Consider the following 288,358-nt stretch of genomic DNA (forward strand, 5'->3'; position numbering starts at 1 on the left):
ACAATCCCTTGACCAGGAAAAAATTCATTAGTTGCCACAGCATGGTGCCCCGTATCTAGCAGCAGTCAGATACATAAAGTGCACATCAGGCATCTGAGGCAATAGGAGGTGCTGTGTGTGTACTCACACATATATAGATAGGCACAGTGTGTTAGGATAGGATTGACAAAATGTTGATGAGATGGGCCTGCACATGGGTGGGAGCATATGCCTAGAAAATCCCGTATTTCTAATAGCATTTCATTAAAATGGACAAAACAAATGGAGACACTTATTTTAGGTCCTGAGTATAAACCAAGTTACACAGGCATAAGTTCATTGTTTTACTCAATCCCTAAATTAGGCCTTTTCGAGAGTTATTTAGGCTTAAGGAAGGACATGCTTTTAAAGTGAAATAGCTGTTCTAATTTTTCGTGTAAACAAGCTCTTATTTGATTTTTCTCTCTAGTTATTCAGTAGCATGAAAATTAAAGACTATATTCCCTTTCATAAAACTTTATTAAACATTTTGCCAAAATGACTTGATTGTATCATTTTAATGAATACAGAAAAAATGAATCAGCACAAAATTTCATTAATTATAACATAGCAGAAAACCACTGAAATAGACAACAATGGTTCTTTAACATGTTTAAAGAACTTTTTACTCAGACTATTGCAAAGCCATCCTGCAAATTTATCCATGTGGGGAAACAGATTTACCAGGAGTTCATAACGCCCTCTCAGCACTTTATATTTTTTTTCTCCTATGTATTTCAGTAGGAATCAACCCTGCTAAAGCTGGTTTATTGTAGCCTATGTACATAAAAGGAATTTACTCCAAAAAGTGGTTCCTGATTTTAGGAGCCATCTCTCTTTTCACAAACACAACTTGATCAAAATTGAAGACTTTGTGAAAGGAGATATTGCACATAGAAGAAAGTCAAAGAGATTCTGAAAATGGATAGAGTTTAAAGTGGATCAGTACTACCAGCTACTGCAATCATTACAGCTGAGGATTAAGTTATATTTCTGTGTGGATGATGCATTTTTAGCTCTGCAAAACTCTGGACATTGAGTTTTTTTCTTGAATGCAGTTCCCTTCTTGGTCCATTTTTCCAATAAATGGACAGCAATCAACTTCCAAAAGAGAATCTCAAACAATTGGTAGTATCAACTGCCTGAAATCTGAAATGTTCCCAACTGCTTAGAGAAGAGAAATTGTGAAGAAGAAAATTATGACACTGTCAGGAAAAACATCGTGAAGAATGAAGAGGTTCAATTGCATGTTGGGAAAATGGGAAAACAGCACTATTTTTTGTCTTAATATCTTAACCAATCAAAGCATAGTAGCAGGACTGTGTCACATCCAAAAAATGAGGAGATGTGGTTTAGAAATTAGGAGGTAATATATCGGTAGCTAAAAATCCCCATTTTATTATTATTTTGATTTCTGTTCTTTTTTTATTATTACTTATGATTTAAAAAAAAAAAAATTCTTATACCAAGCTTCTTCAAGCATTTAGGCTACCAATAGTATATTATTTTTTCCACATGGATGCTGAGATTCCCTATCAGTGGTGGCACTGCCTGGGAAGCATCAGATGGAGGGAGATTTAGGCTGAGTCTGAGAGAGGGTGGAATGCTAAGAGTACAGTGGACACTCCCGCCCACATGTGTGACTGGAAGACCTACTGGTGATTTCCATGGGCCATGTTTTTGGATGGTCTAAAGTAGTTTAATACTGAGGAATTCTGGAGCTGTGTTGATTCACACCATATGGGTATTTGGCTAAATCATTCCCTGGCAGAGTTACAGAGTTACAAATGTGGCAGTGCTCTCCCACTGTCACTCTTTGTGGGTTGATTCTATATTTGCTGAAGTGAAACAGTAATTGAGGCACAGATATTTGCTTGACAGATAATACTCATGGCAAAAATCTCTCAGGCATTTATTGTGTACACAGCTATTGAGAACACTGACAGTTTTCCTTCACTTGATGACATAATAAAATACTACAATTAGTACAAAATGCACTCAACATTCAAAATGTCGTCATCCAGTGATATTCACTGTTCCTGTGATTGATAGATTTTAGTGGAGAAGGATGAATTTACTTAAGTGATACATATTTGCACATGTTTTTCAATCAACGATGATTGATTTGAATCAACTAAAGGCAATGTGATTTCCAGATTTTTGTTTTCTCACCAGGACCATTTACATTAGTTTTGAGGTTTCCATTAATCCCTGCAATTTATTGAGTAAATTGCTATTTATTTCATCATGGATAGGTGCATTTCCTATGACAAAAAAATGCTTGTTGTTTTGTTCCAGTGGTATGTCATTGAAAGGAAACAATGACTCATCTCTGCGTACTCTGATGGCTGTAGGATCACAGGCATGGAAAGTAAGGTCATCCTTCTTGCAAAAGGAGGTTGTACTAGCACCATGACATTCAGGGGAACAAGATTGCTTCTCTAATTTTGTTATAGTCAAGTGCTGTGACGGTGCAGAGGTATCTAATGGAGCGAATAGTAGGAAGAGGACAATGTTTTTGCTATGGAGACAGAAACAGTAAAAAGAACTCCCAAAGGATCAGTGGGGGAGATAATGACAAGACCCTGGAAGCTCTTCCCTGCTACTGCCTAGCAGAATATTTGGGGGGTTTTGATTTCTTCATTTACTATCAGACACTTGCCATAAAGCATTAAATTACCACATAAGTCTTCTGATAGCTAGCTATCTATCTAGCTATAGAACAAATGCATGCAAACCTTTAGCAGCATGAGCTTGGGAAGCTTGACGAGGCACATCCTCATCAGACATTAAAACTAAGTTATAACTCAACTCTGGGGCTCAAAATTTGTATAAATCATTAAAGCTACCCAGCATATGTGGCATCTCCCCTTATTTCAGTGCCCTTGGAGGTCAGAGTGCAATAGGGTAGTTAGGTTCACTTGTGGTGAATCACGTCTTGGTTATCTGGTCCAAGCCCCGAACTGAAGCAGGTCTATTGAAATCATACTGCTCAGGATCTTGTCCAGTCAATTTTTGAGTATCTCTGTTGATCAAGATGCTATATTCCCTCTGGTCAATCTGGTTGACTGTTTGACTGGCCTCAGGGAGAAATTTTGTCAACTCGCTTCTAGCTAAAGTTTCTTGTGCTGCAACTTGTGCCCGTCTCTCATCCTATCTTTTGTGAGGAGTCAGTTTCTGCCCTGCCTGTACACTTCTGTTATGTAGCTGAAGACAGCAAGAAGATTCATCTGTTTTTCAGATTCCATAAACCCAGCTGTCTGCCACTCCTTTGTTACAGTGGGGATACTGCAACACGTGTATCAGCCAACGAGGCCTGTGGAAAAGAAATATCTATGGACTGATTCTTGCTAGATGTTTCAGAGATGTTTATTTCTCCAGCCGCATGGCCGGGGCTCTGCTCAGGAACTGCTCAATCCCGGGACCCGAGGGTCCTTACCCATGCAGGGTAACACAAAACAACCAATGGGGAACGAGGCTGACCAGGGGCAAGGAAACCCCGTGCCTCCCCCCAGGGCCCCTCTCCCAGGACCACATGGCAGCGGGAGGGCCCCAACACTCCTTGTACACCATGTGTTCCTGACCCCTTCTGCAGTCCAGGAAAAAGAAGGGAAGTACAAGGACTATTTCTTCCCTGCTCCTCTTTCCCTCCTCTGTTCCTGGGTACTCAAAGTAGACATTGGTGCTGATGCTGGAGGTCAGGGGGAATCAGGAAAAGAGCAGTTACTCAGGTAGGTGTGATCTAAGTAGGCTGCCTGGGACTCATGACTGTGAATGCAGGAAATCGAATTCCTAGCCCAGGCTTGATGGGAAGCAACCAGTTACAGGCAAGGGTTATTATAACATTGGTCAGAGTCTCAGCACAGAGTCACACAAACTTTTTGAGAAAAGAGCTGGTTCCTTCAGTGTAAGACTTTTCTGCAGCACAGCAGATACCAATAAAAATTTTGAGCACATGACACATCATGTGTAGACACTGTTTATGTTCAGCACAGGTATTTTTATAATTTAAAGAGAAATTCAAAAGATGTTATCCTGGAAGAATACCTGCTTGTATTCTTCCACCTGAATGTCAATACTGAGCGGTACAAAGTATGTACACGGACTCATTCAGTGCACCTCTGACAAGGCTGTATTCAGTGAGGCTGGCTATCTTCACAGATAAATTTGCTGTGCATACCTGTCCAGCACAGAAATTCTTTCTTCCAGTCACTGCATGACTGTGTTGTTAAATACAGAATATCTGACTGTGTAAGATGGGTTTAGCTTCAGAAGGGAGGTTTGCTTCTATCAAACTCATTCCCATTCCTTAAATTACCGTGAGTTTGAATGGGGTGAGGGGGATGGAGAGGAAATGAAGCAGTGGCTCAGTTCTTCCCTGCCTCTTCCCCTATCCTGCACAACTGGGTTTGTGGGATGGGAACCATACACTCCGTTCCTTAAGATATGTTGGAGAAGCTCAATTTTCTTGGAGCTCGTACTGTTGAGTATATGCAGATTGCTTAGTTAACACGTTTTTCTAGTACTCACAGTAACTGTGCCTATACAGCACTACCCAGCAGCTTTCTGGGAGCTCATCTTGTAAAAATCCAATGAACATCTGAGGGGACATAGCAATTTCTTTCACCTGTCAAAATCTTATTCTGTTGCCAATGCACAGCATGTCACAGAAACATTTTCAATGGTGGGAAGTAAAGTCTGGTTAATCTCTGTAAAGCCCAAAAATAGTTCTCCAATCATCCCAATTTAATGGGTGATTCTTATGCGAGGATAGCAATGTCTACAAATTTAAGGTAGCTGTGGATTCAACAGAATACTGAGATACAGGGGCTTTTGTGTCATGATCTAGTGAAGCATAAATATATGCATGTACAGCAGTTTTTAAATTTCAGTTGAAACATCAAATTGTCATGCAACATCCACATAACTTTGTCACAATGTTTAGTGGGAAACACTTAGAGCAAAATATAACCCTCTCAGCTAAATATGTATCAGAGAGAAATATTCATGTCTTTCAGTATGGCTATAGAGGCAAACTGGAATTAAGAAAAAATGACATTTTTAATAGAAGTATTTATTTTAGATTGACTTTCAACGAAATATTTGACAGCCCTGGAGTACAAATGTAATTATTTACTGCAGGATTTAATTAAAATATGCTTATTTTTGGAAAAAAAATTACATCCGTCCTGAAATGCCAGTGCTACACTAGGCAGGCAAAATAAATAAGGCAACACAATTTTGAAGTTCACATTTATTGTGTGCATGCTTTGAAGTCCTATTTATGGCCCAAATTCAAGAACCACTAGAGGAGATCCCTGTGGGTGAAGAGTTTGTACTGTGGGATGGGAGAAGCAAGCAAGATCCACATGTGACTCCTCTGTCAATGCCACCTTCTTTTCTCCCATGGGGAATGGCTGGTTGATCCACATAGTCACAGAATTTTATTTGAAAAACAGCAAGTTTTTATTTTACAGTAATATAAAAACCAGCAACTAAACCTTTTCTGCCTTACCCTATACCTGCATTTCTCTGCCACCAAGATAGAGTCATCCATATGAGAGATTGACAGGGTTTGCCCAAAGCAGTTGTTGCAATAACCTGCCTGTGTGTAAGTAGGTGCCTGTAACTTGCACTCAGTTGTGAACAGATGACTTATTAGGGTTCACAGAACTTTGGGTCAGGACCATGGGTCCACAGAAGATTCTGTTAGTGGGGGATGGACATCCTGGTGGACTCATGTTGTAAAGGCAAAGGGAAGGCTGCACACATATCCCCAGTATTGAATGTCCCAAATGATAAAACATCTTATTATTATTAATAATAATAAAATTAAATATTGATTAACATTGACTAAAATATTATTATTAAAATAAAATATTTCACTGATTAGATGGTGGAATTGGCTGGCATTCATAAGAGATGTGGCTCTCTGAGTGAGCTAACCTGTTCTGGCAATAATCTGGTGAAGTTCTCTACTGATGTCTTTAAAGTGAATTGCTGGACAGAAATGTTTGTTATGCAGAAAACCCAGGTATGATAAGAAAGTATATGTGCAACTCACAACTTCAAATTGATTTCATGTATCATGTGTGATGTACATCTTCCCTAGAAAATAATCCTAGCATCATTTAGTTTGGAGAAGTCCAACCATCAATCCAGCATTGCCAAGCCCAACAAACCATGTCCTCAAGTGCCACATCTACTCATCTTGTAAATACATCCAGGTTTAGTGATTCAACACTCCCCTGAGCAGCCTGTTGCAGTGATTGACAACCCTTTCTGTGACTAAATTTTTACTAATATCCAATCTAAATCTCCCTTGGTGCAGCTTGAGGCCATTTCCTTTTGTCCTGTCACTTGTTGTCTGGGAGAAGAGACCAATCCCCACCTGGCTACAGCCTCCTTTCAGGCAGCTGTAGAGAGTGATAAGGCCTTCACTGAGCTTTTTTCCTCCGGGCTAAACAACCCCAGCTCCCTCAGCTGCCCCTCATCAGACTCGTGCTCCAGAGCCTTCACCAACTTTGTTGCTCTTCTCTGGACTTGCTTCAGCACCTCAATGTCCTTCCTGTAGTGAGAGGTCCAAAACAATATTTGAGGCATGGCCTCACCAGTGCCAAGTAAAAGCAGACAGTCACGGCCCTTGTCCTGCTGGCCACACTATTGCTGATACAAGCCAGGATGCCATTGGCCTCCTTGGCCACCTGGGCACACACTGGCTCACATTCAGCTTCTGTGAACAAGCACCCCTGGGTCCTTTTCTGCTGGGAAACTTCCCAGCCACTCTGCATCAAGCCTGTAGTATTGCAAATGCCATGCTGCAGGTCTACAAAAAGCCAGTGTTTTCAAACTTTTCTGATCAAAGGGCATAACTGCAAGAGTAGGCTGTATGTATGCATGTGAAAAATGTGAAACACTCCCATTGGCTATAGGAGAGTCAGGGCTTCCCAGAACTCCTCTCTAAGTGATACTAATGGCTGAATACTACAAGTGCCATCCTCTGCTTCTTCCAGGTGTTTTTCAATAGCACTGATGGAGAGAATAACTTTTCATCACACAAGTGGCCTCCGTTTCCAGTAAACATTGCCCATGCTGACACCCTGAAGGGGAATCTGAAAGAAGAATCAGTTTCTATCTGTCCTTGGCTTGCACGTGTTGCTGTCTGCATCAGGTTAAGAGAGTATAAAAATGCTGCTGACAACTCCTCTTAGGGATTCCCTTAGGAATTCTTACCATGTGGAATAATTATCAGGGCTCTGGGGAAGCTGTGGCGGAGCTTCCTTTCCCTTCAGGGACTCTGTTGAATAACTCAAGCTCCCTTGGTATTTGCACAGATCTCTCTGTACGAAGGACCAGGATTTAAAGCAAACAAACTGGTAGCTATGAACAGAAAAAACACTCAAAAAACAATCTAGCCATGTCTAAACAGAGCATCCTGCAGCCAGACCTAGACAAGAAAATAAGTGATGTTGTTAAGGGTGTGTGTTCCCAGAGCAGCTCCTGGCAGGTTCAGTGGGAATCGCTACCTCCTTCATGCAAAGAAAATCAGATCATTCACTGAGTGCCTGAACATGGATTTAATAGCCTCACTGGGGTGAACGTGGTTTTCCTCCAAGGAGCTTTTGGCCTTATGTTACATGTTTTGAAAAGGACACGCTTCTCCCCGCCCCATCCCTAAAAAAATTTTTAAAAACTCAACTGCTGTAAATCAAGGAAAATTCATAACTTGCTTGAGGTATCACAGCTGTTGATTAAAGACTCAACATCTTTGGGAGCACATTGCTGCTAGGAAGATAAAAATCTGTTTGACGAAGTTGTGACCATAAAAATTGCAAGGCTTTAGTCAACAGTTAGAGAGGATTTGCATCTCCCGTATAATAAATAACAATAATAATAGCTCACATTTATATGGTGCTTCCAGATTCAAAATGTTTTACAAACATCAGCTAATTAATCTTATTGAAATACTTTCTCTTGCAATACAGTGGTATACAGTCCAAAATGTATCTCATAAAGGGGGCTAATGACTCATAAAATGCAGCATTTTCCTCGCTGTGTGACTATCACTGGTTTTTAAAATGGCAAATATAAAAATCACACACCTTTATATTTATGCAGCCTATTCTTCAATCATTACATCTGTGCAGTGGCCACTGTGGTTAATTTGGGTTGGGAACATGACTGGAATTTGGATCTTCTGTTGGAATCTCTGGTCTCTCCATTCTGTTCTCTGGGGTTTGTTCACCTTACAGGGGATTTGTGTCAGTCATCAGCAACCTGATGAAGCTGATGGTCCCCAGCTCCTGCTTATAGTCTGTTGGCAAAAAGGGCTGCTCAAGGGACCAGGTCAGAGCAGGCACCAGTCTGTGGGGCAGAATGGGGGCTGCTTCCCTCTCTGCAGAATATGAAGAGATCGTGGAGGCAGAACAGGATTGAGCTCTTGTAAATACTCCCTGAAGTCTTTTTTACTGTGTTTGGGAGATCTGAAAGGAATATGTGCTGAATTTTCACTCCTTCTGTATCCCTTTCCTTGTATATCCTGTGTCATACAATATCTCTGAAGAACATGGATCAAACCTGTGGTGGTGCAAAGGTGTTCTTGACAGCACAGTTTTTAGCACATATTTTTTGACCAACAGGGTATTTGGTTTGTGTGGCAAGGTTTTCGTAGTGGGTGTCTGCAGGGTTGACTTCTGTGAGAAGCTGCCAGAAGCTTCCCCCATATCCAGCAGAGCCAATGCCAGTCAGCTCCAGGATGGACCAAGGCTGAGCATATCAGTGATGGTGGTAGCACCTCTGGGGTAACAGACTTAAGAATGGGTGAAACAAAGCCTGTGCATCATCATCCAAATTTTTACTGGATAAGGAAATGTGAGAGCAAGAACCCTGTAGACACCAAGGTCAGAGTAGAAGGAGGGGAGGAGGCGCTCCAGGCACTGAAGCAGAGATTCCCCTGCAGCCCGTGGTGCAGCCCATGGTGAGACAGGCTGTCCCCCTGCAGCCCATGGAGGACCACACAGGAGCAGAGATCCAGCTGCAGCCCATGGAAGACCCCACAGTGGAGCAGGTGGAGGCCTGATGAAGGCTGTGGCCCAGTGGGAAGCCCATGTTGGAGCAGGGTCCTGTCTCCCATGGGAGGGACCCCATGCTAGAATAGGGGAAGAGTTTGAGGGATCCTTTCCCTGAGAAGGAAGGAGTGATAGAGACAATGTATGATGCACTGACCACAGCTCCAGTTCCCTGTTCCTCTGCTCCACTGGAGGGGAGGAGGTAGAGAAAATTGGAAGCAAGTTAAGCCCTGGAAGAAGGAAGAAGTTGGAGGAAGGCAAGTTGAAGGAAATTTTAAGATTTGTTTTTATTTTCTCATTATCCTACTCTGATTTGATTGTTTATAAATTTAACTAGTTTCCCCAAGTCAAGTCTGTTCTGCCCATAACTGGTGAGTGATCTTTCCCTATCCTTAATCTAGACCCACAAGCCTTTGGTTGTATTTTATCTCCCCTGCCCAGCTGAGGAAGGGAGGGATAGAGCAGCTTTACTGGGCAGCCGATGCCCAGCCAGGGTTAGTCCACCACAGACTGTCAATATTTTTGTGAGAATCCTACCAGTTAAACCATGCTGTTGACATACTGACAACAGTGGCAACAGAGCTTTTCCTGTGGTTCCCCAGGAAAAAACTCTCTGTGTCCCCAGTGCAGAGGACATGGTTTCAAAAGCTGGAAGCATAAAACAGTGTTGTAACTAGGGATTTTCTTCTCCCATCATGTGCAGTACCTTTATTCAAAAAGATTGGGTAACTTTAGAGCTTTCACCATTGTTTACTGCTTCTTACTTGAAGACAAATCTAGGCAAAAAATCTGCTAATATTTAAACTAACTAAAGATTGAGCCAAACTCAAGCCAACCTTTGCACCAGAAAAATATACTACTGACTTTTCATTCTAATATATTTTACTTTCTCTTTGACTTACTAATTACTGCCACAGCTGTGGTAGTATTTTTTATAGTAAGAGGTAAGATTGTTTGCATGATTATGGGGTTATCATGTGGGATGAGATAATTTTTCAGTGCTTTTGTTTTCTCTCTGTAGAAATCTTGAGAGACTGCATTTTAGGTCTTGACTGTTACTTATATGAATGCTTCTTTATTCCTTATATGTAATATCAGAAACATTACAGGGAATGCAAAAATGGTTTACTAGGTCTACAAGGCCCATTTAAGCTGGCAGAGTGGTACAAAGTGTTCTTAAATATTTATGAGAATCAGACTGTTGGGGCTTTTGTTTAACATAGATCCATGCCTGGTTTAAATCAGTTTGTTGACTGAAAAAATGACAGCAGAGGAAACCAAAACCTATGGAATTTGCTCTCCAGTCACAGGCAGGTTTATTTACCTGACAACAGATGAGATGATGGCATCCTAAAATTTTTTCAGACTTTCAGTATGTGTCTTTCAGCTGTGCCACTCAATCCTGCCAGGCCCAGCCCAGCCCAGATCCTGAGTCAGCTCTGAATTCAAAACCTCAGCAGCCCTAACAGCCTTGCTGCAACTTCAGGAGAGGAGCAATCACCTGCATCAAGGAAAGCCTCTGTAAGTCAGCACTGAGGAGGAAGGACCTGGAGGCACCCAGCCATGGCTGTCAGCTGCTGGCATGTAGCCCTAACCTCCCCCTTTCCTCCATCCTTATTTTCCACAGCCCTGCCTCACATGGCATAGCTTTAGGTTTTCTAGCTGAAACCCTTACCTGAATAAGCAGGCTTAGAGGAATCTGAGCACTCCAATGAATCTTGAAATGCTTTGCCTCAACTGTGAAAGGCCACTTTGAACAAAGAGGATAATTGACCTTCCCTTGCATATTTGATGCATAAATGGTGACTCCTGACTACAATATCTGCTTGCTGCTTTTTCTTTCTGTTACCACTGAAGAGCTACAATTACCATGGAAGCATGAGCCAGGTAATCTCTGGTTTGTGCTTTGTCAGCAGGGAAGCTGCCTGAGTTCAAGCTGCAGGACACTTGCTGATGATTGGGCAATCCACTTTGTAGGATTGCCCAACAGCAGAACATAACTTTTCTTTGGAACTTCATCAGATTTGAGCTGACAGTTGTCAATATGTGAGATGTAAATATGGAGATTTTATGGTTGAAGTCATAAAAAGTTTGATTTTAAGCTCGAAGCCATACTTTAGGCAGTAACATGTGATGCTTCAGTGGAAGGTGTGTCTTTCAAATCATACCTTGCTTCTAGCAAAGTATTTTTTGTATGTTATCACATCATATGAATAATGTTTATATCATCATGAGTATTGTCATGACCTCATTTTTACAAGATTAAACTCTGTGCTTTATTTACACATCTGAGAATAATTGTGTTTAGCTATAATTTCCATTTAAGCCTAAAAATAAATTTGTGACATCTGAGCATGCATTTGTTGTTCTGACTATTCTTTACGTTCATGAGCATGGAGCCCTTTTCACATTTTTAAACTGAACCACACCGTCAGCTGGATGAGGTGAAGACTAATGAAAACTTTGCTGGTAATGATCAGCACTGTTCACCAACTTTTAATTCACATAAGTGCTAAGGAATTGACAATAATGTATGTGCAACCACTTACTTATAAGCACAGAACAGGTTAGGATGAAAGTGACCCTGAGATTAGCTCAGCTGTTTAGAGCATGGTGCTAATAACACCAAGGTTGTGGGTTTGATCCCTGTGCAGGCCCTTCACTTAAGGGCTGGACTTGATTGTTTGCGTCCCTTGCAACTCAGAATATTCTGTGATTTGTGTATCATATGTCTTGAAGTTGCCATGGAAGTATTCCCTCTTTCCAAATATCTGTGTACAAAATGCTCTGGATAGATGCTCAGGCTACTATAAAAAGGATAAACTCTCAGAGAAGAAACTAGAGAAGACCTCATGAGAAACAGGTCTGAATGTGGAGTTAGCTAGTGAGGAACTGGGCAGGAGAGGGTAGTCCAAATGGGACATCTTATATCACATGGCTCTTTCAATCACTATTTTTCTTAAAGCAAAGTTCAGTGGATAGAGTGTCCAGCCAAGGTGTGTGAAACAGAGGGTCAACCCTCCTCCCTTTGGAGGTATTGAAAGCCACACCTTCATAAGCAAGGAGAGAATATTGTTATAATTTATTTTGGGAGATATGTATCTGAACCTTTTCTGGGAAAAGATCTGCTTCAGAGAAGCATTTAGCATCAAAGTTTTGAGTATAAGCATGTAGACTGCACTTTAATTACCTTGTGGGTACCCAGCCCAGAGTCCCATGCACACAGAGATGACAACATTGCCGAGCTGACAGTAGCAGTACTGCAGCAAATCTATGGTTTTGACTGTAGTATACTTGTCTCATCTCCTTTGACACCTCTTCTGGGAGAGCTGTTGAAGAGAAGTAACTTTTGGTATATGAGAAGAAAAAGAGAACTGTGTGCAGGAAGAGGTTTTGACAAGAAATTGTAATGTCCGTCCTCAGCCTCCTCACATTCTCTTCTGTCAACCCATACATTATAAATAGAGTTGTTTTAATAGATCTTATATATTTTTCCTTTCAAGACTTTTACATCATTTTGATTGACATTAAGGCAATTACAGAGAAAATTATAAACCATTTCTTAAACATAAAAGAAATAGTTTAGCTCCTTTTAATAATGCCTACATATTTGAAGAAAGATGAGCAACTTCTCTGTAATTTTGGAACCCCTGTAAAACATCCCTTTTACTGCATCCTCACTCTTAGGGACCTGTAAGGAATAATTAGAATAATTCTTTGTAGATTTAAGCCCCTTGCAAGAGTTTATTCTGCCCACAATTACCATCATTTATTTATATATTTTTAAATTTCAAAAGCAAAGGACTCATAGTCAGGTACAGTTCTTCCAAGCTAAACCAGACTAATATTTTACAACAATTGCTGCACACTGTGGAAAGAACAGAAATAAATAAATCAGTTGGTGAGCCATTATCATTCACTTTACACAGTAAAACCAAATACGGCTGTCATTTCTTAACTTTCATTGGAAATAAATTGAAAAAGTATATCATTCTTTAACCTAGCAAGGAAAGAGAGAATTGCCTAATATTTTGCAATGCACATTACTTGTGTATATATATATTACAAAGGGGGAGGGGGGGAAAGAAGGAAGGCATGAGATGATTTGAAGTTGTAAAAGTGGATTATCATATCCCAGAATCATAAAAGACTCATTTGAAAGGGACAGAGAATAAAGAAGAAAAAAATCAATTAAGAGTAAGCAAAATAAATAGCAATTGTTTCTGTCTTCCTACACTGCTTTGCAGCTACTCTATCAAGCAGATAACAGGGTAGGTGGGTGTGGGTGTTGTAAAGGTCCAATAGGCTCAAACCCTCAGATTTCTGATAGAGTGTATAACACTGAAGTATTACTTTTCAAGGATGCCAACATAATTACATAGACTTTTCATCTGGAAAGTAAAAGAACTTATTATCAATTTTCTTCCAGCTTGGTGGATTGAAGTCACAAAAATAAAGGGAAGAGTAAGCCCCCCTGGCTCTTTGTCAGTGTGTTCAGGGGCATATGAAGCCTTGGTAGCCCAGATGAGCAGGGTTGACCTCCATAAGGTATCATCCTTTTCCCAGACACCTGACCTGGGGAGCACAGTTTTGATCTTCACTCCTTATTGACCAGACTAAGCACTGAGCCTGGTAATTTGGAGAGTTCTACCATGTGACTCATGCTTGCCCTCTTACATCTGGCCATGCCCACGAAACTAATTTCCACAGCAAAGAAGCAATGATCAGTTTACAATAACTCTCCTCTGACACAGGAAGTTTTGGACCAAGCAGCTATGCAGAAAGACTTCTTAATTTTTGTCACTTATCCCTTCTACCGCTCAAGGGTGGTTCATCCCAGATCCCATCACTTTGTGACTCATTGCTACTGAAATCTGTAAGAATTCTATAATCACAATTTTGGGTTTCTACAACAGCTCTGTTAAGGTTTTCCATCTTAAGGGCCTCAGATAGCCTGTGCCAGAGGATGATTGATGGCCAGCTGACATGTCCGGGGTACTGAGAGCTAGTGAAATGCACACTGATGAGAAACATGCTCACAAAGATAAAAGGTGTTTTTGGCAATCTGATTATACATAAAAAACACTGTCCAGTTTTTCTTGGAGTAACTGCTGGTCATACATTAATTACCCTTTAGAAAAGACCATTACCAAAGGCTAATAAGGTTTAACCCTGTTGAGGAGAAAATACTTGTCCTGTAAAATATTTTTCAATAATCAAGATGTAATGACTTTCTTCAGAAAAAAAAATGGCAGATTCTGTGTTTAGGGAAAGTAGAAAGTTACCTAGTGTTCAGCTCCTTCAAAGGATCTCATGAGACACAGGACACGAATTATATTCTAATTTGTAGTATCCTAATTGTGTAGATTACATGGAGAAATAAACAAAGCCTTTCCATATAATATACCTGACAAGCATCTATTATAGTATTGTCCAAAAGCATTTTCTAGTGTGCCATATTTTCGTGGATAGTCTTGTTAAAAAGTAAAGGAAATCGGAGAGCATATTTGACAGATAAAATTAGAAAATTAATGGACACAGATAATCCACTTAGATATTCAGAAAAGGTGTATGAAGAACCAAATTCAAAGGCATAGGAGAGGAAATACTTCAATTCATGAAGAGAAAAGGGAATGGTACTATTGGTTTGCTTTCTTACTCCTTAGTATTATTAACTTACATACATGCATACCAATAGTAGCTCCAATAAGTACTGACCAAAGTATATTCATATATACTATATCTGACACAGTCTGATTCTCCCTTCTTCTCCCTCCTTCCCAAAAATGCTCATTTATACATTGTACTCAAAGTAAAAAGCACGCAAATTTTAACTGAATGCTAAATACAATTATCATCACAATAATATTGCTTTGTCTATAGACATATTGTGAATATAATGTGAATAATTTCCTGGTTTGTGAATAAAGTCGTATAATAACTTTGTTTTCACTTTTAACTGTCCGCTATTTCCTGCAGCAATTTTGGGAAAATATATGAAATAGTTCACACTTTTCCTCAATTCTTTTTAAATACAAGATTTAAAGTGGATGTGAGATGTGTGTATCTGTGCACATTTTAAATGCCATTATATGAAGTTCTGTGGATGACTGTTCATTTTTATAGCCACTGGCAAAGCTCAAATTGATTTTGAACTTTACATTTACCATAGGAATGCATATTAACAGATGATGGACAAATCTGCAACTTCATAAAGTGGCTCCTATGGAAGTGGCAGGTCTTACATCTGCTGGGAATAGTGGTCAACAGATTCTGTCCTAAAGGATGCTTTGTTTTCATTGCATTGAGCATATTCTACCTAAGGATATATTTTTTACAGAATTTCCTTAATTAATTTTTATTGAGCAAAAAGCCATTAGTAAGAAATTATTTTCAAAATTTGGCACTGGTTAAAATACTCTTTTGATGATGATTATTATATTTATCTTCAGTTTGGGAAGGTAGTACAAGAAGATAGAAATAAAATAAACCACAGGCTGTGGTATGCCTTAGATGCGACATTGATTATGTGGCTGTGACTTTTCCATTGTGCCCCAGTTCCTGCCACCCAGTCAAGCTCCTGACAGTAATGATTCAGGCTCTCATTCTTATTGAACATCCCTTTCTATTTCTGTAGAAAAGCTTTTGGCTTCTAAACAGGTGTAACCCTTTTTTCTGTACCTCATTAGGCACTTTGCCAAGGAGAGAAAGGCTGATTCAACTTTCCTGTCAAACCGTCTCTTTTAAAGTGGCACCTTTGAAAGTGAGATCTGATGTTTTGCTCATGTGTCTGGGCTCAAGTTTGGAAGGCAACAGAGTGTTCTTGGATATCCCAGAAATAAAATTCTTAAGCTTTAAGGCTGACATTGGAACATGGGGTTTTGTTCCTGCATCTCTCACTGAAAAATATATATTGTTTCAAATATTTCCAGTAAATTTGACCACAGATAAATAGACCTGTCATGGTTTTCTTAAGGTGTAATTATTCATATGAAAAAAACTTTTCAGAAGATCAGTTCTGATGGTTTTTATTTGGGAAACATTTGCTTTCGAGCAATGTCCATGCAGAAACTGAAAAAAATGGATTCTTCATGTTAATATGGTTATATGTGGTGTGTTTATCTTCAACATACTTTGGCTGCAGCCCTCCTCAAAACCTGTTAGGATGTTCCTTGCTCTGGGGAGCTATCTCAGTGCCAGTGCCTTTCTGTGTACACCCCAGTAATGACATCCTGCAGTTCCATTCCCACAGCCAACGGAGCTCCTTTTCTTGAGGAACGATGCCTTGTACGTCCTTTGTTTTGATTCTGCCAAGGTGCCTTGCCAAGTCCTTTAAGATCTCTTCTGATTCAATGACTTATTGGTGAACAAAAGGACATCTCACTCTATTTTCATCCTTTCCAAGATATTTTTGCTAGCAGAAGGCCTAGGGACAAATGTTCTGCATTGGAAGTCTGGCCTCTACCTGGTTGCAAGTCAGCGTGGGGCAACTTTTACACCTACATAGATAACAGTTAAATGATGAATGTTAAGGCTGAGGTTTATGCAACCAGCTACAACATTTAGCTGGACCACTCCACATGGAATAAATAGTGATTACATGAAACCTTCTCTAACTAGTTTTAATTACAGTAGTGGGTGCAAGTGTGAATGTGCTGAATGCACAGGTAATAATAATTTGAAAAAAAATCACCAGTTTTTTCTTGTTCCTTTTTAGTTTGTTAAATTTCTACTGTAGCTGTCCTGTGCCAAAGCTGTGTGTTCAGGATTTCAACAATCACTTCCTAAGCTAAAGCTAAGCCTTTTTTACGCATTTGAACACAGTCTCAGCCTATACTTATGCTCTTGCTTGCCTGTTTTTCCACCCAGCCAGCACCTACACTTTGCTCCCCTCACCCTCTACTCAATCCAGCTTAGGAAATGAGATCTCCAGTGCTTTTGCCATGGGACTTGCACACCATATGAACAGTGATCAGCTGCCTCCAGCAAAGCTGTGGGGGCCTGGGTTGCTCCAACCATTCAGTGATCAACCCCGTGGTTGTGATCAACGAGTCACAGCTGCCAAGGGGTGTCATGTTGGGAAGAATCACCCAGGCTGGTGGGGATCTCAGCTGGGAGACAGGAGCTGGCAGTGGTCACTGCCTGATAGTGGGGCCAAGGTTGGCTGACCTCAGCTGCAGGGCTTGCCTGGATCCAAATCTGAGCTCAGCACCAGGAACCAGCCTCCTTGGCTTCCAGCCTCAGCCTGGGCAAAAAGGCTACATAGGAACATCCCACTCACCCGAGAGCACGTGCAGTTGTGTCACCATAATACCTGCACCACTATAGACTCCCTTAGACTTCTACCAAACAGGCTTAAAATTAATAATGTAAAGAAAACAAAGGAAGAAATTAATTTAAGGAGCTCCTGATGATGCCAGCTAGTGTATCCACCAAACTAGAAAAAGAAGATTGTATATACAAGTTACAAAGAATGTTTGCAAACATTATCATTAATGTGCACACCTTATCAACATACATTGATTTTATACACATCCTTTAATTTAAATAGCTTTGATTTTCTGTCTGGAAGACAAAAGAGAACATTAATAGCCATTGTTTACTGAATTTACAGAGTTGTGCATTAGCTCCTCTAAAATGATCTTGGGTTTGTTATGCTTCAAATATTAATATTTAAAAGAATATTACAAATGCTGGTAAGTTGAGTCATGTAGACATTATAGAAATAAATTGCATATTTGATATTAATTCACCCTGTTACTTCCTATCATCCTCCATAAAATAGTATACTTCTTGTAAAGCTACCAATAGCAATCTCTGTGTGCCAGTTTATTACCTGTATAGATATCATTATTCCCCTGTGACAGCAAAGTCAAATTCAAGGCATTTTTCATAAACTAGGAAAAATTACCTTTCCAGTGACATATGACACAACCTTCAACTACTAAATGAATTCAAGAAAAATTCTCTTTGGGGAAAAGACCTTGCATGTGATTTGTCAGCCTTAAAAATATTTCTTGAGAAAGTTAATTCTGAGAGACTTTACAACTGAGCACTGTTTTCTGTTTATATTTAAACTGTACTCTGCTATGATGCATTTCAGAACCAAAACTACAGAACAAAAATTTGCTTTGCTATATTTTAGTTGTACAAAGTCTGTTAGGCCCTCATGGTGAAATCCGAGACCTTATTGGAAATCTCACATAAAAACTGTATTTGTAAATGTCATGTCATGATTTTCAGCACTGAAGTGTTCCAAGAGATTGATGCTATGATGAGGAGTCTGAGGAATGGAGACTAAAATCGAGGTGAGATGTCTGGGGATTGACAGGGGAGTTAAAGTAGAATGAAGTGGTTAAAGCAAAAAGCATCAGCTTTGGGGAGGAGGGGAGGACAGAAGGATATTCATAAGAAGAACACATTCTTTCCAAACTCCCACCCAGATTTAACCTCCCTTTTGCTGTTGCTAAAGATGTGTCTGTAAAGCTGATTGGCACCTGGGCTCCTTAGCACTGGCCCATATGCAGGATGATAACCTAGAGATGCTACTGCACCCCACAGTTACTGAGATGGAGTGAATACACCATGCCTGCCCACAGCCCAAAGAAGGGTTAGTGGCTTAATTACCTCCCCTAGCTGAGATCAAGCTGTGGATCTAAACCAGCTGCTGTAAGAGACAGCTGCCTGGGCATCATGGAGCAGCAAATGGGGAGGCTGCAGGCTGCCCTGGAGGCTTCAGAGATACAGGCTGACAGGAGTGGTAGAAAAAGCTATGTGGAGAGAAAAACTGCCAAGCAGGGAGATAAGTTGCAACAGAAGAAGGAGAGGTATGGAAGGGTGATCTGCTATTGCTTGCTCTAAAGCTGTTAGGAAAGAACATCTCTGGACATCCCACCTGAATGGACTAGAGTGTTTGAAGTTAGAGTAAGGGCTCATAAATGAGTTTGCAAGCCCTTGCACAGGGTCACAGGGTGGTGGTCTTATGATTGGGTAGGGTGGCATGGCATGAGGATGCTTGTCTTCACTGCAAGCATGTACAGCAGGCTTCTGCTGCCTTGGCGAGATTCAGCTGTACAATATAGCTCAGTGCTGTGTAGAGACCCTGAGGCTACCTCTGATGGCAGCACTGTGACAACTGTGTCGTGCTTGCTCTTGCACAGGTGATCTTGCTGTAAAACATGTTGGAGCAGTCTGAAAGGCACAGTGTTTAAAGCAGCTAAACCTCTTCACCCCAGCTGGATCACAGCTCTTTCAGGTGATGCTGTGCTATATAGATGTACTAAAAACACTGCAAAAGCAAGCCTCTGGGGTTTGCCGAAACAGGGTGACACTCTATCCTGCAGACCTGGAAAATTAAGTTTTCCATCTGAATATTCATATAGTCTTAGAACTGGAATTTCCTGGGGTCTGGAGAACTTGCATTTCAAATAAAACAATGGGAAATTATTTATGCACATAACTTTTCAAAAGCAAATTGAGCAGCTCTTTTAGGAAGGGAGGTACTTGAAAATCGTCTCAGGAGTGGGGTAGGCAAGATGGTCACATCCCTGCAAAACTGGGGTCTGGATTCTGTCACTGTCTGACTTGAACCTGGCTATTTGTGAGTACAGATGCCAGTGAGAAGGTCAGACTGCACCCAGCTGGGGCTGAAGGGCATCATGCTTGGTGTGTTTGGTAGGATACTGACCTGGCAGAAGCATAGCTTGTATGCCTGTCGTTTCTGATGCAGGAGAGCCTAAAAACTCCTCATAGAAAATGGAACTCAGTTCTATTAGGTACTTCCCAAAAATAACACAAGGACCTTCTGTATGAACACTGGTTGCAGTCCTGGGCATCCCATTACTTTTTTCTGTAGAGTATTTGTTTTGTGCCATTACACTCACTCTCGCCATTTAAACATGATTGATACTTTTTCAGAATTTCAGAATATCAGAATTTCAAGCATGTAAAAAAAACCCTCAAACATATATTTATATCTTATTTTTAAGGATGTGGCCATTTCTCAATACAGTAAGTGCAACTTTCCAACAGGCAGGTTGCCAGTCTATGTCTTCTGGTGCTGGTAATTATGTAGAAGCACCTGGTAACTGATCATAGTCTGGTCTGTGTGAAGGTTTGGGAGGGAAAAGGGGGGGAAAGAGTGATAAGAATAACTGATGCATGGTGGAGTCATGCAGAGATAGCTGTCTCCGTAGCTGTATCCTCAGCAACTGCTGAAATGTGAGCACAGGGTGAAAGCTCTCTCCCTTCCTGTGTGTCATTCTTCACTCAACCTTATTGTAACTCCTTTCCCTCCTCCTGTCTTCTCAGTAGAGAAGCATTTGCCCATTGGTGTTTCACAGTGGGTGGCTGTTCAGCTCACAGTGAATTTTGGAACATGATCGGCTATCCCAGCCATTGCCATCCCAGTGTTTCCACGGGGTGTAGCACCCAGACACTATACAGTCATTAACGGCTCTTTTCCTCAAAGGCTTTTCCAGTGTTTGGAGGGCTGAAGTTAGTGAAGGAGCTATGGAAGAAGGCTGTGGCTGTACTCAGAAGTCAGCTGCTGAATTTTCTCCAGTCTGGGCTAGTGAGCCAACTGTTGGACCATCCTTTCTATTGTTTGACCTGAACTTAACTGTGTTTGAACTTATCTAAGGCACAGAGAAACTGCTGGACACCTACCCATTCCTACTTGTTGGTAGGGCAGTTTACTGGGCTTTTCATCCTCGGGAAATTTCCCTGAACTTCAATGCCTGCTGTGGCATATGCTTCCGTGAAGCTCCTTAGTCTCTTTCCATCTAAGAAATAGCTATATCTGATAAGGGGAAACTGCATTTTCCTCTGTCCTATATTTTCTGTCACTTGTTCTGATCATACGTCTTAAGGACGATACCTAATTTCAGTAAAACCCAAGCCTACCATTTAAAATAACCCCTCTCCTTACCACAAAGATCACCTGATATGTGACTGCTTGATTAAATTTAAGAGATTTCCAGGGATTGCTTATTTTGCTTTATAAGTCTGTAATTACTACGAGAGAATGCAAAGGAGCTGGCTAGATAAAACCCACAATCTGTTAGCTTAAAGTGCTTTTAATGTGTATGCAGAACAAAATGGGGGCTTATAACGTGCAAAAAATTATTTTTCTTACAGCTTCCAAAACTGTCAGCATTAAGAAAAGCAAGAAAAAGGATAACGAAAGTAACAAAAATGGCTCTTTAAAAATTGGAAGCATCAGAAACATTCTCTCTGCTCCTTTCAAGAAGACAAACTGACCATAATTCCACTGCCCACAGTTGTCCAATTAATGAATGAGGAGTGCTTGAGCTGTTCTGTAAGGTGAGGGGACAGCTTAGTCATTAGTGTTGTACTAAACAACACTTACTGTGACCGCACTCCAGCCAAGTTTTGATCTGAATATCATTTGCAGTACACATGTCCCCTGACACTTTTAATTTTTATACATGATTTTCAATTTCTGTGCTTTATCAGCAGAATGAAAAGCTGATGTGTGCAAATCCACCCTGAATTTCACAAGCAAGTATGCTATGATGTTCTATCTGATCATTAATCTTTTCCAGAAGTTGGATTAGTGGGAGTTTAAAATTATCTAGCTTTACTTCTCTTGAAAAGGTGTTGCAAAACTAATGTCACTAAGATAGAAAACCGTTTTTCTTGTGGCAAAAATCACACAAGTCAGAGCTTGCCACTTATATTTTCCAGGGTAAGTTTGATGATTATCCTGTAAATGAACATTGATTTTTTTTTCTGTAGATCCCATTATTTTCAATCCAGAGAGATTGTTCTGTCTTCTTCCATACCTATTATAAATGAATAGCAAAAAATTTTTCCATACATTATTGCTTTTTTTCTTAAAAAAAGATATGGCCTATACTCTTAAACCAAACCTCCCCCCTTCCCTATGATGTTCTGAATGCCAGATCCAGACTATTTCTAGTGCAGGAGATATTTCTGTGCTTTTATAACTGGCTGACCCACAAGGTGGCACTAAAGAGAAAAGTGACAACTTGGCTAATAAAAAGTGAAAACCAAAGGCAAAATACCATATGCTGAATCAATATTATTTTAATTAGGAGCATACTTCCTTTATTGTCAGTTAAGTTTTATTTTTTGAAAAGCCTTAAAGCTATATAGCAGCAAAGATGGTTCATTGCCCCCATCCCACATCAAAAGTTAAGTTTTTAAAAGAATGAACAAGACACAGGTTGTCTGTTTATCATAGCTCCAGAATCTTAAGGAAGATGATTGTGATCAAAATGTAGCTAATTAATTTTCTTCTCTAAGGAATAAGGAATTTAAATGAACTAAAAGCTGGAAACTTGTTTCCAGTCATTAGTCATGTTGGTAAGAGATATGACACAAGGAATTACTTACTGCCTGCAATGTGAGCGTATTTTCTGCTGGAATGTTTTGATTCTTTAATTTTTGTGGCTTTGTTGTTAAGTGCCCTGGTCTTACTTCCTAAGAAAATAATTTGAAACATTGGGTTCTGTGATCATTACTTTTACACCAACAGGGGTTAAATATTGCCACTTTAATGATGAATATGAATCCTCACCAAAAACATCTTAATCATGAAACTCTTTTTGAGATCCAAGTTATATGTGAGTAGTTAGATTAACAATTTTCTAATAAGAAAGTAGCAGTCATGAGTGCTGTAGACTGTTCTGTAGACTGCTGACTTGAAGCTTACAACATAATGAAAAAGATTATATCTGAATCATTTTTAGACCTTTATAACCAGACTAGTTATAATATTTTTAATTTTCCTGAGATGTGTGCCTATGGTATCAGCACTATTATGGGCGATAGGGGGCAGGAGTTTACTTGCAGAAACAAACTCAAAATAGTACTAATGCATGAAGAAGAAAATCCTTAATACCATTATGAAATATTTTTCTCTGAATTGAGCGGTGTTACAGAATATCTGGTAGTGTGCTCTGGGGCACATCAAATGATCAGATATATTGGTAATGTATTTTGATCCTTAATGAAATTGCAACTTTATAACCATCCAGGAAATCAAGAGCGACCCACGGGTAGCTTGAAAGACTTGGATCTAGAATTATTACTAAATAGGATATTTTCATGTATTTTAAATGTTGGTTAAATTATCAGTGCTGCTGCATTTAGAATAGTCTTATCACTACAAATAGTTACTTGTTTTGGTTTTGGTTTAATTTTTTTTTTTTTACCAATAACTGGTATTCTACACTCAAAGACTTTGTTCAACTTGCTCACATTATTAATTTTGTGAGGAAATCGAAGCATCTAATCCTCAGGATCCCAGTAAAATCAAAGCCAGACAAATTTTGGCTAAAAAGAGCACTGACACAAACAATCTTGCCCAGTCAGCTGAACTTGTCTTCCCTTTCATAATTTGTTCCCCCTGTTTATGACTCACCTTCAGCATTTGCTCTATGTTAAAGGCCAACCCAAACAAAGTCATGTTCTGACAGGTACCAGTGCTTTCCTGGAATGAATTGTAAAATCACAGCAGCCATAAACACACACTGACTTTTTTCCTTGCAGTTCTTCAGAGAAAGTTTGGGATCAATCAGCATGTAGACTGAGGAATGTCACAGTGATTCTGTTTACAGATGCTTGTGATTCTTTTTACAGATCATTCTTCTTGAAGGATTGTTGTGGGCTGTACTTCCCTCAGCTGTTAAATTTTAGCCAAATTTCTGAAAAAAGTGCCTATTTTATGCTTATGCTGGACATTTGGCAAATCAAAGATCTCTAAGGTATTTTGATTGTCAAGATCAGTGGAAGTGATCACTGAAGTCTGAGGTGAGTATCAGTGCACATGTCCTCACTTAGGGAGACCATAGCAGGATACAAAGGGTTACGGTGGAGCCAGCAAAATACATTCATATTCTCATATAATGTCTACTGGACACAAATATGGGCCTGAGGCAGGTGATGGTAAGTATTCTTGCACATAGTGGGACTCTAGATAAGCTGAATCAGGAGACCCACGAGGAAACATCCATGTTTTTGCCTTGTAAAATCGAAATGGGATATTGAAAGAAACAAAAGAGCACAGTATGTTTATAATGACTATAATGTTACAAAATACACAAAATTCTGTATTGAAATCCAGATCCAGAAGTCTGAATATTTATTGTAGAGTTTAATGGATGAAGAGATTATTCACAGATATTTTAAAAAATGGGGTTTAATCTAAATTTTAATGGAAGCAAACCCTTGCCTTGCCCACTACAACATTCCTTGTATTTTTTAATGAAAATGGTTCAGTAGCTAAGACACAATCTAGCCATGTAAATGTTGGTTCTTAACACAGTCTGGAGTTTCCACAAATAATTCTTCTTCTCCCCCTGAGACTTACTTCTTACTACTAATTGATTCCAATTAGCTAGTTTTAAGTGTAATTATTCAGTGAAAGAAACAAACACTATTATATCTATGCTCTGCATTCCACTACTAAAAACACGGCATCATTGAACTTGTGCAGTTGAAATGGTTCATGCTTGGAAAAAAAAACCAAACCCTTCAAGAAGCTGTGTTTAAAAACACTTAGGAAAAAAACATTGTAAATAAGTTGGAATACACTTTAACTAAAACTTGCTAGTGGAGAATGAGGACACTTGTTTTCCTTCTTAAATTACTGCTGTAATGAAGAAAAAGAAATGAAAGGAAGAAAAAGAAAAATCAGTTGCTGAGTAGATATGGATAACTATGAAAATAGAACATCTGGGAAAAAGAATACATCTCAGACACCGAAACTGTTAATTTAAAATATTTAGTTCTCATATGAAAGTAGATATTCCTATCCTAAAACTTGAGAAAGAAAATGCAGACTTTTGAAAAAAGAAAAAGTATTATGACTTTGTAGGGTAGTACAGAGTAGTTTAAAAGGACTGGAATATAAAGGAAGTAAATTCCACAACAAACGGTGGTGAGGGTATGGTTTCAAGGTACAGGGTGAATGGAAAGCAGCAGGTGGCCACTGGGGCCTGGCAGTGCACAGACAATGCTCTACTGATGCCTCCTCTGATGTTCCTTCCAGCTTGAGAGGTGACAGGAAAGCAAGAGGCGATGATAAGAGAAAAAGGAAGGAGGGGAAGAGAAGGATCATGATTACTAGGGAGCCTCTCTGTCCTGTGGCAAACTTCCATCTTCTCATTACATAGGACATTACATTGGACAGCCCGTTCCTCGTGTATCTGTTCCTTTAAAAAAGGAAACCTAAAACTTGTCCAAGATAAAGCCGTACCTAGACATCTGGACATCTCTAGTTATAAACGAAACATAAATAGTGCTTACTGCCAATGAACTCAAGTAAGAAAGAAGGTCATTTATACAGGTGACATGAGGGTGAAGGAGCAGAAAACGATGGAAGGAATGTTCCTTTCCTTAGTATGTTTAAGCCAGCACAAATCACTGTGTGTCAGCTTGTTTTACAATCCAGTGTTTTCACTTTTAATTAGAAAGTCATTCCCTTAGCATTTTTCTTAGCAGCAATTTTTAAACTAAACAGAAGGTGTATTCCCCAGTGCCATATGTTAAACCTGACATGTTACTGAAAATGTCTTCTGGAAAAAAACAAAACAAAAGAAAACCAATCAAAAAACCACTAAAGATAGGATCACTGTCCCAATCCATGCCCTTTGACCTACTTGTGAGCCTCAAGAGCACACAACTGTCCCATTAGGCAGCGTCAATTCATTGGGGAATTAGTCATAACTGAAAAACTAAGGGACGATGGACTGGTAATTCCTGTTTGCTGCACTGGCAACCTGTATGGCTGGAAACAGTCATCCCCCACTTGGCCTTGTAAGAAACAGCCACATGGAAGCAGCATCTGGGGAAAGTGAGTAGTTCATAATACTCTGAGAGGTCACCTTATTGATGTTTTTTGACCAATATATTAGTAGGCTATGAAGAGTAGTCCATTTTAGGACCTAAACAGGAGGGATTAAGACCTATGAGTATCCTTGACTTTTAAGTACACAAGGAGAATCCAGCTATGACCAGAGAAATGCCTGACTGAGGCTGAAAGGGTCACTGGAGCACTGACTGATGTGGGCTGATGCAGTCTTTTTTCCCTGTAATTTTTTCCAATATAAATTCCAATTGATTTTGGGCTTTGCATAGAAGGACATTTTCTGAGTCCTCTACCTTTTTTTTGTGAGTAGTGTCAGTATGACACAGTCTGTCTGTAAACCTCTGCTATATCCAGATGAATGAAGGATGGATCACTTGGATTAAAAAGCAGCAATAGTTAGGCAGACTCAAAAAATGTAGTGTGCCAATGCCTGGGATGAACTGTACCCAGCTGCATGATATATGATGAAGTTGCTCATTTATAGTGCTTTTCTTCCAAGACTGTAAAGCACCAGTGTGAATACTGAGAGGTGTTGTGTGCAAGCTTAACTTAACATAAACTACAGCTTTATGTGGGTCCCTCATCAGCTCTTTGCTAGCCATGCTATAAGCTGGTATAGAATTGGAAACTGTGCTATCTGAAGTTTATCCATGTTTCTTCTGATACTTGTCTAGGGAGGGCCATCTCCATAGCAATTCAGTTAAGGTGAGACATACTCTTTTATTTTGTATGAGTACCTGAAACCCTAGGCTATAAGCTCATAAAATGAGATTGCATACAAGATGTTGATGGCCTAAGGGAAGTTTTGAACAACAGGGAGTCATTATCAGGATTTTGCTGAAAAGATGATCCATGATCCGACGTATTTTCCAACAGTCTTTGCAGAAAGACCAAAGGAGTTGCAAGCTTCAGAGGCAATACCCATGAAATCCATGTCTATGTTTATAACCGTGGACAAATGAAAAACCAAGAATTTTTCCCAGATGTACACACAGGTTTTTTTGGGAGCCATATGCCTTTGTATTTTCTCAGCAAAATGGCTATATATAACAGTCTGTACACTGAACTACTTGCAGAGAGTAGCATTTTAGAACAAATTACTAAGTTAATACCTTCTTTGACCTGTATCTGGTCAAGCTATATTTTAGAAAGCTGTCATTACTAATATGAAGAAGAGATTAATCTAGTAATGTGAAGTTTTAGAATGATGGATGAGTTGAGGCACATGAGCTATTTAACAGAATACCTAGCTGCACCTTCTTATTGTAAGTCTCCAGACTGACAAGCCCAAAGAGGAGGGCTTGCAAACCCCTCAATACTTTGTTTGAGCAATGATGAAAATTGGAGGTGAATCTAGATAGCCTTAGCTCCCATCACTCATGCCTTGTGCCAGTTTTAGGAGTGCTATTTCAACTTGGCTTAAAAGGAGTGAGCCTCATGGCTCCTTACTAGCATGCACCTTAAACCTTTTACACACTCTCTCCTATACTGACCCTTCAATTTATAGATTAATATTGTGTGACTGACTCCCTTGGCAGGGCTTGGAAGATCTCAGCCTGGAGAGTTATGTATTTGTTATGTGTACATCAAGAAGGCCAGAATGATGCTCCTGTGCTGAAGTAGCAGAGCTGGTTAGCCCAACTGCTTGCTACTCACTGCTTTCTGAGAAGGCTTCACAAAAACCTTAACCTGTGAAACATGTAACTATCCAATTGTAATTAATTAAAACCTATTAAAAATTAGAAATGTTTGTAAATGGGACATACTGTACCAATTTATTCCAGGCTACTTCTACTCTTGAATCACATCTTTGCCTGAATGTCTCCCTGCACTGCTGACAAGAACAAACATAACTGAAAGTGCAGTTCAGAGAGTGACAGAGGGAAACACTGCCTATTTTACTAATGCCTGATACTGACAGCCTGCACACAAAATCTTAAAAGCACTCAGACACTCCCTTTTGTGCCCACTTTTAAAGGGTTTAATGAAACATGTAGAAACTGACACTTTAAACCTGTAGCTTTGGATGTTATTTTGCCATGTCAGTTTCCTTTTTTTTTTTCCTAAATCACATAGCAATAGTTTTCTACCTTTCTGCATCAAACTTCAGTCAACAAATAACGCTGTTTTCAGATAATAAAATGTTTCTGTTCTTTGACCTGTTATAACAGGTGGGCAGCCAAGTATCACCACAGGAAATACGTGGCAACGCTAGTTATTGAGCAAAATTGTAGCCCTCCTAGGACATACAAACACTATTAGGAAGTGTATCAACAAACTTCTAATTAAGAATTGTTACAATTACAAACCTTTTTTTAGACTGCGCTGCAAGAGAAAGGCTCGTTTCTTTCCAGAGACAGTAGACCTGAATACAATTCTTCTATAGGAATGTATAAGGAAGCTAGTAAACTCCTTCTACTGAAACTGGTAATCCTTAAAGTGGTTCGAGTGTCAATAAATGATCATTTGTATTCCGCAACAGCATGCAAAGTGGTGAAACACTTCTTGAAGATGTCAAAGATTCAGGACAAAGACAGATTAGGCATTTCCCCTTGAAGTAAAATGGCTAATATATCACATTTCACAAAGCTCTTCAGGTTTGCTTTGCTTATGAAAGAAGTGTAGGACTTGATTTTTAATTTTTGTTCTTTTTCCTTCACTATGGAAAGTAAGGCCTTTATCCTGCAAATTGTTATGTATGTATTTAGCTTGACATACAGCATATATTCCCATAGACTCCACAGGACTGAATGCTGAACATAGACAGATCTGTAACTGCTTACAAGATTGGAGCTAAAGAGCTTCAAAAAAGAAAATGAACAGAGATAGTTTTTGAAGTATGCAAACAAAATAAGGGGAACAGAGATGCTTTCAGACATTGATCTAGATCCTTGCTGTATATATTAATTCTGTGTTTCTGCAGACCCTACGTACAAAGGTTTGGGTGTAGGTGGAAGAAATAGGATGATTCCGTTTCCCAGACAGGGGTTCATTCCTGGGGGTACTCAAGCCAAGTGTTGCTGTATCACCGCAGGCAGCCTTTAACACATCTTTAAATCCCTCCAGCTGAGGAGCGGGGGTTCACCACTGGCAGGAAGGAGAGTAAAAGAGAGAGAGTCCTGGGGCCGCAGAGTAACGGCAGGGGGATTTCTGAAAGTCCCAGCCAACGCTTACGGCGCGATTTTTTTTCTGGGTATATTAATCCTATCGATTTAAGTAGGAGTATTTATCCTTTTCTGAGCTCCATCCTCACGTTAGCATGACAGCACTATTGTCGTCCAAACACGTAGTCGGCGGCTCTTTATTAAGTCTCTATAAATATGACACAGTAAGGGCGTTCAATATTTATGTGGAGAGCACACGCATTTGTGTGTAATCCCGGGCAGTCCTGCGGCTCGGAGGCTTTGCAGCCTCCCCATTCCCGGCGCAGCCCGGCCCTCGCCCTCCGCCCGCCCCGGCCGGGGCTCCCACCGCCGCCTCAGCGACCTCCCCCGGAGCCGCCGCGTGTGACACACCGGAGAAAAGCCTCCCTCGTCCCCGCGTCGCCCCCGCCTCCCGCCCCCGCCCGCTCCCCCGGGGCGCCACCGTCACCGCCGGCAGCCGGAGCAGCCGCTGAAGCCGAGGGGCGGCGGGGCTTGCCCGCCTCTCCCCCCTTCCCATCCTTTCCCTTCCCTTCCCTCGCCTCTCCCCGGTGCCTATATATAGCCGCCTCTGCTCGAGCCAGCCGGGAGATTGCTCTGTACCTGCAGGAGACAGGAAAGAGAAAATAAGAGGAGCGACTCTCCGAAGCCTGACCCGCTATCAGGAAGAGGAGGACGGGCCCGGCCCGCGCCACTGTCCGGTGCCACCGCCCCCGGTGCCGGGCGAGCCCCGCGGGGACGGGCCGACCTGCGCGGCGGCGCCCCGGGGGCGCGCATGGCTCGGGCGCTGCCGGGGCCGGGCGAGGAGCCCGACCCCGGCCCCGGCGGCTCGGGACGCGGGGGAAAGAGAGCTGCCTGCGGGCGGCAGCGCTAGCGGCGGGGCTGGGGCGGCAGAGCCCTCCCCCTTGGCGCCGAGGTGCGCTCGGCGGGATGTGCTGAAGTGCCCCGCAGAAGCCAAAGAAGTTGCCTGCGCGGCGTGGCCCCGGCGGCCGGACGGCGGAGAGCGCCCGCCGCCTCTTGCCTGACCCGACCCGACCTCGTCCCGTTTCCCTCCCCTAGGGCTGCTCCCCGGCGGGGCTCCCGGCGGTCAGGGTGATGCGGCTCGTCGGGAAGTGAGAGACGGTGCGTCCCGCGCGGGCCGAGGGCCCCCCTGCCTCGGAGTCTCCCATGCTTTCGGGGCCCCCTCGGGTGGCGGCGGCCCCGCGGGAGGCGGGGGTGGCGCTGCCGTGATGGCCCTGGAGGAGAAGCGGGAGAAGCGCCCGCCCGTCACCCCCATGATGATCGAGGAGGAGGCCGCCCTGCGGAACGGCAGCCGGGGGCTTCCGCCGGGACCCTGGGCCGAGGCGGCGGGGCCAAGACCCCGCACCACGGAGCGGCACATCGCCGTGCACAAGCGCCTGGTGCTGGGCTTCGCCGTCTCCATCCTGGCGCTGCTGGCGGTGACCATGATCGCCGTGCTGCTCAGCGTCCGCTTCGAGGAGTGCGGCGCCGCCGCCGACGGTCCGCCGCGGGCCGGTGGCAACGGGAGCCTCTCGGGGGCAGCCCGGCAGCCGCCCGGTGCGGAGCAGCCCCCCGGCCAGTCGGAGGAGGAGGCGCGGGGCGGGGAAGCGGCGGAGGAAGAGGAGGAGGAGGAGGAGGAGGAGGAGTGGCAGCGGCGGCGGGAGCTGCCGCCCTGGGCCCGGCCGCGGCTGCCGCGGCACCTGCGGCCGCTGCACTACAACCTGATGCTGAGCGCCTTCATGGAGAACTTCACCTTCAGCGGGGAGGTGAACGTGCAGCTGGAGGTGCGTAACGCCAGCCGCTACATCGTGCTGCACGCCCACCGCATGCACATCGAGGCGGTCCGCGTGGCCGAGGACAAGCTGGCCGGCGGTGTGCGGGTGGCCCGCACCTTCTTCTACCCCCAGACCCAGGTGTTCGTCGTGGTCCTCAACCGTAGCTTGGAGGTGCAGAGAAGTTACAACCTTAAGATCATCTACAACGCCCTCATTGAGAACGAGCTGCTGGGCTTCTTCCGCAGCTCCTACGTCCTCCACGGCGAGCGAAGGTAGCGGAGCGGCCGCGTCGCCTCAAACCCAACTCGGTCCGAAGTTAGGAGCCCCCGCGCCAAACTTCGGGCGGGGTGGCGCTAGGACCCGGCGGCCGCGGCGCCGCCAGGCGGGTGATGCCGCGGGCTCCGCGCTGCCCGGCCCCGGCGGTCCCGCCGAAGGGTGCGGGGCTCGGTCGGCTGCCCGGGGAGGGGGCTGCGGCGGGGGAACGGCCGCTAAGCCCGGCCAGTCGGCCGGTGAGCTCAGGCCAGGCCTCGCCTCCCCCGCCACCTCTCTCTGGACATCTCCTTAGGGCTCGGCTGTCAGGGCAGAGATGTGGAGATTCTCGGGGGCCGCGAGCCCTTGCCCGGTCCAAGCTGCCGGCCGGTGTCGTGAGACAGTCGTGAGAGCGGCTGGAGGGAGCGAGCGGGGGCGGGCGGAGCTGCCTCGGGCTGCGGGGCGGTCCGGGCCGGGGTGAGCCGGGGCCGCCGGCGGGTGAGCGGAGCGCTCCGCCTGCGCGCCGCGCCTGGGCAGGGAGGGCTGCCGGCTGCGGCCGGCGGGCCAGGAGACAAACCAGCGCAGCTTGGGGACGGACGGTGGCAACGAGCGAACTTCCAGGGGTGGCACCAGTGAAGCAGACCGTCCGCTAGGTCCTTGTCAGGGCAGGCCGGAGCAGGGACTCCGGGTCTGTTTCCCACAAAGACTCTGTCCGACTGCCGTGTGCCCTCGCGTGACAGAGCCTTGTCAGGTTACAAATAGCAGCGTGCAGGGGAGTGGGACTTCTGTTTTGTTTTTATTCTGCTAGGTGAAGCAAAAACGTGGTGGGATGTGTTTTCACATAAGGTGAATGCGTTTACACCTGCTGCTGGGTCGCTCCAGATTTACACCCTGTGTCCCGGGAAACCCGATTCGTGTGCGTGCAGAGCAAGTTTCAGTCTTGATCTGTATTTACTCGTGTTGCTATAGCCCCTTGGGTCCCTGTCGAGGCCCTTGTTACGGTAGGCAGGGTCACTGTGGAGGCCCCCGTTTAGCCAGTTACAGAGGCTTTCTTTTTAAGGAAGGAGTTTTCTAACCGCAATGAGGCTTTGTAATGGAAAAGAAAGGCGGGATGGACTTCTTGATAGTTCTGGCATGGTTTATAATTTTAGAATTGGATTCTTTTTAAGCTGTCCTTTCTGTGCAGTGACAGGTTTTCTTGTCCTGAATCTTAATATTTTGGATTGTGAAAACAATCTAAGTGAAACAAAGATTTTGTAGTTGGAAGAACTAGGCAAAAATACTAAGTCAGACATGAAAAGCATCCTCACCAGCTCAATTAAGTCAAAAACCCTTTTATTAAAACGTATTTTCATTACTATGATTACTGACAATTTTAAAAACCTGATATTAGAACTGTAAGCAGGATTGAAATTAAGTTTTTGCAATTTGTCATCACAGTGAAATAAAAAGGAAACTTGAAAAAGCACAGTTGTAAGAAAATATGTGGATAAAATGTCTTTTATCACGGTTGACTGAATGGTTGGGGTAATGGGGAGTTCTTACAGACCTGTATTGAAATGGGCAAATCAGAAAATAAAATACTGTTAACAGCAGGGGTATAATTCACTTTACAAATCTGAGAAGTTATTTAAGCAGTTATTATTCTCATGTACTTTGTGTAGGAATAATTGAACTGTCAAATAGGTGTGGCAGTGACATTTCTCCAGAGTTACTGTACTACACTTCAATACCGATCCCCTAGTTAAGATTTAGAAACCATCACCAAATAAAAAGGTCTATTCACTGTTTCAGTCATCAGGATAGCTTAAGACCCAGGGTAGAAGGCGATGGTAAAATGTTTTTCACAGTGCTCTGTGTGTAACTTTTCATATAAATTACTTTGTTTTTAATACAGTTAAGTATATTCACACTGGGCAAGATGCTTACCTTATGTAAGGTAGCACTGCTATATTGAAATCAATGGTATGTTTTTCCTTTACACCAGCTCACTTATATTTCTTTCAGTAAAACATTTTTCAAACTGTAGTCATTTCATGGTTGTAGTTTCAGGTGTTAAATAGAAGTTTTTTTCCTTTTCAAATGTCACAGGCTTAATGACTCACTATAGTGTAAAGTGAATAATACCCATTCTAAACCAGGGAACTTTTCTGATCAGAGAGTGCTCTTACATTAACAATTTGCATTTTGATTAATAACCCATTTTTCAGTATAATACATATAGCCATTTTTAGTCCTTAAACATGGACACCTTCTGTTATGATAGACAGACAGACTTGCATGCTCTGGGGGACCTTGGTGTTCCAGCAGTGCTTTGATTTTTTGACATCTTTATATTCCATTAAAATACAGCAGCCTCATTGGAGTAGTAGTTGCTGTAAAAGGGTCTAAACCATAATTTTTCAGTTTTGTTGTACATGAGGAGAAAATAACTCTGCTGTGAGGCATCACAAACATACTAATGCATTCAATTTATGATTTTTTCCCCCTAAAGTTAGTTTCTGTGGCCTTCACAGGCGAAAGTTGTAAATCAACCTGAAATGTAAGAGCTGTGTAAAAATATTTATTTTCTGGCTGAAATCTTTCCTACTGTACTTGAAATGTAAAATGCAAGTGATATGCTGCAAATTTACTTTGTGTTATGTGCTAGAATTTACTGACAGTAATCAACAGAAATATAATACAGATCTACTGTAGAGTACTGCAGGAATATGCAGGTGTTATGTAAATGAACATCAAACTTTGGCATAAATGAAAAGGAAAAAAAATTCTTACATCACACAGACAAAACAAGCAGACATGTTCTTTTGTCTTGTAACAACTAAGATGTCAAAATAGATAGGTTGTTGAGGAAACACATGTCTTCCTTTAATAGACAAGACAGAATTAAAACACCTGTAAGTTACTGCCATGGGTATTGTGAGAAGACAGGCTGTGAGCCTGTCCTTCCCTCAAGTACAACCTTTTATGGTGGTATTTGGAGGAATTGGAGGGAAAAGTGTTGGTACCCAGAGAGGCATGTAAAGGGAAGGATGAAATAGTCAGCCTGCCCTTCACTTTTGGCATGCTATAGAAGTCTGCTTGTTTAGCTAGAACACAGAGCAAAATAGATAAACAGAAACGATGTTTTGGGTTTAGCTTGTTTGTTGTCTTTAAAAGTAAATGGTTAGGTTTTTTAAAGCAGTTTTAAGATTTTGTTTGTTTTGCTTTATGGCACAGCAAGCAAATAGATGTTTGATAGTAATGCACATGTTATAAATATCACTATTATTGGTAACTGATGTATTTTTAGTACGAAATACTGACTGCCCAGTGTTTGCCCCGTTACGTCTATGTGGATATATCTGTCTATCTGTAAAAACACAGAAGATGAAGAATTTACCAGGGTTTATTAGCCTGGTGAAGGGATTGTTTCAGTGGCCTAAAATGTATTAAAAGATGAATTAAAAGATAAGATCTCTGAGAAGTGGGGTGAAGATGTGGAGGGGAGACAAGGGAAAGCTTCCTTATTTAGAGAGTGTCACAGTATAAACAGTATTTCCTAAGGATGCATTTACGTGTGTGTCGGAGCTCATTAAAATTGTTAATTGCAGAGGAAAGTTCATCATTCTTGTTTTATTAATAACAGGCCAGTACAGTTTTCCATGCTCACTTGAAGCTTCTGTTGATGTCTGTAGCTGTTTAGAGTGTGCCTAGAATGCAGAATCAGGTCCACTTGAAATACTTTGCATATAAATTAAGTTGCTTTGCTTCATTTAATTGGCTGATTTGGCTTTGTTGCAGTAGTGCAAATCCACTGATAATATGGAATTTTTTTGGCTTAATACTGGATACCTGGCACCAACTTTTTACCTTAGATTTAGCAACCTTATGCAAAATTATGGTTTTAATAATCCATGTTTTGTAATGAGAGAAGAAAAATGTGATGAATTCCTTCAATAATTATTAGCCAAAAAGGCTTTTTATTTTAGAAGAAAGACCAATGGTAATTGCTTCAGTGGTGGAAAAAATTTTTGAAGTTTTTAAAAAGTCATCCTTACTTCCAAGAGGTGATAATTCACTGGAAAACATATATTCTATATATAACATATATTCTATCAGGCACTATAGCAAGAAAAAAGTGTTACATTTTAATAAACTTATTTCTTCATTGCCTTCAAAATATGTGTAAAACCCGAAAAGTTTTAGAAAAAGTTAGATACTTTATTTTCCCTATGGGCTACCTATATTTTTTGCTGTGTCAGTGTTAGAATATCATACTGCAGAATAATGGTTATAGACTGATTAATAATAGGTGCCACCATTTTCATTACATCAAAACTATCCACCCATCCTTTTCCCTCAGAGGAATAACAGGTGATTAGTCAGCCTCTAAAATTTTGATAAATGTGTGCCTGGTATCTAGAATTGCATGGTTATTTTCACAGATGAAGCCTTGGAAAGTGAGACATGAATCCATACCACTCAAAAAGCCTACATATGTGCTACCTTTAAATTTACATGGTTGTCTCATGGTAATTTTTTCATTCTACATGCCTCCAGAAAATAGTCTTACCGAACTCCTTAAGTCAACCTTTTAAATGTAGCTTCCTGTTTCTGCAAAAATATCATGGGTTTTCTCCAGAAAGCTTCCTATTCTATATCTGGATCAAAATTTATTTATTTCCAAAGAAGCCAGGTACAGGTTTTACTGTCAAGCTAAAGCCTTCCCATTCTTTCCAGATGTGCACAATAAATACCTTTTCCTCCTTCAGAGATCTTTCCATAATTTGACCCATTAACTGTGAACATGGATTTGTTTTCTATAAAATACACCAGAAAAGAAAAGCACATGTAAAAGAATGATGAAATAGTTTGTGCTGGTTTAATCATTTGCTTACATTTGTGATTCTGCAAAGCTCACAGAATGTTTTTTTGGATGTGCACAGACACAGCAGTGCTGCATAGTACTGTGTCCCAGACCTACATGCAGCCGGTAGAGAAATAATCAGCAGTGGAAAACAATGACCCTCCTGAGTGCCCTGTGTGACCGTAAGTTCTCATGCCCAAAGAAAGGTAAAGTGCCCTGTCAGTGTCTCAGGGCAGAGTGAATTCCCTGAAGGCTGTTAAATCCTGGTTTGAACCGAGTCTGCTTGTTTTACATTGTATAACCAACAGTGGCTCACTTTTCTTCCCACATATTGATGAACAATACTGCTAGAACCTGAAGTTTAATGCAAGGTGAGGGTTGAATTATTTAATGTCAGTGTGATGTTTACAAATTAGTAGAAAATTTGTTGACCATTAATTTGTATCTATTGCATTGCAGTAGAGGTAGTAAGAAAGTGATAAAGCAGTGTTCAAACACTGTATATTTTGTACAGTTGTATTTTTTCCCCCCTTAAACCACGGTAGTCATGCAGTGTCTTATTTGGTATGTCTGTGAATCAAGTGCTAGGCATAGTTAGTAATCAATTTTTCTTTTTGTTTTCTGCTTTTCTAGGTTTCTTGGTGTTACCCAGTTTTCTCCTACTCACGCCAGAAAAGCCTTTCCTTGCTTTGACGAGCCCATCTACAAGGCCACATTCAAAATCAGCATCAGACATCAAGCGACTTACTTATCTTTGTCAAATATGCCAGTTGAAACTTCTGTTTTTGAAGAGGATGGATGGGTTACAGATCACTTTTCACAGACCCCTCTCATGTCCACCTATTACCTGGCTTGGGCAGTGTGCAATTTTACATACCGGGAAACTGTCACCAAGAGTGGAGTAGTTGTAAGTATTCCTAATGTACCAAATACATTTCATTACTTTGAAAACCCTCACTTTTTGTAAAGGGATTGTACCAGCAAATACCTAAAAGTATTTTCTTGATTGGTATTTTTAAAATTTGCTAGTCTATTTAATGATTGTGTGTATTGTTTGGGACCTTTCCTGTAGGTTTGTCTGACATTTTTGGTTTGTCTTGGGCCTTTTGTAAATGGTTATCTTAGTAGGTATGGTCATCTGATGAAATTTTAAACTTTTAAATATGCTGTTAAACTACGCTTTGGTTTTCTTGGGAAGTTTTTTCTTGTCTTTCCTGTAGCCTTTGCAATACTAGTTCATGATACTATTAAAAGAAAACAGTATTACTGGTAAGTTCCAGTCTCCTTCCTTCAATACTGACATGTCTCTTGGTGTGCTGTATGCTAGCTCAGGAGGCTGATATAGTAATTTCTATTTTAGATCTTTTGCTCAGGAGCAGGACTTTGCAACCTATCCACTTCCTGAGGTTGATGGAAGCACTAAGTTTCTGGAGCTGTTTTTTGCATGGCATGATTCCAGGAGTTATGCCTTGAAAAAAAATAAGAGAGAAAATCCTTTATTTATGTCAGTTTCGGTTCTGTGTACAAATATCAAGCTCAGAACTGTATAACAAGACAAAACATACATGAGAAATGCTGTCAACTTAATAGAATATTTCATAGCACTGTCATCTTGATTTTTCAGGTGAACATACAGAGAAACCCTTCCTACTTAGTTACTGTGAATAACAAAACAGAGCTAGTTCTGGAAGTAGAGGACTAGACAGCAGTTTGAACTGTGAACCTGAGCAAAGGGGTGCTTACCTTATACTTTGGCAAATGCTGTATGATTTTGTGCTGTAGCCTGGGGCATGAGGAAGGGCTGCAGACTGATCACATCAGGAAATATCTCCTTAAACACTTTGAGCCAGCCTAAGCATTGTGCTGCAGTGGAGGGAGCTAATCCACCTTCTCTGAGCCAAAGGTATTCTTGGCCTTCCTTTTGCCAGCTGTCGTCAGCTGTACAGCTGTATGACCTGGCTGAAAACTGACCTGAAAAATAACTGAAAATGTAGTAAGTTTTCAGCCAAAACAGTTCACTGTTCCAGCTTTTTGGGCTACTGCCAGAGCCCTAGCATGGATTCAAGGCTGCACTGATGGAATGCAGACCCAGGACAGCATTGGCATATCTCATATAGGCCATACTGAAGGGATCAACAAATAAGTCTTGTTTTTGTTACTGGAACTGCTGGGTAGGATGCTGGGGCCCTTTCACTCCTCTTCAGCCCTTTTATACCATGACCAGCAGACTGTGATGCTACTCTCTGGCACCACAAAATGAGGAAGTATGACTAGGAAGTGGTTCTCTGAGGTGCTTTAACCCATATGGGATATGGGAACTGCTGAGACTTTTATAATAGCCATAGGATTGTAGAAGGGTTTGGGTTGGAAGGGACCATAAAGACCATCTAGTTCTAAACCCTCTGCCATGGGTAAGCACACCTTCCACTAGACCAGGTTGCTCAAAAACTACATCCAACCTGGCCTTGAGCACTTTCAGGAATGGGTCATCCACAGCTTTTCTGGGCAACCTGTTCCAGTGTCTCACCACCCTCACAGTAAAGGATTTCTTCGTAACACCTAATCTAAACCTGCCCACTTTTGTTTTGAAACTGTTACTCCTTCTCCTATCACTGCTATCGGTGTAAGCAAATATTTGAAATGTGGGGGATGGACCTCAGGACCATCAATTTGAAACATGCAACCTACTTTCTCCTTAACTCATTTTCTTGTAGTATTCTTTAGAGCTCATGTCCTGTACTTTTTTTGCTGCTTGAACGTATTTTATGCCTTGAAGACAGAGGTACACTTATGTGTTGTAGACAACAGTTGATAACTTTCTGCTGTTCTTGTGTTTCCCAAAACCGTTCACAAGACTTTAGATTTAGCTGGAATCTGAAGAGAGAGTCCAAGTATTCATTTGTTAGGAATTTGTGGTTACTAGAGCCTTATAATTATGCTCAAGTCTGTTGGTTCAGCTCGTGTAGGACATACATGTGTATATTCCACCAGCTTGACAGTAGCACGGTACAGAACATTGCCAACAATTATGGAAATTAGTAGGTTAATCTTTGTGAAGACTTGAAGACCAAAATCCTGCATAGATTGAGATAGTCTCTTATCCCATAAAATAGTTTGGTTAGTCTAGAGTTTTAGCTCCTGTTTTTTTATAAAGCCCTTATCACAGAGGTGTATTAATGCCCAGGAATACCAAAATAGTTTGCACTGGGTTATTGGTTAAATATATCTTGCTATTTTTCAGTTCCATTTGGGATCTGATCATCTTTTATCATGGTTCAGTTTTGTTGAAAGAGTGTCTTTTAAGGTATGAACTCACGGCAAGCACTTGAGAGCTGCATTCTTTCAGATGAATTGCTGAGGTAATCCATCTTTTTGAGTCTCTTGTATTGCAATGCCAGGAGTTCATGGATGCTACTGGGTGAATTTGAAATTATCTGAATCCTTGCACATAGAATTTCAAATGTCTTAGTTTCCTTCAAAGCCACTTTTTACTAAAATGTAGTTACTTCCATATCCATGGCAATTAACTTAAATGTATAATAAAAGTAAGTTTGCTTCTAAAAATGAATGGATTTTCATGAAAATTATCCAAACCTTCAGCTGAAGCATCTTGATAGGCTATTTCTTATATTGGTGAATCTTCATCTTAATTAATGTAGTGTATATTATATTTTTTAGTAGACACCTAAAACACTCCAGCTTGCATATACTTGTAGTTTTCTTTTGGCACTTCTATGAACTTGGTTTTGGTTCACAAAACATTTTGGGGAGGGAGTGGGCTGTCCTTTCAAATTCTGACAGCATGCTAATGATCATAATCTCACTTCTCTTCCAGCTGACGAGTATTAATAAAGTGCTATGGTCAAAGGTAGATAACTCTCTGAAGAACAGAAGTAGCTGTGAGATGAAAAGCAGTTTTTTCCCTCAAAACTGCTTAAATGTTAGCTGTTCAGTTTTTCTCAAAGAATGCCACTGAACTCAAAATTAGTTTAAACCTAAGCATGACATTCAATACAAGTCAAGCTTTAAATAGAAGCTGCCTTTTGGAAAGCTTAGGTAGCCAATCAAAATACCTCTGTGGCTATAGCCTATTTAATTCTTGCATGAAGATGTTTTGTATTTCACACACTAAAATTAATTGGGCAAAGGGAATTAAGACAAGCAGTTCTTTTCTAGGAGTGCAGCTCAGTGGATGTGAATCGTTATCACATCCATAACTCTTTAGTCCATACAGGTCTGATCCGCATCCCTTCCAGATTAGGTAATTTAAAAGCAGAGTTGAATTTTTACATACATTACAGGTATGTAGTATGTTGTTCAGATTCAGCTGGGATTACAGGGAATCACTGCAACTGCCTTTGTCTTTGGGCAGGGACTTTATTCCTGTGGAAAGGACAGTGATGCAGTGCAGTCATCTATGCTGCTATGGACTGGGGAGCAGTGTAGTTCTACCAGGGTGGTGTCTGAGGTAATGCTGTTTTGAGGGAGGAGGGATGCCCTCACAAGCAGGCTTAGCTGATCAGTGTATGGCTCTAGCAGTTGTACCAGCTGCAGCTGGGCAAAATCATGGGATTTGTATGCTGGCATCTTTGCACAATACAATAATCTACAAAACTCCACTTACCTCCACATGCTTGCTTGCTTCTAGTCTTATGTTGCATTTCCTAATCATGCATCATACGTTCTTTGTCAGTAATTCTTAAAAGGAAAATATTGCTGGTTGGATTGTATTGTCTGTCACATCATCTCTGTCTCTTTCCTTCATTGTTGTCTTTATATGTGCTTTCAATCCACCAGGCCTTTCCCTACTATTGTTGCTTTATTTTTTCCCCTTTTTGGATTAGTGCGTCTATTCTCCAAACCCTCTGTTTCTCATTCCTTTGTCAGGTGAACATGGAAACTCACTATTTCCTGCCTGGCTTTTCAATGTCTCGTAAGTTATTTTAATTCCTTTTTCCCCCTGTAAATTCTTTCTCTTTTTGAATTAGTGGAAGGTGGGAGCACATAATGTATCAGTGGAGATGAATATATTGCTGGAAAAGATGTTTCTGGGAGATTAATCTTCTCCTATTCTTCCTTTTTCCTGTGGATGGGATGTGGAGATAGGTATGGAAATAAAATGCCAACTGGCAACACTGAAGTGTTTCTCTTGTCAGGGGGAGTATCTGCTAAAAACAGAAAAAGAAAGTGTATGGAAAGGAGTGGAGTCAGGACGAATTGTGAGTGCGGGGGTTAAAGAGACAAGTGCAGACAGTAACCAGAGAGGATGGGAATGAGCAGCTCTGAAAGAAAGTGGCTATCTAGCTGGGTGGTGGTGAGTGGGAGGAGAAATGCTGAAGGCAGTACCCAAAGAAGAAATTAGCGTGGTTTCACTTTTCCTACCCCTGCTTCTATTTCAAAGTGATGGCAGCACGTTTTGCAGGACTGGCAGTGTGTGCCTGACCACAGCTGGGTCAGCTGCTCAGGGTAGGACCTCCACTCTGTGACTGAACCCATACACATTCCATTTTGAAGAGACCTCTAAGACCAGGTGTGTCTTGGTTTCACCAGTATTAAAAGTTATTGTAGTGTCATCAGTGCTGAATACTTTGTCATGATACAAAGACCTTAAGGCTAAGAAAGATCTTACAGTAATAATTATGCCAGAATAAGGTCAACCTTTATTGCACTGCTTTTGTTTTGGTATTACTTTATCTAAGATGTAATTAATGTTCACAAGCTTTACAGTATATTTAAGTCTTACCCTGGCCAATGAGGAGGAGCTCTAATAATCTGGCTAAAGGAAAGTAAGACAATTACTGTTTCCATAGTGCTTTCTGGCTTGCAGAGAGCCTGCATGAAGGTCCTGGCATTGAATTCTCTCAGGCATATGCTTGGGGAGCTCACTCAGTTTGGCTTGATATAACTCAAAAAGATATAGTGGTCTCAAAAATGGGATCCATGCATTAATAGTTGCCTAATTCTGCACAAGTGAAAAGTCATTTTTGTCCCGGAAGAGCTAGTGAACAGAGCCACAAAGCAGATTTAGGTCAGAATTGGTGCATGTCCAGCGGCTCATGTTGGTTTAGTTCCAGCATGGGACCATGGTTTGATTCATGTCCTTAAGACAAGATGACTGGACATAGTACAGTGCTTCCAGGTGGGCAATGCAAGTTGGGCATTCCTCTCTCTGAATTGTGGTGATCAGTCTGAGAAGACTAAAGAACTGCCTTTCATTAATAGTCTAAGAAAAAGAAAAAAACCCAGGTTGAACAGCAGAATAACTTTTTTCCAGTGAGTCTTGTCATGTGTTAGTTACTAGAAGAAACTGAGAATATCAGTCCTGTATAAAATAACTGTGCACTTACTATGCAGTTCAGCCTGTAGCTTTTTTTAAATTATCTTGTATTTGGAAAATGTATTAATATTTTTACCTAATAGTAAGAATGACCTCAAGACCAGGCAATTTCTGTCAGCTAATGACTGCCGGGGTTAAAGGCCCGAGGCTCTTCCTTAGGCCCTCTCTTCAGTTGATGATTAGTGACTGCCAGCAAAGTCTCTTCATCAGTTATTATTTATTAATCAGTATTGAAGCAGTTATACATTAGATAGTTCTTTGTGGGTGAGCATGTTGGTTACAGCAGAATGATTTTGCTATCAAAAGTAAAACTGGTCTTCAATTAAAATTTTCTTCCTCTGCAACCTGAATTTAAGTCCAGCTCCAGAGCTATGCTCTGCTTTTGAAGTCCTGCAATGTAACTTTTGTTTGCCCATCACTTACCACTGGGAGGCCACACGTTTATCTGATAAACAGGTAACAGCTAACACAGGAAGCACCAGACATATTTCTGAAGCCTGGTGCAGATTTGTAATGTTTAATCTTTATATGTTCTTGAATCTTACAGTGAAGGCCATTTGTTTTTGCTTTTTATTACTAATGTCCCAGTCTCACCTTTTTCAGAACAGCTTTTATCAAACGGTTAAAAGTAAAATGCAAGTTAGGAAGAATGTATTGGGAAGTATGCAATTACGTTGAGCTAGAAAAGCACACATGGATATGGATAGGTGTGTTTGTGCTTTCTTTTGCTTGTGTGAAATTTTTGCTGTAGTAACAAAAGGCTGATTCTGCAAGTATCTTTTACTCAGTTTAGTGCTTACTACTGTGAATGATTTTAAGTAGGAAGCTGTATTATAATACAATAGGAATCCAAAGAAATCTTAGCTTTTTCAGATTCACCACATCAATATTTGTTTACCCATTCTGTTTCAGGTTTGTATATTGAAAATGACTTCTAGTTTATTAATTTTTAAATATTGTAGCTACAAAACATGCTACAAACAAACAAAAACCTATGTGATCAGCATCCGTGCTAAACTGAATATGCCAGGGAATTTGTTAAAAACATAAATTGCAAACTTGCAATCCATTGTTATTGATTTCTGGTTGAGTTTGCAAGTTGAATGCACTAGGAAAACAGTGTACATTTATTGTGCTTACTCCTTTAGAAATTGCTCACTGTCAGCACTTGTAGTACATGCTGTATTTAAATGTGGTATTTGTTTTACTAATGTAAGGGCCCAGGTACACTCTGCAAGTAATACTATTGAATTGAAAGACTTGAGTTTGGAAACATTGTTTTGTTTTGTTTTAAGCTAGGAAGATCACCTGAAAGTATCTGGGGGCAGTGGTGTACTTTGTATGTAGTAGCAAGAAGCCTGTCAAAAAGCACAAATCAGTTCCTTAATTTGTGGCTATTTAGTAGGTTTATGGCTTGCCTGCAATTACAATGAGGAGAGAGAGGCAGCACATGATTCCTGGCCTGATGGTTGTCAGAACAGCTTCCTAGTTGTAATTCTGTACACTGAAGAGCAGTTCAGCCTGTAGCTGCTTCATCTGGGGTCTCTGCTGGCTAATGAAAGGAAAGAAAGGTCTGAGACTTAGTAACCCTAACCCACTCCTTCTCTGCCATTTGCCCAGATGAGAGTAAAGTGCCAGCAGTTCCTCCTACTCCCACATTACAAGCAAGGAAAGGAGGGAGATGTAAGAGAAGAGAGTCTATTTCCCTTCCTTTTCATGTGCTAATGAGCAAATGCTTAGTAGTATGTGCTGTGACAATGCAACTCCTAGTCAAGGCTGAACACTCGAGCTGCACTCTTCTTTTTGTACTATGTTGTTTCATGTCTCCCTATGCTTCTTACGTTGTGCTGTCATATTTGACTTCATTAACTTATTCGTCTGTCCTTGGCATCAATATGAATTCTGCTTTCTGACATCCAAGGAAGTAGCAAGAGTCTATTAGCGTGTTTCCTTAAGAGTCATGCTCTTGCTATAAAAGCAAAAATGATGTGCCAAATCATCTGTAGGAGGTATCTCACTCCAGAACAATGTAAAGGTGAACACATTCCTGCACCAGCCTGAACATCTGTCAGTCAAGCCAGTGTTTTCCTGCATACCTACTGTAGTAACTGTGCTCTATGCAGTGAAAATGGATTACAGAGGCAGGTGACTTAGTTGACATCTAGTTGAGTGACAGATACAGTATTTGTTGATGGAGGAGAGTGATGTGTGCTTTTATTTATTTATAGACCAGTGTCTCCTCCAAGGTTTAGGTAAGTTTTAATCATATTTTTATTACAGGTTCAAGACACTTAGCCTTTTTGTTCACAATTTTTATAGTCAGAGGTGAGAAAGTTTCAGAGATTCATGCCCGTTTCCAGTCCAACCCCTCAGGTGTATGTAATATTCACCTTTTAGGCTTGCTTTGACCTGTTATTTTCATGTTGGAGAACCTGCAAAAATGCCATCTTGTTTTTGCCTTTGTCCCAGTATTTTTTGCTGCCTGGAGGTTTATGGTGTTTACCCCCATTTTTACTAATAGAATACATAGTCAGTTTGCTTTTCTACTAAGGTATCTGTAGGGTTAACAGAACACTTTTGCTCTTCCAGTGGGGTGCTTTCACACTTCAGATACCTTTTCTGAAGTTTTTTTTTTTAATCAGGTGCCAGAGTAGAATGAGAAGTTCGAGAGCAGTACTATGGAAAGAGACCTGGGGGTCCTGGTCTATGGCAAGTTGAACATGAGGCAGCGGTGCCCTGGCAGCCAGGATGGCCAGCCCTGTCCTGGGGTGCATCAGGCACATCATTGCCAGCTGGGCAAGGGAGGGGATTGTCCCACTCTGCTCTGCACTGGGGAGGCCTCACCTCGAGTGCTGGGGCAGTTTTGGGTTCCACAATGTAAGAAAGATATAAAGCTATTGGAGAATGTCCAAAGGAGGACAACAAAGATGGTGAAGGGTCTTGAGGAGAAGCCTTGTGAGGGGTGGCTGAGGCCACTTGGTCTGTTCAGCCTGGAGAAGAGGCTGAGGAGAAACCTCATTGTGGTCTTCAACATCCTCATGAGGGGAAGCAGAAGGGCAAGATCTCTTCACTCTCATGACCAGTGACAGGACTCGAGGAAATGGCATGAAGCTGAGCTGGGGAGGTTTAGATTGGATATCTGGAAAAGTTTTTTTTTCCCCAGAGTGCTTGAACACTGGAACAGGCTCCCAGGGAAGTGGTCACAGCACGAAGCCAGTCAGACTTCAAGAAGCGTTTGGACAATGCTTTCAGGCCCATGGAGTGATTCGTGGGGATGGTGCTGTGCAGGGCCAGTAGTTGGACTCAATGATCCTGATGGATCCCTTCCAACTCAGCATATTCTATGAATCTGTAAGTGTGCTTTTCTAGGGTCTAGCCTCCATGGCTTCACATGTCCTTTCCTGCTACTCTCAAAGGGTGTTGTTTGCACAGGGCAAACTCTGCAGTAGTGGAAATAGCCAGGCTGATTGACTGCCTTTGCAGGCAATGCTCTCATTCTCAAGTTTATTACAGTTCGTAGTGGTTGCTGTGACTGTCCAACTGCTCGAGCTCGGCATGTGGCCCCGTCCCCTGGCATGCCTATCATGCACTGGGGTGGGGACAGGTGCCAGAGAACCAGCTCTGTTGGCCTGGTTCCACTGAATGGTACCCCTAGGAGATCCTCTGCTGCTCCTGCCTGGCAGCTTTCTGGCTGCTGCATGCTGTTGAGACCTAGCAAGAGCAGTTAGAAATGAGAACTGAGCATGTTATCTTTGTATTTGGAACAGCATAATTTGAAAGCAGATTATGTTTCTCTTTGAAGGGTAAATGACCTAAAGTTTATTTAAAAAGTTATCCCACAGTGGATTATCATGAAAAATGTTTAGCAATGCATTTTGTTTCCCAGCATGCAGTGGTGCTGTGTGGCAATGTGGGACAGAACAAGAAGACTAATATTTTATTTATTTGAAATGACTGTGTGGGGAAGAGGATAAGAAGCAAAAGGTGATTATTAGCATTTACCTCTGGGGGTACCCACGGTTTTTTCCCCTCTCCCCCCCTTTCCCCAAGCGTGGTGATAGTTTGGTAGTCACAGCAGCTTGGAATGTCAGTTAAGAGTTCATATCCTCAGGATGGCAAGTAGTACCTCAGTTGATAAAGATGAAAAGGAATAAAAGGTGGAGGAAATAAAAGGTGGAGGAGAAAGAAGGGAAATGGATTCCTGTGGAATAATTTCAAAGAAAGTATACCTACTGAATCAGTTGCATACCATGTGTGTTTCTCGTAGCTCTTCAGTCCCCTGGCTAAATAAATCACCATCCATTGTTGAACAACAACAATACCATGCTGTGTTTTGTTTTACTGAAAAGTGTTCCTATATGTTTAAAATTTGACAATGTTGTAAGTTCACTGTTGAACTTTAAATACCATGGGATAAAAGGGAAACTGATTTATACCTGATGAGAAAGTTTGATAGTTTTAGTTTTTTTTGTCTGATAGGTAGATGTCTGCTTTTCAGACATCTGTATGTGGGAATGTCACTGACTGATAACATGTACTGCTTCATTCAAAGTCATATATATGAATGAATATGCATTCATAAATAGATTTTTGGCAACTGCTGCATCAGAGATGACATACATTGGGTTTTTTATTCCTCTCACAAGACTAAAGGAATAATTCATCTCATATTACTGAAATTCTACTAACTGGATTTGGGGGATGGAAAGGGAGTGATGCCCAAACTTAGTTTTCTTCTCATCATTAACCTTTGCTTTTTATTCCTTAGCAATGCTGTATGTTTAAATTGTTAAATATGCAGCTCTAAAGTAAAAGAACAGAGTGTTCACAGGGAATATCCAATTTATTTCAGTCCACAGTACTTTTACATTACAACCTTTCTGCGATAAGCACCAGCAGGGGTAGTAGTAGCATTCTGCCCTTCTTTGGAAGTCTCCTATCTTGCCATGCTCAGGCTGTATTCAAGCTTTATTGTGGTGTCTTGTTATAACTGTGAAATGTGGAGTGTTGGTTTGTACTTGTGTTCTATTTTACTTCTTCTGGGGCTGTTGAATGTTTATTCTTTAGCCAAGACCATTAGGTCTGAAGTGGACATTTAGACAGTTAACATGAGCCATTCTAAAATAGCATTGCAGTCACCTGCTGACCCTGACATCACTTTAAAAAAAGTTTTAATAGGCGGAGGATTAGGAAATAGACTGTATTAACTTTCCTACTGAAAAATATTACATCTCTTGTGGACAGCATAGCAATGAGTATATTAAAGTTATTGAGCCCCAAGAGAGCAGAAAGATGAATCCCTTGGGAATATGTATCTTGATGTAGAAAAGGGAAGTTTGAAACTTTTCCTTTTGTCTCTGTATTGCTTGGCTTGTGATGATCCATAGAAGACCTGTCATTCAGAGTTGCTGAGGCAAATACTGTGTAGTTTGTGTGCCAAGTGAACTTACATTAACTTCTGTCCACAGGAAACATGTGAGGCATACAGAGGAGATTGGGTGGTAGCTTAGAGTTAAGAACCTAGTGCAAACCTTCTCAAAACAGTGATGTGTAAAGGATAAAGAGGCTAGAAAAAGTGAAAAGGGGATGAAGAAGGCCACCTCAGAAAACTTGAGACTCCTTGCTATGAAACATCTTTGAAATGCTGAACTAGCTTAGAACATGAGAGCTGCTTGAGCAGCGGAAAAAGTTCAGCGAAAGCATAATTTAGGTATGGAAATGAAGATAAGTAATTTGCATGGTTACAATGGGGCATATTATAACATTTGTCCTTACTACAAAATACTTTGATGAATCACACATGACTAGGAATGATTATACTACCATGAGGTATTGTGAGGATAAAAAGGATCCATGAATCATAGTGCAGCTGGTAGTGTAGAGTTTCCTGGCTTCACAGTTCTGTTATTCAGGGGTTGATGGCTAAGAAGAAATATCCTGAGTGCTGTTTTGTATGTACATTTGTGCTTTAGCAGCATTTGAAGTATTTAAATACATTTAATTACACATTCTGTTCCGTAACTGATCTCACCAGTACAATGACACCTTGCAGTACCTACATGAGGAAGTTGGGAAGAAATCAAAACTGATTTCCCAGCAGAATCTGCTCTGAAAGTTGCTTCCTCTCAAATACAGATATGATTTCCAGAAGCTGGGATGTTTTCATTAAGCTGAACTGTTGTAGTAATTACAATTAACACTTATAAGTTGAAGTGCTTTTCCATATTTATTGAGTTCTGTCACCTGAACTTGGACAAGCTCTGCTCTATCTAACAACCTCTAACCACAGATTTTCATGTCCTTCTCTTTCTTTTTTTGGTGACTGCTTTGTGGCTTCTAGTCACTTCAGACTCTCTGTGGTTCAGGTCCAAGTAATTGTGTGTTTTCCACTCAGCAGACTAAGTTTGAATAGTGCTGCCAAACCATAGATTGCATTTTAGCATTGTGAGTAAAGCAGTGTAGCTGAAAGCTGCTACTGAACAGACTTGTGTTGTTCCTCTCCCTCCCTTGCCTGCACACTTTGCTGTATCATTTCTGTCAAATCTAGTGATCTGTGGTTGGACAGTGAGCCTGCAATTATCCAATGGGAAATTAAAAAAAATGTAATAATCTTTTGACCGAACCATCTCGTCCAATGTGTGGATAGTCCCTGGATCTAACTTGAGAGGAGAAGGAAATGCACAACTGTCCTTTTTAGTGATATGCCATCATAAATGTGTAGAAAGAACAATATAAAACTCTGTGAAGGAATTTTGCCACTCCTGATGACTCGTGGAGGTGTCATTGAGAAAGATGACTCTAACCATAACTCTCTAACTTTGTGAAGCATCCCTCTAACCATGAGTCTTTCACATCCAAGTTGCTGTCATTATTGCCCAGGTGGAGAAGTTAATGCCAGTGTTTGGTATGTGTGAATTACAAGCAAGATCCTTCAGAGGAGGGAGATGTTACTGTTTCTCTGTTTGCACCTCACCCTCCTGATTATTAAGAAAACTGTTATCATTTATTTTCTGGAGTCTAGCTGTGTTGGTCACTATAGTTGAAGGAAAAAGTCTTGTTATCCACAAGGAAGAGACATTGTTCAAGGGACCCACAGCCAGAGCTGATCTTTGAATCATGTTAGTTTACACTGAGATGTTTTTTCCCAGTATTTTTTAAAAAACACTGCACACCTAAATGTAAGAACAGCTAAAGAGGAAAATATTTTCCTGTGTCCTATATGGAGACCAGTTTAGGGAAGACAATCTGTGGAGTATTACTCCTGATCTCTAGTTTGTCAGTGACCCTGACCTGGAGTTGTACTTCTGTGTCTCATTTACTTAAATGTATTTATTCCACATTTTCATTGCTCTCTTCTTTCTATGTGATGAGCAGTGACTGGTTGTTCTCCATTTGCTGTGTACCAGTCCTGAGTCTACAGATAGTTTAGCTGTCCTTTTTCAGAACTCAAAATACTTAATCTCTCTTTGCATGGGATTCACTTCCCATCTCTTCTTATTCTTATCACCTTTCTCCATGTATTTTAAGTTCTACAGTGCGTGTTTGAAACACTAAACGAGAGAGGGGTGGTGCCACAACTGCCTACAGTGCTCAGAGTTTATGTGCTGGAGTTTGTTCTGTGGCATAGTAATTTTTTTGCGTTTTTTTTCTTTCCTTAATCAGCTGTAACTTTGTGTTTGCCTGTTGAATCTCTGCTGAGCACTGAGCTGACATTTTCAGAGAGCTGGCCACAGTGATTCCCAAGAATTCTTCCCTGAGCTGTAGCTTATTTAGACTACTAATGTGTGTGCATAGTTATGGTTATATTTTCCTGTTTACATTTCTTTGCACTTACTGGTGTTAAATTTCTTCTGCTGTTTTAGCAACCAGCCACTCGCTGTCATGAGATTCACCTGTAGCATTTTGTTCATATGACTGTTCTGAATAATTGTGATAGATTGAACACATTCCTGCTTATTTGTCCACATCAGTTCTGGACACATTCCTTACTGCTTATCTCTGCTGGTGTGGCAGAAGAGTTCATGGCTAACAAGAAGATGGCAGTTCTGTGTTCTGTTTTGTGGCATGGAACTTTCATGGAAGTTTACTAAAATGTCTTGCTGAAAATGATGCTAGTAGTGCGCTAATATATACACCTGATCAGGTGAATAGAGAATATAAAGGTTGTTGTTAGAAGTCATGGGTAGTTATAGTTCAAGTCACTGAGAAGTTTGGTAACATTAGCAATTGCAGTTGCTGTGCTGAGATTGACCAACATCTTCAACTGTTCTGAGTGCATTTTAGCCAGTGTATCTGTTCAGGTGTATTCTGAATCCCTCTTTAACTTCTATTAACTCTATTGAACAGCAGAGGTACAGATACCATCTTGTGTAGAGTCTTGCACAACATAGAGACCTTTGGGATCTGAAATGCAACTGAAGTGTCTGCTTTGTGAAGCATCAGCTATAGTGTTTTGCCTGTAATTCTGTTACATTTGTTTTTTAAACAAATTTTTATTCCACTTTATTTCAAGAGGGATGTATTGTCTCTCATGACATTAAATACTTAGGTTTTATTTTGGTGAGAACCAGGGTTAAGTCAGTCTTGATTCAATACTAACAAACCAATAATGGCAAGTTCAGCTGGTGAATTGATAGTTGTCAGTTGTATGCACATTGCTGGTGAGATGCTAGCATGTAAGGGATAAGTACCATAAGGCTAGGAAGATTTTTTCTTTATATTGCCATTTTCCCTGATTTTTATGGAATGCTAGTAATCTACAAATATAACAAGTTGAATTCAAAAAACCAAAAGTTAAAAAAATCATGGCTCTGGTATGTGGAAACCTGCTTTTCCTTTTTTTTTCTACAGTGACAGGAATATAATTTCTGTTTTTAATGGAAAACATATTAGAACTGTGAGTGAAACATCATTCATTGTTTGAAAGTCTGTCTAGTCTAGAGAAGGACAGCCAGTGAAGTATTTAACTGATCTTTATATACCTGGACAATGCCAGATATACAGTTTCTTTGGAAACTCCAATATGGAAAAAAGTTGGACCTTCCGTACCTGAACTTTTAATCTGAAAGAGATTGTCTGTGGTTTTGTACCATTTTCTGCTCATCAGCATTCAGCAACACTGCAGGATAGAGGAAAAGTACAGAAGCATACAGAAAAGATAAAAGGAGACTGGGAGCAGAAAAGATAAATGACTTTGCCGTCAGTGCAGTATAATGAAAATCAAATCAGTGGCAATGCACAATTGCCCGGTATGGCTAACCCCAAACAGTGTTTTAAATAAAGTACATGCCTTTTGTATTTTATTCTTGTATTTATATAAAGAAAAATTACTTTGTTATTAGATGATTGCAGGGGAAATAGATGTCCTTATTCTATAAAATCCTAAGAATGAGTGTGACTTACTTGTTTGATGCCTCTTTAGTTACTGGCTTTGCCAGTAATGGAATTTCGTTGTCACCAAGGTAAAGTCTGTTTCAACCACTCTTACATTGTTTGGGCTGGGTATAAAAAAGATTCTGCATACAGGATACATTCATCTTCAAAGTGTAAAGCAATTATTTGTTTGATAATGCACACAAAAGATATCTAGGAGTTAATGAGGTGCTAGGCTCTGTGTTAGTGTGCTCACCACTGTTCACAATCCTTGCTGGCGTGGCAGGCATTGGCTGGATAAAATTGTCCAGTGTGGCTCCTTTCTATAGACTCAGTGTTGCTGAGCTGCCATCTTCCACCAGCTCTGTCAACGCTGTTGGTGGTGATGATTCCCAGTGCAGCCAGCTAACCACGCTCTGTCATTTTATACCTTCATGTTGGTACTTTCTTCTTGAATCCTTGACCTAATGCTGATGTCTCAACAATCTTAAAGTCTGTAACTTTAATGTTATCTGCCTCCAGACTTCCTTGCAGCTCTCTTTCAGTAGTTATACAGCTAGGCAAATATCAGAGATGGACCTGGGCATGAAGGCAGCTGAACCTCAGGGTGGTGAAAGCAGAGTTACCCCTGAGGGTTATAGACAGCAGTGCTGGTATCTACATGACCAAATTACACTGCAATTGAAAGCAGTAGTAGTAAAAAAATTAATTTTGGCAAACTTACCAATTTCATTTTATCAAAAGAAATAATAAAAGTGCATTTTCTGTTTTATCTTCAAATAATAGTTATGTTTCAACTTGTTAAGCATTAGCACAGTGCTGTACTGTTTGTGGTAAACTCACAATGGAAACAGAATTCGTTTTGGAATATGCCTACACTGGAATCAAAACACAAAAAGGAATCCACAACAACTTTGAAAGACTTCTGCAAACTTGCATTTTGTTCCTGATTGGATCTGACAATGTATTTTTAATGAAGTCTTGAACATCTGCAAACTGTTTGCAAGCTGGAATTTTCTTTTTGAATAGCTGACTGTGGAATCACAGACTCTGTAATCATGGATGCTGTGTCTCCACAGTACCTATTTGCAGTATAGTAATATAATAATCATAATAATAGCAATAATGAAATCCCTTCCCTCTCAGTTAAAGTTCCACATTCTGGATAGCATTTCATACTAGTATAATGTGCTGTTGGCTGTTTATAATGACTCAAAATTACTGCAAATGGCCTCTAAACACCTTGTACAGCTGAAAATACATTTGTTTTCTGGGTTGTTCTTCTCCAGCTTCTTCATTTCAGTAAATTAATCCTGGAATCCACAAGTGTACAGGAAACTTCTGAACCAGAGCTCTTTTTCATTTTCAGATTAGATTACAATATACAAACCTATTGGGAACTCTGGTTTTGTGTCCACAGAATGATCTTAATTTGTTGCTGACTCTTACCACAGGAGTTAAATGAGTCAGAAATATTCACAGGGTGTTATTGTTTTATCCATTACTTTACTTTCCAAATATTTGTGTTGATATCAATTGTTGTAAGTTTTAAGTCCTTGAATATGTTCATATGAATGCAGTGCAATGTACAGCTAGGAAAGCTGCTGTTATATAAACTAGCAGGAAGAGGTAACATATCCACTAAGGTCAGGTCTAGAATACCACTAATTTAATTGGAGAGACTGTATAGTTGTGATGATGCTATGTAGTATGGGACTAAATGCATCACAGATCAACTCTTCAAGCATTGCAGCATGCAGTGTAGATGAACTCTTAAACTTGTATTTACTTTGTTTTCTCAGTTTCCTTCTAAAGCTGCAGGACCAAAATGGCAGGAAGTGCTATCACATTTTTTCCTTACTGTGCTTACTGGCTGTCTTATGTGAGCAACCTTCTAAATTGATTTATTTCCATAATTCCCAAGCCTTCAGTGACATAGGATTTGGAGTTTGTTCCAAAATATTTGCACTTTCTTCAGTGTGATGGAGATGCTTTGATTTTTATGAGTTCAAAGGCCACCACCTATTAAACTTTTATTTAACATTCATAGAGCTTTCAGGATGCCTATGTCTCAAGAGTCTGAAAAGCCCTTAGCCATCTCAGCTCAAATGACAATAAAAATCAACATTCAAACAAGAGTAATTTCTCAGAGTCTTAAGTGAGTGTGCTTTGCAGAGTGTGCATCGGTGAAACTTGGGTCAGAGAAGATCATTGGAGTGGCCTTGGCTGGTGCTTGAGGGTCTGTGTTACAGTGTCTAGATACAGAAAATAATGGAAAAGAATGTGGGGAACGATGGCTGTTCAGCTGACTTACAGCTATTGCACAGCTCATACTTGACCCCATTCCTGTGTTGGCATAAAATGAATGAAGCTCATCGTCTCTTCTTAGGGAGAGACGAGTAATTCTCAGTGGACAGTGGAGTAAAAGTACAAGCCTTAATGGGATCTAGAATGGAGAGTGGGACAGCATTGTCAGCAGAACATCGTGTCCCAGGTCGTTGGCTGCGTTGCAAGTCAAGATTTATTAGCTCAGACATGGCTCTGCCTCTGCCATACACGTGTCTCTGAGCGGTGCTGGATTGTAACACACAGCGATGCTGGTGCGCCTGCCAGCTCCTCTGTGCCGTGCTTTGCTGCTGAGAGGAACTCTCCTCACAAGCAAGGTCAGGCTACTGCTGAAAATGCTCCCATCTCTGTGTGTCTTTTCCTTCAAAAGCTTACCATTTCCTGAGCTCACCACCTACAGGCCTGCAGTGATCTTGTGGTTAGTTTAGTTCTTTTTTCTTTTTTGTGAGTGAATGAGACCCTTTCATTTTGTTAGGGAAAAAATACCAGAGGTGAAGTTCTCTAATAACTGTTAGACATAATCTGTGACTACTGCCCTTTTAAATTTTTTTCATCAGCAAGCTGGGCAATGGTAAAATGCAGTAAAAGTCAGGAGACCTGTTTGGATTTGTAAGCATAATGCACAGGGATGCATGGGGTGGGTGGCATTCTGGAGGCCCTGAAGTACAGCAGCTGAAGCTGGCTGTCTCATAGCCTTAATCCCTTGGGTTGGGTTAATGAGATTGACTGGTCCTTGAACCAAGGAACATTTTAAACTTTGGCCTTCCATTTAAGAAGGACTCAGCAGCACTGTGAGCATGCAATCCAGCAGCAATATTTCTCCCTGGGATTTCTTTCTTATTCCCTCATCTTTTTCTTCCCCCTTTGCTCTACCTAATAGAAAATGACAGCTTTGAACACTTTTATGGGAAAAGTATAGTAGATATTTTAGAGTCAGTAGCCTCTACTTGAGAACTTTAGGCAAAACTGGCACCAGAATATTAGTCAATGATATTTATACAAATGTTTTTCTTAGAAGCTTCTGGTAGCAGTTTCCTTCACTTTGTAGACTGATCTGAAAACTCAAATTTTTATTAGTTTAATTTTCTCAGCCTAACTGCTTTAGTCTGCTTTTGGTTTTAACAGTCTTTCCACATCCCCATGGCGTTAGTGACAGTTTGTTTCTTATGGAAATCAAGTGTCAAGTTTCCAATCTTCACTGATACTTTGTTGCATATATTAAGAGTACACAAACTGCAGAACAGATCTTGTCTTTCACTGTCCGGCCAGCAACACTCAAACACTGAAAACTTTGGGGAAAAGGGCTATTTGAGGTCCTGTTCTGATATGTTCAACTTAGAGGAACCTTCCTTGCAAGGTCCCGCTTTATCCTTTCCGGTGCTTTTATCCATGGAAGCTTCCAAAAGATTTTGCATTTTTTGGTATCACTTGCTAAAGTACACAAAGGCTCTTGCTGCCCATACACTGTTGATATTGCCACAGTAATTGTTCTTAATTGTTGTTAATCTGCAGATCTTCCAGTTGTAGGCAGTTTATGCTGTGGGTAGAGATACGACGAGAGCAAATAAAGGGTGCTGTTTTAAAGGTTTACCTTGCACTGTGCAGTCAGGGTATGTCTCATGAGAGGGAATGCTATCTTAGACTCTAAGAAAGCGTTAAAAGGAGAGACATTAATGAAGCTGTTATATTGATGTGAATGTCAGCTGGAAGCTAAGCAAGGGAATAGCTTTCTTCATCAGCTAGAAAAAAGAGAAGGAAGGACTGTTCAAACAGCAGTGATCTGCTCCACTGTCAGCAAAGAATCATATCTGTGCAGTCCATTTTATTATGCTAGGAGCTGAAGCTATGATGGTGGTAAAAATACTTTTGTCTTCTTATTTCCCTAATTGACATGCTGTTTAAGACTTAAACCTTTAGTGCACGCTCAGTTTTGCCTGCAATATGATCACCGTGCTTGATACCAGGTGTCAGAAAATTTTCCTCTTCTTTCTATCTTCCCATAATCCATTGGACCATATTGTTGCTTTGTGCTAGTTAGCTTCCTGGGAAAGCAATTGCCTTGACTCTTTTGTAAGAAAGGGTTTCTTATAATTGATCCTGTCTTAAACACTCCATTTTAATCTAATGCTAGCCGGCACGTTGATATGAATGAAGAGGTCAGCTCTCAGAAAATTGTTTTGTTTTAGGAAACCTGTATGATATTCATCCGGACCTAGTTTAACCCCAGCTGCTTAGCTGACTGGCTGGCTGTTTGGATGTAAACCAGATGTGGTGGTTGAGCTGTGTGACTGATGAGAAAGCATTGTTAGCAAATTGACCTTTTCCATAGGCATGCAGAGGACATTGCTGATTAACGTGCATCTTCCTGACAGAAAATATGTCCTGAGCGGTGCAAGTTTGAAGATGAAGAAAGTAATTTGAATGATAAAATGTGCAAAAATATTTTGTGTAATCATAAACATCTGAGCATTTAATATATTGGAAGGCATTTGATTAATAACCCTGTAGTTAAACATTTTATAGTATTTTAATTTAAACAATTCACGTTACATTAATGTGCATTTTGTAGACTAAAACCAGCATGCTTCAGAGTCATCACATTTATTTGCTTAAGTTTTTACATGCAAGAGTACTTAAATTTTGCAGCTTTTTCTGTCTTATGATGCAAAAACTTCAGTTTGCCACTTATCTGTGTCTCCTGGCTGGTGGTCAGGTGGTAATCACTTTGTTTCCTGGCTGTGGCCTTGGATCTTTCTCATATGGGAGTCCTGACACAGGAATAATGTTTTAATTGATTCAGCCCTTCTATTTTGTTTTCTCTATTTATAATTGTAATTTGCTTTTGAAATTTTTTTCCTCTTTTGATTATCATGTTTTACACTGAGATTGGAATTCTCAGAAGGGGGCTGAAATCCTTCTAGTTGGAAATGTTAATGATGGATAACTATCCCTCTCCTAAGCTGCCCATGGTTTTGTCAGGGGCTAGTTGAGCAAAAGTGTTTTAATATTATTAGTGCATTTAGCTTTTTTATTTTATTTTTATATTGTTCTGTCAATTTGGAGATTTAAAAAAAAAAAACCATTTGTAACATTAGTTGAGAGTGAGAACCAGAGATCTTAATGAAGCTTTTTAGTGGATATTAGTGTGTGTCCATAAAAAAATTTGATTTCTTGATTCCCTATTTCATGGTTTATGGTTTTTGTTTTCATTGGCCTAATTGCTTGTCTCTTTGCTCCTTTTAGCCTGAAGGGGCTCTCACTGTTAATATGGCTTTTGCTCTTATTGGTGTAACCTGTTTTTTGGTTGTGTTATGGCTTTTGTACCAGTCAGAGCACAAAATTTCCCATGTTCATAGTTTTCTCCCTCCTAAGGGCTAGGTACAATTTTTCACAAAATCCCCAGCTCAGTCCAGCGCAGTGCAGACTTGTCTACAAAGCGCTGTGTTTCCTCAATACCAACAAATTTTAAAGAGTACTTTAAAATTTAGCACCTTACAGCTCTAATCTGTTTACCTTGCAAACAGTTTTTCTATTAAGTTTACATGTAAGTTTACAAGATACTTTGCCGTGTTCCTCTTGCTTACTGCTGCTGTTGTAAAGCAATGCATTGAATAAATGCTCTTGAACTCACAGGTGAGCTGTGCTTCTGCTTTGCTTTTCTTGCAACTGTGTTTTGTCAGTGGTTTCCTTTATTTACCACTGATTTACTTTTTTTTCCCTAATACTGATAAAGATTACTGCAAACATGTGATATGTAGGATGAAATTTATATCTACCAGATTCTGGTTTCCACTGTGGTTGTGCAGAATTCATATGAAACATGAGAGTACTGACATGGCTTTGCATTCATCTTTGGTTTGTCAGGTACAGTCTGTCTCTGTCTCCTCCCAGCTTTTTTTGTTATGCTCTGGACAAGTGCATCACTTTACTCATTAGCCATTTCGTAGGGGACCACTGTGTTGACATCTCTTAAAGTGATTACTTTTAAGTGAATAATAAAATAATCTTTTTTAAACAAAGGTAAATAAGTCTCAGCATGGTAGCCACCTGAAAAAAGGTGTTATGGGAATGGGATGGTTACTCTTAGGCATGAGTCAACTTCAGAATGCTTCTAAATTAAGCAATTTCAGGGATACAGGTCTACAGTTTGGAGTAAAGTTTAGGTTTGGTTTTTGAAAAACGTGTTGTGACTGAGGAACTTAAAAACAGGATTTTTTTTTTTTAAATTTGTGATGGAAAAAGTGGCGTTTTTCAGAAAATCTATTTTAGGAAAAGTAATTTGTTGATATATGATGAAAAGACGATTTATCGATTTGGGGCAGAGATATTCAAGTTCTATTTCTGGCTCTTTTTTAGACCTTTTTCCTGATATTAAGCTCATCTTTCTGTAAGTTTCATGTATAAAATGAAGATGATAACAGTTCATTTTCCTCATGTTTTGCCTGTTATTCTTTAGGCAGAAAGACTGAGAATAACAAACATCTCTCGCTCCTATTTATGTAGTTGACGAAGCACAAGGAGATTGTGCTGTCATATTGACAGTCTCCAGACAATGCCAAAATATAAATAAGCAGTTACAGTGTTTGCATAGTATCATTTCAAATGGAATCACTCTCAGGTAACATCTATGTGCTTGTGACAAAGCAGTCTCTAGCCAGGTGAAATTTGGCATGCTATAGGGCTGCTGAACATTGTAAGCCACTTGTTAGCACTTTCTTTAAACTTGTATACTTCTGTAGCTCTTCTTTTTTTAACCCAAAAATAGGTGAAATATTATTTATGAATGATGCATGATGTGAATGCTTTGACTATAGAATAGGGAATAAATAGTATTTGAAATAAGAGTATTCAATCTAATCCCAGCCCAACTAAAGGAAATTAAAATTGGGGTTAACTGCTGGGGTAAATCTACTGCAGACACATTTTTCTGGAGGAAAAAGCCATCATTGGCTTTTTGTTGTTAACGTGTTGTTAACATGTTCACATCATCTTACCTCTGGGGTTGTGATACAGAAGTTTTATGTGTAATAGGTAAATAATGTAAATCTTTTTGCTTTGTTACTTAAAGCTGTGCTGATGTTTTACACCTGCAAAGGACTGCAAGGAGCTTTAACCACTGGTAATCTCAACAATTTAGACCCTGAATTCCCTGCAATAGCACTTCAGAAGAACTTGAACCTTGCTCCTAGGGTGAAGTTCTGTAATAACTCAAATTTATCTGTAACCAGTCTGTCATGGTCCTCTCTTCTCTCCACAAATGTGTTCTCATGCTGTTTTTAGCTCTGAACTCATGGTGGACAGGTGAGGAAGCTGGGCTACCTGGACACTACCCACCTGGTTGGTGTAGTTAGCTGACTCATCTGGCTGGCAGGTTGTTGTGAGAGGATGTGAACTCTAGTGCTGATGTAATAGAAGAGTTGAACCTGAATGACTGAGTATGTGGTAGTGAGATTGTGGCAGTCTTAGTTGGCTGAAATGGCTATGAAATTGTGTCTGCAATTAAATTTGTTCTACACTAGTTGTTAACATGTTCACTTTCTGTCCCTGCGCCATTTCAACAAGATGATCGAGATTCTAAGTGCTCTAAATTAATCTTAATGGCACTGTGGTCAGTGACATAGCCAGTATTTTATTGTATGCCAGCTGAGCACTGGTTGGATTTATATGTGAGTGCAGCTCATTAACTTTCCTAAGTATTTTATGATCTCAAGTTAGAAATTGCAGCAAGTTGGCAGGACAGTTTTGCCTCCTGGTAGAATATATTGTTGCACCTTTGGCTGGAGCAGTTGCATTTGTTTTGGTTCAGATCAGAAATTGATGAGACAACTAGATGCTTGTCCCATGCCCTCTTTCACAACTCTGAAAATACCTGGCGATCCCTTTGCTTAATATTCCTAATTTTTCCACTATCACCTGGAACTCCAGAAGTTTCTCTCACTTCTTTCTCCTTCAGGGTTATGCTAAAATTTTTTGTCCAGGAATATAAATTACTTCTGTTCAAAGCCTCTTTCTCTTGCCCTGCAACAATGTTCATGCCCCCCAGTGCTTGCATTTAGTTTCCTGAGATATCTCTCTACTGCTGTAGCTCCCTCAGTGACTATTTCTTTCATATACACTTTATTTTTAGTGATGACTTCTCTTGTTTTAACTGGTCTGTTAAACCAGTCTCAAATGAGGATTCCAAGACGATTTGTGCTTACTATAAAAAAGAGTTCTGTCCAATCTCTAGCAAAGGTGTTTCCTAAGAAAGTATCAGGTCATTGAATGCTCATTGGTTTCAGCTAGCTCCAAGAAAATTCTTCAATTTCTTAAACATGTTTTGTTTTATTTATATTCAAAAAAGGCTCAGTGCAGTGCTCAGTTTGGAGTAAAATCATCATACAAAGGTGAGCTGTTCCTTCGGTATTCAATAAGCACATTTCATTATCATGCAGTCTTTTTTGAGTATTGTCCATGATGAATAATGAATAGGATATTCATTATTCTGTAATTCTTCTGTAATTTCTTCCCATTATCACATCTATGTTCACTACAGCAAAACTGGTATTTCAGTACAGCCACCTCTCTCTCCTTTACTTATCAATGTTGTAAAATTTATTGCATTTGCACCACGCAGAACTTCTGGAGGTATGCGCACATGTGAAACAATTCATACACATTCTTAGTGGAGCCTGGCCTGTAGCTTGTTTGTGTATGTAGTGAACTGTTATTTATTTTGAATTTATCACATTTAAAAAGCCATTTGAGATGCAATGCCTTGGTTGCAGAAGTGATCCAGGGAGTTCGCAGCTGAGGCTGTTGGATCTAGACATGTCTGCTATATTAAATGTGTGTTGTAACCATATTTTTATCTCTGTAACTCTAGTAAAAGCAATACCTGTGCCTAAAATAGTCAGTGAGCAAAACAATGATAAAATATTTCAGATTATCAAGTAAATTGAAGCTTTTAAGTACAGAGGCAATGCTTGTGTTTTTCAGCTGAGAGTGTCACTGGCTGCTGAAGTCTTACAGGTAAAGTAAAGGGCAAACCACTATTTTGTCCCCCTTTATAAAGTTTTTAAGTGATTGCTCTGTTGAAATGTTAGGGCCTTCTGTAACTATACCATGTAAAGGCATGTTTGAATTTAAACACATATTTTAAATTAAACTTACTCATAAGCCCTTTCTCAACTGAGATTTTAAAATCATTTTAAGATCCCAGATGTACCAGTGCTGGGCTGAGCCTGTGGGTATAGTCACACAGAGGACTGGAACTTGTTTGGAGGGGCCTCCCCAGAACAGTGCTTTATGTGGAGTTTGCTGGCTTTGAGGAAAGGATTAAAGAACAGACATTATTCCCAGGATGGCTTTGCTGACACCAGTTGATGAGCAGAAACATCTGTTTCATAATGGGAAAGCACTCTAAGCTGCTTTAAAGCACCTGACAAAGTTACTTTTAATTCTGTGCGGAGTAGGTGGGAGGGATAACTATCCTTAATTGTGAAGTGGATTCCTGTGTTGATACAAGGTTACCTAATCCATGCTTGCCTGAGAAAACAAGATTTATGGTTGTCACCAGACTTCTGCTCATTTTCCATACCCTCATTTACTCTGCCTATTCAGACTTAAGTAGATGTAGCAAAATGGATCGAAGACAGGAGAAAGGAGAGGGGTACGTCAAGACGTTAGCAAAACAGGTATATGCCAGCCTTGGAACATTAGCCATGTTTGCTTGGAGAGATGCTCCAATAGTGGGAAGCTAAATGAGAGCAAGGCTCAAGTCTCTTTTGGTTCCACACGCCTATGTGATGTGACAGCATTCAGAGATGGGGAAAGGCTCTCCATGCTAGTGGGTGCTTTTGGGAATGGTTTTCTGTGGTGAGATGGTTGGCAATATCTGTGATATCGGATGGTGTCATACGAGGGTTAGGATTATATTTGCATCTTCTCATCTTGTCAGCCTCAAAGTACCTTGTACCTTGTACCTGATTCTGTGACAGAGATGCAGCATTGTTACCACTGTGTAAATTCTGCATTAGGCTGTTTTCAAGATTCAGAGAGCTGTTTTCTTTACAGCACATGAGATAGAAACATAAGATCCAGTCCTGCTTCTCATGATCTGAACTATCAGTGGCTGTGACCAAAATGCAGCCCTTTACTTAAAGAACTTTTTTTTTTTTTCCCTTCCTGTGCAACTGACTAACAAGGACTGGTCGAGTGGTGATCTAAAAACATGGCAGATGCTACTGGTGAAGGTTGCCGTGGCTGAAGTGCCCCTAGCCCAGAGGCTGGACCAGTCATGTCTCCAGAATGTCTGAAAGCCCCTGTAATTAACCAGAATCATTCAGCTGAAGTCAGTGGATGTTGTTTAGGCCTTTAGAGCCCTATGAGCCATCTGCTTGCGAAAACAAGCCTTTCCTTGCTAAAATAGAGGTGCACTTTATTTCCTTGGAGCAGGATTCCTCATCCAGTGAGCTGCAATTCCCCCCAGGGCACTGGGGAACACAGTGATGGCAATTAGAGTGGTCTTAAGACATGAAAAAGATGGCTAAACATTTAAAGAAAAGATGCCTTGCAGAATGAATGCAGACTGTTACAGAGGATTATTGTGATCAGTAAACTTTACTATAACAACAAATGAAAGAATAAAATGTCTCGATATCAAGCAAAGTGGTGCTCCCCTAAAAAGATAACACTACTGCAAGAACAAAGGTTTCAAAGGGGCTGCACACATGAAATGGAAGGTGAGAATATAATGTCTTCAAAATGGAAGGTGAGAGAATAATGTCTTCAAAAGCAGGCTTCAAATGTAGAAGTGCATATTTAGTTCTGAAGTAAGAGGTAGGCTCTGGTGTATGGCATGCTTCAGGCATGCAAACTTCTTACTGTAACATCCTGATTTCTGCCAGGTTGTCAAGTTCCTTAATTCCCTGGGAAAGCAGGTTGGCAGCCTTGTGGCAAAGGTTTTTAGTGTCTTCTAGTACCAGAGGGAGAACATTGTGCAGTTTTCTCTGGTCTTCCACTATCTTTACTGAATTCCTGTAGGGGAGAAGGTAGGACCCCCAGTCTTTTTGCACTTAGACACGTGTAAATAATGGATTTTTACTTTTTATTTCCATGATCAAAATGCTGAATGTATTCCATATTCCTCCTACCTGCATTGCAGAACTGAACAAACCCTTTGGTTTGACCCGAAGTATTTAACATAATGTGAAAAAATTACTGCAGGTTTTTCCTTACAATTCTTCATCCATTTAATCCTCTTCTCCTTTTCACTTACATTTTAATGCAAAAAAAAAAAGAAAAGTAGTGATTTAAAAATTTCAAAATAGAATGGTTCTACTTCTTTTGAACCTGTTCCTCTGTTTTTTATGTGGTGAAATTATCACTAGTCTTTGGTATAATGGAAATAATTTTGGTGAACATACAATAGAAATTAAGATGTGTGTTGCCCTCTAGAGTTGTACTTGTCAGAATTTTACCCATTGTACCTTGTACATAGTTACATAGTTTTTTGAAGCACTCTGAAGTAATAAGACAAGAACAGCTCTCCTTTTTAAGTGCTAACTTTCTTTTTGATGGATAATTTTTACTTGCTGTAGACAGGAAGATTTTCTCATGCGCTGTAGTTAATAACCTGACTTCAGTTAGATGTGATTTGTTTTAAATATGTTGCACATTTCTTAGCATATATCATGACTCTCTATGGGAAACAGTTCTCATTTTACAGTCACATTTATCTGTGCTGGCAACCTGGTATTACAAATATTTATAAATTTTCTTTGACTTATTTTATGTAGCAAATGCTGAAATACTAAGAGAGACTAGAGAAAATGTTGCAATATGTACAAATTGTTTGTAAAAGTATTCTGTTTTATATAGCAAATACTTTTGACTAACTATAGAGGAGTAGGCTATTGATCACTTATAACAAATACATGGAATTTACCATACAAGTTTCAGGAGTATTTTAGTATTTTTTCTGATAAAGCCGCCAAAATGATTCTAAGAATTTGAGTAAGGTTACTAATATTTTTTAAATAATCCTTCAGGATGATTTCTTTTTGGAAATAGTATCTGAGCATGACTGAATATTGTGTTTATTTAAAGTTCTTATGAAACTACTCAGGGCTTCTGGATGGCAAACAAAGGGAAATAACTCACATTTTTGCCCACTTTAGAAAAGAATGAGAAAATATACATTGCGGAGATTTAATTTAGAATGTCTAATAAATTTTAGAGTTATTAACAACAGAGTCTTATAAAGAGGAGGTCTGGGCTGTAGGGCTGCAGGTGCAAACCTAGTTGCTCAAACTTGTGGTAAGGAAGGAGGCAGTCAGTTTGACAGACAGTTTGAGAGAAAAATGAGGGGGCTGAATTTTTCTTCTTAGTAGTCAGAACTCCTGTTGAAAAATTGGTAGTGGTTGCACACACAGATGTAAAGGAGGCTGAGAAAAACCCCTAGAATTTAGGTTAACTGTGTGAACTTTGTTATTTTCATAGGTATTATGACAGTTTCATTATGAATAGTATTCCTCATAACATTTTTCTGGTATTTTTCAATGAGGGACACAGGGAACTGTACTACATCAGAACACCGGCAGTGTGCTGTTAATATACCTGCTGTCCAAACGGAACCTACCTTATTAATTCCCAGATGTGGAAGGTGCTTGGTGCAGGTTGTTAAGTGGTCACAAGGATGACTGCCTGCTTTGAATTCCCTCCCTGCCTCTGCCACCAGAGTTGCTGTGAGATGCCAAGTAAATCACATAAACTGACACAGTCTCATTTAGTCATTAATCATGTATTACTGATTTTGTTAATGCCCAAACTAAGACACCTGTGGCCAAAGCTTGTATGAAGTGTTCACCACTGAAGTAAGATATAATGGGAACAGTGCTTTAAATACGTGCAATAAAACTGTTAAATATAATTGACATTGAGAGGTGTCCAGATAGGCACCCAGAATTACTCTTAGTCTCTCTTTGTTCTCCACTTTCTTACATGAAAAGAATAGTCAAACCTAATCTTGCAAAGATTATGAAAAAGAGCATTAATAATATTTGCAGGGCAGTAGGTGCCATTGCAGTGAGTGATGAATTATGCACTTACGCTAGAAACCTGTTTGTCTTTTGTAGGAGAACATGTACTGCTTTTATTTATATATTTAGGCCTGACCCTGCAGAAAACTTTGTTTTTTTCTCTTATTTAAATTACTGTAAAATGGAATTCTTAGTACAGGGATCGAACAGCCTGTGGGAAAGTATATAACAAGTGGGCATTATTGTTCAGTCCAATGCAGTTTTAAAGTAACACTACCTACCTGCCTTTTGAAATGAAAGTAGTAAACAAACAAACAAATTATTCTAAACAGATCTCATATCTTAATCGTCATTCTGTTTAATTTAAGTTCCTCTTTGGAGCAGAATATAAACCTTTATAGTCCATTACTTTACACCGAGAATCTTCTTATAAATGAAGGAAATAATATAGTCCCCATTTGATGGATTTGGAGGTAAGATATGGTCAAGATAAGCCCACACACATTAAAAAACATCAGTGTGTGAAAGTTAGGGGCTTCAGTTTCAAACTTATATGTGCCAGACTTTAGACTGAACTCTGGACCAAGCTCCTCACGTTGTGAATGACACCTCAGAATGTGTCATCCAAAGCAATTAGCCCGGTAGGCAGAGTGTCACAGACGAATTCTGCTAACCAAGAGGGAATTTCTGAGGCCAGGGTAGGTCTGTGATGGTGTGTCTAAGGTTGTCTGTACATTTCATGCTCAGTGGTTGCTGGGTGAAAGGCAGAAGCAAGACCCAGTGTTTGAAGATGTTGACTGCTTTGACAATATCTGTTCCCTCAAAACCCCTGAGAGACCCGGGCAAAGGCACGGGTAATTCCTGAACTGTGTTCCAGCTTAGGGTTGACCTTGGTGTGAGCCATGGATGCCTGTCAGTCCAGAGCTGTTCTGGGCAGGCAGAGAGGCACCCAGGGAGACTTTACGGGCAAAATAAAACTACATTCAGCGTTAGGCAGGAGACAAATGAGAGTTTGCAGCATTGCAGCTTTTGTACCTTGGCTCCATCTCAGACACCATTAAATGCCTTTTCTATATTTGCCAGAAGACATTCATTGTAATGCAATAAGTTGAACCTTGATTTTTCTTCTATCTGCCTGTTATTTTCTTCCCTTCTGTTGTCCTCTTTCTTATTATGGACAGATTTGGCCACTGTCAAATTGAATGATTTCTTGCATACTTGGTTGACTGACTCTTTTTTTTCCCTAATTTGCTGATACAGTCAACTGTGCTAGTAAAGCAATTATGCAAAATTGTGTATAAAGGTTTAATGATACAAAACAGTGTTCATCACAAATCTAATTGTGATTCTTAACATCCTTCCATAAACTCTGTGGTTAATAGCTATTTTGTTAAAACCTGGTTTTGGTTTAGTAGATAAGGGAACATTTAATGTACATGTCACTGTTAACTTTGAAAGGAAGCAATAAATAAAAATAGTGATTTGGACGAGTTCAGATAATGATCTATGTGCTTTCAAGTAGTGATTATAAGAAGTCTGCTTTATTACATATCTCATCAGGTTACACTGTTACCTGTTTTACATTACGGATGATAACTATGTATGGTTCATTGTGCACCGAGTCTAATACAACACAAAGATTAAACACAAAGATGCCATTGTAATGAAGCAAATAATGTGTCTCCATACTGAAACCCAAGAGACAGTGGATTAAAACAGAATTGACAGGTACACTGTACTTAGGCTTGATATCTGGTTTTCCCTTGGATAACTGAACTGGTTCAGGACAAGAGCAGTAAAGCAATACTTGGTAATACTTTCGTTGAAGCCAAAAATCCCATTGGCTTTTCTGAGTCCAGAATAGAGCATTTAGAAACATTCCAAAGCTGATATTTCTCCTTCATGTTTGCATTGATATTTTCTGATTTCTGCCTTACTGCTGTCCTCGGAACCCTGGCTAGGATTGAATCCTACCACAGAAAATACTGGCGAGTCAAATATTATTATTAGGACTGACATTTAGTAGAGTCTCATTTATGTCAGGTCATATGTACGGCAGGGAGAGACCTTCTGTCACAGTCACTAGAGACAAAGCACACACTACTTCCATCAGGCAAGGTATGAGGAGGGAGAATGGAGAGTGGCTCTCCTTTCTATCCCCTTCCTGGTTAGCAGTTCTCAGCTCTGTGTCATCTTTGCATGAAGGAAGCACTATGGACTGTAAGGACAAGGAAGAGAGAATAACCTGGCAGTGCTTTCTGCTATCTCCCTAATGAGGGTCACACTTGGATGCTGAAATATGAAGGTGAGTTCTGTTCACTTGGTTCACTCCAGGTAGTGAAATGTGTGAGCTGTGTTATACTGAACAGAGCAGTCTGTGGCTTATATAAATAGCTTTAATTTACTGCTTTCTGAATACAGAGGCCTGAAGCAGTCATGGAGGTTTCAGGAATGTTAATTGTTTGTGTACATGAATGAGCTTAGAAATGGTTGTTTTTGCAGTCTTCCCATAGCTCATGGAGAGTAACGGTGTCACTGCCGGAGAAAAGAAAAGAGAACGATTATTTTTTTTTCTCCACAGTCTACTAATATTTTCAGGGCTTGATATAATGTGCCTTTAACAAACCATGAACTTGTCCCCTACGGAGTCAGTGCATCCTGCCTACATTCAGTGTAGGCAGAGAACCATTATACTAATCCACTCTTCCATCATATCTCTAGCAAACACATGTTTTTTCTTCGAATATTTATTTTGATACAAGGAGTGCTCAGTTTTTTATTTGGCAACACAAATAAGTAGGAGATTGTGACTTCTGAACTTTGTAACTTTAATTGTGGTAGTTCTGGTTTTCAACTATGACATGTTTTGACAAATGTATGACAGTCATATATGGCTTTAAGGGAATAATCCTGGCACCTCATAGCAACCTTAGAGTAATTCATTCACCTCTGCAGGTAGGATAGGTTTAAAAGGCAGATGCTGAAATTGGACTTTTGCTTTGTTTTTTAACAGGTACGGTTATATGCAAGGCCTGATGCAATCCGAAGAGGATCAGGGGACTATGCTCTAAATATTACAAGGAGACTCATTGAGTTTTATGAAGATTATTTTAAAGTGCCCTATTCCCTGCCAAAATTAGGTAAGATTTCCCAAAGAATGTGAAGTTAACACAGAAATGAGAGATTAAGTCAGCTATTTTAATGGAATTTTAAGACTGTAATGCGTTGGATTTCAAGTTAAGGAATGTTTGGTTTAATTTAGAAGGATCAGGAAGTAAAAAATTTTTCCTTGTAGAGGAAGGGAAGCCAGACTGTGCTTTCTCCAACCTGGAACTGAAAGGAACAGGAAGCAAACAGTATTTATGTTTGTTAGACAATGGGTAGAGAACCCGAGACCTTTCACTGATAAGTGGGCTGGGTTTTTCTTTGTTTTTTGGTTGTTCTCTCTTTTGGTCCTTAATTCTATGAGATAGCCACTGGAAGATGTTTGTTCTGTAATATTTTTACCTTGGTGCCTCAGCCTTAAGTGGGGAACAGAAATGAAAATATTAGTGGAAACTGGGAACCTGTAGCAGTGCAAGACTGTGGGTTTGGGGTTTTTTTTTGTTTTTATGGTGCATATGGCTTATTAATGATGATTAGTAGGCAAGCTTAATTGTCTAGTTGTTTATTGAAACAATTGCCGTGAATTTGTTTTTCTGTGACCTAAATGTAAACCCCATCAATTTCTATTATTTTTTAAAACCAGTTTTTTCTCATCCTCCCTTTCACCACAATCAGTTGTTGTCCTACTCATTTAAATACTTTCCACAGTATTATTACACCCTCCCTCCTTTGGAGCATGTTTGATAAAGATTCAGAAAAGCCTATTGCTCAGCAGCAGGAAGAAAGCATGTATTTGATCAGAAGTGTTGGAGTTGGAACCACAGGTGATCCTCCCAGGAAGTCAAGGTTTATTTCATTAAATCCCTTGCCTGCTGAGTAGGTTTATTGGACTTACAGCTAATCATGTAGGAGATAGATAATGTAATTGATATTTCTAGATGAGGGTATTGCATGAATATTTTTATAAGTATGTTGTGACATTTATTTCTTGGTGTCTTTTAATAACATTACAGGCAGTGTTCTCCTAGAGAAATATGCAGATGGGTTAAACAAGCATATGGCATATTTAAGTATACACAGACTTTCTGTGTATACTTTCATATATGTCTTCAAACATGTTAATAATGTTTTGTAAAGGAAGTTCTAGGCTTACCAGAGCCAAAATTTAGAGGGGGAAAAAAATAATCAAGAACTTGTTGAATAGAAAAGATGAACATAGAATGGTTTGGGTTGAAAGGGATCTTAAAGATCATCTAAACATCCAAACATCATTACTTCAGGTAGTTTATTGAGCATGCCAGCTGGCAGCAGGAGTAGTAACTGTATCTGCTTCATAGTATCTTCAAAATTGTAACATATGGTCTTTAAACTCAACATGCTATATCCATTGTCATTATGCTGTGGCATATCTTTTACAAATATCTCATTGTAAGTGAATATATTCCAGTTTGGATCTTTTTGGAACAGAACAGGAGGAATAGTCACAAGTAAAATTGTATTTTTTCATCAAATATTTGTAGTAAAATTGTTAATAGGAAATTCTGCTTGAAGACTTTAGCTATTCAGTAGTGATACTATGAAAATAATTACTGTAGAGAATAATTTTTTTATAATACAGCAAGGTTGAATTTATTTAATGTAAACAGGGGAAGAAAAATGTCTAAACTCAGTGATGTAAATATTTTTTAAAATTTTATTTCCATATTAATACAAGTATATTTGTTCCAGTTCATCCAACTACTGATTGCTATGTTTAAGCATGTGCTGATATCTTTAACCCAAAAGAATGCTGAATTTTTATTTTTGTTTTAAACTTGAAAAAAATTTCCAAAGGTTAGAAGGTTAGGGACAGTAGTCTGATGGGTGAATAGAAGGACTAAAAATGGTAATACTGTAATCTGTCTGTGAAAGGAATTTTGTAGTAGTATTGAAGAATTTCCGAAATGAAAAGATAAAACAGCATTAGTGATGGCAGTGGAAAAAGCTTGTGCGTCAGGAAGACGTGTTGATACTGAAAATGCACCTGGGCTCTCCTAAAGCTTAGGACTCACCTGATTTACTGCTGTCAGCACTGCAAAGGATTGAGTAATTTATTAAGGTTTTAAGAAAAATGAGAATTTTTTTTTTGGGGGGGGGGGGCATTTACAAAGTTTTTAATTTCACTTCTGAATGTAAAAGTGGGAGTTAAAAATGAAGAATGTACTTTGGAAAGCTTTTTAATGTCAACAGTTTTATGGAAAATGTTCTGTTTCAAACGTAGATGTTTTTTAAAAAAATTGTTTCAGGTACTTTCCAGTTCTAACAAGAAAAAGCTTAAACCTAAAGAGGTTCTGTAACAGCTACTGAGTGAGACATTGTTAGTGTCAGTGGTATGTGTGGGGCTGTGTGTGTGTGTTAAGAGTTGGAACCATAGGTGATTCTCCCTGGACAATGGACCTGCCACCCTTGGCCAAGCCCTTAGTCATCTATGTCTCATCCATTTGAACTCTCTGTATGGTAGGAGTATCTGAGGACATTTAGGCTCTTCAGATGTGTTGCCGTATCAGAAAGATCTGTGTTCATTTGTTCAATTCTGAGTCATTGAGGTCCATTTCCAAGGCATTTGAACTAGTGCTTCTTATCTGAGTTTATAATACATCAGCCAGTGTTCTCTGTAGGAACCACTTCCTCCTGTTGCTCTTGACTACCTGACTGTTGGTGACTAGGCTTTCTAACTGTGCTTACATGCAATCAGATGGCCGTGGCTGAGGTTTTTTTACATCTTATGTGGTCTGTACTGCCTTCTGAATGCACTGGAAAAGTAGATTTGTTTTCCAATTGATGTGAATTCTGGTAATGAATGTGAATTGGGAATTTCTCTAACTTGAATTAACAATTTCCACAGTTAAAAGTTTTACTTAGCATGTGGGTCTCTGCATTTTTTCCTACATCATACTCTGAACTGGAAGGTGCTTGTGTAAGGTTTCAATCAGTTTTATATTAATTTAATTGATGAAAAATAAATAATGTCTTTTAAAAAAACCTAGATTTTTCCAAGACTATAATACTATCATTGTAAACCTTAGTTAAAGTGATGGGTAGATAAAGTATTGAATTTTATTTAATCTAAAAAGATATGCAGAAGGGTTTTTAATTATATTCCTATGGCTAGTGGTTACAATATACTTATGTATTTATATTACAGTTAGTTTTAATCCTGTTTGCACTGTACAAAAAAGTGCTTTGCATGCATAGAGTTTTTTCTTATGAGGGTCTTTGAGACTGGAATAGTCTTGAATTTTTCCCCCTAAAGCCCTGATCAGTTGCTGTTTTGAAGTGAACAGAGCCTAGAAATTTAAAAAGAAAAAAAAAACCCAAACTGAAAAAACACCTTAAAAGAGAGGCTTCAAAGGTCAGAGTAAAAGTCACACTGTGGGGAATGATAAGGTAATCAAGCACTCTTGCCATGTGGACAGCTGTGATTCTTTAGTTGTAAGTGGTTTGAGGTGGAGAGGCTGACTGGCTTTTCCAAGACTCCACTGCATCTGGGGTCACATGAGAGTGGAGTAGAGTGACAGAATCCCCTCCCTCGCCCTGCTGGTCACACTCCTTTTGATACAGACCAGATTGGCTCATGTCCAGCCTCTCCTCCACCAACACCCCCAAGTGAATATATTTTCAGACTTCTTAAAAGTATTTTTCTGTAGATTTGCTGTATAGTAAACTTTGGAGTTTCATCTGATATGTTTTATGTGGTTATTGTTTGGTGGATTTTTTTTCCTTTACAAGTATGTTTGGGGTACTAATTACCTGCTTCATGCAAAAATTATATGGTTTTGCTTTCATTATACTGCATAAAACACTTTGAAGTTGTGAGTGCAAAGTCTTAGAAAATGATTTTCCAAGGGATTTAGTGAGCATGCTGCACAATGGAAGACAAGATTGGACCATTAACATTTGCTCATGGAGTATTTTTGGAGAACAGGATTCAGTTTTTATAGTGTGTCCCTGAGAATTTAAACTCTTTCTTATGATGTGAAAAATAGCTCAGCCATTAGAATGAAGAAGTTTAGCAGGGGAATGTTCCCATTCTGATTTTTAAAAGAAACTCACATACCTCTGTTCCATTCCCTGATTGTTGACTGAATATTTTGGTGAGAGAGAACTACTGCTGCCTGGTGCCGTGTGAGTCATTGCAGGCCCAGAGAAAAAGTATTGAAATGCTGTTGTTATGTTAGCCAGGTGACTTGCTGTGAGCACTAGTGATTAATTGTTCATTTTGATTTAAGTGCTTTACTATTAGCCTGACTCTTGGACATGTTCCTAACCTATTCATTGCAATGTTGCGTTCTGCCCTGCTTGATCTTCCATCATCTCCATCAGCACTTTCTGTGCTACTGCTTTCTTCCCCTTCGTTTGTCCTTCCTCCTGTCTCTGTTGCTCCTTCTAGGGTGAACCTCCATGTTGTTGCCTCCATTTTCTGCTTAAGTTGTGCTAAAAGTTTCACAATTCTACCCTCATATTTTCTGTCTAGCAAGGTGAGGCTTCCTGCCACCTGTCCAACTCTGAACCGAAATTACTGTACACCACCAATTAAGATAGCTTGTTTTTTCTTCTTTGTCTATAAAATTAAAGCATTAATCAGTACTTCTGGAATGAGGAAGGGTGGGAGAGCAGGCACTAAGAACTTGATTCATGTGCCTAAATATAATTAGCTGGTACTATTAAATGCCATGGGGTATCCTGAGAACTCTTAGCTAATGTACTGCTGGCCTCCAGGTGAGATTCTGTTGGGCCATGGCTGGCCCATACCTGACAGTTTCACATGGATTTACTGTTTTTTAATAGCTTTGACCATCTCAGTGGGAGCTGTCACCCATGTTTAGGCAGCAGAGTTGAAGCCTACTATTTGACCAATGACTTGAAGTAAGCATAATGCTTCTGCACACAGAGGACTATTTGTTGATACAGATCTTTCCTACATGGAAAAACTGTCACTTTTTCCCTGGCCTTTGAAGCTTCTGTTTTGAGATTTGGGGTGTGGTTTTGGTGTGCAAGATGTTTTTTATTTCTAAATAAATAGCTGTGAGCACTTCAAAACAGAAACTGGTCAGGACACCAGGGGAAAAAAATTCCAGCTCCAACCGTAGGGAAAAGCAATGTGTTTTCTCAGAACAATGCTTTGATACAGAAAAAGGAACTGTGAATTACTAAACTGAAACAAACCACATAGGAAATCAATCCATAGTATGATGTTAACAAAGGAGGGAAAAAATAGTCATCATTTAGGACTTACTATATTGCTCTAAACTATTTCAAATAATAAACCAATTATTTCCATTAGTGAGTTTAATATGGCTCACAGTGGGCATTCTAACAGGTTTTGGAAGTTTGTTAACGGGTACCTGATCTCTCTGTTGCATTAGCATGGCAAGTCTGATATTGTTTGCAGGAGATGGGAAAAGTTATGTATAGGAAAAAAGTAGTTTTATATAGAATAAAGATGAATGAGCCCTGGTGGAAATAATCCCCTTCTGAATGGAACGTTTTCTTTTCATTGTGTTGTGATTTCCCTCCCCTCTTAATTGTGAATTCTATTATTAATAGAGTCCATACCTCTCAAATAAGGAGAGTGTTCAGACAGGAGTTTTACTGCCAGTAGCAGTTTAGTCAGCCCGTAGTAAAAAGAAGGTGACCAAGTCTGACAATATCCCTGCCGGCTACTCGGCTAAAGCAACTTGGCTTTTAAATGAGTAATTAAAAAAAAAAAAAAGAAAAAAAAGAAAAAAAACATACCTGAGGGTGATGTTGTTATGAGAGGGTAATAGGATGTGGGATTGTGGGAGATTCCCTGGAAATGTCAGGGCTGTTTTTGAGCCAGGAGAATCCTTCATCTGAATGTAAATTGATTTTTCCCAAGCTGCTCTTGAGTATGTCATTTGAGCGGTTAGTACCAACGTAGAAGTGGGTGCACTGAATTTCAGCAGTGTCTATTCTTAGTTCTCTACCTTGTTAGAAACACAGATGCCTTCAGAAAATGATGCATTTTATCATGAGTTAGGAAAAATAAATCTTGACTGAGAAGGTACCAGTAAAGCTATCTCTTTTGACTACACAGAGAGGAAATGAATCTGGATAGTTTAAATTTGATCTCTGATTTTTAGATGGATAAAAGACAAGGTGAGTACTTCTGTATGACTTATAAAATGGGGTAAGATCTTTGACAGGCACAGAAATCTCATAGAAATTATGGGAATCACCAGATGTCTTGGGGTGACGGCCAAACTGGAACACCAGAATACTGTGTGAACTTCTAGCTGGTATGAGATGGTTAAATGTCTAAAAGCTCCTGAATCCAAAATACTTTTTACATAGCTGTGACTGAAGTGGTTTTCATTATAGTTCCTTTCACTTGCCTGAGCAGGGCTCTTATACCTGATGGACCATGTCCAGGTTTTGAACTAATTTTATTTTTAAGAGAGGCTACAGAACAATTTTAATAACCTGTTTGATTTGAGAGTCAAGAGGGTTCATCAGAGACTTTGACCAGCAGCTGAGACCTTTTATACAAGCAACTGTGGCTTTATCTTAGAGGAGCGTATGTAGGAAAAGCTTAGGCCTTTGGTACACAATAAACTTCATGTTTGTATAGGCATTATGAACAGTAGTTTTTATTATAGGATAGGGTCTAAATGTCATTAGGATACCGTGAAAGTTACTTTCTGGGGTGGTGTGACACTGTGAAAGATACCATGCAAAGCTCAGAGCTACATGGCAGAAAAACAAATACAGAAGGGTTTGGGAAAAAGATAAATGATATCACTGAGGATACTGTGATATGTTTAGATACGCTCAAGAAGAGGGGTGTGTGAATCCTTGGGCAGCATGTCAGAAGATTAGACTGCAGTAGAATGTGCTAAACCACAATTTTTTTTCTTTTGAAAATTGTACTTCTAGCATTTAGTTTGAATGAAATAGGTATTGCAATTGATCTATGTCAATTAGAGTACCAGTAATGGCCTTTTCTCTTGGAACTGACGTAGAAACCTGATACCATCTACATCTAAAATAGGACAGAATTGTTACACAGTCTGCTCAAGTATGTTGTCTTATGGTGGAAATGGCTGTTGTTGACCTAATGAAACATATAGTCACCCCATGCAGTCTTATACATTACTTAAACAGCTCCTTCGAGAGAACTGTATAAACAAAGCTAATGGAGTAACATGTTCATAGTGACAGTATTTGAGTAAATATGAAAGTTTACTGTGGACTTCCTTGACTTTTGGTTCATAGTCATGACAAACTTTAAATAATTTCAATTCATGAAACTTCCAGCTTTCATTTAACCTTGCAGTTTGAAATGGAGGGTGGAGAGAAACAAGGATACTATGATAATTCCTGTTTTTGCTGTCTTAACATATGAAACAGAGGCTTTCCTGAAGAGTGAAGCTCAGTAAAATCAGTCTTTTGCTGGTGAGAAAAGATAAAAGGCAGATTATAGGACTGTCCACATCAAACACATAGTTCACTAAGAATTTTTGTTTAACATGGGAAGTTTGAGTACCAGACAATTCTATTATTTTTAAAGAATGTTTCTTATGAGTTGATTGAGACAGGTAGATTTACATACTTCAGTAACAGCAGCAGCAGCAACATCTTCCACTAGTATTTTCTTCTCATTCAGCATTGTGGCTTTTGGCCTCTCACATTTGATTTGAAAAGTGAGGACAACTCAGTTTCTGGCTGGACTCAGAAACAAATTCAAATGAGTCTAAGAGGAACTGTAAATCAATACATTGGAATCTTTTTTCCATTCCTGTCTAAAAACATGTTCTGTACCAGTTTTAGCCCTGCCTAGTGTTACACTGGCTGAACCCTATAGTTGCTGTGTTGGGTCTCCAGCCCTGGAAGAGGTAATATCATCACAAAGCCTGTTCAGAGTCTTATTTCAGAAGCACAGTTTTATTTAACCTGAAAGTCACACTATAGCCTATTTCCTTGGTCAAGACAGGCAAGAAAACCTTAAAAGACATCTCTCCTGTATCTCTCCTTCACTGAAGGCACTTAGACTGTTAGGGTTTGTGTAACTCCTTGCCTTCCTTCTCTTAGGGCAAGCCTGATGTTTGAAGAGTTGTTAGCAAACTGATTTGGGATGCTTAACTGTAGTTTCAGGGGTAATCTGTACCTTCTGCCACTTACTCAAAGTCTGAATGGCTGGAATGACAACTTCCATGCAGAAAGACTAGAAAGAGATTTTAACAATACTTGGACTGTATTGTTCCTTTTGCATAGATAGCAATTGTTTTCACAGCAATTTAAAAAATACTGCCAACAGTTTATTGCTGATTACTAGGACCTTTAAGAGTATGTGAATTTATTTATTTTTCATATTGGTATCATTGCTAAAAGTAAGTGAGAAGAAAAACAATTGAGGTTTTGGTTTTTTGTTTTCTTTTTTTTTTTTTCCCCCCCTCTGCAGCACTGAAGAAATGTTCCTGTTAACTCTCCATGTTTTCAGTTTTAGAAGGATTGTGCTCCTTTGGGATAGTTTGTTATACTCTCCAGATGGTATTGTGACAAAGTTTGTTTTCAATTAGATGCTGATTTGAGGTCAGCAAATATATTGCATCGAGAAACAGAAGTTTCACTAGGCAAAACTGATGAGAAAGCACTTTTCCCACTGCCTTACTTAAACTGGTTTGTATTTGGCTTTGTTTATTTTCTTATGCTGGTTTTGAAATATGCATGTATGTATTTTAAAATGTTACCTTATTCACACATAATGTAATGTGAAGATCATGACAATTCCATAATTGGCCCTACTAAGAACATTCTTCTTCACTATGAACCTTGTGCCATAAATAAAATAGATGAGGGAAATACATACACACACACAAATCTAATATTTTTCCTAGTAAATCTAAAAGATATGCATTATGGGTGCAGTAGGAGTTGGAAAAAAGTTACCACCTATTGAAAGTATCCTGAGTATTAGAAACAGTTAAAAGTCTTTATGTAGATGTGTAAAAATGAGCTTTCACATCTTACTTCTGTACTGTAAAAAAAACCTATAGATACAGATGTAAAGAAGATACATTTTCATATATCAGCAAAGAGCACAAGGAGCTTCTTTCAAGGGACTATGACAGTGTCTTGAAAAGATCATAACACATTAAAGTGGGACTTAAGTAGGCCTGAGATTTCTGTTCATACAAAAGATGTGAAAAAGTATATAGCTACTGAGCTGAATAAATCTATCTAGATTCTGCTGGCTTAGTTATAAACCTTCCACCTGTACTAGCTAGTTTCTGTAAGCTACTGAAATTCAAAGGGATGTATGTGCTCACCTTTTATTGCTTTAGCTAAGGATATTGTAACTGAAAAATATCCTAACACAATGAATTATGCTACGTTTGCAGTTCCATGCCTGAAGGAACTTCATTTTTACATTAAGGAAACCAGTGATTTGCAGTGTAACGATGGAAATATTAAGATGGCTGAACAACTTTCATTTAAAGAAGTGGATTACCATTGTGCATTTCCCCCTTGCCCAGCCTTGCTTCCTGTGTGCTGGCAAGCTGCTGGCCAACTACTTAAAATGGTATATGGACATTTAAAGAATCACTTAATTAAAATTCTGTGGAGATCTCTGGCAGGTACTGCTAAACTTGCTTTCCCTGGTCTCTCTTGTTGTATATGAATTCTCCTTTTCTTTTCTTCTAACTTATTTAAATGCCATCTGCTCGTGTATTTAAACCATAACATTTCTAGATTCAGGATCAGTTCTGTGAAGACTGCGATTTCCGTTGCTCTCTCCGATTCTTATCAGTAACACTTCTAACAAAGCTGTCCTTGTGAAGATGTATATTTGTCATAGTGATAGCACGCTTCAGAAAGTGTATTAAGCTAAAACAACTCCCACTGTTCAACTAAAAAATATGTTCCTTGTCATATGCTACTCCTTGCTGAAATTAACCTTGGGCAACATTTTAGTCTAGAAAAAGCCAGTTGCTTTTTCTTCCCAGAGTATTTGGCACAGCTACACATAGCTCTGTTTTTGTAAGTTACTGGGCAGTTGAATCCTGAAGTGGGTGGGAGCAGGAGGGAAGGTGACAGATCCACGAAAGAACTTAGAAATGGGTTCTGGAGACCCTTGTAAAAAGTTTCTGCAGCTATTGCTGTCTCCCTGGGGGGCTTACATAAATCTTTAGAAACTGTTTCCAAATAGTCGCTGAGTTTGTGGCTTTGTAATTGATCCTGAGCTCTGCAACAATAGGGGACTTATCAGTGGAACAGGTCATGCCAAAAGAGCTCCTGTTACATATTTTGTTCAGCAGGGGCTTTGGTCTATCACCACTGCTATGACACTAGGTTTCCTTTTGAAAGTCATGATGTAAAAGCACAGGTAATTTGACAGAACTTTAGTTACACGTGGCTCTTTATGATGTGACTCCCAAACAGTAGCAGAAGTCAGTGGCTGAATTCCTCATAGGAAATTATGTGAGATGTTTTCATAGTTGTTACAGTACCTAAGCACATTGTAATCACTGTTTACATGTAATGCATTTGCAAATGGAGAAACACCACAGTTCTGTTGTCCTATTTAGATGCTCAGCTGCAAGCCAGAGAGTGCTGAGAGGTGAAGGCAGGTAGATGTTTTGCTGGTCAGACCCGTATAAAATGTTCACTTGTCAGATATAATTTGAGTATGTATTGAAACAGTAGGCTGCTGGAACTTGCATCCTTTCATGGTTAGGTATTGATGATTCATGTGAGGGACATACAAGTGACTGCAATGTTTCCTGCTTTAACGTTGGTCTTAGAGTTGTTCTTCGTAGGGTGCTGATTCTCAGGTGTGGAAATACATAAAGCTTCACAAAACTGTCAGCCATAACTTAGATCTGTACAAAAATGCATTATATGTCTTTTCACTGGTAATGTAAAAATTATTTCCTAGGCATCTTTTCTCCATATTCTTGAAATGTTTTAAGCTTTTCTTCTGTCTTAAGGTAATCACAGAAAACTGAATTTTATGAAGAAGCAGGCTGTTACTCAGTAACAAACAGATGAATTAGAAATGCAGTTTTATGCTTCATGCCATATCTCCAGGATTTTCTATAGAAACCATACAACAGTTTCCAAATGATTAAAAGGGTCCAAATTGTACAAGTTACGATTGATAACAAAATGAGCTTATGTAGTTCTTCATAAAACCTTAAAAAGACAAGAATGTAGCCAAGTGATACTGAAGGATATTTGAAATAGCTCTAAGTCATTCAGAGTAACAGTGAACAGACAGCTTTGTGTAATGCTTATATTGTGTTTGGGGACAGATGGATGGAAGTCCAGCCCTAGAAAAAAATCACTGTTTTATCTTTGCCAGTCTATTTCTTAAAAAAAAAGAAAAAAGAAAAAAGAAAAAAGAAGCGTGATCTTTGCAATCAAAATACAATTGCTGTGTGACAGCTTTGATGTGGACTATAAAATGGTCAAATCCAAGTACACAGCTGAAGGATAATTTAATGTTTCAATAGTGAAGTGGAGAAAAATAACATTGCGAGTGAGTAAAATGTAATTTTAAACAATAAAAGCAAATTTTCCTACAAGTATTCTAACCTCTTGAAATTTTACATACACTTGTCTGTGAACGTTCCTTTAATATTAATCTGTCTTTCCAACCATATATGTGCATGTAGATATATGTAAGCATATATATCCTGGCTGTACTTTATGATGGTAATCCTACAATTAAGGTTGTAAGAACACCTATCTATAGATAAAATTTCAGTCAGCAGATCCCAGACTTTTATGGATGCTTTACCAAGCTATAGTTCCCACCTTTCTGCTGTCATATATAACAGGTCTAAGTCTGATCATGGAACCAAGAAGTGTGCACCGTGGGATAAGGAATCTGGGAACAGAGTGTCTTACTTTCAAACATGAGATGACTTTGGAAATGAGGATAATGAGAAAATTGGGTGTGCTGGTTTTTGCTGGTGTAGAGTTAATTTTCTTTTGGTGGCTGGTATGGGGCTGTGTTTTATATTTGTGCTGAATGCAGGGATGTTTCTGTTATGTTAAGCCGGGCAGGGCTTACACAGAGCCAAGGCCTTTCCAGCTTTTCGTACTGCCACGCTGGTGAGGGGACTGGGGGTGTGTGGGAGGTTGGGAGGAGACACAGCCAGGACAGGTGACCCCAGCTGACCAAAGGGATATTCTAGACCATAGGACATCATGCTCTTATATAAAATGGGGGGAAGAAGGAAGAAGAGGGAGACATTTGGAGTGATGGTGTTCCCAAGTCACTGCTATACTTGATGGGACTCTCCTGGAGATGGCTGAACACCTGGCTGCCCATGGGAAGTAATGAATTCATTCCTTGTTGTGCTTTGCTTGTGTGCACAGCTTTTGCCTTACCTATTAAACTGACTTTATCTCAATGCACAAGTTCTCCAGCTTTTATTGTTCTGATTCTCTCCCTGATCCCACTGGTGGGGGAGTGAGCTTCTCTGTGGTGCTTGGCTGCCTGTTGGGGTTAAACCACAACATTGTGACAGTGTTCAGGCTCTTATCTGTGGGTCCCATGGAGAACATGGGTCCTGTTCACTGGTTATGAACTAGCTGTCCCTCATTTCAGAAGTCTCCCTGCCTTTTTCTAGCTGCATCCTCTGCTTACAAATCATCACTGCAGTCTTTTCTCATTATACCCAAGAAAGATCAGGCAAGCAGACTGTCCTACATGCAGTTTTATAAGACATTAACTTCAGTGGTGTAAAGTAATTTTCTTCTCTTTGATTTTTTGGAGGTTATTTTTAACCAGCTCTTTCCACAGAACTGTTTTTCAGGCTGGTCCCACAGTTTAGCTACACTGCTGAGAAGCTGCTGCTGGCTGGGCTATCCAGAACTTCTTAAGTCAGCTCTGCTGCCAGTATGCATGAAGCTATAATCCTGGAAGATTATAGTCACTGATGGTACAGCAGTGTAAAAATGAGTGTCATGCCAAAGTAACGTGTAAGATTCTAGTGTATGTTTTGTGTGTTATCAAAATCAGGGATCTCAGCATCAGAAAGCCCCTGATAGCTGTCACCAAAATAAAGGTGGCAGAGCCAACACACCTAGAGAGAAAGAACTGTCTTATGCTCTACCCCTACCATGAACAGCTCATTTCCATTATTCAAGTAGTCTATAAGTAAAAGTTGACAGACACAGAAGCTGTAAAATTGTTTTCCTTCAATATTCATATTTAGGAAGAGGGCTCCTATAGAGAGGTAATAGGACTAGAGATAATACAAATGTCTCTCTTCATATCAAAACTTTTGACTTGACAAGCAAGCTATTTTATATTTTGGAAGGTAATTCCATGCAGGACCAGTCTTTTGACAGAATATTCTTTGATCTGTAAGACAGGTGAGCTTCACTGAAACTCATTTTAACACTCCCAGCTGGGAATTTGCCTTCACTGCACATCCAGGTTCAAGGCATTTTGACCTAGGGATTATGAACAAGTCCAGGCAGCACAGTGTTACTCTATCCTTGTGTAAAGATGGAAAATTCCTGATAATGTTGCTATTGGTTCATGATATGAAAATGCAGAACCACTCAGGTATATTTAAAAGCTTTTTTGAATATTTTTATCCATCTGTTATCACCTACATGGGATAATGCCTTTCTTCAAGTTGCTAAAACCTCATTTGTGATATAGATCTTTAAAAAACTGGATTTAGATAAACACCCACATGTGGGTGGGGTCTCTTCAGTAAGACATCTTTCCTTTATCCTCTTACTCCAGCACCGTGTTCTTCCTTAAACTAAGCATGCTAGTGCAATCTGTGTCATAGAAAGGTAGTAAATTTTCATTTGTTGGTGGTGTTCCCTCAATACATGTTTATGTTTTTTTTTTTGCCAGTAGCTCTGTGTCTCATGACACATGAGAAATTGCACGAGTGCATTAATCTCGTATACATTTCCTTCTTTTCCAGTGACTGACACTTTTCTAGAGGTGTATGTGAAGCACCTCAGTAAAGGAGAGGCATCTTCTTCATCCTCTCACAAATCTGTTATAGGGGGTACATTCTCAAAAACAGAGTATGTTGCATTACTTTCAGCATGAATAGGTTGCATTTTTGATATAATCTATATTACAAAGTTGCACCTGTAAAGATTCTTTCTTTCTTGTCCTAGCAGATTTAGTGAAAAATGAAACAGCAGATGCACACATTGGATTTTGTAATAAAGAAATACTAGAACCTTGGCTTACACTTTTCTTTATGCTGATCACTGAGTTTTACTTCAAAATCTAATCATAATATTTTCTCCTCTTTGCTGTCTTGGGGAGGATTGACTGTGTAGACTGGTTGCTGAGTGTCATTATTATAGGGCTAATTGCCATTCTTTTCTGGTCTTTCTCTGTGTGCCATTTTAGGATGGCAGTGGCCTCTGAGTCAAACTGTTTTCACATTTGTACATTACACTTCTCTGTGGTGTACTATGTTTTCCAGACTCAGTTAACAGGAAGCTGAAGCTGAGTCTTGTACCTGATTGTTTAAAACTACCATCTGAGATTTACTTCAGGTTTAAAAATTATGTGTGCTCAAAACACAATGAAATTTTAATGGGTTTTAGCAGCATACTAAGATTTGTATTCTTTAAAAAGATTTTTTTTTCCAGCCATTAAAATAGAGATGAAAAAGGATTTTTTCCCTTCCTTTATTTATTTCACCTGAAGTCACACTTTATGACATTTGGGATTATGGATTTACTTGGACTTTATCTCAAGTGTTTGGTTTGTGAGGTAGACTGAACAGCTGAATCTGTGTCTACTAGCTTCTCTACACTACTGTGTTACCTTCTGTGCCCCTGCCAACGTGATTGTGAAGGCAGTATAGTTGTAACAGCATATAAATAACCTTTTGTTTACCTTCTCTGCTCTTGACATTATTTTTATGTCCACTGGAGCTGTTCTAACATTGAACTCATCTCTCCATCTTTAAACTCTATTACAGCAATCTTTGCTTGACATCTTCCTTTCATGTTTTTATACATTGTGATGAGCATTGAGATGGGGAATCCCAGGTGCTGTTAGACTAGAAATTCAGTTTGTGGTTGGAGAGCTGCCAGGAGCTGGAATGAGTTGCAGATTTGAGAATCAATATGAACTGCCTGACTTTACATGTGGGCTACCAACTGGTTGTCCTTGGTACTCAGTAGGCATACTTGATTTATGTTTTAAATGGGATGGCAGCAAAACATATACTTTAAGAAGGTGATTTCAGACATAAAGATAATGTTCTGTCTGCTTGATCTTAAAAGGTGATGTCTCATTTAGGTCTTGAGTTTATCATAGATCTGATTTAGCATGTTTTTAGTTAAGAGATTTTATTCAATAGGATCAGACTTTATTGTCTTCCCTTATGTTTCTTTGAGACGTTGATGTAATTAACAAAAGTTAATTTCTTTTCCTTTCTTGTTTATTGTCCAAAGCAAAAATACGGTACAGTTTTAGAAGACGAGATTGGGGAGCTTTTGTAGGCTGTATTTATGTAGACAAAAAACTTCTTAAAGCAAGAGTTTGGAATATACAATTAAGGTATGGTAATTGTATATGGTCAGGGCACATGAGTTTGTGCTTAAATTTCCCGTTACTGCATACAAAAACTAAGTAAAAGATATTGAGATCAGAGTACTTTAAATTTTTTTTTGCACTCATCACTACTGATTAATGTACCATGCTACTAATAGCACATTTGTGTACTGTGGGCTGCTTCAACAAGGCTGTAATCCCATCAGCTATCATCAATCAAACATGGCTAGGCACGACCAGAATTTGCATGGAGGCTGTCTAGTTGGGAAAACAGTCTTTTAATTCAGTTGATGTTCTGCTTCCGACCAGCTCAATTCTTCTTTTGCAATAGGATGAAATAAACCCAAAGAAATCCTTCACCATGTCAATGCCTTAAAATAGTTGCCTATTTGGTGAGGTACAAATATGGATACTTATATTTGGGGAAATTTCTCCATAGTGTAAATTGTGTCAATGATTCTCCCACAACGAAAACCCGACTAAGCTAAAACCATTTCAGAATAATAAGTGATTAAGTCAACACTGAAGTGCCATAAGGTCTGTCATCACTCATTACCCAACCTAAATTCTATAGTTGAGATAAAATATAATTTGTAATCTTATTTTTTCTTCAATGAAATAATATTGTCAGATGCACAGAATTTCTGTCTATTGAATATATATAGCATAGAATATGAAATGAAAGTCTTGTGTTGTACTATAAATGTCAGAATAAATTACATGCTATATATATTTTCATATGATGATGGGTAAGGCTGGAAGAACATCTTTGTGACCAGAAATATTTGACATTATGAAGCACAATGGCTATGAAGTTGTAGATTTTATAAGGACTTGAAAATTAGATTTATAAAAAGATTACAATGTTGCTAAAGGGATTTTCTACAATAGGCAACATTAGACTGTAGAGTGATATCCAAATATGTTAAAAACATTCCCACTGAATAGCAATTGGAAAAACATTCTTGTATTTTGTGATTAAAAATAATGCTAATAATTTTAGTTTTTCAAATAGTTGACATTTTTGGAAGAAAGGCAGTTTTAAAATGTATCCAGTGGGGTTTTTTTAGGCCTGTTAACTGGCATGCCCTCAATGGACATAGAAAATAGCTATTCTTTTTTTCAGTAAGAACATAATAGAAGAGTTGTGCAGCCCTATAGATTCAAATGAATAATTTTTCAATGGAGATTTCAATTCAGGAGCTATTTCAACGAGTCATGTTTGAATTTAAGTACATGATTATGTTTTGCTGACTCAAACCTAACATGTTTAAGCACCTCATTGCCCTGAACTTTTAAATACATAACTGGGAGATGCCAACAGGTGATTTGGGTGTGCAGTGGTATTAAATGTACAAAATGTTTCGTAGCTAACAGATGTCAATATCAATATGCTTACAGAAGAAATGTTTGAAATTCATATAATAAAATACAAATGAAGAAAAAGTTGAACTAGATGCAATACATATTTTTACTTGCAAGAGACTTCACTTTTGAACAAACATGTAAGCTGACCTTTTTGGCATTGACTGTGCTGAGGTTTATAATTTATAAGAATGGAAAAACCCTCCGGTGCTAAGTAATGGTTTGCAATTGGCTACAGTAAGCTTTCATGGCAAAAATGTGACCAGTACTTAGAACAAATTTTCAAACACCTTCTTACTGCTACCTGGTTGCAGAAGAAACCATTTTTCAAATTTCCTTCAATAGGAAAGAAGAAATTTGTAGAATATTTCAGTTAATGGAAGGTGTTTCTGAAACCTGAATGTTTACTTTTCATTCCGGAAATGGAATGTTTACTTTCAGTTGTGTTTGGTGGAAGTTTTGATACGGATTTTCAGTCCTAGATTTTCAGTTGTAAGTAATCCTTTCTTCTCAGATTTGTAGCTGACTTCCTGCATTGCCTGCATGACAAGTAAACTGCAAATTAAGTTAAACTGCATGTACAGTACATAAAAAGGTGTTCTTTTATTTGATGTATCATACTGTTAGATATCCAGGAGTACCAATGTTTGTGCTGGTGCATGGTACAACTGGTTGGGGTCACCTTTTCACCCATCATCTGCCTGAGGAATCTCTGGCTCATTTGGACAGCACTTCAGAGTAGTATGGCTAAGTGCAACACTCTCCATCAGGATTTTCCCGTCCTGGAAATACAAATATCAGTAGCAAGAGTGACACAGCAGTAAGCCTTTCATCATCACTTGGGTTTCATAGGAGTTATTGCCTTAAGGACCAAATCTTAGGTTACTCAACGGTAGATTCAAATTAGAAAAAAAATCAGTTTGCTTTCCAGAAGAACTCTTCACTTGCACTTTTGAATCCATGGTCTCTTTTTGAGTCCACAAAGCTGGGAAGTCTTCCTTGTTGGGTCCTCTCAGACTTTATTTTGGGGTGTAATTATACCATACATTGACAGCTCCCAGAAAAGTCTGGATTATGAAGCAGCTCTGCCCATTAATGCTTGTTCCCACTTTCCCCACACATGGGCCATTAAAATGGTTATTAAATATTGCTGTCAATCAGCTTATTGAACTGACTCAGGTAAAAATAAGCTGCTTGGAATGATTCTTCTGGACCCTGGGATCTTTTTAAAAGATAAACATTCAGGTTTTAAAAAGGAGAAAGACACTTTACATCAAATAATTAATACCCACCCCTCCCAGTATCTTGTGGTTTAATATGGGGGAATATCTCATGAAAGAGTGCCCAGAATCACTTATTCAAATGCAAAAGCAATGGACAGAAGTCAGCATTTCTCTAAACCAGATTTATAATCATTGTGTGGTTGTCAGACCCTTTTCTAAGAGTCAGATTTTTCCTGGGATCGGTTAGTTTTCTTTTGCTTTCTGCCAACAAGCTGATATTTTATTAGCTTTCAAATGCTTTTCTGTGCATTCTTGCCATTGGTGTGCAAATGCGTAAGTAGTTTAAGTAGCTGTTTGCCTTTGCAAATGAGGCTGAATCGAGTCACTGCTTTTCAGTGTCTCTGGGATAATATTAAGGTAGCTGGAGAGGTAAAGGGGCAGATTGTTATTGTTGCTAAAAGTTGTTACTAGGTAAGAATTGCTCTACCTCTGTATTTTTTTCCCCTCTCTGTGAGATCTTCTGTCAAGCTCATATTGACAAGACAGCAGTAAAAAGGGTTGTTAAGAACAGGGCTGTAGTCCCTTGAAGAACTAGTATAGGGGCCCCTGTACACTGACATCTAAAGATACTATAAGCCAGGTAAATTATGTAAAAAGAGACAAAATCATTTGCATTGACTTTTTTTCTGGCTGACAAAGCAAACTGTCTTTTCTATCATGTTATGGGGAATTTACATTATATGTTAAATGATTTCTAGAATAGAATAAAAGCATCTGGAGGAAATAATCACAGAGAAAAGCCCAAGGGATAATCTTCAGATACAGCAAAATAATTGGAGCTTTAGATATACAGGTTGTTTGAAGCGTAATTCCATGCCCAGAGGAGCCAGTGGGAGAAACCTGACATGGTTTCCACAGTATCGATTCAAAGCTTTGAGCTGGCAGAAACAGCAAGCCAATTTCTTGCAACTCTTCTCTATGTAAAGAACTATACTGAGCTTTTATCAAGCAATTTTATAAACTCAGAATTTCTTCACAAGCTCTAATCCATCTCTTAATGCTAGGCTTTGGACCAAAGAATATTCTCTGACCTTTGTTGCTTTCTTTTATGGCTAGAAACAATCTTTATTGCAAGGAAACACTATATAAATCCCTAGAAAGAAGCTATCTCTTTATATAGATTGTTTTTTCCTGTGTCAAAACTGTGGAGCAAGATTCTCAAGACAGCAGGATCTCTGTGAAATAGCTGAGTGAATATATTCCTTTTCTGAATCAGTCCTTTTCTGACAGTAGATCCAAACTCTGGTTGGAGGCTCTGGTAGATGGGCTTCCTAAACCTGTCATGTTGTTCATGTGAAGTAGTTTATTGCGCCTTTGGTGTTTTAGACAGGCTTGCAGCATTGCAAAAATGAGGTGCCTGGTGGGCTACTGAGAGAGGGACTAGTATTTTGCTTTAAATGTTGTTAAAGACAGAATTTTTAAATGTGGGGAGACCATATGGCATATGGCAAAAAGCTTCTTCAAATTTCACTGAATCCCTGTTCACTTAAAATCTGACTCCAGATTTAAGTTTGTAGATGGTAGCTGTGAATTTGTATTCCCTTCTGGACTGGAGAAGCAGCTTGTGGATTTCTGCATGGCGTATAAGTAAATGTGTAGAAATCTGTCTGCAGCATAGATCTTTTGCTGATCATGTGCCCCTGTCAAGCTGTTGTGTTGCAAATAGGCAAGACACTCCTCACTGCTTCAAGGCAAGGGGGCTGAACTTCACACCTGGGTTTCTGTAGGAGACTGTCAGCAAGGCTTCCCTTGATTTCAGATACATAGGCATCACTACCTTTTCTTTCACAACATCACCTGCATGTTCTGGCTGCAGGCTGATCTGAGGAAATGAGGACAAGAATGACATTACAGCAACGCGATTATTTGGTAGCCTTTTGTGTTTCTTGAACTGTGGGAGACAAAGCCAATGACATGTGTGCACCACTGCTGCTGTTGTTCAGCGATCCCACTCATTAGTGAATCAGCATTCCTAGAAGGAGATTCTTTGGTCAAATGTTGTGTTTTCTGGAGAAGTGCTGAGTGAGTAAGTTCTTTATCTTAGCTAACACTGCACTCTGAACACCAAGGAGTATGTTTCCTTCAGTGTGGTGTCCTTTTAGAAGACAGCAAAGAAAGGAATTGAAAAAAAGGCAAAAGCAGAGTTTACTTTGGCTATTGATATTTCACTTCTATAGTGCTTGCATAAGCATCCCAAGCTCTCTCTCAGGGATGGGGGGACTTACTTTTTCTACTTGTTCATTGTGGGAAATGTCAAGTGATAGAAACATGTTTTAGTCATACTTCATCTGCTTTCCATGTGTTCTTCCATAGCATACATGTGGTATATGTATGCTGGTTGATTTGTGGATCAGACTCTTCAGAAGCCAAGCTGTTACTTTTTGTACTGTATGTTAAAGGACACATACAGAACTGTTCTTTTGGTGCCAGGTTTCTGAAATGGCTAAGAATGTCTTCAGTCAAGTCTTACTTGGCACACATATGCTATTGGCATCCTTCAAGTAAGTGACCAAGAAACAAGCAGAGGCAAACAGAAATAGTTACGTATCTCTGAGTGCCACTAGTTCTTTTTTTCTTTCCCCAGTCTGAGATTTCTTCTAAAATGCTGTTGGACAGCAGCCCCAGGAAGACAACTTGTACACCTACTATAAATATTTTCACAGTAGTAAAAATGACTTGCAGTGGGACCACCCTGAATAGGAGAAAATGCAGGGTTTGTTGGAGCCAAGTTGAGAAAATGCATCATGTAGTTGGGGGCACAGCCTGGAAAGGGACCTCCTGAGTTGGTACACCCAGTCCTACTTCTGTGTTTGACAACCAGCTATATCAGCAACTCATCAAACTCCAGTTTAAATATGTCTAGAGTCTTCTGATTCTGATATTCCTACCAGAAAATGTTCTGAATTCAGAATTTCTTGACAGAAGTGCATCTCGTGATGTCTGAATTCTGGTTTTGGTGGCCAACAGGATTCCTCAGGTCTAGTTTCTCAAAGTTCATTGTGGCGATGAATGCTTCATTTTACACTACTTTTTTGGAAGAAAATTAAAACATTAATTTTAAAGCCTGCCATATAGAACATTAAATACACAGTTTTGTTGTTTCTTCCACAGTAGATGTATCCTGATTTGGTAAAGGAATGAGTGAGCTGCCTTTTAACAAATAGCTGTATACTTCTGGGACTTGACAGGTTTCATTGGTCTGTAAGGAGTGGGCAGTAAGGAAAATATGCGAGTAGGAAAGACTGAACCCAGACCTTACGTGTAGTTCATTGCTTTGAAAGAAAACATTTTGATTTTTTACCATACCTTAGGTCTGGAGCAGAAAGGAGAAACAGGTCAGAGAAAAAGGGCTCAATGTAGTAAAGGGGCTGTCTGACAATTCAGGCATGACATGGTAATCTGTTTCCTCTTAGGACTACTAGCTACTTAAAAAAATATTAAAGACAGAAAATCTGGATGCCCTGGGTTTGGCACTTAAATTAGATGCCACCACTGAGGTCCAGAAGGAACAATAACTGTATGAGTTATGTTGTTTCTGTTTTGTGGAATACTATCATATGGCTATTATTTCTCTTTTTCAGGCTGTCACTTCCACATCTTTCCCAAATCCACTCAGTTTCTTTCTACTTCATGTACTGATAGGGGCCATGCCTAGCTTTACTACAGACAGTTCTTTTCCCACAGCTGGGTCTTAGAAAATCCACAGTGTTGCTGGAGAGGCAGATTAATTTGTAAAACCTGGTGTTTCCAGTTCTCATCGAGGCCAGAACCTTGCAGGTCTTGTGAAGAGTCAGATGAATAAAAACATTCATTTACAGTAGATTATCTGAGACTTTTTGGGATAGGTAAACCCTCTTGCTCTAGCACATAATACATCTGCTGATTGACAAGGATGGAAGGGCAGAAGGGAAAGAGAGGCTAACAAATGAGAAAAAGGGTCAGGTTGTGCTGTAGGTTTTTTACAGCTCTTCATTCTCAGTGGTGCTACTTAGTGAAGCATTTGGGTAAAGTAAGATGTAAGAGTTACATGGTTACCCGAGGGGATGAGAGATCGTATTTTCTAATTCTGGGTGCAAAGTCAGCTTAAGATATTTTTTAGGGTGTCAATGTACCCTTCCAGACAGGCTTAAGATCAGTTCATCTCAAACTCATTATCATCCCAAAGAGACTTGTTACCACCAGAGCTGCTCTCAGTTAAAAGACCATGTTGCCTTTTGTGTGGGTCACACATGTCCTCTGTGTATCTCTATAAAATAAGAGGCTAATGTGTTTCAATCAGTGTCAGGCTATGAATATGGAACAGTTCAGTCTTCAGTGGAACGAGTCTTATCCCTTGTAGAAAATAACTTGTTGAGGGTTCACTTGTTGTCAGTCCAGGCAGCCAGCAGTGTTTGGGTGTCACCTCTCACATTAGCACTACCAAAGCAGGACATTCCAAGAAGATTGGTGGAGATACTAAATTTATTCCTGTCTGGATTGATGCATACCAGTAAGAGTTTTTCTGGCAGAAGACGTGGAAGTGAGAGTGACTGAAAAGGGAAGAATTCTGATTACAGATCTGGGTCATAGGAGAAAAAGTGTATCTTGTTATTTGGACTCATTTCTGGTCAGGGGTGGGTGAAGGAGATAGGGTGAAAATCACAGTTCTCAGTCAGAAAAACTACTGGTTTACTAATTAAATGTTGAAGTTCAGAGTTCTTCCTTCTCTTCAAATTATCATTATACTTTTTTTTTTTTTAACTGCAAGCTGCTGTTTGTCTTTAGGACATGAGTATGGTTGTTTCACTTTAACTCGATTTAGGGCTGATTTAAAAATAACTAGTTCACTTCAATATGCTCCCTGTTGCTTGTAATGCTCCTTAAAAATGGAGTATTGGAGTATTGCATTAACTAAATACCCTGCTTCCAAGTTCAAGGGCATAAAAAGAAGCTACTTCTCCCCTTAAAGGGCATTGAATAGTTTTTGATTAATTGATTTGGAGAAGTGTCCTCCAGTGATAACGAGGGAAAGTCTTTGCCATGTGATTGGTAATGTGTGTTAAGTTAATGCCTACACACTGGAACATTCAGTCATTCTCTGTGATTTCTGTGAGATACATACAAGAATAAGTGTAATGTAATAGAAATGTGGATGTGTAGGAGAGCGTGACAGAGAAAGAGAGATCTGCAGTGCTGGAACAGAGGCAGAACTCATATTCTAGAATGCCCTAGGGATCTGATGGCATCAGTTTACATTTCCTAGGCCTGTTTTGCAGAGAAAACAATATTTTCTATATTTTATCTGTAAATTGAAGTCTTTTTTCTTTGGCTTATGGATTAGCATTGTTGACAAAGTACTCATGAGTTGCCTCCAGGTAGTTGGTGTAAGTTGAAAGCCACTGGCAAATTTGTTTGTTAGAGGATGAAACTGGTTTAAGAGAAAAGAGAGAAGAAAGGAAGAAAAAGGGGAAAAAGTGTAGGGTTTCCTAGGGGGTTGTTATAAAATGCTATTTCCTTGCTTTGCACCTGCTGAGAAATTAGAATTTAAGCTTGCCTGAGTTCCCTATGGCTACTTGCTGTCAGTGCCTGTTTTGGCAACCTCTGAGCAAAAAGCGTGAAACAGCTTTGATTCTCTTTCTTCTCCCCTCCTTCCCATCTGTTGCTTCACTCTGGATCATGAGGTGTGCCAGCCTCTTTGTGCTGAGAGCGAGATCAAGCAGAGGCTCTTCTGTAAATGCTGATGGTGTCCCGACCCCTATAACTGCCATTATCTGCAGTGTCCCGGATATCAGCCGAGGATCAATGCAAACAGAGCATGGAGCAACACTTGGAGCCTTTGCACTGGTTTGAGCAAGTTTTCTGAGAAAAGAAGCCTAGTGTTGCAAGCTTCTAGTGATCTCCTTGTAAGGCAGTAAGAGCATTAGTGTTCTTTGAGGCTGGTAGCTCTCTGAAATCAGTTTTAGGGTTAAAGTTATGCAACTAGTGCTATGTAATTTTTTCCAGCATATATTGCTCTAGGACTAATGTCAGCTAAAGGCAAAAATGTATAGAAAAGGCTGATACATGTACACTTCAGACTGAAGGCAGAGAAAATATTTTATCTTTAATTTTTTATTACTAACCTATTTTCCAGCAAAGCTGAGGCAGAACAGGTGTGGCCATTTCAAGGATTCTGCCTTTCCTGGGAACAGTGCCAGGCATGAATGACTTGAGAGTATGGGAGATATGACACTTCCTTTGTAACCTGCATACTCATGATTTTGAAGTGTGATTATGAAATTCTTCTTGTAACACATGAATTTAAAGGTTTTATTTCATTCTAACTGCCATTGCTGCAGAAATGAAGGTTCCTGTCCTGCTTACAGGAGTATAGAAAGCTAACTGATATGCTAACTATTAAAAGTTTATAAAACTGTGTTACGTAAACACAGCTCTCCAAATTTGCTGTATGTTTCATTAGTGAAGGCTGATTTTTTCCCCTGTTGTAACATTTCATCCTGAATTTTCTTTGTAAAGTGGGCAAAAACAGTAACATGCTTTTTTCTTTCCTTGTTTTCAGAAGAAAAGGAGACTAACAACAAAGAAAAGTGTATTTCACAACACTGAAATGATTCAGATGAGAATTATTCTGAGATGGAATTTAAAATTAAAAATATCTCCCTTTCTCCCTTCTTTCCCCTATTTTTATCCAAAACAGTTTGACTTGGAGAGTAAAAAATATATTATTAACAGAGAGTTTATTAAAGAGAGGGATAAAACTGTAAATGAATTAATGCAGAAATACAGTTCATCAAGTCCTGCAAGGGACACTACTACCTCTGATGCTCATCAAAAGTGGTAGCAGATTGGTTTGAAATAGATAGAAGAAAATACTTTTTAAGAGTCTCTAGTGAAATACAGAAGAGAATTTTTGATTAATTTGCTCCAATAAGAGATTGGATAGAAGTTGCCACCTTTTTATCAGTTTCTGAAACTGATATTGTAGTTACTAAAAATTTAATTTTTAATATTTTCAGGGTACACTAGCATCTTCTATCACTGGCTTGGCTGCTTCCTGGATGTTGAAATGTCACTTCTTACATGTTTGTTTATCTCTGACTGTAACTGCTGGATATACTTGTGAAATAAAAAGGAAGTGAACGGCTTTTGCAGTTTCCAGAACTGTCATGCTAAAATAAATCATAAGCATAATTTGGGAAACCTGTCAGACTGTAATTAGGATTAGTTTTATTGAAGACTGTGTTGTGGTGGTTACTAAGCAAAAGATAGAACATAATTAATGACAGCCACTTCAAGTCATCTTGTATTATATGCCTTTTAACTGTTGATTTATTGATGCAAAATTACAATGAGGTGGCAATGTGTGCCAGTTCAGCATATTTGGGTGAGCCATTCAATCACCTCAAACATATTTCCTATTTGGGCTGGCAGACACAGCTCTGCATCAAGTGGCAGGGGAAGACAGATGTAGTCTGGAACTGTGCAGAAGAATGCTGCTTCAGGTATGTTCTAAGTTGGTGTTTTTCTGAGCACTTTACTGCTTTACCAGCACTAGCTTTGTTCATATACACATACAGAACCTTGACACAGTCAAGAAAAAGCACATTGCAGCAGATCTGCTCTTCTAGACACATTCTGTTGCAAGCAAGAAGATCAGTGGTCCTGCATCAGCCAAAGTAACAGACTCCTGCAAATTCAGTCAGTAGCCTACTGAAAACAATGCAGACCTGAACAGAGGATGAAGTCTAGGAAGTAGCAGGTTATTACAGTTTTGTGTCGACATCAGTGTTACCTTCAGCCTCAGATCTGATCACAGAGATGTATAGGTATGGTGTTCTGATATACTGTGCTGGTGGGAGAGGGATGGATAGAAAATTACCAGACCTGCAAGAAAACAATTGAAAAAAACAATCTGGTCACCTTCAATTGCAGATGCCTACTTAATAGCCATTTAGTTCAGGAGAAGCCACAAAATACTTCCCAACTGCTTGCAGCATCCTTAAAACCCTTAGTACAGAAGATAACGGCCTCAAAAGCTGCAAAGAAAATAGGGGAGACCAAGAGGTCTAAATTTTCATTGTACTTGGAAATATGTTAAACAGAATTTCCCACACGAGACTGGTAAGCTGATCATGTATCACTGGATAGACTAGACCAGTAACAATATGGACCTGTACCACTTTGACCTAGGGGAAAGTTCCTGGCATGTCCGTGTGAGGCACTAGCAGGATGTAAAAAAGATAGAATTGCTGATTCTGCATAAGAAAGGCTGGTAAAGAGATTCATTCGGGTCTTTGATTACACGAACCCAAAAGAATTTCAAGGATTGATGACACACTTATTTTTCTTTCTTGGGGGTCACACGAGATTCAGTTCTCTCTTCAGTTTTTCTTTACTTTCTTCCAGCATCCAAACACAGAAAATTGCAAATGTACCTAAGGATGTGAAAGGTAGTAATCTAATGTAGTCAGAAAGGGAATAAATAGTTTTGATCAAGAGGGAGGGAGACATCATTAAAGTACTAGGAGAGGAGACAAGTTAAAAAATATAATGAGTTGGAAGAGGTATGCTGAGTTGACAGTGAGAGTTATTGGAGGCCAGAATGTCTGGAGAAGCTTGGATTTTCACCAGGCCAAGTCATTACAGGGATTCGTGCCTGGAGACGTGCTCTCTTAACAGTGACTTCAACAGTACTTTTGTGAATCAGATTGCATGCCAATACAAGTCAATTCTCTGTCTATGGAAAAACACTTCAAAATCTGATATCTATAGGAATGACACTTTGCTAATGCCAGAAGGACTAATACTCTATAGACTAAGTAGCAGAATTCTGTGATAACTTTTGTTGTGAGAGTTCCTTGTCTTTCTTCATTAGTTGCTAGAATATATTTCTATAATTATGCATTTTTGGGTACAACAGATTGCATACAATTAATTTATTGTGTTTGGACATTTGTTTTCAGTTGAAGCTAATCCAAACATTTATTACAAAAAATAGTTAATATAAAAGGATGAGAGAATGTCTGTGGAAAAAGCTGAGTATCTAGAATGTTAAATGCCAAATGGAAGGATGTGCTCTTCTGGATCCTAAAGTGATGGTTGGGATTTTTTGTCTTTTGTCTGATACTTCTAAAGTTTTCCACTGGTTACTTCAAGTGCTGAAGTTTGAAAGGACAGACAGGTAATAATCTTGTGTACCTCATCACTTTGTCAAGCATAGTACTCCATTCACTGAAATTTGTATTGTCACTGCAACACTGAATCTTTACTTGTAAATGAAATAGCAGTTCCTTCTGCAGCATACACTTGTGGCAAGAGACAAAAGTGTCTTTTAATAACTATGTGTTCCATTTTTTCTTGCTGGCAGGATAGCTGGTATTCTTGAAACCCTAGTAATTTGTCTCTGTGGATGACTGTCTTTGGTCATCACTGTCATACCTTCAAGCTGACATCAAGCTGAACTTCCAGTCAGCACAGACAGCAAGGAATGTACTGAGATCATATACAGTAATGCAAAGTACAGTACCATTCCTGTCATCTTTGAAGAAGAGTGCATTGTACTTCTTTTAAACAGTTTTTGAAGCTGTTAAGAAGAAATTTGGATTGGAATATCCATAAAGAACTAGTTACAGCTGTGGATTTTTATTCCAGCTATCCAGAGGAGGTTCAGCACCTTTGAAGGTATTAAACAAACCCACCCTTGCTTGTTTTAGCTCTATTTGAAATGCAGACGGGGGAAAAATCAATCAATGTTTACTAAAAGAAAAAGAACAAAACTGGCTTAAGTAGTAAAAGATCTTGAGAAGTATCAAAGTATTAGCATGAAAAAGCAAAACAAATTGGCTTCTTATAGAAATACCTGTAATGTGACTTCCATCAAGTAAAGTCATGAGATAAGGAAAGGATTCCTCCACAAAATAACAATTGTTATTGTTTAATTTAAACCAGTAGATTTTTAGTGCTTGCACCAAGAAAGAGTCCCTCAGTTGTCTGTTTTTCTTCAGCCTTGTCTGCATCTCTCATTTGCATTCTCAGATGCCAGTGGAGCGCTAGACTTTGATCTTTCACATACTTAATAATTTGCTTTAAGCAAGTCCTTAGTCCTTTTGAATCTGATTTACATTTGAACCAGCAATCTGATTTATATTGTTCCAGTACTGAAAAGGGACCAGGAGTCACTTGTAAACACTGTTTCATTCAGGCTGTTTTATAGCCTTTCAGGAGGAAAAGATAACATCTTCAGTGTGAAGGAGAGCTTGGTTTAAAGACTTCAGTGTGAATCTTGCATACTTTTCAGTGCAGATGACTTGATGACTTGGTGTCCTGGCTTACTAAGTTCACTACAGAACTGCAATGGTCCTGGGCATAATGTTATTAAGATTTTTAAGAACGCTTCCATGGTGCACAGTGAATTAGCTGTGTACTCTGTGTTTACAGGAGTCAAAACAAAAAGACTTACTACATTAAGGGACTATTAGATTCTGATTCCATACTAGGCATTCTTTTGTGCCTTTCATTATACTGAAGATCTAGCAGGTTATTCTCTTTCTTCTAGTAGACATTACAATACTTGTTTTGTGCAAGTTATTCATACATTTTCTGAAAAGAAAAGCCTGTATGCTCAGTCATCGTCTACATCAAACATTACTGATGCAGCAAAATCTTTAATTGGATTTTTACTTTTAAGAGGAACGATCAGAAATTGTTTTTTCTGTAAATAATAATGAAGGAAGATGGTATGGGAAAATGATGATTCCAGCAGAGAAAAGTCATCATAATAGAAACATTTTAAAATGACACCTGTATTATCTTAATGTAAATTATTCATCGGTTATCAAGTTTCAATGAGGTTTGTAAACCTAACTTTGTTATGGTTCTTTAATATAACTTTAATGTTTAAATCCATGATGCAGAGAATGGAATTCTACTCAGGGAAACCATTCTGATTTCTGTATAATTGGAAAAGTTCATGTATTCAGTGGGCTAGTAGCACTGAGAGCAGACATCTATCTCCATGACTTTGTAATGTCACAGTATAACATGGGGCATAAACAAGATTGTACTTGGACAAATAGTGCTATTTTAGGAGAAGAACGTGCTACGTCTGTTTTGGTATCTTTCTTGTTGCCAGGGGCTGATCAGGAAGGTTCTCAGCTTCTGTACCTGACAGATGCAATTGATTGTACTGAATTTCTGTCTGCTTTATGTTCACTTTACTCAAACTTCTTTTTATGGCTTCTTTTGCTCGTTCAGTTTAACTGCTGTTTTTCCTTCAGCATCTTTGATACTCATGTGGTCATTCAATTCTCTGTGTCACTGCATTTTGTGTATATAGTTTGCTCTCAAATACAACTTGACCATGTAAAGCTGTTTCATAGAATCATAGAATTGTCAAGGTTGGAAAAGGCCTTTAATATCATCAAATCCAACCTTAACCGAGCACTGCTATGTTCACCACTAAACTGTGTCCCCAGGTACCACATCCACACATTCTTTGAACACTTCCATGGACAATAATGCCCTCATTTCCCTGGGCAGGCCGTTCCTATGCCTGACCACGCTTTAAGAGAAGAATTATTTCCTAACTCCCAATCTAAACTTCCCCTGTTGCAACTCAAGGCCATTTCCTCTTGTCCTGGTGCATGTTACTTGGGAGAAGAGACCAACGCTTCCCCTTCCCCTCCCCCCGCCCCGGCTACAAACTCCTTCCACGTAGCTGTAGAGAGAAGTGAGGTTTCTCCTGAGCCTCATTTTCTTCAGAGTAAACAATTCCCTGAGCTGCCTCTCATCAATCTTGTGCTCCAGCCCCTTCACCAGCTCTTCTGCCCTTCTCTATACACACTCCAGCACCTCAATGTCTTTTTTGTAGTGAGGGGCCTGAAAATGGAACACAGGACTTGAGGTGCAGACACACCAGTGCTTAGCACAGGGGGAAAATTGCTACCCTGGTCCTTCTGGCCTCACTATTGTTGATACAGGTCCAGATACCATTGGCCTTCTTGGCCACCCAGACACACACTGGCTCATGTTTAGCTGCTGTTAGCCAGCACCCCCAGATCCTTTTCTGTCCAGTTTCTGGCCACTCTGTCCCCAGCCTGTAGCACTGAATGGGCTTATTGTGACCCATGTGTCCGACAGGGCATTTGGCCTTGTTGAACCTCATACAATTAGTCTCAGCCCATTGATCCAGCCTGTCCAGTTCCCGGTGCAGAGCCTTCCTACCCTCCTGAAGATCAATACTCCCACCCAAATTGGTGTCATCTGCAAACCTATTGAGGGTGCACTTGATCCCACGGCCTACGTTGTCCGTGAAGATATTAAACAGAACTGGCCCAAATGCTTAGTGCTGTGAAACACCACTGCTGACTGGCAGTTGGCTGAGTGTATCTCCATTTACCATCACTCCCCAAGCTTGACCATCCAGCCGTTTTTTTATTCAGTGAACAGTGCATCCATCCAAGCCATGAGCAGTCAGCTTGTCCAGCTGAGACTGTGGGGAATGCAGTCAAAGGCTTTACTGAAGTTCACATAGAAAATATCCACAGGCTTTCCCTCATCCACTAGGTAGGTCACCTTGTCAAAGGAGATCAGGTTAGTCCTGCCCTTCAATCATTTTCAAGCTACAGTTTTCCCAAGGCTTTATTAATTTCCAGAACTCTTGAGAACTTGTCTGCAGCCCTTCTGGCTACTCAAAGTTCTAAAAGGCAGAGTACATGAACATCTAGGGTGTTAACATCTCTCTTTAATTACTGAATAGTTGCTGAAGTGAGTTATTTCAATACCTCATGAACCTTCAGCTCATTCACTTCTTTATACCTGAGCAGTGGATGGTCTTTTCCACAGTTTTTCTGTTTCTTCTTGTTCTGTGCATTGAAGATACACAAAACCGTACTGGGATAAGCCTGAGGAATTGCAGATGTGTCCTAGCAAGGTATGTTCACTTGCTCCCTCTATCCTCTCAAAATGTTTATCCTGTTTTTATTCATAGTCCCTGTCACAACATTTCCTCAGCTTCTTGGCCCTTACTTACTGTCTGTCTCAGGAAAACTTTTCATTTCTTGTTTTCCAGTTTGTCTGTGTTTCTCATCTGCTACAACTGTATCTCTCAAGCCTTCTGGTGATATTTTTCAGCTTTTCCCACTGTGTTTCTTGGTACTCTGAGACAGGATCTTTCAGTTCCTTCAGCATCATATCTTCATTTTTTTCAGAAGTGATCTCATCTCTCATTAGCTTAAGATAGTGTTCTTCTGGTTTTCCAAGCTTCCTTCTTAGCTTTAGTCATCATCCTGCAATTTGTGAAATGCAAAATATATGGAGAAAAAGCAGAAATACTTCTTTGTCTGTAATTCTTCTGGCTGTTGAGTACCAAAAACAGTTATTTCATTTGGCCATGACAAGAGTTCTCTGTTTACTCCAGAGTAGTATTCTAAGTAAAACATGCACACTAACAGAAAAATATTTTACAGGAAATACATTAGTAAAAATATACAAAATGCTGTTATTTAAAACGTATTTTTAATCAGACTTTAGCATAAAATACTCTCTTTTGAACTAAAATTGTAAGTTGTAGTGGATTTGTGGAGTCCTGATTGATCTGTGTTCTACTTTGCTAATTTAAATTTGAGGTAATATTTAAACTGTGTGATGAAGTCTTAAAGAATGACAAACTACTAAATTTGGAAAGGTAATCTGCTAAACCCCCGAGAGCACAGAGATCGTGGTGTCTCAGTCGTTAGAGATATTCAAAAGCCATCTGGATATAGTCTCAGGCAAGTGGCTCTTGATGGCCCTCCTTGAGCAGGGGAGTTGGACAAGATAGCCTCTAGAGGTCCCTTCCAGTCCCAACCATTGTGAGTCTATTAGAGGACTGCCCTGATGACATGTTAAAGGTACTTCAAGAATTTAGCTTCATGTTTTCTGTCATCTTGTTTCTGAATTGGCTGTGGGATTACAGGGAGATCTCTTTATCTCACTTCTTGTTGCCTTTTCATGCACTTCTATGATATCTGTAAACAGGATTTCTCAGTAGTGGTTACAGTAGTTGCTGATTAAACTCCCCTACATCTGGCACAAACTGGGTCACATAATCCATTATTCCAAGGAATCTCAGTATCTCTTCCATAGACTAGACATGATGATGATGCTCCTCTTGTACTCTGTACTCAATGCACTAACAGCTCTCTGTACTTCCACTACAATACTTCCAATGCATGTCCTTTTGTGCTTCCTTTTTTGTGTGTTTAGTTTTAGCTTGGCATTTTCCTAATCTTTCCAAAGTTGTCGAATGCTTCTTGCTGCTCTCTCTTCCTCTTTTTTCCTATATGAAATGTTACTCTGTAAAACTTGATACATTGTTTGTGCCGTCATAAGATTAATGCCTAACCTTTTGAAATGGCATCTGCCTGAATTTTGCATATTCATCTAACACAGGAAAACTTGGTATCAGTGGCCTCTCAAAATACTTCCTTTTGTAGGTACTAAAAAAAAGTTCCAGTTTTACGCAGGTTCTTTCTTGTGAAAAAGCAAGGGAAGACGTAGCTACTTTATGTTGTCTTATTTATTATGTCCTGCAGTTGTCTTACTCTGCTCTAACTTTGAGAACAGCGAGGCTGCAGTGGGGTTCAGCTGCTGCAAACCCATTGTTATCCCAAAGTGGTTCATTACTGGTATGTTGGGATTATTGGTCTCAGCAGTCAGCAATGAGCTGCATACACTGCATTTATTTAGGTCTTTGGATAATGGAAGTAAAGATTGATACAGAATGTAAGCTCTGGTGGAGGTCACATTACACACTGAAAAAATGCAAATGAATTACTAAAGTTAGAGGAAAATGTTTTTATCCCCCACTGAAGTAAGAAGCTGCTTACCAGCCAGTTTAGCAGGGAAGATGTTTTTTAGTCTAATAAACAGATATTTGCATATCTAAGGAAGTGAACAAGCACTATTAAGGAAAATGGACAGACTGTGTCTCAAAAATGGAGGAAACAGAAGGAGTCAGGATGAAAGATGTAAGTCTGTTTAGATCTCAGGAACATTTCAAAGCCTGTTGTGATTTCACTGATGAAGGGATACGAAGATCTCAGAGGGAATGGAGGAGTGCACCTGAAAGTACTCAGTGAGAAGTTCATCTCTTGCAGATGAATTCTCAGACCAGAACTTGTGAATAATTTTCCGATGATTGAGAAAATGTGAAACATAAGGTGTGCACAAGGATCTAAGCTGTGATTACCTCCTTGTCAGTGCCAGCTCAATATGGATGTAGGTATGGATCAGTGTAACTACACTAAACATAGATTTTGTCTGGTGGTAACTTTAGTAAGCATTCAGCGGCATTGTCAGGTTTGAAAGCTATTGATAAAATGTATGACTCATTTTTTACCTAAATTTGGCTTAAATGTGATTTAAAGGAGCTAACAAGGCATTCTTTATATAAAAGTATAGCAATACCATACCCTGGGGCATTTGTGTATCATAAAAATACAAAGGAAATACTAATAGGAGTAAGTATTGCTGTCATCATCCCCCTTGTCAGTATAGTCACTCCACTGGTGGAATGGAGAGGTGTAATCCATCACCCTTTCAGTATTTTTCCCCCACTCTGACAAGGACTGTTGCTCGAACAGACTGTCACTGTATGTGCAGCTCCACATGTTCTCTGATCTCTGGATGATTTTCTATCTTGCGTTTATTTTCTGGTGAGATACTGGATTATCAATCTTACTCCCTGTGTCAGAGATCTGACTGATCTCTGTAAACTTTGTTCTGGACTAGATGGCTCGTGTTGTTTGCCAATCTCTGCTTTTCCTTTTTTTTCTGAGGCAGTCAGGAGTCTGGTCCTGAAATACTTGTCCCAAGACTGTCCCAGTCTCTTTTGTTGTCAGCTCTGGTTAGCTCCTTGCCAAACTTTAGTAGGTACAGTTCATTTGGTATCGGTCACCAGCCTCTCTTTAGTGTGTTGCTCTTGTTTTGTAACTTCAGATAACAAATATTTCTTTCTAGGGTTTTTTATTTTTGCAGTTTGCAGTATTCAATTTTTGTGACAGATTTTCATGTTTGGGTTCTACTCTCTGAGTTAATTGAAACTATTAAACACTTGAAGTATGTCTGGAACCACAACTGTCAGAAATAAGGCTACTTTCTAATTACTGTCTTTCTTGTCACTAGTATCAGTTGCTTCCAGGTGCAGAATGAAGCACCATTTTAATCTCTTCCCATTGTTTTCCATGCTCAAAGAGATTTTCAGCTCTGGTGAAGGTTTCAGCTATTCTGCTTTTCCATCTTGCTAATTTCTTTTATTTCTTTTAATTACTTCCCACATTCCTCCCCTTCCCCAGATAACCATGTGGTGTTGAAGAATAAGTCTGGGCCCAGATGCTTAAAAAAAGAGCCTCTTGATTTGGAGACACATTACTTCCTGCCTGCCTCTGCATAACAGGGTGTGTACTGAGTGGAGCCCATCACTCAGCCCTCCTGTGCCAGGAAAGTGAAGCTTCTTGGTGGTTTGGATCTTGGTGCTGCATTTTACTGTGGGAAATACAGGGTAACTGTGCAGAAGTGCGATTTTTTCTGTCACAATCTTGCATACCTGCTTTTTAACTGTGATTTTTCACCTGTCGTGAGTAGCTACACAGCACATGGTTGGCAGGCTGTGCCCATGCTGATAGGGAACAGAATGAAGTAGTAAATTCACTTAGTTAAATCTCTCTAGGATATCTAAATGCATCAAGAAGTTCACCTTGGAGTTCTGTATTTTGATCCATCAGCGTGTAATTTGAGCCTCTTGTGAACATGGATTCTGTGACAAGACTTCGTTTACATGGTTGCATCCTTAGGTATGAGTGGGAAGGAAAGAGTTTGAACTTGCATGAGGACAAAGTGAGTCTTCTGTTACTTGTATTTCTTTAGAATTCAAGATGATGGGTTTTTATTGTGATATAAATAATTATTTTTTAAAAATAATTTAATAAAGTAATGAATAGATTACTGTTTTTAGTGTTAAGATAGTCAAGTTTTATCCGGATCTACTCTATTGAGAGGATTTGCAAAAGAATGTAAGATAAACTCTGTTCTGGGACTTAGGATGCACAGCAAGATCTAAAAACAGTATCTCAGGAGCTATCCAGGACAGTCTATTTGCATTTTTTCATCTTACTCTGGAAGAGAGGATAAATAGATACAGTCCTCACAAAAACATTGCCTTCAGATGTAGTGAATATGATTAGGTACATTGTAATTTTATCTCCAGGTGAAATATAAGATACTGCTAGTGCTAAATAACTGCCTGTCTTCCCAAAATTCCTATTTCTACTTTGTGGGTTAAACTGTGCCCATCACCTGTGAATGTGATCTCACTTAAATGCAAATATAAAGGGGAAAATCTTGGTATATAGAGTGTTGTGCTTATGCAGACATTCCTCTCTTTATTACTGTGAAGCAAATCAGTTTAATGTGTGCCAGATGAAAAAAAAAATTATCTCATTACTAGTCTTGAGTAGAATGGAGTTCTAGAGTTTCTGTGTACCTGCACCTTGATTTTGCAGCAAAGAGAAGGAATATGGCAGTGGCACTTGATCATTTTCTTTGCAGCAGCATTCATACTGATAGTGCTCAGTAATCAGTGTCGTGTTGTTTTCAACCATAGAATCCTCATGCTCTATTAACTCTGGTGGTAGGAAAATGGCTGTTGGCAATTTTCCATCATGTCAGTGCTCTTAGTATTTATGTTAGAAACAGTATTTATGAAGGCAACAAAAATATTTCTTGTTTTTTCCTCTCTCCAGATATTTTTGTGTTGAGGGTTGGAATGTATTTTCTCTGTTCATCTATTGTTTATATACTGTAGGGGATACATATACAGTACTACCCCTGTTACCTGGAGTAACAGAAACCTGAGCTCATTTCAGTCTGTGTCCCGGTTTGATCCGTACAACTCCGTTTGAATTCCCACATAAGGCTGAAACTGAGAAAAAAAAGTTTATAAAGAAACTTCGTGAAAGATATTTTTTTTCCTTGTTTAATACTGTGCAGCAATAGATAATAATCTGTCCAGGTATTATTTTAAAAGTAGGGCATTGTTCCTGTGCAGATCAATACAACCAAGATGATGCACAATTCATCCTCAATGGGCGACTGCATTCATTTTTCATTTTAACATAGAATAATTTGATATACTTTGAAATAACAAAGCAATGATCTATGGACTGGGGGTATCAAAATTGAAAGCAATTTAATAATATGCATGTCAAATAAAATCAACAGATTTCTATTTTATTTTCTTAAACTATAAACTAGCTATCACCCAGTGTCAAGGCTCAGTTGCTTGAAAACATAGCAAAGTTTTTCTTTCTGTGTTTCTGCATATTCTCTCTCCTTACCCTCCCCAGCTTTCTCTCCCACCTTTTTTTGCCTCTTGGATCCTTTAATATTCACATTGCATTAAACGTCTGCTATATGTATCAAACACTCTGAGAATCCATCCATTGTTTATGTCAGTTAATGTTAAGTAATACTTTGTACAGCAATAAGAAGCAATAAAAAACCCAGCAATAAACTGCTGTGTGGAAGTGATTTCTCCTCAGGGTCTGGAACAAGCCATTCAATTTGACCGAAATAATGGCAACCAATTTTAGACCTTTGCATTAACTCTGCAGGCCAACGTCCCTGTGGGTTGTTCAGTGTCAAGCTTACAGAAGGGTAGTGGGGGTGTAGTCCTAGAGGTAAAAACTGAAGGGTGTCAGAATGAGCTGAACAGAAATGTTAATCAAAGATTTCCTGTGGGGGTGTCATCCAGGTTGTTTGCGGTGTCTGTGTGTTTGAATACCTTACATGTGCTAAGACAGAAGAATACTGTTAAGTTTAAAGACTGGTAATTTAGGGTGTTTAGGTCCTAACTGCCAAAAGTGAAATACTGAATTGATTTAGTTTTCAGGAAACATGCACTGAGTACTTCCTGAAAATCGGGGGTCTCAAATTGTATCAAGGAAAATATTGACTTGAGAGAGCTTTTACCAATCCTGGGATGTTTGGGTTTTTTGGTGTGTCATCCTGTTGTGTCATGCCCCTGCCTTCCTTCTCCTTCCCCCCTATATCTTTTTAAGGGGATGAAAGTATATAGAGAAGTTACTTAGTTTTCCAGAACAAACTTCTCTGACATATACTAATCAAACTGTGCAGAAAAAAAAAATTCAGTAGCTAATTTAGATATTTCTTATAAGTACCATTATTATTAGTTCTTTATCAATAGAAAATTTGGATATTTCTTACAATAACTACTGTTTGACTTCATGTTTTTTAATGAGAGCTGTCACTTTTTGTATTTGGCTTGTTCCTTAAAATCTGCATAAATCATGAAATGGTATTGCGCTGTAGAAAAGCATCTTTTACTTAGTAAAACAAATTACTTTGATTAAGGAATCTGAGTGGCAGAAATATAAACCCTTCTGGTAAATAGTTGTGTGGTTTTTTTTTTCTATTGGTACAGTAGCATTCATTTAGGAAATTGCACATGGCCTTTAGAGAGATTTATTAAAGCTATTGATTGCATTATGCAGTACTAGGAAAGGGCAAAAAACATACTTATGGCATGACTTAAATAAACTGACACTAGTCCATGCTTCCTCTTAATTCGTCGAATTTGTTGTCAAAAAAGTGGAAATGTGGAAATCCTGAGAGCAAGATACCTGCATCAATATCCCGAAGAAAGCCTCTGAAGAAATGACTGAAAATAATATTGTGAGAGGCACATAGATAAATTCAAATTACTTTTGTAGTGCCATTTTTGTACTAAAAGTAGGGATTATAAGGGAAAAACATGGAGTTCATGGAGTGAACAGTTTATCCCTGCATGCCTCCTGTGTTTATTAAGGAAAATATATATGTAAAGATGCTTGACAGAAAATTCTTGTTTCTCACTCTGTGTTCTCATTTACAACTTGCAGTGTTTCACGGGTCTCAGATATTTATTTGGGAGACTTCTCATGTATGCTAACAGAAAATTTGCAGAAATAATTCGTATATCTAGTTTTTTTTTTTTTCCCCTTAGTAGGTGCTTTTTAACTTCCACCTTGAATATGAGAAAATTTAATGCTGTCATATATTCTGGGGTATCTAGCCCTTGGTTACATTACAACCAGCAGCTAAACCAAATAAGATTGCAGTACATAATGTTAGTAAATGTGGATGTGGATGTCTCTTTGTGTTTATAGACACACTCATATTTATATGTATAGTAAGGATGTGTGCCTGTTTTACCAATATCCTTGTCCAACTTCAAGTGGGGGTGGTTAAATATAATGGAATCACAGTGATGAAGAAGGTGCTTTGATGTTTGCAAAAGAGTAGGGTGATAAAGGAGGGGAAAAGGCCCCACAAATTCATGGTACTCTGCGTGAGAGCTGGATCATTTTGCATTTAATCCTATTCTGTTCTAACCTCACTCTCATTTAAAGTAAGAGTGATGTTCCCAGTTGTATGCTTTGGGGAATATAATGGTTTTTAACAGAACCTAGAAGATACCATGATTGAGTGGCAAAGATTGAAAAACAGTATCATTTGTGCATGTTGCACAGATACTAAGTTCATAGCTAGAAAACCCCATCAAATGTGTATTTGCTTTGGGACCAATTTAGGTGTGAAATTGCTAATTTCTATTTTGCACTGTGATGATAACTTGCTAGTAATGTCAGAGGATTATATTTTGATGTAAGCTCACATAGTTATGATGCCTTAATTAAGTGTTTGGAAAGAAATCAAGCTGTTGAGCTATGTACAATTTCTCTAACTTATTTTTTTTTTCATGAAATTCACACAGATACAGATTTTTAAAAAACCCAAATGCTATTCTTGTATTCAAATAATTGTACCCGTATATCATGTTAGTGTGAAGCCTCAACACATTTTTTTCTTGTGATTTTATTTTAGCCATATAAGTTTTACTTGTTGGTCATGAATTTAGTCTCTGTGAAGGCCAGGAGGTGGAAACCCTCCATTATTCCAGCACTACACCAGGCTCTGCACTGATGTATCAGGAAATCTCAAGTAACAGTTTTATGATGCATGAGGATATTATTCTCTGCAAGCAATAACACACATTTCTATTTCCCCAGCAATATCCACATAATCAAACATTCACAAGTGCTTTACAAAGAATTTAATTAAATAGTGTGGAGAGTGACTGGATGCAGCATGTACACAAGCTGTTATATATTCAGTAGTTCTCATTTTGCAGTTAGTGCAGAACACTTCCGTGCAGTAATATGTGCGAATGATGTTTCCATCAAAATGTGCATCATCATTCCCCCTTTTGTACCTTACTCCTTAAAAATGACACTAAAACCTTAACAGATGTCACCTCCAGGATCACAGGATGCCTTACTCAGGGCTCTAATGGCATGATAAACAGGGCAATACAAATTCTCATGTTGAGACTTGAACATCACACATTGTTCCTCTGAAATCAAATGTTTATTACTCCCCAGAGAAAGATATAGATTATTATGTCTTTTACTACAAAACTAGATGTGTTTGGAATTTTATTTAAAGGTAGTAGAAATTTTTGAAGCCATCAAAGAGACTTGGATATTCAGAATTTAGATGTGGACAATAAGAAGCAAAAAATCTTGTGATGATGAGTATTTTCAGAGACCATTCTGTCAACCAGTGGAGGTTAAGAAAGCCTCTCCTTTGGCATTAAAGTGTATCAGACCCTGTACTAGAAAACAGTAGTGTGCTCCTACTCACTCAACATTATTGGTATGCTCACGTCACCTGCAGGGATTAGCATTCTGGAAACTGACAGGGTTATCTAATGTGTTTTGTTTTCTCTCTTCAGAAAAGCCCTTTCAGCAGCAGCCGATGCATGAAAGGACTTTTCAGGTTTGCAGAGCAATGGGGCTGTGTTGGACGAAAGTGATTTAAAATATCCCTCTGTGGTTGCCTACCTGCATGGCAGTTATCTGTCCATCAGATTGGAAGGTTTTATTGGTGTGGTCAGTGCTATAAAGTATCAGTCTAAACCAGCAAAGCAATACCAACGACACAAACAGTGAAAGACAGTCTATAATTAGCCTGTAGATGTGTGTAGTGTGAGACCTCACCCTTGTTTCCCTGTTCCACAAGAGTTATTCCAGTTTATTACTGGATGACACTTACAACATCTATCCATTTTGACTGGAAAGAAAGACCGAAAACTACAACTGAGCCCAAAGGAGAATAAAGAGACGAAAGGATCAGTGAAAAGTACGGACCTGGTTTTACTTTTCTGCTAGTTCTGTTCTGTGTTTGAAGGGAAATGCTGAAAGCTTAATTGGGGTAAATAAGAACAGTATGCATCTTCTGAAGACACCTTTTGGAGGAAAGTTTAATTGGTGTAGAAGTTGCAGCTTTCTTTACAGAGTTGAGAATGGGAGAGATCCCTGTTTAATGTTGATGAAGATTTGCTGTTAACTTCAGTGATTCAACCCAGTCATGTTTTTGTCTTTTTTTTTTTTTTTTTCCCATCCCTATTCCTTCTTTGTATAGCAGGCAGGAGTTTTTCATTTTGCATGTCATTTGTAAGAAATTGCAGTTATTCTAAAAAAATTGTACAGTTCAAGCTTCAACTGAAGAAGAAAAGGAAAGCACATAGTTTTGAATTTACTCACATGTCTAATCTTGAACACCACATTTTGGATTTTTACTTCATTTTCTTTAATTAGGCTCATGTTCTAATGTCTGCTTTTCTATAAAATATTTATTCTTTAGCATTTGAAGTGTGTCTCTGTTTGTGATTTGGATATTTTTTGCATGTATTTGGAAGTAGCTCCTAGACTCACCTAGCTTCCACTAGGAGGCTGGTGTTTTTATGCTTCTTGAAGCAGGCCCTTTTTAGGAATGCCACAATATAACCACATTCTCATTTCCCAATATTTCCGTGGCAACTTCCTATGACTCTTGAAGTAGAGCTCCTGCAGTCTGTTCTCCAAGCCAATTCCAACACATGCATCGGCAACCCAAAACAGACAAACATAGGAGAGGTGTCAGTGCTGTAATACAATTTAGAGTATTACTTAGAATAATAAGGTCAGAATTTCTCTTTTTCATGTTAGGAAGTCTCCCAGTGAAGGACCATGTAGATAGACTTGTAATAACTGCTAATGAACTTGGTTTGGAAACAGAAGTAGTAGAGGCAAATGAGAGAGGAGTGTGGCAGCCCAGCTAATTAATTGAGAAGTCAGGCTAATTAGTTTGACTGGAGGGAGCACCATGCTGATGTAACATTGTAGCTTCCAAAATTCTGTCTGATTTGTACATGGGTTGCACTGGGCATCTGATAGACAAACAAGTTGTTTTTGGGCTCTTTTCAGATGTTTTTTGCTGTGAAGCAGCATTGTGCATTGGTTCATTCTGTGTGGAAATTTACTGTAATTTTAGATTTCTTTCCAGACTGATAGTCAATTTAGTTCTTTTCAATCTTCTGCAGTAAGATTTTTCTAAGACATGTATTGTGGTATTGTCTTGTTCAACCTCTTGCCATTGAAAGAGATTCCTTGGTGCTTTTTTTTTTTTTTTTTTGGCTTGATGAAGGACTGTCCCATCTTGTTCCTAATATTTTCTTACTGAAAACTGAAATAATGCTCCTGAAGTTGTGTATGGTTCCATTGTTCCAGCCAGCAGGGCTGAGAGGTGGCTCTTAGCAGTCTTGCTCCCCGAGGATGTGTGCTAGCAACAGTGCACACTGGAAGGTGCCTTGTTTAGTAAGAACTGGGGATTCTGAACAGTTTGCCATTTTTCTTGATGTTATGAAACAGTATTTCTTCAGTGAACCCCTTAATGTCAGTCGTTACATACAGTTTGATGTGTAAGATGTTCATAAAGGAGGTGCTTTAATGAAAAGATAAAAAATACTTGTGGTAAGTCTGTGTTACTGTGCTGATGTGCTATAGTAAACATGAGAAGCAGTATTAAACTTAGAAGTAAATGAACAAGGTGTTGTAAATAAGCTGGATTCTGTATAGAAAGCTTCACTAGAAATATTAAGTACTGTATTACATCAATATCATGGTATCATTTGTGAGCAGATAGTGGTGTAAGATAAGAATGAGTATTTTATTAATGTTTCCTAAGAAATACTACTAAAAAGCTGAAATTAAGGTTTTGTTTTGTTTTTCCATGTACATTGTTTGAAATGCTTTTAGTGATGATTTATGGTCCTTCTTACAATAGTTCTGCAGCATAGTAGTTCCCACAAGGAGTTAACATACATTATTTCTATTTCTAGATCTGTTAGCTGTGCCTAAGCATCCATATGCTGCTATGGAAAACTGGGGACTGAGTGTTTTCGTGGAGCAAAGGATACTGCTAGATCCAAGCATTTCTTCTATTTTATACCTACTGGATGTCACCATGGTCATTGTACATGAGCTATGTCATCAGGTATTAAAGGTGTTCATGTATTTGATCTTAATCTCAGAAACGGTGCACTCCTTTTCAGAACTGAAAATGAATTTGTATTGTACATATGGATGGTTATGATTTCTATTGTAACTGGAATCCATATAACATGGAGGTCTATAAGACACATCCCTACAATACAGAAACTGTGAAGACTCAAAATAGAGATAGAAGAGAAAATTGGTAGCAATGAACAGGTTCCCTGTCTTATCTAGCATTATATTCTGTGTGTTTGTGTGTCAGGGTATTTGTTGCTGGTATGTAGAATAAATATGTTGATAGCATATTTGTGCTAAGTTTCATGGTCATGTAAAAAAAATATTTTGGCTGAAGTCAGTTTGGTAGTAGTCTTTTTCTTCTGTCACATATACACATCCGTTTTCTTTTTCTTTCCACATATTTTTGCAATTTGGTATTGACCCTTTTTGTTCACTAATGGTGGATAAGCGTGTCTTTATGTGTACAGAAACTATTGTGTCAATAAGAAAACTTAAAATAATAAACCCGTATTACAATTTATTTTATGTTTTTCCCATCTTCTTATCGCAAACTAAACACATTACAAGTGTTAGTAATATTGAATTGAATGCAAATATTATTGAAGAAATTTGCTACAGGGGCAGGAAATGCTTTCTTACACTCATAAGAGGCATAATCATAGCCTTCAGGTTAAAATGAATGAAATCCTACTGTGTAATCACCATGGCTTACATCTGTGACTTTACACAGTATTCTTTAAAGGCAATTCAAATTCTTAACACTTTCTGCAAATAAAAAGTACCATGTAAAAGGAAGCCACTGTAATGGCGTTCTGGCAGATGATTGTGAAAATAATGTTTGGTTCATATTCATGTTTCACATTAAATTGGCCGATGATATGAAGTCCTCAACTAAAACATGAAATTTTTATTTAAAGCTACTGCTAATTTTATCTTCATACTATCATCTGATTTTGCTATAAGCTCTTCACTGTGCAGTACAATAGAGTAGTACATGGTTCTGCTAGAAAAATTACAGTGCCTTAGGAATCATGTGTGGAAAAGATACATTAGGTCATCAAGTCCCAGCTCCTGTGAGTATTATATTTTTCCATGTGGTGTGTTTGTAGTGCCGGGTTCAGTGCTCCCGATTACAGGGTTATATGGCTTCCCTTAAAACCTTTTGATTAAATCTGATAGTAAGTAAGTTTTTCGAAGTGTTCAGCTTAAGTCGTGGTTTTTCTGAGGTCCTTCTGTAGATGTTGAAAAGGCTGGCAGAGAAATTTTCCTATTTTTTACAGCTGCTTGGAAAGTCTCCTTTCTCATGCAAGCTAGCTGTCAACAGTGTAGAGGGTTTTGTAAACCAAGGCTTTATCTCACAGGTGCAAACTTGTTATGCACAGTCTTGTTTTCCACACTGAAGAAAATATTTTGAAATAGATGTTGTAGCATTCAGCCAATCACTCTGGGAGGCGTATGGTCAAGCACCCAATAATGTTATACCACTTTTGCAAATAATGCTATATAAATGAGTCTGTAATTAATTAAATAATCCCATTTTATCCTGAATTCATATTGTGATTTCTCACCATCCCTATGGACAACAGCAACATCCTTCCATTACTTCCAGTTATTCTTTGCACTGCTTTGATAGTTTCCTGTGCTTCCAGAGCATCTTATATCTCAGATGTGGGCAATTATCACATCAGTAACTGGCCAAGTTTGTTTATTTGATCTTACAGAAACTGAAGCCTTTTCACATTGTTCTGGGAATTTTAGAGGATCATGAAGAGGGCAAAAACTATAGCTGAATTTATTTTAGGGTAGAATTATGATAATAAAGTGCATTTAAGTGACCTTAAAATTGCAGATGAGGAGGTTTACTTGATGTCCATGTAGATATTACTTCCAGTGCTGTTGGCTTAATTAAAAGTAACTTCCTCTATTCCTCTTGCTGCTGTTTCTGTTTCAGTGCCATGCAGATCAGGTCTTTGCTCAGCTGCTTCACTGGATAACTAGACAAGATAGAAAATAGTCAAGTTAAAGAACTGTTATTTCTACTTTTTGGATACAGAATAGAGTCACATGGAATATGAATTGTTCACCTGCAAGTAAAGTTTAAAGGGAGAAACACTCAAAAAATATAACCTAAAAAACACTGTCTAGCACCTCCATCACATTGCCTTTATTTAGCTCTTTTTGCTACTTTTATCTTACCATACTCAGAAGCCCCTCAAGAAACTCTAAACAATACTATCTTAGCTGAAAATGTACTGAACTGAGACCAGGTTGGGTCCAGGATCTCTTGCCTCTGCTATTAGCCTGTGGTGACACATGAATATTCTTCCCCTTCACTCATTTTTCCACATAGAGTAACAGAAATGAACCAAAATCTCTCTGGTGCAAGCAAAGCTAGAGTTCACATCTCAAGTTTTACTTTTTATTTATTGATTTTTTTTTAAATTTCAGGGAAGGGGAAATGGAAATCTTCTAAAATACGTTTTTTTAAAATTTATTTTATTTTATTTATTTTAAGAATTGTGTCATTGTCTGATTTCCCTGACTTTAAACCCATGACTTCAAGATTTATGGAACATATCTGGGCATGTAGTAAACTGATCTGCATGAGACCCCTGTTACTTAGAGTAACACAGTGGTTGCTTTGCTAATGTTGTTTACAAGGTTAGAGAAATCAGATGAATATTAAAAATCCAGATTGTCGCCTTTAGATTTGACTGTTTAAAAATTGTAATTACCAAACCTGCTGTGTATTAATGCTTGAGCACAGTGCTCAGGACAGACAGAAAATGAGAGGGAACATTGCAAAAGGACAAATTCTGTGGTTGCTAAAATACGGGTAAAAGTTGTGTAAGAAAGAATTTTATGTCCAGTTCCTTCACAGCTGACTTTGTAATGCTTTACCTGGTATTTTAGATACATGTTTTAGGAGAGATACATGAAAGTTACTTAGGTAGTTTTGGTTCAGTAATTTTGTAGGGTGCTATTCCTTTGATATTTCAGCTTGAGTGTTTTCTCAGAATATTTTATTTATTTAATTAAAAAAAAAAAAAAAAAGATTGTATGAGTGTTTTGGCATAAATGCCTGCCCTCCAAGCTCCAAACCATGAGCTGGTCAAAACATATGTATTTCTACGAGTTTAATTTGATAGCTTGAAATAATTGCCATAATTTATTAAAATAATTCTGTTAAGGTAGTAATCAGTTTTATATGCATATCATAGATCAGTTCCACCTACAGCCTTTGAAGAAAGAGTCATTTGAATTTATGCATCATGATTTTTTGTGATAGTTTTCCCACCTGAGCACAAAACTTGGTGTGACAGATTGAGTTACAGAGGCATGAAAGCAGAAAGAAAATTAAAAACTTTGGAAGCAACATTTTTTTTTAATATTCAGTAAAGAAAACATATAGGAAAGAGTGTCCTTTCAGTGTATCTGTAAATTAAATACCTTCTACATGTCAGGTTGAACATAATACCTGAGGGAGATGAGAAATTTATGTGATCAATGCATTTCAAAATGAAGTGATGGTCGTCACTCCAGGCAGATAGAGCTCATAGTCATATACACAAATAAATAAATAATCACTTAAAGAAATTAAATGCTTTACTTACAGTTTTCCTTTCAGACATGTAACACCTGGGAAGATAATAGCACCTTTCTGCTGGAAATTCTGGCTTTCTTACTTGCAGCCTCTGGGTATTGCTCTGTCTCTGACATCCATAACCCTCTCTGATACTGTTCAAAAGTAGTTAAGCAAATTCCCTACATTTTCATACTGATATCACATGCTGGTTTAATGACTTTAAAACATTTCTTCCTTTAGGTGGATAATTAAACAAATCATTTTAATTGTATCATTAATAAATGAACCCAGAAAACTCACAAAGGAGTAGAAGAAATTCTCTTTTGTGACATCATAAACTGATGTTATTAATTCAAATGACCGGACAAGGTATTATGACCTTCACAACCTTTATTTTTTTTAAATCTCTCTGACTAGTCATAGTTCAAAGTGACTATTCTACTACTGGTTTTATATTTGTTCAGTAGTACTCTTGCAATTCAGGAAATGAACTCTGTGCTGTTGTGTTTAGTCATTAGAAGTCATTTAAGCAACCTACTCTAGTATGAATTTAACTTCCGTACTTCTTGGTGTATGAAAGTTATATTCATTTCAATGTTTCAAATTCTGAAAATGCATTAGCTGTGTGAATATATTTCCAGTATTTCTTTGTCTTTTCAGTTAAATGTTCTTAAGATCAGGATCTATGTTTAGTGGCCCGGTAGAGAGTTAATTTATTGATAGCCTCAATTACATTATGAATACTGAGTGTGCATTAAGTTTAGCTTCACATAGTGTATGAATATGACTTCTATCAACCTCAACTTTTCTCTCTGGATTCTTAAGTTGATTGTCAGTGACATTCATTGCCACATTTTTCTTCATTTTCTTCATTGAAATTCTATTTGCTGAACCTTATATGGCCATGTGGTAATAATCTTCCTGCTAGTCTGGTGTTTGCCTGCTAGCCTGTTGCTTGAAGCTCTGGTGTTCACTTCAGTACAGATCCTCGTTGCAGCATTGATCCTTCTGTGGTGTCATCTGCACTCCACAGAGACATGCACAGAAGTGACATCTTTCATTCAGGTCCCAGACAAAGCCTTCAGACAAGCCAGCTGTCATGAAATCAAACTGCTTGTGGGCCAACTCCACTTTCATTCATTCCTCACTCTCCTTACAGTTCAGCATCACTTCCTTTGCTCCGCGTCTCTCCCTCTAGAATACTTAATTGCTGCTCCCTCTCTGTGTATTTTTAGAGCTTGCTTACACGTGAAAGCTCAAAATTATCTCTGTTGATTATGAATTTAAGTTTTATAAATATGAAGAGAAAACTGGCAGATAATTTTACTTGAAGTTTTGATATTTGTTTGGCAGAAGAGAGGCTACAGAGAGTGTGAAATATGTTTTCATAATACTATGTTTCTGTTTTTACCACTTGTGTAACATTATTTGGGTTGCACATTACAATCATGTAAATCATTTAAATAATCATTTGAACAGGGTCGTCCATCAGCAGACAAATATATGATGCCTGATTCCCTGTGAATTCTTGTCCTCATCCATCTTCCAGTGATCATCCTTGCTCTGTGTAAAATCCCTCTGACACCTACATGTGCTGTACTGTGAGATTTGTCTGTTGAGGTCTTAGTGAGCAGAGTATGTAATTGTCGTGTTCTTGCCTTGCCCTCAGCTCAGACCCTTCTCCTCTTTTCGGTTGATGATCATTATGTACTTATGGAATTTGTGGAGTTTAGTTATCCTTGAGATTTCTGTCCTCCTTGCTAAATTACAGTGAAGTCAGTGGGGATGTTGAAGAATCACCTGGAGGAAATGGGAGAGACAGGCAGCTCTAGTAGGGTTGCCTTGTATATACACAGGTGGGCTGTGCCATTTCAGAAACCTCTGCTTCTGGTTGCTGTTTGGGAAGGCTGCAGATGTCCTATAAGTTGTGTATGAAATTTCCTAGGCCTTCGTGAGTATCTCACATACCCTAGTATGTTCTCTAACTGGCATTAACTACCTGCTTTTAGGCATCTGAGTCCTACCCACAGAGAGGTGGCATTGTTTAAAGCTGCTTTCCCTAGGAAACCTGCCAAGGAGAGCAGCATCAGCAGTATTGTAAATCTTATTGGGCAGTGAGGAGAAAGAAACGCTAAAATTTATGTCTGGGGTGGAGAATGCGTTCCCATTTTCACATATATGCTTTTCAATATTCACACTATATAATGAAGTTTCCATGTAATGGATCAGATTACTTGAGTTAGAAGCCTTTTTCTGTCCAGTGTCTCTGTTAGTCTCTTAAACCTAGGTGAGCATCTATTTCAGAGAACTGAAGTTGACACTGAATACTGTCCTCAATGCTTTTTTTCCCCTGCTTATTCTTTTCTAATTTTTTACTTCATTAACTTGTGCATCCTGTAACATTGAATTAATTAGAACAAGAAAAATACAGTTAGTGAGTTTTAGTGGGTGGTAAGTACTACTGTTTTTATTAATACGTGTAGAGAATGTGTTTGTCTAAATGAAATACGTGCAAGCATGGTTTCCTAAAGGTTGTTAAAGTTGTTCATTTGAACTTTTTGGTTTTGCAGTGGTTTGGTGACCTTGTGACTCCAGTTTGGTGGGAGGATGTGTGGTTGAAAGAAGGTTTTGCTCACTATTTTGAATTTGTTGGGACAGACTACCTCTACCCAGGATGGAACATGGTAAGTCAGTTCTGTTTGGTTATGTGGAGACTCCACAGAGAAGTTGCTCTGCTGTTAGACTCCTGCTTCTTTTATAGACAGGGACTGCTGAAAAATACCAAATGATGCATGCAAGTATCAGATGTTGAATGAAGCAAAATCACTAGGTGTGAAATAATTTGACAGCATTCCAAAAGTGTAATCTGCAATCTATTGCAGAAGAAATAATGTCATGTCTATCATAACCCAGCATTAAAATAGCTATTGTCTCTCTGCTCAGAAATATTTTGGATTAAAGCAGTTATGATTTAACATGGACTGTTTTTTAAAACATTGAGAATATTGAATTTTATCCACAAGATAAATTGGAAAGAACTGTTTGGCTAAAGCATTCTATAAAATTGAGTGTATTTTTTTCTTACAGTATTCTGTTCTCCTCTCCCTAAATATATTCTTTTTATCTTCCTGGTATTGTTTGGCTATCTAGAGTAAATGCTAAATTAAGATGGGTTGCATGAATTGAGAATCTAGGTTTTGGTATCATTTCAAGCCATACACAGTTGGACATACTTTTTCAACCAGTGTGCAAATACTGGAGATCTCTGAGGGAGCTGGGAATTCCAAGCTGGGACATTATTCTGGAGTTCTTCTGTTATATCACATTGTACCTAGTTAGTTTATATGAAGTGCTGTAGTCCAGCTATATTGTATTTATAAGAAAAATAAGAGAGATGAGACATCAGTACAAGGAAATCAGGGATGAGACTATGTTTAAGGTTCCTATAGAGATTTTGTCCATTGGAGGCATGTTTATGTTTGCTAACCTTGCGTGTTTACACATTTAATTACATGGCAGAATATTTATTATAGATCGCTATTGCCTGACAGAGATTTTTTGGGGCTTGGATGTTTTGCTTAAACTCTTAAAAACTGACTTCTGAATTTTTTCCCCCATTTCTGTGTGCTTTCTTGAGCATGCTTATTCCATTAACTTTCGTGTGCCATAAAATGAAGATGCTACAATTATGAGTTAAAGCTAATTTAAAAAAATTTGTTGTATACAGGTTAGTCTTGAGTTAGTTATGCTTCTTGTGAAATTTGAATTCTTTGTAGTATTTTAAATTTTTCTTTCAGGTGTCAATTTTGGTTTATAATTGCATTATGAAAAGGAAAACAAGTCTTTATCTGAACTGACAACTGTCTTGCATAGGTAGGCTTGTGGGTTTACCTGGCTTTGGCTATATTAAAACTCATTCTATTAATCTTTATGAAGAACACAACCTGAATTACAATGTAAGGGTTCTAATTATGAATGCAATGAAATCTGGCAGGTCTTTGTGATTTTAGCATAGCAAAGTGTCATAGATGACAACATTTATACACTGAATTTTATCTTCAAATTATCAGTCATTTGTTCTTCACATAATCAGTCTAACAAATTCGGAATAACTTTGCTTTAGAAGTCATTTGGAATATAGTATATTTGCTTGAAATTTCTGTGGAATGAATATAATGTTCACTGTTATGCAAATAACATGCCCATGATGTGAAATCTTGGCATCTTAGCAGAATACAAGCAAGAAGAGTGGATTGAACAAGGGATGGCAGTTAAACTGGGAAATCAGAAATGTGCTGCATAAATTAGAATTAACTGCAGTAATATTGCTGATACTGCTGTGCCTGAAAAAGTATTAATCTGTCAAGTTTTTCCTTAAATTAAAAAGAAGGGAGGCATAAACTGTTCATAAGGCTTTGGATATCTTTGGCTTTTGATATAAAAATGACTGTACTGACATATTTAAATGATGAGAAAATGAGATGAAACTCATAATGAGTTAAACATGCTTCATTCTTTTGCAGACTAGAGTAGGAATCAATACTGTCATGTTTCACATGTTTATTACAGAGATTGTAGGAAGAGGAAGCAAAAGTTAGAGTTACTGATATTTGGCTTCCTGAAAATACTGTTATTGTTATAAAGTGTATTTGCTGTTTGAACATATTGACTGGCACTTGTAAACTCGAAAAAATTAAAGTGATCATGTATGAAAAGAGAAACATTTCCAAACAACTAACTGTTTTTCAGAAGACAAGGATGAAGTACAAGTTGCAAAAATGAGAACTACAAACATTATTTTCTGTCATGATGGCCAAACAGTACAATATTCCAGAATTCTGGCTGGTGTTTTGTCAGCAGTAATTCATACCTTTGAAATATAAATAAAAAAATGTATGGTGTATGTTACCACAGCTCTTTGTGTCAGGAAAATAGAGTAATACACCAAAATCCTCTTTATTTTTAAAGAATTGGGAAAGTTGGGTAGCTAACTTTTTTCTCGCATGGTTCTGAAATGTTAACCTTGGAAGTTTGCTCAAGAAGCCCATGGATTAAAATGTCAAATTCAGCTTATTTTCAGCTTACTAAAGTATTTTTTTGTCACGTTCTTTTTTGGATAAATGTAGAAACAGAAGACTAGTAGTCAATTTCAGAAAAAGGACATTTGTTTGGAAATGCAACTTGGGCAATATGTATACATTTGAAAAAATTGAATCTATCTACAACTTCCTCTCTAAGTTGTTGGATATCTATAGGCTACAGGCACATAAGCTTTCACCATTAAGGCTTATAAACCCCTAAAGTCTTGATACTGTGGGTCTGAAGGTGCTTCTTTTTTAGCAGAGCTGAACATTTTTCAGTGTCCATCTTATCTGGCATTCACAGCCTTGCTATGGCTGAACCTGAGACTCTTGAGAGGAGCTGTCTGTTAAGCATGTTCACGCCATTATTACTTAAACCAACAGCACCAAGTTCTGCACAAAACAGAGATCCATGGTTTTTGTCTGAAATCCGTTTCTTGGCTTTCCCTTCTTCTCTAGGTTCTTTAGCTTGCTTAAATATTTCTTCTCCCTGCCATTTTTAATTTTATCAATTTTTCTTCAATTGTCTTGTAGACTCTTTTACAACAGGAAAGATGAATGGATAACAGTGACAACTGCCATGAAGCTGCAATACTTTATTGACTATTCCAACGGGTCTGGAATTTCTTGTGTTGTCCAGAAGGCATTTACTGCCATATTTCATCTTGCTTGCATAATCTTAATGAAAAAGGAAATCCAGTCCTTATTAAACCCTTGCTATCCTTATGTCCTGGATCCTCTGGCTGAGGTCACTTGGTCTGTTCAGGCTGGAGAAGAGGAGAGGGGAGACCTCATGTCAGTCTACAACTTCCTCGTGAGGGGAAGCAGAGGGTTATTAGGTACCAATCTCTTCTCTGTGGTGCCCAGTGACAGGACCCAAGGGAATGGCCTGAAGTTGTGTCAAGGGAGGTTTAGATTGGATATCAGGAAAAGGTTCTTCACCCAGAGGGTGGTTTGGCACTGGAACAGGCTCCCCAGGGAAGTGGTCACAGCACCAAGCCTGACTTCAAGAAGTGTTTAGACAATGCTCTTGGACACATGGTGTGACTCTTGGGAATGGTCCTGTGCAGGGCCGGGAATTGGACTTGATGATCCTTGTGGGTGTGTTCCAACTCACTTTATTCTGTGATTAAAATTTTGGGTGAAGAACAGAATGAAGAGGCATTCTGATGGAGGTGTTTGTTATCCATTGCAGTTAATGTAAAATACATCAAAACTTTCCCAAGGAAGGGAATGACATTTCACTGGTTTTAAAACAGGTTGCCATCAAAAAGCAACCGCAGCTGGATGTGAGTTCTTGGGCTGTAAGGTCTTATGACCAATACAAGGTAATCTCACCTCTGTGGAAGGGGCCTTTGCTGTTTTTAGGATCAGACAAAAGAGAAAATTACAGCAGAAACCTCCATGCTGGTAATTTCCACTTCAGAGCTCTGTCTTTTCTCATCTACCCTGCTCACCTTCCTCCTTTCAGAAGCCTGTTTGCAGCTATATATTCCATCTTCCTCTTGGCTTGTTTCTCTCATTATCCTGAAGTCCTTTGCATGTGGCTTTGTAGAGGAAGGAATTCAGTTGAGGCTTGCAGATCCAGGAATTTATTGACTGATCTTTTCCCTCCATATTTTCTAGTAGAAGGAACCATCATGTTTGTCCTTGAATGTCTCTGGTACTGGGGTAGGTTTTGAGGACTATGACAGCAGGAATTACTGGCATGTAATTTGCCCTTACATCCATCAAATGAGCATTAAGTACTTTAGCAGTCAGTACCTGGCTTGATGCTGAGAAAGCATTTCACAGAGCCCAGCTGCCTTCTCTGTTTACTTTATTATGTAAAAGTTAGCTTCACTGACAACTTTATTGGCTGAGTCAAGGTGTAGCACATCAGCAGTAGCTTTGAATCCTATGTCTTCTTAAGCCATTAATGTCTTGGGATAAGATTTCTCACTTTCTTGTTTGCTTACTGCTTTTATAATTAAGGACAGTCATATCTGCCAGAATTTTTCTTAGTACTAAATTAAAAACTTTGTACCTATATAGGAGGGTATATTTCCTCCTTCCTTAAGTGAGCTGTGCTTCCTTTACACTGTTAGGTTCCTCAGTCTGGACAATCCTGCCATTACTACAGAAAGTTGAAAATAATAATGAGGTTGCATATCAAGGTGTCTGTATCATAAGAAATAGATAAATTATCTTAGTTGCCTGTCTTTCTTATTGACTTGGTTGAAATAATGAGTGAATTCAGCCATTAGACACGTGCATATCTTTAATGTGCTTTGACTCACATGCCTCCTAATGCATTTGTCTTCATCTGTAAATATTTCTAAGGCATTGTTTCGCTCATAGAAAACCCAGAAAATCATTATAAGTTTTGAAGTAGACTTAGGATATGGACTTTTTTGATTTATTTCATTATTATTTTGGCATTTCAGACCTGAGCTATAGCCTGCTTGATCCTTCTAACCCAACATAAATATCATGCTGCGTCAGCATTCAGGGAGATTCAGCCTCTCGTTTTTTAAAACTACTTTCATCTTTTCTTTTTTGGTTAAAGGCTCCCCATGCAGGTGAAAAGTAAGCCTTTAATTAATACCACATGGAGTGTTTTTCCTCCAGTAACTGCTCAGTGAAGTCAGTCTTTGCATGATTTTTTGTTTTAACTCGACTATGGGGGAAGCTTTCAGTGTAAAATTAACTAGAATCTCATGTATAATTGACTTTGGCAGGAAGAAAAGAGATTGTAAAGGTAAGGTGCAAGATCTTCTGTTTTATAATGACCAGCCCTTTTTAAGTATAGCAGTTAAGAAATCCTTATACTAAATTTTGCTTATAACTAAAAAAAACCTTCCGTTTCCACATTTTCTTCCTGAAGACAGATTTGTATTTTTTTTATGCTCTGGCGAAGTAGATTAATATAGGGAATTCTTTAAGTAGTTAAATCTTAGCAGTTAGAGATCAGATATAAGTGAATATCAACATTTAGATGAAATATTTATTCAAGAGATTAAGTACAGGTTTGGAGAATGTCAGTGTCTCTTCTAGCTTCGTGTCATTTTCTGCTCATCTTTAGACAGCAGTTTAAATGACATTATGATGAGAGCTTTAGAGTCATGTGAGTTCAAGCCTTCTGAGTTCAGGGTTTAGATGAAGCTTTAGTTTCAGAAAAAACTTTACTCAGCTGGCTGAATTTAAAATAATTTTGAATTAGTAGACACTTTGTCTTAAGTAAAGATGAGAGAGAAATTTTGCAGCAACTTTTGCTTGCCTCAAGGCAAGGGCTCATTACAGGGTTGTCCTGTTGAAACAAGATGATGCATTTCATCAGGAAGTATGGTTGATATGGGAAATTCAATGGAAAAGTTTAGTTGTATATTTGAGGGCATTATTAACTGAAGGACCGCTTCTCAAATTTTCAGCAATCCTGAATGTGTTACCACTTTATTTTAAAGTGTGGCAGTGTGCATTTGCTTGGAGCACAAACTGGTAAGTAATTTTTGGTGTGTCTGCAAAACATCTTTGGTTCCTTCAGGACTTAGCTTGCTGAAACTCATCACTTTCAGGTTGAAGCGCAGTCGAGGTGTGCAGTACCTGAAAAGTATTTTCATGGATGGTGACCTCTGACAGTTGTTGCTGGAAGTTGACTCAGTATACCAACTACATCTTAAAGCCACTTTTCATTTACTGTTTCTTGAATTGAGGTGATTTTCCTTTACAGATTTCCTCCGTGGTGTTTGAATTAGAGGATAAGCTTCATACTTTGTTGCCTAATGTTTTAAAATGCTCTGAAGAGAAGAGCGTAAGGAAACTGCTCTGTTCATCTGTTTGCTTAATGACTCTATTTCAGTGAAGGCAACTACATACATGGTGGTAAAACATGATCTTGCAGAGTGAAATTGGCCTTTTTTTGTGAAGTGCTAGTGGTCAGTATGTGTTGTTTCCTTTTTTAATGCTCCCTTTTTTGTACTGCATCCTCTAATTCTGTAGGAATACATTTGGCATCATGCCTCTGGTGTACAACCGAATCAAAGCTCTATCTGATAAACAGAGTGGAGAGAGGAAACAGAAGTAGCTGGCAGAATTGCTTGAGAACTCCAAAACAGCAATCCATCTGCTTGGCAAAGTAAGCAGGTGGTCATGATGGAAAAGAAAATACATATCCAATTCTCCTTCCCAATACTCAAAGCTGCTGGTCTTCCTTAACTGTGAACTCCTAGGACATCTACCCTGTTTTGTAACAAAAGTTGTCAGTCAGTGTGAAAATTTCTCAATAAATTTTGCAAGATCTTAGACAGAAAATGCAGAAAAGAGGGTTATGAAGGTAGGTATGGAGCTGTGACATTCACAGCTGATCAATGTAGACTCTGTTGCAGGCCTCCTTCAGCAAACTGTACACATAATTCAAGCACACATCAGAGATGTAAATTAAAAAAAAAGCAGTCTGTAAATTGCTCAAGGTATATACAAAAGATTACTATTGGAAAATGAGAAAGAAACATTGCTTTCATTTGCAAGTTCTCAGGAGACTTCGTGTTCAAATGGCTGTCCCAGAACAAAGACAATGCCTTTAATATTGAGGCCTTTGATCTCTTTAGTGTACTAATTATCAGATTGGGCTTTCATTATGCTGTTTCTTTAATTCCTTTTTCTTTTCATTTTAGTTCTTTTCCCTGGTATTTCATATTAATTTTTAGAAATTATTTTTATGTGACTAAGTTTAAGTATTACATTATTGTCATACTAACTTACACTCTTACATTATACCTCAATATGATATTCTGAAATCACCAGCAGCAACCCCTGTCCATTACATCATTGTTATCCTGTTATGAATAATAAATTTTTCTTGAAGGTAAATGTTTCTTGAAGGTACAGTCTTTTTTGACAAAAAAGTTATTTCACAATTGCTTTTTTTCCATTTAGAGGTAGACTAGTTGAATGGTGGGCACCCTGTTGGAGATTTATGCATGAAGAGTGACCACTATGTCTTTTTCCCCAAGATCAAGGTGAATTTGAATGTTGGCTAAAGAGGAGAGAGCACAGAAAAAGGACGAGTCTGTCAGGAAAATCTTGTGCAAAGCAGAGAAGGTCTTACTGGTGAGGATTGAAATAAATCATTCCTATGAAGAGACAAATAGTTGAATCTAGTGATTACAGATGTTTGGGAATAATCAGAAAATGTAGATATTTTAAAGACATGTTCATCTGATAACAGCACTTCAGTTCCTGCACCTGGAAGCATTCTAAAGAATAAGAAAGAGAGCAACCAGAAATAATTTTCATGTATTTTCTTTTCAACATGGGTCTGGTGTCACAGACTTTGAGTATGCACAGTTCAAGGAAAGCTCTGAGAAGAGATGAAGAGTTGGGATTCCAAGTGCACAGTAGGCAGACAGGGAGTAGAGGAGCTTCCTCTTTGTCTTTAAAGGGAGGCACAAATTTGTGTGGAAGCAGCTCTGTCCTTATTTCAAACTCAGCTTGTGCTGCTGCAATACTGTTCCTGCTGAGAGCCCTGGCCCTGTGTTAGCATTGCACGGCATTGCACTTGCATGCGGCTAATGACACTTTCCAAGCAAGGCTGCACAACTCACCTGAAGCCCTCTTTTCCTCACAGGTGGATCACAGTCTTTGGCTTTTTCTTGCAGTTGAGCTCCCTCAGGGAAGGGTTATCTTGAACAACATTTTGTCATTGTTTCAGTGTGTAGCTGCAAACCTGTCACCTATCATGTTGCCAGCTTGCTGGTCTCATTAAACACATTCCAAGATTGATTTCCTTTACAGTTTCTGTCCTGGATGTTTCTTTACTCGTGTAGGTGTCAGTTAAAACAGATCAATTCCACTGTATGCATAGGCTAAAATAACTAGGGAATAGAAAGCCCTTCTTCCATCAGTATAAGCAGTTTGGTCAGACATGTTGACCTTTTCCCCTAAATGTGATATTAGGACTTCAAGAGCTGAGGTAGTGTTTCTTCAACGTAATTAAGGCAGTTTTAGTTTCTTTCTGCACTTCTGCTTCTTGTTGCCTTTTCAGGCTGCAGGCCCCTTGTCAGCCAGCAGTCTATCTGTGCCTCCCTTGAGTTATATTTGAGTCTTCTTTTCCAGTCTGCTCCCAGGGGCTTTATACTAAAGGGAAAAGCTGGGAATATTACAGAAATCCTTTTAGTTCAATAAATTTAGCTTTATAGGTCAAAATCCTGCTTAATTCTCACTAAAATGTAGGTTTGCATTTTTGGAGGCATACTAACTATTCCATTTGTATCCCAGTGTGACAGTCTGCCGTAAATCTCAAGGAAGACTTTTTACCTATGGTAACTTGAATGAACGATCATGAATCTAAAATTCTCCTTTTCAGTCCTTCAGGACATAACCAAAGAAACAAACAGAAAACCAAAATGTAGCCTGTTCTTTTTATATGTTTCGTAGTTTTCTTCTTACAGCTTCACTTTGTTTGCCATGTGCTGATTTTGTTGATTCCAGTCCTGTATTTTAAGGTGTTAATTTGTGATTATCCAGGGTCCTTTTAATGAGTTAATTCAACAGTAACAATCCACTGACACAACTGTTCTTCTTGCGAGATCCAAACTTAAATTTGGAGACAGGTCCATATCTCTGTGAGTTCATACTTGTATGTGTGACATACCATACATTTGATGGAACTGGGGCTTTGTTACGGACTGATAGACAATTTGAGTGAAGTGTAACGAAAATATCTACAATTCTTTATACCTCAGCAGTTTTCCCCTGAGTAGGACTGTCTTTATAATTGTTTCCCTATACCTTTTTTTCCCATTAATAAAAGGATAGTTACTAGCGGCTTATGCCTGAGAAAATTTGGAAATTAACAATGATGGGAAAAAGACATTACTTTTCGTTTTACAAACCCTTCCTCATGCAGCCAGATGAGAACACTAAGAGTGTGTAGGCACTTTGCTTTCTTGCATCCTGTGTTTTTAATTGCCTGGATATACAGTCAGCTCAAGGTACGTTTCTTGTGCTCTAATGAATTTTAACGTAATAAAGGTTTATTTCCAGGTAGATCAGCATTGGAAGAGCTTTTCAGCTGTCTTATAAAAATAATTTAAAAGTAACACATTGATACCAAAACCTTGCCACCCAAGAAATTAAGCATAGACTTTTTAATGTAATTGTGTGTGTATTTTACCTGAGGACATCAAGGTGGCTTTTGAAAAAAATGCATAATTCCCTAGAATTTCTTTATATCATGGCAGTAGGTTGACATTGATTCAGGAATTGTTATAATTTAAATAAAGTTTGAGATGCCATTTCAGGGTGAAAAAGCTTATTTAAATCTTATGTAATTTTTAATTCACTCTTTGCATTTATTTGTGACTTGAAAAAAACAAGTAAATAAAGCTCTTCTTTCCTGACACGGTATTTTGGATAAAAGACATCTACATGAATGCAATATGAGGAGTTTTAAGGGCATGTCATTTCTCAGCTGAAAAAGCCTCGTTTAGTTGTACTGTGCAAATGAGTGCAGCACAATGCATAGAGTATACATGAAAATTTCACTAATGTTGCTGCCACAGTAAATAGGCAGCAGTTTTGAAATACCCCTGCCATCCGTATTTATAGAAGGTTTTGAAACAAATGCAGATGTTGGATGTTATTTGGGTTTGTACCTGCCTCTGATGTAGCTGTGGCTTTGAGTATGTAATTTAACTACATGCAGCTCTTTTCCTTGTAAAGAGAGATGATAGTGGTTTCCTTTAGAAGGAAGTTACAAAGTTTGTAGAAGACTCAAGCTCTTGTGGAGAAAGGATTTCTATACTAGAATTATGAAAGACAGTGCAAGCATCTGCTGTGATGCTGCTGTGAGCTCTCTTCATTGTCCTGTCCCACATTGATCTACTATGTGAACTTATCACTAAAAGCCAAGTGACTTAAACTTCGCTAAATAAAGCAGTAGTAATTGTATTTACCCATCTTTGTCAAAAATTTTTGTACCTGCATATGCAATGAGCTCGAGGACTTGTAGCATTTATTTTTGTGATTGAGGACTTTGCCATTTTGCCGCTCTCCCCACGCCTTATGTGTATGAGTAGTCATAATCAGAATTCTAGTCTGCACATACGGATGCATTTTGATTCATTTAATGCTCTTTAATTTCAGTCAAGTTCCATTGCACCAAAGATTTCATGTCTGAGTCCATTCCATATAGCTGTTCAAGACTGTAGGAGGTCATGGTGGTTTACACTCAAAGCAGAAGGTCTGATTTTAGTCAACTGTAATAGTAGTCTACTGCCTCTGATAACTGTTCATCATTTCTATATTGCTGTAAATATGTATTTGTCTGTGATACGACTGCATATGCTGTCTTTCAGGAAAAGCAGAGATTTCTGACAGATGTCCTGCATGAAGTGATGTTGCTGGATGGGTTGGCCAGTTCACATCCAGTATCCCAGGAGGTGCAGCAAGCCTCAGACATTGACAGGGTGTTTGACTGGATTGCCTATAAAAAGGTGAGACTAACTAAGCTTATCTATATGATATAGATATGTCAGTAGCTATAAGAAGATCATGTTCTGTCTGTAAAAGAAATACCATTGTAAAACTACATATGGGAAACTTATCTGTGTGGAATGTATTTGGAATATTCTAAAGTGATTATAGCCAATTACATTCAACATATCAAGTGTTAGTAAATGTTATAAATAAACTTGAGAGGCTGTCAGAATTTAGTAAGATTTAGGGCTTTCTATTATTATTTCTTTTGTGACAGTGTTTGAACTGAGTTAGATGCTTTAAAAAGCAGAATGATGTATAGTTTTTGTCCTATTGAAACTCTCTAGAAAACTTACCAAGGGCTAAAGTTAAATGTAAAGTTTTTTCCATGCATGAGAGTTTTTCTGTCAGCTAGTGAAAACTCTGAAGTCATTGCTGAACAGTGAGAGTGGAGAAACTGCCTTCTGGGGTGGTGAAGGAATATGTATTAAATTCAAGCAACTTTAGATTGTATTTCAATGATTCGAAAGTCTTTTGGCCAGTTTCTGGATTCAACAGCTTCTATGCAGGAGTAAGAGGGTTGCCATGCCCAGTGGATACAGCAGCATCTCTCCACTCAGCTGTTCTGGTGGCCAGTTCTCCTGAGTCTCAGGTGACACTGGATGGGTGCCTATCAGGGCATGATCCTGTAAATTTTGAGCCCAGTACCAGATCTAGCAAACTACTTTAAGATGGCAATGGAAGAATTTACTTACACACCTTCATAGGTGAGGAGATTAAAATAATCATTCTTTCACCTATGAAGTCTTTGTTTTCCTGACTGATAATTTGTCTGTCTGCTATTCTCTGTAGTTGTTCATCCTTTTAAGATACAAGCATTGTCTAATAGGAAGAAACTTTCCTCACTGGACTTTGTAGCTGTTCTTTTCACTGTTTCGGTACCTTCCTCCGAACACCTGACACTCTTCTGAGGATTAATTAGAGCAAATTTTAACATATCTTACATCTTATATTGTTTCTTTCCTACAAAACCTTGTATGCATGGATGCATGCATTGCTTACACAGAAAATCAGCTGTGGAAATAAGCTCCTTTATTAGATATTCAGAATATTTGCCTATTCCTCTAGCTCTCTAGTGTCTGCCAATATAAATACCGTGGTGAATAGTATCTAAATAAAATCCAAACTGTAAAATTACACTAAAGGCTTTCACCTGGTCAGGTGCATGCTCAAATATTTTCAGGTGCCTGCTCAAATATTTTCAGGTGCCTCATAGCCCTTGATACACAATGAGTCCTGCTGGAGGGAAATTGTTAACTGGTGTTTCTGGGATGACTTTCTGGTTGTCTGTTGAGTGACCTTTTAAATTGCTGTAAAATATTAAGCTATCAGGAATTTTTTTCTGTTGACTGTACTAAACTTTGGGTCAAGACCATCAGTGGGGACTTTTCTACTGTCTTAAAATATTTTAAAACAGTTTACCACTATGTGCAGTATCTTTTCCCTACATTTTGGATTTTTTTTCTTTCTCTTTAAACTTTTTTTTAAAATGTCCATCTTGTGCTCTCTGAGACCTTAGACTGTCGGTGTGATCTCTCTTCACAATTTTCTATATGATATTGAAATGATGAAACTTTCTCCCATATAACTTTTGTTCAGTGAAACGACAGTCATAGAATGTCATTGTTATCTCATTGTCTACTTATCTACTACTATCTCACTGTTATCTACTGTCATCAATATGGCATAAATCAGACACCGTGAAAGTGCCCATCTCTGCTAGACACTCAGCTGTCATTCTAAAGACATGCCTTTTTCTATACACTTCAGAAATGACCATTGAAAATGTGCTATTTAATTGCCTCAGAGTTGAATATATTTTTCATTTCCACTTTCTTGTCCTTGGTGATTGCATGTGTTAAGAAATCCATGACATAAACCCCTGAAGAATGGCACTGAGGTAATCCCACAAGCAGAGTGAAACAGACACTACAGCCTGGCAGCACACAATGTTTTTGCACTTAAACTTTTGAGGGTAAAGTTTGCGTCATACAAAGGCATCATACTAGTAATTTTTCAGATAGAAGCATGTCATCCTCCATTAGGGCCACAAATAAGTAGAGAAAAATGAGAAGTCGTGATAGTTCATTAATAAACAGTACTGGTAGATGATTCAAGGCTCTCAAGTTGCATCAGAGAGTGCATATGTCTTCCTAGTGCAGCTGGAAGTGAGATAGTGTCCTCCCACGGTGACGGGAAAAGTGGTTATATCCCAAGTGCAGTAGAAAATATAGCCTGTTGAACACAAGAGTAGAACTGAGAATTGTTAAATCAAAGCAAAAAGCGTGACAGCCTTTCCACACCAGAAATAACTGACAGCAGGAATCATAGCCCTGGAGAGCTGCAGCATCAGAGGAGGAGAGAGTGCAGAAAGAATAACATGAAGAGCAACAATCAGCATGGAACAACCGGCTCTAATAAAATGGAGAAACAAGGCAGCTGCATCTCAAAGGGAGCAGCCAGACCCAGAGCAACCTGAGGGAGGGCCATCCCAGACAGAACTAAAGGAGTCATAGCCATAGATGAGCAGCCACAGCCAGATAAGAGGAGGGATGAAAAGACATGTAGAGAGCCAGATATTTGAAGTAATTTCTGTCAGCCTGCTGCGTGCTTTGAAGTGTGCTGGTTGAAGATTCTGGCAGCAATCAGTGCAAGCCAAGACCATTATGATGGAGTGTAACTATAAAAGTACCCCCAAAAGAATATGCCTTGGCATATTCTGACAAACAATAATCAAAACAAGGAAGAGGATGACTAGAATAGGGAAAAATATTCATTTTTTCCCTTCCCTGTAAGCAAAATTAACCTTGGCAGTGAGATCAGTTACTGGTCCTGACTTTGTAATGCAAGCAATTAATTATTTCCTAAGCCCTTGTATGTATAACTTCCTTTTCCTTTTTAACTGTGCCACGTCTTTAAAATTTCCTTTTTCTGCTTTCTCTGTCAAGTGATGGAAGGAAGATCTATTTCTGATAGTAATAAAGGGAAACCATGCTCCCTGCTTCCCCTTGAAAGCAACATTCTGGGTTAGGACATATGTTCCACTAAAACTTTACATGTGTAAAGAAAAATGCACAGCTTCCCTGTATTATGGCAAAGTAGAATTTAAGAAATTGAAAGCTGTGGCTTGCTCACCCTTTTGAGTGTAATTCTCTTTGAAAATTTACAGTATAGCATGTTCTGCAAGAATGTGGAATAACATGAGAGCTAATGCAGTCATTGTAAAGGCTCTCTAAAAATGTCATTCTTCTGTTCCTCAGACACTGGGAAGGACATTCACACTGTAATAACAAAATAACAAAATAAAAACAAAACAAAACCCCCAAATCACCACCCCATATTCTGTTAAGGAATAGTAGTAGTTCATAAGAAAGCCAGTTCACGAGTGCAATGAAATTGTGATGATGTGTATCTCTGAAGTGACAGAAAAATGAGAGTAGCTGATTAACGATGAAAGAAATAGTAGGTAAATCCTTATAAATTGTAAAATAGGTTTGATTTTTAATGTTTCTTTTAGTTAAATTGATAATGTAAGGTGGTATCAGGCTAGTTGAAAGTCTTAAAATACGATAGAGATGGCTTTGGAACCCTCTCGCTTTACCACGGTATAAAGGGAGAGCTTTTTGTTCTCCCTAATTTAGCTGTGCTGTTGTCTGTGAGTGCCATTAAGTCCAAAGGGTGCACATTTGCATGATGCTGGTTTTTCTTCCATGACTTGTGAGTGCAACAGGTCAGTGCCCAGATTGCAGAAGGTGCTTTCAGGAGCCATTTGTTCCTAATGCATTGTAACAGAGGAAGTATCTTGTAATGGAAAGAATGTCCTTCTGTTTAGATAAAAAGGCTGTAGGTTGTTACTGCTCACAATATGAAAGTCATCAAAATGCAGTCAGTGATACCAATAGGTTCAAGTTCAGAGCAGTCCCAAGAGTGCCCGTCCTAAAGTATGGAGGCTGTCCCAGTTCAGCTGGTGGGTGCCAATGCCTAAAGCTAGACAGGTGCTTCAAGATACTCAAAATACTTCTCTTAGCTCATCTTTGTACCATCCTGACTCAAGCAAGAGCAAACTGTCTTTAACCCTTTACACTGGTTAGTGTATGCTGGATATTATTTTCTGAAGAAGACATAAGGAAGCTACTGTGTGTGGTATATAAGCAGCTATACATGGACAGTGCTTCAGGAGTGTTATGTTCCCCGTGCCAGGGACAATTGTATGAGGATTTGACTGGAAATAATAAAGATGGCACACAAATGTTAATAAAAATATTTTACTGTAAAGAAGAGCTCATTAAACTAGACTGCTCCATCAAAGTATAGTTACTGGGAAGACACCACCTGTTGTGGTGCAGGCCTTCTGCCTGTTCCCCATGGAAAGGCAGTGGCAAATAGCTCCCCAGGGCTGGAGGAGATGATCAAAGCAGAAGTGGCAACAGTGAGTCTAGACACTGTGTCCTGCCATCCTTCCTTCCCCAACAAGAAGCCATTAGAAGGAACAAAATAATGCATCTGTATCTCAGTTGTCTTCATGGCTTAAAATAGAGTGTTCATAAAGACAGGTGTACATGGAGGTACATGCACTTGGACTTGCACTTGACATGCACTTGCCTTTTCTGTTTCTCTGTTTCTGCTTTGTAATGATCATTTTCAGCAAAGGGTAAAGCAGAAAGTTACAGGTATTTTCTTTTTTTTTCCCCTGAAGGAGTCCAAAAAACAATGCTTGTGTACAGGCAAGGGCTGATACACATCCTAGTTTAGATCAATAACAGAAGAGCAACAGTTACAAGTGTTTTAAAGTAACTTGGAAGAAATTGTAAGGATTAAAAATAGAAAATAAAGTGGAGGTAACAAAATAGAGTAAAAGGAACAAAAAACTTGACATAAGAATATGGTCAATATTTTGATCAAAATATGATCCTGTAGGATTTATATTCAAAAGGGAACTCTCCAGAACAAGCTCTGGCACACCGTTTTGTTGTTGTTGCTGTTCTTTTTAAAGGTATGTTTAAGTTCTGGATAACTTATGAAGCTTAAAGGAGGTATTATAAAAGAGAAATTAGAAAGACAGGTTTAGTTACAGGTAGTTGCAAATCAGTCTTAAGCAAATGGATTGAGATTCTTATGTGATATTTAGTGAACTAAAATAGAATATTAATTTTTCTTGAATATTTTCATATAAAGGCAGTTAATGGAAAGGTATAGTGTTCCTTTGTCGTTGTCACTGGCATCAGAACATGTAAGAGGGATTTTGGTGGTGAGGCCAAGTAAAACTCCTGTTGTAAATTGAGTCACAATAGCATTTTATTTGGGGAATGGATAACATTTTATTATTCAAGGAAAATGATGTGACAATATCCAGCTGAAGAGATGATTAGTTATGGTCATATACCCCTGAATTTTCTTCTTTGTGTCATGTTCCTAAAATTTGCAATGGAATTTATGGCTAAGACAAGCATTTCACCAAAGCTGTCTTACTATCTGACCATTTTGGTATTATCCAGCCCTAGAACAGCTGTGTTTGTCAGAATAGAAAATGATTATGATTTCCAAGTGAAAAGTTCTTCTTGAATATAATGTTCCTTTGTCAGTGATGTTTTGGCATCAGATAAATGGCGTTTCATTCTGTAAAAACAACATAAGGTGCCTTTATGCATCTTTGAGGATTTAATAAATACATTACAGGTTTGTAGGTATATTTGCTGATTTGAAAAATACTGATTTACCCATGCTGTTAATAAAGTTTTTAAAATGGTGTAAGTTTATTTTCTTTATTAAAATAAATCCTGGTTTTATTGCTGAGGATTAACAGCATGTTAATTTGTGAGTGTGCACTGCTTGATAAGCAAATATCACTTGGAAATTCTGTTGTTTAAGAAGTAAAGAAGATGAATTAAATGACTGATTTTTTTTTTTCTAGCCTGTATCATTAAAATCAAGTCAGGATGGTTTTGTTTGGGTTCCTTTTAATGAATGTAGTCCCTAAATTTTTAACAATTGTTTCCAAGTGCAGGGAAACCAGTCAGAGCCACTATCAGCCAAGTACATAGTTGTTCAACTTTATCTGTGCAGGCTGTGGAATGTAATTTGGGTTGCTTGTGTGCTTAAGGAACTTAAGTGCATCACTGACCGACGGCCTGGACAAAGACCCTCGGGATAGTCTCATATCGTGACACTTTGTACCAGCATGCTGCATACTCAGCATAAACCTGTCTCCTTCTGTACTTCTTCTCATGGCTTTTATGTGGGTTATCCAAAGACAAAGCCTCTAGGAATTAATTAAAACATTTTACATTTCTGTCACAGGGAGGAAATCATAGGCACATGTTTACTCATTTAAACAAATATGTTCTGTTATCCTAATCAAATAAGGAAGCATTTGCACTTATCAAATTCACTTGCATTAAGCTTCATTTTTTTCTTGTAATTTTTGGAGGTGCCATTGGAGAATACAGAAAATAGCTATGCGGTTGTATTACAGTGCTCAGTTTCTGAAAATGAAGGACGAATTTAGTGCTGGTGACTCATGATACAATCTAATTAATTCCCTGAAAAGAATTTCTGAGTGGGTACTTACGCAGTTCTCAGAGATGAGGTATTTTTGATAGAGACAGCTGAAGAATTCCAGAGAAGCCTTTGCAATTATCTCTGCTCTTACAACTTGATAGGAGTACTTTAGCAAAGGTCTCTCTGGAGCCTGCAACAGGATCATGTTGTAACTGATGTTGTGAATAGGACACTCTTGTTCCATAATTGTCAGAGTAAGGCCACATAAGATAAAAGACTGTTCAGATGATAAAGGTAGGAAAGTAAAATACATTTCAGCATAACCTTCTGAGTGGGAGCTGAGGAATGGCTGGACTTCTCCCTTGTGGGAAAATGAAAAAAGGAAGAATATATAGTAAATATGTTTGCTTAAGGAAATGCAGCTGAAGTGCAATACCTGGATTTGAAAGTGGTGTTCAGTTGTTCATACGGGAGAATTCAGTAAATTCAGTGCACTGCATGTAGTGTAACACAGCAGATCAGTTAACCAAGTTTTTAAATAATTCATTTACATGCATTTACCTCTGTCTAGGTTTGAGCAAATTCTGCAGATGTGACTTAGTAAAAACATATTTCTTTTCTGTTAAATGTCTCCAAGATTCAACAGATTTAATTTTTTTTTTTTTTAATTTTATATGATTCATTTTTAAATGTCACATTTTTGCTACATGTTTTATGTACATTATTCTTTCACTTTAATTCATGCTGTGTTTTTCCCAATAAGCTAAATTTCATGGGTTATCCAGCTGTGATTGCTTAGTACCAACAAAGAATGATTGTATTGAAAAACGTGACTTGGATATTACTTGTTGGCTAGTGTTCACATTACAAAATTAAAGTGCAGATGTGCATTCTTTGTATAAGTGCTTGGTAACATGCTCTTCTAATATTTGAAATGAACTTAGACGCACAGAATTATCCAAGATTTTGAGAAATAAAGAATAATATATGAATTCAGGAACTTTAAGCTGAAATGAAATGATACTTACTTAACAGAGAACTATAAAATATATTCAACATTTAAAAGAAAAAACCCCAACCTGATTTATGCTGATTGTATTATATTTGCAGTTCTAAAAGAAAATCCTTCTTTGCATGTTTCATGAAGAAAATATAAGTTGCAACCAGTACTTAAAACACATTAGCCAAAAATTGGAAGTTCTTCTGTGTTCTGATGTGATTCTGGTGAGGTAGTGTATGCCTGACCTGACTGTATGCAACAGGTACGGCTCCAGTTGATTTAGTGAGGGATCACATCATGGTCAGAGTGTTGAGATTTTTAAGGCTCTACCAGGGGAGTGCAATGAAGTTTTTGTGTTGGATGTTCCTGCTGAAGAATGGGTTAATTCCCCATGCTCAGTTTATTCTTCATAACAGATAGGTTGCAGGAACCTGCAATTTGAGGTAGGTGTGTGGGAAACACCAGCTAAAAGAACTTTAGTTGTTAGAAAGTCTGCAGAGCTGAGTGGCATCCACCTGCACCTTCTGAGGGTGATCAGATATGGAGCTGCAGAACTTCTGGCAATGGGATGTAGACCATCCTAACAAACAGTTGCTCTGCCAGAGAATTGCTGGGGTGATGTACAGAAAATGCTCCAGGGGATGTCCTGGGAGCTATAGGCTGATGAGTTGGTCTTCCTTCTCCAGTGAGATGGGGATTCCATAGGGTATAAAGGGTGAGATAACTGAGCACATGGATTAATATGTTGGTCTTGCCTGGTCATCACTGCTGCAAAGGGGAATTTGCTCTTATTATCCATCTGGAATTCTTAATGGGAGTGTGAGTAGACAATGGATTTTAAAAAAGTTTTTGAGAAGGCACGTTCCGTATAGCTTGGGGTAAATAATTTAAGGAGAGAACTATTTAATGTGTGTGTACTGTGACTGATTCATTAAAAACCACCAATACTAGTACATATCAGGTATATACTAGTAGCCATGAAACTTCACATATCGATTCTCATCTTAAATCAGAAGGTCTTTATGAAAGAATGATGCCTTTGTGTGTGCCTGTATGTGGTCTGAGTCTTGTTTTAATCAGTGAAAATGAAATTGATTTTAAGAACTTACTTTTTACAATAATAGCTCTAACAGTATGAATAATATTTAGTGTAATTGAGACAAAGGATAGAGTAATTTCTCTTAGCTAGAGAGAAGGTAACCTTAATCTTGAATTGCAGGTGTATTGGCACACAGAAAAATAACTGCAGGCCTTCTATTTGTGTCCCACTGTATTTGAAAAACAAGTGGTGTTTAATCATATTAATCAAGACTGATTTTGAACTGACTACTGCACAATAGAAGAAAGTTAATAAATCACCTGTATTCAGTGTTGGTTTTGGTTTTGTTTATTTAATGAGGTAAAGAAGCAAAATTGATGGGTGGAGGTTTTGTGGAAAATTGACATTAAACTTCTGTTTTAGAACCTCAGTTATGTACTTTTTTGTGGTAGTCCAGTGTTCCCCTCCTCAGCATTTCACTCTCTGCTTACACCTTGGGTACCATGGGGGTGTTTTTCTTACCAGGATCCTTCCTGATTTTAGTTTTTGTGTCACAAAAGCATTTTTATGAACTAAATCAAACAGCTTTAATTCCTAAAGAAGGATGGCAAGGTGGAAATTCAGTGAGGAAGAGATAAATTGAGGTCTGTGTAATTACTATGATTGATAACTGGTGTTACGTGATGTAAATTGATAGGTAAGCCTGCAAGATGCTGTGTCAGCCTTCACAAACTCAAGGTGTTTTTCCACTGTTCACTTTTTTATATTTTTTAATGTTGCTTTGTAATTTACAGGGTAGAATATCTTCAGAGAGATTGATGTCATCTCACTTGAGATGTTCACCATGTAAACACCTGCAACTGAGTAGTCCTCTCACCTCCCTGTATAATCACTGAAGATAAACAGGCACCTTTAGGGTGAAATTCATCTGTCCTATTTTAGATGCATGTCTTTGGATGAATCAGGGTGAACTGAATTGCTTGCTTCTCTCTCCTTTGCCTTTAAAGGAGGTCTAGGCAGCTGCCTCAGCTGTGTACAACTGAGTAAGCATCGCTTAGCTACAATGTAGGCATTTGCACTCAGATGAATCTCAATCCTGTGGTTAAAACAAAAACAACGAAACACACAACAGCACAACTAAAAAGGAAATGAAGTTGATATTGCAGGAAAAAATGACGAATTTTTTGTGAAGGAGGATGGAAGAGCTGTGTGTTTTCTAGGTCAACCTATTATGATCTCTTTTCCTTCCCCCACTCTAATACATTCAGAACAATAGATTATTTTGCCCTTAAAAAAGTCATCTGTAGTTCATGGTTTCTGTTTTGTGTTGCTGACATTTTTCTCTCATGAGAACTTTTCAGAATAATGATGTAATTTTTGGTTCTTCAAGGAATAATGCTGAAGGAGTTTCTAGTTTATTTATGTCTCTTCACACATGGCCTCTTGTCCATGCCTCTTGGCTTCTGCATAACCCTGTGTGCTGGTTTGCTGACTTTTATATTGTTCCCTTCACTGCAGCTGCTTCACCAGTTCTTTATTTCAAGTGCTTTTCTTTGCTGTCTGTTCAGTATAGAGCATCTACCTTCAGCTAGTAAGCACTCTGCCCTGTCTTCAGGGCCTTCTGTCAAATACTACCCTTGCTAGTCTTCTTATGTAAAAGTATTGCATTTAGAATAAACCAAGATATGTTATTTGACTATATATACAAAAGGATCGTGTCACACCAGTTTTGTATCTCCACAATTCAGGAATTCCCCCAGAATGGGGAATCAGTCTCTGTATGGCCTTTCTGGACAGTGCAGTTGAATTAATCTCACTGCACTTTAGATGTCTGCGGTGCAGATGTGTACATATGAGCTAGTCACTCCAGCCCGCTTTTGGAGTGAATTGCAAGAGATGGTGCTTTTAGAGTACAATTCCCCTGATCGGAGGTTTACTTTAAGATTAGATAAAGTGCATCCAGAGGTGACTGGGAAAGCCCATTGACTGTAAGGGAAGTCTAAACAACTAAAGGGATTATAGTCACAGGTGCTACAGATGGCTGCACTGAATCTGATGTATCACTTCCTGAGTGGCTCTGTAGCAGTACTGTTTTGTATGCAGTAGTCATGTTTTTGTGGGTTCATATATAATACTTGTTTCCTTTTAAACAAAATTCCATTTGGTACTACCTTTTGTATTAAAAAAGGATTACAAGATACAAGTTGCAAGTGAAACAATTAATTAAAGAGTTCAAGTATAATAAAATTGAGACATTCAGTAAGTCATAGAATTAAATTGACTTACAGTAATTGTGATCTGTGTGATGTAAGAGGATCAAGATGTAGGAGTGAGTCTTTAAAATGAGTTAAAACTAATCTGGGATCCAGGATGCAATCACATTATTTTATGTTGGCATGGAGAGAATTAGACTGAATACCTTAGCTTGGCTCTGCATTTTGTAGATTTCAAAGACATGTTCAGTTTACATAGAAAGGAATTCTACTCCTAATTTTGGTTATGGATTGTCTTTACCATGTTGTGAGTGTACAAGTTTCTTCAGGGGAATAAAGCACATAAACTTCCATCCCTTCAGGCAGTGTTGGCTCACGGTCCATGAGTGAGTCTTTTCCCAAGAGCACTTCGCAAAAAAGAGCTGTATGCACTTAATTTCCATGGAGTAGCCAACATATTCTACTTTCCTTTCCTATAGCAGTGGAGTCACAATGCTGAGGCTGAGGAAGCTTCAGCTGTGTCATAGGTTATATGAGGAGTGTGCTGGGTGATCTTTGGCAAATGATTACACTAGGGTGTATCCCGGTTTCCTTTTAATTTGCAGAATATTGGCATTAATCTTACAGAGCCCTTGGGAGATCTGCTAATGAGCAATGCTTCACCAGACCCAGTTAGTACCATTAATCATTGAATGAATAAGTAGTGTATTTGTCTGAGTAGACATATTAAGGCACAATGGCTTAAGGTGAGTCAGATTTTACACTGGCGGAACTAGGTATGTTTTTTGAGTAGGAAAGAATTGCTTTCCACTAGACCTCTTAAACCAATGTGCTTTACCTCTTGACAAGGTACCGAGTCATCCACTGCCTGGAGGAAAGCACTTAAATCATCAGTAAACAGTCATTCTGCCCAGTAGGAGAGGCAAGTTTGCATCTCAAGACATCCTATGTTGTTCCTCAGTTGGACAAATGTTGCCAGAGCAGAAGTGGCTTTGAAAGTGAAGTGGGGAGCAGGCTCCTTGCATGTCAGGGTGTTCAGAGAGTGATGCTGATAGGTTCCAAAGGGCATCTCCTGCAGCAGAACAGATTTGTTGGGATTTTTCTGTAGGTTTAGGTTTAGGTCAGAGAAGCTATTAGAAGGCATGGCAGTAAAGTCCTCTGGACTCCATCTAGTTTGCTGCTTGCTGCTTTGCTTGCCAGGTGGATAGGCAGTGGGAATGTCAGCACATTGGGCCATTCAGAAAACCCCAAAGCTATGTATTTTGTTTTTCTTATAATTGAGCTTACTGCACATACCTTCTTCACCTCCCAAGACCCTCTGGTTAGGGTCATCTTCCAAGCTCCTCCTTTTAGTAAGCCACTCTTCTTTATGCCAGTTACCTCTTGCTTTTTATCCTTCTGCCTGCAAACCTGTTTTGCTTCCTCTCTAGTCAGAGTGCCAGTGTTTTCTGCCTTGTCCTTCCCTTCCCAGAGCTGTGAACATGGGGATAGCTTCTTCTCTTCTTATGAGGGTATCACTGTTCTCTGTTCTGCCTGCTCTCAAGAGTGCAAGAAAGGTGAAATGAATGGTTTCCTCCCATTTATTTCCCCCCCACACCAATGGCTTCATTTGCTCGTGCTTCTCCCATCTCTCCAATACACTTTTTCCCCTCTTAAGGTTCTCTTGTTTTTTGAATCCATTCCCTTCCTCAAACGAGTCAAGAAAGCATTTGCTTTCCCTGAGTGGGGAAGATGGCAGAACTATTCTGGAAGCTGTAAGAAGGGATTGTGGGTTTCCTGGAAGTAATTAATTGGTAGAAAGTACTTCTAAAGTAGCTGTGAAATGGGTTCTATCTTGAGAGAGTAATCCTGCTTTTGTGCCTTGACTCTCCATTCAGTCTTTGCTTGCTGTTTTGTTTTGTTTTGTTTGCTGTGTAAAGGCCAGCCATAGTCCATCCAAGATGTGTCTAAATGTTACCTGTGAGAGGAATTCTATAATTTCTTTACATGTATATGATAGTTCTTGGTCTCTGGATAGAAAAAAAGACTCTGTGGGCAAGATTATATGGAAGTATTTGCTTGGTTACTTTTTACAGAAATCAGTAGTCAAGGTGCTTATATAAATATATGTCTTTTGTTACTCTGTGAAATTTAAACTCTGAGAAAGAAACAAGGGCGTCCTGGAATACTAAATAGTGAGTAGGAAAAGGGATGTGTGATGAATGAAAAAACATCTTCATGTTGAGGATTTTGTCTGATCTATGTTATATGGTTTTTTTTGTTTCTGCTACAGATGATTTGGATTGCCCTGCCCTACAGAATAAGTAGGATTTATCTATTTATGAGATTTTTTAAAATCTTCTGTTTATCTGCTTAAACAGATTTATCTGCTGTTTATCTGCTTAAATGTGTCTGAGAACTTTACTCGTTCCATTCCTCTAGTAATATAAGGGCAATAATGTTTCCTGACCTATGGTCTTGTCTGCTCAGGTAATAATCTGTTTTGGAAGGTGTTATTTCCTATTCTGCTATGCATTACAGACATGATTTGTCTTCCAGTAAGATTATATACCACCATAACAACATAGCCTAGTGTTAGTAATGAAAACACCATGTTTTGCTTTATTCACTATTCAATTCCTAAAAGCAGCTGCAAACATCTCCTCAATTAATTTCTTTTTCTTCAGTTACTCTGCAAAATATATATTTGTTGTTGCTGCCTATATGAAGGACTTGTGTTTTCTTACAACTTACTAATAATTTTCAAATATTTTTGATTTATGTCATTATTTCAAATGTTGTTTATTACAGATAATCCATTCAGTACTTAAAAATAGTCACTGTATAAAAAAAATCACTGGAACACATGTGAAATGATCTAAAAATCGACAAGGGTTAAATTTCCAAAGTACCCTGAAATTTAATTTAGCAGGAAAAGACATAAAGTCTTGTTTTGAAAGCTGAAGGTAGATAAATTCAAGTAAGTGAAACTAGATACATTTCAGTTAGTAAAAAGGTGTGTAGCTTTCACTGTGAGAGTAAATATTAGTTGTGACACATTATAAATAGTACTGTGAAACTCTATTCTGTTCTTGAATCTTCTAAAATAGATGCTATTGTGTAAAGAGAAGGCATAGGGGTTTTTGCCTAAATTACTGTTTGACCTCTATTAATGCTGACTAAATGTTGTAATACTCCTTTTGGCTTTAAAATCTCTAAATTTTTGAACCTATGAAATGTTGTTCTTTTTTTTATTTTTTTCTGTTTGAATGTTAAACTAATTACTGAACCTTTGTCTCTAGATGAGGTTGTTGAGTTCTAGCATCATGTTTTCTTCAAGCCTTTAATTCACTGACTTGCAATCACAAGGGTCCTTCCTCTCGTACTGTCATCAGTACTAAGTATAACATTTAAACATTGGGATTGGAAGGCTGGTTGTCTTGAAATTATATTGCAAAGTGGGATATTATAGCTAATGGATATTATAGCTAAAATCAGATCTGTGAAGTTATTTCTGCTTGAAATAGAGCACTTGTGCAAGGGGAAAATACACAGCAATTGTGGTTCTGAGAGGGAGTGAGAAAACACAAAAAGGGTGCTTGAAAAAAAGCTACTCTTGCAAGTATCTGTCTGTTTCTTGCAGTAAGTACTGAGAATTAGAATCACCTGTCTTGTAGATCTCTATACTTTGCCTGAAGGGGAAAAGGGTAAGAACTGCTACAAGTAGAGAAAGAGTGCTGTACAGAGAAAGAGTGCTATACAAGTACTTATCTCTTCGCATGACAGTCTGGAAAATAACCTGACTATTAATAAGTCAAATATATATATCCACATCTTGCAAAATTCTTATGGAAATTACTCACTTTCAGTCATCAGATCTTGAAGGCTTTTACAAAGGGTAGTAGTATCACTGAATCCTGATAGTGTAATGGAGATAAAAATACTATGAATAATCACTGAAGTAGAATTTGCAGTGGACACTATTTCTTTGCTTCCATTTAAAACTGGGCATTTCGGTTGAGTGCACAGAAGGGTTGGGGTCAGTCAGCTGTGGAGCTGACACATGCATGCTGCAGCAGTGGGGAGAGTGTGTTGTATGACCTGCACCTTATTCAGTATATGGGGCAGGATATTAACAGTATCACTTTGCCTCCCCACTTTTCCTAGTAAGCATTTGCATTATCTTCTCTCTCTCTCTTTTTCATCCTATCACAAATAAAGATAGTATTAGTTACAGGTTTCCAGGATATTAGTGTTGGGTGGAAATGTTTCACTTCAGAGTGTTTTTATTGTGTTATATTGACATTCAAAACTGGTAACTTTGTTTCTCTATTATTTCCCATAGGGTGCAGCTCTGATTCGAATGTTGGCTAACTTTATGGGTCACTCTGTGTTTCAAATGGGCTTACAAGTAAGTAAAGGCATTTCTGTCTTTGTGTAGATGTATATTTCTAGCAGTTTCTCTTGCTCTCTCTTTTTTCTTTTGAAGCTATATTTGCATCAATTTGTGGAAATGTTTGTTTACTTTAGGACCATCTGAGGTACCACTGTGTCTCTGAAGCTGAATTTGATTGAAGATGCACCTGTATTTCTTGGTGTATGAAGTGATTGCACTTCATACACCAAGAAATTGCACTGGCATACAGTTTTGTGTAGATTGCCACATAAAAGCCATTTTATCCATGTAACAACTATGGTGAAGGACTAGCTGAAGAAGTAGCTACTTCTCTTCACCTCCATTTGACTGCTGGTCTAACAAATAATAACAATATAAGCCAGCTGGAAAATAAACAGCCCTAAAATGAATAATGCTTTTCAGATAAATATTTTTATCATCCCCTCCTCCATAGCAAAATCTTTCAGATTTATTTTTACCTTTAATAAGCATAGAGTGCTCCTTGCCTTAACGATGTTTTGAAAACTCACTCTGTCTTTTCAAAGAAATTTAAAGAGGTAACATTTCTCTACAAAAAGAAAGAATTCAGCATGCTGATTACCAAGGATGAACTCCTTTCAGCAATAATTCAGCACAAATGAGTGTTTCGTAAACTATTTAAAAACAAACAAACCAAAGCATAAAAAACAATGCAATTCCCTCTATTCCATTGAAATCTGCTCGAGTAAATCATGTTACAGGCAGCTGTGATTGATGAATTATGTATGATGCAGCCTGCTACTTAGAAGTGTCCTTTAAAGTAAATTGATGTTCACCTGAAATACAATTATGCTAAGTTGGAAGGAGCAATCAATCTTATCTGTTCTTAGTAAGCTTTTCATTTTGAAATTTAAATAAACTACATCTAGGATCGGGTCATTTTTTAACAGAATAATTCTACCTCTAACCAAAATAAATTGGAAGATAAAATATAAAACAAAAATTAAATGAACGCATTGGTCATGTCAGAGAGGTGTTTTCCATGCAAAGGCAATGAAAGGAAACTTGCTGAGAAAATGCAGCTTTTTGGAGAGTTTACAGTACATTCAGGGTTTGTAGCATAACTTACTCATGGGACCCAGCTTGATTATTTTCTTAGTTGTAACACCAGGTCAGATGAATTAGAAAAATTTCTCATCCAGATGAGAACTCTTTAAATCAAAAGTTTCCTTCATAAAATCTTGTGTATGTCGAGGGTAAAACCATCATGTCATTTAAGCCAGTAAGACTTCTGTCCTTCGTCCAGCAAACTCCATATTCCAGCCAGAAACTTTTGCCTGGACAGATCCATTTGTAGAGAAATTCAATAGCACTTTTTCCCAATGAAGCATGTCACTCAGGGTTTTAGAAAGCAAAAGTTTCAGTGTGTACTTCTTAAACTCTGTTTTTCTGTTTTCTTCTGTGTTTTCCTGAGAAATAACAGTGTGCAAGTTGTGCTGAAATAGACTGAGAAAAAAAGTTCAGATCAAAGAATAGCTATGTAGGGATTAGTCATAATTACCATAAAGTTGTAATGGAGCTTTGTTTTTTGATTTGAATGGTTTCCTATTATTTCTGCTTTTCACTGGTTTGGCTCTAAATAGAAACTGTTCTGTTTGCTAATTAAAGTCTATGAAAAATCTAACTGTGAAAATCTGACTAGTGAAAGTCTTGGCATCAGTTCAGTAGAAGGATGATGATTTTAACTAAAACCAGTTTGAAATACAGATAGAGGTTTTCCATGTGTATGTCTTAAAGCTGAACAAAATAAAACATGAAGTTCATAAGCTTTTTCATAAGATACAAATTATACAGTTGGAAATATCTGTCAATCATTTAATTCTTTGTCTTCTGTGAATCTAACAAAATACTGTTCCTGCACTGTACGTTTGGGAGGCTATAGCTTTGCTAATGATAAGGGAAACTGGAGGACTAATTTACCCTTTCTGCTATGGACTGGTTTAGGCATTTTAGCTCTTTAACTTGGTACCATCACTTGGGATTTTTAATTATGTTGTCTTGAATCCTGTTTTAACATGGAATTCTAACGTTCAACTAAACATCCTTTCTGCAGGACAGGTGCAAAATCAAATATTACTACTATTTAAAAATCTCTTCAAATAACAAATACTCTGAAAATGCACTTGATGGTTCATTCCTCCTTCTAATGGCTTGCTGAGTAACTGAAAAACCTCCACAGCCAGTGCCTCCAGGAGAATGCTGTGGGAAATGGTGTCAAAGGCTTTAGTAAAGTCTAGGTAGACAAAATCTATAGCCTTTCCCTCATCCACAAAGTAGGTATAGAAGGGGATCAGGTTGGTCAAACAGGACCTTTCTTACAGCATGCTGGCTGGGTCTGACCCCCTGGTTGTCCTGTATGTGCCGTGGGATGGCACTCAAGACAATCTGCTCCGTGACCTTCCCTGGCACTGAGGTCAGGCTGACAGGCCTGTCAGTCCTCAGATCCTCCTTCTAGCCCTTCTTGTAAATGGGTGTCACATTTGCTAACCTCTGGTTGTCTGGGACTTACCCAGTTAGCCAGAACTACTGGTAAATGATGGAAAGTGACTTAGGGAGCACTGCTGCCAGCTCCCTCAGTACCCTTGGATAGATCCTATCCCTTCCCATAGACTCCTGTGTATCTAAGTGGTATAGAAGATTGCTGACCATTTTCCCTCAGATGTTTGGTGCTTCAGTTCTGCTCTCTGTTGTCCAGCTCAGGGGGCTGGGTACCGAAAGAACAATTGGTCTTACTATGAAAGACTGAGACTAAGAAGGCATTAAGTACCTCAGCCTTTTCCTCATTCTTTGTCACTATGTTATTTCCCATATTCAGCAAAGGATGGAGACTCTCAGCCCTCCTTTTGTTGCTAATATATTTACAGAAACATTTTTTATTGTATTTTACAGCAGTGGCTAGATTAAGTTCTGCTTGGGCTTCAGCTCTTCAAGTTTTCTGCCTGCATAACCTCACAATGTCCTTGTAGCCCTCCTGAGTTTCTTTCCCCTTCTTCCAAAGGTTATAAACTCGTTTTTTTTTCATCTGAGCTCCAGACAAAGCTCTTTGTGCAGCCAGGCTGGTGGTCTTCCCCACGGGCTTGTCTTTCAGGACATGGGGATGACCAGCTCCAGCACTTTTAAGATTTCTTCAATATGTTCAGCCTTCCTGGATGCCTTTGCTCCTCAGGCAAAAGCCCTCAGTGTCATAAACAGGTGGAGGTCTGCCAACCCCTCTCCTTACTTCTCCAAGAATTGAAAGCTCTATCATTTCATAATTGCTGAGTCCAAGACGCCCTCTAATTATCATTGCCCACGAATCTTTGTTCACAAGAGGTCCAGCAGGGCAGCTTTTCTAGTTATCTTGCTCACCAACTGTGTCTAGAAGTTAACCTTGCACTCCAGGAACCTTCTGTACTGTTACCTGTCCACTCTATTACATTTCCAGTATTAATGTTATTTCAGTTCTTTTTAGTGTATTAGCTATGTCCTTAAGTGTTTAACAGATGATAAAAAGGAGTAATCCTGTAGTCTTATTAAACTAGCATAAACCAAAAAGAGTAGCTCTTTATTTGTGTTTACATTGTTTGTGGTTTCATCAAAATCAAGGTGCGATTCATTGTTTTATTAAAATCTAAAGGATTAGAGCTTTTATACAAGAGAAACTGCAACAGGAGAGGTAATCTTTACGTTAAGGAGAAAAAAAATAAGGTTTAGACCAAGAAGCAAAAGAGGATTGCTACCTTTTTTGTTAATTGCCTGTTTTTTCTTAGTTATCTGGCACATGGACTTTTTAAAGAGCAGGTTGAGAAAGCTTGGGGGTGAAAAATCCCTTATTTGTCAAAGAAAACAATCAATTGTATTAAAAAGAAAAGTTGATGGAGGGGAATGGGGCTCTTTGGTGGATATACTTTACCAATGAATATGATCTGAAGGAAATGTACAAATGTGCATGTGATCCATAACACTTCAGCAAACTGTTCTGTTGAGGAGTCTGCGAGGAAGTAAAATTTTGGTAGAAATGCTCATTTTTACATTGTAGATGTCTTTGTAGAGATTCATATCTGTCAAGAGTAACTGGCCTGTTCCTATCACAGTAAATATACTTGAAAGGCCATTTGATTATAGTGTGGCAGTTCTACAATAAAGCTGCATCCAAGAGACTAGTGAAGGTATGATTTTTGAAAAGCCCTTCAAAGATATGATGTCTTAAATCATATGACATTTTCAAACAGAAGATTTCGTAACAGACAGAACATTCTCACTGTAGCACTCCATAGACAAAAGCTAAAGAAAATGTATTTCTGTTGGCTGTAATGAATAATTGAATAATTATGGTAGTAGCCACAGCTGGTAACACTTACATATGAGGAAGTTACACTATTATTTTTGTAGAAAATGTCCAATAAATCCTTCCTTCTCACAGGAGGTGATTTCTGTCTTTTTAAGAGTTCTGGCATCTTTCATGATGTGCAGTTATTTATGCTCCAGGAAAATTCAAGAAGTGCACATCACTGAATGGCAGTACTCTTCTTACAAAATAGTGTTGCTTTTTCAGTCTAAAAGCTATTAATCAGGTAAGACAGTGGTTAGAGTATGGAGAGGCTTGGTCAGCACCACTTGCTCTGATTATGTTTCTGAATTGCACAGATTGATAGAGGAAGAAGCCATAAGTTGGCCTTATCATTCAGTCATCACTCAGGGTGGTAATGTGCAATATGATACTAGGTCTGTGTGAGATTTTCTTCTGTAGGCTGTTGTTCCAACTCTGTGCTTGAAATAGATGGTTTCTTACATGTCTGGTGTCACTGAATTGCATTTTTGGGAAGGTTTTACTGCTTTGTGACAATGCATCTCTTCAAGTAATCAGTGCTTGGTTTTTATTTTTTTCAAATTAAACAGAGAGAGAAATATCAGTGATTTGAATGTCTGGTAGATGTGTTTCAAAAGGCACCTCCAGTGCTGTAATGAGATATTTCTGCACTGTTTTATTTAAGTTTTCTTATATTTGGTTTGATTATTTTTGAGCCTCATCTCTATTACTGTACGTTTGTCAACACTGCATTTCATTTGCTGTGTGACAGCTCATTGATCACATAGATCTGTATCCTTTTGAACTTCACTTGCTGCTATGTATGTGTTCATCACTCACTCTGATTTAGTGCATCATCAGCAGTTTGAATTAGTTACTGTAGGAATCGCTGCTTCTGTGATAAATTAACTGCTTTTTAGGTTTCACATTGTACACTTGGAAGAATTTTCATACAATGCTGTGGATATATACTGTCTCTTTTGGGCCACTGTATTGAAACAAATTAGTCAGTCTTTCACAGGAGCTGTCTGGGGAAGTGTGGTGTTCAGGCTATTAAATACAGCAAGGTTCAGATTTCAATCACTTCCTAGTATCATAATGCTGGCTATTTAAACTTCCTTTCATCTGTACTGCTTTTTCCTGCTTTTTAGTTACCTACAATGTGCATGAAACAGTAATGCATGAACTATATTAATCTATTTCCATGGTATTATATGATAATCTGGTTTTTACAGTGTGTACCCAGTTAATCATACCTGTTTATTATTTCTTTATTGCTGATTTGTAACAGTTAGTTGTTTGCTATCTCTAATGAGACATCATTAGAGACTTCTTTCAAGAGTTTTCTGTAAAAACATAAAAAATCTGCAAAGACAAAGAAAAAATCAGGCTAGGATCAAGGTTAGTGAAGCTATGACCTGTGATGCTGCCCTCAGATCAACAATGCACACGGAACTACCTGGAGTCTTTCTTTGCTCAGCTGAAGGATGTAACTTTTGTCACCCAGGAGGAGCATCTTTACAGCTAGAGTACCTGTGGTGTTGCAGCTGGTGCGTTTACTAGATGTTGAGTAAAGTACTTTTCAGCTGCCTCTGCACCCACCTCCTCTGGTTTAGAAAAGCACAGTGTGGGACCTTGGTGAACATGAAAGTATCACCATGGACATTCTGGCAGTTTACTGTCTAAGTTAGTTGCTACCGATCCCTTTATCTGAGAGTTGTCAACTGGAGAACTTAAGCATGTTAAAGGGAGGACGTAAGAAGTCATAGGAAATCTCATAGGAGCCGACATCACTGTTTTCTATACTGCGTATCATACAAGGTTGTTAACACCTTTCACCTTTTTTGCCCCCTCAGCATTTCTTTCGCTTTTAATTTACATCACCCTCGATTTTAGTTTGTTTGTTAAAGTAATTCAGTGTTATGGGCTGAATTCCTGTAGCTTTTTCCACCTTGACTTATACAGGTCAGTAAAAGACAGTAGGTCAGTTTCTTGCATAAGAAACTTCTATAAGTCGCAGTGTTGCAATATTTTTTTCCTTTGAAAGTGTTAAAAATGTATAACATAGTAAGGCCCAGACTTGGATATCCCTCCAAAAATGGAAATTCTTCCTCTAGCTCCAAGAGTATTTGAGTATACTGTGTGTATAGCAAAATGCTAATGCTTAAAGGAAAATGGTGTCTGAAGTTGCATAATTTAAATATACAGTTTTTGAGAAATGCTAAAGTTAATTTTATTTTTCCATTCTTTGTTTTTTTTTTGGTATGTGCACCTTTACCAGGTTTTTAATTATGCAAGTACTCTGTGTTTTCTACATAGGACAAAGTCTGATTCAGTTCACAAGCTGGACCATATTAACTGCATTGTTCTTCTGTTCAATAGTTTCATATACTTTTCATTTGCTTTGTAGCTGAGTTCCTAACTGCTACATTCAGTTTTCTTAAATCCCATCCAGTGTGGTATCAGAGTGCATCACCAACAGTTAATGCAGAGGACATAAACCTCATAGGGAGAGAAGGCATGGTGCTAGAGTGGAGATCTAGGCACAGAGAAATTTAAGTTAAAATTCCCATAGGTGTGAAATATGCAAAACTCCCATGTGTCTTAGCACTTAGGGATTAGAAGAGTTTATGTGTTCAAAGCACAGCTTCCACTGGCATCATTGTGAATTGTGAGCACCCAGTGTGGCTGCTGCCTCAGTCTGTGATGACACCAAAGTGGGCCTCCAGGAAATGTTGATCATTCAACTAATATTTCTTTAAATAAATTAATGAGAGTGGAGTGCCTGTACACCTGAGGGGAAATTGGACCAATGTGAGTAAAATTAAAAAGAGCCATGAAATTTGGTTATCTATTTTAAAACTCAAGAAGATGTTCTGTTAAAATATTTAGCATTATAAATATTCAGAACAGACGTCACATCATATTCAGTCACATAGTCCAGCTCTGCTACAAATCACACCACAGTGTTGTCCTGAAACATGTTCTTTCACCTGGTGTGCAGCAAGCTGATCCACAGACAGAGTGAGGGTGTTTGATTTATCTGCAGTTCTACAGTTCAACTGTTACCTGTTTGAAAGCAGAACATCAGCAGAGCTGACCATAATGCACCCACAATTTTAGCAGCCACACACCATGTGTGCTGGTGGGTTTTGCCCCATAAACATTGGTGCTCTGCAAAGGGAGCTTTTTCCTGAAATGGTGCATTAGCAGAATATTCCTGTTTGGTTATATTAACTCCATTCCATTCCTTCTGCTCTGCTTTGTGTTCCTGGAGCATTTGGTTCAGACAGGTTTCTTCCCCAACTGGGTGTTGCCAAGGGGAAGGAGACATTGGCTCTTTGCTTTCTGCTTTGGGGCCTGAGTCTCCCTCTGAGCTTAAGCAGCTGCGAGCTGTTGATGCAGGGAGAGAGGGGACCTCTAGCTGCTGGGTTACCTAAAAGTGATCAGTGCTAGGAAAAAGTATTTTCCTGAAACGAGATCACTTTCCTTCTGACTTTTAGAGCTGTGCTCCTGTGCATGGGGACAGAAGAGGAAAGGACACACTGATAAAATAAGGTAAAATGTGATTATTTTTCAGTACTTTCTGGTGTTGACTGAAATTCTGGAGAGGAATTCAATCTAAGATAGAATTCAATCTAAGATGAGCTCTTTGAAGATAGGATTTCAGTTCAAACAGTTTGCCCACATTGGAGGTCCCAGCAGGGAGACATAAAAAGTGGTGAGGATAGGTGCTGCTGAACCTCAGTAGCCAGTGGTGTCCCCAGTGCCTGGGTTCAGAGCAAGCTTACGGATAGTATTGCCTTCATCAGGAGGAAGTCGCAGTGTTCTTCAGCTAGGACAAAATGTTACTTTGCTCTGCTGCTAAAGCTTCTTACAAAAAGAAAAACAATTAATACACACACTGTGTATAAACACAGTTTATTTTCTCAGAATAGCATTGCCCTTTATGGCGATGTTAGAGTCAGTCATGTTGTGTAGCTGTTCAGATGGCATGCCTTCAGTGAGCTGCTTCTTTTTGTTGCATATGGAATTCAGTTATGACTGTTTTCTCCTTTATTTTTATTCTAGGAATTATTAAGAGGAAGAGTGATTAGGTATGAATTCCCAGCCAATGTCACCAGGCTCAGCAGCTATTTATGAAAATGTTTTCTTTTGGAATAGAATTACACTGTTTTCCTGATAGCAGCTCGGTGCCAACCTTACCTCTGTTGCTACAAGGCAGCTCAGTGGATTTTACAGGGCACTAGAAGTAAAGCATTTTGTGTGTGATTCTGCCACTCTTATGCAATCAGAATTTCCATTAGCTCTTTAGAAGTCAGTGGGGATATTTTCAGAACAAATATTGCAGGATTGAACTCTTAGTTAACACATTATATATATTGGAAATTAAATAAATAAATCTACTTCAGTTCAGTCTAGTGGAGGACATTAAAAAAAAAAATTGTCCTGAATCCCTGCCGGACAAAACGGGCAGTTGTGAAAAGTTTCTCCTTCTCCTTTTCCTTCTCCTTCTTTTCTTCCACCTCCCTTTTTCCCTTCCTCTTCCTTTTCCTTTGCCTACATCCATTTAAAGCTAAGTTACTGTAGCTGGGTAGACACATATAGCTGGATGTAAGGGCTAATGATTTTTAAGGTATCTTCGTTTTGCAAAATGAAAAAAAAAAAAGGGTGCAGCTCTAGGGACTGAGTTGTATGAAGGTGTTTTGCACCATGAGAAACATTCACTCACTGATACAAACAAAAAGTATCTTACAAGTCAGAGCTTCACTGTTGAACTTCCCTATCTGTTATTCACTGTTACTGTACAAGTGTTGCAGGTCATTATGATCTGGACACAGTGACATGCTTACAGTAAGTTTTCTTGATTGGTTTATGGATACCTTTTCATAGTAAGTATCAATAATTTCTTTCCAAGTCAGAGGTTTATATACAGAAAATTGTTACAGAAAAGTACAGCAGAGATTTTCTGCCCGGTTTGCAATTCTTGGGCATAGTTCAAGTTAATGCAGAGGAATGAGCCGCCAACCTGTCACAATTAGCAGGTGCCGTCCAAATATCTCTGGAAGACTTTCCATCTTTTTTTTTTTGTGTGCACTAAGAATATATTTATTGAGCAATATGTGGTTTTAGGTAAAAGTGTATTATACAACCAGATGAGACAGAATTAAATCAATGTACAATTTCAGTCAAATACATGCAGTTCAATTTCAGAGAGTGCTTTATTTTGGTAGCATTTGTCCTTAGCTCAGTAGTTTAGTACCACTACCAAATAATACATCAAATACATTTTCCTTTAAGGCCAAGCTTTATATACTAGCAGGTTTCTCACTGCACAACAGATACCATCAGACTCTGCCGTGCACTAACTCGGCAGTCCATCTAACTGTTCCCTTTAGACTTTGCTTGCAAGCTGCTTTGCCAGCGCACTGCAACTGCTGCTGCTGTATTTCAAAATGGAACCTCCCTCCTCTTCATGTTAATAGCTAAAAGGTGAAGCTGAATTTTACAAAGGAAATAAACCTCTCAATTTTATATTTCTGATATTTTAACAAGGATTCTCAGCAAAGCAGGATATATTTTAAAGTAGCTGGAAACTTGCCTGAATACAAATTTTTAATCGGTTTTAGATGCCCGATTTACTTTGGGTTCACAGAGTTGCGCTGCAGAAGATTATTTATTGAAAAATCAAGTTCCTTACAGTTGTTTGAAGTTTTTCTTCTTTTCTTGTGTTGGAATGAAAATGACAGGGCCATGTTGATTTCAGTTGGCTCATTTCTAATTTACAGTACTGGTTTCTTATCAACAAACAGCAGGTAGAGCAAAGAAAGCAATCCCATTGACTTAATGATGGCTCTTGCCTCCTTTCTTTTACTAATTTCTCCTGTACTCAGCCTGCATGTAACTGGGCACAGGTCCTGTCTGGATCCTCGAAATGAATGTTAAACTCCTAATACCATGGATGAGATACTCTCAACATTGCCCTGATTTTTCTCCCGCAAAATCAATGCTTAAATTCCCATTGGCCCATATAATGCCAGAAATGTCAGTTTTGCTGATCTGATTATTGTTAGCCTGACTGGGAGTATCATGAATTACAAAGGAAAAAGGACAAAGTAAAATGCTATAATTATGTGGTCCATTCAGCATCATTGGCTCCAGAGAAAATGAAGATTTATTTCCATGTGTGGTTCCAGTTTCGCTCTTTCTGATTAGTAGTTATAGCTTGCTGTTTAGACATAATGATTTAATTGCAGATATGACATGTTGACTGGTTATTTTCCAGTTGCTGCTGGCTTGTCAGCATTATATCACTGTTGTATGTGAAAAAAGTCTAAATGTACCTTTTGGAAATGAAGGGCTAGAATTTTAACTGGCGTACAGTGATAGGATTCCACCAAGTTCCTTCCCTAGGATTTTATGTGTTGACTGAGATAGTAGCCCCAAGAGAAGGCAAAAAACAGCTGAAGTGAATTTTTACATGATGGCTTTGAAGGATGTTGCACACCTTTAAGGCTTTTTTAAACTTCTTTTTACCTGTTTGTGATTTTGAACTAAAAGCTAGCTAAGGAGTTCTTGGTAGTAGACATTTTAATACAAAAGTTCATTCAAAGCAGCAGAAGGTGGGAATTATTGGATTAGTTAAACCACATTGTAGCCCCATGTGGGCACTTTAAAAACTGAAGTTAAATTTCCTGTTCTTTGGTTCATGATAGAACTTTCATTGTTACTTGAAGTTTCTGAATTTAGTCTCCTTCAGTTCTGAATGCAGTCTCCACACATAAGTTCTAATGAAGGTTAACTAATTCACTCTAGAAATTAGGTTATTGATGAGAAATGACAAACCATTACTTAAACATTTGAAAAGAGCATTTGAGCATTGCTTTTAGAGAAATGCACTTGAAAATAAAAGTTTTGTTTCCCTTAAATGTGATGTACTGATAATCTTTCTCTTAACTATATTCTTGAATCACCACTGTGTATATTTCTGTCCAGTCTCTTTCATAATACTTGGCACATACTTGGACAGGACACTGGCTTAGGAAACCACTGTTCTGTTTTCCTCAATGCTGCCTCCAGCTGCTTGTTCCATCCATTCATGGCCATGCAGCACCATTTCATTTATACTAGTGGAAGAGTTTGGAGTCCTCCTTGGTAAACCTGATCAAGGAAGGAAGGAAGGGTGTCCTTAGTGGGAGTATTAGATTCACTTCTATACAGGCCGTTTCAGAGGTCTAGTCTGCTAAGCAGCATCACAAACAGGGGGATGGGGCCCAGGAGCAGCAAAGGTTGTGGAACGTGTTTAGTCTGGCTGTACCACCAAAGTGTCATCAAACTGTAGTTCAAGGCAGATACAGAAATGCATTTGATGCTGTGACTGTAACAGATGTGATAATTTTAGTACTAGGTAAGGACTATCTACGTAGTCAGGCCTGCTATCTGCAGGCATGACTTTATACTCCTGATATACTTGCTATTTCAATATAATTTTGATGCTGGTTTTTTGTTATTGTAAGTTGAAATGCATTTTCAGTTAATTAAATTATTGACTTGTGAGTAACTTTATTTTTTGTAGGAAGAACACATTTTAATGCAGTAGGAGGTTAAAGTATAGGAAGAAAATCAACATATTTGATCCTCTGGTAGAAACTGTGATGAAAATATATTCTATGACTCTAATGTGTTCTGTAGGTTGGCAGTTCTTACTAGACTGCCTGAAAGCAGTTTTGGGCAATTCTAGTAAAACAGTGTAGAAAGTGAAGCACTTGTTTGGCTTATTTCTCCAGGAAAAACCTGTTTCAGGTTTTGTTCTTCGCTGGCTTTGCAGTAGTGCTTTGACAACTGGTCTGATAACAGGTGTTCTTTCAGTTTGGCAGTAGCTCTGCAGCTTGACTCACTGGGACAGATTAATTCTTGACACAAATTGAGTTAATCCCCAACTAATTTGCCTTACACAGTGTTGACCATGACCAGTAAGGTGAATTTACCTACTCCTTATTTTGTATCCTGTTGCTTGTCTGCCTGCCCAGCCAGGAGGGTGGTCACTTCTCTTCCTTAAGGCTGTTTCTTCAGGGTTAGTTGTACAGCTGACAAATATTGCAAATCTAGTTGGCTGTTTTAGCTTTTCTATTCAGTAGAATACGGGAATCTTTGCTTTTTGGAGCTTGCTGGTAGTCCTTTATCACTGGTTCTCACTCTCTCTTGTTTGACACTCACCTTTGCAAACATATGCACTACCCTCTGACTCTTGCCCAAGCTTTTTGAATGTTAAACAATGTCAATATAATATATGATAACAGATTTGATGTTAGCAGTTTGAAGGAAGGGAGGAAAAAGGTGCATGTTATAGTCAGAGAATCAGCATTTGTCAGATGGTATCTAGTGGCTTAAGTATATAAATTTCTAGGAGAACAAACACTGGATTTGATACCTGGAGCCTTAGAGCCTGATTTCTACCTGAACTAAATGTTTTTATTTGTAGCTTTAAATCATCTGTGATATACAGCAGTCACGTATAAAACCATCAAACAAGAACATACCATAGGCTGAAGGGAGGAGGATGGGCACTGAGGAGTAGGAATGAAATACAAAAAAGGGAGGTAGAGGCAAGTCTGCTTTTCCTGAGCCTTGAGAAAGGAGGAATGTAGCCACAAGAATCTGAGATGAAAATAGTTTGCTACTTTTTCCTCACACATATAGTGGAATTTTCCACGTATCTTTAGGAGAAAAATGAAATTATTCAATGTCAATCTGTTTCAGATCTCAGCAACACTCATGTAAGTCAGGAGCTGTTCCTTCAGCTGATCAATCAACTTCATACAGATTAACTGAGAAAGGAGTTTAGTCCTAGAACTGATATTTCGGTTTCTGTTTATAGATGTAAAATCTTCCCTGAAAGTAAGACACATGTTTGGATACTTATTCTCCCTTTACACTTGTCTAACCTTTTGGTATTTATCAGTCACTGCCTTTTGTTAGTTGTGAGCATTATCATGTTTGGATAGTAGGGTAGTTCATTTTTTTTGAGACCAAGAGGCTTATTTAATAGGTAATATTGCAAAGAAATGGAAGACTTTTTCCTTTTAAATAATCTTCTTTTCCTAAAAGAACCTAATACAATAAAAGGTCTGCAAGTTTAATCAACACAGCATTACTAAAACCATCTTTCAAAATTCTTTAGCATTTTTCACTGTTCCTACTGCTGTTCAAGCTATCTGCTCCAGTTTTCAAGAAATAATTTCAAAAGCATTCAGCCTTTTAATTCTTTTTTTGGGGTAGATTAAGATTACTGTTTGATAACACATTATACTGTAATCCAAATCTGTTGGGATTTTTGGAAAGATCTTATGTTTTCGTTGTTCAGTAAATAGACTTTGTTTTCATGGTATCAGAGAGTCAGGATGTTTATTTATTTATTTATTTAATGTTAAGAATTGCTAAGACATGTTAGAAAACTGCATTGTCTGATTAATTTTTTATTGATAGAAGTGAATAGATCACATTCCATTATTCTTTTTGGCAAAGAGTGGCTTCATGTTTTAATGTCAAGATATTAGGAAGAATATTACAAGAGGATGCATGCTGAAAATGTAAACCCAAATGATTACTTTTGGATGTGTCTTTTTGATTAATTTTCATGTTGAATGACAGTGCCCTAGGGTCTGCGAACTATCTTCCTACTTTCTCCATGACAATGCAAAAATTTAGAGGCAGCATTACAGTGAAGGAGAATGGAAGAGTTGTAGAAGAGCACTCTTGAGTCTTGAGTTGTTAAAGAGAATTTCATGCCATTTTTGTGCTCACAGGTACTGTAGGGTTATAGCTGAAAGGAAGGTGGCTAATGCAGATCTTCATGTTCCAGCATACTCCTGTTGATGGAACAGCTTTTGTCGATGATAGACTTGCAAGTTTATGATGGGAAGCAGCCTTGCAGCCAGATGGTTTTGGGCATATGTGTTTATGAATAAGTGGCTTTAAGTCACTTTGCCTCCTTTGGAGCTGTGCTGAGCACAGCTTAGATTCACACAGCTGTGTTTTCAGTGTCATCCTCCTTTTCCATTCTTTGGCTTGCATCTCTTCTGTTTGCTTTGGTTTTTTTTCTACTGAATGTACAGGCAAAGGGGTGGTTAATACTCCTGCCCTGGAGAATTACAGTGAATAAGAACATGTATTCTGCCCCTTTGCAAGCTGCTTAAGACTTAGATATGGGTCCCCAGGAGGAAAAATGGATTATATTCCTGCTTGTTTCATCCTTAAAACAGACAAGCAGGGTATGTGTAGTTCTTTGGCTCCTATTTTACTGCTTCCTGATATGTATTTGATGCTGATATGTCTTTTCCTTTTTAAGCTGAATGCCTGTCAGGGAAAGAGAAAGTGAGGCTGATCATCTGGTAATGAAAGTTCAGGCAGGGTCACAGAAACTATTCAAACTACCTATGGAGTCAGCAGCTTGGGGTGGTGGTATAACTTTGCAGCAGAGCTGGGAGTTGTTGGGTCTGGTGGAGTTCTCAATATAAAACCTGTTAAGCTCTGGGGTGGGGACACATTCCATATATATCTGTAAAAACATGAGTGGCTTGGGGAAAGTCAATTGGGGAGCAGTAATGCGCTGTGTGTTCTAATGGCGAAGTAGGAAGCAGCAGATGAAACCAGCAGACAGGCAGGCATTTGGAGCAGGTACCACACAACAGATCACTGAAGCGGGAAATGCTCTTTCATAAAGTGTTGCAAATGAGAATTTGTATAGGTTAAGAAACCAACCAGCCAAATTCACAGAAGAGAACTGTTAAATGCAAGGATACTAATCTGCTTAGGAATTTTTGTGCCATGAAGTGCTGGATAATGGAAGAGCAGTTGCATGCTTTTCTGGTTTTATACTGTTTCCAGGTGTCTGCTACTGGTTATTGTTGAGAACAATATATGAGGATAGGAGTAGGAGGATATCTGGTGAGACCTGCTTCAGAAGCCTCTGGCTCTTGTGCCTCTGGAAAGTACACTCAGATTTGAGATTGCAATGTAGATGTACTATTGAAAGCCTATTTTGATACATGCTGTCAGTTAGGACTGCTTTTTGTGTAAGTATATGTTTGATAACACTCCTAGTTTTATGCTGTGTTTATGGTCTTGATGAAACTTTCATGAAATAATGACAAAATTGATGATTAAGTTGTATGGTACCAGGATTGTACCAAGATGTTGTGTTTCTTACTGTATTTTCTTATTTCATGGTAAAGGTTAGGATTCCTTTTGTTTTTCTTTGTGAGATAAACACGTTAGATTGGACGATAATAATTTTTTAACTGAGTGACAAGCCACATTTAAACCTCCCAATCTATGTATTGGAAGGAAAAAAACCCAAACAAAACCAAACCCAAAAGAAAAGGGCAGAAGCATTTAATCTCTTTGCAGTCTTTCCGAACTCAAAGTGTGAAAGTCAAATATAATGTCCAATGGTAGATTGGTAAACAGGGTTATTGCTGGGATGAAATCCTCAAGTGTTCCATCCATTTTATTTTGCTCTGATGATTCTGAAAGCATCTCTCAGAAGGACCAATATATGCAGCATTTTCTAGTACTGCTTAAAATGAGGGTTATATATTTGTTGTCATTTATTTACCTTGTCCCACTTTTGTTTATTCCTATTTTAGCTTTCTAATTTGCAATTCAACTTCTTTAGCTTTGGAAGCTATTGAATGTTTCATTGTGCCTTAAATGATTCTGTGTTTTTAGGCAAAATGGATGCACACTGTGCTATAGGTGCAGCCTATATAATATTGTCTTTTTTCTGAGTTACTCTCATGACATTGTTAAGACTCAGCACTGCATTTACAGAGTCAGTGCTCTATTTAGCCTTCGTAGTCTGTGATTAAATGGGAGTTGTTGCTTGTTTTACTATGAGTTGGCTGACAAAAGCTAAATCTGTCACAGGTGCTACAATTTGTGTATCAGAAAATTTGCTTTCCAAATACTAATTATTCCCAAAGTATCTTTCTTCACACAAAGCACACAGTCAGCAAATTTGTCCTAGTTTTATCATTGTGCAGTAAATTAAGGTTTGTCTTCTACCATTGTGTAAAATGAAGATGGTAGAAATTCAATTGTAGGAGAACAAGTTGATGTACAACCTCTGATCTGTTTTTTTCACTTAATTCTCCCAATCAAATGCTTGAAATGTATGTTATTCAAATAATCACTGCTGAATTTCACTTTTGTAACTGAATGAGCTGTTGTCAAGGGACATGGGATGATGGGAAACAACAATGTTGTCTTTCCAGAAGTCATTAAAAAAAGGAAGTATTTTATGCTCGAAAGACCTAGACTCAAGCTGGTCATATGCTTAAACTATTAATTTGGGAAGTTATTTTAATATGATGGAAGCTTATGAGGAATTATCTTTCCGGTTGTTATGGGAGAAGAGCAGACCTTCAGTTATTGAAGCTGTGGGAGAATAAGTGAAAGCTTTCAGTTTATAACCTCCTCAGACTCTGAGTCACATATGGCGTGGAAACACGCACATAGGTACCTGTGCACAAGCACGGAGTTGGGTTCCTGGCACTTCCTCCACTGCTCCCTGTTGTGGAGAGCCTTTGTGATAACCTGTTACAACCTTAGTTGCCAGTATGATGTATTTTGACATTGAAGGGCCAGGATCTCCCTAGATAAGAGTTTGCAGTTCAGATATTCTATTGCTCAGTTAAATCTTCTGTAATGAATCCAACTGTCATCCGAGTGAACAAATTTTTGACACTAGACAAAGCAGAATGACCTGCTAAAATAGCAACTGGAACTGTGTTTCAGCAGCTTCTCCTTTTGTTGCCAAGAATTACCTAGGAACCCCTCCTAAGGTTAGATGTACATTCTAAATATATATCTTCAAAATCCTTAAATTATAGAATGACTTACACAGAAAAGGAAGAGCATTGAATGTTGTAAATGAAATTTTTAGCAACAATTTTTGCATTGCAAACTAGCTTAAGGAACTGTTTATTTATTCCCTTAGGATGAACATACTGTATATTTCTAGATTTCTAACAAATGCAAGCATTGATGTGATTTAAATTCTAATAGCAGTGATGCACAGCTCTAGTCGTTTGGCTTGTGTATAGTAATACTGATTTGTATTTTTATTTTATTTCTGTAGGACTATTTAACCATTCACAAGTATGGCAATGCAGCCAGAAATGATCTCTGGAACACATTGTCAAAGGTAAAATGCTTTAATCTATTGCACTGAGGGAGAAACAGGAATTTGCTATGATATTTTTCTTGGTGAGATTGGGAGTGAATAATGCTTACTGAGTTCTTCAAACCACAGAGCAAATATAAAAACTGATGCAAAGAAATTCCGTTTGAGTTAACCTGGTGGCAGCATTAAAAATATGAGTTCTGCAGCATTTCTATTCTTTGTTGTGTTAGAATATATTCTCCTGCATGTGCTGTGTCACTGATGTGCATTGAAAGATACCTCATGAAATCTGCTATCATTTGACTTCAGTGGCAGCACACTGAGACCCATAAGCTGGAAAGCACATGGAAGTGCCAAGCTTTGGCATTTCCATCATGTGTGTTTGTGATTTTATATGGAGTTAAGATTTTTGCAAAGGACAAAACTATTACAGCTTTAAAGTTTGGTGTAAACAGAGAACTATTTACTGTATTTACTGTAGAGACTTATATTTGTATATCCAGGCTTGGCTTGAGTTCTAGAGCCTGGTCTAGGGCTCCATAATGGCAGACTATAATTTTTGTAAGATGAGCGAAGTATGCCTGAATTTCTCCTCTGTGGGACTAGTCAGAGCTAGTCTGAATCTTCTCCAGAAATAAAGACAGAGTGCAAGGCAAGGTAGAGTACAGTCCGAGAGTTTTGGCACAAGTACCAGTTCAAGCCATGCAAAATGTGACAATCTAGTTGTAACTATTGACACCAAAGCTAGGATTCAGCTGGAGGCCAAGACATCTTCATTTATCTAGACAAGCAGGTATATACATGTAAACTAGGTGTCTGAGATCCAGTTCTCACTGAGTCTTCAGTTGCCCATTCACAGACTTTTAACAGCTTTTACCTTAATTTATCCTACCTGCTTCCAGCTGCCACATGAGAAGCATGTCTGTTGTAGGTAGACCAGTTCTGAAAGAATGTGTTGAGTATTGTAGGACATGTCATTTGACACTAGGTGAATAGGAACAACTGGAGTGCCAGAAATCTAGTCAATATAGTCAGCAGAGCATAGAGAGTAATTCAGTTGACTAGCCACTACATGATTATTTTATAATAAGCCTGAACCACTGACTGTTGACTAGAGACTTGAGATAGTTCAAATACAGGCAACTAGTGCCAGATTAGGTGTAGTAGGATGTTCAAGACATTCAGGTGTGTCTAATCAATATAGCATAAGATATATGGTGAAATCTGTGCTCTTTTGGAGTGGCAGGTAAAGGTCAAATGACATTAGTCACCTGCATGTGGGCAACTGAATGGAGTACTATATCTGTACTGACTGTTAATGAGAGTTGAGACATGTAACGTACAGTCAGGCTTTTAAATCTAGGTCTTCATCTGCAGCTGAATGTCACTGCAAGAATCTTTCTTGCCTTCCTCTGTTAAAGCCTCTGGGACAGTTCTGGGCAATGGGAGGACAGAGGAATGAATGTTGTCTTGAAAGAACAACAGAATCCACAGCTGATAACGTAGAACAAAACTGAGACTGTATTTTGGTCCATAACCACTATAGCTACACTGTATGCTCATATATACCGTTGCAGCTAATAATTCTGTTTGCCTCAGCTGTAAATGCACTTGTTGCCAGCCCCTTTGTTCCTAATGCAGTGCAATTGCAGCTTCAGTTCTGAAGACATCTTCTGCTTGTATTCATCAGAGGTTGCTCAGTCTGTGATCTTGGTCTGTTCGACAGCTGGGAGCATGTCCATCGCTGAAGAACAAATGATGCCTCTTTCTCCTCATATCCAGTCTCATCTCCCATAATGCCATAGTATCTCTTTGTGTTTCAGATGAAAATCCACTTGTAAAAGAGCATTTTTATTGACACATGGAATCAAATATGAACACATTAATCCTCCATGTGTTGTGACAGGTGCAGTTTATGAATCAGGAGGGGATATCTTGGGATACATAGCCTGACTTTGGATGTAATGGACAGTGTTTTCAAATAATTACTCACTTGATTTTCAGAAAAGAGAAACTCTATATTTTTAGAAATTAAGGCCCTTCAAATATGCCTTATTGTAGGTGCCTAAATCAACTAACACTGGGTCTCTTTTAACCTTAGCTGGTTAAGAATAGCTACCCAGTATTTCTGTGGCTCTTGTTAAAATCCTGTAAAACAGGTTATTTCTTTTGTTACAGCAGAAGTACTTGAAGGATGTAGGAAACATGACTTTCTGACTATCACTCCTTTTGTCAACATAACGTTTAATTTTAAGCTACACAGAGGCTTTAGTTCAGTTATGTAGAGTGTGTGCATTGGGTGTAAGTGTGTGTGTGTGTCTGCACACACATGTGATGGTTATTTTAACCTCCAAAACCAGTTACGATCCCAGGGACCAAAAAAAGTTGTATGTGTTGATACTGCTTCAGTGTATTGAAACTTTCCTTTTTTTCCTTCAAGGCTTTAAAAAGGGTTGGAAAATCTGTAAATATCCAAGAGGTAATGGATCAGTGGACACTACAGATGGGTTATCCTGTTATCACTATCTTGGGAAATGAAACTACAGACAACATCATAGTCATCTCCCAAGAGCGTTTTGTTTATGATAGTGATGCTAAACCCAAGGACCCCACCCGTGGGGACAACAGGTACTGGTATTTCTCAATTACTATCTTTCAAGAAGCTGTAGTTGTTTAAGGAAGTGCTTTATGTGTGTATTTTTATGAAAATGGCTTTTTAGAAATCTGAGCTTTGCTTGGGATACATAGCATGTGGCAATGCTTTAATTTGAACTGTAGTAAAGTTGAGGCTAATTAAAAGAATTGAAAAAAAAAAAGCCCATTTGAATCCTGACAGTTCTCTGTGGCAGTGTCTTGCATCACTTGTCTGTTTCCTCTCCTTTCCTTTTGATTTTGTCACACTCAATGAAGTAGTTTGGAATGCGGTTGGAAGGCCTGATACTTCAAGAAATTCTTTGGAGTGGACCTCTCCATGCTTATACATTGAGTAGGCAGATGTAAATGTTTGTCAGCTACAGCCCTTGCTTGACTTAGGAAGCAGTCAGGAGCTGAACTGGACCTCTGTAGAAGGCAGGGGGTTCCAGCTGTTTCATTTTTGGTGCCAGCTGAACTGGTCATATGGGAACTGTTAAACTGGCTGAAATGAGCATCTCTGCCCCTTTTCCATTTCTTAGATTGCTTTGTTCCTGCTCCCAGCTGACTCTATATGCTTCATTCATCCCAGAGACAAGCTGCCATTCCTGGCTGATCTGGGGAATCCTCTTTGTTTCAAGCCTTTTTGTCATCCTATTTTAAGGCCAAGAATAGCTGTTGCTAGCTGATGCTAGAGAAATGCAAGATAGCCTTTGAAGTTTCTGTGTTGACCTGCTCAGTATGAAAGAGAGCAACTATTAACCTGGAATATTCTATGTTTGTCCAACAGATTTAAATTATTAAAAGGTAAAATTTAATACAAAATTTTGATTGACATGGCTGGTGCTTGTAGAATATTCCTGTTGAGGAAGGCCTAAAATTATAGTAACATTTATTGGAAAGTGTTTAAAAGTTCATTATCCTTTTTTAGAATGTGAATACTATGGAACTCAAACATGACACAGAGTAAATAGTTGTTTTTCTGGCTGTATTGGAATTAGGTTATTAAGCATCTGTCTATGTTCTGGGCTGAAATTAGTTCCTTTGTGAAAAAGAGATAAAACAACTGAATGTGGTCTGTTGAAAGTGTTCATGACTCACAGCTCAGTGCAGGAGGAGAGAGAGTCTCCCTTATTCTCTTGAAAATTTCTTTTGTGCAAGTATATATATATGTAATGTAATGTGAGTGGATTTTACTACTCAGAAGAACAGCGATTCTTGAGTTTTTTGATTTACTAAAACATATGTTAAACCTTCTAAGTATTGTAGAGACTTTCTTAAATAGATTTTCTAGGTATTCAGTATTGATTGAATTAACTGCTGCTGTAATTTATGAGTAAAGACTACTGGGTGTGTAAATGACACCAGGGTGATATGGTGAGTTGACTCTGGCTGGATGCCAGGTGCCCACCAAAGCTGCTTTATCACTGCCCTCCTCAGCTGTGCTGGGGAGAGAAAATATGATGAAAGGCACATGAGTTGAGATAAGGACAGGGAGAGATCACTCACCAGGTACTATCATGGGAAAAACAGACTCAACTTGGGGAGGGGTTGGGGGGAGGAAAATTATTAACAATCAAATCAGAGAAAGGTACTGCACAAATAAACAAAAATCTTAAAACACTTTTCCTGCATCTCTCCCTCTTTCCAGGCTTAACTTCACTCCTGATTTTCTCTACCTTGTTCCTCCCAGCAGTGCAGGGGTACAGAAATGGAGCCTGCAGTCAGTTCATCACACGTTTCTGCTGCCCCTTCCTCCTCAGGTGAAGGGCTCCTCACACTCTTCCCTTGCTACAGCATGGGATCCCTCCCACAGGAGACAGTCCTCCCCAACCTGCTCCATCATGAGTCTTTCCCACTGGCTGCAGTTCTTCACAAACTGCTCCAGTGTGGGTCCCTGCCTCAGGGTGCAGTCCTTCAGGAACAGGCTGCTCCAGTGTCCCCTGTGGGGTCACGAGTCCTGCCAGGACCCTGCTCCAGCCTGGGCTTCCCATGGAATCATAGACTCTTTCAGACCTCCACCTGCTCCAGTGTGGGGTCCTCCACAGGCTGCAGAAGGATCTCTGTTCCCCCATGGACCTCCACAGACTGGAGGGTCACATCCTGCCTCACCACGGGCTGCACCACGGGCTGCAGGGGAATCTCTGCTCTGGTGCCTGGAGCATTTCCTGCCCTTCCTTCTTCACTGACCTCAGTGTCTTCAGGGCTGTTTCTCTCGCATAGTCTCCTTTCTCCAGCTGCTCCTTCCCAGCAGTTTTTTCCCCACATTACCTCAGAAGTGTTACTATAGTGACAGATGGGCTTGGGTCTCCTGGAGCTGGCATTGGCTCTGCTCAATATGGGGCAAGCTTCTGTCAGCTTCTCACAGAAGCCACCCCTGTAACACCCATGCTACCAAAACCTTGTCATACAAAGCCAATACAGGTGAGAATTAGACTTACTTTTATTTTCATACATGACATTAATTTGTAATTCAAACTGTATGTTATCATATGTTGAATAGCAGAGTTCTACACCATGAGGACAAATTCTCCTGGGTTTCTTAGGAGTTTTTGTCAACAGAATTTATCACAATTCTGGTTTCTAAACATTGGAAATAAGATTTAGTGCTAGAAAGAGCACAGAGAAAGATTTCCACGTGAGCCATGCCAGGAATTTAGTATCTTAACAGGCAGTACAATACATATATGTATCTCCTTTGGCAAGTCTCTTTGCCCTTCTCTTCCCACTTTGGATTGTTTTTTTCTGTGCTTCCATGTCCTTTTAAGCACAAACGGGAAAGAAACCCCTTGCCTAAGGAAAGCTTTACAGATGGGTTGTTTACTCCAGCCAGTTAGCAGATAGAGCTAATTTGCCTCTGCCCAGTTGAAGTTGATTGAAAGCCATGTTGTGTAAGTATAAATACCAAAGAACAGAAACCATATACATCTAGCAAAAGGTGAAACTTACCTATGCCATTCACTTTTCAAAAATCGTCTGTCAACTTACATTAAAGTCTTACGGCTTAGTTACAAATTGGTGTCTGAGTGTTATAACACTGACCATGCAATTTATTCATGCACTGCCCACAGGCACATGGCTGGGTATCCACAATGGCCATGTGTCAATAATGTCCTTTCATACCATCAAGTTAAGTAAAAAACAAGGTTGAGATACTGAAAATAAATTTAATCTTTTAGCTGGGAATGACCTAGATATTTTTCAGTTGTTTGGTTTTTTCTTTCTTTCTTTTTTCCACTGCTCAAGTGACTGTTGTTTCAGTTGTTGTAAAAGCAGTAGACAGGGAAAATCACATTAGCGTGTGGTCATTTGGTAATTCGAGATGCATTACTCTGCCTTGGTTTTTAATATTGAAAGAGCTGAACTTTGTATTACATGACACAGTTTTTCTACAGGTTCACCAAGAGTGGTGGTAGCACTGTTGGGCAGTGCAGTGTTCTGGCTCGTTCTGTGGGTTGCTTTGGTCAGGAAGTTGGCAAGGGTTTGCTGATGTCTGATGATGGTGCATATATATATATATATATATATCATCAGCATGCCAGCTTTGGGGGTGTTACAGATCAGTGGCCTAATTCACAGTCCAATAAAGTTGGTGCTTACCTCCCCTGCATGAGCCGTGAATTTAGGCGTTGGACGTGTGGCTCCCTGGGGAGCCATAGTAGGCACTGTAAATAACAGAGAGGAAATGGTATTTATGCCACATTTGAGGCCATGCTCTTGCAGGGCAGGCAACATTGGCTTCCTTAGGGTAGTTTATCTATGGGTTAATTATGATGATCATTCTATACACCATAAGAAGCAGAGCTGCACAAAACACAGAAAAATGTTCAGGTCCAGGCATTTCCAGGAGTTTATCATCTAAACAGACAACACAGTACATACCGGAAGGCTCCAGGGAAGGCTCTTAAAGCTTCCATCTGCCCTGTAGTCTTTAGTTATCCAAAGGTGGGGCTGAAGTTTGGTATGGCACAGCAATAAATGTCAATTCTATTGCCTTCAAAATGATGAGTTTAAATTTTTGGTTCAGATGCTGTCTAGGCAAATTTAACTTCACCTTACTGTAGAAAGAGTCACTTCAGAGTAGGTCTTTCAAAGGTATCTACTACATAGGAAATGTAAATAAAGAGGCAACTGAATATTTCAGAACCATTCCAGTTTTATAAAATGTCTGTGCTTTGTTTTATGCTGTGTATTTATGCAGCAATTAACTGTTAAGAATGAAATGTGAAGCTGCATATTTAATTTTAACTCTGAAACCATGTAGAGGAAGACAGAAGCAGCAAGCAGATTTTTCTAAGTGATAAAGGGTAAAAGTGGAAATTGTTGATACCTTTGGCAGTGGCTGATGCCTCGTCCATTACTATAAGTGTCTTTAATTCTTCTGCAGAAGAGAATGATTACATATAGTTGATTTTCCAATCTCCTGTATATTTGCGCTCCTTGTCATTATACCTGTAGAAAAAAGTGTTTCAAGGGCCATACATATACCAACTGTGATTTATTTCTGTGCATACAATCGACATTTATTTCTGTGCATAAGCTGTAACATTTGGACTGAAATTATAGAAGGTATACAGTTTCACTTCTTTGTACACTGAACATAGAGTTTGCTTGACACTTATGCCTTCACATGATCCATAGTTCTCATTTTATAAGAAAATAAAACTAACAGTGACAAACACTGTTTCTAGAAACGTCATTCCTTAGAAGGGCCAAAATCACCAGCTTTGATTTGAGTGCCAAAGCTTGTGGTTGGTATAATGTTTCAGTAGCAATTTCAGCTTACGCAAGCAAAACTTTAAAACTTCTATTATAACTGTATAATTCATATTCTATCCATAAAACAGCCCTTTAGTTAAGTGTAGGTTTGGTCCTGGACTCCTGTGTACCCCTGTGAGAATAGATTATGCCCTTATATTATAAGGCTCCAAGGGAGAAGGTGATATTCTATCTGACAGGGTTCAGTGGGTTTCCCTGCTTACAGAAAATGATGATTTTAAGGCACTAGTCTCATCCATCATTACAAAACGGCTCACAGATATGACAAAAAGTCTTATGAAAAATAATCTGTGGTCTAGACAATAAACTAACCAGTTTTGATGAAATCCATAAACCTTTTATATAGTATATTGAATAGCAGACCAAAGCTTTCTGGTTGTGGGTGTGTTTTGCCCTCTAAAAATATACAGAGCTTGTCTCTGCAAAAGTGGAGAAATAACCTTTCCAATGTTATCAAAATAATTAAGTTAATGTTGCTGGGATAATATTCATTTATACAGTGTTCTTATCATGCATGCAGTTTCCATAGCTAATCTTTGCTTGTTCATGATAATATCCTAAAGGGGAATGTCTTGCTAGGCGCTGAACACAGCTAGCTGTGAGGAAAGAGAAAAACAGGAAGATGAACAGATCAGGCTGTGGACAAGGTATGCATACATGCTGTAGTATGGTAATGCTCCGTGCCTGTCTCCGTGTAGCTAAACTGGGGAAAATTCAGTTGGACAGTGCAAGCCATGGACATGACCAGCAAAACCAGAGCTGTACAGACCCATGGGTCTAACACCCTGTAGTAATTGTGACAGCTGAAAGGCTTTACAGTGGACTGCAGAGCTGCTCAGCAGTCACACCACTTCAAGATGAATGATTAACTGCAGAATTTATTTCCCTTCAAGTCTCTTCTGAATTTCCTAGACAAAGATTGTTTATTTATTCAGGCTTTGCAGAAAAAGGGCTGTGCTTGTCCCTTTACTTACAATTATTTTCATAGTAAAAGCTTAACTGTGTTTGGATATTGCCACGTGTATTCTTACTTAGTCGTATAGCATTATTACTTAAGCAGTGGTGGGGAACTTACTCTGTCCACTTATCAGCTAAGGATCTGGTTAAACACAAACCAAAATGTTAGGAGCACAAGGGGAATGCTGATTAGTATCTTTGCTATGTTCTTAGAGCAATTGTGGATTAATGTAGCATATGTAGTATTAATTATGTAATAAAAAGGACCATAATATGGACAAATATTGTTCCATAAACCGAGGAAAGAGAGCTAACAAAATATAAATAGGAAAAAAAATGCTCATTTACCTCCCTGTCTCTGAGAAATATCCTCTCATCTTCCATTTTCTCAGGTCCTTTGAGTGTTTTCTTGTTATGCCTTTCATCTTTACTATACCTGAAACGTTGCGCCTGTATCAGTGCTTCTACCAGAAACAGCTATTGTGTTGCTACCCAGGGAGTAGATGTGGTACCCCTAGTTCATCTGGACTGACCTAAATGTCTCTATATCAGCTATAACAATGATGAAGGGAACAGGCTCCAGGAAAGAAAGGTACCAGTGTATTAGACACCGAGGAAATGGAATTAACAGGAATGAGATGAAAAAATGAAGAGTCCTTAGTGGATCACAGAACTGTGTGTGAACACTGCCAGATATTGATTTAACCATTTTTTTTAGCTGATCAAGCAGGGACTTGAAAATACTTGTTCTTGCAGAAGAGTGAGAAAGCGCGGGGTGCTCCTTCTCTTGAAATGCACACTGGAGGAGAGGCCAGCTCTATGACACCAGTAGCTCTTGTCCTTTGATGTGCATAAGGACAGTCCTTAACCCCAGCAGCATGAGAGAGGACAGTGCTGTGCTGGGTGCTGCTTCTCCACAGGAACAGGCAGAGGGGCTGCCTTTGTGAGTGACCTGGAGAAAGCCTGCCTGCCTTGGGCACATGATGGAACAGTGCCTTTGCTGTGTTTACTAGCCCAGCCCTTGTGCTGTTCTCTCCCTGTTGCAATAGGGGTTTTTTTTCTGTAAAAGGCACTAGAAAGTCACGTTTCTTTTGTCTTGCTTTTTCATTTTTAGAGGCTTTTCTGATTGTTGCATTTTTAAAAAAATCAGAATAGGAAATGCTCTTAAAATCTCTTCCAGTACATATCTGTGCTGGTGTCTCCAACAAGATTTTGCTGCTGCAAAAGGCTGCAGAAATGCCAGATATAATTTAGGACTTTATTTCCAAAACCATTTCTTCTATTTGCAAGAAGTTCTTCTCACTGGGAAACTTCCAGGACCCTCTGGTGTGCAGTATATGGGCAACTTTCAGTGTTAGAATTTGCAGAATACTAAAGAAGACAAAATTAGTGTACTGTATCATTGCTTCCTGTGTGGTGACAGCAATAGATAGAAGTTTGGCTGAAAGAGAAAAGTTGCTGTTGTATTTTATTGTCACTGCAGAATGCCACTTTCCTCATCTTATTTGCTAACACTAACTCTCAGGAAATGCTAGACACCCAATCTAGTTAATTGACTCACATTAATTAAGTAAATTTCATGCTGAGGAAAGGAGCATGTACTTGAGGGCAGCGCTGTGTTTTAATATAGAGTGAAGTCTTCAGGAGGTGAAGAGGAGAATAAGGACAGCAGCGGTTGTGGGGAGCTGCTTAACATGCAGTGGGTAGGAAAGGGAATGTGGCACGTCAGGGTGCAGGTGTGAGCTGGAGTGGAAGCATTAAAGTTGTCTAGCTGGAATAGGTAAATATGGTAAATAGGTAAATAGGGAAATGGAAAAGATGTTTGAAGTGGGGGCTTTAGTGAGGGACAGAGCAGACTGGGGAAGGCCCAGACAGCATTTGGTAGAGAAAAATTTTATGGAAGGGGTGAGGGTGGATAAATGTCATATTTTGTTGGTTTGGAAAAATCAGAGATGTGAGTTCCCTGTTGTAGACCAGAGGATAAAAATTCTAACATGCTCCATTTTTTATGGCTTCTTTTTCCTGCTTTTTAAAGTTGCTGATAATAGGTTTCTTTTCTTATCCCTTTGTATGAGACTTCACACTCAATAGCAGAATCTTAGGTTTTATGGAGAAGATACTTTGGTGGGGGACTCTTAGGGAAGTTTACTGAGGAGACAGAAACAATCATAGGAATTATATTTTAATCTTGCTTAAACAAGTATTCAGAGTATTCACAGTATTCAGAGGAAAAATCAGAGCTGAACACTGGAATATGCTGAAAATGTTTGGTACTAAGTCTCTGAGAACATACTGGAGGTTTGTAAACATAGCTGAAGTGCTACTCTCTTATTCCTGTGGATCCTTCTCAGCCCATAACGCATCCTTGTGCTCCAATCAGAGAAATCTCAGATCTGTGCTCTAATTAAGGGGTTACGTTTATGGGTAAAGGATGACACAAAGATGGGGTTTGCATGATCAGCACCGTGTGTGCAATTCTGCAAGGATGTGTGCACCGGTGCAAGGCAGAACAGAGGATGTTGGAGAGATTAAGAGCCTTTATTTCAGGCAGCTGTTAGGACAAACACTTAACACTGCTTAAACCAAGCTTCTTTGTATCCATCTTTGATTCAGCACCCAAAGTTGCTTGTCACTTACGAAAATGAAGCCTTTTGTGTTTTAGTGTGAAAGGTAGTGTTAGGCAGGAAGGAGACAGCATGTGCTGACAAAGAATTTGTAGTATTAGTTCTTTGCCCACATCATTTTTCTAAATTTGGTAAGGTACGCTGCTAGCACTGACACTGAAATGAGTCAGTTTTAGATAGCTTCATAATATTAATAGCCACCTCATTTTAAATTTATTTTTGGATGAAATATTTAGCTAATATTACACAGAACTTAAGAAGGTTTAGTAATCAGATAATTATATTTGTTATGTTATGTTATTATCTGACAATGCTTCTTTTTTTTTTTCCTCAAATTTGGTAATTTGATTCAAATTTACTCATTTAAGTTACCTTGTGTCTACCCTTAAAAAAACAAAGGATGATGAAGTTCACAGCTAGGATGGCCAAAGACATACAGCTGTTTTCTAACAGAATATGCAGCCTGTCATCTTAAGGCAGACTCACAGTGCAGAGCCACACGTGAGCTCTTTCATGCTAGGGCTGCTGCTACAACAATGAATCTTTTTTTTATGTCTGGAACTTTGTGTTGTCATTACATTGGTAAGGGCATTATATTTTGCATAAGACTCCTGGAAAATGTAACATTTTTTCCTTTTTCTGCTCTAGGATTTACGTATTGCTGAAAATTTTTCCAAAGATTCTTGTGAAATCCAGGAGTTAGGACTATGGCAGAGTAAAGGAAAACCACAAAATCTTTAATACATTGCTATTAAACATGTTAATCACTGTTATGACTACAGATGAATTATAGTGTCAATTATTGTTTTAAAATACATGCCTCTAAAATTTATTCCTCTAAAATACATTCCAGTAATCCTGTACTGACATTGAAAATATTTTCTCTATATATCTTTGTATTTAGGTCCTTGTACAGAAAAAAACCTAAACAATCCATGATCCGTCCTAAAATAGTTGCTCTTAGAAGCAGCTATCAACCCTTCATTTAGAGTACACCAATATGATAGCCTTTTTAAACATGTTTCTAAATGAAAGCATGTATAAGAGACAAATATATTAAATTAGCAGCTGTATTGAGGCAGACCTGCAAATAAAGAAGCTTACCATCAGAAGCAAGTCATCCTAGATGTGCTAGACTCTTTCAAGACTAGAATATAATCTTCCTAGTCACTCATGCAATTTTAAATATTTCTTCAAACTATAAAGATTATTCATAGTTTCCTTTGTGTGTGCAGCTAAGTATAATTTTTGTTCAAAATTATTATAGCTTCACAATACCAAATAGCTTCCAGATTGCAGTTTTGTCTTCCCTCTGAAATATATATATCAGCTGTATTCAACTGCCCATCCAATCAAAGCCTCAAAGTAGATAAATCTTCGTAGTTAAGAGGTGAGACTGCTCTACAAATTGATTTCTGTTCATCCATGAGACATCTGCTAGGTTCACTTCTATTAAAAATTTGAAACACTCTTCAAAATCTGACACCTCAGGTGGAATGGAGCCCATTCAGAGCCACCAGGTGGTGAAGCCATTATTTGCCTGGCAGCACCTATCAAGACCTGACCCTGTTGTTTTGGATAGTAGGTTGGTCTGACTGAAAAATTTAAACATGTCTATAGTTAAGGCATTAGGGAGAAAGAAGAGGAGAACTCTTACAAAAAAGCTCAGGTAGGTTTTGACAGTGTTTGATTTAGATGGTAACAAGAAGACCAATAATTTCTGAGTAATAACGTGTGCCTCACTTGGAATTTTGTTACCTGCTTACAGAATACTGTGTGTGTGTTATATGGCACCCTACCTTCACTATATCTGGACTCCTGAATGAAAAAATTACTGTCTGTATTACAGCAAGATAGAGCTCCTTAAAGACAATGCTGGAACACTGTCTTTAATTCACAGAGCCCACCAAAGTCCACCAAAATTTTGTAAAGGAGCAGGTAACTCCTCTGCCCAGTGTAGTGCAGAATAATCTTAGAATAAGCATTTTCACAATCTTTTTCTTCCAGTCTTTTTCCAGCTGCTCATGTAGTCAGTGTTATTAATTTCTCTTTCTTTTTTGCCTTAGCTTGCCTTTTTATTGTTGACCAGTCTGTTAGTCTTGGGTGAGAACCCCTCTAGTGCCGGAATCGCAATGTCAGCCCCATTTCTTTTCCTCATTTTGATTAAACCCAGCAAACTATTCATCCTATAATTAATGTGGTGTGTGTCACACTTACTGTGCCCTGCTGTTTCATTTCTGCACTGCATACAATATTCAGTCAGAAGTTGTCTATCTGCAGGATTTGTGAAAGTCCTGTCCACTTCAGACACCAAAACCTTCTCCTGTTAATACAACTAAAGTACTGTCCTTTCTGGTTTCAAGTCAGCTGACTGCAACTTGTTCCTGGATGAAAAAGTCTAATGTTGTCTGCTTTTTCATCCCCCTTGTAGGGGAATCCAACTTAATCAGTTGTCTTTACCAGTGTTACTCACCTGTTTCTCACTGTTGCTTGTATTAAACTTTTTGTTCTCACTCTGAACACAGGAATTAAGATCACACTGGGCATATGCAGATGACCAATGAATACCTCAGGCTGTGTTCAGAGGATCTCATTTATTTCAAATTGTTCTTTTTTATCTATTTTTCATTTTTTATTTGTCTTTGCTACAAAGTTAGTGAAATCTTCCCTTCCTATCTGCCTCTTCCATGCTCACAGGGTACAAGGAATTCTTTGACACCCTGTCTCAGTGTAATAAATGGGAAAGAGGGAATAACATCTTCCTGTGTTGTTTCATGCCTCTGGGCACAGCCTACAATCTCTTTACTAGCATGTATTAAATCTAATGAAATCTCTGTGTTCTTCAGTCTTGTGAGAATGATATTCACAACATGAATATATTGTCAGCTCCTTATCCATTAAACAGAACTAGCACTCTTGTAGAATTGCACTTAATAAAAGTGTGTGATTTCCTGTGATACCCACATGAGCTTCCTGAATTACTCCTTACTGAATGAGATACTGTACATTATAATAATCTGGGAAAATCTCTATGATGCATTTAAATTATCTTTCCCAACACAATCTTTCTAGCAAATGTGGCTTACAAAACTGTATCCTGCTGAGTTCTGCTTCTTGTATAATTTTTTTCTCTAGTAGGAAGCTCTGAAGCTGTTCTGCTGTTCAACAACTTTCACTCATTTTCCACTGACCACCTTACATGTACTTGTGCTCTCAGCCTAGGATTAAATGCTTCCAGGTATCACTGCATCAAGGCTTGTGATTTTATAGATTAGTTGAATACACTTGCAGGTTTTCTGTTAATTTATCTTTGAACCTTCAATGTCTTAACATTCAAAATTCACTGAAAGCAAAGGCTTTCTTTTGGCTTGTGTTGTGGTTCAACCTCAGCCAGCATCTAAGCCCTACGCAGCCACTCGCTCACTCCCTGCGTTGCGATGGGGGAGAGAATTGGAAAAGTGAGAAAACTGATTGCTTGAGACAAAGACAGGTTAAAAGGGAAAGCAAAAGGTGTGTGCACAAGCAAAGCAAAACAAGGATTTTAGTCACCACTTTCCATGGGCAGGGAGGTTTTCAGCAATCCCCAGGAAAGCCAGGCTGCGTCATGACGCTTGACAGTTACTTGGAAAGACAAACATTATGACATCCCCTCTTCCTCCTTCTTCCCCAGCTTTATATACGGAGCATGAAGTCACATGGTATGGAGCATTCCTTGGGTCACTTGGGGTCTGTTGTGCTGGCTGTGCCTCCTCCCAGCTTCTTGTGCACCCCAAGCCTCCTTGCTGGTGGGGTGGGGTGAGAGGCAGGAAAGGCCTTGGTGCTGTGTAAGCACTGCTCAGCAATAGCTAAAACATCCCTGTGTTATCAAAACTGTTTTCAGCAAAAGTCAAAAAAATAGCTCCATACCAGCTACTATGAAGTAGTAGCCCAAACCTTGCTAATCTTGCTAACAGAAACTGTACTTGTCTTGGCAAGAAAAGTGAGAGATCTCTACTGTCTGCCTTCTATACTGATTTAATATCCAAACATCACACAATCCTTTACTTAGGTCATGTTATCAGCTTTCTATACCTTTTAATTTATAATAAGCACTAAGGTCATTAGCCAGAAACATCTGCAGCCATGCATCTAAATTCTTCTTTTACCTGCCACTATTTGTATATTTCTCTGGAGATCAGCCAGGTATTCAACCGAAGTAAAAGTACAAATCTTTAAATCTTAGTTTTTGTTCTGTAAGATTTATTTGCTTTCAAAAGGTCAGATTTTCTCATTATTTTGTTTTTGTGGTTTTCTTGTCTCTGAAATCCAAGCAACGTAAGTTAACGCAGACGATTCATAGCAATATATTCCCTCGATAAGAAATACCAATGTCCTAACCTGTTCAGGGAATCATCAGTGTTTGCAAGGGCCACACTGGGAAAGTGTTCCCTTCTCAGACTCAGTGCTGCTCAGCTGAGCATATGTGTCTATGTACATGAGATTGCAGCATTTCCATCTGGAGAGAACTGTGAATGGCAAACTAATGCCAAGGCATCCTTGCTCCCTGTTTCTCATCTTCAGCCGCTCTGGATGTACCAGATTGTTATCTTTAACTGAAGAGACAGTGTTGGGATTTTGGGTATTAAATTCTGGTGGTTAAAATAGGGAGGTAGGTGTCTAAACCAGTCAGTTTTACTCTTGGATTTTCTTTTTTATACTTTTTACTCTTAAACTATTTTTATGCCTCACTTTATCTCAGTGTTAAATAGCTTTAATAATAGCCCTCCGTGATATGAGGTCTTAGATTGTTATGTTCTCAAAATACTTCACAAAGATTAGTAAGCGTTACCAATGAACAAGAAATGGATTCCCATCCCACAGAAATTCTCAACATATCAAAACATTTCCCTGCACTGAATCAGGACAAAAATCAAAGCAAAGATTGGGGAAAAATAGGTTTAGAACACTCATTTCAATTCTGTGATTTAACTACCTCACATTTCAGTTTCAGTCATTTTAATTTCTCCCTGCAATTTTTTGAATCAGCAAACTGAAAGTTCTTATTTAAAACAGTAGTTATAAAATGTTGCAGCAGTGCCTTTTTTATATTTGAAAATCTGTACTGAAGCCTTCTTTTTCTTACAAGGAGCTTGGTTTTGAAAATTTGCCTTTTTTGCTTAGAAATGAAAAAGTTTCATAGGGAAACTCGCGTTTAATTATGGAAGGACTCTTTGTCAACATTGAGTGGTTGGAGAGGCCCATTTAGTTGCTTGCACATGTGACTGGTGCCATTCAAGGTGCCATCCAAGGTGCCATCAGGTATCTTACTTTGCCTTGTGCTGCCGCTACACAGGCAAGAGCATCCTTAGGTGCTCTGCCATATCTTACAGACCATTGTATATGTCTCAAATATCCTATGACAGCTCATTTGCCATCACGTTGAACAACTGAATTTATCCCAGAGAAACTGAGTCATGGAAGAGTGATGGTTGGGATTTCACCAATGCCAGCTGATGGGTACATGATTTCTGTTCTTCCAGCCTGAGATAACTCACAATTTCATTTCTCAGCCTACTGAGCTATTTGAAAGTACATACAGCTTTTGGTGTTAAGCTTTCCTGAAAATAATTCTGTAGAAGCTTCGCACTGGGAGAGATTAGGAAAAAAAAGCAGATGGCAAATCATTTGCCTCAACTGACTTGATTGATTTTGTGTGATGCCACTGAATATACAGCCTGTATATCCTCCTCTGATATCATGTTCTACCTACAGTGAAACTTGTTTTCCTGTGCGCTGATCACATTTGAGCAGAAGGCTTTATCTCCTAAAGTCTCTTCCCACCTAAATCATTCTATGATTCAAGTTCATGATTGCCACTACACTTTAAAATAATTATCCTTGTTAAATCCTGCTAAGAGGCAAATCACTTAATCTGGTTTTGTGCAAAGCATTTTAATTTTGTCCCTCATTCTTCTGTTGTTAGATGTACTAAAAACCAGTATTTTTTTTTCCTTAAATCTGTACATTGTTCTATGCTTCTGTCTTGCCGTGGTGGTTCTCCTCCTTTGATTTCCTGGCTAAGTATATAATCAAAGACTATTATAGATGTCTTCTGTATCTAGATGTATGTAGCTCTTTGTAATTTAACTGAGTTTTTATGTGGTCTTTGAGGTCCAGCTTCCTCCTTAAAGATTCCTAAAGAAATTAATCTGTACCAGGATAAGAGAGAAGAATTGTTTAGAAATACAAGCAAAAAGTGAAAAATTAGATGGTTGAATTTCTTACTGGAGGGTGATCGCCGATGAGATTCTTGAGAAACCTGTGCTGATTTTTTTCCTATTCAGCCATGTGATAAAGGGTGTGGAAGAGTGAGGTGTCAGGAGTTTTCTGGTAATAGGAGTTCTGTCAGTGTAGTAAAAACAAGTATTACTTACCAGGATGACAGAAATATTCCTTAGTGCTAGTTGACATGGCAGTAAAAAGACAGATGAAGCTTAATGTTGATAAGGAGGTGATACACGTAGGGAAGGCAGTTCAAACTCAGATACTCCGTATCTGAAGAAGCTATTTTCTCTCAGGAAAGAGATCTTGGACCTGTGGTAGGTAATGTTCTGTAAATATCACGTTGCTGTCCAGACATGGTCAAGCAAATAAATAGAACAGTAGGGATTAGTAGAAAAGGAGCATTTAAAAAGGTATAAAGAGTGTAGAAAAGAATTACGCTACTTTTGATCCATGGTAGACATGCCTTCAAAGCACTGAAGCCAGGCTTGGTTTTTTAACCTGAAATAGTAGGTAGAAAAAATACAGAGGTGGACAATAAGAGGGATTAAGTACAGTTGCTGTGTAAAGAACAGCAGGATAGATTAGAAATCTTTAACCCAGAGGTTTGTAAAAGCAGGATAAAAGAGGCATGTGGTTGTTCACTTTCTCTGCCATTCACATGTAGGTAAGCTGAATTCTAGTGTGGTACTTCAGTTACAGATGTTCTGTCACTTTATGTGAAGCAATCACATTGCTTGTATGCTCCCTATAATGCAGGATAATAAGCCTCTGAATATTGAGCAGATACCTTCATTGTTCTGTGAGTAATGACTAGGAATAGCTCAACTTCTTTGTATAGTTTTGAATCCAGGGGAGAAGGGAGAAATGCCACTGGAAGAATGTGGTATTCATTGCCAGCAGTGTGTGGAAGCTTGGTACATTATGGTTATTGGGAAGATGAATCTTGAATATGTATGGATTTACATCCCAGCAAAAACATTTCACATTTCATTAATGCGAAAAAGTAGTTGAAAAGGTGTGCAAAATCTGAAACGCCAGGAGCCTTACCTTTTCTTTTTTTATTACCTGAGATCTTTATTTAGTAAGCAGAGGAAATAAACTACTGCCCTTTTTCTGGCTTTGCATAGCTCTTTGCAAGCCAACTAATTGTTCCACTGAAAGCCCCATGTTACTACAATATTAGTATTCATCAGAGCCAAAAGTGTGAGGCATCATGTTTGTTTAATGTTTTACGGTCTCAGGATTTGCCCTGATCAAAGGGATCTCAGTTCCTTTTTGTTGAAAATCAAGTCATAACCAAGTAATCATCACAAATATGATAATTTTCCAAGTGAGGTAAAGTATACTAATACTGCCTATCTAGTCATTATGTAATGCTCAAGACAAAAAAAAATCTATATAATCCACACAGAGCATAATTAGCTTGCTTCTTGTATTGCATCAGCTAGCTTCTAGTATTGCATGTACCTGGGCCAATGCAGGGTTCTGATACTTTACAAAAGAAGTCCTTCTGATTATTCTTTAAGCTGAATGAACACGCTTCAGTATTATGCACTGATATGGTGCTACAAAAAAACCCACCAGTGCATTCCCTTTAACTGTGCATTATCCTGTCAACCTATGTTTAACTATTTCACATGAACAGTTTCTCACTTGTAAGTCAGCAATAAAAGGTTTATTTATACTACTTTTCAACAAGATTCCCTTTTCATTACATCTCTTGAAGATTGAACAATATTATGTTCAGCACAGTTCATGTTAACATGTCTGTTCTAGTTTTAGGTGTCTCTCCTCCTCAGCTCCAGAGATGTTTTTTTTTTTAAATTCCTGAAATAGTCCTTAGTTTTTCCACAATAAGAGGTTTGCCTTTAGCTCCCCATCAAAGTAATCAGGTTTGATTCTGGAGGGACATTATGTGGGCCACCTCTGCAGCTGAGCAGCCTCTCAGGCAGACTGAGCACACAGTTCATTAGCACCATTTCACCCAGGGGCTGAGTGTGCTATCTGTACAGGCATCTGAGTCCTGCAGACATAATCTTGACAGTAAGAGGACTAAATGGGTTGTTTCAAGTCTTGCTGCCCTGGTCACTGGGCCCTCAAGGCTAGATTCTTATTGTCACTGGAACTGGCTTGTCACAGCAGGCAGCACATGGCCAGGTGGAATGGGATGCTTTTTTCCCTGATCAGATACATACTGAGAGCACACTGGTGGTGCTCTCAACATATAAAGAATAAATAAAAGGTTTGCACTACTCTCAGACAAAGCAGGAAGAAAGCCGCCAAGTGGGCCCCCTTTTTCCTCTTTGATTTGTAAAGTAGAAGACTCCTGATAGAAAAGTGCAAGAAAAGTTTGCTTCTCTCTAGTCACATCTGGAGAACACAGTCCACACAGATAATTCAGAGACAATGAATGGAAGATGCCTGCTTGGAAGGTGAGCCGGATGCATCCCCCTCACGTACACAGGCGTTAGCTACAGCTTCTTCTGAAGCAGCAGCAGAAGTTTCTCTGAGAATGAAGAGGAATGGAAGGAGAAAACAGATAAACTGAGGAAACAGCAGCAGTAAAGTAGGAAAAATCTGGTTTTTCTAGATGTTTACTAAAAGGGCACCTGTGGTTCATCTGAGACACCACTAACTTAGAAGGTGAGATTTGGAGGTTCTGGAAAGTGCCAAGAATGTCAGGACGTCTCTTATATTGGGGAGATAAAAGTTAAATTTGCCAGTACTAATATTCCCAACTAAATCCCATGTGTTTTCTGGTGAGTAGCTTTTGTGACACTTGTTCTGCAGCTAGATCACCTTTCAGAGAAGGATCTGACTTTACTTCAGTAGGATTTACCTTAATTGGAGGCAATATAAAATATTATAAGGTAGTATAAAATTCTTCTCTGTATAGATATTACAATGTACAGAATACCTTTCTGTGAAGTTCCTTCTCAAAATGACAAGTGTCCATATATATGTTCATACATGAATATTTGTGGATGTGTATATATGTGCTTAAATCAGCTACATAGGCAGCTCGTGGTATCTTTTATTTTGCAGTTTAGCTTTTTCAGTAGGAGTTGAAGGGTCATAAAACCACCATGCAAATACACTTTTTAATTTTTTTTTTTCACATACCAATGTTCCTGTTCTTTCAAATAATGTACAAACTCTATGCTAAATTTTGCCTAATTTTTCTCAATCACAGTTTGCCAGCATCTTTTTCATTCTGGAGAGCCAAGTATTTAGAACTGGGTATGTTTCTAAAGGTGATGTATTTCCTAGAAGGTTTTTTGGACAGACCCTAAAACACTGGTGAGTGTCTAGTAAGGTATAAGGTATTTAGAAGAGTAGTGAATATAATTTGGTGCATCACTTCATAGCATCTCCTGACTGCCCTCACCTGTTGAACCCAGGAGTTGCTGCTGCTGTAGCTAAAGCAGCACACAGGACACACTTGAATCTCATTACTCCAGTTCACAGTCCAGAATATTAGTTAAGCCAAAAATGAAGGTAACCTTGTGTGAAGACCCCAGACTGGGAACTGGAGAAGCTAATCCACCAGTGGACATCCTTTTCCACTGGCTGTGCTATGGAGTGTGATAATGTCCAGCATGAGGAGTCGGCAGACTGATAAAGCCAATAGCATCTTCAAATGACACAGCTTAATTATCCAAAAAGTCTCTGCCAGAGCATGTGCTTATGTGACCTTATCTTCTGTGGAGGAGTAGAGCTAATTATTTTCCCCGTGTGTCATGGTACCAACATTCAGAGAACCTAAACTCACATGGAACCTTTTTTCTTCTCTCATATGGCAATAAATGCCAGTTGCCTTTCTAGTGTCACTCATCGCTCTTTCAGCTATATGGTTGTCCAAGTATCTCCCCATCTTTGCTGAATCGCTGCTGTATGGACAAGTGTTTTCTTGCACATTATTCTGTTCTAAGCAGTACATATTCCTGTGTGTCTGAGGGCTCTTTGCAAATGGGTGGGTAGCTGTGAGCCAAGTGTGGTGGCAGGGCAGGGGTCTGTCCCTCCCCCAGCCTCCAAGTCAGGCCAGCAAGGCAACCCTTGGAAGCCAGCCCATGTGGTCTGTGGCTCTGGAACATTTGGATAGTGTTTGTAATTCAGTGGAGCAGGCTTCTGGGTACGTGGAAAGGAGCAAACCTAATTTTTAATTCAGTACCATAGGCTAGTTTTGCAATGCTGTGTACTAGCAGGAGAGAACTGGCCCTCACTCATCTTTGCATCATTTTAATGTAATCAGTCTAAAGCGATATTCTCACTTGGTATCAAAGCAGTACTATACAGTGATATCTGAGTTTGGGCCAGTCTCTTGCCATGCTGCCTTGCTTAACTGCACACATACTCCCATTGACCACCTACCTAAGGACCAGCAAAGGGACCACATGCACCATTACTGAGTACTTCCCCTTTACTGGTTTACAAAATGACATAGCAGGCCTGTGAGGGAAATGCTACTTTTGAGAGTTCAGGAATAGAGGTGATGATAAAGACATGAAGAAAATCATCCTTTCCATCTGTCCCTAAAAGTATTCACTTCATACAGTCAATTTCTGTTTATTGAGATAAAGATGTTATTTATAACATTTACTTCAAAATAGAAACAATTTATAATACCCTATAGGGAAGTTGGGGTCTGATTATATCACTACATCACCAAACCCACATGTAGCATGTTTTGTCTGGTTTGCATATGCGTAGGTGGTAATAAATTGTGCCAAGACGGAGAAATTGTGGAGATCTGTTCCATTCATTTTGTTTTTATAAACCAGCAGCAGTGAAAGCCCATTGTAGCTTTTTAAGAGGTTGCTAGAAGAGTATGGTATTTTTAAATTTTTAAGTCCCTATACATCAAAGCATGTCTTATGTGGAGGTTTTTTCTAAGTAAATGTAAAAAAGTGTTCTTTATATGAGAAATCATTATTTCCTCTTTTGTAAAGCCTTTTCTTAAACTAGGAAAAGCCTTTTTAAAAAGTCCTCATATGATGATAGTGTGTGAAAAAATGTAAATTATAATTTAGGTTGGGGTTTTCTTATAAATTATTTTTTCTTTGTTTTAATACTAATAGCAAATGCATTTCAAAATCAAAGTAACTTGTTAGAATCCACAGATCTTTACACTGCTACTGAGATTGTGTTTTGATTTCTTTGACATGATCCCTGATTGCTGTGAGAAGAATCAGTTCAGTATTTTTGTTCTTAGATTCCCCCTCCTTTGTCTTGCAGCTACTTGTGGCAGATTCCATTAACAATTGCAGTAGGAAATACGAGCCACATCTCATCAGAGGCAATTATATGGGTGTCTAACAAATCAGGTAAAAATAAACTTTCCTCCCAGTGGAATCTCATAAAGCATACTTGTGTTTTCCTCAACTGTATCTTTGGAATTGATCCTAGATAATTGTTTAGTTGCTCTGCACCCAATTTTAACTGCTTAAAATGAATTGCAAAAAAAGCAGAGCTGGGAAGGGAGGGAGGAGGAATGAAGGATGAGCAACAATCTAGATTTATAATTATTTCAGAATTCAGACAGTATAATGTAAAATTTTTACAAAAAAATGTAAAGTGCTAACTATTTTATATTTGGCAACACATATCAAATAATTGATGAATGCAATTCACTTTATTGATTGGTGAAAGTTAAATGTAGTATTGTATAATGAAGCAGATATGATGAGTATGATTTAGTACATGTAGAATTCTAGCATTTTTTACTCGATCTGTAGTCTGAACCAGGGCTAAGAAGTGGTTGCTGTCATTAAAATTTTCCTTATTGATCTATCAAAAGTATTTGTTCTCTCTATTAGATAACCATATGCTGGACCTCAAAAGTGCATTATTCTGCTTACTACTTACTTTCTTCCTCTTCAGTTCCTGCATGATCATAACAGTAATAGTTATTGTCCAGAGGACAGTGAGTGCTAGATACCAGTGTTTTTTTATCAACCAAGAAAGGAAGCCCACCACAGAAGTTTTATGAAATATTTATCTATTTCCTTAGCACTTCATGCCACATCATCTGACAATTTTTGACTGGAATTAAATAGAGTGAGGGAAGACATATGAGGACTTAGAATTATTATAAAGAAGGGAAAAGAAGGATGCATGCCTCCCCCGACATGTGGTCTGTAGAGGGAAAACTGACCCTTTCTTGTATAATTAGAAAGGTGTAAGGATTTCCCTGTAATAGAAAATTAATGGGAGAGAGTCAAACCTGTGTGAGATGTTTTTTCTCTTTTGTAAGTTGCTAAAATATTTTAGTCACATAGAGCTTAGCAGCCAGAAGGACTGAAAATGAGTGGTGTATGATCAGTAGAAATCTGAGTACCCTGACTTTCTAGTGGTACAAGGTATGTGTTTCTTTACCCAGATTGTTTGCAGCCTATGAGAAAGTAACATTTTATGCTGCTCCCATGTTAGAATGATCTAGAAGGAGCTAGAAATGTGCCTGCAATCAGAGCAATTTTCATACGTGGGGAACATACTCTCATCAAAGCATACTGATTCTGCCTCACTTTTCAGAAACTTACTGCATTGGCCACACTTTTTAATATTAACACTTCCAAAATACTTCAAGACCTGTTTGCACTTTCATAGTCTGCCTTAATGACCTGCTCTACTTTTGTCCTTTAGGGCTTGATTGAACTCTCATTGAAGTTATTAGAAAAGTTCCCACTGGCTTCAGAGCAAGCTGATCCTCCCATCTCATTAGGTTGCACATGCATGCCTCCTTCCCTTCACTCCCACCTTCAAAGTTCAGGATATTACTATTATCTACATAGATGCTTCCTCATTGCCTTTTACTTGCCTTTACACAGAGTGGTGTGGAGGAACAAGTCCATAAAACTGCTACCCACTCTTTTAAGATCTACCGCTTCTATTGGAATGCCTTCAAGAAATCAACAAATTAATGATGGCCAGTGTGAGCAATTATTTTGGGCTGGCTACTGTGTAGAAATTAAAGAGCAACCTTTCCGAGTCATCAGTCTCCTGTGTAGCAAATCAATGACACTGTGATCTATTGTCATTATCCTTGTTCTTCCTCATTACTTTCACTCACTCATTCACTTGCTGTGCCTCATTGAAAATGAGACTGTAAACTTACGACTAGAACAAGAATGTCCTCTTGCTTCTACTTATTGTGGTCTAGCTCAGATGAAGAATTCCTCAACATAAAAGCTTCAGTAGGAACATGCCTGAATTTGTACTCAATGTGTGATTGATTGTACATGCTGAGGCTGGTATATGTGATTTTGTGATATTCCTGGGAGTTTCTCTGCAGCTGGTATGTTTGTTTCATGGGGATGAGGGAGGAATTCTGAGACTCCAAAGGACAGTTTCCAGGTTTGATTCTTGTGGACTGGAAGAATCTTGAAGACTGTCTGTTGTACAGAGGACACAGTTTCAGTATTGTCCCAGTGGGTAGTCTGGGAAAAAGTCTGCAAGCTGGAAGTGAAACAAACTGCTCCAGAAGATATTTGGAAGATTGGAAGTGGTCACATTGTTCTTCAAGTGAGTGTAATTAAATGCAGATACTCAAATCAACTTTGGAGTAAATGCTGTTCATGAAGATGGTTTCTGTGTGCTTTTTGGGAAAGAGTAGGCAATTCCTTCTTGTTGACTAAAATGTTGAGCTGAAGGAGCTTCCAGTGTGACTGGAAGAGTGGATAGGAGCTAATGAACAGCTCTCTGTTGTTTGTTATTGTGATGTGTTGACCCTGGCGGGCCACGAGGCACCCACCAAAGTCCCTCTATCACTCCCCTCTGAAACTGGACTGGGGAGAGAGAATATAACAAAGTGTTCATGGGTCTCGGATAAGGTCTGTGTTAGAGATCCCTCACCAAATACCATCGCAGCAAAACAGACTCGAATTGGGGATATTATTTGGATTTACTACTAACAAAATCAGAGCAGGATAATGAGAATTAAAAACAGGCCTTGAAACTCCTTCCTCCCCTCCCCACCCCTCCCTCTTTCCCAGCTCTGCCGCCTCTCCCCCAGTGGTGCAGGGAGGCAGGGAAGGGGGGTCATGGTCAGTTTGTCACACGTTGTTTTTCCCACTGCTCAGCAAGAGGAGTCTTTCCCCAGCTCCAATGTGGGGTCCCTCCCTCAAAGTCACAGCCTCCTCTCAGGCATCCACCTGCTCTGCTGCGGCTCTTTTCCAGGGACTTCACGTGGATCTTTGCATCCCCATGGATCCCCATGCTGGAGCTGCAAGAGCACAGCTGCTTTCCCATGGGCTGCACCACAGGCTGCAGAGGAATCCCAGCTCTGGTGCCTGGAGCACATCCTGCCCCTGCTTCTGCACTGACCTTGATGTCTTCAGGGTTGTTCCTCTCACATGTTCTCACCCCACTCTTCTCTGGCTGCAATTACATCTGAGCAGTAATATTTTTTTTCTTCTTCTTAAATCTGTTATCACAGAGGCATTACTACCAATTCCAGTTGGCCCAGCCTTGGCCAGTGGCATGTCCATCTTGGATCCAGCTGGCATTGGCTCTGCTGGACACGGGAAGAGCTTCTGGCAGCTTCTCACAGAAGCCATTTCTATAGCCTCCCCTCCACTACCAAACCTGGCCATGCAAACCCAACATAGTCATGTATTACTAATCACACACCTCATTTCAGCTGCCAATAGGGAAAAGGGTTCAAGTTGATGACTACCACCTTGGCATATCACCTAAATCTTCCAATAATATTAACCTTGTCTGTGGGTTATCTGAGAGAAATTAAACCAAAGCAGCTCTGAAAAAGCTACATATAGAAATACATCAAAAAATGTTCCTTTTTTTGGTGGTATTTCAGATAAAAATATCCATTGGGAGTAAACCCTGCGCCTTGCCCTACGTCACCAAGAATGGTTATTTGTTGATGTTAGAGTCTTTTCCTTCATGTACATCCAGAAAGATGAAAGAGAGAATTGTTAATTTCTGCATCCTCTTTGCTACTGCGTCTGTGACCTCCTCAAGGTGTTGTAGGGTACCAGTTGGCATTTTCATGAACAAGGGATGTGAGGCTGCTCTCCAGCTTTGTGAGAGCCACATGACTTTAGGATGACTGAGTTGCTGCTCTGTCCCGATCCTTTCTGTCTCTGGTACATACCAGAGATAGTGAGCATGCAGATCACTGACTGTTCAATATGCTGAGCAGGATCAGTTTTGATAACTGCATGTCACCACAGTTGCTGGCAACAGTGCTAGGTCTGTCCATTCTTCACAGCACCAAAGTGAAGGAATACACTGGAAATTACAGATATGCAGTGTCTTTTTGAGTTGTAATTCATTGTCCTTGGTAGCAAATCCTGTAGGGAGGACAGTGCCAGGCCTTGGGAGCTTGTTCGACAAAGTGCATAATATCCAGGATGTTTCAAATTTAATATAGCTCTTCCCACCTCTTTGTTGAAGGTATGTAGTCATATTTTTGAAAGCTTTTCATTTTGTGAGTGCTTTTGCCAGTCTCTCTTCTCCTTACCCAGTGAACCATAGCATTTATGTAACCATATTTCTGCTCATCAGTTCGTATGCCAGCCATCAGATGATGGTCCTTTTACTGGGTTCAGTTTGTCTGGTGTGTGAAATGGAGCTGTCTCATTTGCTCTCAGAGTGCTGCACAAATAGGTCACCACCACCTTCTCCCTGTTCACTCCCCATGGCCGTGGATGAGGCTGTTCTGCTTCCAGTGAATGTAAGCCAGTCACAAAGGAAACATCTCATGCCGAACCTTCCTGTCCATGCTGAGGCCAGAGACATCACGCTAAGGTGGCTGCAGTGCTCTTTGTGCCTCACTCTTGCAGGTCTGCTGAACGATAAACTTTGCTGGCGCTGTGGAAATCATTGTTATTACAAACTTCTGCTCTGTCACAGTTCCAGGACTTGCTTGTGTTTCTCCTAGATAAGTTGCCTCTTTTGTGGTTGCTGTAATGATCTGTGATCATGCATCCACACAGTTTTGGGATCAGCCCAAAATCAGTAGTGGGTGGAGAGTCAAGAACCAGCTTTGAACCCATTCCATCCCCATGACTGCTTATCAGGGCTTGTGGGAAGGTGTTGGCTATTGCTGATGAAGGTGTACATTGATGTGGAAACACAGGCTCACCCGTGCATGTTTCTGCAAATCCAGAACTGGCCTTAACCTCAAGTGAGGAGGTTTAGCTAGCATCCATTTCCAATAGGTGAGCAGGCCTTTGGAAAATTCCTTGGGAATCACTGTTCTGGTACTCAGTCTCCAAGTAGGAAACATCTCCATGCAACTCAGCAAGTGCTGCTGAGCTGGCTGGCACAGCTTTAGTCTACCTCCCTGCCCTTTCCATCCCCACCTCCTGTTCATTATCTGATTTATGTTCCAGGGAAATACTCCTTTGATGGACCTCCCTACCTCAGTTAAAGTGACTGCTGTTCAGATTGCTTCTCATATCTCCTCAGGATTGTGATGAGATGGGGGAAAGAAAGTTGAACAGGGCAATTGCCTTCCAACAGCAAGTCCCAATTTACTTTGCCACCTCCTACTAGATAGTCTCTACTTTAAGCCACTCAAAAGTCAGATTCTCCTCCGTGAGGTGTTTTGTAGAAGATAGATGCTTCTGAGCTGGGGTTTGCTGGCCACCTACTGGGGAACAGAGCATTAGTTGCAGCTTTAGAAAAATACCCTTTCTTTTCTTTTCTGAGACTCAGCTGCTGAACTTTACCTATGTTGCTTCCAGACTCCACTATTTTATCTTTCAAAAGCAGGAAGAAGGGAAGCACTGTGAAGAAAGATCAATATACAGGTCCTGCTTTGAGCTTCAGCCAGCCATCGTGAGGGCCAGGTATACAGGACTTGGAATCCTATGTGATTTTGACAGAGTGAGTCAGAATCATTCCCCTTATTCTAACAGCTGAGAGAAGATCCTAGCAGAAGAGTGCTGCTTACACTGTGTATCACCTTAGACATTAGCAGTTCCATCATATAGGAATGTTAATGGATGGAAGGGTAGTCTGAAGAAGTTATGTGAGATGGAACATGGTCATATTTCCTGATGTGCTGCATTTATTTTCTTGATCTCTATACCAAAATATTTTCTTTCAGCATGGAGCTATGGCAACACGGCAAGTGAGATAGAACTGTTTCTTCTCACTTTTTGCCTTCTCCCTGTATGAAAAGTTCTTGCAAGAAGATTTGCAGAATTTAGTTAAAGCCTGTATAGATTATTGTGAAATTCCTAATGGTACACATTTTTGTCAGAAAAATTTCACTTGCTGTTGTTGTCAAGTAATTGTGCTACACTTCTGCAGTTATTTTTGCAGCAAAATGGAGTCAATTCCCCCAGCAGGGGGAAAAAGAAAATAAACCAATTTTTAGTATGCTAGGAGTTGTATAAAGTGAAGAGTTAAAATAACAACTGTGAGTCTGAACACTTGAAATGGTACTGGAACTCTGTTTGGTCCATGCTTTTGAGAGTACTCTCTTGCAAAAGGGTGCCCTTCTCCCAGACCTGCCTCACATGCTGGTTTTGATGGAGCTGAAGTTGCTTGAGAGCTGGGAGAGCTCAGAACTTCAAGCCACATGCACCAGCTGGAGAACTCTCTCACACTTTGAGAGCAGACAAACTGGGAATGAGACCCTAACTGATTTTTTTTACTTCAAAACAAATGTCATAAAGTTTAACCATTTCATCCTAAATGTTTCCTATATGTATGTGGCAAAACTAGGAGTTTTAGAGCAGTGTTATTTTCTGAGGCACCCAGACAAAACATGACCATGGAAAAACACTTTCTGATGGAAGAAGATTAAATAAACCTCCCTTTAATGTCAAATACAATGGGATATATATTTTTGAATGACTTTTAAGAGGTGAACTAAAACCTTCAAAGATAGATTTCATTCCAAATGAAATCTTTGTTGTTGTTTAGAAAGTCATGAATGGTTTAATGTAGGGTTTAACACTGAGTTACTACCTTTTCCCTAACTATAATACTTTTAGTAGGAAACTAATAAACGTGTTTGTGGTAAGTGGAAACATTATCCAGATGTATAGAAATTTTTAGTGCCTGTAATTACCAAAAGAAAGAATTTCTTTTATAGGAGAGCATGAGAACTGACAGACACAAATATCAAATTCTTCAAAATTATATAGAGCTATATGAAGCACATGTATCAGGCAGTCCCTTAAAATAGCCACCTCTTTATATGAGCTGGGAAGGTGTGAAAGATTCCTGTTCAGGATTTCAGGAGGAGGTCAGTACACAAGTGGTCTTATCGAAATATGGTAGCAAGGGGTTATGGTTGTATTTAAACTGGCCGAAACAGCAGTAATGCCATCGTGCTTGGAACATCCTTTATAGGGATATGTACTGGGGGTGTTGCACAGCTGTTATATGTGAAATAGCTTATTCTGAACTTGTCATATTTGACTGACAAGTATAATTCAATACTCTGTTGAAGCATAAGTAATTTTCTCACTTTGGAGGTGAAAATTTAATATAAATGCTTTAAGAAGAAAAAAGTGTATGCATTTTTTAATTACATATGATTTTGAAAATTTCCATTTAATGTATTTATTTACCCAGATATTGCTTAATGTGTGCTGATAGCCTATTTGGTATGCTTTTAGGTAGTATTGTAGAGGTGCAAGGATTAACCAGTTACAAGTAGCTGCTTTCAGGATTGGTGGCATTTGAAGGTTAGTTTGCTACCAAAGACCATGGGCAGAAAGCTGTACTGCATTAAGGTGGTAATAAGGTTACAAAGGAACAGGATTCAAGTCTTCTCTAAGTAGGGTGGAGCAATGGGCTGGTTCTGACTTGGACCCGATGAAAAAAGGATTTAAACAGAGGGGCAAGTCTAAGAGTTTACTTAGGACTGATCTGTACAGCCCCTTGTGGAGGAAAGGACACACAAGTGTTACAGCCTTGTTCCAAATCAGATTGTGTGGCAGAAGCAGCCTTAGGTGCTTTGATAGTCTGAATGCCTGGGAAATTCAGAGTTGTAGGATTTAATTCAGATTTTCTCAGTCCTATTTCTGCAGGGTATTTTGGATCCTACAGAATTGAATTGAACATGCAACAACTGAGTTATTTTCGGCTTAATATTTCTAATAAGTGTGTTTTTCAGAGATTTTAATGGTTTCAGAACTACCTAGGAGAAAAGAGGACTTTCTATTTTAATACTGCAGTTTTTTTATCCAAATTTGTGTGCATAATGCAGGTCCATGAATTTAAACGTATTTATGTGTTTTTAAGATTGGGGTCTTGCTGATCTTTGTACTTACTGCACCTTAAAATAGTAGTTATTTATGGGTTTGCTGTTAGTCAAGGAAGAAGCACAACTTTTATCTGTAGCCCTAGTTAACTATTATTTCCTCAGAAATTACTTTTTTATGAGAAAGCCTGAACTAAATCAATTTCTTTAGTCAGCCTATGTACTAGATAGTATGTGTGAATTGCAAAGACCATATTGCTAACTTTTTTCCTATTTATTACCTCCAGGGAATTCAAGCACACCAAACAATTCCCTAATGGAATTACATTTATAACAAATTTTATGTATTTCTTTTTTATTTTTAAAATTGAATGAGAAGACTATTCCTTCAACAGTGTAGAAACTAATTTTATTAGTTGAAAAAAGTGTTTCTGAATTTTTAGTGAGTTCTCGAGAGTTCATGGTTAGTTTTGTCAAAATAATGTACTAGATTGAAGACTTCTTCCATAGATGTTGAAGCCTGAGGCTTTGTGCCATGGTAAAAAAGAAGTGTGTATTGTGAGTTCAGGGCTTTTGTGTTGTTGAAATTTTGAAATCCCTATTCCTGCAAATAGTTGTGGAGTGCCTGACTGTACAAATGCGGTAATAAATTTAGACTTTCAGCCCTAGAGTGATTACTTAAAATGAGGGGAAAGATGAAGAACAGGTTAGGTGATAGAAGGTTAATTGGTCTAGCTCTAAAGAGGAGACTCTTAGTGGTTAGTAGCTAGAAGCTGTACAACTCGAAGTACTTTAATTTAAAATCCAGTGTAAAAGCTTAATCAAATTCATGCAGAAACACTTAAGAATCTATTTTTTTAATCACAGGTTTACTCTTCTCTCTGTAGCACATCCATTGAATTGTTTGAGTTACAATTGTAGAAAGCTATTTAAGCATGGCCAGAATAAGGGTACCAGACTTAAAGTGGGTACCTGTCATAAAAATATTTCCCAGGAAAGAAAAAGAACACTTGAAATTCTGTGTGGGTAAAAGGTCCCCATGTGAATGTCAGCTGGCATCTCTCTACATCAGAACACATAAAGGAAATTATTAATCCAACACAATATTTTTGTTAGTCTTTGAATTAATTTTACTGCCTTCATGTATATTTAAACAAGGTGAAAGTGTAACAGATGCATTTTTAGAATGTTTAAGGTTAAAACCAAGACCCCTTCCCTTCTTCTTCTTTGTTTCCAGAACACCACAGAATTCCTGCTTTGGAAGAGGCAAGTTGGTTGCTGGGGAACATCAACCAGACTGGCTACTTTAGAGTTAATTATGATATTAGGAATTGGAGGCTGCTAATTAATCAGCTAACAAGGAACCATGAGGTAAGCTCCTCTTCAGATCCCTAAAATCTGCTTTCCTAGATGAACCTTCACTGTTTCATCACCTAAATGGTTCAATTTTTGTGCTTGCCCCTCACAGGTTATCTCTGTCAGTAATCGAGCAGGCTTGATTGATGATGCATTCAATCTAGCCAGGTATGTTTTCCTGAAGATCATCTATCCTCATACACATTGCTGCAATAACTCATGCAACCATTAACTCAGCAGTTGAGTGTGTTTCAAAGTTAAGTATGTTTTAAACACACTTTAGTTCCCCCTCCTGCTTTTTTTTTCATATAGCACATAAACACAGTCTGTAGCACATTGACTGTTCTTGATCAATATTTGCCGTAGGGTATTTCCGAGTCTGAAGAGATCTGATCAATTTTGCAGCAAGTTCCATTTAACACTTTGCAGATAAATAATCTCTTTGCTCTTTCTCTAATGAATGAGGGTTTTTTCTTCTGTTTCTCCCAGTAGTCCCACCTCTCCTTTCTTTTACCACTGATCCTTATGCTGTATTTAATTCGAGATGGAAGGCACCTTCAAGCTTCAGTAATTTTTTTGCCCTAACTTGTACTGTTATATCATTTTCCCAGTATCTTTCTTTTATTGTAATCTGCTAAAACCGACTCTTTTTTTCCCCTCTGTGGTGCTTTTCAAAGAATGGAAAACAGTCCCATTGAGCATTTCTGGAATTTATGCAACATTTTGTGTTTAATATGATGAGAGTTAATAATTAACACATACAGTGCTGGTTAGGTACTGCCTTCTTTACAAATTGAGACAATGGAATTGTCCCCATTTTGAAATTCAATATGTCAATAGTGAAAGTGTAAAACAAGAGGAAAATAATGGAACATTTGTAACTTTTTGATTTTGAGGTACCTGGGGACATAGCATTAGTAAAGGGTTTTAACTGCATAATTACAGATTTAATTGAAAAATTGCAAATAATGTGATTTTACTTTCACTGTAATGTCAAAGGTAGCGTGAAAAGAATTCCTGATACTACTGTCTTTTCTGCTGGTGCTTGCAAGACTTGGTAGTACTGAGGTACATTTAACTACAGATGGTCACTTGAGGTGTATGGGCTTCAGTCACAGTGTCACAGCTCAGTGATGTTCCAGCATCACTGCAATAAAACACAGTTGTGTGCCCTACCACTTTGTTCCTGCTGCTGGCATAAAGTAGTGATTTAGCACTTACTTAACAGTCCAGAGATGTAGTAGGGAAGAAGGTATCATAGGGAAAGGAGTATCCATTTGCTTTTGGCACTGCCCTTCATTCTTGCTTTGTGACATCTTCCCACTGGTAACAGTAAAGAACTAGAAATAGGTCATTATGTCAAACTTCAGTAGACCATGATTTGTCTACTCTGTCTAGGAGAATATTGCAGATTATTCTGAAATATATAGACTATTAGAAGAACTACCAAATGTTGAGTAAAATGTCATAGTCTGTTCCAATTGTATTTGATTTTGACACTTCAGAAGTAGTGTGCGGTTACACAGAGTCAGTGTGGCACCTTCTTTTTCCATGCACTGAATGCAGTCAGATGTGGCTAGACTTCCCTGAAAGTCTGATCCTTTAAAAAGCTGTTTCTTAAGTCAATTTCTGTAGGTGAGTCGGTGTTGAGCCACTGCTCTAGGATGTCTTGTTCATGGAGAATTAAAGTGAGGTCTTGATTGAAGGCCCAACCTACGTTGTCTGGCCAAGTCTCATCTATCTAAAAACCACTCAAAAGATTAGATGAGTAATGCATTCCCCACTAATTTTCCAAAGTACTTTCATGAGGATACTGGATCCTGCACCTTTTCAGAAGTAACTGCACTAGAGCATTGTGAAGTCTTTCAAAAGATTTCACATTATAAAAACTTGACTTTGTTTTCTTAATGATGATCTGGCTGATTTTAACAATAATTCAGTCCTCAGTTTTGGTCCCTAGTTGCAATGATGTGTTATCTTCTTGTCTATGACTGTAAACATGCATGTTTTGAGAGAGAGGAGAACTGTGGATACTTTAATTCTAATCTGTAGGTATTATTTTCAGTGATAAAATAATGCAAAATGAAAACATAATTTTTTACATTCATGCTGATCCTTTCAAAAATTATTTCTAATGTAAACAGTTCTTTTTACTGTACTGAAGAGCCTGTATTTCTTCAAAATACCCTGTCCTTAGAAACTGCTGAAGTACTTCCTAGTGTGCTGTTGAACTTGATACAGAAAATACCAAAAAGATTTGACTCAGTTTTCCACTGTTACAATATTGTATGTCCTAATATGATTATTTCTATGTCGTTATACTGCAAATTGATTTTGTTTGTGGAATGAGTGCAGCTCTTCTCTTTAGTAAAATTTAATATTTAGATCTGGAGAAAAATGGAAAAAAGTGCTCATATAAATTATTTTGGAACACCACGTTTTATTTTGTAAAGGTGTGTTTGGTTCCATTTCTCTGAAATGTTTATTATCCTTTTACTGTCCAGCACAGTGATTGCTTGAAAATAAACAACATAAATGAATTGATACTACCAAGGAATATTTTAAGCTTTATAGCTTTAATTTCATAAGTTCTTGTCCATTTTATATGGAAATACATTTCTTTGTCTTCCTTCTTTCTGTATTTTGGTTTGTATAACATTCATCAAGGAGAGTTGAGTGGAGTAATAACAATAGAAAGTTACAACTTATTTGTTTTTCAGATTTTTAAGCGTAATTCTGTTCTTGGCTGTAGTGCATGCACATACCCTTAAGATCTGAAAAGCTGTAGCCTTGGCTACAGAACATGGTTTATGGAAATTCATGTCCCACATTCTTGAGCAAGAATAGCACCTTGAAATTCCCTCTTCCCTTCTTCTTGAAGATTCTTTATCTTTTGGTTTGTATGAAGTTTCAGTAGAATCTAAAAATGTGTGGATTCTAGTAAATTGTACTAGTTAACATTGACTGAGAAAGCCCAGAAGCCACGAGAAGACAACCAGAACTGTGGTTCTCTTCTAAGCTTAAACAGAGCAGAGGACAGTTCAGAGAGCTCCCATAAGCAGTGTCACAATAAATAGCAAAGGTCGCACTGTTTCATAAGAATGTGAGTAACGTTGTCAAATTCTCATGTCTTTCTCTTTCCTTATGATAAGGGGTTGGTTAGTGAGTATGTGAGGTGGGATGCCTCCCAATTTACTTTAGGCATCCCAAAGGTAGACCTGTAAATCTGACATTCTCACCTTGTAGTGCACTGACAGTTAGTGGAGAGAAACATGCACCTGACCTCTCAAAACCACTTAACCACATAGGATAAGATAAATTACTCACTTAATGTTAGGAGTGTTGTGTCATCCCTGGTTCTTCCTTGATGGGCTCTAAATCTTCATAAAAGATTTCCCTCATTAAACTGGTTGACTTAATCTAGTATTATGTGAAAGAGATAGGTCTGGTCTATATTTAATGTTAACCAGTGTTGAATCAGATGTGACTGTGAATATCTCTTTTACTGTAATCTAAAATAGCTATTGCTGTTTCCAGTTCTGTAAGCACTGAATGAGCAAGCGTGAAGTGGTGGTGTTGATAATTGTTCTTTTGCTCCAAGGATGGATGAGTGTGTTGGAGTGCTGTCCATTTCCTTGCACAGATTAGGGGCAGACTGAACTATAGTCTGTTCAGATGAAGCTTGCCCCTGTAGGCTTCACAAATATCGAGAGCTGTATCAGAAATGAGTAACAAGAAAAAAATGTGCCTTCAAAATTTTCTGTGAACTAAGGGACTTCCATGCTGTAGATGGCCTTCATAACTGTTCCTCTCTATCAGAATTTCATACACCAGACCAAAACCAGGATCCGGGTGCAAACAGATATATGATGAGTTATGATGATTGTTTTCCTTCTGTTAAACAATTCTTTGTGACTTGTTTCTTTCCAAACTGTGAGTTTTGCTGATTCTATAAAACCCAAGTCTGAGGGCAAGGGAAAAGGCAGTACCAACTACTTTTCAATATATAAATCCAAATTATCTCCTTTGACACAAATTTGTCTTTAACAGCTGGTGCATTTGACTCCAAGGTTGATTCCAGAAATAAAATACTGAAGGAAGCTAATGCTGACTCCATATCACTTTCTCACCAACTTGTAAAGAGGAATTAATTTAGAAAGTAAATCTCACTTAATCAAGTATAGCCTTTTGGATCTGGAGAATCATGTCTTTAGGATCCCCTATTCTATTGTTTCTTAAAAAAATTAATTCCTGGCTGTGGAGTCTTGACACTGAGGCAAAAACATTTTATCCATTCATCCACCTGAGGCAACACCACCCCACATAATGATTAGCTGGTCTTATTTCTGGAAACTGAGAGATAGTGTGTAACTAAGCCTATAGTTCATACACTTCCACATAAAATCCAGAATTATTGCTGCTAAATTGGAAAAATGTTTTCTTGAAATACATGGTGGAAATATATGCATAACTGTGGAGCTTGCCCAGCCCCTGCCCTGGGAGGAAGCCTGCTGAGATAAGAGGAGATTACACAATCTCCCAGCAAGCCCCCCTTAGAAAGGCCAAAACTCTTCTGTTACAGCGAGAAAGGACACAGAACCATGATCCTCTGGGAGACCCTATGGAGATCCTTTGTAACCCATTGGCTTTTACCCTCTCACACCCACCTCTGTATCCCCATAAAAGAAGCCCGGCTAGCTCAGTCAGGAGAGCGAGCCTGTCACTGGCCACCTCTCGCAGGTGCAGGACAATAAAGTCACCTATGCGGGAATGCCACACGGGCCTCTCGTCTCTCTTTCGTGGCCTGGCCTGGAGATTGCCTCTCAGAGCAAGAGCTGAAATCACTAGCTGAACATCACTAAAGAGCTGTTATCCTGCTGAAACAGGCACCTCTCTGCAAAGGCACTCCAGCAGCTGAGGAAAAGCTGCATGGTCCCTGGAAGACGGTTTCTTGCGGGACCATCTCTCCGGACTGGTCACGGCTTCCTGGGTCTGAGCTACAGACCCCATACCAGCTGCCACACATAACAAAAGTGAACTATGGAGTTGAAATGATCTTTATTGCTGTTTTCCTTCACAGAGATTAAGATTTCATTTCTTGTAGCATTTGAAGTCTTCTGATATAAGTGGGCTAATTAGTTCCATATTATGCTTGGGTGTGTTACTTCAAGTCCTGTTCAGTGTAATGTCAGGGGCAGTCAAGGCGTTTGTGGGCCCATGTGAAATGCTGGGTCTGGATAGTAAGTGGGTGACAAAGACAGAAATTCTCAGCACAATTAATGTACTTCAAAATGTTTCAAAATTTCAACAGCCACATTCAGGGTTGTTGACCTTGTTTTGTTGGGATAGTCAGAAACAGTCATATAGGATCCATTTAAATGAGTGAACTGCTGTTTTACTCCAGCCTTCGTCTTTGCTCCTGATTGCACTTTCTCATAGTTCAACACAGAGGAAAACGAGATGTGTTATGCATCTCCCTTAATTAGTGCCTCTGAGTACCAGCTAAGGGAGTGAGTATTAGATCAATACTTTGTATCACGCTTGATTAATAGTGGTATAGATTTACTATTTTAATAAATGAGGCCTCATCTGAATTATTTCAGCAGATGCCATAGTAACTCCCATTCACTGTCAGGCAAATTTTGGTGATGGTTCGCTAGCAATTGATTTAAGTGTAGTTTCCTTCAGAAGTTCTTGGGTTCCTTTTGGCATAAATACTCTCTCAATGGGCTAAAGTAGCTGTGCCATTTTTAGAGAAAATAGAAAGTTACAATTATTTTAAGGTTGCCATCATTCATTCCATATGCTGCACGTCAGACCATACGTTTTGTGACATATAACAGCATTGATATCTGCTTTATGTGGAGATACATATTTCAGCTAACATTTGCATGTGTTTGTAACAAGAGAAATCAAAGCAATTCCTGCAACTAAGCACATGAAAAGTCAATTCTGCTTTTATAGTATGTATCATTTGTGCATCTGATCCTGTTACATAGCTAAAGGCAGTAAAGCCAATTGTACAGCACATTCCAGGGAAGTGTTGGTGCTGTGATAGCGTCTTGAAAGATAGAAATACCTGCTGAGAGCCAGGAAAAAAGTTGAAGACTCTTCAGCACGTACTAAAATCCAACCCTGTAATCTGACTGCAAAGGGTTTAATGCAGAGGGAAGGTCTCTGTCTAGTCATATCCCAGCAAAATTTGCCTAAATTATTTCTGGTACTTCTGAATAATTATAGCAGTAATTGTTTTTTCGTGTAAACTATGTTAACTCTATTCTTGGCCATACCCAGAATAAACTATCAGGAAGACTTGTCTCTGGTTTCAAGGGAGTGACAGAGTTATTTTTAGCTAATGGTTGTTAACTCATTGTCTTTTTACCACATAGTCTTAGTCTCTTAGATTTGAAGCTGGTCTCTGAAGTCAGCTTGGTATGGATGTATCCTTGTTGCCATGCAGGTGCCAGGGACTGCTGTGTAATGACAGAGCAAGGGAACAGTCTGTGAGATTTTTTTGGGAACATTAATTGAACCAGGTCTGAATTATGCTTCAAAATAATACTTGAGTTTGAGATTAAACAAGAAGACTAGTGTCATGAGTGGAGCTTGCTGAAGGCTTTTTCGCTACTTCAAATACTGGAAACTAAGAGCTAAGAATTGAAAATAGGGCTTCAGGAATCTGTGTTGGTGGGGCAGGGGGAAGTCTTTGTACAACCTTGAAACCTGTGGTATTCTGTGATGGCCCTATCCTCTCATAGCAAGCATACATCCGTTCCCTGGGACTTCTACATAGCCCTTTTTCTGCCCTACAGCTGCCTGATCAGTCCTAGTCTCTACCTCCCTCAACTGTCCTCTCAAAACAAGCAGGTTTTTGGACTCCTTACCCTTACCCCAGAACCTGATTACTTTCCTTTCTGCGGGTCTGACAGGACTAATATGGAGAGCAAAAGATCCTTCTGCTACATTGGTTAAGATAGCAAAAACAAGCCACTTGGAGAAGCTGGAGGTGCTGATCTAAACAACTTGACTTTCCCAGCATCAGCAAAGGATATATGAATGAAGGCATAAACCAACTTTTCTATTTATAAAAGACAATGCTGATGCCTCACTAGTATAAAGAAAGAAGTCTGCTATCATAGGCTACTCACTCCTTTGCCTGCTGTTTAGAGCTGACTGCACCATTGCTTCTCAGAAATGATCCTACTTTTTGTGTTTATCTGATTGCCGTTGACCAGGATTGTTGTTTAGAGGAGGTCTGGTATTTGTCCATGTATGCTCTGTCTGCTTGAATGTTGTAATAGATCAGCTCCTTTCTATCTGGCTAGAAGTGTGTTTTTCTCTACCGAGAAATCAGGCAATAAATGACAGGAAGGGCTGTGTTATGACTAAGGCACAGGGACTGAAGAAACCTGGGATGCTGTTTCTGCTGTAGCCTTCCTAGGTGATCTTGGTAAAATCACTTAAATGTTTGTATCTTCTTTCTCTCTGCAAAATGGAGATAAGAGAATAGGTGAGGGTTTTAGAGAATTTCAGAGAATCTTTTTATTATAAATATGTTTATTGGCAATTGCCTTTAGAAAAGTAATGTCCAATTCTGTAGATATTCTGGCAAACAAAATTGGAATTGCATGTGTGTTCTCAAGATCAGAATTCTATGCTATCCATATGAATTTTCTAGCTTTTAAGCACATATTTCACTTGGCTGACTGATACGGAAATTATAAACATTAGATCAGGACAAAAGAGAGTGCTGAAAAAGTATTGTGCATAATAATAAACTAACTCAATTTTGGTTGTGCTCAAACATGCTCTCATAGATACCATCACCTGTTGACAACTTAATGAATAGAAGAGCTGTTTCGTTCTACCCTTCCCAACAAAAATCACCAAGAAAGAAAATAAATAACACTTATAATAATTGAGTCATCTGGAATTGATGTCTATTAGCCCCTGAAATACATTCAAATTTCTTTGCTTAATTTAATTCTGTGAATTACATACTTCTCAAAAATCATGGTTTCATGATGGTGAAAAACATGACCTAACTTACTGCATAGCCTTAATTTTTAGCAGTAAGATTATTCCTTTTCATCTTGTACTATGCCTTTTTAATTAATTTTTCTTTCATATGGGGAAGAAGAGGAAAGGAGAGATTGTGAACTACAGTTTGAAGGAATTCTTTTGTTGCATTTTTACAAGCATAGAGGGGTTTAGATTTGAGGTTTTTTTCTGTTTTCAACAGAGGTGAGTAATTCAAATTAATATTAGTCCTTGCTTATGTGGCAACTCTAAAACTATGCAAGATAATTTAAGCCACATAATACTGTGATAATTACATTGAATTTGAACTGTTCTTTGTAGGATGCTTCAAATGCTCTTGTGTGGAGTTGAATGTCACTTGAAGAGTCCTTAAATATTTTGCATGTAAGAAAACATTCTGAGAAGCAGGCTTCACTGAAAACTGTCTTACTCTCTGAATCTTTTAATGTTGGAGAGATTGAATGCTAATTAAATTTATTTCATAAAATGAGCTTGTAAGCCAAAAGTTGCCGTTGTTTTCATCAAAGAGCAGATGTGCATTCCTGTCTTGTTTACGTGGAAGTCCATAGCTGGTACAGATCATAATGCCTCCATCAGGTCACTTTGGTGTCTTAGAAAAATCAAGTTCTTACATTGTCCTTATATAAAGTCAACCCTGGGAGGGAAGGATGAGGTAGATTATTCTTTGATACTGGAGATCACAGGGCCTTTTTTAAAGATTGCCCATTACTTTTCTATGAGAAAAAAATTCTTTCTCCAGGTTCTGTGGTTGAAGATGGATGCCAGTCATCCTAAGTTTTTAATCATTGACTTCTAGCCTTGCAGGAGTTGAAGGGGAAATCTCTGGCTACAAGAGTTAATTTCCCTGTTGTATGGCTTACCTTGCCCAAAGTTTTTTGACATGTCAGGGTTCAACATACATGTTTTTACTCAGCCATCAAGGAATTGTTGTTGAAGCATTGTGGGAAAGAATATCCTGAATACATTGGTAGAGACAGCAGTCCTTGATAGGTCCTGAAAAAATGGAAAAGGCAGATACAGTGAAATATGGTTAAACTGATGCCAAGTTTCTCTGCGAGTTATTCTAATCCACACACTTTACTGTTAAGGTAAAAGAATGAATCAATTATTAAGGATCCCAACTTGCTTTAAACTGTCTCTTTAGGAGTTAATGAGTATAGTCTAATTATTCGTATATTGCACAGAAACAGAAATGATGTTAATCTGAATTGCACATCTGCGTTCTGAAGAGCTGCGTTTCACCCCTTCAAAATTACCCAGACAAAAAGCTAGTCATGTTTTACACATTTCTAAGAAACAGGCAAGGCAGGGTGAATTTTAAACCAGCAGCAAGTAAATCACCTCATTTCCATTGTTTCAGCAATGCAGACCAGTTTGCTGCCAGCTTGGATTTTCTAATTTTGATTTAAACACATGACTTATAATGTCTTTGTTGGGTGGTGGGACTAAAGGATTTATGGTGCCCTTGTATGTGGGACTCTCATCACTGTACGGCAACCCTGTCGTTTTTGTGACAGAGTCTGTTTGACTGGTGCTGGATTTATGATAGAAATAATTCAGAACAGAGTAATAATTTTCCCTTGGCAATTACACTACCATTTGGTACTTTGTCCCTAAGGGGAAAATGAATGTGCTGGGATCTGTCCATAAGTTCAGTGGCTCAGTGTAAAGAACAAATCAAGGTCAGAATGCAGTTGAATACGCATTGATGTTTCATAATATAATCTAGATTCTGCTTTTTCTGACTCATTAAAAGCTCATGTAATTTAAAGATTATTTTTCATTGCCATGAGATTTGTATTGGGAATTCTTTGTGAGGGAGATTTCATTACCATGTTCAGTACTTTCTTTTTCTGTTCATTACCTCTTTTCTCTGTTGCAATGGCCACCATAGCAACTTCTTCAGGGTAAGCAAAATAGTACCTTGCTAAGTATTGGTGCTTATATGATATGATATGATATCATAAACCACTTAATACTTATATATAACTTCTGGAAAATCTTTTTCCACCTCTGTCTTTGTCATAAAAATGATAGATCACATTTTCAGTACAGTTCGTCAGCGGCCTTCTTTGGCATGAAAAACCTGCTGAACAGGATGTTTGTCTAGAGGTAATTTGTCTAATAACGAAAGCAGGTCTTCTTGCCAGTCAATGTTCCTGTTCTGTTCTCCCCTTCAGTTTGGCAGGCAACTGTGAAATCAGGAACATAGATAATAAGACAAACCTCGTGTGGTGCTGTGTTTCTAGCACATGCTCGTGTGTAGTGGTGGCTGTAGAAACTGGGGGTGGGTTCGGATGGTGCGGCCCGGTTGGAGATGAGAGATCTCTATAAGCAGATCTTGGTGCACGCTGTTTATTGCAAAGGGCGTGGGTACAAGGGCACTGCTTAGAGCTGCCAGCTGCAGCTCAGAGCAGGCCCAAGGTGTAAGAGAGAGAGAGAGAGAGTAGAGCAATAGAGGAAGAACAAGAGGGCTAAGAGCTGAGAGCTAAGAGCTAAAGGAGTAAAGAGCAAGAGGGCTAAGAGAGCTAAGAGCAAGAGCAAGAGCAGGAGAGTTAAGAGAGCGAGGTCCTTGTTACAATACAATAAATCATCTTCTGTACTGAATATTCTAATTCTCACTAGCCAATCTAGTACAAGGTACAAATCATATAGCGTTTACATACAGCCTATAAGAGTTACTACATTACCATAGAGTGTTACATTTTAACTTCTAAAAACTACTCCTTGGACCCCTTCTGCTGAGCTAGTAGGGTCTGCTCTGACCCTTGGACCTGTCTGCAAGCAGAGGGTATTGTCCAGTCAAGAGGGGATTACCTTCAGTCAGCTATACCATTGTTTTCCAGTTGTTCAGTAACTGACTTTATATCTCAAAGGTGGCTTTCATTTCGATGTCGCTTATAGTTTTCATATCCCCAAAATCTTTTGTCAGGCAATCATATTTATAAGGCTTTCCTGTTTCATCTTCCCCAACAGTGGCTACAGAATGATTGACATGCTGGTAAACTGATGGGTGAGGACAGTTACATAAAAATTGATAAAGCAATGAAGCGTCTCAAATGTGATCTTTTTGGTTAAATTTTGCTTTTGTATTCACGTGTTTCAAATGACTTGGTATGGGGAAAGTTGGCTTAGAAAGGGCTTGTAGAGGTTGTTTTAAGTCTAGGCTGCTTTCTATATGACCCATGATGTCAAATCAAAATGCTCCAATCTGAAATACTATAAAGAGGGATGTCTGCTTTTTGTAGTTTATACTGAAGATATGTAAACAATAGATCATTTTATAGCATGAAATGGATCTGTTGGTACTCTTCTGTGAAGAGTTACAGGGCAAAGGACCAGAGCTATGATATTCTTATTCATGCCTCTTGGCAGAGGAGTACTGAAATAGTAGTGTTCTTAGGATTATCCACTGGTAGAGGCCTACATAAGAAAGACAAGTTTCTGTCAGGAATGGCACTGGTATGAATGTGCTTTGGGTAGGGAGAGACTAAATGAGTTCTTAAGGCTCTTTCCATTTTAATTTTAACCACAGATGAAAAATGTTTACAAAACTTTTTAACCTTGCCCTTGATAAATGTTTACCTGAACATCAGTATGCTTTCAGCCACTGTTTACGTATCAACACTGTTTAACTATTTTATCTGTTAAGATACTTGCCAAAACTATCCCAGGTTCCTCTGCAGAATTTTTTTAGGTGCAGATACATGCTTGCTAAGATTCTCAGGTGACTCCTGGAGACATACCTAGAGAAAACTGCGCCTGTTTCAGACTAGACACAAGATTGGACATCACAGTATTTATAAACATAAACACTGTGGTGTTTATGCTTGTTACCTGGTTTCAGTATAGCTCATAATCAGTTATTCCCCTAGTGACAGATAATATTTCAATTTTCCTCCAAGATGGCTAGGCTAGAAAAGAACCTTGTCTCTTAGCCCTGACTTTCATGCATTTGGACTTTGACAGGCAATGTCTGACAGTAATTTTGCTGGACTTAAAGATAGCAATATGATTGATGGCTAAAAAGACAAAAGAAAAATAAGGATTTCTGCCACTGACCTTCAGTGACTTTGTTGAAAGAGAGAGTAATAAGTCAAGCTGCACATGCAGAGTATCTACTAAACTTACACTCTGTAGTACCTTTGAGTGAACATTTCTAGGCAAATATATGACAGGGAAATTATTTTACAGTTTTCCTTTGGATGGGAAGGTTGCTACTTTTAGTTTTCTTACTGTTGTTATAATTATTGTTAAACATTTCTGTTTAACATTTCTACAGATCTGTGTTTTTCAAACAGAGTTCACGGAGATATTCAGACTAGACTCATTCTCTGTTCTGCCTTCTTTCCTCATTTTGGTTATTGTCCTACTCCATAAATGCTTTTGCTGACCAGATCCTCTGTAACCATCTTTGAACCTAGTTCTTCCAGGATAATGAAGGAGAATCCTAGAATCATGCCAGCACCCTTTGGTTTGCCACTGTTCAAGTGAGCCAGTGCTTCTTACTGAATGCAGTATTCCCTGGGAAAGCAGAGTCTTGAAGTCTCTCTTAGTGCTGGACAAGCTTTTAGTGTAAACTAAAAGAGGATGATTGTGCTAAAATACAAAAGTTAAGAAACCAGTTGTGCTTTGTGAAGATGCAGAATATTAGAGCATAGCTCACCACACAGTCACACTGCTTTGTCTAGGTTCTGTTTTCTGCTGACCTGGTTGTCATGGTAGTCATGCTACTTCCCAGGACACTTCTCACAGGTCCTAGATCTGTGATCTGGATTTTAGGACTTCTTATATGTTTTATGGTTCATGGTTTATCTTTTATGATTAGGGTGAGAGTTTCTCCTTACATCCTGTTTTCTCAGCTATGAATGTAAACTTTTTATGCAAAAAGGTGAAACAATAACTATCCTTACCACCTCTTGAGAGAAGCTATTTAGTGCCAAGTAGTCTTGGACTGCAGTGTATTTGGAATAAAAAGTTCATAAATCTGACATGGCGACTAGGGTACAAGAATAGGGCTATCATGGTTTTCTGTAGGCATCCGTGACATAAAATAGTGTAGAATATAAAGAACATTCTGCCAAGGTAATGTTCCTGATGCACTTATGTTTTCTTCAGGAAACTTGCTGTCTTAACTGCCACTGTAGGAGGATTTGAGATATGTCTCTGCTTAAGTTCTCTCAGAGGTGCATCTTAGCATCTGTACTGCCCAGGATGTGCTGACAGAAGAGTAATATTAACAGCCAGAGCCATTTGTCCTCTAAATCATGATCTGAAGTGATGAATTTGTTATAATTTATATAATAATGCCATCCCCAAAAATCTCCCTTCATTCCCATCCCTTCTCTTGGGATGGATTGATTAATATGTGGTTGAGGGGGTGATTCTGATGATATTGGGCATAAGCTCTTCCAGGGTCAAACTCAGAAAGAGAAGGAGGATCAGGAGTAAACAGGAAAAAAGTCAAACTTTGCCACAATCTATTTGTGTAATTTGCACTACACTCTTAGGGAAACAATAGGAAAAGTGAGAGTCAGGGTGTGAGACAGGCAGAATTGAATAGTGTGATAAATTCAGAAGTTAGAAGCAGTGAGTGATGAGAGTAGCAGCTTCTGTTGTGAACAGGATGAGTGAGTATCATCAGCCAAGAATCATGATTTCAAAACTCATTAGGAAGCTCTGAGTTTAGGAATTAAGAGATCGATTTTTGAGTTCACTTCTTATGTGACTTTATGGGGAAGTTAAGCTTAAAAAGAAATAATCTGTTTTGCAGCGTTGATTTCCTTTTTGCACTTAGTATAGATAGATTTAATTTCAAAACATGAACTTAAATGTCCATTAGTGCAGCTATAATACACATTAATCTGTTTATTCCTTAAGCAGCATGTTTCCTAGAGCTATTCCTCTTGTTCCTTACTCCACACTTCTTCATGTCAATCAAATTATCAGTAAAAATAATCACAAATCCTATTAGCAACTAGCTATCTATATGCAACTTTAAGCTAGTTTACGTCTTTGCTAACATTATCTCCAAAATTTTTAACTGCAGTCAGTTCAGCATGCTGCTGGCTCCATGAATTGTGTTTAGAAACCTTTACAGAGTATTAAGACATAGAATTCATCTTAATGATACTCTGCTGCTTCAAAACCAAGACCTATAAAATGAAGTAACTTTCTGCCTTCAGTTACATTGGACTTTGTCGGTTACCTACTCTAAAAGCTTTGCCACTTTTATTTCATATCTGCTCAGTTCCTCAGTTGGCACAGTGAGCTCCCCAAGTGATCTTGTTTTTTGTGCTTTAGAGTGTGCTGGAACTGGAGTTGAAAACAGAGCTGATAAAATGTGGACTAAGATGACATGAAGCAGACTGGAGGGTGGGATAGATACTTTTAAATCTGTTACATGAACTCACTTTTTTCCTGAGAACATGAAGGGAACAGAGTGTAATTCTTCCAACAGAGAGTGTGAAAAATGAAGGCCAGCAAGATGTGGTGCACATTGCAAGGAAACAAACAATTTCAAGTATTTCAGCAAGACAGTTTTAACATGTTATTACAGCACAGATAAAAATTCATATTAACATGTATGCATTGATTAATTTCTGTACTAATGTGTGTAATTTTATTTGTTTGCTGCATGTTTGCCTTTCTTCCACAGACATTGATGGAAATGAAAGGAAAATTTGCAATGAAGGAGAAAAACTAGTCTATGAAGCTATATCACACTGTAGCCTATTAAATTGAACTTTGTGGAATCCACCTGGCTGATTTGAAGTGTTTAATGAAAAGAGAATCGTTATCTCCTCTCTAGGCAGATAGTTATCTCCTTTTGGATTTAAACACCTGCATCAGAAGAAGAGTAGACAATGTGTTTCTGGAAAGTTCACACCCACAGGGTTGCTCTTTGTTTCTGCAGTCTGGATAGTTAAGAAAAAATGCTGTTCTGAAAAAGAAAGTGAGAGCAAAGCCTAAAGCTTGGTGTTTTCTGTACTCAGTTTTTAAAGGAGCTATCAAATGCTTGTGCCTGTATTGCATTTTACTTGTAATGCTATTATTTGAAAACCCTTCCTGTGCGCCCCCCACACCCCAGCCTTTCACTTGCAGGGGGAGGTCTTTCATGATAGAAAAAGAATGGGACAAAATTGTAGCTGGTTGATTCACAAACACCTGAAAAAACCCATAATTTATGTGCAAAGTGCTGGAACATCCTGAACCAAAGTGATGTCATTGGATGAGTCCTTCCAAAGTGACTTAAGGTGGATAGAACACAAGGCAGTTCTAAAGGAGAGAGAAAAGAGTGAGGAGAATAACTGTAAAACTAAAGCTTCTTCTTCAGCACTAGTTCTTTTCAATTGCTGATGGTCAGTAGAAATGTTTCATCAAGCGAAATGCCATGGGTTGTTGATTTTATGCAGACAGCTTTCTGTCTTAGAAATCAACAAAGCAACACCTTCCTTTCGTTTTGGGTATTTTTTGGTTTTGTTTTTTTTTTTTCCTTAAAGGCAGCTACTTCTTCATTCATGTCTTTCATAGCCACAGGAATCCATTCAAAGTAGGGATAGCTTATCTGGTTTTCTTTCATGTGTGTTCTTGCCTTGCTTCATCAAATCAGTGTGCTTGCATGTGTTGGGTGAGACTGCGAGTTGCTGGTTTTTTATAAGGTTGACTTTTATGTCATTAAAGTGTGATGAGTTTATCGTGTTTTTCTGCATTTTAATTTCATTTGGGAAAAAAAAGAAGTAGTTTATGCCCCATTGTGAATATCTTCTGAAAACCAATTTAATGGCTTCTTTTATTGTGCAGAGCTGGTTATTTGCCTCAGAATATTCCTTTGGAGATTATGAGATACCTTTCAGAGGAAAAAGATTTTCTGCCTTGGCATGCTGCCAGCCGAGCTCTTTATCCTCTAGATAAATTGCTGGACCGTACAGAAAACTACAATATCTTCAATGTAAGAGATACAGCCTTCCTCTCTTCCTCTAGTTCTTCTAGTTCTTCTTTCTTTCTTCCCCTCACTCTTTCCATCTGTCTGTCCTTCCTGCCTTTCTTTCTTTCACCTCTTACTCCCTCCTTTTATTGTCAAGATTTGAACTGTTCCCCAGTCAGATACTGTAAACATGCTAGGGATATTAAGTTTCTTCCTAATTACTCTACTTAAACATAGCAATTATCAAGCTTTGATTCATTTGCATTTGAACAGTGATAACTGTTGTTTGAGGCATATATGACTAGAAGAAGGAAAGGTAATTATCCCTTATGTAAAATGTTATGACAAGTAAAGTATTTCACTTAAAAGAGCCAAAGTGTTCTATTGCCAGATTTTCCCCTTTGAGGAGCCCCACGGTGATATTTTAGCTGGATGCCCAAGATCAGCAACAACAGCAAATATAGGCACAACTGAAAAGAATACATGCAACTGAAGCAAAGATTTGTAGTCATTATTTCATCCCAAAATCCATGGTGAATTCAATGCAGTTACCTTAATTAACAAGAATTAGATCACCGTTGAGTCAAAAGCCCATTCATAATTGCGTCCGAAGGGACAGCAGTAACAGCTCACAGTAGATAATTAAGATAGACATGGCAAATATTTTAACATTTACCTGTAGCTACACTGAAGCATTGTTTATGAAGTACACATATTTGACTGCAGCCATTGACAATTATGAACTCTTGGGGTTTTTATTCACTGGGAATTTTATGTAGTCTACATATTTTCAATGGCCAACATCTACATATTTTCAATGGTAACATTATGTAATGTTGTAAAGCCTTCAAATGCAGGGGCTTTTTAAAGCCTGAAATTCTTAAGGATGCTTTTCTCTGCGTGTGTGACCATAGACACCATGCTCCAAGAGGAGGAAGTTAGAAGTGACTGTATGTATATATGTAGAGGTACATATATACCTCTACAAGATACATAGATATACAGATATTGATACAGATATGTGTGAGTGTGTGTATATATATATACACATACATATGCACAGAATTACCTCATGACATGGAAAGTGGTTTTTGTAGAACATACACTACAGATTAATAAAGATACATTGAAATTTTTGTGAACCTGCAGAGCAGGCCTACGTGCAAACCAGAGCCATAATGTAAAATGCTGTTGAAATAGTTTGCATATTGAGTCTGTTGTTAACTGCAAAGAAAAATTCTTAGGAGTCTGCCATTGCTATTTCACTTTTAAACATGGTTGTGTAAAGAAAACACAATTTTAATAAATAAAACCAGTAAAATTCACAGCTGAGTTATGTTTTATCAATACTGATGGGAGTTTTGAAAGCTGAGGTGATAGCAGAGGAAATAAAAAGTCTTTTTAGTCACAGAATAACGTATCTGCTAGAGAAAGCTGCAGTATGAATCTTCTTTTGTGTTGACATATATACATGCCTATGCATCTGTAATAATAAAATAGATGCTCTCCTATGCCGTTCCGTATATCTCAGTTCTCTTTTTCAAATTGGTGAATTCCACTGGCAAAAGATTACATTGAATACAATGACAGTGGTTTTCTTCAAAACTCGTCAGAATATTTAAATATGTCCTCTCTGTAAAAAGTAAAAGTCACTAAAACAGATCTTGTGCTTGTTTTGTACTTTAAGCGCACCAGGAGCCTAAACTTAAAGCATAGTGTCATTAAGTGTACAAAGCTTATTTGCAGCCACATTGTTATGTATTCTGAAGTCAATTGACTGTACACACATAATGTTTTTGCCATGGATATGGATATTAAAACAGTGTTCTTTTAAAAGTGAGCATGCATGGTGTAGTCAAGATTGGCCACAAACTAGAAATTAGGCTATTGACACTCTTGTAGTTTTTCAGCTGCACATTGTGAGTTCAAAGTAGCATGTAATAAAATTTTGAAATTCATGGATTTTGTAACAATAAATTGTCTTATACTAGGCATCTAATCTAGTAGCTCTTCTAGACCTTCATACTACAGCAGTGAAGGAGGATTTTAAGTGGACAAGTAGCTTTGCTGTCTTTGGAATTGGACATTATTTGAGGGTAAAAAGAGAGACCAAACCTCACTAGTCAGCAGTATTTCCATTTCAAGTAAAAGAAATTGTTTTTAACATTAAATATACTTTTCTTTTTCTCAGGAGTATATTCTAAGACAAGTTGCATCAATGTATCTGAAGCTTGGATGGCCAACAAACAATTTAAACAAGTCACTTGTTCAAGCATCATACCAACATGAGTACTGTTATATTTTCGTTTTTATTGTTTATTTGTGGAATATAATTGTATAAATGCTCCTAAAATTTAGTCATGTTTAGCATAAGCCAGTCATGATTCCTTAGCTCTATCACTCTTCTGTTTTTTCCTTTCTGTTTCCTTTCCTTTCTGGGTTGTAGGGAGAGCAGAAAGATGCTGTGAGAGGAATTCTTTCTTAAGTTGGGAGAACATGGTTTCCTAAGCCCTAACTTAATACCTGACTACACTGGATTTCTAAGAACTTGTACTCGTGACCACAAAAGTCAGGAGGAGTGCATAAGTGTAAATGGGGGCTGGTTTTGATCCATGACTTTTCTTTAGTTGTTGCGGGCATTAAATCGACACTGAGATTTGTAAAGCCAGATTATCTTTGATATGTTGTCCAACTACCGGTTGCTGTCACTGTTATAAGAAGTAGTTTTTTGTAAACATTCAAACACATTCAAACACATTCATTAATGCAGCCTTATTGCTTTCTTTAATTTGGACAGAGAGTTGCGTCGGGAAGTCATCATGTTGGCCTGCAGCTTCGGGAACAAGCACTGTCACCAGCAGGCTGCAACGTTAATCTCGGACTGGATTTCTAGCAATAGGAACCGGTAAGTGGAGCTGAAACGTGTATCTCACATTTCTCCTACTGAGAGGCAGTACAGCTCTTCCTCTCGTGCCTGCCCTGTCTGCAGTGCCTTCTTTTGCAAAGGTTTCTTTTTATGGGAGGAAGCAGAGGTTGCTGGCTGTCATTTAAAAATGTCTGTGGGGTTTCAGAATTAGTTATTTGACTTGGTGTATATGAGTGGGTGGAGGGGATTCTGCCCTCTCCTGATGAGTTACTGTCAGATAATTCTGTGCTAGAAGATGAGAAGATGGATTTTAAGGACAGATCTAAAGAAAGAAAGATGAGTGAACACCATGTTGTCAGACAAACATGAAACCTGTGCAGGGGCAAGAGAGCCAAAGGTGCTAAACATTTCAAGAAGTGAGAGAGATTAGAGACAGAAGGACTGAGAAGTAAGGAAGGAGATGTAGCAAAGTGGTGCAGGGAAATGTTACAAGGTATTTAAGGGTGAATACTTGAAAATTAATGTGATTCAGGAATACATGGAAAAGCTCATGTAAGGTTTCAGAGAGCAGATAATAAGATAGCTGATGCCTTGAGCATTAGCAGCACTGTAGTGGTTTGACAGCAAATATTTAAGTTAGGCTGTCTAGACACAGGTTTATTCAGCTGAGGCAAGAGAACATGGGCCATGGATAGTGTATGAAGTTTATATTTAAAAGGCAAGCATCTAAGAAATACGAAATTACTGAAATTTCAAATATTTAATTATGCAGTGATATATGGACAATGATATGAGTGCAGAGTATAGGTTAAGACCCGAACTTTTTAGAAAGAATAGTGGATTTTCTGATTATGCGAAATATTTGCACTGTACACATTTGTACATGGCACGATACTTTAGTTTAAAAGAGAATATTTTATTTTCAAATAAAAAAAAGCAAGATAAAAGTCTCTCACTTTTAGTCCCAGTCTTGTATTATCTCTGCAAAAGGATCAGATCTCTCTAGCCATACGAGCAGGCAGGATTTTTCAGAGATTTCTTGGACTAATCAGGTGTTTGTTTGCAGTTAAAATATCTCTGTCTGTCTCTGTAATCTTTAAAAATCCTCTACAGTCATACCCAGTTATGTAAGTATCCAAGTATCTTTTAAAACTAGCCAAGAACTGAACATGAAGGGAAATTACATTCCTGTATGATTTTGAAACTTCTGGAAAAAAAAAACCAACTTGCAACTATGACTATGTACCTTTAAGTAAGATGTGTGTGAGGTGTGGAGGGTTTTCCTGGGTAAGGTGATACCAGATATATTTACTATTAAATATATACCCCAGGGTTTGATATGAATTCTTATCATAAGCAGCAACAGTCAGTATGAAGCTATTCAAAGAGGCAATTAAAGAGAAAGAATCATTGGAAACTGTCTGCAAAAGTAATTTGCTTAGATATTCATTTGCAAAATTAGTTAATCAAACCTAGCATTACCTATTAGCATGCACAGCAGTAGATTATTCAGTGTTAAAAAAGCTGTCACCCTGCAAAGCTACCTGCCTGTCTTTCCTTTCCAACAGGATTAAGAAAAGAGACATCAGAAAAGAAAAACATAACAAAACACAAGCTTATTGCTTTACTAACAGTAGCAAGAGAGAAAAGGAATAAATTTAAGGACCTATCTGAAGATTCATCTTAGCCTTTCAATGGGGCCATTTTTGGTAGCAGAAGATTGTGTTTGCCAGCATATGATGAGTATTATGATAAAAGCACCACACCAGGGTAGAGGAGAATAGCTACTATGTTAAAGCAATGTGTTTCTGAAAGGAACTGCGCAGTTTTGAAAAATGGCTACAGCAAATAATGTAATTACATAATAGAGATTGACAGTCAGCTGATAAATAGGGGCACAACTGGCAAAGAAGATCGAGACATGCTTTTATTTATTTTTTAAGATTGTAGGATTTGTTCAGTCCCACACTTCAGAATTGACCAGTTTTCTCAGAGCAGTCTCACGTCCTGAATGTAACTGATATATGAGCGAAACTCATTTCATATCTACTTACATGGAAACGACATTACAAAGACTACTAGTAATAGCAGCTCAGTAAACATAAAATCAGCTTGTGTTTCACAGTAACAGCATTTGTAGGGTATGTCAGTGTTCTCTCAGGAATGTTCAGATCCTGCTGAATCAGAGCTACCCCATAGCACCTTTACTCAGTTTAAGCTAACTCAGAGTGAAACCTGAAAGTAAAACAAGGGCTCTTTTTCCTGCTTTTCTACCAAGAGAACAATGATTCTACAGTCAGAATTTAATTAGCATGGTGTTTGAGTCATGCTTCTGCCTCTTTTAGCACTTGAGAGACAGTAACTAGCTCAGGTGCAAAGGGCAAGCAGATAAGTACAAGACATATGCAGAGAGCACATCTAAAAGGTGCTATTTTGTATTCTTTCTCATCAATCGTTTTGCTCAGTTTGATGCCCTTAACAGCTGTTCATGAATTTGTTGCAAACAGCCACCTTAGAACCTGTAAGATTCCCTCAGAGCTTGTTTCCTGACAAAGAAGGGGAAACTCATGCTGCTCCTCTTTCGCCACACTTCTCTGACAACTGGTGAGGAAAGTTGATGACAAGTACAGAAACTCTGTGTATTCTTGCCTATTCCAGACTTTATCAAGTACTGTAAAAGTTCTTGGTTTTGCCATTCTGTCTTCTGAAACAGAACCACGTAATTGACTGATGATTGCAGAAAGCCTGGTTTTGGTGGGTTTGCATAGCCAGAGCACAAAACCAGAGTTCCAGAGAGCTCAGAGATATTTTATATATAAATGTAATTTGAGTGTCATTGTGACAGTAAAAATAAAAGCTAACTTGCATTTCCACCCATCCCCTCCCAGAAACTTTATTCTGGAAGATGACACAAATTTTTCAAAGCAGTAGAGACAATGGGATAAGGTTTGTGTCTCAAGATTTTAATCAACTGCAAATTAAGTCAGTATTGAATTAAAATGTGATATTAAATACCACAAAGATGCACAGTCAGTAAATCATATAAGGGAGGTTTTTGATTCCCTGGCCTTTACTGGAGTTAAAGTTGAAATAACTATAACAGAGAATGTGCAATTAATAATACTGAAGAAATGCTAACATTCATAACTTTTTTCGCCACATTTTTAATCTATGACTTTTTAGATATTCTTTTGAAATGTTTTTTTCTGTTTTACTTGTCATATTTAATTATGGATAAAGTGTTGGGTAGTACAATCTAATCTAATCTGTTTTACTGGCACATGCTTACAATTGCTGTGGTTTTCTGTAATTATATTTAATCTGGTAAATTTTCTTAATCTGGTCCAGAAAGGAATTGCCATCTACTCTTCACAGAAAGAAGGTGAAGTAATCTTCCTATCAGATACTGTTTGTATTTTGTCATTATAGACTCTTTACTGTGCAGATAATTTGCCACTGTTGACCAAATAAAATGAAGGTCATTCTTAGAACAAGGCCAGGGGCCCTCTTTGTATTTCCAGTACTGTTTGAAAAAGCCATTAGATTTCCAACTACAGTGCTGCAGGTTTTCTTCTGGAATTAGTGAAAATACCAAACTTACGTGACCTGCAACACTAGCCTCTATGCATGAAAGTGGAAGTCACCTGAGAGGCTTTGAAGACTTGAATTTCTAAAGTGACTTCAGTGTTGCTTCATTTTCAGATTCCTGGCTCACAGGGCAGAATCAGATGCTCAGAGTTGCACTTCCTACAAGGGGATTTGGGAGTCTCTAAAAATGCAGCCGGTGGCAGCCACTGTGCTGTGAAGAGCCTCTTAACAGGAGATTCTGAACCATGAGTGGGCCCTCTTAGGGTCCAGCACTACAGGTAGAAAGATACCTATATCAAATGAATACATAAATGGCAATCGTAGTGTATGGGGATCTTGCAAAAGATGCCTTTCAAAATTGTCACTAAAGCATGAAAAGGACTGCTCCTTTTCTTTTCCAACACAGCTGGCAGAGAAGCTGCTCTTCAACACCATTTCAAACAGTAGTGCTGAGATTCCAGCAGTTTACTGTGCTTCAGTTTAGTACCTCAGCCCTGTATCTGCCAATGCCTGCAGAGGGCAAGCCTGAGGACCTGTATATGAGATGTTTGGGACGATATTAAGATGCTGCAACACACTTTCCTCCTGTAGCTTCAGCTCAGCTACTGGAATTTATTTCATTAGCAATAAAATGATACAGTTCTCCAATCTAAAGATGAAAAAGCATTCATCTGAGGGAAGAGGCTTCAGTACCTGAAATACCAGAAATACCAGAAATACTTAGACTGCAAGGGGCTTTAGGTGATAATGCTCATGGCCACTTTTTCAGGGCAAAACACAATGGAAAAACAAGAAATATAACTGAGAAAGAAATTTGTTTGTACAAGGAGCAAACCAAACACATAGCATCAGAAGCAGAAGAGACTATAAGGAGACATCTTATTTTGCTGGTTTAGGAATTGATATATTTTAATCCTTATAATTGTTTAAAAAAAGGTCATTATTTCTTTCTACTGAAAGATCAGAGGTTAGACCTCAAGGTAGGCTTTGCGGTGTTTTAATCCATGAATTTAAGTAATTTTACTTTTTTTAAAATGGCTGATGTGTCCAGCTCATTTTGCTTGAAAGTCTGTATTTACTTCTGACTTGATGGTGATATTAAGACAATCATTTTCATTCTCTTACATTGGGATATATGCTGCTCCTGTACTGGAACAATGGAAACCCTTGAAACTTTTATGTTGATGTTCAGAAGAATACAGAGTAGAAAATATATAACCATGTTGAAATTTCCCTTGTAGTTTGAGAACATAAAGTTACGGGGATTCAGTCAACAGCAGAATGTTGTACAAGAGAAGCTACTGTTGGCTGAAAATGAAGATGTTTGCTTCTACCTTCATTTAACTGAGCTCATCCCTGTGAAGCTTTCATGTGTGAAGAAATACATTATTCACACTCCTTAGATATAACAGCATTGTGGTTCAGCCTAAAAAATTAACAAAATTACCATTCAATGCCTGCCTGAGCTTAATAATCAGCCTTGTTAACCCCTTTAACCTTCACTGCATCTATTCTGAAGGAAAAACATGTTTCTAAGAGGATTAGCATTTTCAGACTTCCTGCCTTGGATAGGTTTAGTAAACATGTATTTCTGAAGTTCAGGAAAGAATGCATGGAGAGCCGCAATATGTAAACCCCTGACAGGAGATAAAAGGGGGTAATATTCAAATACACACTATGATGACTTGAAGCATAACATAGACATGAACATCTTTTTGCAAACATCTATCTGGGTGCAGGCACAGTTATCTTCCAGCTACTCTTACCATACATCAGCTATAGGTTGCTGCATTTACATTTCTGCTGGCAAAGTCAACTGTGGATGTATGCTTGCTTTGGGCAAAGTTAAACAAGATGATGTAAACGTGAATATGTGAGAGAGTTGCTTTGAACTGAGACAGCTGATTTTGCCTTCAGCAGAAAAAGGAGTACTTGTATTCTGATTCTGTTAGTAGAGCTGTGGTGGCACTGTTCTTCTGCTGACATGCAGCACTGAACAGTGGGATATGATCGGATTGTATCAGACCCAGTTACATGCAGATGTTCTGTGAGATGTTACCGGTTGGAAGGCCTCAGCTAGTTATAGCCACTTCCGTTTGCTCTTACTTTTAACTTCTTTAGAAATGTAACCATTGCTATTTATTGCTGTGGTTTACATGGAAACAAAGTACCTTAATGAGTTGCCTTAATACTCCTAGAAAACTGAGAGTAAATGCATTTCACTAACATTGATATCATATCACTTTGGGGTGATTTTAGCTTTAACACAGTTTTTACTAGTTCTAATATTATTCTTCTGTCACAAGCTCTGATCTCTGATCAGGTAACTCTGATCAGTTTTGAGGATGCTTGCAGTGGGGAGTGCAGGCTGCTCCACTGAATTAGGTTAAGCCATCATCCATTCTGTAGCCCATGGGTTAATGAAGTTTTAATTTGTCTGTCTTTGTGAATGAGGAGAAGTAGAGACTGATCTTGAATGCAAATACAGATATTTTAAATCTGTTCTGGTCTAATCATCCAGATTGTTCTGAAAAATCTTGCAGTGCTGAAATGGGGCCATGTCACAGGACAAGTAGGAGCTTCAGACAGGCCCTGTCTTAACCTCAGATTTTGGCAACATTTTCAATTTAGGAAATCATTCTGGCCTGCAAGTACTACGGATGGCAGATTGGTTCTATTTATAAAATGAATTAGTTATTAAACAGACAGTGGATAACAGACAAAAGATTTTAATCAAAGTTACTGCACAGTATAAAACTGAAAGGAACTACTGTTAGATTACAGCATGACATAAGCCAGTGCATGACATCAAGGTTATTGATATTAAAGCTAGCAAAAGAAATAGCATTGATTAGGGTCAAATGTAATTTACTTCTGAAACGATGACAATGTGCACAGATTCCTTCACTCAGCCTCTGTGGGAGTAACCGGGAAGGAAGCATCCCTACTCACGGGAAAAACTCCACACATTTCCATGGAATGTGTTGAGGATTTCTGCTTTATGAGAGTTTGGTGTCATTTTTATAGTTTGTAAAGTGAGGTGTCTGTCAGTGAGAAGCCCAGTTTATCTTCCAGATCTCACATTGACAGTAAGATGTTTATTGGCAGTTGGGAGATGCAAGACCAGTGTTAACTCTATGGTGCCAAAAGAACTCACTACAAGACAGCTTGTCCTGTTTGAATTATCTGACTGGTTAACAAGCAACAGATAAGCTCTTGTGGGGGGCAAGATGCCCTGCTACAAGCCAGAGATCGCTGAAAAGAGAGTAAGAGATGAACTTTCCTGTTCTGTCTGTGGGTTTCAAGTCAGAACATATCTGTGTGTTGTTTGAATTACAAATGAACCACTTTTGGTTACAAAGTAATGAAATCAGAATCGTGCATGTCTGCACACTAATACTCAACAACCTTGTCTAATCTTTTGAAGTGTATTTATGTAGATTTGGGCTTTTCCTGTAACTTCTGTTTGCCATTTCACTTCTGTCACACTGCTGTGATGGTTAGGAACATTGGTTAATTCTTTATCGTCTCAAGAAAGGTGTAAATAATGAAGTAAATGTCTTCCATCACGTAATTTGAAGGACAGTGATAACTAATAGGCCAAATTTGTGAGTCGTGAACCTCCACACTTGTTCATGCAGATTTTGTGTTTCTTCTACAAGGAATAATGGATTCATGTCCATCCACCTGCCTAAGCTGGCAGTGTCTTACTTGGCTGCACCTTTAACTACTCGGTGGAAATGACACCAGAAAAACAATTGCAGGACTGTATAGGAGTGTGTAGCATGTCTATAAACAAAACTCTCCATAGATCTGAGGGAGTAGTAAATAACAAATTACCATTCATTAATTGAAGTAATTTCAATGAAGTCTGGCTTAGGTGATAGAAAATCAAATTTTTTCCAAACAAGCATTTTTTCTTTTGTTTTCTTCCTTGTTTATTTCTCTGTCTTACTATTTGAAATAGATAATTTTATTGCTGTGTTTCACATGGCCACAGTAGTGCTACAGTCTTGCAACAACTTAGAAATGTACTTGCATTTAACCACCTACATCGGTATTTGTGAGAACATGGCCAACAGGTTAATTACTTTTGTTAGTTGATTGGAAGAGGCACTAGGTTTTTTCAAGGGCTTGATGCCTACCAGCTATATTTGGAAATTGTTAGCAGCAAACATGAAAAAATGAGAGTTATTTTAATTTTTTTCACACGTGAGTGTCTGATAAATGTAAAAAAATAAAGTGAATCCCTTCTTCTGTGTTTGCAACCCCTAGAAGTTTTAATTACTGAAAAAAATCAGGCATAGCTATTCATGCATTTTGAAATGTTACTGGAGCTTTGCCAGCTAATGTAAGCCAGTGTTGCTGAAGTGATTTAACTAATTAATAGGTTGTTACAACATTTGAGTAGAATCTTGCACTCAAGTCAATAAAACTTAAGGAGGAAGAAAACACTGTTGAGTGCATGAGTTAATCAAGGACTTAGCACTCTGAAAGACTAACTGGGTCTAAAGAGAGGGAGGACTTAATCTTGTAAAAGATAAAACTGGGCTTTATGGGGCAGCTGGTTCAGGTAGTGTTTTTACCTTCTGACTTCTGTGTGTCACTGTAATAAAATGACGCTATATGTTGTAATTATAGATTAGCAGTAATTAATTTAAAGTCCTTGGAATTTAGATTGGTTTCCATTTTTGTCATTCAGGGATGATCTCTCCACAACTTTGCAAAACAATTGATCAGAAATTGATCAGACCATATTTTTGTTGCAAAAATTGTCCAGAATGGACAAAAGGCATATCTAGCCAGAGATCAATGCCACAAAGAAGTACTTAACTCATCACTCAGTCATTAAAATCAGTGTTGAAGAGCTTGGCTATCCTGGTTGCAGGTTCACTTCAATAGGAATGGGAAGGCGCAGTAGCAGTAACCATCACATGTACTCTCTGCCTGCCTCTGTCAGACCTGTGTGATGCCTGAAACTTGGGAGCACAGGACAGGGACTGTGCATAGCTTTGCCCCAGACACCTTGACTAGCCCTGTCCTCAGTTAATGTCCCCTGAAATCAATGGGGGACAGGCACCTGAGCCCATCACAGCTCTGTGCCTCAGTTTTCAAGGGGAAGTTCTGCCCTCTCTCTTTAGACTGGGTATGTGCTATGGCAGTGGATCATCCTCTCCTCTTTCTGCACAATAGTGCCAGCAGCATGACTCCTGGAGTTTGTAATAGAGAATGGAAATATAAAATTTGGGATGGAAGTTTTTAAAAACAAACTGTGTAGTGCTCTTCTTTATAATAGCATCTGTATTACAGATCTGCCAACAAAGTACTAATACTTCATTCTTGTTTCTTATCTGAGCCCTGTAACCTATTAAACAAGACCATAAATATAGTCATCAAGAAAAATAGGCTTAAGTTAAATGTTAAATTGTTGCAAAAATAAAGAATAATGTTCCTGATTAATTTTCTTTGTCAAATAGTACCATAACTGGTGTTGAAACTTGTTACTTAATCAAAGAACTGTCTAAACTATGTGCATTTACATTTAAAAAAATTAGAACACAATTTCTCCAGAAGATAAATAATTATGGTCCAATTTTAAAAGTGTATCTTTAATTGTTAGAACATACTTTAAATAGGAGCAAGTATGTACCAATTAATTATAACTTAGAACATTATTCTTAGCTCATTGTAGAGCTTTATAATTCACTCTTGAAAAAAAAGAAATCCCTGTAAAGGCACAGCACGATTTTAATTAATTTTTTTTCTAACTCTTTAATTTTTAACTTTTTCTCCCAAAATGTTTAATTTTTAAACAAACTTGGCTAGCTACATATTTCATTCTCACCATCACATCTCTTAAGCAAGAAAAATAGAGTTAAATAAATTGGATCAGTATTCAAATTAAAGCCATTTAAAGTGATGCTCTCAAACGTTTATTTTTATTCTTCTGAAGTATCCATCAATCATATTAGCTCTTTAAAAATGAGAGCAGCCTCGAAGGCACAGTTGAGGTTTCACTGACAACAGGATGTGTTCTGCAGTGTTACAACCTAAGCAGTACCAAAATAATGGTGATTTTATCCACTTGATTCGGTTAATACAAGGGGCAAACATCCACACGCTGATCTACTGCCTTGGAATTGCAATTTTCCAGGAACCTATAATACTAAAAATCCTGTAGACTGGAGAGATTTCAGATATTTAAATAATGATAGAATATGCACCCAAATTGACTGGATGAGTGAGAAAGCAAAAATTCTCACAAATGTGGGACAAAATTCAATTAGAGGACTCTCTGTAGGGGCAATAGTTAAAGAGAAATTACTTTGGGGATATTTGCGTTTTCATAAGCAATTTTCATTTCCACAAGAGGAACCCCCCTCTCTACAGTCCTGATTTCAAGCCTCTCACAGGAGTACTTTGTAGTTTTTCATAGCTGTACATTTCATAGTTTCTGAAGGTAAGCCTTTTACAAGCAGTATTTGTGTTTGATATCTTGGTTTGTAGGGGCTGATTTTTTTCACATTGTCCTAATTAGCTTATAGGTACAGACCTAAAACCTTCCCTGGAGCAGTTGATTGGATGATATTGATTAGATCTGCTGCAGCACTGCCAGTATACTGCTACTGATTTGGTGGCAGTAGAGTTTTCTTAGCAAGGAGTGATGACATCTAGGCTATGATCATGGGATCAGCTCCATCACTTGTCTTAAGGCCTCCTTCCTTCCCAGAGATGCAAATCATCCTGTGCTTACTGTCTACGCTGCTGCTAAGAGTGCTGGTGTTGGCCCTTAGAATGTAAAAAATGGACTAGCTGGGAAAGCCCTTTGAATTGATTTGTTTTACTGTAAATTTTGAAAAATGTAAACATCACAAGTGAGGAGTGCTGTCTGTTCTGGAGTTAGACATCCACTTCTAGGTACATCTGCTTCTGTGTCTGTACTAGGCAAAAAAAAAAAGGACAGACCTTCCAGCCCACATTTCCTACCTGAATTAATGGCACAATCAACCAAAAAAGTATTACCTTTTCCAGCTGCTTTATAGTTCCTTACAATAACTGTTGGCTGAACCACATATCTTGCAGTAATCCAAAGATAATATTTCTGCTGTCAAAGCTCTGAAAGAACTACATGTGCTTCTAAAAAAATGATTTAGTGTTTGTGTCAAGACATAAAGTCCTTCCTTCGTTGAAAAAAGGCTTGAGTGTGTTCATCTGTTCTTCATATTCAGGTATCATATGATAGGTCAGATCTGGGGCAACAGGTTGTTGGGTCCCCTAGTCAGGATAGCACCCCTTAGTCCCTTCTGTTTAGTGTATGTTTTTACAGCTGCTGTCAGTGTATTAAATCCCATATTAAAATAAAAAAAGACATAAGCTAGTAAGAAAGTTGTGTTTAAAAAAAAATAACAGTGGTGAGAAAATAGGGACACAATGACAGTATCATTTAATGTTCTGTGCAGAATGTATATGTATATGGCTGCATTTTTATGGTACTGTAATTGCTGACCCAAAGTTTTGAAAGAGAGTTGCAGTATTAGAAAGCTTTATGCCTCATTCTCAGTTAATATAAGTCAACACAAAGGCAGTACCTGGATATCTTTCAATTTCAGTGTTAAAGTTTTTTTTCTGGAGAATGAATAAATGGCGTTAGAAAAACCTCTGTTTTTGATTGGGATAGCCCAGTCTGTGGTATAAGACTTTGGTGAAATCCTCTTATAATTAAAGTATTGATGGAAACGTTTTTTTCCTGTTTTGTGTAAGTTCTGATACCAAATTTTACAGCAATAATTTCATTTTTTGTCCCACTGTATTACTGCAGACATAACTTTATTTACTTCTAGATTCTCTGGAGATCTTGAATACGAGGTTTCAGAGGAGTTTCTGCTCAGCCATTACCAACAAAAAGAGGAATTCTTTTTCCTGAAAATCAGAAACATATTACCCTAAGAAATGTCTAACTTTACCTGGGGGAATACCCTTTAGGTCACAAAAGTTTCAACTTCTATGCTTGTATAGGAAACATAAAGCAAAGTAGGAAATTGAAAGCCCAGCTGAAACCTTTTTAGAAGAAAACTGTACATATGCACATACTGTACTAGATCTGAATTTGTCATTTAACTGTAGTTTGAATTGATATTAATTGAGCAGTAATCACAGTTTGCAACCATCCTATGGCACAGCTGGTTTTGTACTGGTATTAATATGCTGAAATAATTGGTCAGATCTATTTTCTTCACTCCTGACAATATCATGTTTAAGTATCATTGTCACAGCACATCCTTTCTTACTTGTGTGTTACTATCTGAAGATGAAGCACTTTTCAGCACAAGGAGGGAGGAGTTTCTGGCTGATCAGGTCCTGTTGTAAAATAGTGCAAGGGCAAGAAGAGCAGATTTGGCATAGAGCCCAGCAACAGAGTGATAACATCCCACACTAATTTGGAGAGCTTATGTTACCTGTAGGTTATGTGGCACATTATGACTTGATGAACTATATCACCATATTTTATAGTCTCCTGACAGTGTGACAGCATTTTGAAGAGAATTGCAAGCATGTGTTACCCTTTAGAAAGCCCATTGGGATGGCCTGGAAGATGTTGGTGGCAGTAAAGAGATGCAAATGTAATTTTCAAAAAATCCCGTTACTGTTGGACAATAATTTTGAACTCTCATAAATGTTCCTCCTTTTTATCCAATATCAGGAGGCTGCTTATTTACCACAATGCTATTACTGATTTCTTTTGTAGAATCCCTCTCAATGTGAGAGACATCGTCTACTGTACAGGAGTTTCACTGATGGATGAAGATGTATGGGAATTCATTTGGATGAAATTTCATTCTACCACAGCAGTGTCTGAGAAGAAAATATTATTAGAAGCCTTAACTTGCAGTGATGACAGAAACTTGCTCAACAGGTAAAAAATATTCTATATTTGAATCTGTTACTAATAATCACTCCAACAGTTATGGATCATCACTTGAGCTTTCATCCAAATGAAAGAAATTTGCTTTTCAAATACAGGCTTACTGTCTGTTTAAACCATCTTATGCTTTTGCATTAATGCATATGAAAACTGACACATATTCTCTTTTCAATTCCATGCTTTCCTTTGTTCACTGGAAATGTTTAAAATCCTATAATAATTATTGGTATTTTTTTGTTATCATGTCCTTTATTTAAATGTCTTGACCAGTCTGATCTTACAGATTTTATAAAAATGCACATGTGAAGTTGCACTCAGCTTTTATTGAAATCTTTTTACATCAAGATTTTTCTGATTCATAAATGCGTCCAGTGTTTGAAATCATAGAAATAAACCACTGAACTCACTTGGAGACGTAAAAAATTCGGCAGTGATCTTTTTTTTCTGAGAGTTTTCTGATGGAATGATAGGCAATGTGTTTGTGAAACTAAATGTTCTTGTTTCTCCCACTAGACTTTTGAATTTGTCTCTCAACTCAGAAGTTGTCCTGGATCAGGATGCAATTGATGTGATAATCCACGTAGCTCGAAATCCACATGGAAGGGATCTTGCTTGGAAGTTTTTCAGAGAAAAATGGAAAATACTAAATGCTAGGTAAAGATAAAAATTCTTAATTTATTTTCATTTTCTTACCTTGATATAATTTGTGTAAGTTTTGTATAGGTACATTCCTGAATCTAGTGCATTCTCTTTTAATCCATAAATAGAAATGTCTCTAAATATGAAATACCTACATATGAGTCATAAATGCATTTATTCATGGATTATCACACACACGCGTAGAGACATTTGTCTCTTAGCAATCATCTGTATATATATTAGTGTATTGTGTCTATGCTTATGATAATGAATTCTATCTATATGTCAAGTGCTGCAGTTCTATTTCTGCGTAGGTAAAAAACAGCAGTTCCCAAAGGAATTTTTCTGATTTGAAGTCAGATAGAAAAAATAATCTTTTCAAAAATGTTATTTCAGCTGTGGAAAAAATGCACCAAATCCTTTTTGAGACATTTCCATTTTCAAAAGGATGTTAATGTAGTGTCATCCCCTTTCTTTTGACTCTGTGTTTCAGGTGAGTTTCAAGTAACAGAGGAGCAACGTTTTGAATTAAAAATAGATGAACAGAAAGGAGACAAGGTTGCTCCTTACACCTGCTTCTCTTTCTCTTTGAACAAGTGCTACATGCTCCTACTCTGAAGCCCAGTCAACATTTAAAAATTCTTTTTGATGGAGATTTTGATATAAATTCAATGAATGACAAATTTCTGTAGTTCTTTAGGGACAGCCTGAGGGCCTGAAAGATTGCACAGCAGCTCATCTGGTACTGACAGATTAAAAAGGACCATGACTTGGATGAGGTTTGGATTCTCAAAAGCAGGTGTCCAAGATTTTAAGGCATCCCATGCCAGGTCACACCTTTGGTGTTGGCAGGAAAGGCATTGGAGATCTGGACTTGTGAGGAGCCAACTATTGTACCATAGAATATTTGAAATGGTATATTTAAGATGCTCTATTTAAGCAACTAAATCCCAGTGACCGATGAATATGGGTGCAAACTTCATATAGGTTTCACAGCATCAAAATAAGAGTGAAAGAAACTAAGACACTGTGCAACTCTCCTAAAAATTCTGAAAGATCTTCATGCCGTTTTGGATAATACTTTATAGTCGAGTGGGATTTTAGAAGAAGTTCCTCTAAATAGATTTGAGCTGGAATTGGTTTTGGAAATTTATATTGCAGGAGCACACTTTCTGAAAGCCATTTCCAAAAACCTCTTAAGAGTGAAGAGTTTAAAAATTAAGAATTCTCTGCTTTTGGTGTGATTATTCCAGGAACTGGGCTTTTACACAGAAAGTGGATGGCAGATGTATTACTATTATGCAACCCAGTGCAGATAGAAAATAATTTTTCAGGTCCCTCCAGGAATTTATCCAGAGTTTAGGCATAAAGCCATCATAATCTGTACTGCCACAAACACATATGCTGTATTTGTGTCCTGCCTTAGTAAGTATGTTTATCTGACAACCTGGCTAACACCTGTGATTTTAGATGTGAACAACGTTAAGCAGTGTAGACAAATAGAAAATATTTAACAAACTATGCCACATGCCAAATCTTTTGGGTGTTACAATTTTAAATAGCTTAACTTCACTTAGAATTTGAATTGTATTTATTTCACTTGCCTGGAATGGATTACTGTGTAATCTGAATTCCTAACAATCAGTAAGGCCTCATCAAAGACCTTTTATTGTCCTTTTTAAAAATAAGAAAATAACAGAGAGTTTGTCTTTTTGCCCAACACTGTCTTTGTGTTACCTTCATTCAGTTTGATCTCCAAACACAAGTCAGAGCCACGAAAAAGATTGTAGCGGTTGATTTTTCTGAAAGTGACATCCAGTTGAGTTTCTGTGGATCACCAAAAGATTCAGCGCAGTGAAATGAAATATTTAATGCAAGCTGTACATATGTGATATATATTGAAAATAACATTGTTTTGTAATCATAGATTAGAACCTTTTAGGTGAGGCTTTGAGAGAATAGAATTAGTCTAATCAATACCTTGCCCCTTAACTGTTCAGTGACATGATAGAATGCAAGGTCCTATGCCTGGGTCACAGTAATCCCAGGCTGGGCAGAAAAGTGATTTGAGAGTGGCCCTGAGGAGAAGGACTTGGGGAGATGGTTGATGAAAAACTCAACATGACTCAGCAGTGTGCACTCACAGCCCAGAAAGCCAACCCTGAGCTGCAGCGTGGTCAGCAGGTCAAGGCAGAGGATCCTGCCCCTATTCGCTGCTCTGGAGAGACCCCACCTGGAGCGCTGTGTACAGTTCAAGTGTCCCCAGCATATTGAAGGACATGGAACTGTTGGTGCAAGTCCAGAGGAAGGCCATAAAGTTGGTGAGAGGACTGGAGCACCTCCCCTACCAAGACAGACTGAGAAAGTTGGGGCTGTTCCGCCCAGAGAAGAGAAGGTTGCATGGAGACCTCACAGCAACATTCCAGTATCTGAAGGGAGCCTACCAGGAAGCCAGAGGGGGAGTCTTCATCAGGAACTGTAGTGATAGGACAAGGGGGAATGGGTACAAATGGAAAGAGAGGAAATAAGTTAGATATTAGGAAGAAATTTTTTACTGTGGGGGTGGTGAGACACTGGAACTGGTTGCCCAGGGAGGTTGTGGAGGCCCCATCCCTTGGCAGTGTTCAAAGCGAGGTTGGATAAGGCCTTGAGCAACCTGGTCTACCAGGAGGTGTCCCTGCACATGAAGGGGTGGGGGGGTTGGGACTGGATGATCTTTACGGTCCATTCTAACCCCTTAATGTTCTATGATTCTATGATTAGGCTTCTGATTTGAGCTTACCACACTACCACATTTTTAAAATGTAAGCTTTATTGTGGAATTATAGTTCAAGAAGAGCATGGACCTCTTTGAGCAAGTGCCAAGGACAGTCGCAAAGATGATATGAAGACATCCTGAGAGAGTTGGGAATGTACAGCCTGGGGAAGAAAAGGCTCTGTGGACACCTTATAGCACCTTCCAGTACCTAAAGGGTCCTTACAGGAAAGCTGAAGAGGGACTTTTTACAAGGGCATGTAGTGGTAAGGGGGAACAGCTTCAAACTGAAGGAGGGCAGGTTTAGATTAGATAATTGGAAGAATTCTTTTACTGTGAGGGTGGTGAGGTACTGTTGGATAGGACTTTAGGCAACCTGGTCTAGTGAAAGGTGTCCCTGCCATGGCAGGGGGATTGGAACTGGGTGATATTTAAGGTCTCTTCCAATCCCAACCATTCTATGATTCTATGATTCAAGTATACTATGTCCCAAGGCATCCTTTTCATACAATTATCATTTATTATTTAATTTGATTCAAAATTAAAATACTTTGTATGAACCAATTAATTTAATAAAGTGATATCTCAGTGGTATTTTCCATTTAATTTATTATAAAAAGTGTTGATGTTTCAGATAGTAAAATAAAATAGCTGAGGGGCACTAAATTATAACGCTATTTCCTCTTACTTTTAAACACAGCATGTTAAGGAGTTAGAATTGCCACAAAATATTGTTAATCCCTCCTATCTTTACAGTATGCTTTTGTTCACATTGTCCAGAACATATTGATGATGTATAAAGTCTTCAAAGTCACCCATATATTTTACACAGGTGACTTAAAAGTTGAGGTGCCTAACAATTCTTTAGTAAGAAATCTGTGGGACTAAGACTGCTACAACTCTGAAAAAGCGAATTGAAAATACTATGCTTGACTTCATGTTATCTGAGCATGCACTACCTTGTCTCCTGAAGCATTTTCATCCTGTGAGCACGTGTCTGTGTGTGAAAATTTAATACATCAGCCGCCTATAAGAATTCCTCCATTCTCAAGTTTGAGAACTTGACAGTATTTGGGAAGGCATTTATATCTGTCCAAAGTAAATGGACTGTGCTGCCTCTCAAGTTTGCACAAGTGCAAAGCCTGCACAAACGTGGGGCACTGGAGGGTTTACATTTGCAGAATGAAAGGTACAGTGGAGAGTCTGTGTCTCCAGAATGTTTCCAGGAAGTTCAGGCATGTAAGGTCCTGGTTCTGTTGTGCTGTTGTCTTTCCTATGAAGGGTGAGAAGACTGACACTTGTAAGACCAAAAACTTTTACTATTCATTCTTATGTCTCACACCTGCAGAATACTGTTTTGGAAGGTGATTTTTCTAGCATTTTTGCCATCAGAGCTTCTACAGAAGTTGCTGTAAATGGCTGACTTTTTGCCAAGTGTACATAATGGGCAGTAATCAGCACAGGTATGCATGAAGGTATCATTTTTAGTAGAAGGAATTCTGTTGCTTCTTGTTTGCACTGTGTCTACAGTAGTAGACTGTAAGAAAAAGAAAATCCCTGCAGCTGTTTTTATGAGGTTGCTTCTCTAAAGTGGATTGGCAACCTTGTCAAAAGACCCCATCAAGAGGAGCTTCCAGCTTTCTAAACAGTCAATTATGTCTGAGACTGTAATAATAAAGGGCTTTGTTAGAAAGCCTAAACGTGCTTAAAGTACCATGAAATCCATACTTCCCATAGTTTGCCTCTGGATGTCTGTATATGCCAGTGTGACTGAAGTTTTAGGAAAAGAGATGTACTTGCTGAAATAGCCATGAATAATTCATTTATTAGTGGTCAGGGAGTAGGATTTTTGATATCCCTAACAGTGTTTCTCCTCACAAGAGCTCAAGATAGCAAGCAATGTAGTGTAAACCTTCCCTAAAACAGAATCTTCTCAAAGAAAACCTAGTTCTCTTCCCTTCCCATCTTTCTATACCTCTTGCTTTGGCTGTCCTTCTCTTTCTTTCTCCCATTTGAAAGAACGGTGGCTTTTAGTACCTAAGCATTTAAGGGTAATCAATTTGGGATTAACAGAAGCAGAACAGAAAGCTGTAACTGTGCTAGTTCATTTCACTTTGAATTTTGAATTCTTTCTATAAATCAGTCTGTAAAAGTGGACTATGAATTGAATTGTTCCCCCAGATGAACTTAATTTCAGTAAAGTCTATTGGTAATACTTACCTCTGTCTGACAGGAGATCTGGATTCCCTATCTTAAAACCAGTCATGTTCAGATTAGCTAGATACTGCTTTGGACATATGTGCAGATATAAATAACTATTTGTCAAGTACCTAGATGACATCTAACTTGAACAGAAGACTTGCTTCTGGTTTCCAATTGAATTCTGTTCCTCATGCTGGAGACTGAAAGAACCCCAAGTCCAAAAACAATGAACCCCACAAACTATTCCAATGTGAAATGTAAAACTTAAGGAGTGATCTGGTCAGTAGTGATGTAGATGCTTCATTTGGAGGATTGAAAAAAATTTGTGGAAAAGCAAGTGAATAGGCAGATTTGAATGGCCAGTTTCAAAGCAACTGCTTGCCAAAGGTCATTGCTGATTGCTGCTGAATATCCTTTAAATATTCCTTGCCCAAGCTTTCAAATTTTCATTCCAGGTTGGTTCTTTGAAGATGCTACATTGTGGCCCAGGGGATTATTTTAGCAGTATTATTCTCTATCAGCATTATTTATTTTAATTATCAGGTACTGGAACAAGAAAATCTGATTCAGTTCAGTTTTTGGGAGGCCATTTGTAATGTAGATGAGGTGGAGGGATAAAAATGCAGAGAAGGCTGCAGCACATCAAAAAGTCTGATTTAATGGTACAGCTTGAAGGGTTCCTCAGAATAATTCTCCATAGTTGCTGCTCTGCTCCTTCATTGGCACCTTTATTTTGGGCTGTATTTTACAGAATCACAGAGTCACAGAATAAGCTGAGTTGGTAGGGATCCATAAGGATCATTGAGTCCAACTCCTGGCCCTGCACAGGACCATCCCCAAGAGTCACACCATGTGCCTGAGAGCATTGTCCAAACGCTTCTTGAACTCTGTCAGGCTTGGTGCTGTGGCCACTTCCCTGGGAAGCCTGTTCCAGTGCCAAACCACCCTCTGGGGGAAGAACCTTTTCCTGATATCCAACCTAAACCTCCCCTGACAAAGCTTCAGGCCATTCCCTTGGGTCCTGTCATTGGTCACCACAGAGAAGAGATCTGTGTTCCTCCTCTTCCCCTCATGAGGAAGTCCTAGATTGCAATGAGGTTCCCCTCAGTCTCCTCTGTTCCTTTAAGTGGAAGGGGGTTTTGTCCTCTCCTCCTCTGGAGCACTCATCTGTGCGTGTAGTTAAACCCATTCTGCTTGATAGCATCTGACTTAATATTTACAAACATTTCAGCCTAGAAGAAGGTCTCTGTCTAGGTTTTTATCCTGAAATACCAGTATGCATTTCCAGTGCTATTCCCTTGATGCCCCAAAATCAGTCCCGTGCCTTCTCCTTTGCTTACAGAAGATTACTTTCTAATTTTCAGTTGACCTGGATCTTGCAGTAACTCTGTGCATCTTCTTTTTGCCATTGCAGATATGGAGAAGCATTATTTATGAATTCGAAGCTTGTCAGTGGGGTCACAGAATTCCTCAATACTGAAGGAGAACTAAGAGAGGTAATTTTTAAATTACTTTTGGCATGTGAGGCTGTATTGTAAGCATGGAGCAGGGCAGGAACAATAATAAGGTTGTCCAGAAACTCTGGTCTCTCTGCTGGAGTCGAAGACCCAACAGCCTGTGCAGTTGGGCAGCACAAGGCTGAGGAGCAGATTGCAAAAGCACACAAGTGTGTAGAGGTGGTGTCAGGAGGGGGATTGTGCAGGCAGTTCTTTGTGCTTGGCTGGATATGAAGGTTTGTCTTTTTCTCTTGACTGTTGGTTGAGAAACTAAAGATGAGACGTTTCTATCTGCATTAGTTTATGCTGCAGAGGGCAGTCCTTGAAAACATGAGTGTTGAAAGTAGAAGCTGCCAATGTGTTCTCTGTTTTTCTCTTTCTTATAGTATTTTCCATGTGAGAAAATCTGCTAACTGAATATGCTGTCCAAATCACACCACAACAATGTTTCAAATGCCAAGTACTTCTTATTTAGATGGGAAAGATTTCTCTTAGATTTTAACTCTAATCTCTAAGATTTTAACTTAACCTCACTCCTGGCTGGAGGTAGTTATGCTATGCCCTTTTTAGCAGCTACTCAACGCTGCTCCAAATGGATACAGTGATTCTTATGCAGCACAATCACCATTCCTTGAACTCTGATTGTGCTCTGATGTTTTGCATCCAACCATTTGTCTGCACTCAAGTCTAGTGGCCTCAGGAACTTAGGGAAGAGCCACAAGCCACAGGTGGTTTCCTCCCCCCAGGTGGGAATGACAGTGTTGGTCAGATTTGAGTATCTGCCCTGCACAAGGAAGCCTTCTTTACTCTTAGTTTCCACCTTAACAGTAGGGTCGGTAAGCTGCCTGGTTATACTTTCCTAAAAGAAACTGGTATTGTAAACATTTTGGTATAAAAAGTACAGAGATCAGGTAAAATCTGATTTTGATAGTTTCCAGGTCCCTTTCACTTTTAACTGTGATGGGAATGAGACAGTTGCAGAATCAGCCTTTTCAGTTTTGAGCTCAGGCACAGTGATGTTGCTGGAACTCAGAATTTAGTAACCAAGGTGAATTTGGTGTCTCCAGGAAACAAAAATTAACTAATTATTCATAAGTGTTGCTAAAACCATTTTGTACAAGTCAACACAACCTGCAATCTACTCTGCAGATCAGCTTTGCAATCCTCACTTAAAAAGAATAATAATTGAAAACCCACCAAGCGCCATTGGTTATTATAATCCAGGTACTGTTGCTATACTTCGAGTATACACAAGAACAGAGCAAGAGCCTTTTCAGTCTGCAGAAAAAAAGATCAAAGTTTTCTCATGAGGGAAGGAGTATGTTTCAGGCATTCAAGGATTGTCAAATGCATGCCCACTTGCTGTTTTGCCATTCTCTTCTCACTGTAACCATCCCTGCCTTTTTTCAGCAACTGACTTGTATTATATAATCAAAAGGGATCTGCACATCAAAATAAAATAAATGTGTTTTGTAGCTTGACAAAACAAAAAAATCAGGGCTGCCTTCTGCTGATATTTGCATATAAACCTTAATTAGAAGCAATTCCAGTGCTCCCAGTTTGGTTTCTTAGGTACAAATAAAAGTTTAGAGCAGCCATCTACGCAGCGCAGCAGTTGAGCTGCAGGAGGGAGGGAGGTAATTATATTAATGTGATCCAGCACTGACATGTCAAGATCTTCCAGTGCAATGTGAAGCAATTGGATCACATCTAATTGACAGTCTGCTGTCTTAATACATTTCCCATTAAATCTTTCTACCTGATACTGCATTTACTTCTATGGTGATTTTGGAAGTTTGTCCTAAATGCCTGGCTTATTTGTGTGCTGTGGAAATAGTTGCTTTCTTTAGTTACTGCAAATTTAACCTGTTAACTTGTATTTCCAGCTAAAGAACTTTATAAAGAGTTATGAAGGGGGAGCTGCTGTCTCTTTCTCTCGCGCTGTGGAAACGGTGGAAGCCAATGTGCGGTGGCAAAGGCTTTATAAGGAAGAACTGTTCCAGTGGCTAAGAAAATCCTTGACACAGTAATCTGTCTTTTTAGCCAATCATTTAACATGACTCACTGCAAGAGGAAGAGGAGACATTTTAAAAGTGTTCAACATGAAAATCATGAAGACAAGATCAGATTGCAGGGATAAGGTTTTTAGTTTTATTGTTTTTTTCATTGTGGATTTTTCTTTTTACACTGAACTCTTGTGAAATTATCAAGAAGATTTTCAGAAGAGAAGATCATGAATTCTTGTGAAACCCAGTCCTCAATGTACACAACCAAACATGATATTAAGTGGTGCATGTAAATGTTGAAAAAAACCAAACAAAAAAATCCTTCAAAGACTATTTAGTGCATGCTTGTACTGTCTCTGCCTGTATTTTAGCATGCTTATGTATAACAGCCACATTTTGTATGTGAGTTCTGGTTACATGAAAGTTGGGCATTATACGAAGCACAAAGACTCTATGACAATCACTATTTCAATGAACAAAAGGAAAGCAAGGAAATGCAGAAGGCTTCCAGCTTGGGGCAGTATGAGATGTAAAATCAACTTTCCCACTTGCTGCCAGTTTGTCTACCACTCAGATTGTCTCTTTAATGATTACAAAGATGCCAGCTCATTTTTTGAGTTACCAGTTGTATCTGCAGTCCTATATTTAATATTCCTATATTTAAATAAGCAGAATAGTTAGAGAGAAGAGAAAGAGAAGAGGGCCAGGAGTGGGGTTGAAGAGAGAAAATGAGAAGGACATCATCATTGCATTATAATCATATACATTTGTTCACTGCTGATCAGTGAAACAGTTTCAACTGTGAATGTGTCCTGGGGCAGGAGCTTTGCAGTGATATCACAGAATCCATGAACCACCTCTTCTCAGCTACTTTATAAGGCACTGATGCTCACAATGGGTCACCCAGGTCACCCAGACTGTGCAGTAATTTTTGTAGCTCATAGTGCACAAGTATTATAAATAAACATAAGATTCAAATGGAAATTAGGGATTAGGGAGAATGTCTTGCATGCAAAGACTTAAAATTACCCAAGAGGGCTGTCTTGCATGTGGTAGACCAGTCTCTGTAGTGATTTATTATGATAGATGGGTCAGATTCTCTATATGGGCAATACTTTTGCAAATATGGAATGTACCATTTATGCCATCATAGAAAAGTGAAATATGGAAAAAGTGAGGGGTATGTACATGTGTTTATTTGTACTGACTCATAATGAGAACATGGTTTTCTTTCTGTTCCCTTGTACTTCACACAGACTGTTGTTCATGAATGACATTTTTCTTAATCATGTTGGTTTCTTCTTAATCCTTAATCTGAAAGATCAGTGGAATTGCACAATGACTATCTGCACACCGGAGCTAAATGCTGAGGATGAAACTGGTGGGGACCAAATACTCTCTCATGTCTACACTGTGAAAGAAAAAGCCCCAAGAATACAGTTTTCAGGAGTCAGATTGCAGCGGCTTCAGAGGTAGAATGTAGATCTGGGACAGTGTTTCTTTATCCTGTCCCAATGTGTCCCAACCATCTGACCACATCATGGCTGTATACTTTGGGAACACGTGGCCCACCAAAGTAGAGAGGACCCCCTCTATCTGGTTGTTGCCCTCACAAGGCATGGAAATTACCATCACGCTTTGCAGTTGCTTATCCCCCATAACTTATGCTAGTGTGAAAAGAACCAAACCCAAGCATCTTCAGATATTTTCAGAGGTGTGTGGAGACAGTATTGCTTTCTGGGCTCTTGTTCCCAAGGTATTCTGCTCCTCAAAAACTAGCAGACCCATCCCATAATTAAGCTATTTTACCCATCTTGCACCTGTCATTGTGTCCTTTACTGTCAGAGGGTGTTTGTGGACTGGGGGCATGAAATCCTTGTGTGGACATTTGTTCAGCTGTTCGGTGCTGTGTAGCACATCAGCTTGACTCACATATAACCAAAAGAAGAGGGAATCCTGTGCTCTTGTACTGTTAACTCTTTGCCTTATAGTAAGCCCTAAACCTTTGTGCTATGTTGCAGTGCTAGTGAACCTACTGCCCAGAGACATTATCATGTCGAAGCTGAGTGAAATCCTCTTCCTCCTTTGTATTTTACCTACCTCACAGGGGTGTTGTGAGGCTTGACTAATGTTAGCAAAGCACTTGAATATCTTCTTATGAAAGGCATTTAAAAGTGAAAAGTATTATTTTATGCGGTTGACCAAACTCAACCTCAATGCCAGTATGTAGCGTCACATTTTTAATTTCTACTGAGAAAAATCACATGCAGACTTTTTTTTATAATAAAAAAGCAACCCAAATGCTATTTAATATAACCTCTATCCTGTAATGAAGGCCAAAATGGTGATATCCAAAGAGTGTGCAGGAAGCCAAGCCCTCAAATAGGAATTGCTTGGAGGATTTCAGAGAACGGAAGAGTGTGAAATGGTCTGTCCCTTTACAGTTTTATTCAGTACTGTCTTTGATGACTTTTCTTTTCCAGAACCACAGTTTAAACCACATACCTTGCAAGATGCACATAAAAGTTTCTCGTCTTCCCACTGATAAAGGACAGGCTAACAGTATATTCCAAAGTCAAAAGTTCATTACAGCCTGTGTGTTTTGCACAGTGCACAGAAATTTCCACTCTTGCTCATTTGAATTGAAGTTCTTGCACATTTAGCTGGTGTTGGATGTAAATTGATATTTTAGTGGCCTTGAGCAACTGGTCTACCACAGCTATCAAGCCCCAAATGTATATATTATACATACCTATTGATGTGTTGCTTATATTTGTTGTATTCTGATGTTAGTATTATTGCTCTAAGGTTGAACTGGCCTTTCCATTATAATTTTCTCTTATTTTATTTTTTATGTTTTGTATTTTGCTGTTTCACACTGAATCAGGATTAAATTTAAATGGATTAAATCTAAAAAAACTATAACTGTTTTCTGCAATATTCAAACACCCTGCATTTGATTATATGTCTTTAGAAACCTTTTTCTAAGAAGTTTCACACAGCTGTGTGTTAAAGAATAGTTGATTCCTCATGGGAAGTTCTAATACAGTCTGCTGAGTAAAGTCTATTTATCTTACTGATTTTCCTTCTCTTTTACCAGTCCTTTTCTTCCCTTGTCCGTATCTAAAGATGGTCATCATTTTTATGATTTGGATTGTGATTGGGAAGCCAAATACTCCATACTTTTCAGCATTTTCTAATCCAGCTTTTTACTTTGTCCTTTCTAGTGAGAAGAGATCATGCAAAATGTGAATGCAGTGTGGACATGGACCTGGGTATCATTTTATAGAGTTTTGATGAGGGTTGAATCTCTAATCAGCCTTTGTGTGAATCAGGATCCTTTGTAGTTATTAATTGATATGGCTTCCTAAATCATATGGGAAGACACATGAATAGACATGATTCTATGCCAGCATAACGAAGTAGCTATTGTATTTTTGTAAAATTGTCCACTACAAGTATCTCAGCCTATTACTTTGTAGCTGGTAGAATGATTCGTGTATCCACTGCTAACAGCTGTTAAAATGGTAGTAGGCACTAATTGTGACTAGGGCAGAACACTGTGAAAACATTCTTCTGAAATGACATGTCACTTCTGCTATTACTGGGAGTGCTTGGACATTTATTATGATAAAAAAAACTTCATGTGTTCTCAACTATATCTAAATTTGTGACCTTTGATTATCTTTTCAGTGAATATAGCAAGAATTCTGATACTATATTGGAAACTGAAGGTGAATTTCATGTAGCTTTTGGGCTGTTGTAGACATTTCACTGATCTTTAGAGTGCCAAAGGAAATACGCCCACTGGTGCAATAGGGTGCTTTCACAGCAAAGATCCTGAACCATGCAATTAAATCTTTAGCAGTAAGTAATAAAAAATGAAAAGTGTGTATGTATGTGTGCGTGTGTGTATGTGTGTGTGTGTGTAAAATCCTCCAGAGAGATACTTTTCCCATAAAAATCTATATTTGGCTAAATAAAGTGAAGCTAGTATTTGCTGGGGAGGGTGCCTTTATTTAGATACCTGCATAATAAGGTTTTGGTTTTCCACATGATCATAGATGATACTGAAAACAGACTCTGAGTCAAATGTGCAAGTTTCTCTTGGAGCAATATGGATGTGGGTTTGAAAACTGTTTATATATGTAATCAGCTCAGCACCACTCCTGCTATGAGTACTCACCATGTCAGGCTGCCTACCCTAAGCAGGATATATAGCCACAGTGTCAGTATGAGCATGAAGGAGTAAAAGGACCATCCAGATGTGGGGCAGCCTGAAGAGAATCTGTTTGCCCAGCTATGGATGGAGCAGTCAGAAAACTGCTGGCTGTGTCACCTGCCACTGCTGCCAGACCACCTGGGTTAGGAAAGCAGCTGGGAACCACTGAAATGCAGAAAGGCTCCATCCAACTTTCTTTCAGCTGTTTGGAAGAGGCAGAAGGTCCCTTTGCTGAGTATGGGTTGTGGGTGATCTTCAGAGGTGAATGTCATTGCTTTGTGCTAGCAGAAAGCAAAAAGTCCAGCTAATGAACCTGCACTGCTCAGTAAAAAACATAAGCCATGAGCTCTGGCCACCCCAGCTGAAAAGTGCTGACCAAAATGTTTGTAAAGGTCTAGGATATTATAGTGTCCCTTCTTCAGAAGTATTTTCAAACAGTCAAATATTTGATTTTCAAGTATAAATAGGATCACAGACACTCTTTTTCTTTATGATGTTTTTGTTAATACTTGAAAGTATATGAGGAGTTTCCCGGTCTTTTTTCTAACAGGTGGTTTGGAAGGATGTCACTACAAATTATTTGTGGTAAAAATTCTAGTAATAGTAGTAACTGTATTAATACAATTAAAAAAAAAAATCACATGCCTGTGCAAACCTGTATGGCACCAGTGACTATGTAGCACCCTTTTTGCATACAAAAATGTAAAAAATTGGCCTCTTTGTTTTGACTGGGCAAGGTTCTGCCTGTCTTAATACCAGTTCTGAAACCCAGTGAAACCACTCTGACTTGACCAAGTGACCAAGTAGTCCATGCTGACAGGAGTAATTTTTTTCAGTGGGAAGGGGAGAAAGGATTTTTCACCAAAGTAAGGCCACATGCCCTAGTTGGAACAGAATTTTAAAATCAAGTATATTTTGAAGAATCTGGTTAAACTTAACTCTTGTCTTGTGTCTGTGCTGACAGTGGAGGGGGATTCTGGGCTTGACCTCAGCATATGGTAACACAGTTTAGGTTGGAATTCAAAAGACATATGGAGCCAGTTTCACTGAGATATGTTTAAAGAGAATCACCCACATGAGAAGTGCTGTGAGTCATAGCAAATGTAATTTCTCAGAAGAAAAGAAAATTATATTTGACCAATTTGTAAGTAGTGAAGTAAGTGCGACCTTGCCAAACTATTTCAGAATGCTTTGTTTATTTCATGTGTACCATTTCCTAAGAATATCAAAGCAATGTTGGTAGAGAACACAGGTGAGCAGCTTTGTGAGAGCAGAGGGGCTGTGCTTGAGCAGGCAGTCATGAGCCAGGAGGCTTTTGCCAGAGTGCCCCAGCATTTTCTGGACAGCATCACTTGGATTTGCCTGATCAGGATAGCCATGGTACAATGGACCAGGCCAGCAGCCAAGATGCAGTCTCAGTTCTTTGTGATACATTTGACTCCAGTTAATAGGTTGGTATCTGTAATTTCAAAATAATCTGCAGCCAAACTGGTGGGAGGGTATGTGGCCACAGAGCCTGTGTTGGTGCCCAGTGAGGTAGATCCATTGAAGTGACTGATGTGAATTCCAGCTGAGGATCTACCCCATTGCTCCCAAAACAGCCCTGGAGGTGGCAGCTTGGCTGCTGTTCAGGATGTTTTGTGCATTTGTATCTAGGTTTCAGTAGCACATATTGGATGACAAATGTTTTTTGTTTTCCTTTGACTTTTCATTAGATTAATACTTTGTGATCAGTTCCAATGTGATAAAGCTTTATAATATTTTTGAAGAACTGTAGAATACTGTACTGTGAAGACTGTGGCTACTACCCTCTCTTTTTCCTGCAAACAACAGATTTCAGCAGAGATGGACTTTCCTGGACTTAGACACTCAGTGAAAAAAAAAAAACAAACTCTGACAGTTTCTAGTGGAAAATCGTTGTAATTACTGTATAACTACCCTGTATAAAGACAGCTTTATTATATGTGTAAATGTAACTTTGCTATGTTGTTGTTATGTTTGAGAGACAATAGGCTTTGGTGTGGGTGAGACATGCAGCCTTGCAAAAACAGAGATGTAGCTCCCTGTCTGATGTTTTACTGAAAGGTGTTCAGTTGCTCTATTTTTGCAGAAGATAAATATAAACTGGTTCTCTGAAAACTAACTACATACACATCAATGACATAAATGGATCATATTATTGAAAATAAAGGCTTGGTGATAAATTTCATTATTTTTCCAAAAGACTCCACATGAAAGATCTGTTGACACCTTAAGAAGAAAGAAGTCATCCTGTAGCTGTTAATGCTGGTTATAATGGATGAGTCTCTCTGTTAAGTCTGTCTCAACCTTAGATTAATTTGTAATATTGTCATTAGAATAACATATTTTTCCATCAAATCTGTACTCTCTGGAATTCAGGTTTTTGTCATGTAAGAGGTGTCATGTAAACTGGCTCTGTTTATAAACAGTTCACCAGTGCTTTCACACAAACGTCTCTTGGCTGGATCAGACTGCCATTTTCATATAGGGACAATACAGATGATTGCATTGTGCCATATTTTTCTCTCTATGGACTATGTATACATGCATGTATAGCTTCTAGTTCTGGAGATTTTGCTTTGAAAAAGCACTCATTATTTATTTGTATTTATGGATCTTATTCAAACAGTTTTAACTCAGCAAAACAGTTGGATGTTAGGTGGGATGTGAGGCTGTGTTGACCAAGACTCAGCCACATATATAAATATGTAGGCAGTTCCACTGATGTCTGTGGGATTAATCACACGCTTCAAATTAATGTATATGCATTGTAAACTCATGCATATGACTGAACTAGTATTTCTGGAAAGTGATTGAGGTTGAAACCTGTTTCTACATGGGTTTCAGGTGCTGTATGATGATACGTTTTTGCTGAATTTAAAATCACAGCTTTATATTGAGCCAGCTGCTCTCTCTCCTTTTTTTTTTTTTTTTTCCACAGAAAAGCATATATTTTGCATAGAGCAGGGAGGTGTTTACTGATTCTCAGTGTATCTAAAATGCCACATTGAACAAAGTTTTTCATTTGTTGTTTGGAACATTCTAGGATTTTTGAATAAAAGCAGAATTATTCTTACAATGCTAAGTAGTGAATATAGAACTAATCAGAAATTGAAACATTAGCCAAATAAAATACATTAATTTTTGAGAACAGTGTTTTCTGTTACATGCCATTAAAACTGATTACATAGATATGGGACTGCTGTGTGTTCAACATGAAATTTTTACTCCACTCTAAGGAGTGACTAAATGGATTTTTTTTTAAGAGAAACTTGGTCTTCTGTATTTTAAGCAAAAAAAATTTGAATTTTGTCTCTCATAATAAAATTTTGTATAGTAATGTGTAATTCATCACTGTCTTAATTTTCTGACATGGAGACATAGCTAAGATAAATAATGCCCAGCTTTTTGATTGTGTTCCCATTTCCTTGAGATAAAAGTTTAATAATTCTGAGTAGATACGCTGAGGTTTTACAATAAAAACCATGCAAGAGAAGGTACTTTTTGACATGAGGAATTTTTCAAAACATACTGAAATGCTGGAACTAGTAGAAAGCAGAGAACCAAAAAAAAAAAATACAAAATCTGAGCTTGGAGATATTCTTAAGCGTTTCAAGACTAACAGAGCTAAGACTGGTGAAGAGAGCAAAGTCTCTCTTTTGTGCTTTTCTAATTATGTAAATTTTGAATAAACAAAAATATCTTTTCATTGGTAAAAGTGATTTCAACTAGAATGCAGTTCAAATTACTTTTTAATAGAGTCCTTGAATCCAGGCTATTATTTTCCTCTTTTGAAGAACAGTTTTCAGTGACAATGAGATGTGAAATATGTGCAATTATTTACCCATTGGATACGATCATGTTCCCACTGAAGTCAATTGGAGCTTTGACATTGACATCACTGGGAGTAAAAGCCAGCCTTGTATTTTTCAAAATAGAGCTTTCAATGCCAGAATGCCTTTTTTCTCTAACAATAAAGATGTTTTCTTCTGTGTTGCACATCTTAGTCTGCTGAAAAGCTGAAGGGAATTTCTAAGGTTCTGATTTTGCAAAGCACAACAGGCAGCTTTGATGCTTAGAGCCGAGGTAAGCAGAGCTGAGGCCTAAGTTAGTATGTTCATAGTATCCTACCTTTAAACACTTCACTGTATTATACTGGGGCTAGAATTTTGACCACCCCTATGCATATGTCAGCAGAGTACATAAACATACCTTTCATACCCACCTTTTTTTCCCTGTGTTCAGGTCTGGATCAGGAGTTCAGGGGGCCTAAGGAGTTGGCTTGGGGGCCAACAGAGAGCTTTCACATTAAGAGGAGATATTGGAATGTAAGATGAAATATGAGATCTAGGAGGTATTGCCCCCCAAAGGGTCCTTGCCCCTCCCTTTTCTGCTTCATGTCTCTCTCCATGAATGTTGAATAAGCTGAGACAAAGGGCATGACCACCTTGGAAGCATCCCTGGAAGGATGTGAGGAGAGAGAAATGGCACTTCCCTCTGAAATCCCACTGGCAGCATATCTCCTAATCAAACATCAGAGAGAACAGGCATTTTCCTTCCCCAGTGTGGCCACTGCAGTCAGCAGCACTTCAGTCTGGCAGAGGTGCTTTCAAGTTGAGCATTTTCATACAAGACCAAATGAAGAGCTGTTTATCTGCTTTCAGCTCAGTGTCTTCAGTAAAAGCAGAACTTTAAAGGGACCCATTTTCTTTGAAAGCTTCTCAGCTGAACTGGAGGGTGTAGGAGGAAAAGAAGCGAGAGCCTTTGGCTTGTAGATTGACTAAGGAGTATTCGCTATCTTAATAACAGAAAATCAGCTTTTGCAGACTAATTTGCTGCTTTCTCCTATTTGTAGCAAAAACATATCTAGTTCCTTTAAGCAGAACCTTCAGCATGGAAGCCACCACTCAGAGTCCCACTGCTATCAGACGCACTGCTGCATATTGCTAGGGAAGTGGAAAGAAACAATTCAGTGAGCAGATGATAGTCCTGGCGTTTGTGAGGATTGAGCACATAAACCCCATGTTAGGGAGACAGAATTGAGAATGACGTGACTGAGGCTGTCTTACAGATGGGATGGGAAAATGAGCACAAAGATATTTGTGAGAAAAGTGTAATGAAGGTAAGGCTGAAATTATGTGAAGTAATGAGGGTGTGCTTGGGAAATTAAAGCTTCATTATGCTGAAACTTAGTCTTTGAGTTAGGAGCCACATCTACTGTGGCCAAAATCTAAATAAAGTAAAAAAATTCCTGAATGGTTAAAAGGAGACACCCTCCACTCTACCAGTGCTTGTTTGCTTTGTGGGGCTGTGGTCAAACAGAATCTCCTCTCTACTGTTTGAATCAGAAATTAGCCCATACTATCCTCTTTCTGTGTCAATTTGTCCAAAGCTAGCCCATTAGAATCTGGACTAATGGTGCAAGGCTCAGTGAGAACTGCATCAGCAGGGTCATGGTGAGACTGGATCCTCATGGCACACTTTCCATGAGTCACCTCCTGCCCTGTCTGACATGGTCTTTTGCTCTCCTTCTCATGCCACGGACACTGTAGGAACAGCAGGAAGAGCCCAGGTGTGTTTTGTAAGGTTTTGCCTTTGTATCACCTTACCTTTTAGCAGTAATTAGAGGGCTGCAGTGAAGAAACTACGGCAGAAGGATCTAAGGGGCCTTGATCTTCCATGGTGCTAACCTTCATGACCCGATCCACCAAAGTGCCTCACTCCCTGCTGAACTAGGGCTGAACAGGAGCATTAGGGCTCAAGCCCCAGTATAGCATTTTCATTATGCAGTGTATTGAACCTAGTGTTAATTACTCATTGTACTGCTAGAGCATTATTCTTAGCAGGCATCATTTTGCTTACTGAACTTTTTCAAGAGTCATTTTGTCTGTTCTAGTTACAATAATTTTTGACCTGCTCATTGGAGAAGGTGAGGAGAAGGAGGGGGAGGATAATAAGATGCTATTACATGACATGTCTATTACAGTAATTCATTTCATGTGGCACAGAGCTGTTGCCAGTGATAAATGCATGTTCGTGGTACAATTATGAGATGTACCTTGAATTTTTCAACAATAAAACTGTCAAAAGGTTGCAATAGGCACAAGCACAAACATGAATCCAGCCCTCAAAAAGATGAAATAGCTCACAAATTATTTCAAGAAATGTTATAGTTTTCAGAGATGCACTTTTAGATCCATTAACTCTTTATAGTTAATACCAAAAGTGTAGAATGTTTCTGTTGTACAGTCATGGATGTAACACATCTTTTTCTCATCCCACTCATCTGTTTGGCTAATTTTTATGTTTCAAATATATTTCTATGAAGGTTAGAGTAATGATGTAATAATAGAAGTCTTAGCAAAAAATCAGCATATATTTCCATATAGATGGGTGGAAGTCAGAGCAGTTCTGTCCCTTTTAGCCTATAAGGTTTTAGTTGGTTGATATCAAAAGTAGGTTAATCCAAGCAGGTAAGTAAACCCAAAGACAGATGTGTTGCTCCAAAGGAGAACATGTCAGCATGGAAAGCAGAGGCAGTTTGAGGAGGGGTTCTTGATTGTTTTCTGAAGATTTTTGCAGCTTTAAAGGACAAGCAGAGGAAGATCCCAACCAAAAAAGGTAAAGCAAGTGAGAGAAAAAAAAAACTGAGACAAAAAAGCAAGAATTGGGACTGTGACTCTCAGAAAAGCTTACAGATAAGGCACTTTGGACTCAATTCTGAATTAAAAGACTAAAAATTATCTACAGAGGGTTATTTCACATCAACAGGTCCAGTAAATGATAAGCATTATAATAATCTCCAGTGGAACCATCATGATAGGAGAGAGCTGAATATTTTCACTGGCCAAGATTAATGAAACATGTACTTTAAACTATGCCTCCTCTAGTTAGCATCAGCTGTAAGATGTTATTTCTGCTTAAGATAAATTCCTGTTGATAGTCACAGCTAAATGGGAAGGATTTGAGAAGCAGTAAAAGATCAAGACTTCCTTAGTGTCTTATTGTGCCTGGTTTAGGCTGGTGAGCCAGAAGCCTTGGTTAGGATTTCACCCAGTGTACTCTGCAGCTGCAGAGATTTCCTTTTCGTTCTAAACCTAATTAAGCCATAAACTGTACCATGTATCCAGAGTGCTTGTACAATATTAAAATATAGGAACTACTTAGAGGAGCTCTTGCTTGAACTAAAATTAGTTCACAGAATTCAGCAGGAAATAAACGGTTGACTCAGGAAATCTTTTGTTCTTTTTAAATCTCCTTATTGTCAAGCACGTTCTTCAGTAACTCCTAGCTCAACCTGGGAAAAATAGTCAGATGAATAAAAAACTAAGGACAAAACATCTGGATCATGGTTCATAAAAGCTCTCTCTGCATCTGTCTTTACATAATTCATTCTTCTGTGACCTTGCCTAATATAAAAACTTCAAAGGCATGGATGGGGTTTGCATTTTGCTATTTTTGTGTGCACAATAAATTAACATGTGTAAATATTTAGTTGATATAGCTGCATGGAATTTCTATGGAGGCTAAGTAATCAAAATTACACACATAGTAAGAGGGAAAATGAAATTCATATTTTTAAAATTATGTGTGCAAATGCAATTGCAACTTTAAAGGCATTTCCCTTGTATTCAGCAATTGTTCTTTGTAATCAGGTGTAAAATAGTGCTACATGTTTTAAGTGTCTAAATAATTTGTCTAGGCTTATAAAAGGACAGAATTCTACTACTTCCTCCCTACATATATTAAACTTGCAGATTCTGATACAGAAGTTACATTTGAGAAATTGGTGTAAACAATAAGATTTGCTAAAACCAAGGGATTAAGGGAAATGTATCATGTTAATTTGCTCTCCAAACTTAAGCAAATTAAGTGCAGGTATGTACAGACAAGTGGATGAACTTGAATAAACAGAGCTGACTCACTTTCAGTTGGGCAAGATTGAGTTTGTCTTCCTAATGTCAGTATATTCACTTACTCTGCATCATGCTAGGAACTTCTAATTTGTATCAGAGATGGTAGAAGAAGAGTTGTATCCAGTGCTCTGAAAGCACAGGACAACTGGGACTTCAATGTGTCCTCGAAGTAATGATTCAATTAATGTACTATCCAGTCCTATTTTGGCAGAGCTAGAGAGATTTGAACAGCTGAGACCAAGCAGTGCGATGTACTACGTCCAAAGAGCCTGGCTCCTACAATGTGTGTCAGACTTGCTAAGTTTAGTTGTCTACTGGATAGATGCCTGCCTCTGAGCTAGTTGTTGAGGATCCCTTAGTCAACATGGTGAAAAAAACCAACAAATCTCATCATAAAATATGCAACTAATGCAGTAAGGTGGATAGAAATGCTGAATAGAATAAATTTTGGTAGTAGGATAATGTATGTAGGAAATGTTAAAGCATAACCTGAAGTGAAAGATGAGCTTGTGGGGAAAAGCTAACTCCATTTACTGTAAATTAAATTAATGATTGAAGCCCAACTTGGGGGGTTGGACAGAACCTGAATGTGAAAAAACAACCGTCAAATTAAGGGAGCCTCAGCAGGACTTTTGTGTTTTTTTCGTAGAGATGTCATTTGTGTTAGATAGGAAGCAATATATCCTATTCAAAATATGTTTGAAGATAGACACTGTCTGTTCTGACAGATGACAATCCTCTGGAGTGGATAATTGATGCAGAGTTGAAAATTTGATTCTTTGTTTTAATCTGATTTAAACCCAGATTCTTTTTTCCACACCATTATGTGAGATACTCGCTTCTGTTCATTTAATTAGTATGTATTTAGGGTTTGATTGTTTCCTGATGATATTATTCAAGAACAGACCTGGAGTAGTGCTTTTGGCTAAAACTAGTGTAACTCCTAGAGTGCTCCAAGGGCAGAGAGCAGATGCAATCACTGAGCAAGGCTCTGGTTTGCTTCATTCATGAATAATATAATATTTTCACATGTCTTTGATGCCATGGTAGGGAAGATGTTGTCCAATACAGAAAATCCTTCATATTGTGCAGGTCTTTTCAGTTTTTAATATCTTGTGTCATAAAAACAGAAGTAGGTAGTATTTAAGCACTCTGTAGCAGCAAACATAATAATTTCTTTACGGTGCAGCCAAGTGGCAATAAGTTATGAACAAGGTAGCTGTAGAAAAAAAGAAAAGATTGTAGGAATATAAAACAAATAAAAGAAGTGCTCATAATTGTGAATAAAGGCATTGGACTTTTATGGACTAGCATGCAACTTTAATCTGGTTCAGGAAAAGGACACCAGACAGCTGCGTACTTAGTGAAGAAAGATACTGAGAGAGAAGTATGGAAGTGGAACAGTGCAGTGTCAATAATCTGGAAATTATGTATAAAGATAAATTAATGCCTTTGACCAAGCAAAAAGCAGCTTTAGGCTGCACAGCCTCTACTCATATTTCAAACCATTGTTAGAAACATGGTAGACAACTGACAGAATAAAAGTGGAAAAATTATTACCTACTACTGGGCTTCAGAAAATTCGGGGTGGCAATATACAACAATTATGTATACTTAGGCAGCCAGAGTGTTGACCTTTAACAACTCTAATATTGATCATTACATTGCTAAATAAAAAGTGTTGGGGAAAAAAGGCATTTCTGGACTTCTGGAGGATAATAAAAGCAACAGCATTAAGTAGCACAAATTTACCAAGTACAGATCTTGCAAGACAGACTGAATGATTGTTCTTATTTTGATAAAATGGCAAGATTATTGGATGAATTCAGACCAGTTGTTATCAGTTACTGAGGTTTTCATAAAGCACTTGACAGCAGCTTTCCAAATTAATTCAAATTGGCCAGGGAACAAACCTGTTCACATAGAGTGAAGTTGTCTGAAGAACTGTTAACAAAAGATAATGAGGAGCGGCAATCTGTAATCTTGGGTGAGATATCTAGAGGATGTCTGGGTTTGCTCAAGTTTTAATATGTTCATTAATGATTTCTCAGAAAGGAAGGAAAAAGCAGCCTCTAAATGAAATGTACAGTGTGAGGGACTTGTTGACAACAGTGAGAATGGGGAAAATTTATGAGACCCTGAGCAAAGAATTTTATAATGGACCGGAAATAAGATTCACCTCTAATTTCAGGCTAACTCTTCTGGGAAAAGTCATTCACAAGCTCAGTTACTTAGTTATTCAGTAGAATGGAGAAACCTAAATAGTATCAAAGCAACAGTCTAGAGGAACTGTCAGAGCAAAGCAAGTGCAAGTTTGTAATGAGTTGTAGCAGCGAAATGAGCAAGTACCATTATGGGATCACACTGTAAAGCATAATGTCACTGAGCAAGGAATTTTTGTCTAGTGATTTTGGTTTGACTACAATTGGATATAATTTTTCATTCTTAGAAAGAATTTAAGAAATAGAAATGAATTCAGGATGAGAAGCATAACAAGATGTAAAGAGATGGCAATTGATTTGTCCAATTAGATGCCTCAACTTGTTAATGAAATTCAGTCCTTGGCAAACAGATTATGAAAATAAAATATGTCTATGTATTTATATGTAGGTATAAGAAAATTGAGAAAACCTTAAATGAAAGACCAATCATTAAAACAGCCTATGAGTAACCTAAATGCAGTAAAGGAGAGGAAGTTTCTATGATTATATCTGAAGGCAAGAAGAATCCTAATACCTGTAGGAAGAGTATTTGCAATGTTATCTTGAAGTACTTTGATCATTTATGTGTTTAATATTTGGATCCTTACATCAGTTATGGCAACACGGGCCCTTAGAGGCAATAAGAAGGGCAAGGAAGAAGTGCCCATAGCTTATCTGTCCCAAATTTCATAGAATAGATGGGGTGAATCTTCCAGGAAGAATAATGGGATGAAGGTAAAAAATTGAATGCCAAAAAGGAATGCCAAAAAGGAATGCCAAAAAGGAATGCCAAAAATTAATGCCAGACCCAGGTGAGTGGTCTACCTGCTCAGTGCTTCTATTGCCTCTCCAGACTAAAAAATACTACAAAATGTGAATCTAAATCAATAGTGGGTCAGATGTACTGCCCAGTCACATCTCTAAATTTCTCCACCTGCTGTCAGTTTGTGTCTTTAAAAGATGTTTGAAGAACATCAATCACATTCACTTGCTAGCTGGAAGGTATGTAGACTGACATCTGCCACTGGAAATGGGTTGTACCTACTTGCTGATGGCAGAGTTGCAAAGACTGTGCTGTCCTTACTGGGAACTGCAGGAAGGGGAACAGAAAACTCTGGGCTTACTGTCCCTTCTGTCAGAGCCTAAGATTAGCCCATGATCAGTTTTAGCATACTGATTGCCAGAAGGGATAGCTTTGGGGTAAGTATTGATAAAAAAATATAAAGCTTATAATATAATTTTAATTTATTCCCATCTTTACCTTTTTGTGTGTGTGTGTGTGATTGTGGCTATACCTTGAAACACTCTTACATGACTCTGATTTCTAAACCTTAGACTCTCCCAGGAACAAATTACAGCAGTGCTCAGAACCTCACCCCATTGGTAATTGAAAGCACTTTGAGCATCTTAAAAATGAGACCTTGATGCATAGATAAATCTGGCAACACATTACAATATTGCCCTCTGAAAGTGTGCAAGATATTCCTGGCTTGCTGCATATTACATAGCATAGCCATTAAATGCAGATTATCTTTCAAAGGAGAGGCAGAGATTAATGAGTCAAACAAAAATGATGAATTAAATGAGCCTGATCAAGCACACTTGCAAAATTAGCTAGCAAAGAGTTCTATAGAAACAAGAACTATTAGAGCTAGATTGCTCAAACACAATTTTAAGAAGAGTGGCAATGCATATAAACATAAATGATCACATTTTAATATTCTTATTATATTCTTTTAATTTTCCTGTCAAATGCATAATGCAAAGACGTTGCAGGCGTTACTCCACAAACAGAACTTTGTGCAAGATAAAAGGTGACTGCTTTCTCCTAAACTGAGTACTGAGACTCTGCTGGATTCTCACCCTGCTTCTTTCTCCCACTGGTTCTTTCTCCAGTGGGGCTGGAGACTTCCATGGGACTCTATGCAAATCCAAGGAAGTCTTCCCTTGCAGTCAGGCTGGAGCAGAGCTATAAATCAAAGCCACTGATTTGCTCTGTGTCTTTAGGCAAATCATTTATCCCTAGCAGAATGCAAGTCATTTAGCCTTTGCATAATAATACTTTACCCCCAAGAGATATTGGAAGGAGTGAGTGTTGAAAGGTGGGAAAAAGTTCAGAGAGTCTTTGGTAGAAGTTGGTTTGTGAATTCACATTTTTCTTGTTTTAACATGCTGTGATGGGCAGGATAATTTGCTATGTACCACTCTTAATGGCCGTTTCCCACTCATATCTGTTAAGATTTCCTTGTGCCTTGGCAAGGCTGTCTCTGATGCGGTTGTTATCCAGCTGTCACTAATAATGACCTTGAAACAGAAGGTTAACACCTCCCCAATCTCTTTATGTTCATGCAAAATGTTCTCCAAAAGGACACACTTAGTGCAACAGGGACACAACGGGTCCTTGAAGCATTTTGTGGGGTCCCCAGATTTCTGAGGCACGTTTGCTGACACAGGGCAGTACTGTGATCCCTCCAGTCCAGCTCACAACCTGACTCTGCCTGGTTTGGTTTTTTACCACCCCTCTGTAATCGGTTTGTCAGGTTAAGGACTGCAGAGTTCAGAGGGACTGAGTGACTGGTCCTCCTTTCTCTCCCACAGGTATAAACTGCTCTATTGTCCAAGTTTCACCCATTAACACAGTTAAGCAGAAATTTAAACTTATCTGTAGTTGTTCTGTTTCAAAACTAAAGAAGGGATTTTGTGCCTGAAATCTTAGGTGTTTTCTCCAGATCCATCAGAAGATTGAGTAAAAATTGTATTTCTGCCTACAAGCTTTGTACAGCCTTCTTGTGGGGATTCTTGGCTGCAGTAACAGTACCTCTGCAAAGATTTACAAACTCTATACTGGGTGAAGACTGCCAAGATGCCTTGCTGACACTACTTCAATTACCTTATCATCTGATAAATGGCTGCATAGCTCAGTGAGATTCCTTTGGTGAGGGAAATCAAGACATTGGCTGCACCGAGCTGAATGCAACCTCTTTATTTAATTTATGTAAATCTCTGAGATCAGTCAAATTCCCAGTGTAAGTTTCTGGAACTCCATCCATCACCATCATGATGTCTTTATCAGTTGATGCTAATGCTGCTGTTTCTAACTTGAAAGCTAAGAGATGTGAAAATTGATGGATAGATGAATAGCTGCTACCCTGGAGATTTCTTATTCATGATGGAGTTGGCGCTGACAGGTGTGTGGTGAGTAAACTCAATAACATCCTGACTGTGTTTGTAATTATATTCCCTTTATTTATTTTTATAATAATTCAGTATTTAGCATTAGTGTTTCAAAGTATTGTTGTAAAGGTCTATGATCTAAAACATTCAGTCCAGAGCCAATTACCAAAAGTAATATATTTTCTGAGAATGGGTGATAGAAATCACTGGAGAAAATGGAAATAACTCACATGCTTGATCACTGGCAGAGGCATTGGCCTTGGAGAATGTAACTCTAGCAAAAAGAGGAACATACAAGATCTATGTGTGGCTGTGCTGACTGTGGCACAGTTTAATTGACTGGGATGGTTGACCTTCCTGGATACCTTCTAATGTGAGGGATTTTCATTGTGCCTTACAAGGAAGATGGAGAGGACACTGAGCAATGTCTCTGGAAGAGCCAAAGCACGGAAAAAGTGCTGCCACTGCAATTTACATCTGCTGGCAGAGGCCTGAAAAAAGAAGTTTTAGCTGCAGGTGGGCTGCATTGGGGAGTGAGCTTGTGCCCGTTATTCTCGGAGAGGCACAGGGCACCAACCAGGCTGTGACAGAAGATGGAATTGAAAAGCAGCTGCTTCAGGACTGTCATTCGTAAGGCTCTTCCTCCTCTCTCCTCCCAGCAGTCCCTGCCATCAGTTCCTGCTGGTGACTGGTGAGCCTTTGGCTGGGTGTGCAGACAGACAATGATGTCCCTCATTGACACAGCGTGCTGAGGGGAGTTGGGCTTGCTACTGGCTCTGTCTGCACACTGGCTTCCCAGCCTCAGGGCTGGACACCCCTACATTTTGCCAAATAACTCAGTAAAAAAGGTGACTGAAGTATATTTCTGCTGTGAAAATACCAGTAAACCTTTTTTTTCTGGTTCAGCGTAGCTAATAGTAATTTTTTGACATCTTTGTCTGTTACTCACACAATTTTTGTCACTGGTGATTCTCAGGAGTAATTGGTCCCTACAGCAACCTGAGAGAGAAACCAGTATAATTTTGGGAGATACCTCTGAAATCTGTGTACATTTTCCCCTGGGAAAGATGGAGAAAAAGAAATCCAGTGGCAGAGCACCTCTTCTGGAGTTGTGGTGCTCTGTTTCAAGCCAGAGTGTCTTGACAAAGCAGCAATAATTTCTGTGGTTAGTGATCTCATGGGAAGAGCAGTGCCGCCTGATCAGAGAAACACTTCAAAGCACTATCAAAATTATGATAATTCCTTCATTTAAAAACTTTCTGGCTTCCTATCAAAGTGTATGCTTACACTGTAGCTACACAAGTGTTATTATAGATAGCTTTAAGCTATGTCACTTTCATAACAGAACAAATAAGTGGATGCTTTTCTGCATGCTGCCTTGGAACCAAGGATCTTCAGACTGCTCACAGGCAGTTCTCACGTGATGTTTGCAATCTTAGGCTCGTATTTCTAGTATAATCTAGTCTAGCTTCGTACTATGGTAGTTTTCAAGTTCTTAATTGAATCCTTCTTGTTTCAGAGCCTCCAGGGAAGACTCATGGCTAGAAATTACTCTCCTTGAGGACTCACATGCAAATATTATCATTTCAATTAATGCCACTTCAGCTTCAGGGTAAATTCAAAGATATGTTCTTGGGGTTAATCTTCAAGGACATTCATTCACCATTTGTGAAATGCAGAAAAGCCCTAGTCCACATTTTGCTTTTGAATGACCAACTAAGCCCATTGGATATTTATAGCCTACATTAACAAACACCTGGTGAAGGCCATGCGTTGAAGTCCAAACTTCCCAAAGGCCAGTAGATGTCATCGTAGCTGATGACTTATTGCCTCCTCAAGTAATGATGATATTGTGACTGCAGTCATTGAAATATTCCCAGTGATTGGCATTACCAGACAGAACCAATTCACCAAAAGAATATTATCTGCCTCCAAGAGTAATATTTTAGAATATTTAATCACAAGCAACACAGACAGCAATTGTCTTTTAACCCAAGATGGCATAGTAAAAGTTAATACAGTCATTTTTCTTATATCATAAGCAGGCATATTTAGCAAAGAAAGACTGTCATTTTCTATCAAATAACTTTGATCAAGAAGAATGACTTTCCTTCAAACTCCCATGTTTCTTCGTCTCTTCATACTTTCTGTAAAATCTAAGGTTTTAATTATATTCTTCTTCCCGAGAGAAGGACTTTTATGAAAAGAAATCTTGAGCCTTGCAGCACTTCAGCATTATACCCTGACTCGTGTTATTAGTGTAATTAAACAAGTTGATTTCACAGAGCCTATGGACACATTTTTATTATACAGTGCAGGAACTCCAGAAGTAGATCCTGCAGAGTTCTTTCCACAGGATTCTCAATGTATTCTCTCTTTTTTCTTTGTCCATATAATGGGGCTCTAAGAGAACAGTTTTCCAAGGGAGTGCTCTGCTTGCATTTTGTTGGGCAAGACCATCATGATATTCAAAAGAACTTGATAAGCTTATCCTACTTCTTTCCTCATTAAATTAATTGTAAATTTCTCTTTATTCTCTATACAAAACTACTATCATCTAACTTGGTGAATTCTGAGCAGCTTGCTCAATCAGTATCTCTGAAATGATCAGTCCTAACAATGAATTGTAGTCAAAATAAGTGGTAGGCCTAACATGTAACATTTTTGATTACTAGAGATTTAATCAATCAAAGAAAATAGTGAGGCAAAATAATGAGTGATTGAAATACTGCACATGAATCATTTTAATAGTCTAATTAAGCTAAAAGTAATAGCACAGTCTTTGTCAAGCTTGTCTGCAAGAAAATGCTACCATGTTTAACCTCAAGAATCAAATTTCATGTTCTCCATCACACAATGTAGAAGAAATCAAATGAGATAAATTACAGCCTAATGAGTCAAAGGAAGGCACTTGTGGGATAAACATACCTCCATATTGTCAAAATACAGCACTGCACATTTTTTCCATCACATTAAAAATGCATACCAAAGGAAGAAAGGGTGTCAGCTGGCAGAATTAGATTTCAGGGACTTTAAGGAGAAACAGAATTTGTGCTGCTGTGATACATTTTGAGTGATCTCAGTCCTGACAGGAGAAAACACAAACACAGTCAGCAGCACTGGCAATATATTCCACTATTGATAAGGTAACGGAGGGAAAGGAAGCAAACTGTTTCAGAAGTTCAGGTAGAAGTGTGAATGTATTGCAAGTATTTATCACCATATTATAAAATGAGTTATTTTGGTATACAAGTAGGAAAAAGTACCTGAACCAAAGGAACATGAAGGTTGAATTCTGGCATCTTGGCTCATAAAAAGATTGCTATCTTTATATTTTGTCCATTACATGTTGTAGAAAATTACTTATGGTAAAGCAAAACTGAAGTACTGTCTCCTCAGGCTGGAGTGCCAAAGAGTTGTTCATCACGGGGACATATACAAAGGAGAAGAATGATTTGGTTTAGAATTACATCACATGGAGTATATAGTGTTAAAATGTGACACAGTGAGTCACTGGCTAAGGCTGACAAGCTCGCTGTGTGTGTGGGTGTGTGTAGGGAGCAGCAGCTCTACACAGAGAGACTGGACCTGCACAACAGGAATTTTGTTTCCAAGTAGCTCAGGTCAGCTCCCATGGACTAAATGCCTGTTAGCTGCTGAAGTGCATCTTCTGGCTCAGTTTCCTCCATAACGAATCCAGTGAAAGCCTTCCCATATGAATCACAGAGCAATAAGGTTTGGGCAAATGATGGGAAATTCTCTTCAAAGGTATCCTCAGGGCTCTCATCATAGGCTGCTTGCATATACAGCTGCTTGGAAAAATTAAAGCCATAAAAGGCACAAAATATTAGCTACGATGTTAGAGCACAAAACCATTCTGTCACTGATCTTATTCATACTTCTCAAAACAAGAATAGCACAACTTAAAAGATCTGAGGATCTAAATCTGTACAGGATAAGTAATCACATAAAGCCTCCTAAAAGTGATAATGACAAAAACTCCTTAAAACTGGGTTTGATGTTATATAGAGACAAAGTTTCATATAAAACTTGGATTTTTTATTATGACCATGCATTATGAAATTGCTTAGGGCCCTTAGAGTTTAATACTATGCAAACAGGGACAATAAGAAAAGTATATTTGAATTAGTCATCCAGCCCTTTCATAGGTAAAGGAGAAAAACACTGTTGTTCATCTCGTAATGTGGATATATAAATTAGGTCAGGTGGTCATATATGTTTATATGTTTTGCCTGTGTAAAAAAACTAGATAATCAGAATGGTACAGAACAGATGAATACAGGTATATGAGTGGAGATGAGTATCAATTACAGTATCTTAAATGTTCAGAATATTATTGAATCTTACCTTGGTGAATCATAAATAGGTTTCACATAGGCATTACTTGGTGTAAACATAATGGACTTCATGATTTTTATGTCTGTGTCACCATTTATTTATACAAAATCTTTTGACATCAAGTATTCAACCAGTACGGAAACATTAGAGAGGGAAGAAAAATTGCATTTATGTTCAAACTACTTCAATATTGTTTTATAATTCACAGTTTTCAAATTAAACCCCAGGATCCATTTTCCCTCAGTTAAGCACTTGAAATGAGACATGCAAAACATCAATTACTCTTTTTTTAAATGCTGGTCATTTCAAGTAGTAGCAAAAGTAGTGTTTGTCTTTATTTTTGTATGGTTAGGAATGAGATTGTTCTCAATCTTCAAGAAACAGTAATATACACGCTCAAGACTTACCTCCACAATTCACTGGATTCTCTCCTTCACTCTCTCTGCGTCAGAAGTCGCTCTCATTCACCACCAGGAACAATCTCCATGACTGATACTTCCCTGGATGAGGGCATAGAGGAGATGAGGTCCTGAGCCCCTTCGGAGCTTTCTCATAAAGGATTCGGGAGGAAATAAATGATGTGAAGGTCAGAAGTGACTTTTTCATGACCACTATTAATTTTTCCAAATATCTTACCTCTGGATGCTATGACTCAGTTTCTGAAGATGCTGGTGTTTGAGGGCCTTGCAGAAAATCCACATTTCTTCACATCTGCCATCTTCTGTGATTGTTTTAAAATGCTTCTGTGGAACTCAGTCAACAGTTCCACCTGGTTTCCAAGAAACCTTTACATCTTGGGTGATGGAGTATAGACACCTTCTATCTTCAGGCTGTGTCCACACTGCTAAAAGCATCTGCACCAGGGAATGGTGGCTAGCTCCCTGGCCAAATCATACCTATTTTTATATTCATTCTCATTGTTCTGTAGACTGGGTTCATGTCTCCTTTGGTCTCAGGGTAGCATGCTTATGGCTTCAGGAAATAGCTGCTTGCTTGCTTTGTTAATTTTGTTCTGTTCAAGGAAAACATCTGGAATAATGAAAGGGTTTTGTTCCAGCCTGCCAGGCTGCTCTCATTTTCTTTTCTGGCAGGCTGCCAGTAGCGTACTATGGGCCCTAGGGCATGGCAGGGAGATGCAGGACAAGTCTGAGGTGTGCAAAGCCTTCTGAGCTGGTTTTTGAGGGCTGAGATAGCCAAAGCTGGCTGATCGTGCTTATGAAATGTGGGCTATATCCCAACCTGGCTCCTGTTCCCGAGTTACTTCACTTCAAAGAAAGAGTGACCGAAGGCATAGAGATACATTTTGTGCAAGATCAGGAGGGCTGGGCCTGGGAAGGAGCTGAGGAGGCAAACTGTCTGACAGTTCCATAACTTTTGACAAGCAGAAAAATGCACAAAAAGGCTGATAATTATGATAACAATTGAAGCAGATGCTTCAGAAGGACAACAGAGTTACAGCTGTAATGACAAATTATACCATCAAAGTAAGATACATGGGATGAATTTTTGCTTTGATTTTAAGCAGGATGGCACAGCACAAAGGTATGGTATTTTATATAGCATTAGAATTATGCAAAATCATTTTATGAAGACTCCATGCATTTACTTCAGAAAAGACTGACATAATACAGAAAAAATGCTGCAGGTTTTGGCAAGAGGTTCTTTCTAGTTCTTGGGTGGTTTTGTTTTGTGGGGTTTTTTGTTTGTTTGTTAGGGTTTTTTGGTTTTTTTTGTTTGTTTGTTTTTTGGGGTGTTTGGGTTTGTTTGTTCATTTGTTTATTTTTTGTTTTCATTTTTAAAATACAATATAACAGTTGTAGATATTCTAGGAATATGGGATGCAATTGCACCATTAAACATGAAAAAGCCCACTGATGAATTTACTCAGTTATAGTGCACATATTGCTGAGGAATGGGGGATAACTCTATTGTTTTTATTTTGCATGATGCAATTAAATTTTCTTTTCTGTACAGTGCAAGCCACAAGAGTTTCCCAGCCCTCACTGGAGACTTTGGGAAATTACTAGAATGTCAATATTTACTTCTTTTCTACCAATATGTAGCAAAGCCGAGATCTCCTTGTGTAAAAGCGTGGGCATGTGTGCACATCAAGCAAGTACTCTACAGCGTCAGGCTAGGGCTAATCAGCTATAGAGTTTAAATTTAATATAATTTCCTAAGAGAGCAAACACTGTAAATAAAATGTTTATGCAGAAGATTAACTCAATCTCATTTTAAAGAGAAAAAACCCTAGGATATAAAAATATATAGAATAAGACAGCGATTTTCCCAAAGGAGATGTGAAAGGGAAAGACAGCAATGCAGATTAGCCAGTGTTTGTAACTGTATTAGTGTAAGTATTCCTTTGCGTGTAAAGAGAGGCTAAGAAGGATGCTCTTTGAGATATGATCCTATTTCCCCTGTAGAATGAGAAATTATGACTGCAGCTCTTTAATTTGATACCCTCAGGAGGTTTGAATTTGAGACCTCTTCAATGAGAAAATCTTAGCATGAGTGGTGCTACACTGGTAGAAGCAAAGAGGAGGAGATAAAGCAGGGAGAGGAGGGCTATATGCTTAACTTTAATGAAATTATATATGTTGCATTAGACAAGTTAGACATGATGGGAAAGTACAATGCAATTTTTAAAAAGCTTTTAAAATGTTTTTCACGCAGACTTTAATTTTTAATGAAAATATATGCATGCTACAGTTTTCTATTTTATGGATTCAGTATACCTTTAGATAAGGTAGCACTCTTGATTAAAACTTTTCCTGTTAAAAGGAATCCAGACACCCTTTTTCTTTCTGTTATTTTCTTTTTTTTTTTTTTTTAATTGTGTCATCAAACATACAGATTTTGCATATTTTCACTGCCTAGTCTTGAAGCAGTGATGGATCATGGATGCCTGCAGCAATTCTTGTTCAAATATATCTTTTAAAGAGTCTTTGTGCTTATTGCATATTCCAGACCTCACTGAAGTAACTGCCAAGAGTCCCACTGATTTTGCTGGACTTTAGATTAGATCCTGAATGATCTTGGAAGAGTACTGTAGTATGAACGCCTTAAGACATATACTGTACAACTTATCTAGCCTGCAGATATACAGCAGGACCACACAGATATACCATGGCAATTGAGGAGCAGAATAACAAATAAATCAATGTCAAATTATCAGCTGAATGGTACACGTTGTCCTGAGTGAGCAGAAACTTTAAGAGGACATGTTTAAAAAGTAACTTTTAAAAAATACTATGGATTGTGTGTCTATAAATATGTATGACCCTTATGACATGTGATTTGTACTTACATGATTCCCAAGCCTGCACAAATCCTCTGCATATCTGACTGCAAGGATGGTCCCTATAATTTTAGACAAATTCTTTTTTCTGATAAAAGTATATTTTACTAAAACAACGTATTTTGAAATCGTGTCTGACTACTTTGCTGTGGAAGCTGTGAAGCACAGATTAGTGACCTAAGCAGGGAGAGGGTAATATTTCATAGTCATGCCTCTTGAAATTGTGAAAGACTATTAAAAGAAGAAGTTTGGACCCTAAAACGCTAATGGATGTGATAATCACTTTGGCTTTGGGCACAGAAGTACTGCACAGTACTTTGCTACTGCCCAGCAGCTCGTTCAGCAGGTACTCAGAAACTCCCCTGTCTACATGATGGTGTTTGCTCTCTTCTGGTTCCCCTTCAGTTAACAACATCCATGTGGGAAATTTTCACTAAGTAACTGGTGTGTTCTGAGTTAACACCTTTCCTGTCCCCAATTCTGTGCAGCTGTATTGGTCTGCAGTGTATCTACAAGGATGAGAGCTGTCTGAAGGGATTTAGGAAGCTGGTGCTGTCCCTGCCCTTGCTATTCCAGCTCTTGTGCGTCCAAACACGGCAGCCTTGCAACTCTGTTAGGTGTGCCAGCACCCTCCTCCCCCTGGGCTAGCTCAATTGCCCTACTCTTTCAATCGCCTAAGTGGCAGCACAAGCTCTGGTGGGCAGAAGCCAGGGAGCCAGAGAGCCATGAGTGCTGTTTTTCCCTTCCTTAGCCAAGTGGAAAGCCAGGAGTCCTGAACGGCTTGGTGTTTGACGAGAGCACAGCTGATGGTGATGCAGTCCCTTTGCCAAGTTGCTCTTGCCCGAAGCACCAGCTGACTTGCCGAACCTCATGTGGATTTTTTCTGCATCCTACCTTTTCCTCTGCAGCAAGATTTTTGGTAGGGATGGCAACATAATTCAGACATTGTAGTCCCGGGGTAAGTAATAATACAGAGGGGAGAGAAGGGGAGACAGAGAATATGTCTGTAGATGACAGGTGGCTCAGCTATTCCCATCTTCGGATTAGATGTTACTTATGTCTCATACTTGAGCATTTTTCCAGACTGATCTGACCTGGGGATGAGGTCTGAAGAATAAGGATGGGGCCATACAGCACAAGACGCATCCAGGATTTGGGTCTGGCAGCACTTTGGCAAAATGACTGTAAACACAGCTCCTCAGTGGTCACTGTGATATATAAATTGAGAAAAAGTAGAAAAGAGAGAGAATTAATTCATCGTACAGTGGAGCAGAAAACTCACATCTGTCCTTTATACAAGCCAGTACACCCCATTTATTAATGCTGTTCTCCGCACTGACGGCTCTAGGCAATTAACTTCCCTTGACTGGCTTCCCTAGTGTGAGCAAGGAGACAGTATCTTTATCTTGGGAACATATTGATTTCTTTTTTAAAATTCTCAAGTAAATTGCGTAATTTTTGATATGTTAGAGACTGGAAGATAAATGCCTGGTCACTTGCAATAATTAAGGGATGAACTTAATCCTCTAAATTCTGGGCTGAAACACCCCTTAAAATGGAAACAAGTGAAAGGCAATTCCGGGTAAATCAAGATTTCGTTTTTTGAGTCTGCAAATTAAGGTCTAGTTTCAAAACTCCAGGCAGTTCTGTACCCCAGAAAAATGCATAAAAATTAGCCCTTCACATGTGCCAGCATTAAGAGCATCAGATTTTCTGAGATAAGGCAACCCGTGTGCAGCACTCATCCGAGATTAAAATCCACTAGCCCTAAGGCACCTATTTGTAAAAAAAATATTTAGGTTATTTCAGTGCCCATTCTTGGTGTTTTGATGTGGAAAAATATGTAACACTAGCTTTTATGTAAAGCTCATGCCTTCAGTTTGTTAACTCTCCTTCCTCCCTCCTCCAATCTCTGTCTTACTCATGTCTGCTGTAGTCTAAACTGAAAGGGAAGAAAGGGTTCAAAAATTAAGGACTGTCTAAAACTTCAAAACAAATGGCCATGCTCGATACAAGAAAACTGCATGATTAAGATGCTTTATTACCTCCAACATTTTAGAAAGATCTGGTCTGTTTACTGTGAGCCTCCTTATCCAAATTTTATTTACCCTGATGTTTTTCACTTTGAACAGATGGTGAATCAACCTTCCGGGTCTAAGGCTGGCTGGGCTTTTTGAAAAAGATTTAAAATAATAACTAAAAGGATGGATAGAGTGCATCCTAGTAGAGAGGCTGTATGAGCAAATACAAAACACAGAGCACAGCTAAGATTAAATGGGGAGAAGTGGCACCTGAATCTGTCAGGAGCAAGGGGACAGCCAACGTGAAACATGGCATGTTCTTGTCTACAGCATGCCAGGCTCTGCCAACCATCCTGACACTGGTGGTGCCTTACCCTGTGGTTTGCCACTGGAAGTGGGAGTCAGAGGCTTGCCAGCAGCGCTAAAATGGCGTGGCACTTCTGCCAAGCTGGGAGAGCCAGGTTGATCCATGCAGGAATAGACAACTTGCAGTATGCTTGTCCAACCCTTTTGGCTGTAATCAAATTCTGGTGGCCTTTCTTTTCTCAAGAACTACTCTGGGGCTTGCAATATCAAGCTCAGGAAATCTGAATTCCAAATGCCATTTGAATGAGCCTCACAAGAAGGAGTTAATTTAGGATGAAAGTCAGGAGGAAGTGTTGTTCTAGTGACTGAGATCAGCAGCACAAAGAGTAGGGTCAGGCTGATGGAAATGGCAATAACAGTAAAAAAATGGAGGCAGGAGCAAAGAAATCATAAATCAAGTGGAGACTCATAAAACAAATATTAGGCCAACAATTGAGAATGCCTGAATATAAAACATCAGGAAGAAATGACCTCTGAGGAAAATGTCCTGAAGATGTGAAATAAAACATAGGAAAATTAGCAGGAGGCAAGGACTGGCTGAACTAAAGGCAGAATAGAAGTAGAAAATTCAGGCATGTAAATTACTGTATCTTGAAAAAGAGAAAAATGCAATTAGTGGGTGGCAGCTAAAACTAGGTATAAATTTAATAAGCTCATTAGTGGTGGGGGGACACCCTGGCAGCTCCTGGCAGCAGAGAGCCCCTGCATGGTCCTGCTCTGTGGTGCTACCAACCACACCCCTTGCTGCACTCAGGACCTGTGCTGGCCCTAGACCCTGTGCATTTTCCAGGCAACTCTTGCTGGTTCAACTCTGTGGAATCTGCCTGGAGTTTAAAGCCAAAGTGCTGTTAGCAATCCATTGGGGTAGATGTTTCCACTGGCAGAGAACCACTGGCAATGAATCAAGCAGTCAGTGAATGAAAAATAAGTAGAGCCAGACATTTGATAACAAAAATATTGTCAGAGAGAATCTTCAGCTCATTTAGAGATGTCTGTTGTTCTGCTCGAGGTGTCTCTGTGTTTCAGGAGATGGGCAGAAAGCAGAAAACAAGACACACTGTTTCACCAAAGTGCAAATACACCATGAATTTTGATCTTTTTCAACAAACTGCTTTTTTTGGGAAAGTTTTCGTTAATGCCCAGGAAGTGCTAGTGAACCAGAACTGGATAACTGTGAAACACAGGACACTTCTCTGAGCAAGGCAAGGGGTAAATATCTGTTCTGCTTAACTCTGGAGGTGATACGATTTGAGATTGTCCCTTCTCAGGTGGGTACCATTACTATTGGGTCAAAAATTAACACTCAGTCAGAAAATTTCTGGTGGATCCTGCTCTGACAATTTAGGAAGCTGCTGTCCACAGTTGCCTGTTCTGTCTCTCTGCTAAAGGCTGCTGATATTAAGACATCAAGCTATGAACTCCAGTGGCCAAGGTATGGGTTCAGTTTAATCAAGCCTGATTTGTAATCCCCAGTGAAGTGTTGAGTTAAGCAGTGATTAAGATGGTCTTAAACCACCTCAGCTATTAGCTTCATTGCAAGTGAGGCAGAGCTTTCACATAGTTCTTGACCTAATGCATATTTTAAATAATTTAAATCCATATAAAATGGAAGAGCACCAACAGAAGATATTGAATAATCTTTGCAAGTAGTTATCCTGAAAGAGATTTGTATAAGTATTTCATAGTATGGGAACTATATTCATAGGGTACTCACATAAATATATGGCAGCCTTGTGCAAATCTCTGCACAAAGCCACTAAAACCAAGAAGCCAAACACTAAATTTTCACACCTGCATTGTAACAGTGGTTATTGACTGTACCAGTATTGTTAGCAATTTGCAAAAATAATTAAAATAAAAGAAGATTTCTCATTTTCTTCCTGATTTGTGGCAGGAAAAAATGTTTAAAGGGACAGAAAAACCCACTGGATGTAAATGCATGAATGTTTCAGGACTGGGCTAGTATCCTATTATAGATAGTCATCCTACTGATAATCAAACTGGTTTTGTAGTGCGTCTGGTTTGCTTATCATTCTTACAGACAGATATTGTGGAAAACCTTTCCTTCTTCTGGTTGTTACTTTCCCTCCTTTGTTTTTTGTGCTTTGCTTCCATTTATTTCATGTTTTCCTTCCTTTCCCCATCAGTTGCTTTCTTGTCTTCAGTCATTTTTCTTCCTTCTGTTCTCCTTTCAGCAACATTTCCTTCTTCTTTGCAGTGATTCCCTTTTCATCACAAGAGAAATCTGGAAGAAAAATGGTCGAGGAGTATTTCCTCTGCCTCACCAGAGCACTTGTTGACACAGTGAGCCATCTCTCAAAGGGACAGAATTGGGCTCCTAGGATGCGCTCACTGACTATGTCAGCTCTGCTTTTATTTTGCTCTCATATGCTGTTACATCACATGCTTTTTTTTCCAGGCCGCCTTGGTGTTAAGATTCATCTTTCCCTTTCCTGCTAATTTTCTATAACAACTTCTTAATCACTCTAAAATGTCTGCCCTTCATTTTTCCCCTCTACATCACTCTCTGGATCATCTTCCAGGTGTTTTGTGAGGGCCTCCTCCAGGCAGGAGCTATCCCCTCTAGTCTTGTATCTGATGGTGTAGATGCCCAGAGAAGACAGCTGATAGGATAACTGCCCAGTTCAAGTAGGGATGTATCCACAAATTCTTCTGAGTATGTATTCTTTAAATAAACAAAAAATAAACTAAACAGTTGCTACATTGGAGCAAATCCAAATAAAAATACAGAAGATTCAGAATATGGAACTGGGATGCAAAAGGAAGAGAAATGCCTTCACTAGTGAATAAAATGGCAAATAATAGTCTTCTTGTACTTGCCCACACAAACATATCTAGAGGAATAAGTTGTTGTAAAGGCATAAAATTGGTTGAAAAATTGCAGAATACTGTTTTTGAGATTGCTCAAGTCAAATGACTTCTGAGGGATCAGTTTGTGTTGTTCTCTTTTGTGTAAATTTGTTTCATTTTTCTTTCTATTAATACCAACTGGAGGGAAAAAGAAAATATTGCCATAGCAAATGTGCAGAAGCTCTAATCAGTTCAAGGACCGCTAGTTTTTATTTCTTTTTCTGGCTTTAAATATTTCAGCAATTATTCAATATGTATGCAGTACTGTAGCTGCCCGTCACAACTGCATGTTGTTGCAAACACAGGACCGTGAAACACAGATCAATATCACAGAGGGGCTATAATCAACATGCAGATTAATGAACAGAATTGTATGCACCAGGGAACAGTAGAAGAAAGACTAGCTGTGCAATTTAATTGCTGAGTTGCTACTAAATCTCTGCTTTCTATCAATCTCTCTTCATTATAGCTATTGATGCATAGCAGACATAGTTATTCAGAGCTGCTGGGGTTCAAGTGAATTGCAGACCTTAATGCAAAAAGGTTTGGATTCTTTTCTACCTCTGATTCTGTGACAAGATCCAGGAGATTATTCCCATTTTTCCCCTTGAGTAGCATCTTTTGGTGATCCTTTTGCTCAGTAAAACTAGTAAAGCAAATTAATAGTTATGCAAAAGCTTCCTGGAACAATTTTAAGTCTATCTGTTTCAATGTGCTTTTGAATGAAAATTAGTTCAATTAAGTGAAGTGCTATAGGAAATTAGTATAGTGTAGTGGTGGAAATGACCTCTAGTTATGTATTATTTAGCTTAGCTACCTGCAATGAAAGATTGTTAGCTCCATCAAACTGTCTTTTTAATGCTTTCTTTGGAGCCTTTTACAGACATATGGTTCAGCAGTTCCTGAAGAGGCTACACTTCACTTTCAGAGGCTCCACTTGGGGGACACTTTCTCACAATGCTCATCCTTAAATTTCCTGCTGCTTCATATAACTTCTGCTCTTCCCTATCTTTATTCGCATCCCTGAGTTTTTAAAATCTTGTTCCTTTGTAGTTATGCCCTCTCATGTAGATAGCTTGTTAAAAACTGTCCCTCTCTCTTTTCTTTTCTTTTATTAAAATTGGTTTTGTTTTTATTTTTTTTATAAAACTGAGAACCTTGTTTTCTCCTATTGGCATTACAGCACTATTAGTTAATTCTTTTCCATCCTTGTACCATTTTTTTCACTTCAGCTAATCCCTGTAGAAGCCTGATTTTTAATTATACCTCTCTAAATTCTCTCCTAGCACATGGAGGAAAGCTAAAGCCCCAGGATGTGATCCTTTAGCTTATTCAAGAGAAAATTGCACTGAATTTTTGATGGCCATTATTGCTTATAATAAACCCATCTCCAGTTGTATGTTTACATAGCAATTTCTCAGTTCTCACATAGTTTGGAGTTTTTAACGCACTGCTTTCCAATCCTCTTCTGTGTTGGCTCTCAGCATTTTTATTAATCTTTACCAGATTTAAAAAAAAAAATAAAAGATTCTTGCTGGCCCAATTTAACTATTTTTTGGCACTGAATTTTTAAGGCAGCTGCATGTAATAAATATATTCGGGGTGACTATGATTTTACTATTTTCAACATCATTCCCCAAGTTCTCTATGACCCAACATTAGAAATCCAAATGTGGAATCTCTGCTAACTCATTTTCTGCTCTTTTCTTTCAAATTCATAGATAGCCAATCAAACACACAGAGCTTTTGCTCACTGGTTGTTTTATCATGTTGTGAAGCATCCCCATCCCATTTTTATAACATTTATACTGAAAGTACAGGTCAATATAAAGTTTTAATTGAGTCTTTGAACAAAGTAATTTGTCATCTTTCCGTCTTTAATATTTGGTGTCTTAAGTCCTGGTTAAACATGTTTTCAGAGAACACTTTTTTCTCTTCCCATAGGGTTCCTGACTGTCTTTCTTCCTGACACTATTTCTGCATCAATAAATGGACTCTTATCAATATGTCTATTCCTTTGCTAACAGGCTGAAGATTAACCTAGAGAGGATTGCCTGAGAAGATCCAGCTTTTATTTTCCCTTTCAAGGTCACTTGGGTCATCTGAGAGTCTCTCTTACCTCTCTCCAGTCACAGGTTTGCACACAAGTGGAAATTCCCCAGCACTCATCAGACCAATCTTTGACCTTTTTGTCACAACTCCTGTCCTGGCACCCGCAAGGCAACAGGCCATCCTGCTCACTCTAACTGGGTCACAGATGGCCCAAGCCACACTCTTCACTTACTCACTGAAGGAACATCCATGAGATAAATTAGAACAGATGTACGGCAACTTCTTCTTTTGGCATTTACACCACCCTCTGGTCTAATTAATCCTGACATTGTGACCATCGTAATATGAACTGCATCAAAGGAATGAAATAGCAGATTGTCCTCTTGATGGCAAATATGCTTATTTTCCCTTCCAGTGAGACACGATTTCATGTTCCTTTTTCTGTGAAATAAGTTCTTATTTTTTCCTGCTTTCTCTAAACTGATAACAATGACATAAAACATCACGAAGCCCTTACACTGATGTTTGTTTCAATTCCCATGAATGGAAAGCAGGTGCATTTAAGAAAAAAACCTGTCTACTTTCACCCATCTCTTCTGATGCAGTATTTCATATCAGAATTCTCATTTGTTTTTCTGGTAATAAGGTACTGTGCTAACAATTTTGGGTACCTGTTAATAATATATATGGCGGTTATACATATTTTATACTAAAGGCTGTCTTAAAAGCTACATCCTTATAGGCAATAACCTGCTTATAAAAACACTTTCTTGAATTATTTATACTTATTTGGAACAACAAAACCAACTATCTTTTTGTAAGGTCAGGCAAACAAGAACCATTAATAATGTAGTAACATATCTTGGGACTAAGGTGGCTTAATATTTATTTTTTAATCCCATAGGTAAGACAGTTTGCTGCTATATAACTAACCAAGCAAAACTTGTCTATAAAGCATTCTAATGTGACTGCATAGGTTAATAGAAAATTACTAAAAGGATAATGTCTGAGAATGTTTTCACATACAGGGATAATGGTAAAGACTTTTTGCAAAAACTCATCTCTTTCTGTGAAAACTTTAAAAATAAGTAGCACCAACAGAAATGTTACAAAAAAAATTTACAAAACTATTAAAATTTTAGGTCAGTGGTGATAATGAATGTCATCAGACTGAAAAACATCAGAAACCTGTCACAAACCAAGCTCCATACATCATCAAAAATCTTGTCTAAATGGACATTACCAAACATAATAACCCTGATTCCTCATTGTCTTAAACGCTTTTCCATTGCCTTTAAAGAGACTGTAAATTTCTATCATGAAATTATGGGCTTTTCACATAGTCTCTGCCAAGCATTTTTTACTGCTATAATCCCACAAGGAGAGGGGATCATTCTGCAGCAGTTCTGTTTGCCCAGCCTGGTCTCCAACAACTTTCAGGCTTCTTGCAGAATCAAAGCCTTCAAGGTCTTTGCTTTCAGTCATATCTGGAATGGACAGTACAATAAATTGCATCATTGGAAAAGTTCCATGCAAACCAGGTGGTAGCAGGTTTATGTGAATTCAGACCTGTCCTTTCTCTACCTACTTTGGCTCTGTGTTTTGAAGAACTCTGGAGACAGGAACAGCCAAAAAGGTATCTGGCAATTTCTGTGTGAAAGAGAGAAGATGCTTTGAAGGGAATACTGGCACTTAGCATCTTTTGTCTATAAGGGCTTTACATTATTACCATACACCAAGAATAGGAAATAGCAGTGAGTAATTCTTGTTACCTTGTTGAGTGATTTCCAAATCCACCAATTGATTTCAATATCAATTCATAAATGCCTTCTGAGAAAATGCTCCCATCATGTACAAAGAAATTCTCCATTGACTTCCAATTCAATGCTAAAACCATGTGCCTTCTGGCATAAATTTAGTCTTACATCATTTATGTCACAGGAGATAATATACAAGGAAAATAAAAAAAATTATGAAAGTGATATTAGAGAATGTATTTATATTCAGAAAATGAAACTCACAGTATCTTAATTTTCCTACCTGAGTGTTTTCTTACTCCTTTTCATTTTCTGTAATTGCATCTTACATGGAAGCCTCTGTTACGATCTGATTTAAACCCAGAAAAGCAAAGAAAGCTAAGTCTCTGTGCATAAACCAGAAAGAACTTAGAAGGTTCAAAATATTCCCAGAAACGAGATTAAAACCAAATGAGGTTAGATGTTGATGCCAAAAAAATGATGTGTTTTATTTAATAGTAGAGAGGCAAAGAGAAGGGAAGAGAAAAGAAAGAAAGAAATAGAAAAAGAAGTGTGCGTGGGGGATGGGGGAACAGGGACAGGTGACAGGGGCTAGGTGGAAGCGCATCACCCATCCGAGGGTACCAGCCACGTCTCGTTGCTCCCCTCCATCTGCTCTGCTGGTGCTGAGGGTCCCCTGTTGCTGCCGTGGCCACACCACCACACGCCGCCACACACCAAAGAGTGCAGAATCCCAAGGATTATAATATGCTGTGGGCCAGGTGGGAACACCCACGTGCCTCCTCTTACAGGGGCTGGCTTGACACTGTCCCTTGCAACACTGAGGGTCTGTTGCATCATCTCTGGTGCGCTGGTGCAGGGTCTGGGGACCCCTTTGAGGGGGACTCCTGTGATGGGCCATGTCACCCCTCCTGCTGTGGATAAGCTTCTCCCCCTTCCCCAGTGAGGACCCCTCAGCTGGGCTCCTCTGCCCAGCTGGAGGATGGGCAGTCACTGCGCCTCTGACCAGAGGCTTTTCCCAGATACCCAAAGCCTCTCCTCCCTCCACCCCTTGGTGCAAGGGTCTGTTTGAGCCTGGCAGCTGATAGCCCTGGGGCTGTGGTCTCCACCTTGGAGGTGTTAAGCTTGTGGTCTGTGAATGTCCCCAGCCCTGAGTTGTTACTTTATCTTATCTTCATCATCGAGCAGTGTAAGGCCTCAGTCAGGGCCCCATTCAGGGTGCAGTAGTCTTCTCTGCAGCTTTTGTAATATAAAAGTCCTTCAAGAAAATGTCATAAACTATAATATTTCAGTCTCTGACAGCCTCAGAAAGCTGTAAGCCTCAGAAAGCTGTAAGGCCTGATGCACATTGCCATGTATTAGGACTCTTGTTTCTTTGAAAATTCTTGCAACCAAAGCTTCTTCTGTGAGTATTTGTGCACATTGCTTTTAGAGGTCATAAACACCTGTGAACCTGGTGTTCAAGAGAATGGGGACAAGAAGAATATTGAATGAATTTTTGAGCATAATTTTCTCCACGTCACTACCCATCCCTGCACATGAGATACTGTCAGTTCTCAAACAGTTATGTTAGCATCTGTGAACTGTGTTTTTCCAGGGCACATGAGTGAACATACTAGATTGATTGCATGCTTGGATAGCCAATACTACATTTCTTCCATAACCACTTGGTTTGTATTAGGGTAAACTGATAGCAAGAAAAAATTGCTTCTGCTGTTCTCCTTCACTGTTAGGGTAAAAAAAAAATATATATATATATGTATATATATATATATATATAAAGGAATATTCATGTGGATAGATCTTCAGTGTTATTCCCTTTTCTGTCTGATTTTGTTCTTGGCTGGGGTGGGTACAACCTTTTAACCAAAGACAGGTCTTAATGGAAATACTGTTGCAGAGAAATCAGCAGACTGTGAAGAAAACTGCTGCCTCCCAATCAGAGGAGGAAGAAAGCCCCAGATGCTCTGGTCTTTTGGCTGCAATCTTGCCATGAATCTGTGTGGAAATAGATTGTTGCTGTCATTCATATAAGAGCTGTGACAAAACTTTGATATAGGACTTGGATTACACTATAAGGGCAAACTGGACCTGATCTAACCCTTATTAATGCTCATCAGATCCTTCCAACCAACCCCTGCTGAGTGCTGCACAATGGTTTCTGATCTCGTCTCAGTCAATAATTTAAAGCTTTTCCAAGAATCTTCTGGCTGTTGTTAGTGACTGGAAATACCAGCAGTAGTTTTATTGGACATCCTTAGGAACAGAGGGGAGAAAGTGCTGATATTCTGATATCAGCTGAGCCTTTTGAAAAATTCATTGCAGTGGACCAAGCAGGTAACACTTGGGGTAAAAAAAGAAACATCTAACTAGAACTCTTAATTTTCTTACCTTTTTTTTTCTTCTTTGCATAGTTTTTACAATTTACAGGTGTAATGGCAATCTCTATCATTTAACAATCACCATTGTTAAAATAGCTTAACCAGCTAACTGAGCATCCTATATCATGTGTTCCAGCAGCTCTGCCATTGGATGGAATCCATTTTGTTTGAAGGCACTATTAGTGTCCTGGACCAGTAATATACAAGAATTCACATTTGCAGCCTTCATGTTTCTTTGGTTTTTTCTGCTGTGCTCCCTTTCAAGCCCTATGATACATCAAATGAATATTCTGTTTGTCCTCTTTACTTCATATATATCAGAGTGTGTGGACAACTTAGAACTAGTATTTGGTAGTCTACTGGTTTTGTGAGAGTGGCTTGTTAAAATAGGACTTTGGCAAAGTCAAATGACCACACATTAATGCTAAATAGTCTATGCTTCAAATCAGGAAACACTTTAGGCTTAAAAAAGACCATTTTTTCCCAAAGCAGCAAAGATTTTTTACTACAGTATTGTACAGTTCTCCAAAAGTATAGTCCCTTTTTATTAGCCAGTGAGTGACCCATGAAACTGAAAGTGAACCATGTTGAAAGATAAATAAAGAAAATATTGGTCTTCCAGTTTAGCAGGAATGAAACCTCATTACTGTTGCTGTGAGTGTTTGTAATGAAGTCTATTGGCTACTTTAGATATTTAAGATAATTCACCTCACAGTTTATCCTAATAACAATGAATGAAGGGACCTCTATAAAATCTAGGACTATGATGATGCTGAACAACTGAGGGCAGTACCTGAACCATAGCTCAACCACAGTCTTGGGGTTTGCATGACTAAACATCTCACTGGTATGAGCAATAGCCCATCGTCCTGTTTTTTTCCATCTCCTTTCAAAGAAGCACAGCTCTACCTTTTCTAATGGTATAATGACTCTTTGTGATGCCTTTTTTTTCCCCCATTCCTCTGTCCTTTGATACTCCACTCAATGTAGATGTGAGACTGTCCAGGAGAAAAGCTCTTACCATGTGTGCATAAAAACCCTAATAGGAAATAGCAATAAATTAAGGAGGTGCATTTCTTCCCTTCTTATTTTTCTCTAGAGTTTAATCATCCTAATTTTTGTCTGGTTTAGTTCTGCAAGTAGTAGAAACATCTTGTGTTCCTATGGATTTATATCTCTAATTCAGATTCTTGGGTGTTTAGTAGCATGTTAACAGTAATGGAACTTTATCCTTACATTTAGAGCATGGATAGCAACTCTTCCAGTGAGGATTCATTAAAGTCTGATGGGAACTGAGTGCATGTCATGTCTTTCTCATTTTGGAAACAATCCAAACAGTCTTCCTCTTCTAGTTGCTTATTTTCCTGCATCTTGCAGAGACTTAGTAATTTTTAAGGCTGTACTTCTGATATAATGAATCTTCTTTGTGGCAAATGTGGTGGCAATTTATCAAGAGACTCAAGCACAAACAGGTAGAGAAAGAGACAGACAAGACAGACACAATCCAATTCCTTTCTTTTGGAAACCAAATGAAAAAATACATGTTGGATTTTTAGATATTATTTTGTTTAGCTTCAGCCCCAAATGCTGTTTCGTGTTGTACTTTTTCTGCAGATTATAAAGGTGTTTGTACTTATTTTCTTCCTGTCAAAGCATTTCCATGCTATAATCAAGTTCCAGCTCCTGTTTCTTTTGACAGACTCAACAAATTGTACACTCTAAATCTGTCAGTGCAAGGATATTTTTATTCCAGACCTGAGATCAACCCTGTAGTTCTAAGCATTTTTTCACATCTTTTTCCACATCTTTTAGTATCTTTCACCAAAAGCACTTACCAGACACACATACACTATTCTAATATACAGCCCTTCATTTTTCTGTAAGTTTATATTCAGCTTTGACCACGAATAAAGTCTCTTAGGAAAAAAAAAAAAGAAAAAGGGATCTGAATATTTAGTAGATTTTGCAAGATTTTTCAAGTTCCTAGCATAGCCATAGCTCTGATACATTTGTTACAATTGCTAGTTTTAGCAGTCACTGGAGGTTTCAATGCCTGATGCCTCATAGAGCACTGTTTGTTGTGAATTGTTTAAAATGAACAAAATGTAATAATTTAATGGAGAGTAAAAAAAATTGTATTTAGAAGAATGGAATAAGTGCTCTGCTCCCTCCTTTACAAGACAACAACCCAACCCTCCTATTATATTAAATGAGATGACAAACCTGAGCTATAGAGGTGGAACAACATGTTTTGTGAAGTGCTAGTGCCTGCCTACCAGCTGCTGAATGACCCTGTTGTATACTACTTTTTTTCTGCATAAATACCTTTCTAAGTCTTAGAAATACTGCACTGCATCTTTGGACTTGTCTTTCACTATGCTTCAGAAGGATGTCCTCATTACAATATAGTTCACATCTTGCTAATATGTGTATTTTATAGCTGTTTATAATCTCTTTACCTCTGGGGATTAACTCTGTAGTTTTCCTCATCAGTTCTTCTGCTTGTTTCTCATCAATTCTTCTGCTTCTGCTTGTTGTGGGACTTTTTATTGCAACACATCAGATTTCAAGCTCATTTTAGATCTTTCTTTTTTCCTCTTGTTGAGTGACTACTACAGGATGTAAACCTAATCAAAGTTGGCCCTTTGAGAAACTGCCAACACCAGCTGACCTCCCAATGTCCATTCAAATCTGTGATTATTTTTAGAAGAAAACAAAACCAATCCTGAAACACCCTGGAAAACAATTTATTAGAAAATGTATTTTTAAGTTTTTGTGTCAACAGGAAAATTTCTGGCAGAAAAACAAGGGGTAGCAGAAGGTTTCTTCTCTTGTGATTTCAAATCTTAGTCGTCATTCTGGTATTTATGTGGCCTTCTGTAGGAAGACCAGATGTAATTTCAAGAGGTAAAAGAAGCAAGTGATCTCCCTGTTCTAAATATTGCAGTGCACAAAGATATATCTGTGTAAGCTGTTGGTCATCTCTGTTGAGGCTTTCAAGTACAACAGCCCAGGATGTAGAGACTGAATTGTGAAGACCAACATCCTTAGCCTTCTTGGAGACAAACTCTGACCTTCTTTCAAAGTAGGGAGAAAGAAAACTTTTAAATAGAAATTGTTAATTTCTTGCATAAGAAGCTGCTGCTTTAATTTAAAACACTGATAATATCAACATTTTATTACTCCAGTTTTTCTTTAGAAAACAAAATAAATATTTCATTATCAATCAATGTAGATTTGTGTTGTTCTTGTTGCTTCAGCAGCAGCAGCTCTTGTTGCTTGTGATTTATACCTGGGCAGTCTGAAAAACAGAGTAGACCACTCTTCCTTTCCTCTGAAAAGCATGTTTATGTAGCTGTGAATCATGATTTTTTACAGAAGGAAATGATTCACTCTAATAACTGTAATAACCCTGATACCAGAGCTGGACTTTTGTGTAGTGTTATGTGTCTCCTCACAGTTATTTCTACTGACATTGACTTTTATGGTTCAGATTAAAGGCAGCACTTTCATTAACAATTCTTAAATTTGATTCTTGTCTAGAACTTACATAATTAAAAAGGAACTACATTATTTAAAAGAGAAGATTTATTCTATAACCATCTGATTTATTTATTCACACATAATTATTATGCATTTATTTCATTTATAGTTTCCTTTTTTGGAATGGCTCACACACCAAACTTGGAAAGACACTTTCTCCCACTTTATAGTACAAAACAGTACAACTGATACTTTCTCTCAGTAAAGAAAATTATTTCCTCCTTTGAAAGAATTTCTGGTAAGCATAGTACTATAGAATTGTCTCATTTGAGGAGAAAGGACTGCTTCTGCTGTAACCCTGTATTTATCACATCCAAGATAGTCTCACACACCTTCTGACAGTGGGGAACTTGTATTGCCTAGAAGTTGATTCAGGGTCGTAGTTACTGCCTTGGGGTTTTGGAAACGTCAACCCAAATTTTAAAAGAATTTGAATCATAAATTCCAGTATCAGTATTTCTGGACATAGCTGGGCAATGAGGCATGTTTGGAGCTTATGCAGGTCTAGTCCTTCTTCAGGGCCTTATGGAAACAGCTTTCTGTAATCAAGCCTAGAGTGAAGCAGATGATACATGACCCTAAGTATTTACAAATATTCAGCCAAGGAGCATTCTATACTAAACCTGACTCCTTTATCTTAGACTTTGGGAACACACTGACCCTCAGCAGGATTTTGAGACTAAAGCATCTTCTCATGGACAGTGATTCTTAATGGCTCACCATTGGCACAGGCTGCTTTCGCAGAATTGGAAGAGTTTTTTGACTCTTCTTTACTCACTGCACGTGACTGGTTGTCCCAGTCCAGTTAGCTTTGTTTTCACTCATTTTCTGGCTGATAGTTTTAAAATAGAAGGTATAAATACATAAAAAACAATAGGCAGCAATTAATGACACAGTGTTTTATTTAATGTTTGAAAATCTTTTCATGAAAACCTGAGTAATATGACTGGTTATATGCCAGAGACTTACTACTGACTTGCACTTGTACCAAATTTTTCAAACAAGTGAAGTCAACCCATTTGGTTAAGAATATATTTGAGACTCAACATTTCTGTTATTCATCTCCAAAAGACCTTGAAATATTTTTTTCTCACAGGAAACAAAGAAAACCAAGAGAAAATACAATACCTTATAATCTGAAAGTTTTACAAAGCAGTTATACTCAAAGGTGGGGGGGAGAGGAAGACATTTCATTAATATTGTCTTCTAAGTTGCATTTGTAGTTACTTTTTCTAGCTTTTTTTCCTTTTATTTCCACTTGCTTTCTAACTGAAAGACTCCAAAGACCAAATCATGTGCAAAGGCCAGCAATGCAATAGCAGGTATAGACAGTAACTTTAACAAGAGTGAAGCATTTCTTCGTGACTTTATATGCTAGGTTTATTTGGTAACCATTACTGCTTTTTTCCCAACATATTTTGCCTATTGTGATGGTAACATATATTACTTCATAGCGACTGAATTGCAATTAAGTTAGGAATGTATTTGAGGTCGAGTACATGAAGGCCACCTTTGCACCAGAAATGGCTTTCAGAGGGATTATGTCTGTCTCAGGCATTTTATATATTACAGCAGGTTTGTTGATGTAGCTAAGCTGATGCAGTTCTAGTAGCAAATGCTTTTTCTGTGTAGACAGCCTCTGCCAGGAAAGGGAGGCATTGTGCTGTAATTTATATTTTTTTTCTCGATAAAATAAACTATACTGGCAATAGCATTTTTTTTTCCTTTTCAAACACAACTGTATAAAGCACTGGCTCAGTGCTTTAATAATCCTCTGCAAGTTATTGTACCAGCACAGAATGGTTATAGGTGCACTAGACCTGACTGAGGATCAAATATACTGCCCATAGAAACCTAAGTTCTTAGCAGCATGGACTGACACTTTAGTTAAAAAAAAAAAAAAATTCTTTCCTGTGGCTGAGACTTTCATGCTAAGCAACCCCCTTTTTTTTTTTTTTTTTTTTTGCATGGACTGACGGGAACAGCCGTGATGCATGAAAGCAGGGTTTATATTCCTATTCTGGGGGATACAGTCCTGTGTCTCAGCTTAGACTTTTTTCCACCCTAAATGAACGTGCTGTTTCAGATGTTCTGAGGTTCATAAATCTCATTGTTTTGTGGCAACTATGGACATGTTAATTGTGATGTAAAACCAAAAACTACTGAAATAATAAAAATCTCTTCTCTACGGAAGTACACTTTCCAATCAACTCTACTGATTGCTAATATTTCTTCTGTATTTCTTTTCTCTATACAAATGGTGTGAAAAGGAAAAGGGGAGCATTTCACTATCTCCAATAGACCATCTCTTAAAGCTGTAAGGTAGAAATTTCTCTTCTTTTTTCCCTCATGGTCATGTAACACCTACAGAGTTTGGGAATGCTGCTGGTGCAGCAGAAGATGAAGATGAAGGAAGGTTCTTGAAATCTTTTCTCTTTGGACTAAATGAATTGATTTTGTGCAGTTTAGGTCATCGCAATATAAGAAAGACAAGATATTAGAAAGCATCCAAAGGAGGGCAACAAAGATGGTGAAGGGTCTTCAGGGGAAGCAGTATGAGGAGTGGCTGAGGTTACTTGGTCTGTTCAGCCTGGAGAAGAGGAGACTGAGGGGGAACCTCATGGCAGTCTACAACTTCCTCATGAGGGCAAAAGGAGGGACAGAAACTGATCTCTTCTCTGTGGTGCCCAGTGACAGGGACTGAGGGAATGGCCTGAAGTTGTGTCAAGGGAGGTTCAGGTTGGATTAGAAAAAGGTTCTTCACCCAGAGGGTGGTTGGGCACTGGAACAGGCTCCCCAGGGAAGTGGTCACAGCACCAAGCCTGACAGAGTTCAAGAAGTGTTTGGACAATGCTCTCGGGAACAGGGTGTAACCCTTGGGAATGGTGCTCTGCAAGGCCAGGAGTTGGACTTGATGATCCTTGTGGGTGTCTTCCAAGTCAGCTTTTTCTGTGATTCTGTGATTCTGTGAAATATTATCATGCAATGAAATCTAGAAAAGAAAAAGAAAGTAATGATGCTGTGCAAAAAAGGGGATTTTTGCTGTTGTGTAAGCTTTTGCAACAATAATTACAACAATATTAAAGCTCATACATTTCTCTGAAGAAATTTCTGTAAGTGTAACATAAAGAAAATACAGTTTTATCCACTGATCTATGCAGTCTACAATACCTTTGGAAAAAAAAATAGTATTCTTTGCTTGACTGATTCACTGTGTTGCATATTCAGGACACATATTCAGACCATCAGTTCTTCCCAGGTAATTATCAGTTACCAGATGTCTACATTCCAGTGGTCATAGGAGTGAAAATGGGTTTCCCTTTACACCATTTCTCTTCATTACGTGACTTTCATACCACTCTATTTTTTGTTCTTTTTATGATCTTTTTGACAGAAGAGATTTTGTCTTATGCAAAATGTTTAGTGTGAGCTAGCTTGAACCAAGCTGAAAAAACTAGTTTTATTTTCTACACAATTTGCTCATCTCTAATTTCTGCTCTTTGCTATAATTCTAGGCAGAGAGCAGAAAATACCACTATTTTAACCTTTATTTTGAATGCTGTTAACCTGCAAATATTCTTTTTACTTTGTCAGCCACCACTGAGCAACAGATCAGATTCTATATGAAGACACAGTATTTGCAACTCCATACTGCACAGAACTGTATTAACCACATCTGTACTCAATCAAACAGAAGTTGTCTGTACTTGTTTTGTTGTATTTTGTACTGGCGATGCTTTTTATAGGTCCAACACATGAAGAGAATAAGTACGATCCGTTCTTCAGGCATGGTGAAGACCAGAATCATGTCAAGCTACCACAAGCATCTAGAGTGGTGGTTTGGGGAAGTAGGTAATGGCAACAAGGTCACAGTAAAACATTCTTACAAAAGTGTATTCAGGAGGGGAAGTTATCACAGCAGTACATTAATATATCAAATAATTTATTTATGTAATGCACTATTTATATATAACATGTTATATAATAATCAGAAATAATAATCTCCCTTTCATAATTATAACTAATCTCTTCTATTATCCATCCTGTTGCTTTTTTCTCTACTTTACTTTTTTCTCTTGTTTTCATTTTGTCCATTTGTACTGTAGGAATAATTTAAATGTCTCATAAGTACTTCTCTCCTGAAGTAGATTCTGCAGATACAGAAGCTTTGAAGTTCTGACTTAAATTATTCATATACCCAACTAATATTTCTTGAGATGTATCACTCTGAAAACTTTCAAGTGGCAAGCACAAAAGTTTTCATACATGCTCAAACCCTGCCAGATCAATTGTTGGAACGTATTAGTCTGGCCAATTTCTATTTTTGTATGATAATTGCTGATGAACTTCAGAAGAGTTCCCTATTTTCTTCCTTGGATTATGGTCTCTTGAGAACTGGCAAGTGAGAAAGAATGGTGGTCTTTGTTCCTGAGGAAGCTCCACAGCAGACTTGAAGGTGACTTCAGACAGAGAAATGCTTCCTTGAGGTTTGAAAACTACCAGAATTGGTCAGGAGTCTTTACCTGGTCCTTAAGAAGTCCAGATGGGTCAGAAGAGAGTGTAAGAAATCATAGAAAAATTGCCTCAAACTAAATGGGCAGGTTGTCAGACTTCAGGAGATTTAGCAATGGTGGGGTTTTTCTGGTGTATGAGACTACATGAGATGCAAGAGGCTGTGGTGGCCTTCATCCCTGAGATAGTTTTCAATGTTTCCACTCATACAAAAGTAGAATTCCTAGATGTTTTTTTATATGTATAAGCTTCATAGAGAGAAGTTTCCCTGGTTTTGCCTGTCTTCCTATGGCTCAGTTAAGTCAATGACTTCAGCAAACATAAAGGGAGATGTGCACAGTGCTGTCCTTGGGGGAAAGAAACCGAAATATGACCATAGTAGAGATCCAATTTAACTTCTCACATAGGTATCAGACTTATGCTCAGACCACTATTTAAAAGTCTTCTACCCAAGAGACACTGTTAAATAAAACAGACAAATTCTTGTCCTGTCTATCCCTGGCAGCATTTATGATCACCATGGATTATTATGCCAGATAGTATTATTATCCCATGGCAATGGGATCATTGCCTCTGTACTTCCACTGTGTGTTCCACAGGTTTTAGATTCTATTCACCTACCAAACAATTGCCTCTAGATTTCTACTAGGATTTGATCCTAGTCCAAATCTTACTCAAGTGGACCTTCGCTACTGTCCAGAGAGTGCGGTGTAATTATTTAATAATCTTTAATTTACAAATCTGTTTTTATCAGTCTTTTGCCCTGCAGCTAGAGATGGAGATAACACCATTTTTCAGACCCTTATTTTGAGCAGCATTGCTAAATTGCAGTGCTTCATAAACAGATGCTTTGTCCAAACCAAACAGTTAATTTTGGTACACCTACTGAAATGCGTTCTGGTTACTGGTGACATCTGTGACGTGATGAGATGAAAAATATGACCTCAATCGGAACTTCTTACACAGCACTCTTTTTCTTCCATTTTAACTAGATTTTTATAAAATTCCACAGCTTTACTATGATAATAAGTGTAACTGAAATGATTCAAAGCTATTAAGTATAAATATGTATTAATATTATTTCTTTTATTTTGTCTGTGGTATTAATTATTAATAAGATTTTGTTGAAGATGATAGCTGAAAATACGAGACAAGTTGATAGAGATAACTGTCAGTTTTAGTAACATTTCTGGCAATTGTCCTAGAAACCCACAGGAACCACAGAATCACAGAATGGGTGAGCTCCAAAGGGACCGCAGAGGGACATCTGGTCCAACCTCCCTGCTTACGTGGGATCAGTCTGTATCACATTGGACAAGAATGAGTCCAGACCATTCCTGAATATCTCCATTGAGGGAACCTCCACAACCAGTCTGGAAAATCAGTTCCAGTGCTCAGTCACCTGCACAGTAAAAAGTTCTTCCTCACATTCAGGTGGAACTTCCTGTGCACCAGGGTCTATCTGTTGCCTCTTGTCCTGTTGCTTGGAACCACTGAGCACAGCCTGGCTCCCTCTGCTTGACACACTCCCTTCACATACTGACAGACCTTGATGACGTCCCCTCCCAGTCATCTCTTCTTGAGGCTGATCAGTCCCAGTTCTGTAAAATGGATGATATTTTGGGACATCTCTAAATTCTCTTCCTGTGTGCCTCTGACTGAATAAATCTTTTTGTTTATGATACCAAAAGGATCAGCTGTGGTGGTATCTCACCCAGAATAACTGATATTCCACTCATTATGAAATCTTTTGAGGATATAGATTTATCTCCCATCCGGCTATGAAGGGACCTTAGCCCAGATTCCCCTGTATCTCAGTAGATGATCTAAATACTGTTTCATGGTGCAAAGTACTCATCAATATGTCATCTGTTAATTGTTGTTTTCTTTATAAAAATGATTTGGACTATTAGTAGCTTGAAAGATACCTTTTAAGAAATATTGGTAAAGATGAATACTCAGTGCCAGAATCATGAGATGAATACAGTGCAGTTTCTAACACAGTGAAAACCCCTTTGTATAGCATACAACTGCTTTTTGAGTTGTGTTCTTCCCTGTGTTACAAAATATGCTCTTGAGGTTCTCTGTTAAGCACAGAAATCAGAAATTTTTACCGTGCCAAAGGTTGCAGTTATGTGGGCAAAAATAAGTGGGCAGCAGCACCCCAATAGAAGGGATCCAAAGATTCTGTTGACTTTTTTTTTCAGAAGTGGTGTTCTTTCCTGACATGGGAGGCTGTGTAGTTACAGCTTCTCGGGGCTGAGGTTCTAGGGACTACTTCTTAGTTTCACAGACTTTAACATTTTTAGGTAGCTGGAATATAGGAATACATGGATATAAAATAAATGCACATTTAAGAATCAGAATAATGTACTTTGTGCAAACAGAGAATAATTAGTTTTCAGTCACAAATACACTTGGTTATTACTGTACTACTCAAAGAAACCTTTAGCATTCATCAGGATTTCAATATTTTCTCAAAGAGGTGAATCTAATAGTAGCATCTCTTTATATCTAAAGATGATGTTACCAAATTGTGCTGTTGGCTACAGTATACTGTATGTAGCAGAGGAAGGGAAGAGAGTGTGATCTTTTAATGACAGCTAAACTGCCTTTTTGACATCCTTCTGGTTTAATAAAGTTTATTAGCTATTCATTATTCACTGTTGGAATACATTATTCTGTGTTTGTAATATTCATTTTCCAGGAGACACACATTTTAATCATCAAAGTGCTTTAAAATCAAGCACAGTAGCAAAAGCTTGGTGAAATTTAGGTACAAGCTGACAAGTTAATATTTGCTTAAGCATGGGAAAAAAGTTAAAAAGTTGTTTGTGACTGAAGAATAAAAGACCATGAAAAAAATATAAGGCAAACCAATTTGAAATATCCACTACCCAGCTCAGCCTGCTAAATTCTGAACTAGAGAAGAATACAGTGGTAAAGAGAGGTGCATAGAAATTGTGACACATCTGATGTTTGCCATTATATTCTTTTGTCTGTAAGAGAATGATCACTAGCTTGTAAATACCAATTACAAGGAAGAATGAATACATTCACAAGGCATTGATATTTTATTTTCCATTAAGTTCATGACCAATAGACGATTTCATATGGAAAATCTACCACAAAAAAGCCGTACAGCAGAAATATACAATCTATGTGTGACTAAAGGTGTGTAAATGCATAATTGAAATTCCTAATAAATAAGTCCTGTCTGATTTATAACAGTAAGAAAATAGCAACTTTGTAATTTAATGTATATAGGCACAGGTAATAGCATGTAATTGCAAAATCGTATTTTCTTTCAATCCTTTACTGCAGTATCTGTATTTTCATCAAACTTCACTCTTCATATTTTCTCATTTCCTTTTAATTTGATTTTTGTATAATAGCTTCTTTCATACTTGATACAGTCTATTGGCCATCAACAGCAACAAAAGAAATCAGTGCTTTATCTAGTCTTTTCTGTACGTGAGTTTTGGAACTGTTTCCTATTTCTGCTGCCAAATTAAAAAAAACCAAACTGCAGAATAGTTTGTGGAAGTCATGTGACACGAGATACTTCTGTCTGGCCATAATGAACAAGCAAACAAACAAAATATATCTGAGTCAGAGCCTCATTTCATGCATCTCTGTTCGATATGGAGAAGGAAGGAAATGGTGTATTTGAGACGCCAAGAGGGACAATTTTATGAAGTATTTCTATCCTGGTCTGAAGAATCAGTCTGACTTCCTGGTGAAAGGGTGAGAAAAACTTCTAGTGTTTAAAGGGAAGTTAACCACTTCCAAATCTTGATGAGGATGGAAACCCTGTCAAAATATGAAGGTGTCACTGTAGGTATAAAAATGCTGTTAGCGAGGATTTTCTTGTTATTTTCTAAGTCCGTGAGAGACTTTTCTCTCACGCAGAAAAGGTAGCAGGGAATGTAAACAACCAAGACACCTGCAACCTTGAAAAGTCTTGTTTATGGTATAGTAGAAAAATATTTTGGCAATGGATGTTTTAGGATTTTAGCCCATCACCCCCAAGGGGTGGCTGATCCTTTGTCCAATTAGGCTATGAAGAAAAAAGTCTATAAAAGAGTTTGTAAAATAATTAAATAAATCAATCTTGCTGCACAATTCCTGCCTGCTGGATCTTCTCTCCTCCTCCTCCCTATGGCTGCGGGGCACGGTGCTATACCGTAGGAACCAGGCCTGCGGTAATATGTCACTGCTTTGTAAACAAGATTCATGTAGACCATATTTTTGGATTTGGTAATACAGACTTGCATATTAATTTGTAATATATTTCCTATTGTGCTTTTACACATGAGTGCTGTACTCTTGTGATGTACATGCTGTGAATTAGCAAATGCTGGCAAGTGGCACTCTCCTTGTCATTTCAGAAGCTTATTCATTTTTTTCTTCTCTCTGACTACTGCTGTTTTATACAGCTCTTGGAATGACTGGCTACTTCCCTGGGAGATGCCCAATTGGTGAGAAGCAATTTTATGAAATCAGACACTAGTTTTGGTGCTCAGTGTTTTGGATAGGCTCAATGTGCCACTCTTTATTAGAATCTGTATTGCAAGTGTGTCTCTGTATTGAGATATTCTTCAGTAAAATACTCTAACAAATCTTCTGCAGCTTGTGGAAAGTTGATAATTTCTACCATGGTGACACACTTATTTCCTGGTTAGCATGTGCCTTATTTTTATCATCCTTCAAGTTTTACTGCAAAATCTTCTGGTAGCTATTTTAAATTCTGTAGCATGTAAAGATGTGGCAAGATTAGAAAAGAATTAATAGAAATTTGCAAGAAATATCATGTGAAAGTTGTGAAATCAGCGTTATTACTGGCTTATTTGGCATACATAAAACTTTCCATTTCCATTTCATTTATATACCTTAGCAATTTTTCAGTGACACTGAAAGTACAACATCCTTGACCTTAGCCTGTTTTGTGATAATCTCAGTGTTTAAAGCTATACATTCTCTTGATCACAGTGGTTTTGAGTTGTGAAGTACTAAACAGCCAGGGACTTGGCCTCTCACCTGATAGCTTGAGCAATAAAAGCATTCAGACTAACAGTTTGTGGTCTCAAAGGGGAAAGGATGGAAGCTCAGGTACCCAAAGTGTATTTCTGTACTTCATTCTGACAGAACTAAAAATCATGGATTTTTGCAGCATTCGTTATGATTCTTCTGCCTCTCTAAACAATACAGGGAGGGTGGTGACCTCCTTGATTTTTGGTTGGTGTGGCATATTTTTAAAAATAATTTTATTTATTTTTAATTAGCTCAAGTAGCAGCATTCTGTAAAGTGCATCTGAAGTATTTTTCCTTAAATATTTATCTGCCCTTTTCAAGTATGACCAAAGTGGAGCTATCAAAAATCAATGGGACCTCAAGGTTTTTGAAATAATACTCACCTATTTTTTTTTGAAGCAATTTCAAAAGACACTTCCTTCCACCTTTATGCAGATTACTGGGACTAGCTGTAGACTCACTTAAACTTTTGCTTCCAAACTTCCACTCTGTAATGAATTAATTAACTTTTAGAAATGCAAAATACTTAGCCCCAAAACAACAAAAAACTACCAGCCTGAGATATTTCATATCCCCAATGATCTACTGCAGTACTAATATTCAGTACAACAACAATTTTTTGACAGAGGAAACATTTCTGCAAAGAGGAAAAATATTGCTAAATCTTTTTCTGATTTGTATACATATCATTGCTTGGTTTTGGTGATGGGATGCTCTGTAGCAATGCTGATTAATGCATTTCTGTGGAACTACCTTCAGTGAAATGAATCCCTTTCTGCTATGAAAATGGACATCACACTTCTACTGGGCTGGTAATGGATGACTTTTCTCTGAGCATGAGGCAGCTCGTGCAGAGATAAAAAAGGGTGTGGTTTAGCTCCTGTCTGCTGGGTGTATGGCCTGTGGACAATATTGCCCGTTACTAGGACTAACTTTTTTTTTTTAAATATATCTTTAAATATATTTTACGGCAACAGCACCAACACCTAAGGTCTGGAAAATTGTCTGTGACACTAACCACTCTGTCTCCCGGGAATCACTCAGATGCTCAGTCCTCTCATGACCCCCTCAGGCTGAGTTCTGGGCTCTGTTCCCCACAAGCATCACAGCCTCTTGCTGGTGAACTGTATTCAGTCTGATGAGAATTGTGTGGCTAGTGGAGAAATGGGACACACAGGGGTGTCTGAGAGAGATTTCCTCCTTTTAGAAATTTTATTTTGTTAAAAGTAATGCATTTCCATGGAAAAAAAGCCATTTGATGAAATTCAATTAGTCAAAAATGCTGTTTATAAAAAATAGAGTTTTGATGGAAATTTTTTTTTCACAGTTGTAATTAAAAATGCAGTAATGCAAATAGTACCTACATGCTCAGGCTAGTTATGAATACAGGCTGTGGAGAAGGTTAAATTTTCCAATGTCTTTCATAAATTGCTCTCTTAGAACTGAGCAAACATATCAGGATACTGATATCAGGAACCTCGTTAAAGCTTGATCTTGCTGTCACTTCAGTGGGAGCAAGACTGGACCCCAGGTAAACTTCTAAGATCACTGTTAGCTAGCTTAAATTAATTAACTATCTTCTACCTTCCAGCAGTAGCTGCTGTTAGCAATTTTGTTTCATTTTCTGAATTGAAATTACAGTAATGGTAAAGTGTTTAACTTTGTCTCTTTTATATGACACTATTTTTGCATCTAATATGCTTCTGGCATTTACTGTCCTTCCTTTATTACAAATCTGTCTGCCTTTCATTACACTTTAATTTTTCTTATGGTGACTATTTTTCATATTTATCACAGTGGTTAAAATTGTATCTGTCACAATCAGCGATCATATACATTCCTGAAATGTTTATTGATCTGTAAGCAACAGGTACAATAAATTTAAAAAATGTTGTTTCTCAAAGGACAAGAATTAATTCATGTATCTTGGACATAGGCAAAATACTCTTACTGTGGTAAGGATGTTAATTTATCACTCAATAAATCTTTTGCTTAACTAGTCAATATTAATTATGTGCAATAACTATGAATGCAGTTGTAGGCAGTGGTACAACAGAAAAAAAGGTTTTTTTTGAAGAACAGTTTTTAGTGTTATTTTAAAACAACAATGTTAAATTACAATATTTTTACTACTAATGGGTTCCAATAATAAAAAGAGTATAAATCAGTAAGTTATCTTATTTACTAAAAATGAAACCTATTTCTTTGGTTAGACTGTTTCTTGTTTCAGTTTTTAATTTTTCATCTTCTGTGTTTGAGATTTGTAAGAGAAGAAATACAGTTTTTTACCCATTCTAAAATCAGTGTTGACAAATATTCATAGTCAACACAAATAGTCTTGGTTTCACTTTGAAACTGCATTGAAAAGTCGTTTCCAGAAAGTAGTCAAGGTCAATCCTTCTTGGCAAATGTTCCATTAAGAGCCATGCAATTATCCTGCTGCCTTACTTTCTTAGGAAATCCTAATTATCCAAGGTCCCTAGAGCACACACACCCAGCCTATTAAGGCATATTTCAGTTTCCTGTAAACTCTATGCCAATAAACCACTGTTATTTTAACTAGAGAGCTACATAGACGTCCAAACCTTGTGTGTTGGTGAGAAGGAAGGGGCTGAAGCTGTGACTGACCCAGTGTGAATTTGTGCATCTTCATTGACTCAGTGTCTCTCATTTCACCACCAAGTCTTCTTTGTCTCAATAGCTGATATTCCTGACAAAGCTGAAACCTGAGTTTCCTTACCACTGGCTGCTTGGCAAGGGATGCTCACTGCTCCAGATCATCTCTCCCATATCTCTAAATGGTTGGGAAGTTCATTGCTCTAAAACTGAAAATCACCTATAGTACAGGGCTGCACCTTTGCTCTATACATTCAGATTTCTGCTAAGTAGGGGTGGGAATTGCTGTGCTGTTGGAGTATCAAAAAGAATGTTACTCACTATTTAAATGGACATTGTACAGAGTATAAAGCACTGATTATTTTAACAGGTGAAATGAAGTTTCCATGTTGTGACCATTCCTTATTTTTGCAAAAATGTCATCAGAGAGTTGTCTTGGGGGAAAGAATAGAGCCTGTGAAAGCTGTTTGGGACTCCCTTCTTTCATTGTTCAATGTCAACAGCTTCTATTTTTTCTCAGCCTTTCCAGTGACTGAGAAAATTGGTCCAGGACCTTCTCCTGGGCCCTGAGTGTGACATAACTTGCACCACACTGCTACACTCATTTTTCCTAAAGTAGGAGGATCTCATCCAAAGGGCTTACAGGGAACAGTTTGGGGCTACTAATGTCCCTTGTCTGGGAAAGCACTGGTTTCAGGAAAGTGCTTGTAAAAGCTGTGTCAAGAAGGGTCTTTAAAAGCAAAATGATACTGGCACTTGCAGGGCAATAACTGGGGCTGTGTCCTGGCCAGTTGGCTCACTAGAATCACAGAAACATCACAGAATATTCTGAGCTGGAAGGGACCCACATGGATCACCAAGTCCAACTCTTAAGTGAATGGCCCATATGGAGATCAAACCCACACCCTTGGCATTATTAGTACCATGCTCTGACCAATTGAGCTAGAACAGACCTTGATGTGGCCAGAATGGGTAAAGAGAAATTAGGAGGATGAAGGAGCAGAATAATAATCCTATGAGATTCACATTACTATTTGGAGGTAGGGAATAGGTAAAATTTTTTGTATTCTACCTTGGAAGTAAACTGCTTAAGACTTTTAGCTTAGACCACTAACCTTCTTGGAGTCTTACAAATAACATCATTTTGGAAGATACTGTAAACGGTAACGTAAATTTTCAAGTACTTAGAAACTCAGTTGTCAAACAATCAGGTAGCATCAACTGCAGTACTGCACTCCTGCAATCTGTCTTTGTAACACAAAAAGCTCCTGTCATTTCTTCCTAGAGCCTTTTCTCCATACATCAATGGGTTCCTACCATACATTTTACTTTTGCTCCTGCATGGGGTGTAACTCCAACAAAAAATCATAGTCCTCTTACATTTTTGAACTGTCCTGGTTCTTAGACACATTCAAATTATAACCATTGTCCTTTTATTTCCTCTTTTTCTACAAAATGCTAAACCAGGCCTTGGTTAGGCTGACAGGATTTCCTCATGAAAAGAAAGTATCATAGGCAAGAAATAGCAATAGGGAGGGTAGGTGGCTGAAGGAAGGAAAAAACTCTGACAAAAATAATTTAAAAAAATAAAATTATCCATCTGTCATTGTTGTGATATTATTGCCCTGTAAACATACTTAAAATTTCAATCTTTGATCTTATAATGTAAGTACAATTATTTTAGATACTGACCCCAATGTAAGAATTTTTTTCTTGAAGAAAAGTAATTTTTTATCCAAGAGATAAATAATTCTGTTGTGTCATTTTTAATTTGAATCTAGATGGCCAAATATTAAAGTTTTACTTTACAATGCCAGTACAAGAGGTGGACATGAACTATTTCTTTGTAAAAGTGAGGCAATAGGATCTGAAATATTTCTGTTATAATATTTAATAAAAAATTGCTACCTTTTTTCCCAAAAGTTTAAATAAGATATGGATGCTTATAACAGCCAGAAAAATCTGTGATTTAATGAAAAGATATACCATAAGAGTAACTAAGAAGAGATGCCCAGATCCATAGTGGTAGTTTGTGAAAAACCTCCATATTTGATGTTCTCATCTTGAGTCAAGTTTTTATTTCAAAGCCCATAGCCACATGAGACTTGAGGTAATCAGGGCTGCAGTCTGGTTTGTCTGACTGAGATTTTTACTTTAGTCTGCTCATATTAATGGCTCAGGAGCAGCTCCTAGTTTTTTTTGTCTTCAGCAGATGATCTTCATTTATCCGTGACCATGGAGACACTTTGTTTACTTTCACTTTTCCTTTACTCCCAGAGGCTCTTCGAAGTAGAGCAATGAGTTGTGTGTCATAGAACCATGCCACAGAATCACAGCATTGTTTGGGTTGGAAGAGACCATAGAGATCATCTAGTTTCAAACCTCCTGTCATAAGCAGTGACACCTTCTGCTAGACCAGGTTGCTCAGAGCCTCATCCAACCTGTCCTTGAACACTGCCAGGGATGGGGCACCCACAGCTTCTCTGGGAAGCCTGCTCCAGTGCCTCACCACTTTCACAGGAAAGAATTTTGTCCTATAGCCAACATAAATCTTTCAGTTTAAAGCCATTTTTCTTGTTCTGTCACTACATGTCCTTACAAAAAGTCCCTCTCCAGCTCTCCTGTAGGTCCCCTGCAGGTACTGAGGGGCTGCTCTGAGGTCTGCCTAGAAGGCTCTTGTCTGAGGGCCTCATAAATCATCTCTTGCTCTATAGGAACAAAATAGGTGTTAGTGAGGTTTTATTTATTTTGGAAAGTGATGCGAAAGGTTCATTTTTTCACCATTTTGGGAATGACACCACATTTCATTCTGAGATGCAAAAAACAACTTTATAAAAATATATCCTTTTAGTTTTTTTGGAGCACATTAAATGCTATTTATATCAAAGCAAGGTACTTTCCACTGGGGTTTAAAGTAAGACATTTAAAACAAACTGTCAAGTACATGTATATATAATTTAATGAACTTGCTTTGATTTTTTGAACAGAGCAGAAGTGAGATAACTGTACCTTTGATGCTGGAAATGATGACAGGGAAGAAATCAGAGGCTGCGTATAGCTGTGAACATGGGCCATAAAAGGCTACAGCCATTGCCAGGAGCTTACTTCAGGTACTAATTCTTTCTCCTTTGCAAATTACAGAATCAAAAGAGATTAAAAATGAGATGACAAGAT

General features: G+C 38.5%; 1 protein-coding gene and 1 long non-coding RNA gene across 2 annotated transcripts in view; one reads left to right on the plus strand and one right to left on the minus strand.

Moving 5' to 3' along the window:
• The first annotated feature begins 29,908 nt into the window (after positions 1-29,908).
• TRHDE (thyrotropin releasing hormone degrading enzyme) lies at positions 29,909-236,385 on the plus strand. Its single transcript, XM_068999188.1, has 19 exons — positions 29,909-31,131; positions 36,591-36,864; positions 68,047-68,173; positions 110,584-110,738; positions 116,912-117,025; positions 127,759-127,896; positions 143,014-143,079; positions 160,533-160,598; positions 163,018-163,205; positions 183,068-183,156; positions 192,256-192,389; positions 192,487-192,542; positions 208,239-208,386; positions 210,554-210,651; positions 211,160-211,267; positions 223,563-223,730; positions 224,253-224,393; positions 230,750-230,831; positions 232,718-236,385. The coding sequence occupies exons 1-19, from the start codon at positions 30,314-30,316 to the stop codon at positions 232,859-232,861; spliced, it is 3,114 nt and encodes a 1,037-aa protein (XP_068855289.1). The 5' UTR covers positions 29,909-30,313; the 3' UTR covers positions 232,862-236,385.
• A 46,574-nt stretch (positions 236,386-282,959) lies between these two features.
• The window catches only part of LOC138104650 (uncharacterized), a 7,475-nt gene continuing 2,076 nt past the window's right edge, over positions 282,960-288,358 (minus strand). Inside the window, exons 2-4 of the long non-coding RNA XR_011148189.1 lie at positions 288,194-288,310; positions 283,587-283,721; positions 282,960-283,056 (exon numbers count right to left, since the gene is read on the minus strand). This is a non-coding gene — a long non-coding RNA (uncharacterized lncRNA). The remainder of the gene's footprint in view (positions 283,057-283,586; positions 283,722-288,193; positions 288,311-288,358) is intronic.

This window comes from Aphelocoma coerulescens, chromosome 1A (assembly GCF_041296385.1).
Source record: "Aphelocoma coerulescens isolate FSJ_1873_10779 chromosome 1A, UR_Acoe_1.0, whole genome shotgun sequence".
NCBI lineage: Eukaryota > Metazoa > Chordata > Aves > Passeriformes > Corvidae > Aphelocoma > Aphelocoma coerulescens.

Excerpts from the sequence above, each read along its gene's own strand:
- TRHDE (XM_068999188.1), top strand. The coding sequence starts at position 30,314 with ATGGCCCTGGAGGAGAAGCGGGAGAAGCGCCCGCCCGTCACCCCCATG. Across the intron at positions 36,865-68,046 it reads TCACCAAGAGTGGAGTAGTT|GTACGGTTATATGCAAGGCC; the intron begins GTAAGTATTCCT and ends GTTTTTTAACAG. Across the intron at positions 110,739-116,911 it reads TACATGAGCTATGTCATCAG|TGGTTTGGTGACCTTGTGAC; the intron begins GTATTAAAGGTG and ends TTGGTTTTGCAG.